We start from the raw sequence: 261,210 nt of genomic DNA, 5'->3' as shown, positions 1-261,210 counted from the left end.
CCTGGGAGGCAGACAAGCAGCAAATAAACCATTTAAATATATATCATATCAACAAGTGATAAGTACAATGGAGAAAAATACAGCAGGGAAGGAAATAGGAAGGCTGGAAATATGGGTGGGCAATTTGAAATACAGTCATTTGAGAAGGTAGCATTTCGGCAAAGACCTGAAGGAGGTAAGGGGCCAGTCAGGTGAAGATTGTGATGAGAGAAGCCCTCGGGGGAGAAAGGAACAGCAAGCACAAGAGTCCTGCAACAGAAGCATCCCTTTGTGTTGAGAAACAGCAAAGACAAGTAGAGGAAAGGAGTACGGAGAAGACACCTCCCCACTGCCACTCTGTATCAGTCTAGATGGGGCAGATGGCAGTGTAGCAGTTTTTATTTTTGTTTTCTACTGAGATACTATGTTTAGGTTTTTTGACAATGAAATGCCCAACACACTCTAAATGATTTTTATATATTTCTGGACAAATTCTAGTATGGTTTAAGAGACTCCTGGAACTAAAACCTTCAAAGAATAAGGGGGAGTGACTGTGGCAGGGAGGCGGTGGGGATGGAACATGAGTTGTAGTCAAATGACGTGAGTGTCACAGCTAGGGGTTTTTGTAGAGAAAGGAGAGGGAAGGTTTCAAAGGGAAGAAAGACACTTGCTCCACTCCAGGAAGGAGTAAAAGTCACCCTGGAGAGGGTTACGGGGAGCAGTGTTCTCCTGTGAGGGCCAGGATTCCAGTAGACCCTGGAGAGCGTCCTTGTAAACTTTGTCTATACATAGTAATCACCTAGGGAGCATTTTCCCCCCAATATGTCTTTTATGTCATTATTGATTTCAGAGAGAGGAAGGGAGATGGAGAGAGATAGAAACATCAATGATGAGAGAATCATTGATCTGCTGCCTCTTGCATGCCCCCCACTGGGGATCAAGCCCACAGCCCAGGCATGTGCCTTGATTGGGAATCGAACCTCGATCTCCTGGGTCATAGGTCGATATTCAACCGTTGAGCCATGCTGGCTGGGCATCACCTGGGAAGCTTTAAAGATGCTGGCCCTGGAGTCCTACCATCAGAGATTCTGATTAATTGCTTTGGTGTGTGGCCCAAGTTATCAGCAGTTACAACAGCTCCCCAGGTGATTGTAAGGTAAAGCCATTGTTGAAAACCACTGCCTTATAGCAAGAAGGTGAGGGGACCTTTTAGGGACATTTGAGGTGTTGAGAGATATACATAAAATGATACCTTTAAGATATTAACACAATTCCTGATACATAGTTAGCTGTTGACTTCCTTTTTCAGACTTGAATGCTTAAATTCTGGCCTAAGAAGGTGACATTTGTTCTGCAGGATGGGATGGACATTAAATGGATCAGAATAGCTCAGTAGAATTCTTTATTCCATCCAAGATGATATCTTTATAGAAACCCTCCATCTTTCCATGATCAGCCCTAAGTCGTGCCTAGAAATTAGCCATTCCTTATCTTCATTCATGCTTTTAAAATGAGACTATAGATGAAGGCAAAGTGAGCAAGTAGAAGATTTATTCTCTCATAATTAGTTTGAGAATCAAGCAGTTTTGTCTGCATAACTAGCCAGCAAATTGGACCTAAATTCCAGTAGTTTTTTTTGGGGGGGGGGGAGATAAATATCTGTATTTGACGGAAAGCAAATTTCAAAATGTTTGAAATTAATGAGGAGATACATTCTTTCTAGCCGCAGACAATTCTCTATCTCCCAAAGACAAAACTTTTCACACTTACCTTACAATGTCCTCATAATCTCTGGAAGTTGAAAATATTTTAGTATCTGAGATTTAAGCCAGAAATAAGTCTTCTATTTTTATCTGCTGACCTGAGGGAGATTATGATATCTTCTTTAATAGCATAAATTCCATGCAATGCAATATATCTGATAATTTATCTTTAAAAATCTTCACATGGAATGCTGATTTTATTTTGAACTTTAAGTCCAGCTAATAGGCATGTATTCCTACTGTTCAGATTTTATTATGTATGGTTCTGATATAACTTTTAGAATAGGCAGTTAGACAGCAAATAGAAGCAATTATTTAGTCTTCTAATCAGCATTTTTATATACTTATCCTGACTCACAAATTCCTTTATGTGGTCACATCAAGCCAACTCTTCCTTAATCTGCATGCAGTCAGAGGAAGGAATAATGAATCTGAAATCATAGCAGGAAATCTTTGCTTTTAGCTTTGGTGACTCCACAGGGCATCCATTGATGGTGGGGTTGTCATTTGTTCATTTTTACCTTTGCTATTATTTCCTCCTCACACAAATTACTTGTCAAATGTTTCTGGAAGCACCATGGTTGTTTTCACCTGGAACAACCTACTGTTGGATGCCTGTATTTCTTTTGCTGTCAAATTTAGTAACTTGGTCAGATTTGCTATAGCTCCAGTCACAAGTAAATCAACGCTTCATGTGAAATTCTTCATTTTTATTGTTGAGGTATTAAATGCAATCTAGACTCATAAAATGATTTATTTCCCTGCCAAGTAGAAAGGGCAATAATAAAGTGTATCCAAAATCATTATAGTCACCATAAGAACCAGATTGAACTAGAATTCAAATTATTTCTGGAATCCTTTATTCATCCCACGTCCTTCCTTCTCTCACACTTGCTAGCCTTAGAATAACAAATATTAGTCTCAGTAGCTTTTAATTGAGGCAGTCATGATTTTTTTATACAATGCCATGAAATTAACATTCACATACGTATTTCACTTGGGTCCCCTACATGTGAAAAACACTGTCAGGCCGGGAGAGTCAATATTTCAAAAACAGAGAAACGAAGATTCAGAAGCTAAATGATTTATCCAGGATGGTAAAGGTAACAGGTGGCCCTACTGGTGCTAGAAACTTCTGTTTCCGTGACCATTGCTCCAAACTCTATACTGCCTTCAAGGAACCAAATAAAAATAAGGTTAGAAAATAGATGTGATCTGTTTGATAATTCACAGGAGGATCTCATCGCTGGGATAGATAAGCAACTGTGACCTTCTGCTTGGTTCTGTTTAAAAACAAAACAAATCAACATGATTTTTGCATTTTATTTAATGTCGGTGTTTCCTTAGGGTTTTCTCTACTTCTTGAACCAATTACATTTGATATATATGCCCTTTGCTCCAACATCACTTTTCCTTTCAGATAATGAATATAGTGTGAGACCCGGTTTCCTTTATTCTGTGTGTTAGAGCAGGGAGAAGGAACTACAAGACAGAGCTGCTAAAACTATGAGAGATCTAACAGTCCAAATTTTTTTATCTTAGGTATTGGTATATCCCAACAATCTGCCCTGTTCTAGGGGGGAGAGCAAAGAAATGAATATTATTTGAACTTATTCATGTCCAGAGGGTTTCTGAAACTGAGAGCCAGGCAGATCCATCTACTCTGACCCAAACCAGCCCTAAAGAAAATTGTTTGAAGAAATTGGGTACCAACGATTATAGGTGGGAGATTTAGTGTAGATCAAAGAAATCCAGCCAAAAGAACTGTGGACTGACTCACATAATAACTGTGTATTAAGCAAAAATTATTAATTTTTAGGCACTTAGGTGTCATTTACTTGAAACACTAGTACTTCATATGTCATTTTAAGCAGGTACTTTATATATCTAATTCAAATAAAATAGATGTGCATCAGTATCGTATGTATCACAGGTTTCTTCATAATTCTTGCTCTTAAAAATATATAATTTTCCAAATCCTGTAGTAAAACATGGCTTTAAAATAGATTTTTTTGAGCAAAATATTTTTTTTAAGAGGGATCAAGACTCAAACTCATGAGGAAGTAAGGCAGAGGAAGGAAACAAAGTGAAACTCTTTAAATAAAAATTTATTAATTTTAAATAATTGTGCCTATATTACTCTTAAAACAAACAAACAAAAATCCTTATGCGAAAGAAAGAAGAAAAGAAAGAAAAAATAAATAAATAAATAAATAAATAAATAAATAAATAATAAATAAATAAATAATATTGTGGTAGGCAGTTAGACAGACATGAGCAGAGCAAAGAAGATGGGCCAGGTACAGAAGGTCACCAGGGTGGAAAGTACTTGATGCCTAGCAAAGGACAATTGTAGAGTGGGACCTTGCCCCCAGGGTGACCTTTTCTTGCCTAGCATATCACTGGTCGTGTGGTTTGAATCCCCTGGCCTTTCCTCTGTAGAGATAACATCTAGACCTCAGTTGTAATTCAGCTCTTTTATTTGTTGGGATGGAGATGATGACTTTATAAATGAACTGAGATCATTTATGTAATTGTAATTATGTGTAAGTAAAGTACTTGAAATATATATTCTCCATATTAAGAGTAACTCTAATTGGTAGCAGGTCCTTTTCTTTTTCAGATTTAGCCTGATAAGCATTGAGAGAGACTGAGACTTCATTCAATTTGGAAAATGACTGAATCAGAGGTATCAGATGATACATTTTCAGAGCGCCGTCTATCAAGAAGATGGTGATTGAAGTACCTGTGACAGTATCAGCAAGGAGTCAGTCCCTAGCTACTTCATAAAGGCCATAATCTGAATTATAACATCTCTTCTTACAACAAAGATGAGAGTAAAATCAAAGGAGAAATATTCAAAGAAGGATGAAAGGGCCTGGCATGAGAAAAGACTGCATGGAGACCAGAAGAAAATAGGAAATGATTTTAAGTTTTCCATCATGGGGCACACTACAATCACTAGCTTTGACTCTTATAAAGTTTTTTTTCCTATTGTACTAACCTTGTGCTTCCCCAGTGTCTGCTGAAAACCAGCAGAAAGACAGAGGTTCCCAAATGCTAATAGGCAAAGCCAAGCCGCCCATGTCTGCATGCGGCAGCCAGTTTACTCAATGAAGTTCAAAAGCAGGGTCAGAGGCAAAGCAAACGTGTCTTCTCCCAAATGCTTGATGACCGTGTTCCAACAGCCTGCCAAGGAAGTTAGCCCTAGGGGCGCGCGGGGACCAGCAACCAGCTGGGACAGACAGTGCAGTGGAAAAGACATAGGGTCAGAGGCTTTGAATCTGGACACCACTCAGCTAGCAACTAGCTGTGGCTTGGGACAAATTCTTCAGTCTCTGCCTTTATAGAATGGAGAAGTTGAACAAGATCAAGCTTGTAAGCTTCCTGTCTCATGAAACTCCAAAGAAACTAATTAAATTGCATTTCCCCCAAACCCTTACTTCCCTTGCCTGCCTTTCCCCAGTAGCTGCCCGCAAAGCCCTAACCCTCAATCAGCCCAGCTATTACCATCCGTGAGTCACCGCCCCAGGCGGTTGAGAAAGTGGCACAGCTGAGAAGGTTCATGCCACTCCTGCTCCAGAGCCGGCAGCCTTCACCCCCACTCGACACAGGTCCTCCCTCAGTTTAGAGAAAAGAGAAAACTCGCCCAGATGCCTGCCTTCTGTCTGCTCTACAGACTCGCCGCCATCGCACCGACTGCCTTCCTCTTCCTGCCTCGGTGGCAGAAGGGTCTCCCCCTAGATAGCGCTCCACTGATGACCATTTCTCTAGGACATAGCTTTCTTCCATTTCACTGGGGGATTTTCTCAGCATAAAATGTTTATATAATCTCTTAAAAACAAAACCTTCCCTTGTCTGTCCTGATTGTTGTTTCCTTTCTTTTCAAGAGGGCGGTCTACAATGATCATGTCCACTTTCTTAGTCCAATTCCCTCCTTCACTCACTTCTACCTGACTTCTGCTCCTGCCACCGCAGTGCACAACCCCCTAAGTTATCACCTTCCTCATTGCTAAAGCCTTCAGGCCTGATGGCATTTGCACTGAAGGTCCTTTCCTGTGCCTCTTATTCTCATTGTCTCTCCCCACTCCCCCCCCCCCCATTCTCTCCACTCCTCCTCCTTAATCTACCCCTTGAATGTTGCTGTACCCAAAGCACTGTCTCAGGCTCCTCTTCCTCACTTGGATCCACTTACCAACTTACTAATATGTTCAATTTCCAAAACTGAACTGGCGATCCAGCCCTGTAAACCCCCTATGGCCCTCTCAACTTGGACCAGCAGTCATCTGATCACCAATATCCAAAACCTTAGCCCTATTCTTAAATTCATCATTTCTCTCAGCTTATCATTGGTCACTGAATCATATCAATCCCCTCTGTAGTGGTATATAGTATTCATTATCAGGCAGATCTGGTCGTGTCATCACCACCCACCACCTTTGTGACATCACACTGAAAATCCTTTGAGGTTCTAGAGCACCGACAGGAAACAGCACAGTGCTGTGCCAAGGACCTCAAAGCCTTTCAAAGGCCATTCCTTACATGCCCCCTTGGTCTCATCTCCAGCCATTCTCTGTTGTACTCTGTACTTTTGTCAAAACAAGTGCCTGTGGTTTCCAAAATGCGTCCCAGGGCCTTTGCATGTGCCTGTTCTCCTGCTGCAGGGCTCTCACTATTCCTCCGCTCCCGCGTCAGCTGACTTATTTCTACGCTTGCTTCCAGGCTCAGTTTGGGTGTCCTCTACACCTAAAGTCTTCCTTAATGCCCCAGTTTAGGTTGGTCTAGTCCAGTATCTGGAATATAGCAAAAATTTAAAATTTTTTTGAAAGTTTATTGATCTGCTATGATTTTTCTCTTTTAGCAATTAAATTTACCCTAATTTGAAATTCCTGACTGACTTCTTCCATACCTCAAGTTTATTTGTACTTCACTTTCTTTTCTTTGGATCTTTATCTCATCTTCAATATGTCACTTTTAATTCTGTCTTACACAGTTCTTACAAAACATTTTCTAAAGAAAAATGTCAAAGAGAAGCCGATGGAGCCATGGAGTCAACAGACAGTTGAAAAATGGAAACTAGATGGACGTGGGGCACAGGTTCTTAAGGAATATATGGCCCTGCAGGCAATTCCCCAATGTGATATTACCAGTGATTCCTCAAACTTTAAATATTGTTAGAAAGGTTCCTGCTGCTTTGAACATAGATGTTTTCAAACAGGAACTGTATTAGTATTACTATGAGTGTGCATTTGAGTGTAAGTATGAGTATTAGGAAAGATGCTGGCTAAGCTGCTATAATAATAGTAAAAATAACTAAAAAAGCACTGACTCCAACAAAGCAGAAGTTTATTTCTCACATAAGAGCTGTGCTCAGATTGTCTAGGGGGACTGGGCAGGTCTACACCCGGGACCTAAACTCCTTCTGTCCTGTTGCTCTGCATGTTCTAGAACTGCTCTGTCTAGTATGGAAGCCACTACCCACATGTTCCTGTTGAGCTAGGACCAAACTAGGACCCCACGCTCCTATGGCTAATCCAAACAGGACATGCTGCAGGACAAACACATGCCAGTTTTCAAAGGCTTTGTATCAAAAAAAGAATTAAAAACATCTTCTTAATAACAATATTGACTACATGTTGAAATAATACTTTGGATGTGTTGGGTTAAATAAGATAAGTTATTAAATTTAATTTCACCCATTCTTTTTTTAGTGAACGATTTTAAATTACAGATGTGGCTCACATTGTTTTCTACTGGACACTGCTGTTTAGGTTAATGCAGATAATGCAGCGTATTATCTTCATTTGTACGGTAAGAGCTGGCTCACAATACCACATCCATGGTCAGAAAAAAAAGCTGGAATGAAAAACAGCAGAGGGCAAATAATATTTTTTAAGGAGACGATATGCAATTCGCACATATCCGTTCGCCTACATTTTATTGGTGGGAACTTAGTCGCTTGGCCCCAACACGTTGCATAGAACACAAGGAAATGCAGTATGTGGGCGGGCGGTCAGGCCGCAGAGGCAGGGGGAGAATGGATCCTAGGGTAACAGACGAACAGTATGTCTCTAAAGAGAGCTATTAGAGTTGACTGAGCAGAGGGAGTTGAAAGGCATTCACTGCAGAGGGGATGGGGAAACAGACTAGGAGAGTTTTCATTAGCTGTTTGTCATCAGTGCTTCATTTAATAGATGCTCATTAACATTGACACTACAGTGGCAAACTCACCTGCAGGGCTTTTCCTCCTTTGTTGAGGTGGCCTTAACCTTTCCTCGGGTAGAAACAAGTAGCAGTAAAAAAGATAAATTGTTGTATCACTTATTTAGTACTGAATTACTCATTTCTGCATCCTTTCTTGACTATGAATGTTGTTTAGCAATTCCTAAAACAGCTATGAAAATATAACTGAGACGTCATTTCGAATGGTTCTGTATTTCCTAAGAATGTTTTAAAGGGGAATGCTACCAGAAATATTGGCATTTGGTTCCCCGAATTGGAGTTAGCCCCTTTTTCATGTGAGTAGGTAATACTGGTATGAACACAATTAAGCTTGGGTATACTGTTCAACTCTGAGGATCAAAAATAGATTCTATATTTATTATAAACTGGTACAAAAACAACCACACGAAGAAAAACAACAACGAAAATAGGAATGTGGTAGATGGAGGAGAGACTCCGAGCCAGTGGAAAATGAGCCGTTCGTTCACCGCCTAGCTGCCAGCCATCCGGATGCGCTCTGATTTGGTTAACTGCTCCCCTAATATTGGCCATTTAGGTTGTTCCCAACATTTTTTTTCTTTTAAACAATATGGCAATAAAAAAATCATACATATATCATTTTGCATATATGTGACTATATCTGCAGAATTACCAAAAGTGAACGTTTTTACTTTTTATTTTGGTATAATAGTTTTTTTCTAGATTAACAAAGTACATATTATTTTTTTTAAAAAAAGTTTAAGATGGAAAGAAGCAGGAAATAGTTCATCACGCAGATGGCTACCACTGTGTGTGAGGATTAGAGATGTGGGGGCAGGGGCAAATTCTGACGATGTAAGCAGGGTGGCAATCTCCTTGTTTACCTGGCCAAATTCACCCCTTGTGTGGTGCGGGGCTCAGAGTGACTTGCTATTTACCTGTCTACAAGTTCACCTTGTCATTCCCGTGTTTGCTACATTCCAGTCTGATTCTGGCAAAGTCATGCTTCAAAGTCAAAGTTGTTGTTTACTAAATTATGTAGTAGCTCCCAAATGACTTTTGTTAGTCATACTCCTCTCCTGAGTAGTAACAATTAACTTGACATAAAAGATATGACTTCCTAAAGCCATGTGCTGCTCAGGAGCCCACAAGCCCCTTTGCCATGGCCACAGGACACAAAAGGTCTTAGGGACTGTGACACCTACAAAGACCTGGACCATCTGGAGAAATGGCCAAATCATCTCTCAGGGAAATATTGCTCTAGGACCTTGGAGTTTTCAAGTTTACTTTGGAGAATTCTCATTCAAGCTCTCAGAATTAATGACTTGTGAGATTTGAGAAAACAAAGATATTGTAGTGGAGATTTGCAAATCTGCCTAAAGCAAGTTAAGCAAGTGTTTTATTACTTCAAAAAAAGGAATGACCATGTTCTTGGGAAATCTAATTTGTTCAATAACAAATCATCCCAGAAAAATGATAATTCATGCTCAAAATGTCACAAGACTAGTTGTGCAATATTCCTTTATTGAATCATTTCTTCAATAACATTGACTATTACCGAGAGGTTATATCTAAAGGAAAATATTAAATTGTGCAAGATTTTATCTATAGTACAAATGTCAAGCTCCAAATAAAATTATATTAAAGCAAAAACAAAGAGTGTCTTTCTGGACCCTTGAAAATAGCAGACTGCTTTCTAAATTCACATTAGCATTCCCAGATGTCTTTCAGCTTAATACCAGAGGGGATACCACAGCTTCTTCATTCAAAGACTTGCCTAGTCTGAGGTTGGAAAAATAACTGATACTTTCCAATGACAGGTGAAATGAAAAAATGTCATGTCACGTTAAAGTTTCCAGTTAAGTGGAAACTACACTCAGCTTGACCCTGGCTTCCACCAAAAGAATGTGACATTATTGATAGGTAAAGAATCTGGTAGATGGAGTGAAAATGATTTAGTAGAGCCCAAACCTATATAAGAAATACTGTTGAAAAGTCACTTGTATGTATGGTAAGGATGAGGTCAAAAAGGCCTAGAGGTGTATTTTTATGTCTTTGTCTTCAATTCTCCCAGTAGCATAAAAGAAAAACCTGACATGAAGTGGGGGTTGGTAAAAGGAAATAGTCTGTAAAATATGACATGATTACATTAGAAACCACTTTATATAAAGGACTTTTCAACTATATGCTTCCATATATATATATATATATGTATATATATATGGTTTGTATTGATTTTAGAGAGAAAGAAAGGGAGAGGGAGAGAGAGAAAAACACCTATAAGAGAGAGAACATCAATTGGCTGCCTCCTGCACGCCTCCTACTAGGGATCGAGCCAAAAACCCAGGCATGTTCTCTACCGGGAAGCGAACCAGCAACCTCTCAGTGCACTGGATGACGCTCAGCTAGCTGAGCCATACTCGCCAGAGTGATATGTGGTTTCTTTATGGCATAAAAGGGCAGGAGGCATTGAGGGGAAACAGGGAGAGGGTGAATTAACCTACTGAATAGAATTCCTTAAAAAATTATGGGCAAATGTGTTGCATCTCTATACAGTAAAATGAACAATCCCAAAAGAAAAGAAAAGAAAAGTTCCATTTATAATAGCATCAAAAAAATAATAAAATACTTAGGAATAAACTTAACCAAGGAAGCAGAAGACTTGTACACTAAAAACTACAAAACATTGCTGAAAGAAATTAAAGATATAAATAAACAGAAAGACATATGTTTTGTAGACTGGAAAATATTGTTAAGATGTTAATATTACCCAAAGTTATCTATAGATTCAATTCAACCACTATCAAAAATCCCAATGATTATTTTGCAGGAAAAAAAAAAAAAATCCATCTTAAAATTTATACAGAATCTCAAGAGACTCTCTGAGTAGGCCAAACAATCTTAAAAAAAGAACAAAGTTGGAAGTCTCATACTTCCTAATTTCAAAACTTACTACAAAGCTACAATAATCAAAACTGTGTGGTACTGGCATAAAGACAGACATAGAGACCAATGGAATGTATTGGACAGCCCAGAAATAAACCATCATATATATGGTCAAATGACTTTCCACAAGGGTGCCAAGACCATTCAATGGGGAGTGGGGTGAGATAATCTTTTCAACACATATTGTTGGAAAAACTGCATATTCATATTCAGTAAAGGGACGAAGTTAGACTCTTACTTTATACCATATGCCAAAATTAACTCAAAATGGAATAAAGACATAAATGTAAGAGCTAAAACTATAAAACTCTGAAAAAATAAGAGAAAGCCATATAGTATTGAATTTGGCAATGAATTCTAGATATGACCTCAAAAGCACTGAAAACAAAAGGAAAAGAAGATATGTGGGACTTTGTTAAAATTAAAAACTTTTGTACATCAAAGGGTACTATCAATAGAGAGAAAAGGCAGCCTGCCAAATGGGAAATAAACATGCAAATCACATATCTAATAAGGAGAAATATCCAGAAAATATAAGGACTCCAACAACAACAAAGCGACCTGATTGAAAAATGGGGAAAGACTTAGATAGACATTTATCCAAAGGCATACAAATGGCCGATAAGCACATGAAAGATGTTCAACATCACTAATCTTTAAGGAAATGTAAATCAAAACTACAACAAGTTGTCACTGCACACCCATTGGGATGACTATTATCAAAACAAGTAAAAAATAACAAGTGTGGGAGAGGATGTGGAAGAACTGGAACTCTTATGCACTGTTGGTGAGAATATAAAGTGGTGTGGCTGCTATGGAAAACAGTATGGTGGTTCCTCAAAGAAATAAAAAAATATATATATCTTATGATCCAGCACTTCCACTTCTGGGTATATATCCAAAATAATTGAGACAGGCTCTCAAAGTGATATTTGTATAAACATGTTTGTAAGAGCATTATTCACATAGCCAAAATGTGGAAGTAATCTAAGTGTGCATTGACAGATGAATTAGTAAACAAAATGTGGTACAACAATAGAATATTATTCAGCCTTTAAAGAGAAGCAAATTCTAACACATGACCTTAAAGACAGTGTGTGGTGAAATAAGCCAGTCACAAAAAGATAAATACTGTATGATCCCACTTGTCGGAGGTGCCTAGAGCAGTCAAATGTATAGAGACAGAAAGTAGAATAGGGGTTGCCAGGGCTGCACAGAAGAGGAAATGGGAAGTTTTTGTCTCATGGGTACAGAGTTTCTATTTGGGAAGATGAAAAAACATTGGAGCTAGATAGTGGTGATGGTTGCACACAATATGAATGTACTGAATACCACTAACCTGCACACTTAAAAATGGTTTAAATGGTAAGTTTTATGTTATGTATATTTTATCACAATACAAAGAAATTGCAGGCAACTTTAGAAGGATGGTTTAGAATACAGTCATTTAAAGACCGTATGCGTTTGCTCTGATAAAGTAACACAAAAAGTCCTCTGTAAGACATGAATCACATTTACCTTGGATGTAAAGGTATTATAAATCTAAATATGTTCTAATATCTAAATTGTAAGCCAGAGAAATAAAAATAGGATGTTAAAAATATTGACTTATTGTCTGATTTCCATAACTATGTTATGAAAGCATTAGGAGCATGAATGCCAAATATCCAGAATTAAACATATTTCCAGAATAATCAGTACTTAAAAGAAAATGTTGCAACAAGAAGATTTAGGAGCAGATTCCAGAGAGAATACTCAGAAAGATTTCTGAGCTTCAAATTGTATTAAAATATTTCTGGGAATGTTGCCTTCAAAGATTTATTCAAAATCCTTCTGGCCACTGAGAAAATGTACTCAGAAACAGAAAGAAAAATAATTGATCAAGGAATCTTTTCATATTTTTATGTAATATAGAATTCCTTCATAGCAATATTTACAATTTCTCATTATATTTTTATGTTTTGTTTACCTCTTTACTCTCTCCCATACCAGAATACGAGCTCCATGAAGACAGAGATCTTATCTAAGTCACTATGTATCACTATGTATACCACAAAGTCTACATACAGCAAATATTTAATATATACTTGCTGAATGAATGAATACATGCTTTTTATCTCCAACAGTACCTAACACAGTATCTTAGACATGGTACACGCTCAATAAATAGTTGTTGATCTGATTATGTATGCAAAAAATAAAACTGATAATAGCTGAGTTACAAGTTTACAATGGTCAAATAAGACCTTGCCTGGGGCCTTCAGGAATAGGTATTTCATTTTACTTAAGACACCGTTGACTGTAAGATGAACAACTACTTTTGGAAAGTTTAAGAAAGAAAAAGCTTTGCTGATTTAGCCATGATCCACCATCCATTATAATACACATCTCGATTGCAGAAATGTTAACAATGTGAAAGATGAGCGTGTGAGAATCGCGGCGTATGCCCTAGAATTTCCCCTAAAACCTACTGTAATGTGTCTCTCTCTCTGGAAACCTTGGATTGAAAAGAACCCGTAAGGGCTTTAGTCTAAACTTTCATACAGTGCTAAGGCCAACATCTGATCCTAGAACGATAGAAACGAAATTAAGGCCGAGTAAGCGCAGTTATGTTTAGGCAGCAGCCGAGACGAGGGGGAGGTGGACCCCAAATGCTGGCCCTCGTCGGCCCTGCTGCTCCCGCAGCCGCGCGCACAGTCTTCGGAGGAGGGACACGAGTGGAGGGAGTGCGGCGGGGTGCTGATCAAGGCCGACCTTGAGGTCACCCCGTGCGCAACGACAGCTGGGACCAGACGAGGAAGCGAGGGCACAGCCAGGAGCCCGGGGTGGGGGTGGGGGTGGGTTGGGGGGTGGGGGTGGGTTGGGGGGCGGGGGCTGGAGCGGGTGCGGGTCCGGAGCCCGCGGGCAAGCGCGCAGCACGTGCTGAGACATTACGGTGCTTTTGCCGCCCCCCCCCAACTTTTTAAATTGTAGTGAGAAATGCCTCTAATTCTAAGTTTAAATAACAGCACATACTAGGAAACATTCTACTATATTTTAAAACATGTATTTGACTTAAAGTTTACTTTAGTTAGCAGAAACGATGTTACCATATTTCTGAGGCTATTTTATATTTAATTTTTATTTATTTATTTATTTTTAAAGATTTTAAAATTGATTTTTAGAGAGAGAGGGAGGGAGAGGGAGAGAGAGAAACATCTGTGTGAAAGTGGTGACAGCCATCGGCTGCCCCCTGCAGCTCCCTGCGGGGTGGAGCCTGCAAGGCCCTGACGGGGAATTAGTGAGCCTGCGGCCTTCTGGTGCACGGGAGGACCCCTGACCTACTCAGCCACACCAGCCAGGGCTACATTTAATTTTTAAATAATAGTGACAGAAAGAGTTTCCAGTGTCAGATTGGCATGGAATGAAAAAGGTGTGACGATTCTTAGAAGGGCCTGGCTTCAGGGGGCACTGAGGAGTTGGGGATAGCTTTGCACTCTCCGGCCTGTCCTTACTGCCAGCCACACTGCTGCGGTCGGGGCCCAGCTGAAGTACCTTCTCTAGGAATCCATGTGGCAAATTCTCTTTATGCTGACTGTGAATTATCAGTCAAAGCCTAGAAGTTCTTTGCACTATTATTTTAAAAGGTAGAAGTTACTGTAGGGCAGATGCCTCATGAGTTGTACCCCGGTCACCTGCTGTGCACGCCTTTGCTTCCTTCCCTTGCATTACACACTCTATTTTATTTTGGCCTAGATTATGAATAGATATAATGATAAAGGCAAGCTGAATAAAGTGAATGAAAGTACATTTCTGTGTCTGCAGTTTAAGAGAAAGACTTTTGAGGGAAAAAAAATGTACTAGCATAGTACCTATTGCGTATAGGATGATGTAGCGACTTAAAAACGAGTGCAAGTTTATGTTTTATAGTAAGCGTGTTTATATAGTGCTTACTGGGAAGTAGGAAATGCTAGAGGTCATCCGTTCCATTTTCTTTTCTTTGCCTATAACTTCAGTGACATCTCATGAAGTGAGGCAAACTTGCAAAGAACCAAGGCCTGTAACTGAAGGACTGAGGCTGTGTGACAAATGACAAACACGCTTCGAGTCCTCCAGCTCTCGCTAGCAGCTCATTCCCTAGGAGCCTGGAATAGACACCCATACCTCTGGGGAGTCTACAAGTGGATTGTTTCCTTTCTTTCTCCCGAATTATACTCTCTTTAAGACTAAGGATTCCGACTTCTACCTCATTCCGCTTTCTCTCAGTTTTTAATCTTTACTTAAAAAAAAAGACTTCAAATATATTTAAACATTATATTTTACATGGGGTGCAGAAAGGTGTTTTTGAAGGGGATTAAGCTCTTTGTTCTATGAACACCTGTTGTAGATTGAATTATGTTCCCCAAAAGATATACTGAAGTCCTAGTATTCAGTACTGATGAATGTGAACTTATTTAGAAATCAGGGCCGTTACAGATGTCACTGTTTAGGTTAGGATGAGGTCATACTAGAGCAGGGTGGGCTGCTATTCTTATCAGAAAAGAAGAGGCAAGAGACACAGACCTCCGAGGGAAGAACCCCCTATGAGGCAGAGACTGAAATGCCACAGCTACTAGCCAAGAAATGCCAAGGGTTGTGGGCAAGTCTCCAGAAGCTGGGAGAGACAATGAAAGATTCTCTGCTACAGGTTTCAGAAGGAGTACAGTCCTGCCAACACCTAAATTTTAGACTCCTAGATCCCAGAACTGTGAGAGCATACATCTCTGTTGTTGAAGTCAACCAGTGTGTGGTACTTGCTAAGGTAGCTACAGAAAACAAATATACCATCCATCACCTGTCCATCTCTGTGCCCATGATTCAAACCACATTTATTTACCACATTTATTTAGTGCGTTACCAGGCACTGTGTATAGTGGTTCTGAGGCAGAAAAGATGAGAAAGAAACCAGCTATGGTCCTAAGGAGTTTTAATGACAAGGTATTGAGGGATGCAGAGAGGAGGGGCTTCTTAGTGAATGGAGATGGGGGTGGGGTGTTGGCCATAGAAAGCTTAACAAAAAAGAAACTTAAAGGGCGAGTGGATAGCTATGGTGAAATAGTTTACATTTCAGGTATAAGAACATAACATGCAGTGTTGAAAAGAAATTTAGACTTTACTTGACCTAATCTTTTAGCTGTCAATCAATAAACGGATGCCCTTACAGTCTGTGACTAGCCCAACATCACACAGCTAGCGGTAGGGCCAGGGCCAGTGCTGCTGAGAAGAGAGCCTGCCACAGGCTCCCACAGGACAGACGCTTTTCCTGCACTGCCTCCTGGAGCCCTCACCTCGGCCCTCCTTATACAGGGAATCTTCAGGTCCAGAGAGATGAGGTGATTTGCCCAAGTAAAGTGAGTTGTTCATTAAACGGCGGAGCCCACATCAGAGCTGGGTCTGGCTTCAAAGCCTTAGGTCCCTGCATTATGCAACAGGTTTTAAAACTCTCCCGCATTGCCTTACAACAATTTATAAAATATCAAATTAAAACCAGATAGTTCCCTGTAATATAAATTAAAACTCCTAGAATGAAATTAGAATTAAAAATGTAATTGTGCCCTTAGGCCTCACATTCCTTTAGCCTCAATAGAAAGTACTATTCATAAATCATGTGAGTGATACAGGAATATTCATGTATTCATATAAATATTAAATTACCACTTCCATTGCCATTGCAATCGTCACAGATATGGATAAGATTTATTTCTCTTCCAAATTTTAGGGGAAGAAAAATCTAATAAAAAGTATTGTTGCCCATTGACATGCAGAGTGGTTCTGATACTAAGATGATTTATTCCCACGAATATTTCCAAACAAATTTATTTCAAATACATATTGATGATCTTAGAATTCATGTGCATGTACAATTTATATAGATCAAGAAGAACTCTAAATTGTTCACCAAATATTGTCATCCTAGGGTGGGGGTCACCTCTTGAAGTTTAAAGAAGCAAACTGAGGAAAAATGAAGGTAATTCTGCTTTACACAGGAATAGTAAATTTATGGATGCATTGTCTCAGGAAGTAAAGATAGTTGAAACAAAATTTATATGTTGTCACCACATTCCGGGACTATCTGTCCTGCGGTCCATCATCAGAAACAGGCCTGGGATGTTTACCAAAGTCTTGCGAAAGCAGTTGGGAAGGAGCTACAGAGAACCTTGACACTGAGACATCTGTCTTAGTAAGTCCAGCTTACGCATCTTCACTTGGTGACTTCCTCCAGGCCTTCTCTGTTCTATGTAAAAACTGTGTATTTGCTTCATGTTTCTCTCTCCCATTCAATGGTAAGCTTCATAAGGGCAGGTATTTTATTTTGTTCACCATTTTATTTTGTACCCAATGCATATCACAGTGCCTGGTATGTAACAGAAACTCTACTGGTATTTGTTGAATAAATGAAATAACCAATATCCAAGACTCATCACTTTAAAAGGTGAATAATGATATTTTAAGGCAGACATGACATGGTCAGTACAGTAGTTGTTACTAATAACATTCTTTGCTAGTCGAGTAGCATACAATGCAATTCTACTTTCCATAACCTATTATCCAATACAAATGGATTTTTTAATATTAAAAAGTCATTTTATATGTTATTCAAACTTGAAATACATTTACCCATTGAAACAACGCTTACAAATAGAAGTTAGATTCCAAGTCTATTCCATAGTCTATGCAACATTCAAAACTGTATTTTGGATTAAACAGGCTTCTGTCAAACTAGTTGCTATTTGTAAAAGTACTATAATAAAGATAAAATATTAACAAATTTAATGTGGAAGCCAGGGCCTATCTCTCCCACCATCCCTACCACTTATAACAAGAGGAAAAAGCAGCACAGCATAGGAGAAACTCCAAATTACGTGTCTCTCACTTAGTAGCCAAGTGACTTTACAAAATTTACCTTTATATCTCTGAGCCCCATTTCTGTAGTATCTGCGCTAACAACGATGTTACTTTCAGCATTGATTCTTACCAGGCGAGCATACATCCATATCACCTGGAGAGGTCTTTTAACTTGTTTTCTTGTTTTTAACCACAAACACAAGTGCCCAAATCCCAAGCTGGGATGGGACGTAGGTACGTGAATTTAAAACTCTGCTTGGGTGATACTGATGTTGACTCATCAGTCAGGACAGTCTAGGTTATGCCGCAGTAATAAAGGAATCCTCAATTTCCTGGGGCTCAACATGTAGAAGTTTATTTCTTCCTCATATTACGAGTCCACTGTGGGTTGGAATGGAAAGGGGAGCTCTGCTCCACAGTCAGGTGGGGCTCAGAATCACAAGGGCTCCACAGTGGAGCATTCCCATCATTGCATCAGGACAAAAGAGGAGTCTCATGGCCAAACTAGGCACGCGGCCCTGCCTGTGTGCGAGAGAGCTGGGAGGTGCAAACCTGTGTGCCCGGGAAATAGAGATCACCTGTACTGTTGAGTAGTAGTAATGTCTACACAGGGACATTGTTAAAAATGAGCTCATTTAAGTCTTTGATTAAATGAGATACTACAAGTAAGGTTTATTACTTTGCTGTCCAATATGGTAACCATTGCACATATATGGCTATTTAAATTTAAGTTAATCAAAACTAAATAAAATTTAAAATGCAGTTCCTGTTACAGCAGCCTCATTTCAGGGACACCATGGCTGCGTGTGGCCAGGGGCTACTGCACAGGACGACTCAGATGTGAAAGTTCTCCGTTACTGCAAAGGAAGTTCTATCAGACAAGGCTGGACTAGTACATAGTCGGTCGCCTTTCCCTTGGACACCATAATTCCAGTGTCATACCTACCCACACACCTCTGTGTTAACAGAACCACTCTGACGGTGCTCAGAAGCTTTCCACAAGGAAAGGCATTTGTAAGCCAGGCCTTCCTAAATCAGAACATAGATACGGGGCTGGACTGTAGTACATCTCAGATTAGCAAAGCTAATGATACAGGGATAGATGGAAAGAGAACATATATATGTGTGTGTGTGTGTATGTATATATGTGTGTGTATATGTATATATGTATATATGTATATATATGTATATGTATATATGTGTATTTATACACATACATTTAAAGGGTCATGAGGAAAACTTTTGGGTCCTAAAGGGGATAAAAATGGTTGTAAAAGCAAACTTGTAGGTATTATATTATGACTAAATAAGCTGAGAGGGCAGGAAGGACAGATTTTGCATGCTTTTACAAGTAGGAATCTTATGCAGAGTAAGTGGACTAATTGACTTCCATGTCTGCTGGAAATGGAGTAAAAGGTGATAGGACTAAATTTTGGGCTGAGGAATTTCATTTACACATAGCACAGGATTCATTAGATTAAAAAAGAGTGAATTGCAAATACTCATCCACAGTGTTGTAAAATGGAAGTCGTATTACATTTTTACAGTATGGAGAATACTGTTCTATTTGAAACCGAGAGCATAACATAACACTTTACTGAATGACCTCTTAATGGCTCTTCTAAAGTTGGGATTCTATTTGGGGGTCCCTTGCGTATTCAGTGACCTATGACTAATTGCTTAGGATGCTTCTCAAAGTGTAGCCCACAGACTCCAAGAGGTCCCCAAGAACTTCAAGGTCATAGTATGTTTCCTAATAATACTGAGATGTTATTTACCCTTTTCTCAGTGTTGACATTTGCACTAAAGGTGCAGAAGCAATAGTGGGTAAAACTGCTGGCCCTTTAGAACTAATCCAGATAGTGGGACAAAACTCTTCCAGCAGTCATTATGCTCTTTGCAGTAAAAAAAAAGAAGCGTCAGTTTCACTACGAATGACCTTGATGAAGCAGTAAAAATTACTAATTTTATTTTATCTAGACCCTTGACAAGTCTTTTAATATTTTGATGGTGAAATCGGAAGCATGTCAATAATAATTCCATTGCATACTAGTACGATGGTTGTCTTGAGGAAAAGCACCTGTGTGGTTGGTGATTTTCAGCTGCCGAGTACTCAGCTAGCTAGTTTATTTTATGGAGTATGATTGACTGAGAAACAAACCATAGTTGCTCAGACTTAAATGTTTGGCAGACAGTTTTCAAAAATAAATGAAAAGAGCTTGGCATTTCAAGGAAAAACACTTCAACTAAAATTATTTTTGACAATGATAAAATTCAAGCTTTCAAGTGAAAATAGAATAATGAAAAACTTCTTTGCCACAAACTTGCATTTGCTGTTAAAAACAAGCTTTTCAGCTTCCTAACCATTAAAGATGCTAAGTATTATACCATTAATTATATTAATGAATGGCATTTTTGTATTGTACAATGAAATATGCCAATGCTTAAAAGATCTGTATAACCCAGTGAAACAATACTTTTCAAATGCCCAATGCATAATGTTACAAAGTCTTAAGTGGAAAATATAAACCAATGCACTATAATGTAACAGTATGAGAAGTGTGTTGATATGGTTTCAGATTCCACGTATATCACTTCTGGAGTTTATCAAAGAAGAATGTCCAAAATTCTGTGAAAAGGCTATTAAAATACTCTTTCCTTTTCTAACTACCTATCTGTGTGAGATTTGATTTTCTTGATATACTTCAACCAAGACATATTGCAGCAGATAAGAAAATTCAGCTATTTTTTCTATTAATCTAGACATTAAAGAAAATTTAAGAAACATAAAAACAATGTCACTGTTTTCACTAAAACTTCTTGTTTTGGAAAATAGGTTATTTTTAATTAAAACATGCTATTTCTGCTAACATAATTAATTGATAATTTTTAAATGAATAAACACTTTTAACACATCTCCATTTAAGTTTCTAATAACATAAATATTGGTAGGTATAACTGATATAAAACCTCTCCCTTTGGGTCCAAGACATTTGAGAACCACTGGCTTAGGATGACTCTCAAATTATAAAGCAGAACAGCTCCAAGAGCAGCTTCAACAGCACTTGAAATACCTGAGATCTGGTACAGAGCATAGGATTACAGAATTCCATGTGTTCACACAACAGGTCTTAACTCATTGTAGGTCATGGAAAAAATTTTTCAGAGCGTTTCAGAAAAACATTTCAGAACTGAACTTAGGGAATATTTATTGCTATTGAGCTGTCCCCTAAGAGTACTGTAAAAGTTATTTAAAATATCTCATTAAAATGTTCTAAAATAAACTTTTAGAATGATACATACTATGTGATAACATGCTATGTTGCTCATAAATATGAACAAAATATAAGGACATCTTGTTTAAAAGTCATAATCATTTGGAAGAACAGCTTTACAAAAAAAATGTACCAGAATGATATGAGTAAATGCACTAATTGCTCCTTAGCTGCTATAAAAGTGTTTCCAAGGTAAGTTTTCTTGTTATATAAACTCTGCTATTCTACTACTTCTAGTAGAATTTAAAGTCCCTGACACTTTGTAAGTATGTGAATGAAATGAAACAGCATGCACAGTGATTTGATAGGACAGTTGTTAAATACAAAGTCAGGCACAACAATTAAGCAGCTAAAAATAACTGCCAATTGCGTCCGGTCAAGATGGTGTAGGGAAACTCGATACCTGCTGCCTCCCACAACCACATCAAAATTACAACTAAAATACAGAGCGATCATCATTTAGGACCTCCTGAAGCCTAGCTGAATGGAAGTCCTACAACTAGGAATTAATGAAGAAGCACATTGAGACAGTAGGAGGGACGGAGACCAGGGGCGGAATCTCAGAGCTGGCTGGTCCCACACCCACGTGTGGCAGTTTAAAATTGGGAGGGATATCTCAGCTGTGAAGGTCCCCCGGGAGCCGCGAGCGGACAGCCCTACATCAGGCGCCCCTGCCCGGGGTTCCAGTGCTGAGGAGTCCCCACAGCTTTAGGCTGTAAAAATCAGTGGGGATTATGGCTGAGTGACGCGGAGGCCGTGGGAGTCCCAGGCAGCTCCTCTTGAAGGGCTGGCGCACCCACTTACTCAGACGCATTCCCTCTGAGCTCCAGCTCTGGGCAGCAGCTTGAAAGGACCCTGAGATACTGGGAGAGGGACTAACTTACCTGGAATCCAGGCGATAGCTGGAGGGGCAGCTTTCTCCCAGACAGAAGTGCTAGCAGGGCCCATTGTTCCTTTGATGAAACCTTCCCCCACAGAGTGGGCAGTCCCTGGTTTTCACAGCCCACAGCTGACAGGCAGGCACCATTCTGAATCTCCATCAACCTGACTCACTTTTCCTCCCACCCTGGTGACTTCCCGAGACCCCGCCCCTCTCTACTTGCAGGCTCATCCACGCCATTTCCAGTGGCTTTTCCATTCAACTGGCCTCTCTTGCCTCATGCCTGGGACTTTCTTAAAATCTCTCAAACAAGCAGCAGCTGGCCTCAGCGTGCTCCATAACTCTTGATAAGTGGCCCCAAGCCTGGCACTAGTGGCAGCCTGCATTGGTTCATAGCTTGGCCTTTTCTGGGCCAAGCCCAACACAAGTAGCGGTCACCTACAGATTGCTGTAGAGCTCATGCTGGGTGGCCCTGGGCAGGGCACAGGCAGAGGCTGACTGCACTTTCTGCAAGGCCCCAGAGACAGCTTTGACCACGCTGGATTCCAACCCTACCACATCCACAGTGACACACTCAAGGTGCAGATTCAGTGAGCACCAAAGCCCCACTGAAGCAAATCCTGCTCCATAGGGGTGTCTCCAGCACAGCAGCTCTCCTGCTATAGCTGCAGCTGGTCCTCGCAGCTGATTGGCCTGGGGGTCAATTCCTCCCAGTGACGCCAACAGCAACCAAGGCTCAACTACAACAGGACAGTGCACACAGCCCACACAGGGGAGCACCTAGAAGGCCCAGCTCGGGTGACAGGGGAGGCTGAGCCACTGGACCCTACAGGACACCTACTACACAAAGCCACTCTACCAATTCCAGGAGACATAGCAGCTCTACCTAATACATAGAAACAAACACCTGGAAGCAGCCAAAATGTGGAGGCAAAGAAACATGTCACAAAGGAAAGGACAGAAGAAATCTCTAGAAGAGGAACTAAGTGAAACAGAATCAAGCAAGCTAACAGATACAGAGTGCAAATTATGGTTATAAGGATGTTTAAGGAACTTAGTGAGAATTTCAAAGAAATTACTGAGAACATCAACATAAAAAAAGACCAGTCAGAAACGAAGGCTACACGAACTGAAATGAAGAATAGTTTACAGGGAATCAACAGCAGAGTAGAGGACGCTGAGAACCAAACCAGCGATTTGGAACATGAGGAAACAAAAAACACCCAACCAGAAGAGCAGAGAGAGAAAAGAATCCAGAAATACGAAGATATTAAAAATTTATAGTCCCTTTTTGTTGTAATTATAAATTACATTTAATAAAAGTTTGTATTTCAAAAAACCCACTGTGCGCAAGTGTGTACACAAGTGTGGTAGGGAGGGCTAGAAGTCACGCTACTCGAGCGCGGCCTCATGCATGGTGTTAGCATTTTTCTTTTTCCACATGTGGAAGGGCTGCAGTTGGGTTTATTCTTTCTAATATATAGCGCCTGTCGGAAACCTGGGGTGGTGGTGTCCCAGCATCACTGCGGTTCCATCCATCGATCCCAAAGCTACAGGAGGAGCAGGATGTGACCACCTGGGCTGAGCTCCGAGCTCCTTCGAGCTCCACTAGATGGAAAGCAGGCAGCATTTTACCTGGAGAAAAGCAATTCCCTGAACTTAGCAATTCACTCTATGACTCCAGGGAAAATATCTTGTATATTTTTTAAGGCCTGGCAAGTCCATAACTATTGCTTTTCAGGTCCCTGTGTGATTAGTAGGAACTGCGGGTTACCAATAGGCTGGGCCATATGCCTTAAGATTTGCAATTGGCTTTTCTGCTCATTGAGAGAACCCTAAATTCTTGTTTTCTTATGACCCTGGGCCTGAATCTTAGAGCAAAATTGAGAAGCAGGCATTTCTTTACTGTGAGGCAAATAGCTAAGTGAAGTAGAATTCTTCTGTTTCTTAAAGTGTAGTATCGGGGGCTCCGTTTCACACCTACTGTGATGTTACATTTTACTGTATTAGTAATGGCTAAAAAATGTTCTGAGATTACCTAAGAGTTTAGCAATGAGCATAAAACAGTTTTACACATTAGTAAAATTAACTGAATTAGGGGATGTTAGATAGGGCTTGACCAACCTCCAAATCTAAAATTTAAACTTGTCCCGGCTGGGCATGGCTCAGCAGTTGAGCATCAGCCTATGATCCAGGAGATGGAGGTTCGATTCCCGGTCAGGGCACATGCCCGGGTTGCGGGCTCGATCCCCAGTAGGGGACATGCAGGAGGCAGCCGATCAATGACTCTCATCATTGATGTTTCTCTCTCTCTCTCTCTCTCTGAAATCAATATATATATAAAAAAATAAATAAAATTTAAACTTATTGACTCTGTGAGCAGAACCCATGACTTGCATAATCAATAGACTATGGCAAAGGTGATGGATGGGAAGCTGCTCCCCTGATTATGTCGTCTAAGGCTGTCTTTCTGGGTGACACACTTTAGTCTCCCTCTATTGATGGCTTGGAAGAAGCAAGTTGTCACAGGTCTTATGACCATGAGAAAATGCATTCTGCAAACAGCTGGAAAGAGCTTGGAGGCGAGATCTTCCCCAGTTGAGACCCAAGCCTCAGCCTTATAGAGGACCCAGTGACACCAGGCCTGGACACCGGGCCTGCAGAAACTGTGGGATAATAAATGTGTGTTGTTTTATGCTGCTAATTTTGTAGTAATCTGTCATACAGCAATAAAAGCAGCTGTAGATTTTGGTACTAGACGTGGGGCTCCGCTGTCACAAAAGCACAAGTATGTGGGAGTGGCTTTGGAACTCCCACATAGCAGTGAGCTGAGGCTGGAAAATTCTGAAGAGCAATAACTGAAAAGGAAAGGAAGATGAAAATGTACAACCTCCTTGATAATATGTAAGTTTATAAAAATGAACAAGCACTTTCTGCTGAGGACAGAAAGATGAAAACACTAGTTCTGGTTTAAAACAGTGAACACGGGTACAACCTGGTAGACACAAACTAAGCAGATCGGGTGCAGGTGTCCTTGGGAGGTCACATACCATATCGTGTCAATAAAGAGTTCATTTTTCTCAACACATTTTCGATGGGCTTCAAACACAATTCAAATGATGCTTCGGTTCTTAAAATGGGTACTCAGTGTTGACAGTAAGGACAAGCTGATAACACCTTCAGAGAGAAATGATAAGAATCTGACCACCTCAATAAGACCAAAATATGTGATCAAATCTTACAATTTTTTGAAAAATTTTTTTTTTAAATTTAGTTAATAAAATCAGAAAGTTAGGTAAAGCACGACATGGTAGGAAATGCCAGCAAGTACTAGGTGTTAGGCTGGTGGCAGTTGGCAACAAAAAGTCTTATTCTTAGTCCCTGACAAGCGAGGAGTTTGATGCGGATGAGCTGTGGGAACACGCTGCATGGGCCCTGCTAGAACGTCCCAGGGAATCTGTTCAGCTACGGAGCTGACGTGACTGAGGGAGGTGGCTCTTTGGTAGATTAAAAGTACCCAGAAACCCTGGTTATATAACAAAGCTTCTTTTCTTATAAAAAGTTAAAACTTTGAAAATGAGATTCTGTACTTTTTAAAAAAGGCCTTCGTAGGCAACCATTTATATATATATTCTGTTCCCCATCTCCAATACCTGAAACAGTCCACACACTATATCACCATACGCACACTTTTTATCAGGTACAGAGACAGGCTATCTCTACAGTGCGGATGAATAAGGCCTTCGACGTCACGCAGATGCTACCTCCGGGCCAGACACATACAGTACTGAAATTATTACACAGAGAGCGCATTTACCATTTTTATTTTGCTATGCAGAAACATACATTCACCATGGGCTGAGTGATGCGGTAGACAGTGTAATGGAGAATATATCTTTTTGAAGTCTATTTATAACTAAACAGTAAATAGTTTAATTACAGTGGAAAGTCTGTACAGTTTAAGGCTTGGCTCTGAACTAGGTTGTAAATATGGACCAGATTTGGAAATAAAACAGTTTTTTCAAGTCAAAGAAGAAAAATCAATTTAAAAATATAAGAAAAAAGAAATTAAAAAAGGAAAAAAACCCCAACAGGAACTCAACAGGTTTTTCTGAAGTGAAATTTCATAATATCGTGAACTAACAAAAATACATATTTTCTTCCCCAAATAATGACAGTTTACATATTTAGGATTTGATAGGGAACTCTGGAAAGCTTTTAAGATTCAATGTGGACCAAAGTGGACGACAAGGAAGAAATCACGTTAATATGCTAAAATCAGTACTACCTTATAATGAATTAAATTAGACACACAAAGAGGATTGGAAGCAGTAAGTATTTCCAGAGGATCAGAGAGTCATCACTGTTTATGGGTTAAGAGTAATAAAACCAGATGAAACAAGTACAAGATTCAAGTGTTTACTGAATAGACTTGGTTATTGGCACATCTAATCTGGGATAAACCTGACACACCGGACCTAGACAGCTTCTAGCATCGTAGGGTAATCTTCATTTATTTGTAAACAAAAGATCTGTCACCTAAGAAACTGCAATTTTGTTTTTAGACTTTAATAATAATAAACTATAAAAGGCATGGATTGGTTACGTGTTACATGAGATCACGGTTTATATTGTTGGTTATGAACGTGCAGGTATAGCTGAAAACTTAGACATTTTGTGAAAATTAAAAATGCTGCTCTTTCGTAATTTTGTCGTTGCTTCATGCAATATCAGTTTAGTGATGCTGATTCGGACTGCTTTATTATGGGAAGATCTCTCTGCCAGTGTCTTTAATTAACGGTCAAGGGCTGTTCTTCTGGACTGAAAGTTTCCACGGGCAGATACAAGTCAGTGGGGTTAGAAGAGGGAACTCCATATAGGCTCTGGTTTTCCTAACGGTTTGCATGACTGGATTCCTGTGCAGGCTAAGTTATTCCTGTAGAAAAGAGATTGGATCAGTTACTCATTTGAAAACATCTGAGATCAAGGTCACAAGAAAAGTATCTTGCAGGTCATTTAATGCATTTTTTGACAAGATGCTGTAGGATACAGGAGTAGGTCACTGATCCGCTTTGTCTTGAGTAACCACAGCATCACCCAAGTGACTGAAGCTCTGTGGAGAGGAACTTTATCTATCTACCTTCCAAATTAACATTATTAACTTGAATCTGAGTGTTTTTTTATGTTTTTCTTTAAGAGAGCCTTCTCGTGAAGCTATGTTTCTTAAACCAATGTTAGAGAACTAAGTTCTTTCATTTATACATGTAAAACATTTAAGAGACTTTATCACATAGCCAAGTGTGCAAGTAGCTCATCAGTAGCATTCAGCATTCAAAGCCCTCGGGGGTGCCGAGAGCCCCACGATTCTTGCACGGCAGGTTAGTACGCATGACAAGTCTGTGCACACACAGAGGACACTGTCTGCTCCCGGGGCCGGCCAAGCAGCAGCTGCAGGGGCATGCGTTTGCTGGAGGAAAGCAGGGCCATACGACTGAATCTTTCCTCCTCCTGAGACACGATGCTACACTAGGGCGGGAAAAATCAACCCGAAGAATGCATAAAATATAAGACACCCAAAATGAAAGTGAGTGCTCAGGTTTCAAATTAAAAAAGAAAGCAAAATAAAAGCAGAAACAGGCTATAACCAAACACAGTTGAAGAAAAAGCTTATAATGGGATCATGTTGCCATCCAAAGGAGTAAGGAGTATATTTTATTTCCCTAGTATTTGGAACACACATATTGTACCTTTCAGAACAAAGCTACCTTGGTTCTGAGTAGGTCACATGGCAAGGAAAATCAAACCTGGCCTTCCAAACTGGTTAATGAAGAGAGTGCAGGACATGGACTAAAAGGGAGCACCAGCAAGGCCACGCAAGCAAAGATTCCACTTTTCTTTTTTCCTCTAACTGGCAGTGTGTGCAAAAAGTCCCCAGGATGGAATCTCCAAATCTGAAACAAACCTGCACCTGCCAAGCAATTCTCCATCCTTTTGGTAACCAGCCCTGCAAATGCCAGTGAGAGAAAAAAGGAAAGGGAGGAGTCGGGGAAGGATGAGGGGAGACTGCCCCATGCCACATGCCAGCCGAGGCCAAGCCAAGAGAATCAGCGTCACCTCTTACCTGGGGTCAATCCTCTCCATCTTCTGGTGTGATCTCTGTCTCTTTATGGACCACTACTTTGGTCACTGACATGTCAGGGTGCTGCTCTTTGGCCTCTTTAATTGCCTGAGCCAGCGCCTATCCCCAGGAAATCACAGAAGGGCAAAGACAAAAAGGAGGTGGAACATGCACAATCAGTAGCAAGGTGAAGACTTATGAGCTAGATCTATATACGCAATTTACAAATGAGGTACAATGATTGTAAAAGGAATTGTCCACTGTGTATTGGAAAGTTAATTCAGAAAACTGTTTAGATTACATTGGGAAGAAGAGGGCCAACAGGCGCTTCTCCGTCTCTCTATGGGTATTTACCATCTCACACACTACCTGGTCATGGTCGATGTCCGCATCGCCCGTGATGACTATTCGCTTCTCAATTCTCGTCTCTGAAATGCCTCCTTTCACAGTCTGGAAGGAAGAGGCCAGCGTTATGCATTTGCCCACTTGGAGGAACAATCATTGTTCAGTGGAGGAAATAGAAGAAGATGCTGACCGAGTTTTAAGTAACATTCTTCTTTTCTAATTTTTCAATTACAGTTGACCTATGATGCTATTGTAGTTTCAGGTGTACAACACATAGTGATTACACATTTATATAGCTTATGGAGCTATGACCCCGGTAAGTCTAGTGCCAATGTGACTAGACCATATATAGCTATTATAATATCACTCATTAAGAACTGAAACAATTGGATGGCAGTTCTTTTAAATTGTTAATTTCAGAAACAAGGATGGAATGGAGTCCTTTGGATTTGGCCGGCCAGTGTTTCTGGAGCACCTACCAGGCGCTAAGCATTAGTGTTAGGTAAACATAGGTTATCAGAATGTATATTCCCAAATAGAAACTAGCCCATGAGGACAAATGTGCCATAAATATAGTAGTTGTGAAAGCTCCAAGGCAGCTATGCTGGCATCCTGATAGTCACATAACTATTTGCTTATGCAGCCAAACCAAGACGTTCCGAGTGAAGGCCTTACTTTATCAGTTCCCACTCCACTTACCTTGGTGATGTGCGTGGTGGTCGTGGAACAGGTGGTTTCAGATGTGATCGTCTGTGCACTCATTAGCACGCCCGGCTCCAAATCAGCACTAGGATCAACCTACACAAGCAGAGAAATAGACATCACACTCAAATACTTTCATTACCGCTCCAGATGTTTGCTACATTAGTTCAGGTCGTTATGATAACTTAGTTGTCTTCCACAACCACTGTGCACCTCAATCAACATCTGGCAGCTGCAACTACAGGTAAAGACTGAACCAGATATGGCCAGAGTTACCCATCATTAATAAGACTGAGAAATGAGAGCAGTGGCTGGTTGGGCTAATATTATCCCGTATCTATGGCTATGGAAATAGATGTCTGAGACTTTTTCTACATTTTGAGATTTAGGAAGACTTATTTAGGCTGTCTGCTACCCCACAATCAGTAATAAAATTATAATTACTGCATCACTCATAACACAATCTGGCTGCTGGGTCATGAGTCTCACAAATTAAAAATCATACAGTTATATTAAATGTACTAAGCCACTGAAGGGGTAAAACAAAGTGCGAGGGCTCTGATTCTTTACACTGTCTTACCTCTGATGATTCGTATGTTATGGTTTTGGTTTCTGTGTGAACGACTGGCAATTCCTTGGTAGAAATTTCTAGCTTTGCTCCTCCTGGTGAAACACTGCCGAAACTGATGGTTTCTGTCCTCACAGTGGATGCCTGTGCCAACGGGAAGTAGGGAGAGTGGCCATTAGTTTCTACAAACACAGTATTGTTTTTTTCCCTCCCCGCTTGGTGCATATATGAGCCCAGGTTAGTATGAAATAAATGTTTACGTATTTCATGAGGTTAGGTAAGTTGGGGAGTGAGGCACACAAAGATACATGTCCAACAGTCTCCCAGAATTCCACAGCGTCTTTATATGAAACGTTCCAGGCAGAGGAAGGCATTTTGAAGGGAAGAAACTATTTGTACGTCCCCCCTCCTCGATCTCATAAACTAATCTTAATAAATTAAAAAAATCAAAAATTAGTCTTTTTAACATAAATCATAAATTAGCCTCCCCTTTAATGCCAGAAGCTGCAGCATCTGCATCATTTCCAACCACATAAAATATCAACTTAGAAAGAAGGAACAAGTAATAAGACATAACTCCCTTGCTCCTAATACTTTAAGAATTGCAAGAAAAGAGAATAAAGAATAAAGTTCTGGTGTTTGGCACCCGAACAAGAGTGGTTTTTGGTTCTTCAGGATTACATTGATCAGAAATAAATTTATCAAATTTCTAATATCCTGGCTGGACATGCATTTCTCAGGTTTATCGACAATTACAACAATTATGGTGAGCAGAAACCATTTCCTGTACCTATACATCATTAAGAGTCATTATATATGCTTGCATGAGACCCATAATTGCCATGCAAGACAGAAATAAGAGGAGAAACAAAATGCACTTGGAAAAGGTAGAAAATTAAACTTAGCTCCATCTTTATACTTAACTAAATTTCAAGGACTTCTATCAGTTTAATTTAGTGCTAAAAGTAACATTAACTACTAGTTACCTCAAAATGAGGTTTTTGTTCCAAAGTTTCAGAAACGTGGATTGCTACACTCTGCTCCTCCTCTGGCTCACGGGAAGCAGTGGCTATTTCTTCCTGTTCCAGGACAGCTTTACCGGCCACCTCCCCTCTTTCCTCTTTAGCCCCCTCGGTCAGAGCAGAGCCCTCCTTCCCTTTAACGCTAGAGGCATCAGCAGATGCTGCCTGTGCTGCAGCATCCGCGTCGTCTCCAGCCGCGTAAGAAGCATCCCCACTGGCATGCACATTCATCACATGTCTTTCCTCCACCACCACAGTTTCCTGCACAACCTTCTCAGCGCTAAGTGGCTGGGGGTGCTGGGTTGTTTCGGTCTCTGTTTCACTGGACTCCGTCTTGGTTTCCATTTTCTGCATGGGGAAAGATTATGGTGTCAGTGTGACTTTATAAACCAGAGGTCAAAAAACAAACAAACAAAAGACACCATTCACCAGGATGCCCAAAGCCAGTGTCAAGTGCTTAGAACTAGAAACATTTATAGAAAATATAAATTAGCTTTCATTCCTCCCACCAGAATCTTTGATGCCTGCCCTCTGCCCTGACACACACATTTGAATCTGTGCTGCTACTTCGGGATATCCGCAAAAGAAACAAAATGCAGTATAAAACACAATTAAAAAACAAACAAACCACCGCCACCAACAAAAATCAAACAAAAAAAGCTTCGTGGACCTAATAGGTGACATAATATGCTTTAAAAAATTACATGCTATTAAAATTTCTCATCACCATTGCCTTTTGAGTATCTGAAGTATGTTCTTATAATGGGACTGAATGCATATGACAGATACAGACAGATACGCCAAGGAGGCACCAAGGAAAAGAACTGAAGGCACCTTTGAGATGTTTGAGGAAAAGTGCACTTGGATGCAACACACACACACATGCAGCAAAAAGGCATAGAAGTAAAGCAAGGCAAACAGGCAGAGGGAGGAACACCATGGAAGGAAGCAGAAGGCCACCTGAACCCAGCTCTGAGAAGAGGAGGTCACCCCTCCTATGAATTCTGTTGGTTTCCTCGCAGACTCTAATAAACTGAAGATTTCAGAGCCATCCATGAGCTTTTCACCAGAAGACTGCTTAGTCTGAGTGAACAAAGAAATGGGGAGTCAAGAACAGAGACGAGTACACACAGAGGCACATAACACACTCACGGCTGGTTAGACAAAATCGGAGGTGGAGGAGAGAGGGAAAGGGGATGGAGTCTACCATAGACTTTGGGAACGGAAAAGAATGGGAAATAAAATAGCAAATCGAGGTGACCAAGAGCTCGTTTGGTAAAGCAGAGAGTTACTAGGAGTGGGGCGGTGCTGGTTTAAGCAGATCGTTTTTCCCTCCATTGCAAGCCACAGCCGCACTATCACATCTCGGGAACGGGCAGCTGGAAACAAAACGCAAAGTGTTTTAATGCTCGCTGGACTGCGGTATCGGCTTAACCAGGGACGAAAGTAAAAAGCTTGGGTTGGCTGCTCTGAACATAAAGCCAAACAGCAAGAGAAACGGAAAGGTTCAGGGTGGAAGGGGGCTGCCTCAAAAACGTCATGCTGGAATCTGAAACGGCGGCCCAAACGAAAGGCACTGGTTACCACGACTCGGGATGCGGCCGACTGGGTAAGGTAATGAGCAGTGGTGACGCTGAAGGCCGGGTCCTGGGAGTACCTCCACTCGGACAGGCTCTTCCTTCTGGGCCCGAAGAGCCCCACTTTTAAGGCCTCCCCCTCCGGGGCTTGCTCGGCTTTGCTCCAGCGCACGCCCTCCAGGCCCACGTGCGGAGCCGCGTCCCCGGCCCGCATCTGAGCTTTCGGAAGGGGCTCCTCTTCGGGACTCGGCCGCCGGGACTCGGCCTCCTTGATGGGAGCCAGGGATTCCGACAACCTCCGCTTCGGGGTCTGGACCTCGGGCCCTCTCTTGGATTTCTCATCAGCGATGGCCTCCAGGACCTCGTACTCGGTCATGGCGGGGATGATCTTCACCGACTCCATTCTCTGAAACGCTTCAAGACCGGAGGGCTGCCCTCCCTTCTCTTCCTCCTTAGTTTTTTCCGTCATAGTGACAATTTTTCCGGATACAGTGTCATAGGACTTCCCTAGGGTGTATATTTTCTGTTTGCTTTCTTCTTTCAATTGTATTTCTTGGGCCAGGTCATCAAAGCTCTGCATTTCGATGGTGCTAGATCTTAACACATCGGCAGGGATGTCACCAGTTCTACTGCTCATGGTCACCACCTTGTAAGTCACAATCTTTTTCGAATCACCACCAACTACCTCAGTAGGTATTTTGTCTACAATAACCCAATCCTCTGTGCCCTATATTTGAAATATAAAAGCTAAATTAGAAACTCTGGTGGTATCTCATTTCTAAAACAAGAATCCTTTAAGAAAATCAGGGCAAGAGCTACATTCATGTGACTGCACAGGGCTGCTGTCATCTAATTATTCTTGCTGCAATCTCTTCTCATCTGAAATTTATAGACTCTAACCTTCAACTTGGAATACAGTCTGCATGTAGAGCTGCAATTTCAGATTTCTTTAAATAAAAACATACTTTGGTGGTAAATTTTGCAAGAAATATATGTGATCGTATGTTAAACATCTGATTATTCTGTATTTTAAGATTAAATACCATCATTGAAGTGGTTGTACAAGTTACTTAGCTTTACTTGTGTTGATACAAAAAGACAGTTTTCCATGTGAAACATAACACTGTACTTTTTATCTGTTGTTCTCACCAAGGCCTTCCCAGCATTCCACAAGTTTCTGAGCATATCATTTCATGTTTGTAAGTTATACTTCTTTACTTAGGAGATCAAATCCATTATATCACTTATTATCCAATAAACATTGAGTGTGCCTGTGTTGAAGGAATTATAATGAAATATTTCCCACTGTTGGGACTTTGTTGGAGCCTTTTATAAACAGGCTACAGTGTCCTGTGCAGTGTTCCAATCTCATTTACAACTGACGCTCATCGTCTCAGTACTTTCTTTGCCACTTTCCTTAGTGTTATGTTAGTTCCAGTAAAGCAGAAGAAATGCAAGTTAGGAAGCTTTTGCATAGGAAGCCTGACAGGATGTGACCAGGCAGCTGACTAGTCTAACAGATTACAGAGGGAAGAGAAATCAAACCAGGAGCAGAGGAGCACCTTGGCTTACATTTTAAACTAGAATATTTTCTACTTTCATATTTATCACTGTCTGAAAACTTGAATCTAGAAATATGTGTGCCTTACAAAAAAGAATTGCAGATTCATCAACTTGTTGTTCCTGGATTAAATGAAATGAAGTGAAAAATAACCTCTAGGGTCGATGGGACAGTTTTCTGGAAAATGATTTGATGAGAGGTAACCACAGAGCCCGCAGAGTCTCCTTCCCGCATTTCCTTTATCGCACTGGGCTAGTGGGAAAACCAATAAAAGTTCAGAACTTTCAAAATCACTCAAAGTCATCTAAATTAGCATCACATTATGGGTAAAACAAATGGTGAATAATATTATTAGGAATGCCCACACAAAGATACACCAACCTTGAGCAAAAGCCATAAGAAATGAAGGCTAATTGATAACTACGATGGTAAGAAAATTCCTCTTCCCCTCCCCAGAATCTTAGCAAAAATGATGTACCTACCTCAGGTTTTTGCAAGGTAAATATTAAAAAGAAAACAAAACTAAAGACATTTGAATGACACTGCCGTCTGAAGAGCAGTTCCCTTTTGGAAAATTCCTTTATGTTTGTTTTTTACCTGAGACTCAAGGAATGAAGAGCTTCCCTGCTGCAAAAATATAACTTTTTCAGAAATCTCTCTTTCTTCTTTGGTCTGTTTGAATAAAGGGGGTTGGGTTGGAGAAGAGGAAGTAGACAGTTCCCAAAAAGGCAAGTTAGGAAGAGAGTTCTTTGTACTATACATATAACAGTCATTCTTTTTTTTTTTTTTTAAAGCAAATTATTGTTTATTAATTTGTAAAATGGTCTGAAACCATCTCGCAGTTGGATAGTTATTTCCAAAAAGCAACAGATGTTTTTCTGAAACTCTGGTGTCTATATGACTCAAACACTGATCATTGCTACAAACACAGAACATGCAAGAGCAATATGAAGGGTGCCTTGGCATTTAAGTGTCCATATGTCAGTCATCAGCAACACCATCAAAGTGAGTATTAAAAGAAAATGTTAAGACTTAAAAAAAAGTGAGGTAGGAATAAATCCTCACTTCTGTTTCTGACAAATACTTGACTGTATTTCCCCTGTAAGTGCTGCTTGATAAAGAGTGAAGAAACACACCTGGGTCACTCCATCAGCTACTGATTCAGATAAACCCAGTTATACCTCGGCTGACTTCTTTATCGTTCCACAAATAAACATGAAATATACTCAAGGTAATAGCTCTATTTGAACTTCTATAAGATGGTGAAGCCTTCTAAAAAGTCAATTTGAAAAAATATTTTGATGAAAAATTAAGTATTTCAAATCATGCTTATCTTTATCATATCAAATTAAGAAACGTTAAAGTAAATATGTCATGTTAGGACTAGTTTTTTCCTTTTATCTTCTTTTTATTCCTTTATTATTAAATAGGCATAAGTTCAGCAGCCAGACATTAGCTACTGACCCTATCTCTGTGCAGAGCATGCAACTCTATAGATTAGTGACAGAAAGGAATATGAATTAACAGAAAGTTCAAAGTTTCTGGAAGAATGGAGCTTTTAAAATAAATTCTACTGTAAACAATACAACTTTATGAGAGCTATATAATGAGGAACAAATAAGACACTTTCAAAGGAAAAAAAAATCCCCATCTTGCTCCATTTTGGAGAAAGGTACTGGAAGAGACAAAATGTACCATGCGGAATCATTAAATGTGGATTTTTGTTTGTTTTACTTCCAATCATGGCCTCTTTTTCAAACAGGAATAAGAAACGGGAAAGAAAGGTCAAAATTATAGGCACTTTTCAGAATACCACTGCTAGGCCTCTCATTATAATCACTGAACTAAATATTTTTCCTAAGATGAAAGCTTAAAAAAACAAAACCAGGAGGAAAACAGTGGTATTCAGCATATCCTGTTATATGACATCAACTAATTTCAAAAAGGTCTGTGTCTATAACTGAAAAGGTCCACATTGTCTGCATTCAGAAATGGGTATGTCCAATAACAGAAAGGGTAACAAAAGGCCTCGATTTTAAAATTAGTATGTAAAATTAATCTTACATATAGTCAACCCCAATCCAGTTAGTTCAGCTACCAGAGAAGAGGTACTGATAAAGAAAAGTTGATAATTGAAACATTTACTCATATAACGAGTTAGAATAGTCTCAGATGTATCCTCCAATCTTTTTTTTAGTTACTTAAAAGTTCATCTCTGTATCATGATTGGGAAACAAGGCCCTGTGCTGGCAGGAAAAATCCACAGAGGTGTACTCACTCCTGGGGGAATTAAGGGTTTCTACAGAGCTGTGACTCACTTCTACCTGGGCCGGGGGTTTTCAAACTGAGCTGTGCATTAGAATTATGTAGCGAGCTTTTAAATAATAGTGATGTGTGGGGTATACAACAGTATTTAAAATTTTCCCATAGATAATTTTAATATGCACCTAGAGTTGCACCCCAAGGCCTGGATAGAAAATCGCAGAAGTCAGGTTCAGAGGATGGCGATAATTCTTCCTAATCATAAATAGATGATCCCTGGTGAATGGATTTTGCTGTCCAATTTGAGGTCCATCTAAGACCTGACTGGCAAAAGTAGAACTGGACCAGAAAACAGAAAAATGCACAAATAGAATCGATTCTAGTTAATCATGGTAGTTATGTTCTATGAAGCCACTATGAACAATGAACTAGTGAACGCTGAAACTCTGCCCCACTGGGGAAGTACAGGATTAGGTTGCTGTGAGCCTCTGGTCACATCGATACATGACCTTGTTTTATATGAGTTTCTCTTTAAAGACCCTTATATCTAATATACAGGGTGTCCCAAAAAATGTATACATACTTTAAATAATTACAAAGGCAATGTTTATTAAAATACACTTCATTTTCAAAATGTAATAGAATCTACAGACACTGTGTGTATACATTTTTGGGGGACACCCTGTATGTTACTGATCCATTACCATGAACTCACGGTCAACAACACTATTCCTGAAGGAAGCTTCTCTGACACGTCGTTTCCCACAGGCACACTGCAGCCCTCTCGCTTAGCTGAACGTTAGACTGCACTCAGCACGATGCCATTAGTGGGGGCCACTTTAAACAGCAAAATCACCAGCAAAAACACAAAAAAGCAAAAAGGTGGCACTAAATAGGCCATGAAAAGGACACTCGTTTACAGTATGAGAGAGAAAACGAGAAGGCAGGACGCTGCCTTTCAGCCTCGGTGGGCGCGTGTGCACCGAGCCACTGACGTTCCCCACCCTCAGCCTGCCTGCCAATGGCTGCGAAGCGCTGCGAATGCTGATGTCAGGGCCGCAAAACATTTCAGTGAGTGAGCAAAGGCACACGTGGAACCTGTGAATGAGGCGGCCGGGCTGCACTACGCTGACATAGCTGTAAAACCAGCCACGTTAAAAAAGACAACACTGGCCCTGTGTCAGTGCTGATGGGTACCGCATGTCGGCTGGAATTCGGAAACTCTTAATATTCAAGTAACCACGAGGGAATATGCCTCTAATGTGGACTCGGCTCGGGTGCATCAGAGGAGGTGACATGGGAAGTACTTGTGGACAGAAGATGTACCTGGAACTCTTCACATACCACACACCCACCCTTCCTATGGACTGTGGACGCTGTGTGTGGGTTTGTCTATTAATGAGGACTGATATTATCTGCTGCTTTGGGGCATATATCCTTGCTAATAACTCAAATATTTGAAACTTGAAACTGCTGGCAATAAAATTCTCATTTTATAGGAAACATACATAATATTCTTAGAGTATCATCACCATTACTAGCTCATTATTTGTATTTCTAACTCTTAATTTTCTTCTAATCATAGATTGGTAGTATTTTCTAGAAATACATTTACTGCCCTGGCTGGGTGGCTCAGCTGGTTGAAGCAGAGTCCCATGCACCAAAAAGGGTGTGCAGTCAATTCCTGGTCAGCGCACATACCTAGCGTGTGGGTTAGGTCTCTGGCTGGGGGGCATACTGGAGGCAACTGATCAATGTTTCTCTCTCACATTGATGTTTCTCTCTCTCTAAAAAAAACAACAATGAAAACATATCTTTGGGTGAGGATGAAAAGAATATATATATTTACTTAGGAGTCAAACACACCACAGATAAAGAAAAAAGATGGTCACATTAAAAATCAGCCGTAATTAGATTTTTTTCCACGACATTTTACAACCAAGATTACCAAAAAAATACAACTAGCTTGGGGTCACTGAATCAAAGTTTCTTCACCCTCTGACACAAACAGTATTGCTTTATTTGGAATGTCACTTTTACAATTTAAATTTAATTATTTCCTTTTAGGAATAACTGGACTTCTTTCTAAACTGGTCAATTACTGTTTACTTAAAGAAAGACATATGAAATAATAGGATGGTATCAAATTAGTAATTTACTTAGAAAAATACCTCCCTCCTAAAATGGAAATCTTTTAGTTACATGTTTGTAAATGAACATGCTTTCTATGTGCATAGCTGGGAGGATAGGATTATCTTTTGCACTTTTCACAAAACAAATAACAAAAGCCACGGTCCTAACATAGAAATTGGCAAGAACTTAGAGCATGCAAACTTTTTGGATTGTTCTTAGGGCCCTCGAATGGAGAATAAACTTGGATGTCATCAAGGGTCCTGGACAAGGGTTAGAAGGGAGCCCCTAGGCCACATTGTCCAGCCCCAAGGTCAAGGGAAACACCAGAGCTCTGACCTATCCAAAAAGGCCCTCGCTTCCTCTGGGCCTTAAAGCTCCTTAAGGCTGCTCTTTCTGAGAGCCTTTGATAACCAGGGTTAATCAGCCTTGTATTTACAGCTAACCAAGTCTTTCTACAATTCCCTCTATTCGTGGTAGCAGTGGAGCACTGGGGCAGAGCAGAGCCCCTGCTTAACAGCTTAGGAGACACTTGAAAGCAGTTACTAAGCCAGCCTTTGGTCTTCTCCAGTCTAAATGATGCTTTATTCTTCTGCAGAGGACATGTTTCCATCTTTCAATCATTAAAAAAAAAAAAAAAAATCCTTTCTTGGACTCACTACAGCTTCTCTGCACTAACATAAGAAAGGCATTAACATCCAGGGAAATTCCCTATGTTCAAAGTATCCTTTTCAAGTTATTAATGTTTCTTAGGCTCATCGTCATTCTCTAAGAATAAGAGGATTTTATAAGTGAAAAAAAATTTTAAGGTCCCTTGTTTATTAGCGCCAACCTTTTACTTCTCTAAGCGTCCACCTAAAATAAACTTTAGAGTGGCTACCATCTACCCTGCTCCTAACTAACAAATTGCTAAGAGGCATGGCTTTTTTGGTTTGTTTCAGTTTGGGTGGCTATTCTTTGTTTTTTGTAACTTAATCCAATGTCTGCCATCCTCAGAGACAAAATGATCTTATTTCTAACAGAGACAGCAGACATACAGTAAGCCAAACCTGACCAATTACAATGAAATTTTATGCAATCATAATTAACAAGTGGCATTCTTACTAATGCAGGGACTATAACATCTAAATCAACTGGAATATGACAATTTTGTCTCTTGAAACTCAAGTAACCTGATTGAAATTGGTGTTTAATGCTAAAGGAATACTTTGGTAATAGTACTTTCCATTTATTCTGGATAAAAGGGCTCTTTTTGAAGTAATTCAAATAGATATATGCCCGGTCACTTTTTCGCTGGGATTGGAATGGTCATGAAGATAGTATAGTGACTGTGGTCACTTTTGATAAACAGCTCTCAAAGGAAGTTTTAAAAATGACCACAATGAGTGTAATTACATTCTTTTTTCACTGCAGGGACCTAAGCATTGCAAATAGACTACTGTTTAAAAATTTTTTCTCCCATAAAGGCCTAAGTTTTAATTTTCTTCTGTTGTGTTTCAACTTCCTGGACAAATATCTCACAATAACAGAGTCTTATAAGAAATAAATCATCATGATGCTAGAAAGATGCAGCTTTTAAAAGCGACTTCTTTGAAAGACAGATGATGCCTAATAGTCGGCAGTCAGGTCAGTACCACTGCTATTTGTGAGTCCCACGATGGGAGCATTGAAGTCACACCAGCTGAACCCTCTCCACGCTCTGTCTGTAACTTAGAAAGAGCTTTCCTATATGGAAGTGTCTCACTTAAAAAGATATTCTGGCCTTACTTTCTCTATTAAAAATCAAATAAGAACTGGTTATATATCACTTAAAATACCAGTTATATGTATAAAATCAGTTATAAATAAAAATAAAATACTGATCATACCAGTAAAAGGCTGGTGTAGCATTCCCAGAATAAAGTATGTCCTGAAATTGTATCAACTTCAGGTCACCATTTAGTCAAACACTGGGCAACCTCCATAGCCCTCATCTTGCAATTGGTGAGAAGCATACGTGAGTTTTCACGGCATTTCTTAATGCAGCAGAAGAGGCATATTCAGAAAACTGGCAGTTCATTAAGATAGTACCTCAGTTTCTCTCGGCTGTGAGTCTAGGTTTAACAGTTAGAATGAGCCGACGGGCACGGTAATTCCCCATGGCTCCTTGTTCACGCTAAGTACCATCTGATGTGACTAACTCACTCCTTAGCCTCTCATCATTTTACTTTGCAGCTTTTCTTTGAAGCACTGAGTATGCCAGCTCAGGTTACACATAGAGAAATGGCGAGACTCTCTACTCAGAAGCTTGCCAGATCCTCTCCCCCGGTGCAGACCCTGTAGAGAAGTGAGTCTAGTGAATAGAAGACAATTGCAACCAACAGCCTGAATACCGACCTCTTCAGGTACAAGTGGTTCTATCATGGGTGCATCCTCCTGCCTGGCGGCTAGTCGCACTGGGGAGGTAGAAAGCCTCTTTTCCCATTCATTCATGATGGCAGTGTCTGTGGAGGTTTCTAAAAAGGTTCTTTTCAGCTCACTAATATTGGTTTGATGTTTCATCAGGTCATCTTGAGCTTTATCTAGCTCCTATATTCAGAACATAAAGAATCCAACAGTCAACATTTTACATTTATTTCCCTTTTTTGCTCTCTCACTCACTCTCTTTTTTAAAGTAATGTTAATTTCATTAGAAGTCAAAACAAAAGTTTTGATCACGGCTCATGACACTACCACAAACACTCTGGTGAAAATGTCATATTTCCAAGGAAAAGGAGGGGAGGGGAATCTAGTTCACGCAAGCACAAAAATTAAGTTTTAAAAGGTAAACTGTAAAGTGTGTAATTCACATGTAACCAGAGAGAATTAACATAAATACACACACAGGAAAAGAGAGAGGAAGGAAGTCAGAGAAAGTGAGAAGTCACCCCACGTATTCACAGGGGAGAGCACCCGGTTCATGCATCAGGGTATGAGCTCACAGATATACCACGGAGAGAAATCACACACATGAACATGCACTGGTATATACTCATACCAACCTCTAACATAAGATTACTATGTTTGACATACACATTTCCACCCTTTATTCGCTTAATCAGACTATTCTGAAAAAAGTGGAGAAGAAAGGGAAAGGTAAGGGACATGGCATCACCGGACACATCTGTCCTCCACGCGGCACCAAGTACATGGCACCCGGCTATGGAGCATGCTGGAAGACTTGAACACCACGCACGAACAATGGCTAATCGCACACTGTTTTTTGCTATTGTTTTATTTTCATTTTCTACCTGTGCCTTGAGCTCTGCATCTTCCTCCTGGTCCGACTGCCAGCATCAGAAAAGAGTGGGAAATAAAGTCTTACCATGCACGTGACTCTGAGACTAAAGAGCTATCGTCTATATGAACTTCCTAAAAGGTGGCACTAGTTTGCTTTTGCTTACAAATGCTATTTCCTTCCTCTACGCAAACCACAACATTCTCACACACAAATTGTAAAGCTTAATAAGAAGACAGGAGTATAAGATCCAGTGCTCAGTGGGTCTTCGCCTCTTTAACCTGCAGGCTTCCAAGTGCGAGGAGTGTGCACACATGCCTGGGAGGTGGCAGCAAGCGCTTAGAGGGCTGTCCTTAATGGATGTTAGAAATGGTTCAGGAAGTGTGGGGAGCCCCATTAAAATGAAAATTTATAAGAATGGCTATGATTTCCCAATAATGAGAGCTCCCTTATAGTGTATGAATCCTCATAATAATGCTATGAGGTTAGCTATTGTTATCCCGTTTGTAGGCCAGAGAACTGAGGCTCAAAAAATTTAACACAGAGGTTCTCACATTTAAAAATTTCTTGGAACCTGTAATTTCTGGAACCCATATACTTAAAAACCAATTTGGGATGGCAGGAAAAAGATAAGAAGAAAGAAAATTTCTATAAAAATCAACTACCATCAATCGTTACTTTTAAAATGTAGATAGCACAATTTTTGAGTTTTTAAAAAATACAAAAAATTTACCTAAATGCAACTCTGTTATCCATTTCTCCTTCCACTCTAATTTCAAGGACGTGTCTAATTCTAAGTACCAAAAACTAGGTAATTAGGCCAAACCGCATGTGCACCCAGGGCCTGGGCTTTCTGGCCTGTGCTACAGAGAAGGCCCAGAGTAAAACTGCAGGCGAGACAAGGGCAATGCTGGAGCAAGTGGCTGTAAGCAAATCAGTCTATCTGGGTCTCAGTTCCCTTATCTGCCAAAGGGGACAAGACTGCCCGCCCAGCATGCCCCACCCTGCACTATACTATTATGCTGGTTCCTGAAAGAAAAGGGTAATTGTTTAAAAGGTGCTAGAGAGGGCACAGTTAACTCTAACACAGTGGGGATGATGTGCTAATTCTTAAGTGTGTGGTGGGTTCACAGCTTTTCATTTATTTTTAAGCCTCACAGTCTACCTATGTTACATGTATTTGTTTTCATGCTTCAGGTGTTATACAACCAAATTTTAAACTGCTATATAAACTTAAAGTATTATTAAAATATTTTTCATTTATAGCACTTAGGATTACAATGAAATTTATTAAACATTAACGTGTAGCTATTTGTAACTAATCTTATAAAATCAAAATGTACTTTGTTACATTTTGTCATAGAAAATTATTAACTTTTAATAAATTTACATAGGATTACTTCAAAGAATTTGAAAAATAGTTTTACAATATTACTTTTAACTTAAAAAAATTGTGATTTCTAAGCTTTGAATTGAACCCTGGCATTTCCAAAGGAAGATACTCAATAATATTAAACTCCATTTAGAAACGCTTTTCTGAAGATATTTTTAATAAAATGATTTACAGATACTACTTACAATATTTAGTTCTTTCTAAATACCGAACTAGGTATTTAATATTGAATGCTGTAAAAAAATAACCTAAAGTAAAATTATCGCAAAGTGAAAAATAAATTCTGCTAGCACTGTAGGAAATGAACATCTTGACTTCCATTGCTATAGATAAATATTGGTCTTACAGAAATTTTAATTAGTTACTGGTAGAGATGATGTGAAAAACAACGTAAGCCACACACACAAACACACACACACATTTAATGCATCCTAAAGATTTAATAAAGGATACATAATAGCATAGTATCGTTCCTATCACTGTTCTATATTATGTTTTCAATAAAGTACTAACAGTTATTTGTTAATTTTCTCTTCCTTAGACAACTCATTTATTTTGAGTGACCTGTGCTACATCCAGTCTACAAAAATGGATTAAAAGAAGCATTATTATTTTAACAAGTATTATTCGACCATTTGGGATTTAAATACATATCTGTACCCAGTCAATAAGCTAATTAAATTAATTGTGATGCTCCTCCCCATGCATCATGGCTTTGATACATAAACAGCCTCTCATTGGGATAAGGGAATGTATTAAAAACAAGTATTATCAGTTTAGCCAAATGGTTCTCAAAATGTGCTTCTAACTAAAATGGACAGATTCAACATCTGGGGACTTGTTAGAGAGGCAAATTCTCCATTCCCACCCCAGACCTTCTTCTGAATGAGAACCATGAGATGGGACCCTCCAGAGGATTCTGATGCAGGCCAGATGTTTGGAACTACTGGTCGAGGCAATAGAAAAGATTTAACCCCTACTGTTACGGTTAGAATTTCTCTCCACTCTAAAAGCTAATATGCAAAGTTCCTAAATGCAGAGCCACCACCCTCAGCTATCATACCAACCTCTGTGGCGGTGGTTTCCCCATCAGCCGCTGTGTCTGTGCGCTCGCTGTCCGTCTATTGATCACAGGAGTGATCAGGTTCCAGGAGGAAGGCAGGAATAGAAAACAAACCCATCTGGTTAATGGGGCTCAGCGCAGGCCAAACAGTCCACTCTGTTTCTCTGTGATCTGAATGACACTCCCTTCCCACAAGAATGCAGGGTCAAGCAAAAGCAAAAGGAAGGCCAGAGCTAGGTTTCACCAGCAGAGCCACTCAGAGGAAGACCAGAGGCACACAGCCTGCGGGAACCGCAGACACTGCGCTAGCCAAGCTGACCTGTCTGGTTTTAGATCCCGGGAAAATCAATTTGTCATTCTTTCCCCCCCTTTTAACTAAAACCCAGGAAAGATCTCCTAAAAATACTTAATGCAAATAAATTCAATGTTTATATATGCTTTTTATTCTAGAATATTTCAGACATCTGAAAGGTAAATTTAAATAAAAAGCTACTATAACAGTCACTGGACTTTCAGCCCCTCATTTATACCATTTTGATAATTTACATCCATTTATGACCACTAGGCTGTCTGCATTACCAATTAATTATAAAAAGCACATGCCAGTGACTTACAGGCATATGTTTTATGTATGAAAAATGTAACTAATTTTCAAGTAGTTTTGCTAAGTAGACATTTTTAAGACTATGTGATGTGTTTATTTTGCCCCACCCTCCCATATAAAGAGGTATATCAAAGTATATGTTGAAACATCTCATTCCAAAAAAAATCCCATTCAAATTAAGCAAATAATAATACTTTTAAAAAATAAGAGAGAGAAACATCTACTTGGAAACAAATAAAACAAAGCACAGCATTGTCAGAACCTAGGTTTTCAGGGGAGAATTTACATTAGTAATTTCAGGACTGGTTTTTAATCTGTTTCAGAGGTTTATGATTTAAAACAAAAACTATTTTCCCTGGAGGAGAGCAGAGCCATAGCCATTGAAACTGGGACATCTAAATGCCCTAATACAATATTAACTGACTTTCCTTCTACAAATATCAACTAAGTATTATTAAATTCTCTTGAGCAAAGATGTGTGATTAATATTTTGAAAGCAAAAATCAAAACTGGGGGCTCTAAGGTTGTGAATCTGCCTCTTAAGATAATCTCTCATTCCCCAAAACCAGGAATATCAGGAAGGAACAAGTGGAGGACAGTGTTGTTTAAGCTCACATAACTCTGGCTAGGCTGATCTCTTGGCACTAACCCAAGCTTCCATTTTATATAGTCCTAAAAGAAAAGGAGTTGGAATTTGTGCAATGGTACACCTGAGGTCACTTTTCTGGCCACTTGCTACCATGTTTAAGTGGGAAATAATTTTCAGTAGGTTGGTAAAGAAAGTGTGTTGATACATTTTCATGACCTGACCACCTTAGCAACACCTGGGGGTGGGTGGCTATTAATTTTCTTGGTCATGGCATTACCATGGCTTCACCCACTGACCGTCTAGAGAAAGGCCGATCTGAACTGGGAAGAGACAGATAGGTTCAAGGGGACAGAATAACTAAAAATCTTAAACTTTCACCCGGCTGGGGCATGGATCAGCTGTTGAGCGTTGACCTAGGATCCAGGCGATTGGGGTTCGATTCCCGGTCAGGGCACATGCCCGGGTTGCAGGCTCGATCCCCAGTCAGGGGGCGTGCAGGAGGCAGTCGATCAATGACTCGCTCATCATTGATGTTTCTATCTCTCTCTCTCCCTCTCCTTTCCTCTCTGAAATCAATAACGATATATTTTTAAAAAAATCTTAAACTTTCAAGAACACGGGAGAATTACTTGTGCTCAGTATACTAACTAATTGTGTCAAAGATGTCAAAAGTTCTTGAACGTATTTCTCCTCCCTACACATTATTTCCCTATGGCTTTAAAATTTATATCAGGAACTTTCCAAGCATCTTGGCTTTAGGTTACAGTCGTGAAGTGTGAGGGGTCTGCTGTCAGACTGACATGAGCTAAAATCCTTCCTATTCAAATCTGTGACACATTGCACATGCTTCATGTTTTAATCCCAACTTCCTTCTAGTAAAGTGGTGAAAATAATCCTAACCATACCAAGTAATGGACACTAAGTGCTTTATACGATGATTAACACACACAGAACTAAAAATACCTATAATAGTTGCAGTAGATTGCTGTTAATATAATATTACATATTTATTACTACTATTTTTCCTAGCTATACACAAACAAACACTAGCTTAGGCCATTCTAAACTCCATCAAATTCCTACTTAGCACCTAGTCAGTCAGCCATTCAAAAAACAGAGTGCCTGGTCAATAAATGAAGTTATCAAGGCTGAATAAAACAGCTTTTAGAGCAACTGTTATTTTTATAATATACTATCACTATACAAAACTGCAAAATGTATAGCATGTCATGAACTATCATATAATACTGTTTTCACAATTTAAAATGTTAAAATCAAGTGATCAATTTTTTCCTCCAGATTTGATTTTATCTTTCTGTTTTTTGCATTATCAAAAAATTCCTAGGAAAGTCACATGTAATTACATTTTATGGCATGGTGAGCTACATTCATCTTATGTTTCTTGATAGGCAATCTGATATACTCCCCCTTCTTATTTGACCATTCTGAAAGTACAAAAAAAATCCCTGGCCAACAAACAGCTTTATGTTTGCAATGATTAGGCCTTTCTGCATTGGGTTTCACTCTGGAGAAAGGCTGGAAGTAATTAAGCCAGGTGAAAATGTAAGCAGTCATGATAAAATATTTAAAAAGAATTATGGCCATCAGTTATTTTGCAAAATGAAAGTCACGGCGCTGAACTGTATGTTATGCTGTCACCCAGCTTAGCTGCCAAAGTGCTTGAGGCCTGGAGAAGGAAAAAGGCCATGTAAACAAATGACCTTTTTTTTTTAAACTGAATGACCTACATATGAGTTCTCTAGCTCAGCTTGAACTAGAGTGCACAGCTCTGAACGCTTGGCGTTAAGAGACGACATTGAACAGATGGCCAAATACGAAGTCTTGTGTCAGGAGAGCTGCCGTGGCTGACCGAGGCTGCAGAGGATGGGCAGGGGAGCTGCAGCGGCCAGAGCTGCTCCACGGTCTGCGAGGTTTGCAACAACAAGGAGTCACGTACTGGGAAGCTCCAGTCCCGCGGCAACTAGCTTGCAACAAATACTGCTGTGATTTGTTTTGCCGATGTAATGCAGACATGCCCAAGTTTAACATTCTCATGCATTGATTACAACAAGATGTATACCCTGGATTAGGCACAAGATCTGTGTGGTTTGCTACATGTAAGTGCAGTTATTTAGAATTCAGAAAGCATAAAATGGCAATCTTTTTGCTTTATATTAGTCTGACGACTAACTCCATTGCTAAAGGAAAAACACATGTCCAGGTTAGAATTAAGCTACAGTCTTTGTAGATAAAATTGTGATCTTCACTGCTGTATGCTCTAGTCTCATATTATTTGCTAATATTGCCACTGTGAGAAAGAGTGCTATTAAAGTCTAAGATTAAAACTAGTTTCCTCTTAAAACATTTTCCATGTATGAAAATAGTTATATATATATACTTGGAGCTAAGTCATATATGACCCAAGATCCTTGAAAAGGGCTCTTAGGCAATATCAAATTGAAAAACTTAAACTTTTATTTGAAACATCTAGGAAACCATTCCCCTTTTTTTTTTTTTTTCCTTCTGCTGCAAAGAAATGGTCACAATGGTCTGGGCTAGATATAGATACCTACACACCCTGTCAATACTATATACTCACAGGTGCAGCTCACATGATTTCTAACTGAGCAAAAACTGAGAAGACTTTCTTTTCTTTTTATAATGTTGCTTTGACTTTGTAAATTTTTTTAATGCTAGGAGTACTTGGCTTGTCTCCTGCCACAAAAAACCCTTCTTTTGTGGGAACAGAAGAGCTAGAGGGGCCTGGGGGAGGTGTGGGCAGGAGGGTAGTGGCAGCCAGGTGCCTCTGTTGGCAGCTTCTGTTTTTTCCCTGCGCTCTGTCTGAAGCCTGTAGAAAGGGAAACTGCTGTTCCCTGGTTGTTCATACAGCTATGGAGTGGTGGGAAAGGAGAGCAATTAAGAGGGAAAACTTCTGGCTCCAACGTCAGCTCGCTCAATGGCTTGGATGAGGGACAGGAAACAGACAGGTGGTACGGCTTCATGCATGGAGGCTGAAGGCTCAAGTCCTTTCCCCACTAAACAATTGCCTGGATGAAAGCCATAAAGGCCCATCCAACTTCCTTGGCTTTCCAGACTGTCCAAATGTGTGTGGGGGTTTTGGCTCATGCTGGATTTGAAAGAATCGTCCAATGTATGGGTTGGCATTGCCAGTATTGATGAAATTTTAGCTGTTTTTATAATGTATAGAAATCTTAAGTGAGTCTTTTCCTGACTGTGCTTGAAAACTGGTGTTTTCAATGGCAGCTCTTTCTGGTCTGGTGTCTGGCCCTGCCAATGAATGATGTTATGTGGGCGTTTTAAACTGCTCAAACCTTTCTGAACCAAAACACCCATGGGATCTGCTCATCTCTGTGAGTAACAATGACAGCCTGGCAATGACAATGAAGACAGTGGTGGGGACATTTCATAATCTCCAGGGATGAGAGGCATTCACACTTTTGTAAAGCTCCCCAGATGATGATGATGATGATGATATATCCCCTATGGTGGTGGTCTCTCCCACCTCACCTTGAGTAGCATTTATCTAGAGCAGCAATTTTCCACCAGTGTGCTGCAAGAATTCTTAAAACATGCAATACCTGACTACTTAGTCAGGGGCACTAACCTCTTTTCTCTTAGACTGTCAAATAAAAAAATGACAACAGCCAACACAATAGCTGTCCCATGTGAATAAATCAAAATTATACCTATTTTTTGTCAGATCAGCAAAAAACAGAATATGGTTTTTGGTGTGCTGCAGAATTTTAGTAATTAGTTTATGTGTGCCATGAGATGAAAAAGGTTGAAAATCATGGATCTAGGCCATATCATCACTACGTATCATGAAACCAGGAGACAGTAAGTCCTCAACATTGTCAATAGTCTGTGGCTTTAAGCAAATGACATATAGTGAAACCAACTTTACCATACACTAATTGATGTAAACGAGTTAAGTTCCTATGGCAGCTCATCAATGTTATAATGAAAAGATGTTGAATGAAATAACGTTATTTGAGAACCAGCTGTACATTTTAGTAACACTCCATAAATCTAGTCGAAGGTTATGTATCTGCCTTGCGTGTCATCTACTTTATTAAATGTAACTGAACAAAACCTTTAACTTAACCCTGGTTGTTACACAGCTACCGCATTATTTGGAATTGCCTTCTTGCTGAGTCCTTCCCCACCCGTGTAATTCAGTGGGCAGCAGCGTGATTCCGGCCTGGGCTCGGATGCCACATCCACATGGTGTTGTGCCTAACCCTGGGGCCGGGTTGTTTCCCCCAACACACAAAACTCTCTTCACAGATTGGCACAGACAATAAATGAGGCTCTGAAAGTAGGACCACTATCGCAGCAGCCATCTAACCCTGTTTCGGACCAAAGCCCCGACCACGACAGGGAAGTGTGTTCTATGCCGAGGTACACACCTCTTCCTCTGAACTGTCACTCGGGTCATTGTCTAGTGAGGCAGTCAAGGAGGCCGCCTTGGGCTCCAGGTAGCAGAGGCACAGAGCCAGAGGGAAGGAGAGAGTAAGGGCATATGGCACTGAGAAGGAGGCGGAGAGCAGAAAGAAAAAGATGAAGAGGAAACAGGGCACGAGGGAGGGTGAGCGAATGGGGAGGTAATGCTGCAAGCTCTGGGGGAGGAGGCTGCTTTCGGACAGGCTGGGGAAGGAGAGGTACCCGTCATCATCTAGAAGAGAAGGGAATGACTCAGGGAGCTGCAAGGAGAAGGAGAACAGAGTGGCCCCTTTGCCAGGTTGCTGTTTGTAGCTAAAAGCCACATCTTGGTCCCCTAGGTACGGCTTCCCTTTGCCGTCAGAGTCCACGGAGGGCTCTCCGTGCATGGGCACGGTGTCTTTAGACGGCTTGAAACCTGGAGGCTGGTGGTCATTCTCCTTACACCTCCTACGGAGCCCTGTGGGAGATGCGGCGGGACAATGGGCTGATGGCGGGGACAGGGGACATGAGTCAGTGCCAAACCCAGGTGACTGATGTGAAAGAGACAGAGAGAGACAGAAAGCAGCAAACAGAGGTGCAAAAGGACAAAAAGAAAACTGCAATTAGTTAATTTTCTATGGGTATCAATATAAAATTGTAAACAAGAATTTCAGCACTAGGGTTGTTCATGAGTTTTAAAGCACTCAAGCTGCATGCCAACACCACCACGAATGGCTACCACTTCCCCTCATACCATCAAATCTGACTTTTAAAAAAGTGAGAACAAAGATATTTGTGGGCAATCTCAAAGTCTACATTTCACATGATCGAAAAATTTTGCTTTGATTAATAGCTCTAGAAAGTTTAGGGTTTTGCGAGCAACTATAACTCAGTACTAACTTAAAATCAAGACTTTCAATAACTTCTCCTGATCTCCAGCTAACAGATCTTTTACTGTGGTTCAGTTGGAGTAAAAACAAAAATGAATCCAAATTCTGGTATGTAAAAAGAAACCTCCAGCATTACCTTTCCTTGGTTAGTCAATTACATCCCAAATGGGTGAGTTTCAAATAAAGAAGTTTCTGGCCCCACTCCTATGTGACAAGCAGTTCCAATTAGGGAATTCAACAATTAGCATTTTAGGAAGTCTGACTCTCCCCAAAGAATTGAGATTCCTTTGAAAATTCTTACTTTGGCTCCTTTATCTATGATGTAAATGGAACTTAAACTCCAATAAGTGGTTTCAACAAGCTAACAAGCAAAAATAATGTGTTTTCTGGTAATATGGCTTACAAGTGTTTATTCTGTATTATTTGTGGCCCATGAATAATAGACAGATATAAACTCCCAGCCTTCTGGTTTTTCTTAGCAGATAAATGGTATGTTTAATTCCCCTGGTTTGAGCTCTGAAGAGAATTAAAGGCAGGCATCCTCACAAATGTGCTTCCCAGTGAGCTCAGGCCTCTGCGGGAAAGTGAGGCTCTGGCCCTGGCAGCCTGAAGGACCACAGCCAGTCCCCTCTGCAGGTGGGAGAGGGCTGCGATGTGACAGGAAGAAGGAAAGCAGCAAGCCCCCAAAAGGACCTGGGCACAGCGCTGAAACCACTGTGCAGCCAGGAGTTCAAGTTGCGGTCACATGGAGCCTGAAGATAATTAGATTCTGTTGCTCTCCTCGACACTGTGCGTGTGTGTCTGCGTGTGTATGTGTACACACACATACCTGTGTTTTGCCAAGTGACCTGATAAGCATGGAAATTACCGGACCTGCTTTGTGGTGGTGATCTAATCCTGACTTGGTAACTACAGACACAAAGGGTGAGAAAAGGCACAAATAAAATTACATCACGATATAATGGAATTTAGAAGTGTCTCTTTTTGGTATTATACAAGTATGTCTTTTCCTAGCACTCACATGTGACGTTAAACGTTGTGTTTTAAACAAGACCCCGCACAAATCTCATTCAACTGAGAATAACGTAGAAGTTATGAGCTGACTTCTGCAGGCGGACAATTGTTCCCGCAGTGGCAAAGGCCACCCAGCCACCTGGGGCAAGCGTAGCTGGGAAACATGCCTCCTCTCAAAGGAATAGGGGATCAGTTGTTTAATAACTATTTTTAGTAATGCAGTTTCATTTTCTTTAAAAAATGGGTACCCTCTATGTTACTTTTTGAAGATGGAGAATAAAGTTAAGACGTAATCTTTCCTGTTGCTTATTAAGGTGGTTCCTAAAAGCTTCCACTGTGGAAAATGGAGACAGCCATCCACCTGCTTCAGCGCTGGGTCTTGGCCTCAGCCCTTCTGCAGCACCTTTGGGTCAGAGTGCTGGCTTCTTAGAGATTCAGACTATGAGAGTCCTAGTTTTCTCTGTGGTTTTTACTTTTCCATGGCATAAATGGCACAAAGTGATGACTGCTTCATGCTACATCTTATGTAAAGCAAATTGCTGATATTTAAAATAAAATAAAGTGAGACTGCCTGGATCTATTTTCGAAGCAAAATAAGTCATTTACTTTTATGTGCCACTTAATCATATTTACACACCCATGAGAATCATATGTTGGCATGGGTGATTTCAAGAAATCATGGAACACGCTTGTTCAGGTATATTCTCTTTTCATGTCCTATTTAAAACCTGCCTTAATTTACTGCAAGGAAGAGAGGGTATAAAAACAAAATTCAGAACAAAGCACCCTTTAACAGCACAAGTGATCTTAATATTTTTGCTGTCATTTCCTATCCTGTTTGGCAAACAATTTTATCCTAAATAAATGATGGACTGGGTCATTTGGAATATCCTAACATAACTATAACAATGACATATTTTTGTTGGTATACCCTTTTAGCTGTCACTGTTAAATTCTTGTCAAAAGAAGCATTTTTCTATAGAGTCCCAGGTGGTGAGTCCCTGCATATAAATCTATATATGAAAAGTCCATGTGCAAAAGGACATTTTGCATCAAATGTACACAGGTTTTAACACAGCTGTAAGTTATACAGCATTTTTATTGGGCTATTTCCTTTCACTCTGTACTTTCATTCTTTTCCATTGTTATTATATATAAACCTCCCAATGTCTTTCTTTATTTTTTTGGTGAATGATTGCACATTTATTTTTTTACAAATTTTTTTATTAAAAATTTTTAATGTTGACATTATTGCATGTGCCAATGTTTTCTGATTTTTAGGGGCTGCTCTGCTACACGTAAAACCCACAACCAGAAGTAGATTGTCTACATGGCTTTTGACTTATTTTTCTAAAAAGTTGCTGTATAGTGTTGGATCACCAAAACTAAAGAGAGTATTTAAAAATAAATTGAATTTTGGGTGAAATGAAGTTGTAAAATTTAATGAGAAAAAAAAACACCTTGGAGAAATTGCTGCCAAATTCACTTTCCATCTTCCTGTGCAAACTTCTGCCTTAATATTACTTTCCAAATATGCCCACTTGCTACTCTGATGATTAGATTATAATCATGACACTAAGAGAGGAAACACTGTATAAATACACAGGCTATGGTCCTTCAATTACCTGCAGTCAGAAGAATGGCAATATCGCTATACTGTATATTTAGAAAAATATGCACTCCGTGGGTAGGAGAATGGGACCAGAAACAAAGAAAACCGATTTAGTGATAGCTCCAAAATGTAGGCCAAATAAAAAAGTGTAATACTCCAATAAATGTATTTTTTAAAAAATGCAGGCGGACAGCTGTTGAAAGTCTTATGTAGCACATCAGTTATTGAAATGAAAATGCTCAAAAAGTTGAAAAGGAATCCTTCAGAGGAAAAATGTTGACAGAGGACATAATTTAAATTTGACAATAAGAATGTGACTAAAAGCTGAAACATGAATTAGCCTACGTCTTAACACATTCCTTGTTTATATGCTCAGTACCACTTAGCAGTTCTCTACAGCGCGAGCAAGCCCTAGGAGGACGCCTGGAGAAGTACCTTTCCCTCGTGCCGGACCGCTGCGACGGGGGTGGCTTCCTCTGCCTTTTTCCGCCTCTCCTCTTCTTCGTCACGCTCCTCCTCGGCCTTTTTCTCCGGGGTCACAGTGGTGATCAAGTTGGTCTGAGAGATGCCCTTTGTTGTGGCGTACTGGCCAGTGCCAACCTCTGCAGCGGACACAGAATCCTTCATGTATATTTCATGGTTTTCATTCACTGATGCTAAAAGCAAATACAATTGAAGAAATAAAGTCTGAAATAGTTAAGTCAGAAGACAGATGAATACCACCAACTGTCGCACTACGAAAAACATACCCCTAAAAAAATACCGATTTATCTTCAAAGACAAACCAGCGCTGCGGGTACTTTTACGCGCTACCCTGGGCTCAACTTTCTATATCTACACTAGTGTTTCAAAATGATATAAAAGCTCCTCTCTTGATGCCAGCAGAACAGTCGCATCCAATCTCAGGCTCTGTGGTGAGGATGTGTGTCAGGGTGGATGTGAGCATAAGGATGGGAGGCTCAGCTGCCACCGAGCCTGTTACCCCAGAGTAACTGGGAACTGGCACCAGACACTTAAGTGGCAAGTTCTACAACCAATAAAATTTTCAGTAGACAACTGATCGAGTACACTTGACTTTGAACATATCTTTGGAAGTGCCATTCACCAAGGAGCACTGAAATTAAAAAAAAAAGTATTATTAATAATGGCTGAAAAGTCTCCTATAATATACAAGCCACGAGGGTAATAATGAAAATTAACCATCTTGGCAGAGATTAAAAAATTCAGATGGCAACTCCATTAACTGAAGTGCAGAAATGTTTTAATTTCTACTGCACTTTAAAGAGATATGCATACATATCTATCATGATATGCATACATTCAATCATCTCTAATATTTGTGAAAACAAGACAAACGTTGCTAATGAAATTCATGCAAAGGCAAAGCATGCAAACATAAAAGATAGAAGAGACAGCCTTTCATCCCAGCTAAAATGTCTTAGTGAAAGAGATGCTTACTTCAGTTAAATTTAAAAAATTTGATACTCATTATTTTAGGTTTTAGATATAGTATTTTGGAAACCAGAAATTTATAAATGCTGCTTTTCAAATACACAGTAGCTAATCACAGGCAAAATATAATCTGCTTTTATATTTATATAAATGTAAGAATATATTCTGAAATCCTTTTAATAGTAAATCATTTCACTAAAATACCTTCACTAAGATATCTTATATCTCGTCATACTGATGAAAAAGCTCGTATGAGACAGTTTCCTAACAGGCAGGTAGGCTGTTCCGTAGAAGATGCAACCCTGCAAAAAGCAGTTTATATGCCATCATGCCGCAGTGGCCCCTGGCTCAGCAACAGCACAGAGAACACACAAGAATTGACAGGACCCCAGAGAGTGAGACAACACATACTAACATCGCTTTCGGGCAGGGAGGAAGAGACAGCATGATATTAGTACATTTATTGCACAATTGTCTTCTGTCTTCTCAGCAATCATTATCACACAAATGGTCACGAGGCAAACAACATTCACCACACACAAGTGTTCCCTTGGGGACACATCACTGAACAAAGTGGGTGGTATTCAGGGGAAAAGGTGTGATTCTACAAAAGCTCCTCCAGCACTGACTTAGAGAATACACAGTTTACAGAGATTCTCTAAAGGAGAAAGAAGAGTGAGACAAGGCCGAGGAGAAGCTTCAGTGGCAACACGGATATAGGAGAATCTTAATCCAACTTGAAAAAGTCCTACTAAGCATTTTATTCCAAAAGTATGGCTCTAAATTAGATATTCTGAAAACTGGAAACTCTTGGAAGATACAGAATGGTAATAACTTCCTAGGCTATTTCACAAAAGCCTGTAAAATAATTATCAATATAATTATTGACATAATTATAATTGCATCTATAACAAGAGTGCTCTGACATATGTCTTATTCAGTCTTGCGACACCCTGTCAGAGGTGGCCTTACTCCCATTTTACCGATGACTAAAAACCAGGCGGGGAGAGTTTAAATCATTCACCAACTGCTGCGCAGGTTAGAGGAACAGAGCTTCAGCCTGGATTTACCTACGCCAGGGGAGTGTTCTTTCCATTTCACTAGCAACATACGTAACATAACACCCATAACACAAATTTCACTCATTCTATAAAATGTTTATCATTACATCACTCATTAGGAAAATACAGTCTTTTTAATCAGGGGATTCAGGGAGTCTGTCACCCCACCAACCACAAGGGGGTGTCATGAACTATGATGAGCAGTGGCAGAAAGGTAGGGAGAAAGGTGATCCCAGACCCTTGTAACATTTACTTATTTTTATTTATGTTTGTGCTTATTAAAATCGTACACACATGCCAGAAACTTCTAACTCTTTATGTGTACAGGATAGGTCTTCCATAAAACAACTAACCTCCAGGTGCTCTGAGTTAGAAGACAGAGGCCTGGCCGCGGCTCCGTCCCTAAGTTAAGTATTGTTCTAGCTGCCAAGTAGTGCAGCAGAAAGCACATCTGCATGTAACTATAGATACAATACAAAACCATCCCACAAAACAAAGCCTTCTGAAAACTCGTGATTATGCCAGTCCTCAAACATGCTATTTAAGCCATTCTCTCCCTGTTTTACTTACACATTTGACTTAACAGTAGACAACATTTACACGGCAATGCTCTCCCAGTCCATCTGGTGCAGTGATTAATATTAACCAGGAGGACTTCATTTAGAGCCCTTTGCTCTGTTATTTGAATGTCATCCTTTCTATAAGCTATTATTTATTGATTGATGAGTCACATTTTATTCATAATTCTTTTTTGGAAACAGGTAAATTTAACTTATAGTTTTCTTTCTGAAACAAATCACCTAAGACAAACCTGACAATCATTTAAGATCTGTTGGCAAGGGAACCAGGTTACTTACAGAGCGTGTGACTACAGTATTTAGAATGAGAGAATCTTTCTCCAAATTCAGGGTACCCGCTTGAGAAAGCTATGCTCTTCATTCTCTAAGTACCATTCTTTTATGTAATTTTATATAAATCTTTGAGACATTAGGTTCACAAAGGCACATTTTTGTTTAGAATGGGGGTTAAAACTTGGCATTCAGCCACAGACCAAGTAAGTGCTTTCCATTTCATACTCTCCAAGAGGGTCTGTGTTTACTGAAAGCCCATGAGGGCTTCATCCTATTGGGCACCACTGGAGAGTCTGACGGTCAGTAAGCGATGCCTACCTCCGTCCAAGCTGCGAGACATGGTGTAACGTTTGCTGGACGAGCGTTCAAAGTAAGGGGCTGGGCGGTCTATCAGCGCACTGGCCCTCCTGGTCTGGGCTTGCGTCCTGCCACTATACCGGAACTTGGAGCCCAACGTAAGGAATTTCTTTGGAGGTGCTTCTGGTAACAACAATCTAAAGATATTAAAGAAAAAACACCAGAAAGAATATTAAATCAAATATTAAGAATGCTAGCTTTTTACTCTGTTCTGAAAGGTGAAGTGCTTTGTGTACTAAAGGATTCACATCCAATATGCAATTAAATAAATCTGATTTTATAAGAAAAAAAAATAATTCACACAGTACATATCAACTAGGGATGTTATCAAGGCTATGAGCAAAGCAGGGGTTGGGGTGGACTAGGGAACGTTAACATCCCATGTAACTAGAGAGCCTGTGGTTCTATAAACCCCAAGAGCAATGAAGTAGGCGATGGTGGGGAGAACACTGATCGTTTGTTATTGAGTGGGCACAAATCTGATGGACTAGTGAGTCCCGGGGACTGAGAAATTACTGAAATCGTAAGAAATGGATTGGACACTTGAAGTGGCCATCCTATAAAAATAATGAAAAGACACTAAAGATAACAAAGAAACAGAAGGTGAGGCAGATAAATATAGAACAAAGTAAGGAAAACCTTTCAAATTTAGTCACAAGTCCTTTTAGGATTTCTTATTAAGAAATCTGGTGACAGCGAATTTGAAGGAACAGGAGAATATGCTTCCATATTCTCCTTCCCAACAATCTTTTTCAGTGTAAGTGATTACAGGCACTCCAGTTTCTCCTTAGGAAAAAAGCAAAATGATCTCTACTTACCTGAAAAAAGTATGGTGTTCAACACATACTTTCCATAAACGCTTGGCAGCTCGATGGTTTGGCAGTTTAAATCCAATGGTACTTTCAAATTGTTCAAACTACATTTAAGAAACATTGAAGAATGGAATCAAATTTAAAATCATAAATAACAAGAAAGCAAATAATTAAAAAAAATCCTTATACCACCCACACATTTTTTCTTTACTCACTAAATCAATCACTATATGCAGAATTCATGCTATAGACATTCATTCATTAAAAAGAACAAATCTCCTTATATCACTTCCTTAAAATGCTGCAGGTACAGACAACCACATTATGCATACAGTACATGTTTTATGAACCAGTATGGATCTCATGAAAACTAAATGCAAAAAAGCTTGTTTGTATTCCTTCCAGAGATCAATTTGTCCTGATCTCATTTTTAAGCCTAATTTTCATGGTTTCTCCATGACATTGTGATTTCAAATGGAAGACACAGAAATGGACGAAAAGATTAAAGTCTACAGCATTCTCAGAATGATATTTTCCTCTAAGATCTGGTCTGGAGATATGCATATGTCCTAGGTATCAGGTATTAGGATGTTACTTGTGCATTATAATATGGATTATCACATTAAATGCTAACATATCCTGGTATTATATATAAGATCAGAGATGGGGAGAACACATTTGCATATGTCTCAGCATGTACAGTTCAGATGATACTCTATTAGCCATTTCATTTTCCAAATATCTGATTTCCTGAGTAATTACTTTATTATTATTGCAGATACTCATCAATTTTTTATTTTCTGAGGACAGTATGCACCAGGCCACCAGAGGGCAATCACCTTAAACAGTAAAGGGTTTCCAAAGGAGCACAAAACCACCCGACTCCTCATACAATCAATAGCAGAAGTAATTTATGTGGCAAAGAACCAAGGGGAGGGGTCCCTGTGTATGGCATGTGAGATACTTATGCCTGACCTCTCTTTCTGGTTTGTTGAGGGGGACCGGGCAGGGGGAAGACCGGGCAACACACCAAGATTGCTCTAGCTGCAGTTGCTTTTCCCTCTTAGTCACTTGGGAAGTTCACGTGCAGTGGTGGTCATGAAAATCACTACCGTCCAATGGACCCAGGCAACTGACAAACCTGAGCACTGTGGATCTTAACTAAACTGCCCCCCATTGACTCATCCTGCATCTAATATGCACCACACATTATGCAAAGGCCAGGGGTTTTAAAAAAGGGTCAACCTGCTCCTGCAAGAAGCTGGGAAGATTCTCTCCAGGATAAATAAAGGTCCCTGCACTTTTTAAATGTTTATCTAGCTCTCTGTGCTTTGTACGAATTTCTCACAACCTCTTCAGAGCCTTCGTGCCACCAATAATTTCTTCCACTCATTCTTCTCAGCCTATAAATATGACTGTAAAAAAGTGGAAGGAAAGAACTTTCTTTGAGCCCGCTTCTGCCTGGGCCAGAACCTCACTCCTCATGGCTAAAAGTCGTGAAGGAGAAGCCTCGGCTACTTCACTTTACTGCACTGAAACCTGCCAGGTGCTCCTAACTCCTTCCTCAACTCAACTCCTTCCTCAACTCGTAAATGTAACAACAGGATCTGACAGTCAACTCTGATGCACTTTTCTTAGTTATCTGCACCTCCTTTGTAACATTTGGCATTAACGGTTAACCACGGCCCCTGAATCTCATCTCCTTGTCAACTGTGACTGTTTTTCTCTCTGGCTGTTATTCTTAATCTCTCTACATTTCTCTTCTTGCCTACCTCTCTCAAAAAATGGCCTTATCCAGATTTTGTGTTATAGGGTCTCTCTTTTTCCCCCCTTTACCTTCTCTTATTCTTTGGGTAATTTATTCCATGCCTAAGGCCTTGATTAAAATGTATAGTCGATGATGTCGTTCAATCCTCTATTTCTTACTATGCAAGAATCATCCTCTGAAAATCTGTCCCAAAGGCATTTCGATCTTTTCTTCTGAAATTTGCCCCTTTTTTCTCTCATCTCATAATATCATCCCCACTGCCTTCTCTCTCGTGCAAGCTGAAAACCTCTGATTATCCTGGACTTTCTCCTCTTTAGCCTTCCCCCACTTGCTGTCTCCAAAATCTACTGTTCTGCCTCTGAAATCTGTCTCGAATTTGCTCCTTCCATTCTATTCCCAGAGCTGCTGCTCTAGTTTAGGTCTTATCACATCACATTACTAAGTAGCTTAATCTCATCAAGAAATCCATCATTCTGAAGTATTCATCTAGTTAAGTCAGGTCCTAATTTAAAACCTTCCATCGCTCACTACTGTCTACTGCTGCGCTTCTCCAGCTTTCCCTGCTGGCCTCTCACAACTGTGCTCATTTCATGTCCATGGAATATTGTCTCATCTGTATCACGACATAATTCCAAGTTTGTGAGTCTGTTTCTCTGCTAAAGTGCCTTAAGGACAGAGACAAGGACATATTTATCTTCCTATTGCCAATGCCCAACATGGTGCCCAGCAATAAATAGATGCTTGCTTAATAAATCCAAATGAATATATATCAGTTACAAGTTTAACATGCAATCTTTAGGAAGTATTTTTAAAATTACTAAAATGTTGGGTACTTATGTGAAAAGCTGACAGATTATTTCAGTCTTCATAGACAAGGATGACTTTATACTGATACTTAACACTACTGCTTGCTTTGTAGTCTGATATTTCAATTGTACTTTCCACCAGTGGGTAGGCTGATTTTGAAGACACGAGATAATTCTATATTATGCCGGAAAATGTTCAGAGACATAAATGAGCTGCAATCTTAGAGCTTTGCCTCCATTATATTAATCGTACTGATTAGAAATGGAGATATTTATCAGTTATCTTTAAGCAGATAAAGCAGATATTTACTATTACATACAAACCACTAAGGAGAACACAAACATAAGTCAATCATAGATACTGTTGTCCTAGGAATAAGGGTTAGTTAACAATTTTGACTCTCTCATTAGCTTCTCTGATTTTTTTTAAAAAGGCAAAAATATATTAGGCTGTAGAACATTTACATAATATACACTCTGTGTTCCTTACTCTAATCTTTCTTGTACCTCGATGCACATTATCTCTATGCTGCTTTCTTTAAGATGCCATCAGATTTGGAGGGCAGAGAGACAGAGGGCATAGAGACAACAACAGAACAGGTAGGAAGGAGCCTATTCTTTTTCAAAGAGGTTTAATGACTAAGACTTTCTTTTATACCACAGCTTGAAATATACAAAATATTATTCATGAGTCTGGATTGTACATTAAAATATGTAAAAACAATCTTTTCAATTAATGTATGCCGAGGGGAAAATTGAAATAAAATAATACAAAAAGGAGAACATTTTACTTCTTCCTGTTTATTGGACAAATCGACAATAAATTCTCTTAGGCGTTTAGACGTAATTGACCAACCATGTCCTGAGATGCTGAGAACTTGTGAGCAGGTAATTTAAATTTGTTTGCTATCAGGTACCTTTTTCCCCAATGTACATGCAAATTTGGGTCTACTTACCTCTCCTGGGCGGATCTTAATGTAAAAGTTGTTCCGTTTGTATGAAATTTTTAGAACCTTAGGCCAGGCAAATCTATTTATCCGCAGTCGGTCACGATATATCAACAGACCACTCGCACAAACTCCTAACATAATTTCTACTCCTTCAGAATCCTGGAAAATAACAGCAAGAAACAAAGGATCGGTATCTCATTTGCTTCCACTTACAGCTGGGTACAATATTTAAGCCACGGAAACTCTAATTGACTACCAGTAGTTCTAATTTACATAAGAAAAATACTGGAGCCATATTTTAAAACATTATCACTAAATAATAGCCTTGTAATAAAGATATAACTATAGAGATTGGTTAGAATAAAATCTGCTCACCCACATATGTTAAGACTTACAACAGAAACACTGCACACAGAGCAGGCCAACCCAATGAAGGTGTTAATAACAGAAATGAGAACCGAATTTCTCAGTTACCGAGTGCCAAGCGCTGCCCTAACACTTTACGTAATATATATTAACTCTTTTAATATTCACTAGGGTATTTTGAGATAGTTGTTATTATTATTCCCAGTTTACAGATGAGGAAACTGAGGCATGGAGAGGTAACGTATCTGACGCAGTTGAATGCAGGAGCCTGGTTTCAAAGGCAGCACTCTTAACTAAAATGTATAATAAGAGAGGGCCCTATCCTTTCTTATGAGTGTTTTAGAGTTTGTTCCTTTAGAAAGAGCCTCAATCTTTTTTATATACCATTATGGTCAGAGTAAAATTTAAATATAAAATAGTTTTTTCCCTTTAAGTATGAACTAGACTTCCCCAACAGGCCCCAACACACACACACACACACACACACACACACACACACACACGCTGCCCAGTGGTAATCACACTTAACAATATGATTCACATATAGATACAGCTTATTCATGTGTATAGTCTTTGATAACAAAAGTGGGATCATGCTACATTGGCAATTTGCTTTGCTATTTGCATATTCATATTTAGGTCATTTCATAGGGGGGGTGTGATGCCCAGAGGTCCCAGAGATCACCAGAGATGTTATGTAAAGTTCAGGTGACATACCATCTATAGTCCAGGCCCCCTAAATGTTGTATTCAAGTGAAATCAGTGAAAAATGAACATCTGTGGTGGCTCTGAGTGGGGTAAAAACAAAGGACAGGAGCAGGACTATGCGTGAGGCAGTCTCTATCCTGTCTCACTGGCTGCTGAAACAGGGAGTCATAGGAGGCAAAGCGAAGGTCTTTTGTCACCATAATCAGCAGGGCTGTCCCCAGCTTTGAGTCACTCTGCAGTATCAGCAAAGAGGGGAGAGGCAAATGGCAGAATCCAACCAGGAGATTCTGACTCATCCATATTGTAGGAATTTACTTCCTAAATCCTGTCAGTGCAAGGTACAAGGTGAACATTTCCAGAATCAAAAATAAATACTTCAGTCCATCTCTGGGAAATATAACTTTATAACTGGTTTAAAACAAAATATTTTACCTTTGAAATATATCACTCCATTAGGCATGAAATTACAGGAGTAGAAATACTCGATGGCAGGATATTATAATAAAATCTGAGGAGAACTCCAAGAACAGAAACTGCCTGTCACTTACCAAGGGCTTAAATTGATAGAGCAATTTAAAGAGCTATAACCTGATGCTGACGAGGAGCTGACATTACTGATCCTTTAGAACCAGCCCATCTGCTCACACAACAGTTCAGAGGTGACTGCCTCACGCCATGAGCACAAATGCAGGCATGAGGGAGGACCGTTCAAGTATCTGCTCTTTGATTCACTTTCTTTTTGATAAAGAACATCAAAGTTTAGAAAATATGCCTTTGAACTAAAGAGGAAAAGAACATTTAAAACATTTTTCATTATTTTCTCTATTTTTAAATCACTCATTAGTGTCTTTCAATTAAAGAAAACAGAATCCTTTCACGCGGAAGGCTCCTTTGCTCCTTTACCTTCCCCTTGTCCCCCAACATGAGCTTCTCTGGTGTCCTTGTATCACCCTGTTGTATCTAGCATATCCCCAGAGAGTGGTACTGCAGTCAACTCCCACCCATCCTCCTTCTCAAGACTGTAGCTGGTTGAGAGCAAGAGCTCTGTTCAGTCTCTGGAGCCACATGGTCAAGACAGTGCCTACCTAGCATGTGGTAAGCCTTGACATGTTTGGCAAATGAGGAAAGAAAATAGCAGGTAAGCGGGGTTTTAAATCGGATGGCAGTCTCCACTTCATTAATCAAGTTTTTGGCCCCAGCCCATAGTACTGAGGTTAGTTTGATAAATCTTTTGTGTTGAAAGCTCTATCGACAGCTTATCTTGGGGACGTGTGTTTCCCTACCAATGAACACATTTAATGCACCCTTTAGCAGGGAATACTGAAGGAAGGCCTGGATAATCTCAATCTATTGTAATTAAAATAAATGTGCACGCTATTCCCTTAATTTAAAATCACTGTTTATACTTTGCCATTCTTCATTATCACTTGGTCCATGGGATACCTGATATAGATTTATATCTACATTTTAGAACCTTATGCGAAATAAATGACTCTCACAGAGTCTATTCAGACTAACATCAGATCACAAACAAGCAGAGACAGTCTTCCCAAGAAAAAACAAAGCATTTAGAACAGGTTTTCCAAAACAAGGGACCTTCAGCTAATACGGGTGTTTATTCTTCATACCGAGCTGTGGCATTTGAGATCACAATTCAGAATTTCTAAATAGGCCCTAAAGCTCAGGATCTTTTATACCATCCATAAAAGAAAGGCATCCAGAAATTAGCTCTAATTTAATTCAGTAAATTTCCTTCTTAAAATGAGAGAGTGTGGCTGCATGAGAAAATGGAGTCCATAACCGAATCGTTTGTTATACTTAATATTCAGATGAAACCCTACAACGGGCTGCATTTGCACTTCCTTAATTCTTTCTTTTTTAATTGGCATAAATTCAAATCACATTATTGCAGCTATCCATTTTAATTCAGTAGCTATAGCAATGTTAAGTGATTTTATTTTCACTGATGGCAACACTGATACATCCTGAGTTACACTTCCCTAAAAGCAAGCCCTAATCTTTCATTTATTTACTTTTCCTGGGCAGTAAGTGAATCATCACGTGCAATGTAATTCAAAATTCGCTTTCGATTCACTCAGATTTTCAGGCTACCTTCATGCCCGTCTTGCTTCCTTATCTTTTAGTCACCTAAGGAAAAACTCTAAGAGAAAATCTTATTAGAGTGTGTGTTATTTTCTTTTTAAATTCTCATCCTGCTTTATACCTGCATAAAATATAAAACACCTTTGTTCTCTGACTGCAAAATAAGAGAAAAAACATAATAAACTGGCAAGTAAATAGAGCTACACCTGTTGTCTAATTACACACAAATGTCAAAGAGCCTGGCACACTGCACCAGCCCAGCCCTGGGACGAGCCCCAGCCAAGCCTCGGAGATTATGCTAGTTAGTGCTCAGGTCCTCACCCTGTGTAATGGACAAAGTGATCACAGACATCACCAGTCAAACCTGCATTCACTTAATGGTGACCATTTTCTGGTCCAAACTCACTGCGGATTAGTCTCTCCCCAAACGCCACCCAAGGAGTAACCCCAAGTGCAGCATCAACAGATTCTACAGATCATAGATTTCCCTCCCATGGGACCTCAGGGATGTTGAGCTGTTTGCCTGAACAGAGCCAGCTGAAAGTCTCTTCATTTCTTGGCCCTGAACTTGACTGTGTAAGATACTTGCTTGACTGCCTGCTAACCGCATGTTCTTGTGAGTCCCAAACCATGAAATTGGTGGCTACTCTGTGTATTAGAAGTAACGGCGCATCCCATAACCCGAGCAGTGTTATCTTGTTAGCCCAAATAAGAAGACACGGTCCCTGGACTTCATACAGGGATCTTTCTACACTCTGAAATACCAGAATCCATCTCTAAGAGCCTAAAAAATTTCTATGTTTTGATTATGACAGTTTTCATAAAAGCTTGCCTATATCTCCACAGTTCTTTATTCACAGCTGTTCAAATAACAGGCTAATAGTCCATACACTCATTCTGTCACTGCTGAAAAATACAGATTCTAGAAAAAGTATCACATGGAGTAAAAGCTGCTCTGTGCATCCTTACAACCTTCCCCCTTGTACAGTCTAATCCCAACTTCCTTCCCAAGATACCACAGCCAAGACACAGCTTTAACACTTCACCAATCACCAATCACCAAGCAACTGGGCAGTCCCTAGCCTGTGTGGTTAACTTTAGTTGAACTTCAAAAATAACAATCTTATTTCAAAGGACAGGTTATTTGTCAGAATACCTCAACTTTAGAGACGGAGTTACTTAAATTTCACAGGCATTTACTGAGTGCCTGGTGGGTAACCAGAACAGGGCCATAAACAGTATTTCACACATAATAGATGTGACAATTGGGTCTTAGACAATCAGCCAAGTTTAGACGGACAGACAGAAAGGAGGACAGTGTAGACAAAAATGAGGACATTCAGGCAAAGGGCAGAGATAGGGTTTGCAGGAGCAAAGTGGGAGATACAACTGAGACAGGGAAGACAGGGCAAGCTTAGAGCTTACTAAGTGAAGATAAATTTCCAACTGAACCCACAGGCAGTCAGAGGCTCAGACCACGAGTCATGTGAGTTTGAGCCATGAAGAGCCAACCCCTCAGTAAAACATCAGAGCTAAATGTGTTTTATCATCGGGCAGGCCTTCAAGGGCAAACACAGATTTGAATCCCCAAAGTTTTGGTTTACATGCACTGAAGTAAAACTCACCAGCTTATATAGCAATAACAGTACTGAAGTAAATAAAATGAAGTTAAAAGTTTAAAAAATACATACCTTGGCATGATGTAAATCTACCCCGTACATGGACAGTTTTTTGGCATTTTCCAAGAAATGCATCTCGGCTTCTGCTGGCGTCATACCTCTGAGAAGAGAAAAAAAGTGGTGTTACAATGCTGCTTTGCTTTTACCGGGGGACAGTAGTATTTCCTGTTTAGCTCCCTCGCTATCTAATGAGCAAGATTTGTGCTCTGAGGGAAGAAAAAGAAAAAGAAGATGGCTTTAAAAAAAAACCTTATAAATAGATATTCTAAGGAAGAACCTAACTATCCCAGAACTGTACCCAGTGCAGACCCCTACTCTGCTAAAGTCCCACCCACAACGCACTGGGATCAGTCTTGGGAAAAGTGGGGAGTGAAAGGGATGCTCACTCATCAAGGCCCAACTTAAATGGACTGTCCTCAGGGTTTCTGCCACAAACCTGTGACTCTTGTGCAGCTCGATCACTTTATCTTCCAGTTCTTTAGTGTGATTTGGTGCAAAGCGGAACTCACTAATGTAATCATTCCCACACTCATCTGGGTCGTAGTCTCCAAGTTCTGACTGGACAGTGTAGGAGCCCAACAGGGCAAGGGTGACAAAGGAGCAGGGTAGCCTTCCGGACACGATGTCGTCTCGCAATTGTAAGCAGAGGTAGTACCTTCAAGTGGCCAAAAGGACAAAGCAAAAAGCCAGCGTTGAGATACAGGAAAAGGAGACCACTCAGTACATACTCTTCGGTAAGCAATTTCTCCCTATCAAATAATCAACCACATGAGGGCACATTTTCTAGCATCTATATTTTGATCTAGATATAGTGGAAAACACTTAGCCACAAAATACAATATTTAAAGGCATCTAAAGGCAAGTCAATGTTCATAATAAAACAGGGTTTTATTAATAAAGCACAGAGTAAAAAGAAAACTAAAGACATACTCCTTTAACATCTTTTAAAATAACATGAATAGTCAAATGAACAGTCCCCAACACACTCCCTGAAATCTCTGGTTGGGGGTCTTCTAATATAAACATGGTGCTGTTAAATAAAATTATTAAATCCCAACTAGACTTAAGGAAACATTTCCCATGTAATTTTGCCATAATAACAAAAAATTTAATAACATAAAAATATTTCCATTAATACCTGACTTATCTTCTCTGTCATTTTGCTTCTGAGATTACAGATATAATACTAATTGTGGAAGATTCCAAGGTAAGTGTTGACATTAGTTAAGTTTTATTACCTTTCGTGGTCCAGCATATGGGTATAGTAATAAAACACACCTTGTATCTTTCATATGAGAAATCAACTGTTAATCTGTTGAAGCCGAGAACTTGAAAAAGTCTTAAGGTCCCCCCAAATATGACTTTAAGCTAATGCTATAAGCAAACTCTATGTTATTTAGATATAAAAATTTCTAATTACTTCACGGGCTCTACAAATATTACATCAGTAGATAGAAATCAACCATGCACTAAATTTCAAAGCCAGGTGTGTATAGGCTCCACATCCACAAATCAGCCACAATTAAATAGTTCTTAATATTACCAGAGTATTTTTGAATAAGAAATTATAAATTTTCTAATTTAATGCAAACACAGAAGAAATACTCTGGAGCTAGTGTTTACCCTTCTCCTAAAATGCCTATTAAAGTTTTTTTAATCATAGCAAGAGACTGAGGCATTTTGAGTAATTTCCCTTTTCTGAAAAGCCCTCCATGGATGTGAGCCATACACAGAAAATTCAGCACACACTGCACAAAACAGCTGGCTACAAACTTACTACCAAACAGAGCAAGAGTCAGGGGTTCCAGAGCGGGATGCACAGAAGCCGAGGACGTGCATCACACCCGGGACCGTTTCATAAAGGGGAACCTTCTCACACTCAGAGCCCAGTTACCAAGACAGAATAGTTTTGTTGGATTCCTACTTTAATGTATTTTTCTTTTGTGTGTGAAAATGAACTGATCATTTCCCTTGTAGGTCATGGAGAGTAAACTCTTAAGTTGACATGTGTTCATGTGTATCTGTATATAAACGTGTGTGTGCGTCTGATTTTCTTAAAAGAGCTATCAAGGACCAGATTGGTTATATAAAGGGCATAAGCATCCAGAGACAGTTTTTACTCCTAAATTTTAAAGCATGCATATGAAGAATGGCTATATCATTCAAGGCTGAATCCCATCCAATCTGGCTGTGGTGGGTGGATGACAGTATCTCAGTTCTGCTTGTCTTCCCACCAGGGTCAGGCAGAGGGAAGTATCAGCTTAGCAACAAAGATTCAACTACGAGCAATCTGGCAAATCTTCACATCTATGTTTGCCCTCATTCAGTTGCCTTTCCTTTCGTTTGCCCTGCAGGGTGGATGATTACAAGGTTACCAAATGTAAGCACGCCCTTCTCTGGAGAATTTAAGAGAAGCCTAACTCGCCCAAGATGCCTGCCTTTTTATAGCCAACTTTCAAATACCTGGTGATATCTTCAGATAGCTGGGCGGGGTCTGGTGGGTAAAATTTCACATTAAATGAAAACTGCCAAGCACCACCTAGAGAGATGAGAAAGAAAATTAGGATAAAACCTTAAAAAATCCCTTTGTACTTATGATAGCTAGAGCTATCTTAACTCCAAGTTCTAACACCAAAGCAAATTTTCATCATCCATGAGAAACAGGAAAGTCTCCATTAAACGAAATCCACAGATAAATCTGAAACTTCATCTAGTTTCTAATCTTTTCACCAATCAAATCCTCTACTGGCACTTCTAACTAGGGAGGAAATTGACTAAACTTCCCCGTTTCTCAGGGACAAAGTTAAGCCTTCGGAAGAAGGGGAAAAAAGTGAACAACATGGATTATCCTCAATCAGGCAAGTCTGGAACTGACTGGATATACTGCTATGAAGTTTGGATAGCTCACATACCAGCATTACAGACATAATCCCATTTCCTTTGTCCTTGCTGCTTTGTTATTACAGGTCAAATCCCATTACAATACACGTCAAAGGACTGTTCAAGATATTTTTATTTTATGGGGAAGGTTTGTTGTAGTGGATATTTAAGAAGGGAGCTGGCTCTATGGGCTGCTGAAAATTATTTTCTTAGGGAACTTTGTGATTAAAGAGATCCTTGAGTGTTTTACTGCGCATTACCAACTTCCCCACCTTTTCCTTAGCCTGTGACTGGAATGGGTCTTACATGCTGCCATTCTTTTTTTTTTTTTTTTTTTAATGATTTCATTTTATTTTTTAAATATTTATCTTTATTGTTGAAAATATTACAAATGTCCCCCTTTTTTCCCCATTGACCCCCTCCACCCTGCACCCCCCCTCCAGGCCTTCACCACGCTATTGTCCGTTTCCCTGGGTTATGCATATACGCATATAAGTTCTCAGGTTACTCTCCCCGCCCACCCCTGCCCACGCTGCCATTCTTTATCCTGCGGCATCTGTGTATGGCCTCTCCATACGTCAGCTCACTGGTGCCTACTTTTCAGTATTGTCCACACATATACTAGAAACATTATTAAGCCTTCCTAAGCTCTCCATTTAATCATATTATCTCTAATCGTGTATGGTTTATCATTATAAACATGAAAAAACAACCTTTTCTTCTTTCCTACATTTTACCTGCATGTGGTCACTCCTTTAACTTATATTCATCCTTTTATTCTGGCCTTTGAATGCAGTGACTCACTGAAGTCTGGGTGTTCCTTCTCTGGGACCCTGCACACATTTGTTGCCTCCACCCAGTAATCACACTCAAAAGTGCCACAGCGTGGGGCTTGTTTGTATTCTGAATGTGCTGCTGAAAAATTCCTCCAGTCTCCTGGATTCTGTACTGGAAGCCTTTCGTCTATGCCACACGTGGCCACAGTCTTCCTCTCACTGTCTGTGATCTTGATGTTCAGCTCCCAAGTGTCAGTACTATCCTACCACTCCCAAACACTCCCTTCTGCCCATTAAGAAACTTCTGGAAAGTCTTTTTTTCTTTTTTTTTTTCTATTAGCTCTTCCCAAACATTCAGAAGGGACAGTATTGTAAATACTAGCTTCTTTCTTTGCACTGGTCTCTTGGTATATGTGACAAATACTTAGCTGCCTAGGTTACCTACATTAGGTTCATTTCTTAATTCTAGTTTATTCTTGACATTACCATTCATATTACACTTAAGGTTCTACATGGCAGGGCACTACCATGAAGTGCCTTATAAAAGACTTGGCATAAGACCAGGTATAACTAGGTGGTTAATATTACTTTAAAACCACTTAGAAAAATTACTGAAACATGGGCTATAAGAATTCTAAGCCATAAAATACCCGGCAGTCAGATACACTTCTAGTGATTATTTTCCCACTGTTTTCAAAAAAGACCTTTTGTTATTCTAAAAATAGTCTGATTTGGTTTTACCTTCCTATTGATTTCTATTCACTTCCTGCATAAAATGGGTCCCTTCCATGCTTGCTACTGGCGAGGTTCATAAAAAGAGCTGGCTCCCCCCGACCACAGCCCCCAAGCAAGTGGAATTAAAACTAATGAATTAGTTATGGGAAATGGATTTATTGCTCTTTTATAATTTTTATCCACTTCAAAGTATGCCTTCAGTCCAATGACTATCAATGTAATTAAACAATCTCATAATAACTTCAGGATAAACACTCAAGTTGGAAACTAAAAAGTAATGAAAGTGTAGGAAAATTATTTAAATGCAAAAATCTTCAACCCAGGAAAGTGGGTTTCAGACTACAGTGGGCCTAAAAAGCATCTCAGGTGCTCACTAAAAATGTCAATTCTTGCCCGGGCTGGGTGGCTCAGTTGGTTAGAGCTTCGTCCTGTACACCAAAGAGGTTGAGGGCTGGATTCCGGGTCAGGACACACACCTAGGTTATGGGTTTGATCCCAGGTCAAGGTGCTTACAGGAGGCAACCAATCAATGTTTCTCTCTCACATCAATGTTTCTCTCTCTCTCTACCCCTTCCTCTAAAATCAATAAAAATCACATCCTTGGATGATTAAAAAAAAGAAAAAAGAGTCAATTTCTAGGCTCCACCTAGAGACTTTTATTCTGGAGATTTGGAATATGGCCTAGAACCTGTGTTTTTTAATAAACCTCCTCGTGGTTCTAACACAGTGGGCTTGGGGACCACACTTTGAAAATCATTAATTCTAAGGAATCCACTCTCCTAAGATATAACCCAAATAACTACTAGGTTTTATAGGACGTTATTTTGAAACAGTGGGGAAGTTTAAGAAAACTGCCATCTATGCCCCAATCAAGAAAAAGAAAATCCAGTTAAATGGCTTATAAAACTTGAAATTAATGACAGAGGCAGATTAAAGCTCACATATATATACCCATAAAGAATATGACAGAAGCAGGTCAACTGGGAAGATATGATTATGCAATGAACAGGCTTACAGCCTGTATCTGCTCAGAGGATGGCCCTGGCTAGAAACAGAAAATGGAACAGCTTGAATGCATTAAAATGATATACCTTTATGCTGATATAGGATTTTAAATCACAAGTTTATAACAAATAGAAAACTGTGAGGCTGAAGAATTCATCCTTATGAAAAAAATTAAATTTTAGTCTTCTATGCCTGCCAAATCTTACAATTTCTAAATAGACTGCATTATAGCAAAAAATTACTATATATCATATACTCTAAATCATGACATTAGTATATCATAATCATATCACAAAATCCAGAATATTTAAAAATTTTGAGATCAGGAATGAACAAAAGATGAGTAGAGTTAAAATTTTTTCATAAGAACTCTTCAGTTTCAGAATTTTCTATTTCTTATAAATTTGTAACTTAAAATTTTTACCAGCTTGACTGCCATTCTCCTGAAGCTCTCATTCTAGAACATACTGTGGACCCAGAGCATAAAAAGGTGGAAATATCCTTTATCATTTATATTTAGGGAAAGGAGGTGATGATACAATAATTATAATAGTTTGATAAAAACTTCTCTGCCTTGGGTGAATGTAAATTTTGTGGAAAGAGGGCATTTTAGTGTATTAAAACAATAAGGAATATAGATAAAAATACCAAATTATTTTTTAAAAATTCCAATTTTTCCTTTCTCTCTTCCTTTATCTGCATGACTCACTTCATGTTGCAGTTGGAACCACTACCTGATCTGCATGACGAAAAGATCCTTTAAATCCCTCGTTCTGACTGTCCCTTTAGCTTTCTTCCCTTAGAGAAAGGAAGTGTAGGAGACAGGGTAAGTGGAAAGTTAAGGGGGAAAAATTCTAATAACAAAAGAAAAGTGACTGTTTACACACCCTTTCTTGTACCAGTATTATGACTTACTGTGGAACATTTAACATATTTTCAAAGTGCTTTGTAATTATAAACCACCCAAATACAAAACAGCACTTCATTAGTTAGATGAATACAAGGACTTTAGGCAAACAAATGTTAGAAGGTACATTCAGCACATCTGCCTTTAAGAACTCCACAAAAAGATTCTTAGAATACAGTCATTATCTTAAATTTTTTATTAGGACTCTTTGGAACAAAAAGAATGTTTTCACCTACTTATCATAGCTGTCCCTGGTTTCAATCCGATTTATTTCTATCAGACTATTCATTATCAAGTTTCTGGTTAGTGAATACGTCGAATTTCTCAAAAGATGTGATTGTTGCAATGAACAACCAACAAACTCTCTAATATCTAGAAGTATAGTGACTTTTTTCTTCTTTTGTGGTATATTCTAGTATTAAACCATTTCAAACTGCTCAGTACTAATTACTTATTAATAGTGGGAGTATTTTAATATTTTACACATTCAAAGGCACTAGAAATATCTCTCCTCTCTGTTAATAGTAAGCTGTTGAAAACTTCAACAGGAATATTCTTATTAATAAACTGGTCATAAATTTATTCAACTGAAATTAGTTGTTCAGGAAAATTAATCTAGATTTTATTGATAAAGATAAATTGCTTTTAAACACTAACTAGTTATTTAAAATTATAAAGATTACCCATGCTTATGGTAAAAGCAAGAGGGTTAAAAATAAAAAATAAAAAAAGGGTTGAAAATAAAATTTAAAAATTCCTCTTTCTCAACCCCCCAACACTGCAATGCCTTTTCTGAAGGTATTTACTGTTATCTCTTGTGCTCTTCCCAAATTTTTCCACACACCTATATATACATAACTTTTTAAAAACAAGTATGACTTGTCTCACTAATGCCTCACTAATGAAAGCTGAGACATATTTATTCTGCTTCATTCTATTTAACAGCTGCTTAGTATTTAAAGGTATGGCTATGCCCTGAGTGATTTAATCACCTCTTCATAAACGGATAAATTATGCTGCTTCTAGTTTTCTGCTATTACAAATGATGTTATAATGAACTTTCATATAATACATGCATTTTCATCTCCTGCATATGCTGAATAAATTTCTATAAGTAAAATTAGGAGGTTAAAGAGTAAGCACATTTTAAATTTTATAAAGACAAAAAGTACCTTCCTAAAGGGTTGTACCAATTTATATTTCTTACAAACTGTGTACATATTGCTAGTGCAAGGTATTATTAAACTTTTAAAATCTTTGCTACTCTGAACACGTGAAATATACCTCATTTTAATTTGCATTTAATTGTTAGTAAGATCTAGCACCGGTCTAATACTTATTAGCTAGTTGTATTTCAATTTTGTGAGCTGCTCATGCAATTGTTTTATCCACTAGATAATATGCATTTCTTAACTTGCCCTTAGGGACCAAGAAAAGAGGCCGTCACTAGACAGTAAACATTAGTCTGACTTGTTATTCCATTTCTAAACTATGAAATGACGATTACTTCTAGCTTCACTTTTATACTTTTGTGGCAGGTGGGCTTAATATAACACTAAAAATTAAGTTTGGAACTTTTAAATGATTATCAATTGGAGCATCACTTGATTAAATCACATTTCACATCTGTGTACAGGCAAAGGCATAGGTCAAAAGTCATAGTCCTTTATTGCTGAGTTGTGATAATTAAAAATAAGATCTAAGCTAGCCTAACTCACCAAAGATAAAATTTGAGATATCTTACTGTTTTTCGAAACACTGTATTCCCACCAGCCATGTATGTGCTACCAGTTCAGACAACCCATTCTTTGAAAATCTTCACATTTTCACATATAATAATCCAAAAGAACTTACTTCGAATCTGTTTTTTAATTTCCTTAGCAGGGTCCAACCAATTCTGAAAAAGAAATGATAGCTTGAATTTGAATCAGAGAAGAATAAAAATGTTGACCAGGTAGAGACACACACTCAGTGTATTTGAGAGTGAGTGGTTGCTGGGAGACCCTCCAAGCTGGGTCCTTCCCCCACATCTGGTGCCCCTTTGCCAGGTCCTGCCAAGGTCCAGGCACTGGTCTAATGAGAAAATGTGGTGTTCACAATTCACTCTAACAAAATTCTTTTCTTTTACAATCAATGCCTTCAGGGATTTAAGCTGGCAGAGAAAGAGTAGATAAAAACAAAAACCAGTAGATTTTATGTTCAAACAAATTACTAGAATAAACTAAATATACCTGTAATTTGACACAATGATGTCCTAGCCATTCAGTCCCACAGAGTGGCTTCTGTGATTACAAATTCTCAGGCACCTACTTAGAAAACTTTCCTAACAAATGAATGCTTGCTTGAGATTTATGATTTTTTTCATCATAGGACTCAGATGTCTAATAATAAAGTTAGACAATGTCCAGTGAATCTAGTAGATATTAAGTATGATTCATTGCACAACACCAAAACATGTAACATCTGTGAATAAAATTTCTGTAACTCAGTCTCCAGCACCAATACAATGGAAACAATTTCTTTTTCCTTATTTTTCAGGTAGTAGTGGGGATTAATGAGATAAAGCTCTGAGAGACTACATTATTCAGTTATAAGAGTCTACAGAGGTATTACATTAAACATTAAATACCTACTAACTACATGAGACAAGTGTTGGTTCAGCCAACAAATCATCTCATATTCTGATCTGGCAAGAACATGAAAACATAGTAAGATGAATTAAGAATGGGAGAGCAGCCTTGAACATGGTTTCTATATAAGTATCAATGCATTTGATTTTCATTGGCTCATTGCCACTGAAATATATCATCAAAAAAAGCACCATATAAAATGCTTTCCTGGAATCATAAATAATTGAAGCGTGAAAAAGAGAAACATGGACTTATGGTTTCCACAATACTCAAGATTAAAGGAAGCTGTTGATAATTCCATTATGAAGAAATAAAGTGAGTAACAGCATTTAGGGACTCACGGTAGTAAATGCGGGAGTGTGAGGGGAGGTGGAGGAAAGATTTTCTCATTCAGATCTAGTTCGCTTTCTGGCAGTAATGAGCAGCTCAAGCCCTAATGTTTTGTACTGCTTTTAATTACTCACCTTCTGGTTTTCAGCATCTCGATATGTAAGCCCAAAGTAGTCTTTTTCTAGCAAGTTCAGATGTTCACATACTTTATCAAACAGCACTTGGCCTCTGGAGCGTTTCTATGGAAAACAAAACATGAAAAGAAGTCAACTCATTCAACAAAGTTCCCTCAATCGCCATGAATAAAAATAGGTAAAATTTAAAATACCGTTTGCTGTAACTATACAGTAAGTGATGGATGATCAAGTGTGATCACATGCCCACTTCCTTTTTAACTAGTACAAAGGCTCAATAAAGTGGACTTAAACCTGCAAAAACCTGCCCTTACTAACAAATATGCAAGAAATCACTAGCGTCCCTGAGTAAGTACAGCTAACCTGCGGATGATTTCTAACAGAAGTAGCTGGGAAGTGATGTGGTGCTTGGAGGCAACCAAATATCTTGTGAAATATAAAAATCCTGATAGTAAAAGAGAATATTCAAGGACCAAGAAAAACCATGTTTCAACATGTGCAAACTCAATTCCCCATATTATCAGGTACTGAGCCTGAAAAGAATTAACACTATTCCTTGTCTTAGATCTCCCCTTAAAACTTTCTCTACTAATCCTTACTTTAAAATTCTGGCTATGAATCACTTTCTAAAGACCGTTAAACTAACTTCATTAGTTTATTTTTGGTTTTTGCCCTAAACCTCAGTTTTGTATTATAGTAAACAACTTTCTCTTAATTTCTTTTAGAGAAAATCCCTCCTATTAAACATAACAGAATGTTCATTAAGTTTAAAGATTTTAGTTATCATTTATAAATATAAGATATAAATAGATGCTATATTTTTTGGCCATTAAGCAGTCATTTGGAGAAAGGAAAAAGGCAGTCATCTGGGAGGAAAAATCCATCAGTTTAATTTACTGTGATACACAATTATCGTATTTTCATCTAATCCTTCAAAGGTCTTTCAACATGGCCTTGAATTCTAAAATGGATTAACTGGAAACAATTAAGCTAAACTATTCTTGTGTACCAAGATTTCTCATCTAATATATTGAGCATATTTGTCTTTAAGAGTTAATGTATTAATAATGACAAATATGAAAATTGATAAACAATGTACATGCCAAAAAAATAAGTATGTATTCAGAAGACCCCTAAGTGGTATGTATTACTGTGTAACCATAATTATATTGGAAATTAGTTACTCATTCCCCTCAAACATGACTATTTAGGAAAAAGATAAATTTATGACAGAAAAGTAAAGCTTGAATTGTAGCTAGCTAAATAATGATGTATTTTTAAAAAGTTTAAGAATGTATGAAAGTAAATTACATGTTAGCAAAACTACATAATAACATTGCTCAATGGAGAGAAATAAGTGGTATGAAATGAAATGCTGCTCACCAGGTTAAATCTTATTTACAGATAATAGCATGTCATTTCTGAATAATGCTCAACACTTTATAAAGTTTTCACAAAAAAAATGGTTCTTCCAATGCTTCTATTGGTATTATCTCCAGTTATCAGGTAAGAACACAGAGGTTCAGAGAAGTGAGATGAGAGAGGCAGTTTTAAGTAGTGGCCATGAGCTTTAGCGGGTAACTCTGGGTTTGGATGTTCATTAAGTCCCCTGCAGCTATGTGAACTTCTCTATTTTCCCTCTGTAAAACGTGTATGATACTGTCTACTTCTCTGGAATGACTGACATTAAAATAAAACAATGTACTCACATCTGGTCCAGTAACGGCACATATAAACCATTCCACAAACATGAGCTATTATACCCAAGTGACTGACAAATGGTAGAACGGGTTATGTCGAACTAGGCATTTTTGCTGTTGGAGCACATATACCACTTCTTGTGGTGTCAATAAGCTCTTTATTTAGCTATCAATTATCTTACTACTTAATTTGCTTTAGCTAGACCACAATATTTACACACATACCACACAAACACACATCAGTGTTTGGTCAAATATTTTCTCAATGAGTAAAAACAAACAAAACAAATACAAATAAATAAGCATTTCTCTCATCTCCACAATGGAGGAATTTTTTTTTTTTAATATGTCACCAGCATTGTTTTAATTAGCTGTCTTCTGGCTGCTGCGTTTCTCCTTTTGTCTAAAAGGTGACATGCGTTAGATCAAGCACAGACCACTATACTATGTGGCTCTTAGTTTTCTGGCTTCTCTCAATTCTGTTTCTATTAATGACTCATAGTTACCTCTTGACTAGAACAGATTTTTTTCTTACTGAATATTTTAAACACATTTTAAACACTATAAACCGTTAAGGCAATCTCTTAGTGGTCCATTCTTCACACCGAAAATGTTTTTTGGATGGTTATATATAATCAATGAAATCCCTACCTGCTAGATATCACCACCACAATCAGCAGCGAGCTAGCTGGATGACATTAGAAAAGACTTTCAAATTATTTGGGCCTTTATTTTCTCATCTTTGAGTGAGGATGTAAGACTCTAAGGAGCAAGATGATCACGGGCTTGAGGCTATAACTATGCTCCCTTTGCTCTTGACAAACATTACTAATGATCATAGCGCTCTTTCCCATGGAGCCCAGATGTAGCTTCAGCACCCTTCTGCACACTGTCATGAGAAAGATGCTGCCAATGAATGGGGGACAGGGAATTGGGACTATTTTCCAGCCCTGGACTGAATCCCCTGTGCAATCACTCCCTACTCCCAAGAATTCTTGATTCTGTTGACTCGGATGATTTTTTTCCTAGCACATGATTCAACTTGTCAAGTCACTTATTTGTACTTGTTGACATACTTGTGTATCTTTAGGTAATAACATCTAATATATGACTAAAGTAAGCAATCAGACTGGTTCCCAAAGACATGATGTTCATTAAGTGATCTAGGACCCTTACGTAATGCCATTTGGTGGGATTACATACAGCTGTAATGAGTAAAAAACTGAGATTAAAAAAATTGATAGAGGTATTCTAAATCCATGAATAATTTACCTAACCAGAGTAGGTTAACATTTCTTAGGCTTGTTTACTGTTTCTTATGAATAGTTAAGTCATGTCTACAACTCAAAGGCATTCGTAGTTCATGTAACTATACTCACTTTTAACACCCAAACCTGAAAGGTTAGCTTTGCTTTTCTGGGATAACAAAACAATGGTGGACTGTCCTCTTGTGCCCTTTATCCCACTGAAAAATTGCATTTCTGTTTCTGATAGAGTCAATGAGGATACTGCAGCTCAACAATCTGAAAGACCTTATATATCCTAAGAATAATAAACTCCTAAAAGTTTAAACAACTTTCAGTTTTAACTATTTCAATTTGCTCTTTATTTTAAATAAAAAATCTTCCAAATTGACTCATGAAATTGTTGGGTGTTAAAAGAAGTGTGTCAAAAGAGAAAAACTTTAAGACAATAAAAAGATAAGCCACAGGCTGGGAGAAAATATTTGCACTGTCATGCCTAATAAAGGACTTGTATCCAAAGCACACAAAGAACTCTTAAAATTTAACAATAAGAAAACAATCAAATTAAAAAATGGGCAAAAGATCTAAATAGACATCTCACTAAAGGAGATGTCAAATAAGCACGTGAAAGATGTTTAATATCAACCCTGGCCGGGCAGCTCAGTGGGTTAGAGTGTCATGCTGATTTACCAAGGTTCCATTTCTAGTCAGGGCACACACAAGAAGCTACCAACAAATAGCATAAATAAGTGGAAAAACAAATCAATGATTTTCTCTCTCTCCCTATCCCTCCCTCTCTCTCTCAAATCAATAAATTAAAATTTTTTTTAACAGATCAACATCATATTTTATTAGAAAAATTGAAAATTAAAACAAGATACCATTACACATCTATTAGAATGGCTAAAATTCAAAACACAGACGACACTAAATGCTGATAAAGATGTGGAGCAATAGGAACTCTTATTCCTTGCTGGTAGAAATGCAAAATGGTGCAGCCACTTTGGAAGACAGTCTAGCAGTTTCTTACAAAACTAAACACATTCTTACTATATGATCTAGCCATCATGTTCTTTGAGATTTACACAAAGGAGTTGAAAATTTATGTACACACAAAAAATTTGCACACAAATGTTTATAGCAGCCTATTCAACATTGACAAAACATGGAAACAATTAAGATGTCCTTCATTAGATGAATAGATAAACTGTGGTACAATCCAGACAATGGAATATTACTTGGCACTAAAATGAAATGAGCTATCAAGTTCACAAAAAGAAATGGAGGAACCTCAAATGCATATTACTAAGTGAAATACGCCAATCTGAAAAGGCTACAAACTGTATTATTCCAACTATATGACATTCTGGAAAAGGAAAAACTGTGGAGACAATAGGAACTTTCTGCTCAAATTTCTGTAAACCTAAAATTGCTCAAAAAGTCTATTAATTAAAAAGGGAAATACTGACAAAAATATTTACTGTCTTCTTTTAAATTAATAATTTTTAAATACTTTAAAAGTTAATAAAGTTAAACTCCAAATGATTTTATTACTTTACTTAAGATTTTTATTAAGAGTAAACATTTTAGAAAATTAAAAATCGTCAGTCACAACACATACAACCCCTAGGATAGGATGCGGTCCTCCTCCATCCCAGGTACACCCCCCACCCCTGCGAGCGAAGCCAAGATGGTCTGGTAAGGAACATAACCAGGGTGACAGATCAAAGTGATTTCTCGCAAGCTACACTGCCCAACTAGGTAATTCAAACTACAAACAATTGAAATGATGCCTTCATTAGCTAAGGTTCAGAAGCTTTCTTTGGACTAAATTCAAGAGGATATGTCCATTATCACCACTCAAATGCAGCAGATCATATAAGCTTTTCTGCAGCATTAATGAAACTTCCCACAGGTCAAAGGTCACTCAAGATTTTTACAATAATGTTTGCAAAACACTGGCTCTCAATGCATGGCTCATTAACCAGCACCTCCTGGAAAGTCTGTATTAAAATTTTTATTTTTACTTGTCTAGTTAGAGGAGCAATTTTTAAAAATTAATTTTAATACACTTTAGTATGGGGAATTTCAAACATACTCAAAAATAGAGCTGTATAGTGAAACCCTGCATACTCATCGCCCAGCGTCAACAAATGCCCTGAGGACCGCAACCTTGGTTCATCTACAGTTGCACTCAACTCATCCTCCCTCTTTATTCTGAGGCACCTCAGCAAATAATACTACCTCTATATGTCTTAGTATGTAACTCTACACTTAAAAAAAAGTAATCTCAATACCTTTATCAAATCTGAACAAAATTAGCAATTAGTCCTTAATGTTATCAAATACCTGGCCAGTACTATAATTTCCCCCATTTTTTTTTTTTTTTTTCCTTTCTCAGTTTGTTTGATAAGCCCATACACTGCATTGGCTCACATATCTCTTTAGTCTCAATTTGCAAATTTTCCATTTATTTTGGTTTTCCCCTTGAAATTAATTTATCCAAGAGACAGTCATTTGGTTGTAGAGTTTCCTTAGTCTAGACTTCGCTGTTTGCATCTTCCTGGTGTAATTCTTCTCTCTCCTATATTTCCAGTAAATGGTAGTTAAATCTAGAAGCTTGATCAGAGTCCAATTTGACTGATTTTCATAAGCGATGCTGTGTAATTTTATCAGCAGGCATAAAGCAAACCTTCCTTTTTGAGATATCGACAATCGCTGATGATCACTGCCCTAGATCCATTAATGCGAGGTTGCAAGATGGGAATATTCTAATCCTAATCATCCCCCCTTTCCTTATTAGTTGGAGTGTGTCAATAAAGAGATACTTCTCTTTGTCAGAACTGTTTATCCAGTGACACACTATCACGATGAAATTCAGGATCAACACTTACTCCTTTCCCTTTACCCAATTTCAAGATAATGAGTTGGCTCTCTAGCATCATCCAAAAGTCACCAATAAGACTTTCTGCCTTGTACTATCGCTATGAACTCCTGGATTGAAACAGGTTTTATGTGTTTCAATCTATTACAGATATTACCCACCCCTACTGATGCTCTAAATGTGCCCAAATGCTCTGCCCTGCCTACCGCCTGTCAAGTCTCTCATCCCTCTCCAAGCTTTCCCAGTGCCGCTTCCTTAGAGCATTTACTGTCCTCCCAGCCAAATGTGATTTCTCTCTACTTTGGCATTATAGCACTTTATGGCACCAAGAGGGCACTTTCCATATTCTGCCTTATATCACAGCTGTCTCTCTGCACATTCACCTTATATCCCTCTGGCTATAAAGACATGCCCAGTGACATCATGCCTCCTGTAATTAATCTTTTATGGACACTCACTTTGGTCAAATACCATTAAGAGATTAAAAAGGTAACTTGATAAAACTTTACATAATTTTTTCTCTCACTAGCATATCATAACCAATGTCATAGAAGAAATATTTTTAAAGTACTGGTTTTCAACTGTGGACCCTGGGAGCACTTAAAAATGCCAGTGCCCAAGAACCCACCTCAATTCCAATAAGTCAGAATATCTGAAGTGGGGCCCAATGCATCTGCATGTTTTTAAGATCCCAGATGATTCATGTGGGTATGGTTTTAAGTTGTCAGGTGCCCTTCAGGTTAAATTATGTTTATAACGTAAACATTCTTAAATATGAGGACTCTAAAGCAATCTTGAGAAAATGTGTAACTTTTCCAGATTTAGTTTAGGCCCAAATCAGCTTCTTTTAGGCCTTTTGGACCAACATACCCAGAGCTGCATTATAAAATTTTACACACATGCACGCACGCACGCACACACTTAAAATCTTAAGATATCCTTTTCAACAAATTTTCTTGAGAAGTTTAAGTTTTCAAGAAATGTAACCAGCCAGATGCTGCAATAAAATGATATAAATGAGAAATGATAAACCAAACTGTTAAAAAACAAACAAACCCAAAACAACAACTTGCATTTAAAGCTATGAGTAAAATACACGGTGGGGCAAAAGTAGGTTTACAGTTGTTTGTATGGAAAATAGAGCAATTGACAATAATACATGTTTTGTGTACTCACAACTGTAAACCTACTTTTGCCCCACAATGTATATGTAATAGAAATGTTTTGAAGTTTAAGTTTTGTGTTTTTAAGAAGGGCATTTTCCCTTGATGGAGCTAAAATACAGCCTTTTACTCAAGAACCCGCTACATGACTAAAGAATGCTCCAGGCAGATTAATTAATGTCCTGATTCCCTCTTTTGTAATAGAGCAGAAGCACCAACCACTTCCCTAGCAGGTTACAGAAGTGACCGGGCGGAGCGAACAGGGCACTGAGCCCAAGTGAGGAGCTCTCAGGGTGACAGGGGACCTGGAGACAGCTATGCCTGCCAGTGCATTCTCCGAGGTGAGCACTGTCTTGATGCTCAAGTCTAGAAATCATTTCTTAATTCGCGCTTCAGACAATGAGTGCAGAAGCAGGAAGCACAAGTCGGCCCAGGTCTCGGCACAAGGCTTCAACAGAATTTGTTTTCCTTCAGTCTCCCAAAGCTCTGAGTCAGCCTGGTGAAGTTCTCCTCCAGCAAAGGCTAACTGCTGACATTAGAGAAATTTGTAGTCAAGTATAATAATTTAGTCTTAGAAGATGGGTAACAGTTCTGATCTATCCAGAGCTGCACAGTCATGGAGAAAATGAGGCAGAGCGAGCCCTTCTGCCTGAGAACAGGAGCTAATGAGCAGTCCCTACTTCTGGGGTGGGGGGCGGGACCAAACCCACATGGGCATGTGCGTGTGTATCCTTAAGGCTCCTCAGAATGTGTGCGTGCATTTCCTTAAACCATCACCCTGAAAAATAAAAGAACAAACAAGCCTCTTGTTATACTGCTTAAGCTTAAATCAGTCATGTTAATACAAGGAGATATAGATGATACTGAGAACTTTCAGGAATACTGACACTCTTATACCCTTACTTTGGCTACTTTGCAATTTCAGGGAGTGTTAACACTGCAAGTCCTTATTCTTTCGATCACGTGGAATTAATATTTTTCCATGTATTCCTGCATTTTGTGAACTTGAATTTTGCTCACTGACAGGAAACTGTTCACCCTTTTTGATGCCCCAGATAAAGTGTCCTACATATAGCAGGCATTCAACACATGCTAATTAAGTGCTACTAGCATGGATGTGAAGAAAGAATTCTTCCTCACATCGTCTTGGGTTAATCTTGAAGTAAAAGGCCATCATTTTTAAAATTTTTTTTTAATGCTTCCTTCCCTTATTTCATTTTTCCCCACTGAATGTTTTTCCACTTTCCTCACTTCTAAAGGTCAACTGGAATTCTCTTTACTTCTGAATGACTGCATCATGATTTATGTGGCGTTTAGGAGCATCTGAGGAGCTCAGCAAACTATCTAGGCCAGAGCCTGAGCCCAAAGCAGACACCTAGAGTCTGGGTAAGTCATCTTTTCCTGGGTTTTCCTCTTTCTCAGATTCTTGATACAAAAACATTCTAACACCGCCTTCCCTAAAATTTAAGTGGAGAGTGAATTTTTTAAAAATCCACACTTGGAGAATACCAATAGGCTGTGGCCAACCCAGGAACAAAGGGTGATGGTGCCTGGTCTGTGGCCACAGTGCATCGACCCTTTAGAGAGCTCTGAAGCTAGGAAGGTCTGAGATACACACATGGTACCAGCTGCCCTATGTGCATTTACTTCCTTTCTGCACTTTCTGGCTCAAGTGTACTTTCAATGTCAAGTTTAATAAGCACAGTAGAAGGTCCATTACCTACACCACTACTGCCAGGATCCATGCCCACAGGGTTAGAATTCAATGGGATCTTCCAGCCTATGAACTAATCCCAAATGTGATCCAGGTAACATATTTGTAGAGGGCTAACATGAGAGGCAGAAATCAATTTTTTTCTGTTTAGATGTGACATATATTCCCAACCCTTTCTTTAAATTCATGAGGAATCAGCTTTTCAGAACACCACGATGGCTATTTCTTTCAAACTTTAGTAAGTAGATCAATAATTATTCTGCCATACTTTTTTTTTCTGTTTTATTTTTCTTTGTTATTTTTGCATTTCTGCCACATTCTTGCTCAGTTAAGGTAGCAATGATGATCTGGAATGTACTGTTAAAACAGGAATATGAAGCTATTTCCTGGTCTTGGTAAATTTTTAAACAAAATAGTGATTCCTATGTCTAAATTATCTAGAGATTATAATTCACCTAGCATTATTTAAACATCTTGAAAGTAGACTTCCCTACCTATTATAAATTTGTTTTCCCACCATTATGTTGTAAGTGAGGTATATCAGAAGCCCCGAGCTAGCTGTAGAACTAGCTGGCTCTGTGAAGTTGGATAAGTTATTTAACCTTTCTCAGCTTCACTGTCTTCATTATAAAATGGAAATAATATTAGTACTTACTCATAGGGTTGTTGCATTAATAAGACAAAACACAGGAAAGCATATTGCCTAGCTCATGGGAAGTAATAACCAATAACTGCTGATATTATTAGTAGGTCTTTTTGATAAGGAGCCAAATAAATTTAGGGTTTATAATGTTGAAATTTGGTACAGAAACTGACATACTACTGAAAGCTTATTTCTTCTCTGTAGTGAAATCACAGAAAACAAATCATCCTACTTCTCTCGTGAAAAACAAAAATCACTAAATTAAGAAAATTGTTGAAAATAGTATTATAAGAAAACAGTGTACATTCAATTATCTTTTATAAACACACATAAAATGGTTTTTAATATGTATTGGGTATATCGGCACATTTTGGTACGCCTGAGGACAAAACATAAGGTAGTTACATATTATCATATATATTGCATATAGCACTACTAAAGCAAGAATGCATTGTTCAAATGCAATGGAGTGGACCTATGTTTTGACTGAGATTTAGTGCACAAATAATTTTAGCACATACATGATAAGAGTCCCTTTCTGCACAGTAAGCCTTTCAAAAGAGGCCCTTTTCTTTCAGCCACAATCTGTTTCTGCCTTCATTTGTTGTAGCAATTTCAGGCCCTATTTGAAATCAGACTTTTGTGCTCATAGACATGCACTGCGGCAGATAATAGCTTCCCAGTGAAGCATGCTTCTTCTTGGCCAACAAAAACATTGGGCTTGGTTTTTACAAAGAGTTTCACATCACACATATGAGACATTGGCAGCGAACTGTCAGACAACATTTCCTGCTGCTAATCTGCTAAGGATTCAGATCACTAAGCCAATGTGTGCAAGATGAATGCAGAAAAGGAAGCCAAAGAAAGACGAATGTTTGAAAGACAGACAAATCTAAACTTCCATTGTGGAAAATAACCATACTATGTGCCTAATTCTCAGTGACGTAAAGCTCTGAGAATTTTTTTCCTGTGAGAGGAAGTACTTAATATGTTTTCTAAGGCAATTCTCAAAAAAAAAAAAAAAAAAAAAAATCAAACAAAAACCCAAATTGTGATTTATAATTCATTTGTTCAAATAAAGAGCTGTAGGCACTGCAAATATTGACAACAAAAACATGACTTTTAAAAATTCAATTTAACAAATATAGATTTGTAGCACTGTCACTATTCAAATCTGTGTCATTGATGCTCAGAACAATATAAGAATAATATTGTCATTGCTTTAAAAAATATGTACTAAGTGAACCTGTGTCCTTTCCACCACCCCCTTTATCTCTTAATAGGGCAAGGCTGTGAGTGAGCAGGAAGATGAAGGGTATCAGGGTTATTAGATAAACTACTCACATAATATAAAAATGTACTTACGGTTGACCCTTGAACACGGGGGTTAGAGGGCACCAACCCTCTCCTCTCCTCACCCCATGCTCAGTCCATAATTCACGTGTAACTTTTGACACCCCAAAACTTAACTACTGTTAACTGAAAGCCTTACCAATAACATAAGCCACTGATAAACATATATTTTGTATGTTATATGTATTATATACTGTACTGTTACAATAAAGTAAGCTAGAGAAAGGCATTACGAAAATCATAAGGAACAGAAAATACATTTACAGTGTTTATTGATAAAAACAGCAAATAAATGAATATGCGCAGTTTAAATCAGTTGTTCAAGGGTCAACTACGTATCATTTCACCAGTTAAATATAAGCTTTTCAACTAAAATGATACAAAAATCTAAGAAAGACATATAATGAAATATAAATAAATATCTGGCAAAAAATAGCACACTTTAAGTGATACTTAGATCAGTGCTGCCTTCATTTGAGCATATCATAATTTGGATTAGAATTTAAAATCCAGTAGATAGAGGAAAAGGTTTCTTAATCATTAACTATTTTGATTCTATAACCATTTTCTTTAACTTTTTCTAACACATTTAATACCCCAAAGAACCACCCCGGGCTATACTGCTAGATCTACATGTCAATGGTTGGTACTGTTTCCTGACACCACTTTATCAGGGGCATCCAGATTTAATGCTGCCTGAGCTCACAGTCCTGAAAAGCCAGCACTAATCCCCTCTGCCTGTCAGTCCCCACTCCCACGAGTGGGTGTGGGGCGGAGGCTGCTCAAGCCCGCTCAAGAGGGAGGCCTGGTCCTAGTTCTAGAACCAGACCACACAGCCCTGTTCTCAGGTCCACAGAGTTAAAAGAACTTGGAGCAACACAAAGTCAGCCTCCCTACAGCCATCCCAAGAGCTCATTTAATTGAGTGTAAACATGGCTATTTTTTTAAAGTTTGTAGTCAAATTTTTAAAAAGCACGGACAGCATTTAAAAAATGGTAGCAAATAAAAATTATATAAAAATTGAAACAATAAGGCAAACAGAATCAAGAAAACAAATTGCTTTTAAAGTAGGTACAGCCATTTGACCTAATAAAAAACTGTAACATTCTTTCATTTACAGGAAAACTTAAAACAACCTATTCAAGCAAAAAGTAAACTACTACACACTTACTCAGATTATCCTGCGCTTGCAAGAGAGCCACTATACAGGGCTGAGCTGGGACTTCCAGTGTCCCTAGGGACTCAGGTGATGCTGATCCCCCCCTTTTAATGTTGATCCTCTAGACCAGTCCTACCTGCTCTCACCTGGTTTAGCAAGGACTGTGAAGTGGGCAGCAAAATGCCCAGACCTGGATGCCTGGTAGGATGCCTGGTGAAGTGAAATTCCAAGTCCGTCACCTCAAAATGTTACCAAATTTATTTTAACTTCTGTTTTCATGTTAAAAGAAAATTCTCAGGGATAATAAGTCCATGGGAGGGCAAGCATGTGGCTATCAGATTTAGCAGAGCCGCTCTGGGCACAGCTCGCCAGTGTGAGCGTGGTCAAGCCCCTGGCGGCCTGGGAGGCCCTGCGCCCCGCGTGCCTCCTCTCCCGTCCCCCAGCGCTCCCCTGTGCTCTCCTCGCACAGCTCCCCTTCAGCCCTCTCCCTCCCAAGCTTCCTCCCGCACCCTGGATCTTCACACCCTGGCATGGTCCACCTGTCCATCCTTCAGATCTCTACTCCAGGACCCCTTCCTCAGTACTCCATCCCTGACCTCCAGGACTAGGTCAAATCCCAGAGGACATTTTTACAGCTCCTGCGCTGCACCTGTCACGGTGGCAATTTTATATTGGTTGGAATTATGATTTGAGTAATGTTGATGTTAGCCTCTCAGGTAAGCAGTTTAAACTCACGATTAGATTCCCAGCACATCCCATGGTGCCTGGCATAGAGTAGAACTATTATTTTTTAAATAGGAAAGAAAATTGAGCTAAGTAAATGCATCTGAGGTTGATTTCCTGTTTCAAAACTCTTCAAAAACTACTCTGATCTTTGAAATGTGTTCATAACAAGTTTATTTATATATTTTTTCTACCACGTGGGTAGAGTGTTAGACCTCCCCTGACCTGCTCCGTTTTGGGAAGAAAACAATGTTTTATTTCCACAAATAAAAGACCTATTAGTTTTTAAAATTCTACTTCTAATGTTGCAGATTAACTTGACGAAAAGCTTCTCAGGTTCTCCCCAAGGGTCAAGTGGTCCTGAACCACGGCTTTCATTTGATACACCTATCATATTGAAACAGACACACATAAGGTGGATCTAAGGTTTTTAAGCACCTCCCTTGGCTACACTGCATTAGAGCAGCCTGATCTGCATCTTCACACCACCTGCTTAGTAGGTCTGTCTCTTTTTAAATTTTAAAATATTTTTATTGATTGTTAGAGAGAGGAAGAAAAAGGGAGACAGAAAGAGAAACATCAATGTGAGGGATCAACATGGATCAGCTTCCTCCTGCACGCCCCCTACTGGGGATTGGGGATGAGCCTGCAACTGGGAAACCAACTGACAACCTCTTGGTACATGGACAATGCCCAAACAACTGAGCCTCACTGGCCAGGGGTCTGTCTTTTGATGAATATCACCTGGATTTCTCTTTTTAAAATTTTATTTAAAACTCCTGGATAAGCAGGAAAAATATTCCCTCTTCCCTAACTACAGGAAAATAGAAAGATAAACATGTGGATAGCAGATTGGAAAATTAACTATTAAGTGTGCAAATGACCCTGCTACTTAAAAAAACTTTCTAAAACTGAAATCAATATTTTTGTAGCAGTCACAATATTTTATGGGCTTACTTACAGTTATTAATCCCATAAAGGAAATAAAGCTATTTACATATCTAGGTATATTATTATTTTGTTAATCCCCACCTGAGGATATGCTTTATTGATTTGAGAGAGAGAGGAATGGGAGAGTGAGAGAAAAACATTGTATCCTGTACATGCCTGACTGCTCCCTGACTGGGGATTGAACCCACAACCCAGGCATGTACCCTGACAGGAACTGAACCCGAAACCTTTTGGTGTACCTGATGATGCTCCAGCCAATTGAGTCACCTGGCCTGGGCTAGGCGTATATTTTGCTTTGAGGTTATCTTGAAGAGTACTGAAGAAATTATATTGCTCAAGCTCTAAAGGTTTTCTGAGGTGAAACCATTAAAGTCATGCTCTATGTAGTACGGTGCTGAGGTTTCTACTATGGCCCAGATCCAAATGTTCGAGGTACATCTTAACTTCACCCTCAGGCACCTGCAAGACCCATGTCCTTGTGGAAGGTGGCTGATGATGTTCTCTTTATGAACACGTTCTTGTTAAGCCCTCCCTTTTCCTGAGATGTCAACATCATCACTACCTCTACTATTAAAAAATATAGTTCCCCACTAAAACGACAACATAAAAAGCTGCACATCTAGAATACTTAATGAGGAACATGACCTCAAACTGACAAGCCAGTACTTAATGCGTATTAAAGGTCTGAGAGAAATCACTGTTATTGAGACTTTCCTGATGTCTCTTCATGATGTACTCCTGGAATAAGCCAGCAGAGAGCTGCAGTAGCGAGTTTCTCTCAAAGGACTAGGCCTGGGATAAACGTACTTCTTTTGAACAAATGGGGAGTTTTTATTGTGTGGATGCTGTGGGTCAAGGTTTCCTCCCCAGTGCCTGCTAGAGTGCTCAGGACAGGAGCTTGTGGTCTCAACTCATTCCCGCTTCTTCCTTTGTTTTTCTTGGTCCTGCTTTCTACTTGTTTATTTTCTTCTCATTACAGTAAATGTATTTATGCAAAACACTTTAAATCCCTGTTAGAACATGGTGGGGTATTAATAATAGAAGCCCCAAGATAAAATAAAATGTACTTTGAAACAAATTACATTTACAATTTTGGTGGTATTTTTTTCTTGTGATGATGAATTCTTGACCATTGTACTATGTGCAAGTCATGACATTCTGGATAGTATTTTTTTAAAAGGAATAACAGACGTAACTGAACCATTCTGCTTGGGGTAATAATCTAAAGCCATTCATGTGCTTTACAGGCTCAGGCTAATGGCATTTCCCTAAAGAATGTGGTGGCTCTTTAGTGACTTTATGTGCTGTCGCCATGGCATTCCATAAGAAATAACAAGTCTCTTTATTCCTTCTAGTTTTCCAAACACCATCATAAGAACCACTTCCTTGTGCTGGCTGTACATCTGCGCACCATCACTCATTCCTATAAGCAGCAGTGGGGAAATGAGGTGCATTCCTAAGTGTCAACAGGACTTGGAGATAGGATTTTCTTTCATCCTCATTAGAAAATAACTCCAAATGCACATACCAGTTAAACACAGCTGTCTGTCACATTGAACAAATACATCCCACACAGCAAAGATGTTGTATATTTGTTGACAAAAAGAAACTTCCACTGATCCAAGCATTTCATGAATTAATATCTCATCTGGCCACTTTCATTTGCCATTTGTAGATATATCCTGGACCTTGATTGCAGGAAACAGTCACTAAGCAACTAACAAAATAGGGCAGTCTTGGCAGGAGAAGCAGTAGGGAGACCTACATTCCACTTATCTAGGAACAAAATATCCTTAATAGTTGTCTGACAGGGGAAATAACAACAAGTTTTAAGAAGTTAATGTTATTGATGGAAATGGTATGTGTTCCAACAAAAAGCTCCCACAACTTGAAATCCGTGACCTCTTCTAGAGGAAACAAATAAAAAGCTTCATGTACATTGGCTGGTCAATACAACCCACAAAATTGAAGACAGAAAGAATCCTTTGCTTCTCTGCTGTAGAGAAGGAACCAAATCAGGCTTTTAGCAATAGATGCCTTTTGGCCTGAACCAGGGGGAAGGGGAGGCCCGGAGTGGGGGGCAGGGTATTATCTGAATGAAGAGCAGGGTGTTACCATAGTCCAAAACTGGAAAACTGCTGGAGACTGTGCATAAGGGTTTTTTTTTTCTAATTCAAGACAAAAATTTTAAGAAAAATTTCTAAATAACACCAGTCCTTCACTGTTTAGAGTATAATTATGACACCCTAAAAATCACAATTATGCAGTATGCTAAAGTATGACTACTACTAATATTCTTAAGTTGTTTAAAGAAATCAGGGGTCAATCATTCCTTAATTGGTGCAATTAATATGGAAAACAGTACAGAGGTTCCTTAAAAATTAGGAATAGAAATACTGTATGATCCAGCAATCCTTCTTCTAGGTATTTATCTGAAGAACATGAAAACACATTAGAAAGGTATCGGTACCCCTATGTTCACTGCAGCATTATTTACAACAGCCAAGATATGGAAACAACATAAGTGTCCACCGAGAGATGACTGGATAAAGAAGACGTGGTACATATATATAATGGAACATTACTCAACCACAAAAAAGATGAAATATTGCTCTTTGCAATGACAACATGGTTGGATCTTTAGGGCATTATGCTAAGTGAAATAAGGCAGATGGAAAAGGGAAAAAAAGTATTATTTCACTCACATGTGGAACATAAAACAAAAAAGTAACAAACTCACAAAACAAAACAAAAACAAACTTATAGGCACAGACAACAGAATGGTGCTTACCAGAGGGGGAAGCAGGTGAAGGAGGTCAAATATATGGTAATGAAAGGAAGCCAGACTTTTGGAGATGAGCACACAACAGAGTACACAGATATCACATTATAATGCTGTACACCTGAAATTTATATACTGTTGTTAATCAATGTTATCTCAATAAATTTAAAAAAATGGAATGTAATGTTATGGGTCTTATCACTTTATGTAACTGAAATTCTAATGGACAGGAGGACAGCAAAAAAGCCTGATTAAAGAAATAAAAGGAGAATTGGCAACAAACGAGCATAAGAATCAATTACAATTAACAATAGCACTTAATTATTTCTCAATGGATGGTACCTTATATAATCTCCAGCTCTGTTTCCTACCCCCATAGTGCAATGCCTTAATGGCCTTTAGAAAATGATGCTGGGCCCTGGCTGGGTGGCTCAGCTGGATGGAACATTGTCTTGTACACCAAAAGGTTACAGGGTCGACTCCTGGTCAGGGCACATACCTAGGTTTTGGGTTCCATCTCCAGTTGGGGTGTGTACAGGAGGCAGCATGGATGTTTCTCTCCCTCTCTCTCTTTCTCTCTCTCTCAAATCAATAAAAACATATCTTCAGGTGAGGATTAAAAACACACACACACACAAAAAGATGCTGGGAATGTTTTTCTATGTAGACTCTCTTTGAATTGTTTGAAGGAGACTTACTCAACCATAATTACTACAGTAATTTCCCCAAGGGGTTAGGCAAACCCAGTTCTTAAGCTGGGGGTACTGGCAGAAAGGGTCAGAGGTTAGGTGTATGGAAGACCCTGAGGGTGGGGTGGGGAGAGTTTGGCAAAGCACTCCGCACTCCCGACTTTAAGTGTCAGTATTCCCAGAGCTCTGTTATTAGTGTTCTTTTCTTCTTACTCATTCAGTGACTATCTGCACAATCTCATTCACGCCCATATTTGAATTAGTATAAAAAATAATGACTCCCACAAAGTCACTAGCCTGACCTCTCTTCTAAACACTTAACAGCATATCCAATTGCATGGTAGGCTGCTACTTTTCACATTCCAGGCACTTCAATTCCAACTGGTTTGAATTAATTCATTACCTCCCCCCCTAAACTTTTCTTCTTGTGTTCTACATCTGTTTATGCAGTCACTCAATCCAGAAATTTGGAAGTCATTATCACTTATTGTCTCTTATCACAACCCATATCCTCCCCACACATCCAATTAATCAAGTCCATTCAGCTTCATGATAGTTCTTTGAAGCCCCTTCTCTCCCCTCTACCCTACCGCCCTGCCCTGGTTGTGGTCCTCAGCATCTCATCTGGTTCATTACCACAGAGCCAATGAGTATCCCTGTTTCAAGTCTCTCCCTCTTCAATTGCTATTTCATAGAACCATGTTTTAAAAACACAAATGGCCAAACAACTTCCCCACGTAAAGCCCCTCAGAAGCACCCATCACCTACTGTGACAAGCGGAATTCTAAAATGGCCCCAAGATTCCTGCCTCCCTGATGTACACACCCTGCATAATCACTGAAACTGTGGACAGAGTGTTTCTTTCTCCTGTGAGTAGGTTATTAGTTGGCACAGCCGACCTGAAGACGCGGACATTATCAGGGTGAGCCTGACCTAATCACGGGAGATCTTAAAAAAGCAGTTTTCTCTGGCTGGTGGCAGAAGGAGGGGTCAGAGAGATTCAAAGAAAGGTAGAGGGATCCAAGGTGAGGGAGGGTCTTTGTTACTAAGACAGAGGGCCCGTCACCTCAAGGACTCAACAGTGGTCCCCAGCCAGCAGCCAGCAAGACAGAAGGGACCTCAGTCCTGCTACCAGGAAGAAATGAAATCTGCCTTCTGCCAAAGGCGTATGAAGGTGGATCTTCCCTAATCCAGCCTCCAGAGGAAGATACAATTGGTAAACTACTTGACTTATGCTTTATGAGACCCGGAGCAGAGGACCAGCTGAAAAATGTGAGATGATAAACACGATGTTTTAAGTCGCTAAGTATATGGTAATTTGTTAAACAGCAACAGAAAATCGATGCATTTGAACAATACCCAACCTTGCTCGCTCGTCAAACCCATCCTTCCTAACTCTTCCTGACCTTCCTTTCCAGCCTCATCTGTCTCCTCTGTGCCAGCTATTTCTACACTCCATGCTTGCTTTTCACCTATCCTTGTCTGCCCAATTTCTAAACAGAATTATGTAAATATCCTGCGTATAATTAGAATTATTCTGTAAATTTAAAATAAATAAAATATGTGAATGCCACTAGATTTTAGGTTGCCTTAAATACCGCCACAGGAACAGTCAGCCGACATTTCCCAGTAATTAATATTTACCTGCCAAACAGTGACATGTACTTACCATTTTTACATGAACCACTGACGAGGAATCTCTCGTCCCAAAGGAGGTTTTTACAGCCGACTAAAGATCTGCCGTCATGCTTTTTAGGTATCAGTCCTGTTTCAAAATTTAGAGCCTCAAAGAGAAAGAAGAATGCAGGAACTGTGCCTCCAATCGCCACTCCCAATTTCCTCAGGCAAGAGACAGAGGATCTGTCCCAGCATGAGAAGGAAGTGGGCTGAGTAGGTTTCCACCTCTTCCCTTCTTCCTAGCTGCTTCTGTTGTGTCCCTAGTGATTTCATTAAAACTCAGCATGCCCCAGAACTCCTAATATGATAAGAAGCAAAGAAAGGTTCCCATGTCCTTACACGTGCTACAGAAGTGCATATAGAGGATGACCTGCATTTTTAAAGACACTGAAAATAAAACTGAACAGTAAAGCAGCCTCTTCAGATAAACTACTTAAGAGTTACTAGGTAAGGATTTACAAAGTACAGTGAGCTGAGGCTAAGTGGACCTAGGAAGAATGCTCCGTGCTGACTTCCAAAGGGACTAAAGACGAAGGAAAACAGGGTGACTTCATCAGACCCCTTCTCTAATGGGCTTCCCTACTGAGCTCGAGGGAGTTCCTTATGGAAGCCAAGGACACTACCTCCTATTTGCCATAAAGGTGAGTCAGTTCAGCCAACAGATGAGCACTGAAAGCCAGAAATGGAGTGTGTATAATTTTTTTCAGAACATATTCAGGCTTGTTAAATACCTACTGATTCCTGACACAAAAGTAAATAGAACATTAGCTGCATCTTCTGTCTAATCTCAGCAGGCTGAAGCTGGGCAATGTGAGAAAAAAGCAAATTTCCTATTTTCCAGGTCAGTTTCTCAATCCTAACAAGCTTCTAGGTAAATGGGGTTTAAATCTTAAATACAATACAGTTACTTTCTGTTTGTATTTTTAAAAATCACTCAGTATTTCCCAAACTGCCAAATTAATAATTACCCCATGGATGTAAAAACACTGATACTATTCTTACCAGTATAAAACACACACACACACACACACACCCTAGAAATGGAGAGTTAAGATGAAATTCATTTTCTCAGATTTAAGAAATACTTTCCGGTGTCTAACATATTGTTAGGTGATAAGACTAAATTTCTAAATAGTGTGGAGGCTATGATCCTATGGTTTTGTTATTATTTAAGACAATATTTTTAGAGCAGTTTTAGGTTTACAGTAAATTTGAAGGTATGGTAGGGATTTCCCATATGCCCCCACCCTGAACACACAGCCTCTCCCATTATAAACATCCCTCACCAGAGTGGTACATTTGTCACAACTGATGAACCTACAGTTACATTTTAATCACCCAAAGTATATAGGTGGGGGTGTACATTCTATGGGTTTGGAGAAATGTATGATATACATCCACCATTATGGTATCATATAGAGTAGGTTTCTCTGTCCTAAAAATCCTTTGTGCTCCACTTACTCATCCCCTGGCCCCCTAACCCTGGAGACCACTGATCTTTTTAGTGTCTCCATAGTTTTGCCTTTTCCAGAATGTATACAGTTGGAATCACAAGGTAGATAGCCCTTCAGAGTGGCTTCTTTCACAAGTGACATGCGTTTAAGGTCCCTCCATGTCTTTTCACAGCTTGATAGATCATTTCTTTATAATGCTGAATAATATTCCATTGTCTGGATTGTTAACAGTTTATTTATACATTTACCTACTGAAGAATAAAAACAATTCTCTAAGCAGTATGAAGGTTATAATTTTTTTATGTTAAAAAACCACCACTCTATAAAATATTTTATATTTATATTCTTCCAGACAAGGCCTAGAAGGATTTACTTCAGGCATAATGAGAGGGAAGTTCTACAAAGTTAGGGAACCTTTCAAATTTGCTAGCCACTGTCAGCCACCAGGGTCCCTGGCACAAGTAAACATTTACCACTCACTTTGCAACACTCACAGCAACCCAGTGAGCTCTAGGTTACAGATGAGAAAACTGAGGGGTTCCGGGAATAACTTACAAACAAATGGAAAAGCCCAGATGCTGCCCAGGCTAGTGACATACTGCCTCCCAACGTTCAAGATTCTTAAGCTCAAAATTAGATTCTTATAGAGACAACTTGGAAAACTTATTCCTGTACAACAACCCTGCAGTCTGACTAGATTCATGATATTTCCATAGATATTCAGACCTTCAATTGTTAGTGTAGCTATACATTATATGCTTTATAAAAACATTTTTAAAAGTTTAGGTGTGAGTGATCCTTTTTTTAAAATCCTCACCTGAGCATATGTTTTTATTGATTTTAGAGAGAGGAAGGGAGAGAAAGAGAGAGAAACATCGATGTGAGAGAGAAACATCCATCGGTTGCCTCCTGTAAGTGCCCCAACCGGGTGTCAAAACCACAACCTAGGTATGTGCCCAAACCAGGAACCGAACCCGCCACCTTTTGGTGTAGGGGATGATGCTCCAGCCAATGAAGCCAGAGCATGAGTAGTTCTTTTAATGAAAACACTAAATGCGGGTTGTACTACTGGGCGAATGATTCATGATAAAACTGAGTTAAACAGTTCCACTCTTCTGTCTTAAAGAACCTGAATACTATGAGTAGCACAGCACAAGAACTGAAAGAACAAATTCCTTAGCAGAAGCCCCCAGCTATTTAAGAAAGTTAAAATTTGTCAAAATTGAATCTAATTTTTAAATTGATTTAGAATTTTAAAATGGCCCTGTTTATTGGAACTTGCATACTAGACACTGAGAATGTCTGATATGAAAACCTTAAGATAAGAAAATATAAAAAGATACAAAATCTTGGCAAGAATGATTAACAACACTCTTTTTTTTCATGTATCGATAGCCCTAAACGAAGCTTGAAAGCTAACTACATTAGCCTTGAAATAAGTGTCCGAACTGGCTGCTGTAATTTATTTATTGCCATTTAATATTAGCTATGGCATATGTGTTACTAACAAAAAGAAGTAGGAAAGGAAGCTATTCAATTTCACTACGAACATTTTAGCAGAGCTTTCCCCTCCCTATATTTCATCAACATTTTTCCACCTCCTAATGAATTATTTGACTGCTGTATCCAAACAGCAAACAAGACTGGACTGAAATGCCACGATGACAGATCTTCCCTTCTTCCTCTGCTATAAAAATTAACTGACCGCTGGAATAGTAAAACCACAAAAGGTATTCATAAATGCAGTTTCATATCTCCTTTTACGTTAAAAACTAAGAGCACCGTATTCACCTCTCTTCACAGGCCAGCTGGACACCGGGCCGTGAGGCAGGTTGCCAGCCAAATCCTAACACTAATCACTGCCCGTCCATGTGCCCTTCCTCTCTAGACTGCATCCGCCAGTAAGTGCTTGCCAGCAGTCGTACTGAAAGCGAGTCCTCTGTAAATATCTTACCGTGCCTCTATAATAGGGCCTTCAATTCCATACTGTACCCCCAGTCTTCCCGACACACACACACACACACACACACACACACACACACACACACACACACCCCCATACATATTTTGGGGGAACTGAACTAGGGGCTCATGTTCTCCTCTAACTCTAAGAACATGCCATTTACCAGACTTCAACTCTAGTCAAAAAGAGGTCACAGGTGTTCTCATAGGCCTCGGAGTTTGGGGGCAAGGTAAAAAAAAAAACCCAAGCCTCTAAAACTGAAGGTAACAAAACTTTTTTTATGAAACTCAAGAGACTATCCACCATGTGTAGAAATCCTCCCAGCTTATTAACCATCTATGAAAAGATTTTCTAATCTTGTGGCTAATACCAGTAGCCTGCTTCCTAAACTTCCTGAAGGGCCAAGAGTAGTTCCAGAAAAAGAAAGGCATTCATTTAAATGCTAACTAAGTGGGGATGAGCTATAATCTTGAAAATTATAACCTTTCATGTGGGAAATGCTGTAATTATGAAGTGAACTGGAAACTGATCACGAAAATTGGGGAAACGTACGAAGGGAGGGCGAGGGTCTCCAGTTTATACTAGCCTTTCTACTTTGAGCTGGACTATGTGATAACTGTAGAACTCACTTAAAATCATTCCATATTAAGATAAAGAGCTAACCCAAGCTTTGAACAGTTACATATACCATTTGGAAGAGCTTATGTATGATCTCTCCAGCTACTTTCCTCTTCCTGCTCAAAATAGAAAGTACTGCTTCCAAGTTCTACTCTTCACATAGTACCTTATTTCATGATAGTATAAGCAAAAACAGACTTAGTAATCACTAAGAAGTCTTGAGAGTGTCTACTACACACGTACTTCAAGGAGATTTTGAAGTCTTCAAGCCACCAGGAGCAGGAGGGAAGGAGAGCGCTGAGGGATGGAGGTGGCGGAGAAGGAAAGGAGGTGAGGAAGGGACATGATGTCAAAAGCTTACAGAATTACAAATAAAGTAGATATTCAAGAATTTAATTAATATTAAATAATTTGAAAAGCAGATCGTTCTCCTTTTTCTTTTTCCTCCTGCTATTTCACAAGTCCTTGCTGGAGGTAAGTACTATATTTTGGTTTGTTCCTTCAGCTGCTACAGACTTTGGGTGTTTTAATGCCACAGTATAAAGAGAACTCTGGAGCAGAGGGTGGGAGATCTGGGTTCTGGCCCTTCTCTGCCCTCTCCAGGCTGTGTCCTCAGACACACCATTACCTGCTTTAGGCCTACTTCCTCACCAGTAAAATGAGGTAGATGCAAAATTATTCCCAATGTCCCTTCAAGATCTAAGATTATGTGACTCTATGACTGACAATTCCACATCCATGCTTGAAGGCTTTGACTCCTGATTTCAGTATCTGTAACGTAATAGTCCCTTAATTAATATATATTAAGTTCTCTCCAAAATTAGTAAAACTCCTTGGCATCTTTTATACACAGTGTGATGTTACTTCTATGAATTTTAACTGTTGTAAACAAGAAAAAAGAATTTGCATTAAGAGAATATTTAACAACTCAAATGAGTCATTCCCTTGTCAAAAAACATTTTGGTGCCTACTATGTGCAAAATGATCAATGCATTCTAGAAAACACAAGGATTTTAATGAGGTGCCTGGTAGAGACTACACCTTAAGCAATTTTTTGAAGCTATAAGCTTAGGTCCACTAGTAGGGAAGAGCCTGGGGAAGGTCATTGGTAGCAGGCACTCCTGTACTGGGACTATGGGGCCAGCTAAACCTGTGTGAGTGGGAGAGTGTGGTCTCCACACATGGGGCCAGCTGATGTCTACCACACTGGGAAATTCTTCCTGAGGAAGGAAATGAGGAATGCCTTGGACTAAAGTAGCAAAGAAAGAACTTCCTTTGCTTCTGGGGCTGGGGCTGAGTTACAGAGGGTGCGAGCTGGCACCTGGAACATGGAAGGGAAATTATTTCTGGAGAAGCAGCCACGAGAGAACAGGACCCTCCCTGAGACCTAGGAAAGGTGTCAGAGGTTAACTCACCCACCATCTCATAGGAGTCCATGGCAAGAAGGCCACACACACAAAAAATAAATTTTTAATATTTCTTCTAAAACACAGGTAAAAACTTTCAGTAATGAGGTTGAGGATGTCTCTAAAGGAGGCAAGATTTATGCAAGTAAACTAGATATAAAAATATAAAGTATAATCTTGAGTTTTAATTACAGGATGGTAAGAACTAGGAAAAGGGTTAATTTCAAACATAGGAGATTACGTCCTTCGTTAAATAGGTAATGAATATCTACTATGTGAAAATCAACCTCTGCATTGTATGAAGTACCAAGGTAAATATGACACTGCACTCTGGGATGGGTAAGACAGACCTCACATAGTGAGTATTTTGCTTGTGAATCCACTCTGCCTGAACACAGAGCTAGAAAGTTTGTGTCACCAAATCAGCAGCACGAAGCAGTCAGAAAACACAATGGGAACGTGGTGAGTTGGGGAAACAGTAAGTTAAAGAGCAAACCTGTCTCAGTACCACGGTGTTAGAACAGTAACATTGGGAATTAATCCCCAGTCAGGCCTCAACACCATGAGACAACTGTGGTAAATCCCAAAAGAACTGCTCAGTGAACTTGACAGAGCATCAGTTACCCGGTGTGCACAGGCATCCAACTTCCAAATGCACTCAGTTTCCAAGACACGACCCACCATATGGTGACACACCAGAGGGTTTCACCGGTTGTATATGTTGACATACATGCTCATAGCTTTAACATTAATATTGTTCAGAGGGTTTATTAGACCATGTCTATACTCATGATGGACTATTAGAGTTTATTATTTAAAAAAATAAAATCCAAGGAAATAGGTTAAACAATTTTAGTAAAAAGGGTGTGCCTTATTGGGACAAATCTTGATTCCTTGGGAAGATTTATTCCTAATTGTGTCAGATAAATGAGAAGGTGCGTGTTAACAGTCCTTGGATTTAACTGTTCCCATGGTTGCATCAGGGAGTCATCACACAAGGAAACCAAGTTAATTAAAACAGTTCCATCCTCTGGAGTCCCCAGGGGCATCGATGATCCAGCAGGAAAGCTGCTGCTGCTAGACTGGCTGTTCGGTTCTAGCACGACAGACGGTACGATGTGGTAAAGACAGTGAGCCGAGCAGGGGCCCGCTGAGAAGTTAAATTGGAATTTACACAACTGCAGAATCAAAAACTCTGACACTGATGTAGCTGTTGAGTGAGCAACACTTGTACTGGATTGAAAAAAATCTTTATTTCTTACAATTAATTATTATTTCTTATAATCCAAAAAAGGCAACAGATGCTCTAATCAACTTTCTGGATTATGATGATTCTCTCTGCTGTCAAGAACTTCCAAAGGGATTGTAAGGTATTTTAATCATGTAACATCTATAGAGGTTGGAAAATTCAGACACTGAATTTGTTTTTCCAACCAAAACCCATTAAGTGGAGTACGGAGAATAGTACAACAGATTTAAATAGTTAATTGAGTCACGGGCTAAACAAAGCACTTGGGAGTTTTTTTAAACATTCCCTTCCTGACCAGTAGTTAGAAGGTGACCAAAGCATATTTAGGACACAATGCCATAAATTTCCTTACCCTCTCTGGTTCCTCAGAAGCATCTCTGGATGGTTACCAAGAAATGCTAGGTGGAGTGAACACAGTTTCTGTGCTTACTCCAGATTCTGGGACATTCTGGAGGACCCTGGTCTCAGTCATGGGGCTCATTCAACCAGCTGGCCTCTGCACAGGGCCAAACCTTAGGGGCAGGCTTTTATGATTTTACTGCTGCACTTAAGAAGCTCTTTTTAGTTTGCCTCAATCTGGATATAAATTTCTCTCTGCAATGTGGCTGATTCACTGGTGTCTTCCCCTGGAGTGCTACCTGGGTCTCCTAAGCACTAAAGTCTCCCTCACTAAAGAATCACCCATGAGTAGAGCAAACGGAGGTCCCACATGCACAGACGCTTGGTGGGGCCCTTGTGAGGAACACTTGCATGGTAAGCCCTCTGCCACTTTTCCAATCGTGCTCTAGATTCCTCCACCAATCTGGTTTCTTGTGAAGGTCAAACCAAACTACACCATAAAATGGTTTGAACATTTCCTACATGTAGTAGCAAACCTATATTATAAAATATGGACTCAAATTTCACATCATGTTTGACCTATTTTCCTAAAACCAAATCAAACTAGATTAGAATGGTACCCAAATAAGAGAAAACATTTCTAATTGGATGGTCATTAGGAAATATGATGTATGCTAATTAAACTCAAATGAGTCCGCTGAACATGGAAGCAATGGGACTAAAATAAATGTGATGAGCACTAGTTCCTTTATTGTGTGTGACTGGAGTATTTTTATTTATTTTCTCTTTTAAAACTTATGTCCAAGAAATATACAGCAACAATAACAACTGGCTCTAGGAAGTTGCTTGTGCTCTTTAATGGTCCAATAAAAATAATAAGGGAATGACAGTATTAGTGGTTTTGTTGGCATACATGAAAATCTGGCATGCAAGCATTTCCCAAATATATATATCAAATTACTTTTAATAGATCTTTTCTTATTATAAGATCTTTTCTTATATTTTCCTCATAATAAGATCTTTTTATATTTTAGATAATCAAGACTAAGAATTTGAAAAATTACTTGGGAAAAAGTCTCTCAAATGGAAAAACATTGAAAGCTACAATGATCTCAACCTACTGCTAGAAGGAAATCTGAAAAAGTTCCTTAGAAGCATCTGTGGATGGTATCAAGAAATGCTTGTTGGAGTGCACTCCATTGTTTCTGTTTAGTCCAGATTCCGGGCCATCTGCAGATCCCTCATGATCCCGTCACTCTCCACCCAACACGCTCAAGTCAAAATTCACCATTATTATTATTGTGAGTAAAAGGCTACCATATATAAAGAATATGTTACATCCCAGTTAGTGTTCGAATAAAGTACCAGCTTTAATCTCAATAATTACTTTTTGAGGCAAATACATTCACCCCCATTTTTCCTGGTGAGGAAACTTAGGTTCAGAAAGTTTAAGGCAGTAACCTGAAATTGTGGGTTACAAGCGAGTGGTTCCATTTTCACACCCCAACTGGTGGATTTGGAGCATCCCTACCACATGAGAACTAAATGAGACAATACAATGGGAGCTGTCTCTCCAGCACAGGGAGCCAGGGACTCGCCACCTTCAGTAAACCAAACACTTCACTTCCATAAAGCAGCCTGGGCTCGCAGGATCGCGTCTGACAGCTACACTGCACGGCTGACTTGTGTTGCGTTGGTAACTGACTCTAACCCAAAGATGAGTTTCACCCAAGCTGTCATTAAGTCTGACTGCCTCTTCTCAAACACATTTCTATTTGTACGTAATCCTTAAAAACGGAGTAAGGTTTTACCTCCTGCTAAACCTTATCTTGCTACTTTGCTTCCACACTGTCCCCTCCACACGATTCTGACACACGGGCCCTTAGTCACTTTTAAAGCTCTGTATCACTTTAAAAAAAAAAGAGTTTTTGGTGTCTTCATCCAAGACTTTGACAAGAACTTATTTTAAAGGAGAGAAAAGACTGAAGGGTAAAGTTTTTCAACCTCTGTTTACCTATTACACCCTGTGCACCTTGCCAGCCAAGGTTTACGTTCCACGGCTTGTATCTAAAGACTAGGGGCGTTTTGAATATGTTTTTTTCAACAAGCATCATATTCTCACTCTGAGAACCATGACACTGATTCACAACAACCATTTTTCTTATTCAACCGCTCAGCGACAAATAAATCAATTTCACTTCACCACGTCCAAACTTCTCCATCTCCACAGCAATGTCAATAATTAACACATTTTCTTCTACTACTGAAGTCTGTTGTAAAACCGAAAATATTCTGCTGGCAAAGGTTTTGTGGCAGGAAAAAGTTACTCTTAAGAATCTGTCACATTTATAAAAACACTTTATTATAAAGGAAAGTAACTGACCAACATTGCCCTGCCACTCCAAATGCTCACAGTGACGGTAGAAGTAACACTGAATTGTATCCAAGGTTAATTACAAAATTCTGTACTCAGAAACACAAATTACCTCTAATGAATTCGAAGCACGGAATATAAATTAAATTTAGCAGAATGATGAACACTACACATCAGTCAGTCCTGAGGCATCTACTCTCCCCACACAAAACACTACAAACTCTTTTTTAGAAAACTCTGGTAGCTATGACTGACTAGAGGGCTGCCAGGCAATCCTATTTATTCCATTATACTGTATAATAGAATCAATAGAAAGACTCTCTTTGAAGTTAACAAAAAAAGCTTTCCTTGACTTGGATCAATTTTTCCAGAAAGTAAATCCACAATGGAAAAATACCACCTCTTTCAAGGTTACAAATGTCCTTTAAGCTTCATAGTAAAACACAGGTAGAAGTATATTATTGTATCTCTCCATTTCCAAAATAAACATTCAAATCAACAACTGAACACTTTGGGCTAAGATTTAAGCCCAAATCAAAGCCAGGAAAATGCAAGAAATGGATCTGAGCATGGCAACGTTAGGTAGGATCCTTAAAACATGTATTTCACTGCCCACAGCAACCCATAGATATTTGTCAAGTTATATGATGACAAAAATTATATAAATATAGGCTAAATAACTTTTGATCTAATAACATCTTCAAAATATATATACATTTCCTATGTTCCTGCAATCTGTAATAATTTAGTAATCCAACCCCATCTCTACCCTTATTGACATTATCATCGTGAAATGGATTTGAATTTTCTGTTCCAAGAAAAGCATTGAGTGCATGAGTGTCTTATGCAAAATATAGCAGAAATGATATGGGGGCTGTAGACAAAGCAGAGATGAATGAATGTGGGATATGGGAAGTCAGGTGAGCTCTGTGCTATTTATGTCATAAGGAAAGAGAAACAGAAATGTGAACACACAGGTGTACACTGTCCACGAGCCCAGGAGTGTGTGAGCATGCGGTATGAGCACGCGGTGGGAGGGGCTGGTGTAGAGAGACGTGTAATGTCCCCTGTGTGGCAAAGGGCAGGGGCCTGGTGGTGGGAGGAGTGAGCTCTTTGAATGAAAACATTAACTTTGAAACAGAATCACCCTGCTAAAAGAGCAAGCTGCTCCTTCCCAGCTGTGGGGAGAAGATGCCACGGGTGGTGCACAGAAATCTGTTCTTCTGGGTTGAGTTCATGACCTAAATGTACTCTCCATGATACTTAGAGAACTCAACAATCAACCAATCACCCATTTCCATAGCTACGGACAGGCTCTCTTGTTGTTAACTTGGACTTGCTAAACATCTCAGACAAAAGTCATTCAACTGTCTCTTCTCTGAGAGGAATCTGTTTTCTTTACCAAAAGAACACTTGAGCTGCAGTGCCCACCACAATGTACATTTTACAGAGTCCTCACCCTCCCAGCAAGAAAAAGACACCCACAGTTCAAATTACTCCACTGGTCCTAGGTACAGAAATCTCCAAGTTTCTACCATTAAACAACTGACTTGGGCATTAAATAATCAAACAGAAAAGGCCAAATTCATTTAAATCATAGCTCATAGTTAGGATGTTTAAAACTTGATTTTTAAGGCCTCCAATTTGTTTTCCTACCATGGAAAGTGGTGGAGATTTTTTTAAAAAGATGACCACATTTTTCTTTTGATTGTACCATTTGGGGGACATTATAAGTACTTTTAGTAACTTGATCCCTGTTAGAGACTTTGGAAATAATTCTGTATTTAGAAACGGTCTGAGCATTTTCCTGGAATTCTGAAAACATAAAGAGGCATGATGTGTGTTTTGTGCCAACATTCCCCAGCTCTCAGTATCTGGGACAAAAAAGTTCTAAAATACACACTTACCTCCACATCACAGGTGTACTCTGATCCATCTAGAAGTATCACTTTGCACTGCATGCTTTTAGGCTTTTTGACAATCTTCAATGGAGATCGAGAGAGTTTACTGCTATATGATTTCTGAGAGAGTTTATCGTCTTCCAGTTGCTGATATTCGAGCTGTTTTGCAGCCCCAGCAGCAAATTCCCGTTCCTTGTCAGTGACCTGTGAAGAACAATGAATAGTTTCATTGCAAGACAGGAAATAACTACTGCATTGCTCAGGCAATACCAGAGCACTTTGGAAACAGGCATTCCCATTTCCTAAAGGATCAGAGACACCTGAATCGGGATATTAGAAAAGGGTATAAATACAGATACTTACAATGCTAACAATTTTACCTAAATAGCTTTTGCCCTTGAGATGCACCAGTGGGCCCTTATTTCAGCTTGACTCAAGGATTTACTTTGGAAGAACTGAGCAAATGCCATTGAGACTTCACTGAGCAAAGAAGAAAAATAAACAGAATCCTGGCTTTTTAAAAAGGTGTTGGATAGTATCAGTCTTTAAATCATCTAGATTTTTACCTAATGTACTTCATCTTCTTCAGTCACTGGTTCCTTCTATATTCTAAGACCCATAACCAGCAAATATACATACAAGGTATCTTTTAAACGTTAAGGCCTACAGAACTTTAAGTATTAATCTTCTCAGTAGTTGTACAACTGTTAAAATATTTGATTTAGCTCTAAGTCAGTTCAATGAAGCCAGCAGCACTGAAATTCACCACAAAGTAATCCCCTAAATCTACTTCCCCTCATTGTAATGAGCCAATATACGAACAGACCAAATCTGTCCAAAAGCATCAATCTGCTTTCAAATCACAACAGTGTAGTCCAGGCAGGACTCAGAACTGCAGAAGATGTCTTATGTAACAGCAAAATTCTCCCTTGAATCACTCTCCTTTGAAATCTCTCTGTGCACTGCTGTCCAACTACTCTTTTTACATCCCTCATCTAAGCATTAAGTGACCATCAATGGTATTAGTGCAAATTCAACTCATGGGGCAGACTACCACTCCACCGGCCTGCAAGTATACAGACAGTCCACAGGAAAATACGTTCCGAAATTCAGATTAGGCCCCTTGAATAAGCATGAAATTTCCTCTCTCATGAACATACTATTATTGTCCAGGTAGCTAAGAGTATATGGGCTTAAGAGTAAAGACAATATTGACAGTCTAGCATTTCAACTTTTCTTCTTTATTAGCCTCTATAATTTTACAACACTAATATAATCACAAAGTTATTTTTCAGTATATTTATTTTGGATTTTAGGTATAGATTCTTGCTTTTACAATGGCATTTTCTATCTTGTATTACATTCAGAAGATTAAAAATACAGTCCTTTCCTCCATTACCCTGCCCAGGAAAGGAATTCAAGGAAAAACTCTTGAGAAGTTCTTAAGAATAAAAAACAAAAATCAGCCCTGGCCAGTGTGGTTCCGTTGGTTGAGCACTGTCCCACGCACCAAGAGATGGCAGGTTAGATTCCCAGTCAGGGCACGTGCCTGGGTTGCCAGCTCGATCCCCAGTAGGGGGCGTGCAGGAGGCAGCCGATCGATGACTCTCTCATTGATGTTTCTCTCTCTCCCTCTCCCTTCTGCTCTCTCTAAAAAAAAAAAATCAATAAAAAAATATTTAAAAAAATAAATATTAAAAAAAAACTGAGGAAGAGATAGGACTAATTTAGGTCTCTTGACTTTGTAACCAGTCATCTTTCCCACAAAGGGTTTAGTATCATTTCTCTTGCTTGGTTTTAAACATCTGACTATAGAAAAGATAAAGTATACTTAACCATGTCTGGGTATAGAAACTCTTCCATCTCTACAATTATCCCCCACTTTAATTTTTATTTCAATTCAGAGATAAGAGGAAAGAATAAAGAAAAGCCAACTTAGTTATTTTAAACTTCTGAAGATTTAAAAACAAACATTACCACCATCACTCCTCCACAAAAAGGTAAAGAAACATGAAAACAACCCTTCCTTAGATTTTTTTTAACAAGTTGGAAGAATAATCCTTATCACAAAACATCTCAGATCAGACAGAGCATCTATTTATAAAACATAAAAATAAATGTTATTCTCGATACTATTTAAAAGCAAAACTTAAATTCTATTGGAAAAGAAGTAAAATAATCAGGTTGTAACTTATACTGTAGGTTAATGTTATAAAAATGTGTTGTGCGTGCCAAAGAATTTCACTAATATGCTGATTTCATGTCTCTTCTCTCACATGGTCTAAAATGTCCAGCTTGACACATCTGACCTATAAAAAGTAAATCATTTGCAGGGGTCTCTAGATTTCTTACCGCACGTGAGTCAGCACTCTAAAACATGTTGACGCCAGGTCTGATGTTTTAAGCCAAAGGCACTTAAACATGGATTCATTCAAGGCCCAGGTGTAAACCATGCTTTTTATTTTACATGAAAACTTTTAAAAGAAATATTCACATTACACATGACAACTGAAATATGTCTAGTATGTAATAGAGTGGAAAATATACATGTATATAGGGGAGGAAAAAAGGCTCTCCTGAACATCCACTCAGAGTAGCTGACAACATTAGGGTCAGAATGACTCCTGGGAAAAGCCAAAATAGCTCTAACCCCTTGGCTTGAATAAAAATCAAGGGCATAATTAAAACCATCAATGTGGTGTCTAGCCTTCCTGTAAGCCCAGATAAAACCAATAACCTGCAGTCCAGATTTCAGTGTGAGTTTAAGAGCTTTAATCAAACAGAGCAGTTACCAAGCAAGGTTGTGGAATGTCATTCATTGAAAGCCTTAAAATAGTGTAAATTTTCATCTGCGTAGGACCAGAAGGGGTGAATCAGATGACCCCTCATAGTTCCCTCTTGTGCTAAGAGACCAAGGTCAGACAAGATCCTGAAGAGCTCAGTAAACATTCTTTAATTGCTTTTCTGAGTGATGCCAGCTGCTGCAGGGGAGCAGGGCCGCATGGATCCTGTGGGCTCACCTCCTTCCTCACAGGGGTGCTGTGTGCTGCAGCGGCTGCGAACTGCTCCAAGGCCTGGTGCTGCTCCTCTGGCCCTGGCTGCGCCTCCACGGGCCCCTGTGGACCCGCTGCCTCCTGGGGCTCGGCCTCCTGCTCAGGCTTGGGTTCGGAGTCTGAGCCAGATTCGGTCGTCATGGTTGATTGTTCTGCAAGCAGAAAAAGGGAAAGTCCCATCACTCGGTGTGATTACCTTCCCTAGATGGCAAAACCAGGATGCCACACGTGAAGGCTGCAGAGAACCACAGTGCGAAAGATGGAGAAATGCTAACAAAGCTGATCCTACTGCACAACTAACAGGGGACTTGCCAACGTTAGCATGAAGATGGCTGTCCGTGAACAGTTCAATATTAACATTTAACTTGAAGTCAAAGATGACCTGTAATGAACACAAGTTTTATTCCTGTTACGTTTTTGATGATCTAATAATGGGTGATCTAATTTTTTTTTCCATTCCCTTTCCCCTTCCTATCTTTAGGGACCCTGTTCTGCCTCTCCCAACCCTGGAATCTCTCCATGCTTGCATGAACAAATGCCTTTCTCTTTGATTTCTCATCAAAACCACAACTACAACAGAGGCGTCTCCAGTGACATGGACTCTGTCCCATACTGGACAAGCACTGGCCGTGGCTGGAGGGAAGCTGGGCAGCACACCTCTCCCTCCCTCACAAGGTTCATTCTTCTAGGCTTCTTCCTGGCTTCCTTCCATTTCCTTTGAATGTTGAAAGGGAAATATCTCATAAACTCAAAAAACAGATCTTAATTTATAATAATCTGCTCTTACATCCTAAAAAAGGTTTTATAAAATATAACCACCATTTTCTAAGCATTTGATGGTCAAGCCACTTAAATATATTGTGCCTCCATTTCCACATCTGCTAAATGAGGGAAATGAATTATGACCATATCTGAAGAACTTATTTTCTGCTGTTACTTTTCCCTCTATTAATAGATGTGCCATTTTGTTTAAAGCAGTTTTTTGCTCTAAGAAGCAACGGAGCTATTACGCCCATGGTTACCATGCCATTGTAAGTAATTTTTTATCTTGGGTATGGGAACTACCTCAAAAACAAACAGATCAGATTGTCATATTTTTCCCCTTCCTAATTCTAACTTTATGGTAAAAATATCAGGAGCAAAAGGCTAGTGTAATGCTTTAAGCATATGATACACACATTAGTATAATGTAAAATTATGCAAAATAATTTAGTAAAACCTCAGTAAAACCATTTAGTTCCTGTCTTTACAATACACAGTGGAATATGTTTAATAATTTGAAGAAAAGGGGAAACATAAAAAATAAATACCAATCTATGTTATAAACTAAATACTGTAACGGTGCTTCTATGTAGGGTTACTTTTTACAATCACCAGTTATTCTTTCTGTTGAATAAGAGACATATCAACCTGACAGGTGCTCAGCTGCCCAAAGTGTATGTAAATATCAAGTCCAAATTCAGAGCAAGATAGTAATCCAAACAAAACTGACACATTATTTTCTCCTCTTACATCACATTTTAGATTTTCAAGCAAATCTTGAAAGTAAATATTATATTCTCTTTTGTATGTTTATACTGAAAAGTGGTATGAGTCTACAGGAAAAACAGTGGAGCCTACAACTGAATTCCATCTTTCAGAAGGGGGCAGATTAGTTTTGATAGTTCAATTCACCAAAGTCTTATTAAGCAACAAATATAAGTCAAACACTGCTTATAGTTTAGAAACAGAGATGAATATGTTATAGGGCCCTTCCCCACCCCAAGAAGCTCCTACTCTGTGACAGAAATAGACAATCCCCAGAATCCATTCTCTCTGTTTTCCTTTTAGTAACTAAACATTCTGTTTTTGCCGGTACTCCTCTATCCAGCTTGAGACCACCATGAGCTGTGGCCATGTGATCAAGGCTGACCAATGAGACAACAGAGAGAGTGTTGGTCATGGCCTAAAGACGCCACTTGCCCTAGATTCCCCTTTCCCATTAGCTGGAAATTAATGACTAACGTGGTCCCCACAGACCCAGTCACGGAGGTCCCAAGTTCAGGAGGATGCCAGAGCTGCCCCTTTCAGCCTGGGTCCTTGGATGGCCTCATGGAGCACAACCCACCTGCTCCGGATTGCTACATGAGGCGGAAATCTACCGTCTTGTTTGAGCCCACTCCCAATCCAATTCTACAGACGAACTTCTACTAGTCATACTCTGGTGGTACCCATCCTACTAAAGCAAAGTAGCCTTCCCTTGACCTCACTTCCTCCGTCAGCTACTACCGTATTTCTCTGCTTTCCACTCATAACTTCTCCAGAAACTTCCTGTTGACCCTTACTGTCTTACTTCCTCACTTCCTCTTCGTAGCCACTCCTGTCTGACTCCATTGGGCGGTTCTTGTGGTCAGTGCAATGGACCACGTGCTCTCATCTGTTCTCAACTCATCTGACCCTTCAGCAGCCCCAACCCGGTGATGAGACATTCCTTGCCAACACGTTTCCAGCTCTTGGGATTCAGAACTCACCTCTCTCTCCTGCTTTTCTCCTATCTCTCTGGCTACCCCTTTTCACTCCTCATCTAACCTCTAAATGTGGGAATATCCTGGAAAACTCCATTCTAGACCCTCTTTTCTACTCTCTACATCCCCTCCACAGTGGATGGTATCTTTTTCCAGGGCTTTAAATAGTTTCTATAAGCCATCAACTCGCACATTCGTCTCTCTAGTCCGTACCTCTTTTCTGAGCTTTTAAAACTCCAGCTGCCCCCCTGACATTCCTCACAGGTAGCTACTGATTTTTTCTCCCAAATCTGCTCCTCCCCTTATCTTCTTCACCTCAATAAATGGCAGTGCCATTTCTTCAAGACAGAATTCCAGAAGTCACTTGTGACATTTCCCTTCCCATACCTTCCTTATCTAATATAGGAAAAGTTTTGCAAAATATATAATTTTGTAAATGTATATAAATATATGTTAAAAATATATTCTTCCAAAATACAACTGACCACTGAATAATGTAGAGTTGAGGGCATCCCCTGCCAAGGTATAAAATCTGTATATAACTTTTGATTTCCCACAAAAGCTTAACTACTAAATAGCCTACTGTTGACCAGAAGCTCTACCAATAACACAGGTGATTAACACATATTTTGTATGTTATATGTATTATATACTGTATTCTTACAATAAAGTAAGCTAGAGAAAAGAAAATATTAAGAAAATCTTAAGAGAAAATACATTTACAGTACTGGATTTATCAATACTGTAAGTTTACATCATCTATTTACAAGATGAAGAGCCTCAGTACCTATATCAATATTGTCTTATATGATATAAAACACTGCAGACATTATACTTACTACTAACACTAGACATCAAAATAGAAAAGATTGTTGAAAAAACTCATATTTATTTACAGATATAACAATTCATGCATTAATAACGAAGAAGCAATATGATTGCTTTATAGTAGCTTACTGTAATCGATATAAAATCTCCAAAAAATTCTCCAATATATTTATTAAAAATAATCCAAATATAAGTGGACCCACGCAGCTCAAACCTGTGTTGTTCAAGGGTAAACTGTATATCTTGAATTGGTTTCCTGACACTAAGCAAGCCATCATTTCTCTCCTCAATAACCTTTTCTCTGCCTCTATTCCTGCCCACCTCTATGTTATCTGATTTTCATAAACATAAATCTGGTCACATCACTCATTGCTGAAAACCCTTTAATAGCTTCCCAGTGTGCTTGAAGTTAAATCTGAACTCTTTAATTACTGTGGCCTTCAGGGCAAGCCAAGGCCTCAACTCCCTATCCACACCCAGCAGCACTGCCTATCCCGCTCTCCCACAGTGATCCAGCCACATGGTCTCCTTTCTGCTTCTAAACCACATCCAGATTTTCTGCCTCAAGATTTTTTAGACATGTTGTTCTCTTTACTGAAAGCAGTTTTTTCCTCTGATCGTCATGTGGTCAGTTCCCCATTCCTCAAGTGTTGGCCAAGAGAGGCTTTCCCTTTTTACATGGTTATTCCAATTGTGCCTTATTGTTTCCTTCCTTTAATGTATCAGATTTTATAATTATTCAACCCCCTCTTAACCACCTTCCCTTATACTCAAGGGTGGGGATCATATTGTTTATACCCCAGTATACTCAGTATAATATCTGCAGGGTATACCTAGTAGATGCCTAAAACTGGATAATACCAAATCCTATATCTACTACGTTTTTTGAAAATTCATACATATGATAAGGTTGAATTTCTAAATTAGGCACAGTCAGAGATTAACAACAACAAATAATAAAATACAGCATTTATAACAATATACTGTAATAAAAGTTATATGAATATGGTCTCTGTCTCTCTAAATGTCTGTTAACCGATCTGATAACCCAGACAGCTAAGTGACTAAGGGATGAGTCACATCCCAGGCAGGACAGAGCAAGATGTCATCACACTACTCAGAATAGGGGGCAATTTAAAAATTACGAATTGTTTACTTTGGATATTTGATATTTGATTTCCATTTGATATTTTCAGACCACAGCTGAGTACTAAAATCACGGAAAGACAAGCTGCAGATACCGGGGGACTTATTGCATCAACACAGTACCTACAACACAGTAGGAATTTCAATAATTATTTGATGAGCAACTAAATAATAAAATCAACTCCATCATTATATCTCTGCGTTTTAAAGTGTAATAACTCTTCTTTATTACACTTTTAAATATCTCTTAAGTGGGTAAAGAGTACGTATTTTATGTTTTAATGGAAAATAGAACTCAGTTAAACTTTCAGAACCAAAATCTACCTACAAGGTAGACACTAGTGGTCTGTTCACAGTCTAATACATTTATCAATACACCGAAGGGCTTTCCAAAAACACAAAAAGAAAATGTTTAGGTAGTTTAGAGAATATCTATAAAAGAGTAACCAGTCACTAGATCATAAATTTAAATAAATGACTACTAGAAAAAGCATATTTTTAAAAAGACTTAATTTTTCCTAGACAGGACAGTTCTTGCATATAAATCATATTATTTTGAAAAATTTGGATACCTTCAGTAGGATTCTGTTATTATGTGTGTTTCAGCAAATAATGGCTATAATAATTAGATGTCAAAACTGTTACAGATGCAGAAAACCAGAATCATATATCAAAATATAAACATCTCAGTTCATTTTACTTTAAAATCTATATATAATCTTTATAGATATAATACATGAAAATAATCAGCAGCAAATACCTTGCCATGTGTGTTCTGGATGGCTAACTTTTTTCTTTTAATCCTCACCTGAGGATATGCTTTTTATTGATTTTAGAGAGAGAGGAAAGTAGAGGGAGAGAGAAACATTAATGTGAAAGTGAAATATCGATCAGTTACACCTCCTACTGGGAATCCATCTGGACATGTGCCCTGACCAGGACAGGACCTGCAACCTTGGTGCAAGGGATGACACTCCAACCAACTGAGCCACACTGGCCAGGGCCTGGATGACTAATTCAATTTTTTAGTCTCCTACTCCCTCTTCCATAAAATGAGGGGTTCAGATCTGAAATTAGTGATGTAGGTGAGTTGGGTGTGAGGGGTAGTGAAAGGCAGGAAACTCCCAGATCTTTTAGTTCAAGCCAAAAAGTATGTCACCTCTTTCATCATCTTCCAACTTCCTTACTACTTTTTAAAACTGAGAAGTTTTTACACAAATGTAGTTGTAGTAGATACATTTACGTATCAGTGCACTCTAAACTTTAAAAGTTGTCAAATATATGTTAAAATAGAAATCTTCCTAAACCTATGACATTAGCCTCTAGGCTCACTATACATGAAATAAAAGGGCAAGTTTAGTAAAGAAATATCCCAGTAGTGAGTTTCCGTGTTATTATTCTAGTCATGAAACCATTTTGCACCTGCTTTTGTCTTTAATTCCACAACTCCCTAAGGCAGAGAGTCAGCTATACAAAAGCTGAATAAAAATGCAAAATGGACAGAGCCCAGCAAGCACCTATGAACTATTTAAATACTAAAATAACCTACCGTTATTGTCTACCTATGAATACACTGTATAATACCTTACCTGTTATACATCACATAAATCACAAAACCTCAAATCTTAAACAAACTCCTATGCCCTTGTCAAATATTTCCTAGGTATATTATTTTTTCCAGCTATATGCATAATATAATAAATGAAAAAATCAATGCTATTTTTTGACTAATTTTAATATAATAAAACTTCCATTGCTGTTGAGAGAAATTAAAGTAATAAACCTTAAAAACATAAGGCTTTTACATTCTGGAATCTTACTAGAATCAATATTTAATTCCACATATCTGAAAGGGCATCAGTTCATATTGTACCTATGAGTAGATATCGATGGCCTAGATCAGTAAATTCAATTTCAAAACTTTTAAAAATAGTCTTCTTCCCCACCCACATGCCAATATGAGCAAGCAATAAACTCATTTTTAAGTGCCAAACAAAATCTTAAGCATCTAAATACAGTACTTCTAACTTTAGCTCATTATTTTAATAGTTTTACAGTGTGTACCTCCAATCTTGTACCCAAATGCCAACATTTTAAAAAATAAGGTTTTCATAATATTTACATTGTTTTGGTTTTTCTTTTTCTTATACTCATTCCTTGCTTTCTTGGATGATTCCTGATACTTAAAGTCACATACTTCCCTTTCTAGCTCGCTGAAGATTACTATTTTCCCACGCTCCCTTCTCTTCTCCTGATGTTTTTCACTTTGGATGAAGTGTAGCTGTTGATTGTTTCAATTACTGAAAGTAAACACCATCACTTACAATCCCAAACAGAAAGCAGTGCAAAGTGCTTGTGCTCAGCTTTGGCATAAACGGGGCCCTTTTTTAAATACTAAATTTACCTTATTGTGTTTTGCTTAAGCTAAAAAGGTTTGGATAGCTAGAAACTCCAAATCTTAAAAGTTGGGGTAAGGACACTCATTAAGTATGCTGGGGTGATGGCAAGAGGAGTCCTTTACTTTTGAAGAAACATACACTGTGTTTCATTATGCCTCTCTCGGGGATGTGTTTATTAAATGACTGCCAGAGGAAATGGTAATGAGCTTCTAAGGCAGCGGAGTGCAGGTGTAAATGAGATCATATTCCCAATTCCCAGTACATTTCACCTATAAAGAATGGTCATTGTCATGCATTTCAGGTTTTGTTCCTTTTCAGCTCTAATTTTTTTTTCCATAGAAGCAAGAAAAAAAGCCAGATTATCCTCATCTTTCCACTTTTAGAAGCAGCATCTCTAAAATTCCCATCTCCTAATTAAATGGCTGCTAAATTAGCTTCTCTATTCAAATTTATCTACCTCTCCTGCTGATATGAAAATTCAGTGGTATTTTATTAAAAGACATAAACCTAAGACAGTAGAGAAAAATGTTTAATATAGATCGCTTATAAAACACGATTCCTACGGAATGCCACTCACCTGCCTTCAGGAATATAGCACTACAGAGGGCAAATTTTTTTAAAAACAAGCTCCCCCCACCCCTTTTTGTAACTCAAACATATATTTATAGGAATTGAGAAGCTAGTAGACTGATATATACTCACTTAAACATTTATAACTACTGAATCCTATCCATCAGTCCACGAAAACCAATAAAATGCAAGCAAACTAAAAGACTGTAATATCCTCTGACCCTCCACTGGATTCTTCCTATTTGCATTAAAAGAGGGGGAGGGGGAAGCCCTAGTATTATCCATCTTTAAAAAACCACGAGAAACCAAATCAGCCTGTTGTTGGTCTCACATTCTGCCCTCTCCAACCCCCATCTCTACCCTTCCAGCACGGCTCTCTCTCCTGCTCTTCGGAGCCGTGCTTGTGCAGGGGGTTTCTTCCCACGCTCTCACCACATCCTCCCTCCCGCTCCCCTTCAGTACAGCTGACCCCTGAACAACATGGGTTTGAACGGCGCGTGTCCACTTATACGCTGTTTTTTTAAACTGACCTGTGCAGTTCAAACCCTTGTTGCTCAAGGGTCAACTGTCCTCCCCCTTATCCTAGTAAACCTTATTAAGGTTACCGATGACTTCCCTACAAGCCAGTAAATCCTACGTGACATCCCTTCTCATTTTCAAATTCTCTGCGTTTTTGGCGCTCTCTTGATTTTCTTTCTACCTTCTCTGGCTACTTTTTTCTCATTTCCATTTGCCTCTTCATAGTCTTTCATATTCCATTTCTAAACTTCAAAGTTCTTTAGGAATCAGTCGCACTCTTCAATCCTGTTTTTTGAAGAGCTCCACCACTTTGTTTCCAATATAGTGACAATTCCAAAATATAGGGTTCTCAGTCTGTGGCCTCCCTGAGCTTTAGGTCCAAACATACACACAGAATTCTACTTCTCAGCTCTCTTATCTGGATATCTCTGAGGCACCGAGAACTGAACAAGTGTCCATCCATACCCTCGATTCCCCACCTGCCCAGCCCCCTAATCAATCTTCCCTTTTCAGTAGGTGAGCGCCCATTTGTCACTGCTCATGTGAGGATCAGGACACCACCTCTCTCCTTACTCCCAACTCAATCCGCTTCATGTCTGTCAATTTCACCTCTAGAGTTGTGTTTAAAGAAAGAAGGAACACAAAAGAAAATGCTAGGCAGAGGTTTCCAATCAGTTAACAGCAGAACAGTGTGCAAAATCACATGCACTTCCTTGTGTGAGGGCGTGAGGTCTGCTGTGGCTGGAACGTAGGGAGTGATGAGAGGTGATGGGATCAGCCAGGCAGAAGTCAGGTCCTGCAAGGCGGCCTCATCATCACTAAGGGGATTTCATCTCACTATACAGAGTCCATTTTGGCAGGCAGGAGGATGGCAAACATCAGAAAGGGTCAGGTGGACTTTTTCATTGTTTTGGCTCAAAATAAGGCCAAATCAATGTACCAAGCAGGCCTTGATGGGGCAGAAATGTACCAGTTACTCCTCAAAGCACAAAACAGTGAAATTCAGGGACAGTCACTATATCTTTGAAAACTTGTGAATAGTTGAGACACTAGGTGTTTGTGACTAATGGCAGGGACAATTCTAATTGTGTGGTTTTTTTTAAAAAACATAAGGTTTATGGTCATACTAAGTTCAAATCCTACTAGATCAAATAAATATACCTACACCTATGGAGCTAGCTGGCTTTTTTAGATTATAAAAGAAGCAGAAAGCTGCAATTTTTATGAAGATGACAGAATAATTAAAAAATTACTTTCCAAATGACCACTGTACACCTGCAGAGGATTATCCAGATCCATCAACATGGGGGCAATGACTTCAAACAGCAAGGCACAGCTACAATTCAGTGTTGGGAATTTTAAACACGAAAGACAAAAAATAATGATAAGGCCACAGTCTCCTATTTCAAGGAATGTGCATTCTGGTAGATTACCCTGAGAAGCAAACCAACCATAGTGACCAGGGTGCAAGAACTAAGCCCAAAGAAGGGGGCTTTCAACAGGTCTATGGAGGCAGGGAGGGCTTCCCTGGGAAATAATCCGTTTGATGGAAAAATAATCACTCACCTTTGGTCCCAAGTTAAATGGCACTAGCTCTAAGCTTTAGATGCAGTTAGAAATCACAGGCTACTTCAGAAAGATTAAAAGAAAAATCGGGAATAAATACAAGCACAGGAGAGGCGCCATGATGGGGCAGAGAGGGCCCCAGTGGGGCAGGAAGGCGTGGACCATCCAGGAGAGACTGCGTTCTGGCCTCAAGTCCACAACATGCTCTGTGATCTCAATGGAATTTGTCTTCCCTTTCTGTTCTAAGATTCTGAAATTCTAGGATTCCTGGGAACCAAAGACACTTTTAGTAACAGCATGAAATCTAAGGAAATTTTGTTTCCTGAGAAAAGTGAAGACAGGTACTAACTGACCTTACTGACCAGCTCCAAGGCCATAAACAACTAGGGCAGGCAACTGCCAGCGAGAAAGACAACCTCCTACTGCACAGGCAGCTGAAGGTTTCACTAATTAATTGAGTTTATTTAAGGTTTTATTTCATTCCCAGAAACAATACTTTTTACCTAGATAACCTGAGAAAACTGAAGGAAACACTCTTAGTTTACTCAGTACATTGGAAAAACTGGTTTATTTTCAGTAAGTTAGCTTTTTTTTTTAGGTTAAAAAATGTTTAGATCTGCGTTTAAGCAATGAACAGATACAGTATGGAAGACGGATAGATGTGATTATGATTATGTAAGTATCCACTTTACCAATGTGTATTCATATTTCTAAACCCAACTGGTGCCAAGTACCAGGGCATAAATTCTATATACCTTTGAAATACCAAGAGTATTTGGTTGTTCCCACAGCTCGCTAAATACATCTCAATAAGCCAAGGAAGCAGCTGGCTCCCTCTCTGGAGGAAGACGGACTTGTGTTAGTGCAGGTCACTAATAGCGTTCAGTGGCGGCGCTAACAGTAGGAGGCAGGGTTCCCGAGGAGGCAAAACTACATGTAAATTAAGTCTATAGAAAGAGTGGCAGAAGAACCAATTCAGGTTCTGCTCTGGATGTTTGCATTATGATCATTCTGTTAAAAATAAGGAAGTTCCCAAACCGGGATTCCTGAACTCTAGAAGCTGGGGAAGGAGTCTACAGACCTGCGTTTATTTTAATATTTTAAAGGAAAGTACACATTTAGCAATGATACAGCTGCCCACACTAACCAAGTTTCTTTGCTTTTGGTTGGATATTTATCGATTAAGGCTAGAAATATTGGCTACATCACTTCTTCATTCATTAATATGTTCCTTCAATAAACATTTCCTGAACAGCTGTTCTGAAACCTGGGGATACATCTGATAAAGACAGACTGGTCTCTGCTCCAGTGGAGCTTCCATTCTAATCGAAGGAGAAAAGGAAATAAAATGAACCAGCTACAGATATATGCTATTAGATAATTCAATCTAAAGTAGATGGGTGGTTGCTTACATTGGGTGGTGAGGGAGGGATTCTCAAAGGAGGGGATGTTTAAGCAGACATTCGAATACGAAAATAATCTGCCACATGAAGGTACAAGGATACTGCTCCCCAGGAAGATGAGTGCACAAGCCCTAAGGAAGAAATGAACTTGGTTTGGTCAGGGAACGGAAAGGAGGCTGAGGAAGCTGGGACCCAGGAGACAGACAATGAAGTAGAAGATGTGAGTGGGGGGCAGTGGGGAGTGTCACAATCTGTGGGTCTTGGTAAGCCAGTTTCTGAAACTGGATTTTATCTGAAATGCAATGGAGCATTTTAAAGTGTGGAATGATGGGGTCATACTGATACTTTTAAAAGACTGCTCTGACTTCCGAGGAAAGGAGTGGGGTGGGAGCAGGGAGAGCAGTTAGCAGGCCATGGCAAAAGTGCAGGTGAGAGAAAATGCTGGAACAGAGCTGTAGGAGAGGAAATGAAGTAAGTGATGCCCTTCTAGAGTCATCAGAACCTCTGATTGGAGCTTGGTGGAGAAGGGGAAAATGGATTGAGCTGGTAGGCAAAATCTCTTATAAATGTTAGGTCTCATAAGCACAGGGATCCCTAGAGGTGAGAAGATTGCAAGTAATGCATTCTCCAATAGGCAAGGGGCCCACCAACAAGCATCAGGTTTCAACGGTTATTCTAGGCACCGCTTCATCACCTGTAACACAGGAAGTCATCAATGAGCCCTATGTCATCAGCGATCACTTTTCAAAACATCTAATTCAGAAGAGAAGCAATGCCTGGCTTTGTTAATAAAGAATGTATTCTTGTGGTCTAAGTGACAGCTCCAGATTTCCAAAAAATAAAAAATAAATAAAAATTTAAAAAAACAGATTAAAACAGAAAGCTTTGGTCTTTTGGTATACAATAAGTTTCTAGAGTTCATCTGAGAACCTAACTAAGGGCCAAAGGGCCTCTGTACCAATAGGCACCTTTCCTACATAATCTGGCAAAAAAATTTTAGGCTCTCTGAGATTTTAATATGATTATCACCGAGATGCTGTCATTATCAGGAATTTGACTAGGTAAGACTCTTGCTATTAAAGGGTTTAATTTACATGTCTACATTGTCCACCAGTGAACACTATCTTGCTCTGGGGTGGACTCAGAGAGAACTACCTCACAAAGCACAAGGCAGTGCTTCCCCACAACATATTTGCATTTTTCTACATTGACTAGCATTTTAATGTATTATTCAATATACAGCAGAAATGCTCTAAAGAGCTGGCCCTGGGAGAGGAACGTGCCAAATATATATATATTTATTTTTGTTAGTTAATATGAATACTTGAATTCAGTTTCTTGATGGCTATGTTTATAGCAGTTCATCAGTGTTCCCTATCACTGTAATAGAGTTCAGAATTGACTATGACTTCATTTCCCTTAGCCAAAGGCACTCCCATAGTATTCCTGAGGTTTTAAGTAAAAAATTAAATCAATATGGAAATTTCAGCACACCAATGACATACATAAGAGCAGAGTCTTCAGTGCTTATGTCAAACTGTATCCTGGAAAGTGTAAGAAAATAAGCTAAAAACAGCAACTATCTTTTTCTATTTTCTGTTAACCATTAATCACTCTTTCTACGGAAGAAACTGTCATTATGGCCTCAATGTGCAGATCATTTTCCAAACATGGCATATTCGCTTTTTAACTTAGCTCTCCACAAATATAAAATACTGCCTTATGGTTTCCTAAAAGGCACATTCAATTTCTAAAATGCAATGGATCTTCATGGGCTGGAAAGCTGACATAATTTCTCATAAACCTTCTGAGCTCTGATTATTATTTTTTAATTAATGGTATGGTGCTTGCAAAAGTAAAGGAAGTTGTTCACAGGGAACACACAAGTGTGTGGTGCTAAGCCCCTCCCTCTCGTCCTTCACACAAACTCGCCCCCACCACCCTGAAGTGGATGTTACCCCAAAGGGCAGATGGGGATGGTAAGGTGAGCGCATAACTTGGCCAAGGTTATATAACAGCAAGCACACAGCCAAAAATGAAATCTGAGTTCCTACCTCTAGTAACAAAGCTCTTTGTTCCACACAAGTTCTGCACTAAACTCTACTCTTAACCTCCTGTTCCTATTTCAGAACTGGACAACTTTTAAAAGTTATTGCCTTACATGATCATCTATAATTCCACATTGTTAATATGCTACCTTACTGTTCTACTTAACGTAAGTCAAACATTAGTAAATTCAAAATTCTATAAAGTTATATTTTGTTTTAAAGACTATTTCCCCTCCTACTTATCTTTAAAATTACAGATATAAAAACATCACAATACTAGTTTCTTCCTTTATAAAAAGAGGTTTCTTATCTAATATGAGCCTTCAGGATTCTGCCCCAGGTTGCCATTAATTCCTGGAAAACAAGTAAGTAAATAAATGATCATTGTTGTTTCTAGAGAAATGTGACTGGTACTGACTGCTTATAGATTCTCAACAAGTTATAACTTTCTACAAAGTGGCTTTAAGCCTCAAATGGACAAGCCTAAAATTTAGTTAGTTCCAACTCTAAAAGCGTTGTTAATGGAGGGTCTCGAATTGGCAAGAGCCAGTAAAATGTTTCAAGTTATAAATGTCCAATGCCATTGTTTAAAATGTTCCAAGAATTCCATGGCTAAAATCAAAAGAGGAGAGAAAAAGAGATAGTGTATTTCCTCTGTATCATTGGCCAATTCTATCTCTGGGAAGAACTTATTAGCAAAAGACATCTTTGGCACCTTAATGCAGGAGCATATTTTTCTATTACCCAACATCTGACTCTGCATCTGTGAGAAGTGAGGTGTGAACCATAGAGAGAATAAATTAAAACAGAGTCAGACTCTGTACAGTCATCTACCACAAAGTAAGAGCTCTCAGACTTGTTCTGAAATGTGTCTCTCTCCCACAGAACCATTCATTATAAAAACAAGGGCGAGGTCATGGCTATGACTTCTAAACTTTGTACCTTAGTGAGGGGCAATATACCCCCTGATACCTGGGGATATCTGGCTGAGAATCCACAACCTGGGTTTCTCTTTATAGGTGTCAATACCACAGGGCTGAGAATTACAGCTAGAATTATAATAATGGCTGTATAAAAAGGACCTAACAGCAAACACCTGTGCTCTAGACTCACTGTCTGTCCAGGAAAACGTTTCAGACAAATAGCCGATGAACAAATAATGAATGAAGGAACAGTTTGTGTTTCTGAGCCTCACAAACACAAGACAGAACAGCAGGTCACGTATATAAATTCAGATGATCAGCAGAACACCGACCTGGCCTGTTCATTTTCATGTGTTGAGGCTTTTATCTCTGTGGTTAGCTCCTAATAGCAAGCTCCATGCAGGCACCCAAAGCTAGTCACCAGAAGGACACGTGGTGCAAATGAGAAAGAAAGCAAAGGGGCCAAAGACCTTTTAAGGACCAGGAAGGTACGTAAGCTGCCTGTGAATATTTGTATCTTACCTTATAAAGAAGTTCTAGGTGGTAAGTCATGAAGACTCACACAGCAGGAATCACATTTGATCAAATCAATAAAGAAATACGAAAAGAAGACACTTCTATTGCTAAGAAAAGGAAATCAAATATATGGGAAAATTCCAGGCATTCTCTTATAAAAATGAAAACACATTCAATACTTACAAAATCATACAAAGTAACCATTATTGGCAGCTTAGTGGTCATTAAGTATATAAATGAATGAATAATTGAATATATCAGCCTCATTTAACATACAGGTGCCCTAAGTCACATGTCTACAAATGATGTTTTGGGAAATCAGATCCAGTTCAGTCTGTCCCCCAAGCCTGGCTGCTGTGCGGCACATGCACTGAAGAGAAAGGAATACCAGGGGATACTTCTCAACTCTTCCCCACAGAGAATAGGCTTTGACCAGCTTTCCTTTTTAATCATGATATTTTCTAGGATATTTCTGTATTCTAAAACCAAGTTAATAGAACTTGGTTTTCCCCACATTTCCATATTATGGAATCTTGCCATCCCATAATTAATCACCAAGCGTTCACATCTCTTATCGCAGCTCTTACAGAGAGAGGACATGGGAGCTCCCTGGCAGCTGGATCCTTTTATACTTTGGGGTTTTGACAGGCTGTTGGATTTTTTCATCCTTCAATACAAATATGAGGCCAAGTACTTATTCTGTTTTTACAGTAATGCATCAGCTTTCATCTGGCTGCTAGTAATAGATGAAGACTACAAAGAATGTTCTTAAAAGATCTCACTGGCGCACAAATGTGCTGCTTGAGAATAGTGCCTCCTCCAGTTCTCTGAGGAGCAGATAAGAGGATTCTTTACTCCAGGCTGTTCACTGGGTGCCTGGAGCACTGACAGGGTTTCCCATTTGTGCCTCAAATCCTTTGTAATTAAAACTTTAAGGGACTGGCTCAGCCACCATCTTCCCTCCCACCTCTGTGACTCAGTAGATAAAAACCCAGCCAGGGGTTAGAGCTGCCTTTGAGGGTTGAATTTCCCACACAATATACTAAAAAATGACTAAACAGCTACAGGTGTGATGTGTCATTTAAACTCTTTTTCTCTAACCGGCAACGTCAATAAACAGTGCTTTCGATTTTTAAATGCACATGGTTCCAGTTTAATGGGGATTAAGTTAAAACCCTACAGACAAAAATAAACTTGAAGAAAAACGGAAAGACCGAAAAGCAGTTCATCTTAAGATGTTTTTATAGGTTCTTTATGGTCTAGGTTTTTTAAAAAAGGTTTAATCACAGCGAAACCTGCTTCACTTCCTACACTGATAAATTTTGTAACTGCTACACTTTTCACAATGAAATTAGTTTTAAAAACTTTAACTTGTCTATTTAAAATGAAAGCAAAATAAATCTGTCTAGCTGGAAGCTTTGTACATAGTTAAGGAAGCCACACTAACTCTAAACTGTTCTGTTCAGAGGGGTCCTCAAATAGGCAGGGAAAGGGGTGTTGGCTCCCCCAAAGTAGCTTTGGGCAGAGTCGTGTTGGGAAGATGAGAAAAACAGCAATTGCAAAGATAAAAAATGCAAAACTGGGATGGATGAGAGCAGAGGATGATGTTGGTCCTCATAATTCAGTAGGGAAACTCTCTCTCTACTGGAAAGAGTCCCACAGATTTAGAGCAGAATGAGAACTTCCTGGACTCTCCCTGGTGTTTTTGACCTAGAGTAGGAAAAACAAAGGGACAGAGGAAGACATTAAACTATCCCGAGAGTAGGAAGGTAATGCTTTCTGATGGAAGAGAGGGGCTCTCAGCAGAGGCCCCACAGCGAGAGGCTAGCGCTCGCTAACCAACCCTTGACAGGCTGATTGTGCCTAGGGTTTTCAACATCTGGACTCACCATGAGAAGATACAATTAAATGATAAATCAAAATGTTAAGAGTGATCATCTCTGGAGGGCCAATTCCCTGTCCTTTTCAAACTGTCTACAAAAGTACTATTTTTGTCATCAGAAGAAAACAAATCAACAAAATATTTCTTTTTAAAGATGTATTTATCACTTCTTCGAAATACTCTTTTAGCTCTGTCACTTTCCTAATTTTCAACTTCCTTTTTGATTTAAAAAGACTAATTCTAATAGAATTTGTCTTAACACACCTGAAATACGCCTATTTTTCCTCCACTAAGACAGCGGTGCCATGAGCCAGTGAGTGGGGCAAACCAGTGAAGGGCTGGCTACAGAACACGGTGCTCAAACCACATGGATGAGAGTCACCTGGGGCTCCGAGAGAACTGCATATTCCCCAGATCTACCTGCAGGTATAGAAAATCTCTGGAGTACAGATGCCTGGGTGCCATCCCTACCAGCTGAACCAGAATCTCTGGTGACAGTTCCCAGGCACGGGCAATTTTTAAAAACTATTCTGGGATTCTAAAATGTAGGCTGGATAGAGAACAGTGGGATAGTATTTCACACTTTTAATAAGCACCCAGGTGATTCTTAAAGTTTGCAAGCCACTGGCCTACGAGAAAATTAACAGTCCTCAAGCTATTGACTGAATTTGGAGAAAAATCACAAGTAGTTAACAGCAGATCACTGTCCCTGGCCGAGGCCATCAATTTGTGTTTATTTTGATTACTGCTACAAAATCAGCCTAGCAATCTTACTGCTTTTTGCATTTCATAAATTTATGTGCCATTTTCTTTTTGCTGGTATATGCAAAAGGTATATGAAGATATGTTTTTGAATTTTTGATAGACCTTCACTTCTATAATATAGGGTGTCCTCCAAAAATGTGTAAACACACTCTGAATAATTATAAAGGCAGTGTTTATTAAAATACACTTTATTTTCAACATTGAGCTATGAGTTGTTAAAGTGTGTACGTGCGTGTTTCTGGGACACCCTGGATATAATCCTCTTTACAAGCTGTACTTCACAGTAGGTATGTTCCTCCATCTCAGTCATGCTGTCTGCTTCACAACAGAACGTTAGGTGATAACTGACGGAAGGAGTGCCATTCCCCTATAATAGCATGATTATTACTGAACAAGGCTGAGAACATCTTACTTCCTGAAAGTTGAGAAAATCTCATTTCCTCCTCTTTCCCAAGTAGCACCTCCTTTAAACTGAAATGGGGTTCCACTGAGGAGAGGGCACTTGGAGAGGAAGAGAAAGAGGGGTGAATAAGAAAGAAGGCAAAATAAAACCCTGTAAATTATAATTCATGGGCTACCTTTGGTATTTGCTTTAGTGACAACTAACAATCTCGTCACCCAACTTGCCCTTACCCAATGCTTTCAATTCAATTCCACAAAAAAATGCTGAGCACTTACCCCTGACTCAGGGTCTTGGCCACATAACAGAAAAAGTAACAGATACGTCAAATTATTATTATTTTTTTAAAGCCCTCATGACCAAACCTCTTATTTACCCAATCCCAAATGTCAAGAAAACCTGTCAAATCCTTTCTAATAACATCTTTACTATATTCTTTTCACCCTGGCAGCCCTGCTGAACTTTCTCCTGAGTAGGATGGCAGTGGGGCCAGCAGGGGGTTCAATGGATTTCAAGAGCCTTCCCCCAAATTCAGTCTGTGATCTACAATGTCAAAACTAAGAAGTAGGAACACAGCACTTTAATAGCTTGGGAAACACTGGTTATGAAAAGAACAAAAAATAGTAATAAAATAAGGGCACAGATTACAACCTACACTCTACTGTTTTCTCCAGTTGGATCTTGGCATGTTTAGAACAGAGTCTATTTCCTTCTAAGCAATAAAATCTTTTCAATAGTTCCCCCATCCCTTCCTCCTCCCTGATAAAAAACGAAGGGCAGCCACATCCTCACTCTCAAGCCTCACCACACAAGCTTCAGTAATCATGGCCTAAGTTGTGTGCAGCTCTTCAAGAGCTCCACGCCCTCAAATGTGCTGCTCCTGGATTTAGAAGCTTCCAGCCCCACTTACCCCAAATACCATTAAACCTTATGCTTCAAAACTTTGCTCTGATACCACCTCCACTCCAATGAGTTTTCCCTCCCCCGTGAGACAGTCTCTGTTGGGCAACCAAGGCACTTGTGCATATTCCTGTCAAGGACATCTCACTGTATTTTTAGGAACATTTGCTTCTGAGGGTCTCCGCTACCAGACATGAAATTCTTAAAGAACAGATTTTTACTCTCGCTCTCTACGACAACTCTACCCCAAACCTAAGGTATCTAAAAGTGAATTCCTCAGCTTTCTCTCCCAAACCAGGTCATCCCAGAATCTTCCCCCAGTGGCCAACCCATCTTTCCAGGGTCTTAGGCCAAAGGAAATACAAAACAAACTAATGAAAATTTCCATTAAGTCCCTTCATAAACCCTGTGGCTCTACCTTTAAAATGCATCAGGAGTGTGGCCACTCCATTCTCCCTCCCTTTCACGTCCACCACTGCCACTCCCTCCAGCCCATCATCTCTGCTTGCCCAGTTACTCCAGTAGCCTCCTAAACGGTCTCCCTCCTTCTGCCTTTGCACTCTCTGTTTGTTTTCCATAAACAACCAGGTTGATCCTTTTGGAATATAAATCAAATTGTGTCATCTTTCCACTCAAAATCTTCCAATGATTCCCCATTTCATGAAGAGTAAACTGCAGTCATTATATCTGCTTAAAACAAATGTTGCACAAGTGCTCTCCTGCCTTATCCTTCTCTGCCACTTACCCACTCTGGTGGCCTCCCAACTTCTCCACCATAGCTCAGACACAGCAGGACACTCTCACCCAGGGCGTGCTACTCCTGCCTGGAATGTTCTCCCCCCCAACCCCCACCCCTGCCATGGTTCCCCAGCCCCGTTCATGTCTTTGCTCGAGTTCACCTTCTCAGCGAGGCCTCCCCTGTCAACCCTCCATTCCCTATTCTCCTTTCCTGCTGTTTTTCTTCATAACATTTATCACTAATCCGATATATGAAATACTTATTTGCTTAGCTTTTTATCTGTCTCCACCCACTGGAGGCTCCAAGCACCATGAGGGCAGAGATTTTTATCTGTAATAGTCACTGTTGTATCCCCATCATCTAAAAGAGTATCTGGCACAGAGCAGGTGCTCAATGAATATTTGTTATTGAATGTATGGACTCAGCTTTGAGTCTTCAGGCTCTTGAACAGTGAGTGCCAGGCACTTAATAGGTGTTCATTAGATTCTGTTTGCTGAATTAGGGCACCCATCTGTTAAATTCCTGAAATGCTATTTGAAATTGTATTGTCCATTGCAGTTAATTTTTATGCAAAATGGCACAATAATAGACATATTTATTACAATTCCTAGAATCATTTATCACAAAAGACGGCCCAATCTAGTGAAAAGAGCCTGGGTATTGATGTCAGACACACATGGGCTGGAATTCCTGCTCTATCAGTGTGACCTTGCAAATCTCAGGTTCTTCATCTTTAAATGAACTAACATCTACCTTAGAAGGCTACTGTAAGAACTATAGATGATGCATACAAAATATCTGGCATGTAGCAAATCTCCAATAAATTATAGTTATTGGTATTATTATTTTCCTTATTAGTTTCTCAGAATGGTCTTAAGGAATTGCCAATGTGGACTATTATTTAACAGAACAGGAGGTGGGACAAAAGTCCAGATTTAAAAGAAGGCTTGGTCCACTATGAGAAGAAGGGATCTTCGGGTCCTGACCAGAAAAAGCACAGTCACTGTTATTTATAGTGCTGATACCTCGGAAATTAGAGGAAGGACTGGAGCATGTTCGTCCAGACACACTGCAGAGTAGAAGATGTTTCTTCAACTGGGATGGATTCCTTTAGGCCTCTCTAGACAAGGCTAAGAGAGAGCATGAGGGTCTCCGTATCTGGGGCCTTACAACTGCTGGACTCACCCTCCTCAAGTCCACTTCTAAGGATGGTCCCCATATGCATGGCACCTCCAGGGCAGTTTGGATCATGGGGCTGAGTAAGGCCCAGCCATAGCACACCCTGGGTATGACCGGAATTAAAAGTACATTCATTAATACACTGCCCCCTAGCTCATGCAGAATTTACCTGCTTCACATTTACCTAAAAGAGGAGCACTTCATTCCATGTAAAACCAAAAAGGCAAAAGTAACTATTATCCAGAAAAGCATTTTAAAGAATGACCCATCCATCCCATGTTGCAACCCTGATGTCCCTTGTGGTGTCTCCCTTATGATGAGGCTCTGACACCAGCAGGTTACTGCAGGTTACTTACAACAATCAAACAAGAAAACCAGAACCACCAAAGGACACAGAAAATATCAGTGTGAGATCCAAGAGGCATCATATAACCCACCCAGCTTCTATTTAGCATTAACAATTTGGTATGAGCATTGTTTCTTTTAAAAGGAATTAATAAAAAAAGTCAAAAGGACATTATTATTTAAAATGTGAAATAATTTGATGAGCCCTGTAAATCACTTTTGCCAGTTGGTATCAGTCAATGATCTGCAAAGTGTTAAAATCTAACAGATTATGTTAACATTTTAGCTCTGTCACTTACCAACTTTGTGAATTAAAGTTATTTAAACTCTCTGCAGATGAATTTTTCTCACTTGTAAAGTGGAGACAAAATACCTCTTATGATTGCTGAGAATTAAGTAAAATGATGCCCATAGAGCAGCATTTAATATAGTACAGCAGACATATGAGGCAGTTGATGAATGGGCCATCATTATTTTTAGACCACTGGAGCAATTCCTCTCATTACTATCTCCTGGCTACAATTTATTCCAATATTAGTGGGGGGAAAAAACATGAACATTTTGTTAAAATCCATTGATGATTTGGGCAAAGTTCCTTAAAACATGAAATATTATCTCCTACTTTAGGGCTTTATAGGCCTTAAGGACTGCTAGTGCTAATATAATAATTAATAAACAAATCAAGGGACAGGCTGAACTTGCCCCTTGCCACTGTGTCAGAAAAATCACAGCAACATCCATCACTTCTGTACACTTGTCATGTCCAGTAATGTGCTTACATGAACTCTGCTGAAAATCGGAGCTTGGGAGATAATTATCTTACCCCCAGCCTCTCTCAGGAGGGAGATACAGAAAAGGAGTTCAGACAAAGGTTACACAGGACAGTGATGCCCTTGGCTAGCCGGAAAGACAATGAAATGGGCATCAAAGAACCATGACTATAACATCATAGTGAATAGAGCCTAATTCTTATCTGAGCCTATTAATATTTTGTCTTCTTCATTTTGCTTCCAGAAGGCATGATAAAAACAAAACAAAAACAAAACAAAACAAACAGAAACCCCCCCAAAAATCACACTCCACTTTCCAAGCTATGCTCTTCCCCTGTGATGGTAAAAGAGAACAAGTACCTACAGTATAGTTTTTACATTAACACTGTCCAGTACCGCAAAGGATATATCTCCCAATAGCTCGTTTTTCTAAAATTTGTGCAAAGCATTTATTTCCATCTTTCTATTTTCTCCACATATCCCTCATTCCCTATCACCATGTAAGAATTTTTAATAGGTCTGATAAGTGACACACAGATCATTTAAACAGAGACTACATATAAACCTAAAAAAGCAGTGAGAACAAAGGTGATATTTAGTGGATTTTCCTAATCAGTCTCAAAGTAATAAACAGTCTCTCATGTCACAAAGACCAATCTGGAAGAGGCTGCATTTCAGAGTCCAGTCAGACAGATGCACGTGAAGGTAACGAAAGAGACAATCTTCATAATCAGAGAGCAGCAATGCTGAGAAATTATAAACATGCAAACTGGTTGGCATTCGCCCGAGAGGATGCTTTAACTCTGAGAAAATAGGCAAGAGGACATTTAAGGAGGTCAGTCCCAGTGGCAGAGTAGAGCTCAGGTCCTCACCTGGCCCAAACAACCGCCCTCCTGACCTCCCAAAGTGAGCACCCATTTCTTTGAGTTGAGTACTGAATCCTAAAGGACCACACCGAGGCACCCATTCCTGGTGACGCATGAACATCAGTTAGTCCATGAGGGTCATGCCAGCTACCTAGGATAGCAGGGATCTGAAGGAGAGCAAGAGGAAAAACGGCTGGAAACTTAAACAGGAGTGGAGACATTAATCTCCCTATTTCACAGTTTGCTACTTAGAATCACACTAATCTAAAAGGAATCGAAGGAGATCAGAAAGTGAAGTGTGCAGGCCCCTAACAGGACATGCTTAGATCAGAGGCACTAGCTCACACAAAGAAACCATGGAATCAGTCTCCAACTGCTCTGCTCACCTGTTTCCAAAACACTGTGAGTAAATTTCTATTGATGAAGTTTTTGTTGTTTTGCTATTATCCTGCTTTGTTTTGGTATGTAAGATAATTATTCTAGTCTTTCTCTTTATAATCGCCCTTCATTCATAAGCAGAGTCTCAGACTCTGATACCTTGTTTCTGATTTGGACTATTTTTATTTTTGCCACTTAACAACATGTAATATATACGGTAATCACTAAAGTATCTAAATACATAAAAACAAGTCTCTTACAGCTAACCATCAACTTAGCCAAGGTCAGGAGATACCTGTACTTCTAGAACACACACTCACCCCATGCTACCCCAATACCAGGGAAAGATGGTATTGCCATATTGATTTTAAAATAATACTTCAGGGCTTGTACTTAAGGGGAAAAAAACACTCTTTTCACATCAGAAAGTCATTAATGTGATGTAACTACATATATACTGCCTAATTTTGTTAAAAAAGCTAGTACTGAGGACTTAGGGAACACCTGTGTGTGTAGGATACCTGTTCTAACAACAGGTCCCATATCCTCTCGTCCAGGGAGGACATGATTTGACCCAGTATGCTTATTAATGGAGTTAAGGGGCCCAGAGGTTGCAACTTTCTTCCTTAGGTACCAGGTGAAGCATCATCCCTTACACAAACTAAGCCCCATTCCCAGGAAACTAGGAGCCCCTTATCTGAGTTCAAGAGCAGTCCCCAAATTCTTAGAACACTGGCTCACTGCCCTGCCATTCCCAGTGCCCAACCTGACCACTAGCTCTTCTTCAGCAGGGAGCAAGTCGTTTTCAGCTTTTTCTTCCAGTGTCTAGAACACAGATCACATATTTGTTCCATAAATGTAGGCTGAATAAATTAACTTAGTAGTTTTATTTTCAAAAAATGCCCCATCACCCTAAAATTGAATAAGATAAAAATTATTAAATTTAGGTCAATATTTTTTACTTAAGGTTAGCATCATTTACCTATTCATTTAGGAGAGAAATAAATGACTGATAAAAAAAATTCACTACAGGCATTATTATGCTAAAAATATATATATTTGAAACAACCATACTTGCAAGTTGTCCTTTTATTCAAGGGCGCAGTAATTTACCTCTACAGCCAGTTAACATTCCAGAAGTTCTGGGCTACCTTTTCTACAGTGAAAATACAAAGAACCCTATTTTGACCAAAGACTTCATTCCCAATAAACCCAGAGGTAGACAGACAGTGGATTACCATCCACCATCCACGTGCCTCCCACTTCTTGCCTGCAGTCGACCTTTTGGTAAATCTGATTTGCATTAGGTCTTCCACTAAAAGGAAAGGGGAAAAAACACACACAGAAAATGTGTGAAATTCAAGTGAATTAATTTGACTTCTCTCCAGTATCTCCTTAAAAAATCTGAGTTGAAGAGACAGTAAGAGATAGTTAAAGGAACTGAGCCCCACCCTTTCTTTTAAAAGCTGTGGTTTTTGTTTTTGTTTTGTTTTGTTTTTGTATGTGTATCCATCCACCTTTCCCTTATTTGCAAAGGTAATCAAAGACTCCAATTTTGGGTTCGACCTTTGAAGAGAGGAAACTTGGCTTTGGCCCAGATTTGTGGTTTTTGGTTCTTTGGTGGTGGTGTTTTTTACCATTGATTCTAACAAAATCATGATAATATTTAGTCAAATATGTAACCCACATTTTCACAATACTAAACTGAAGCTTTTCATGGTTTCTTTTCTATGTTTACCATATAAAACACTAAGAGTAATTTTTCAAAGTGGTGACTCCCAGTGCTTACTTTTCAAGGACCCTCCACATCCCAACTTTCCAGACACACAGAGAACACGTCTGGGTAGAAATGTATACCAGGAATAAGGCTGGAAAATCATAGGGAACCATCTTGCTAAAGATTAAGAATGCATAAAAATCTGTACCCAAATCATTTCAAAAGGTTTCCTGAATAAAGTAGTATTTGAAAATAGCTTTCTTTCTCTTTTTAATATATCTTTATTGACTTTAGAGAGAGGAAGGGAGAGGGAGAGAGAGAGAAACATCAATGATGAGAGAGTCATTGATCAGCTGCCTCCTGCACGCCCCAGACCGGAGATCGAGCCTGCAACCCAGGCATGTGCCCTGACTGGGAATCGAATAGTGAGCTCCATCCAGGATCCTAGGTCAACGCTCAACCGCTGAGCCACACCCGGCAGGGAGAGAATAGCTTTCAGTAAGACAAGGAGATCAGGTGGAGTTAGAATTTTCTTTCTGGTCAAATTCAGACATACAAAAAAGTAGCTTTACAAGAAGTAGAGGGCAAATGGACTGGATTATACTGCCCAGTTGGTTGTTCCTTCAGCTAACAACACAGCACAATGTGTTAACGCCAGCAACATCACGAAGAAGAAAAAAGACGCTGATATAAATCCCCATCCTCAAAGACCTCACAGTCCAGAGGGGTCGCAGACAAGCAAACAGTTACAAAACAGAGTTGAGAAATGGGGAAGAAGGGGCACTCGAGCTAGACTGGGGAGATCAGGGATCCTTTCAAGCAAAAGTGAAATCTGAGACCCAAAAAAATAGTAAAGTGCGGAGTGCCTGGGTCTGGTAGGGGGCTGGGGATGGTAAGGCAGAGGAGGCTACAGGGGCAATCAGGAATCAGAGGGAACTCCTCAACGCTTAGCAGAAGCAACAGAGGGTAAGTTAGGGGTTTAAGCCTTGGAGTAGTGATGTCCTACTGGTATGTCAGACACAGCATACTAGCTAGAGTGCAGAATGGAATAGGGAGAGAAACTGGGATTGAAAATAAAGGACGGAAGACCAGTGAGGAATGTGTTATGATGACCCAGGAGAAAGATGAGGGCCTGAATAACTGTAATGTAAAAATCGAGAAGAGTTTTGGGCAGGCAGAGAGAATGGGGAGCTTTATCTCTCCCCATTACCTCCAGCATAAGCCACCTCTCTCCCATCCCTCCCCCAAAATAATCATCTAAATTAAAATGGTTGGCTATACAAATGCAGGCACAAAAGAAATCCTCTAGTTCCCCACTTCCAAATAGTGTACCTGGCTATGCCCCACCCATATGAAAATGATGAAGCCACCAGAAACGGAACAAGAGTATACTCCACAGAGAGGGGATCCACAGACGATGAGGGGACAGGGCATTGAGCAGGGCACCTGGGCATTGGTAGATGGTGGATGCAGTTCTCTTGACTGGGGCACACAACTACAACAGTTAACAGTGCACTCTCCCAAGAATTTCTGGGTCTCCTCTTTCTAGGCATGTAGTAGGATTGCACATCCTGTCAGTATGGATCCCTCAGTTATTACCATGAGTGAAGACCCTTTGCCAAACGACAGTGCACCTATGGCTTGATCAAGAAGTGAATCTTTGCTGTTTGAAGCCGCAGAGACTTGGGGTTGTTTCAGCAGCATAACCTCATCCATCCTAACTGACTGAGCCGGAGAAGGCCACGTGTCTCGTGCAAGGAGAGAAGAGAAAGTGAAGTGTTTTTGCTGTGTTTAAAGGACAGAGAAAGAACAAGAGGGAGGATGACCAGATTAAACTGAAGGTTAGAAGATGGAGACTTTGCTCACATTTAAATACAGGGTGGGGCAAAGTAGGTTTATACTTGTGAGTACACGAAACACAGATTTATTATTGTATTATTATTTATTAACTACTGTGTTATTTCTCATATGAACAAGTGTAAACCTACTTTTGCTCCACCTTGCATTTATGGAGCAACTCCTCTCTCACTGTGTCGGAAACTGCTCACACCATTCACGGTCTCCCTCTGTTATGGAGAAACAATACAACAGGGAGGACAAGAGTGACAACCCTACAGTCAGACTGTTTGGGTTCAACTGGCTCCACGATTAATCAGCTATGTAACTCTGGGTAAGTTACTTAATATCTTTGAATCTTAGTTTAATAAATAGAGATATTAATCATACCTGCATATCTTACCGGTTTATAAGGATTATATGAGATAATTCATATTATCTCTGGCACATATAAGTACATATTAAGTACTCAAACAGCCATTATTTATCATATATATTTCAAATTCCTAAATCCAATATGTACAGAATATATCTTATAAGTAATAATGGCTTATCCAAAGTAGAAAATCAAGATGCTCTCAATGTATGTCCTAACAGAAACCTGATGATAAAAATGATACAGCAAAGCCAAAGCTGAATTTTACATGTGAAATTCATGTCAATAAAAAAATAGTAATGACTTTGGTTTGGCTAATACATAGGCAAAAGTATAATTAGGTTACAAAAGTGGAAGAAAATGAGCATTTTCCTCAATATGTCTTGTGTATTAAATTACAACTCTCAGCGGCGACACAGCTGACACCAACCCTTACGCAATGATTATTTCAGCATGAAGTGCTGCTTCTTCCTTCCTGTCCCGACCTAATTGAAACAAAAGCCAGACAGCTGTTAACACAATGCCACCCTCACCACTGATTATGGTGCGAGGTTCATTTTCCCTTTACAGGAACAAGAAAAGTTAAGTTGATATATATTTTTATATCTGATGCCAATCACAAATGGTGTACATGTTTTTGCACTTGTCATAAGAGTAATCTGAAAACATAACCAAAATAAGATGTCATATTATGTATATGGCAGAAATATAGGTTATATGATAGGATTACTCTTAAAACACATTTCCCTCCTCCCATGAGCATTACAGTCCACCTGTAAATAATTATATATTTATTTTCAAAGTCATTTCCTCCTCTGTAATAAAGTACACAAACCAAGCTTTATTTGCCTCAGATATTAATATATGCATCCATTTTAGTTTTATTAAAGAATATCAAAATATGAATGAAAGTTACAAAGAAACAATCTATTTTCAAGTAAACTTCTTATGAAAAATGCTAAGTCTGAGAAATGTATTTTATTCAGAGTAATCATTAGCATTTTCTTGGTATTACTTTGGTACTCAAGGTTCTTTTTTTTAAACAGAAGGAATATTTCTCACACCATATGTTTCTGACAAGAAGGTGAGATTTTCTTGGTCCTAGAATCTATTAGTGCAGACAGGCACAGCTGCGCCCATGATATTCTGATATTCCTAATTACAGGTATATAACATTTATTCCCTATGCCATCTTTAAATCCACATGCATTCAATGGTCAAATTTGTTTCAAACACATGATTCTGAACTACAAAAAAAGATATGCTCTCTTCCTCACAGTGCTTTTTGAGCCAACACTATTACAGTGATTGACCATCAATTTATTATTGCCAGCACTAAGTAGGGTGATTTTCACAAGTGTCTAAAGCCAACATATGCTGGACAGGACACTTTATTTTATTCTATATGCACTCTGGCTCCCTGGTGCCCAAGGCAGACAGCTGTCACTTACGTGCAGGCCTTCTGCTAACACTTTCTGTAATTCCTAAGGGGCTTCCCAGCCTATAATTAGACTTTCCAGCTGCCGCAGTGTACACTGCTGGGTGGGACTGAGAGTTTTCTGCTTCACAGCGTTCTCTAAAAGTCCTCTTAAAGATGGCACTGTTGGAATAACACTGTTTGGAATTCAGCTTGGAGAGCAGATATGAATTCTTTAACCACTTGCCATGAACAGGTCTGTTCTACAAGGAGGGAGCTTTGCTTTAAAATAAACTCTGAGCCAACCACATGAGTAGGGAATTGAGACTAAGCATAAAAAATGGGGAAGTGTAAAACAACACTAGAAACCTCCCAATTCAAAGGTGCAGAGAACATCAGTACTGAACTGGTTACAACTCTCCCAACTTTTTACGTAATTCTCTTTTCCAGGCAGCATCACCAGGATGAACTGAAACGGCCCAGCAAGAAGGAACTAACCGAGAGCAGGCAAAAATCTCATCCTGTTTCAAAATCAAGGCCAATAGTGCCAAAAAAGACTGCGTGCAAGCCAAAGACAGCAGAGTAAGTAAAAAGTAAAACAGGAAGCAAGCGTTACATTGGAGTAAGTCTTTAAAATAAAGAGAAGTCTGATTTTTAAGAAATGAAAACGCTTTCTAAATGCATAGCCCCGTCCACCACCTTTCTGATTCTGGTCCAAGGATTCCTGGAAACAAGTGCACAGAGCAGATTTTCTCAGCAGAGAAGGACCTGCTGCAATTGCAGAGGGAGCCTGCGCATGGGGTCATCCTCAACCTTAGGAAGTCATCTTCCCTTGACTAGAAAAACGACTATTACAGTGAACTGAAACTCCAAGTGCCCATAAAAGGCCAGCTACTGCAAGAGCTGTTAACTGATACAGGGCCCTCAGAAGGGTAAGATGCTTTTACTAAAAAAAGCTCCAGGAGCTACAGATGCTTCTGGTCTGCAGACCACACTTGGAGCCTAGTCCAGGGGTGCACAGTCACACAATCTACGGGTGTGCTCCTCCTAGGCAATGCCACCTGCCATGACTGGAAACTACTGTGTTCAACTTGAAAGGACAAGATAACAGCTAAGAAGACCAAGGGCGCCTCTATTTTGTGGGTTTGGGAAATGGCAAAGTTAAGACAAACTTAAGAGAATACCTGAAGGCAATATCTAAGGAATGGATGTGAGGACCAGCTCTCCCACCCAATTGAGGACCCCCCTAATTATTTATCTCTTTTATCTGAAGGAAGCATTGGGGAACTCCTGTTCCTCTTAACTCTTCTATTGACTAGTGAGGGAATTTCTCAAGCCAGAAATCACAGGCCTAAGAAAGATAAGTATGCCCATGCTGCATCTGGTACCGGACATCATCAGTTGTTTCCCACATGACCTTTTCATTAAACTAAAATTTATTCCTTCCAGTACTAAAAAAAAACCCATTTTGATGGAAATAACTGCCAGGGTTCTACACATTCCCACAACTCCTTAAACCCAAAATGCTCAACAGTATGAATTCCAGCATCCCCATTTTCACAGAACATGGCTACATTATTGTCTTGGTACAAATTTGAGGAATGTAAACTCATTTTAATATTAACCTAAGCAAAACAATAAAACAAATCTGATTTTTTTAAAATTCAGGAAAGTTTACATATTTACACTACTATACGTATTCCTGTTAATGGAGGCAACCAAGAGTTGATAATTACATAAAACCTGCTGATGAAAACAAGATTATGGGAGGTTGCCAATTAATTATATTCCAAAATGCTACTTGCAAAATGGTTACTGAGAGCCAAAATTCCTGTTTCCCCCAAAAATAATGTCACAAGTTATCGTTAGGCTTCAAGGATTGGTCATAAAAGTCTTAAACTGGAATGCACGTGCACCATATTTTAGTAGAATCCCTAAAGGCCACGTGGCTCCTTACACTGAGCAGGGATAAGCTATGGGAGAGCAGGGCTGGGTACGGTTCTAAAAACAAGCATATCAGTGCGTCTATTTGGTTCATGGTTCTATCACCAAACATTTCAAGCAAATCTTGGCACAGTTACACACCAATAAGTGAGTGAATGAATGAATGAATGAATGAATGAGTGAATGAGAGGAGGTACTGATTGCAATCTGAGAGTCTGATGGGGTGAGGTTATAGCATGATAGAACAGCAGTAAATACTCGAAGCAGGACCAAGGAAAGAAAAGAGGGTAAAGGAACAGGTAACAGTTGCTCCATCAAATGTTCTCTGAGTGGCTTAAATGCACTTAAAAATTAACCATGATTTTGAAATGGAAAAAGTCTCCCTCTCACCTTACTGGAGCCCCAGTACGCCTCCACAGAGAACACACAGTGTCAAGTTTTTGGGGTATTCCCCCAGAAATGTTCTAGGCATAGTCAAGCACAAATATGTGTACAAACTCCTCCCCTTTAAACACAAGAGAGGCATCTTATACACACAGGCCCACGCTTTTCCATCAGCACCACAGGCCACGGTCACTACCTCCCACCCTTCAAAGGCTTTCTCCTTTAAGATTCCTGACAGCAGGCTCCTAGTATTCCCCCTCCCTCACTGACTGTTCTCATTTGGTCTGTAGACACTGGATTCCTCGGAGCTCCATCATTAGAGCTATGCTCATCTCTACCTACATCGTCTTTGAAAAGCCTAACCAATCTCATGGCTGTAGCTATTGGCACCACCATCCCTTCCCTGGACCACTATACTGAGTTCCTACTGGTCTCCCTGGTCCTCTCTTCCCCTTCCCATGGAGCCTATTCTTTACACATCTTCTAGAGTTCATCTCTTAAAACATAAAGTCAGGTCATGGATTCCTCTGCTCAGGAGCCCCCAATCACTCATCGCACTCAGAGAAGCCAAGGTGAAACCACACGTGGCCCTATTTATCCTCTGGCCTCACTTCCTATTACTCTCCCTCTTGCCACCCCAGCCATACTGGCCTCCTTGCCGATCCTAAGGCCACCAGGTAAATCCCCACCTCACACTCTACACCAGAATGCACTTCCCACCCACACCCACGGGCCTCCCTTGCCCTGCTCAGGGCTCTGCTCAGTGCATCCTTTTTCCTAAAGCCTTCCCTAACTGAGCTCTCTAAAATTCCACCCCACCCTTTCTATTCCTCTTCCCTGCTTTATTTCGCTCCATAACACGTAGCAGAGCCCCCACATTCTATATAAGTGTATTGCTTATTTTCTGTTCCTCACCTCTAGAGTAGAACCTGCAGGACTGCAAGGATTTTTACCTGCTTGTTCCCTGCTCTGTCCCCAGTTCCCAGAACAATGCCCAGCACTCAGTAACAGGCACTCAGTAAATATCTGTTGAATGAACTAATGAATGAGCAATATATTTTGAATACTATTTCTTAAGTTTCCTTATTAAGTGGATAAAATGATCTCCTTGCATTAAACACCGATGGGCTGACCGCTATAGGGATGTAGACATTTATGCAATTGGTCCCCTCCTGATGGACATTCCCATTCTTTCAATACTTGGAAAAAATTCTGCAACAAACATCCTTCTACAAAGGCAGGTATTTGCAACTAAAAAGGACAAGTATTCAAATGGAAAGATCTGAGCTTTTTCTTTTGATACAAATATCTCAAAAATTAAAAAGAAAAAGCAGAAGCTCACTAAAGACTGTCTGAGCCCATTTATTCAACAAATTAGCAGGCAATGTGCTTGGCAAAGACGGTGGCTTGGATGTGTATCGGGTGACATCCCACAGTGAATTATTACAATAAAATTATAGGGTTGATAAGAGAGAAAAATTGCAGGGAAAACGACTCATGCTAAGCTTTGAAGACAGGAAAACATGACTAAAACAACAACAAATTCTCAACAGTTGTTTTTTGGTGAAAGCATATATCACGTTCTCAGCAAAAACTGTCCACGTGGCATAGCGCTGTGCGTGGCCTGTTCGCGGGTACAGAAGCAGACACGCACGTGACGTCTTCAGGAAGACTGTAAAACAGCTCGGAACTTCCAGAACAGTGGGGGAAATGGACTCTGAAGAAACTCTTTTCTCTTCAGTCCTGTTCTTCTACCCAGCCTCCCATCTCAATTACTCCTGGCGTGTCCATGCCATTTCCCATTTTTCTCCATTTCAAAAATTCTGAGGAAAATAGTTATCGCCTCTGAGAATTGCTATACCTCAATAAGTCAAGTGCCCAGTATGTTTTAAGAGCAGAGGTTAGTTCATTTGAACCTAATGAACTCTCTTTCCAAAAGATGCTGAAGCCACCAGCTCCAGCTAATCCCCCACCTTCGGGCTCCTCGGGGGGCTCTGCAGAGCAATGCTGGGACCTCATCCATTGGAGGACACCCTTGCCAGTCTCTCCACCCTTGCCAGTTACTTAGGACCTCTGCCAGAGGTGATGCTGGGATCGTCTCACATTCAACTTTGAGGTCAGTCCAACACACAGGACAGTCTTTGTTTTTCCTTTGAAAAAATTTACCTTCTTTTTCCTGCATTAGAAGACTGAGCTCAGTAATCACTATACTCAAATGATGAATATCAAGATCTGTATTGGAAAGCACTATGCAAATATGGGTGAATACCAATCAGTTCAAACCTAAAAGGTCTATGTAGATCAACGCAGTAAACGCTCCATAGGAATGAGACTGTTCTGTCTTTTTCCCCCCTAATTTTTATTGATTTTAGAGAGAGGAAGGGAGAGATAGGGAAAGAAAGAAGGAAAGAGAAAGAGCGAGGGAAGTAGAGGGGAAGAGACAGAGAAAGAGAAACATCAATTTGTTGTTCCAGTTATTTACACATTCATTGGTTGATTCTTGTATGTTGCCTTACCAGGGGGTCAAACTGGCAACCTTGGCGTATTAGGAGGATGCTCTAAACCAACTGAGCTACCTGGCCAGGGAGGGATTGTTTTGTCTTTTGAGGCAAGTCCAGGATTTGTCCAGGGTACCCTGCTGCATTTCCTGTTTCATACACTGACTTAAAACAATTCATAGTGATCCACCATGTCTCAGAGGTGACAAATGAGAGATGCCCTCAAAAGAAATATAATTCAAATCAAGGAGAAAATAAGGCCAAATAAACTAGGTCGATGGATTTATTTCTGAGTTGTATAAATTGGACGTGTTTCTGAGTCACAGAGCATTAATCTAGAAGAGACCATCAAGCTGCCTGACTCATAATAGAGAAAGTGAACCAGATCAGGGTGGTGAAGCCCCTTCCTGTGAATTAAAATTTTCTGATTAGAAAATGCCAAAGTATAACAAATATAATTTTCATATGAATATTACTTTGTTACTGAGGTTACTGCCAATCAAATAAAAAATGAAAGATAAATATTAAACTGTTCTTCTACTTAAAATATCTTCTGAGAATTGAAACCCAATGGTCAAAATGCTATTTAAAGATCACCTAAAAATTTATATGTGAGATCTGATTAATAATAAAATAGGTAGTAGCACTTTTTTCCTTTAAAAAATTTTAAAATTGATTTTAGAGAGAGAAAGGGAGAGACACACATTGATGTGAGAAACATCGATCTGTTGCCTCCTGTATGCACCCCGACCAACTGGGGATGGAACTGCAACCTGGATAAGTGCCCTAACCTGATCTAAAACTTCCACACTGATAATACGACATAAATATCATACACATATTATAATCATAATACATATGCCTAGTTATTATATAGAAATTATGTATGCAAGAATATAAAACATATGAAATATATATCTTCTTAGAACTTAGATCTAAGGAGCATGATTTTAGGGAGCACAGGTCTCCTAAATCTTCTGTTATCAGACTATCTAAATTGATATCTTCTCGACCACTCAACTTCCCTCTGTCAGGCAGATTCATTAAAATCACTGCAGTGTCCTTAGTGTCCCTTCCAAGAAAATATCTTCTTTAGGAGAAACAGTCAATGCATATTTAATGCTTATGAGGGTTGTGATGATGCTGGTATTTCTACTGAAATGTTTTTCAACCCCATCCCTTTTCGGCATCAGATAAAAGAACGCCAAGAAACGAAACAGCTCTATCGGGCAATTCCATTTCACTAGAAAGCCATAAAAACAATTATCTATGCCATTATAGACTCTTTAAGAGGAGCTTCAAAACATCAAATTTGCTGATCCGGGCCTGAGACAGAATCCAGACTGCTCATGCTGAAGAACAGAATGGCTTCAAATTGAGTAATGGTTGTTATCAAACATCCTAGTCAGTGATGCCAAAAACAGGCAGATCCGAAGAGGAGGACCTGGTAAACCTATTCGTGTGGGTCATCAATTAAAGTGGTTCACAAGGGATGATTATGGAGGAGGCAGGTGCCCCACCTTCAGTTATTACAAAATTTCTAAGTTGGTATCTTCTTTACCACTCACTCAGCTCCCCTCCATCAACCAGACACATTCAACTCATCACATGGAGTTTAGAGCCTCATCCAAGAACAAGTCGCTGTTAGCACAAGATGAAAAGCATATACAGGAACTAAAAACAAATTTAATGTGAAAAGAGGCCATTTAATTTCTCCAAGGCCTTCTGAGTACCAGGAGCTAAATAAAGAGAAATTCTGGATCTCTATCCTCCGAAAGTCTAGACATGATACTCAGATTTAGAGAAAAATTTAATTTCCTATAAAACTTCTTTTGGGGTAAGAAATTCTTTGTAACTAAGTTATAAATGATGTTTCCAGCAAGAAAACACAAATATCTATCTTTATACCTGTAATTTCCTACAGTAGTGCAAATGAGAAATTATCATTCATTTTTCTTTAATTAGAATGCATGCCTAATCAAAACCTCACTTATCTACTTGGTGTTTATCTGAAGAGCTCAGAATTAAGAACCAACCGCACTTTGATTTTCCCAGCACTGAATACAAAGAGTGAAAATGAGAGGTGTACAAATTATTTCCCAAATTACAAAACAATGGAATATTCATTGGTGAGAGAAAAACCTGTTTACCTCAGACTGCTAAAATTAGAAAGGGAAGACGGGGGCAGGCCAGATGGTATGTCTGGGAAAGTATTAACAATGTGTAAGTGTTAATTCTGCAGGAGGGGGACAATTACTATAATGAGCATAAAGTGTCCCAAGTCCAAGTTCATTGAAAATGACCAGAACTCAACTGTCACCCTGGGAAGCATGGCTGAATCTATTACTCAGTGAAGTAAGGTTTTGATCTGCCACACACAACAATTCTTTTATGTCCCAAGCAGATCCTGCAGGCCATTCGGGCAGGATCTTGTCTTCTCATCAGGAGTCTCACTTTTCAAGGTTATATTTACAATTCAGAGTTAAATCACTTTTAACAAAACCATATCCACTAAATAAAATGTTAAAGAGTCATCTGGAATTTTCATCCATAAGTTCATGGGATTGTTTCATGTTACGTTTTAAATAACTCCATTTAAATACTTACTGAGCACCTATTATGTGCCTAGCACTGATCTGAGAGCTGGAGTTTATGGCCGTAAACAAAACATATATAAGCCCTGTCTTTACAAAGCTGATATTCTGGTTTAGGGACACATGCAACAAACATAAATAAGTAAAATATGCAGTAATATGAAGAAACATAAGCAAGGAAGGGAAATAGGGGGTGTTAAACAGGGTGAGAGGTTGTAGGGATGTATGAGCAAGGAGCAAACTGTGTAAATGTGCTGGGGAGAATGTTCCAGGCCAAGGGGACAGCAAGTACCATGTCTCAGAGGTGGAAGCATGACCCTATTCAAGGATGGGTAAGGAAGTCATGAACTTGAGTTAAAGCATCCTGTCCTCACTAGTAAGAAATACGACAGATACAGATACAACAGACAGAGACAATGCTGAATGAAAAAAAGCAAGCTGCAGAGGATACATAGAACATACCATTTAAAGTTTTTTAAACATTAAAAACAATACCATAAATTTAGCCATATATAAATAGTGATTTGGGAAGGAATAAAGAAATTTTATGGTTATGATAAACACAAATTCAGAAGAATAGTTACTTCTGGGGGGGGTAGGTACAGTTGTGAAGGACTTGGGGGAGATTAAGCAAATTGGGGTACTGTTTTATTTAAGTTGGATGCTGAGTATACAGGTGGTCATTATACTGTTATTCAATATTTTCATGTAATAGAAATACTTCCCACTATTGTTTAAAAAAGAATCCTCAACCCTATCTCAGCATCCTGATTTCTTAGTTAACCATCCATGGGTCATTTTGGTGTTTATCTTTGAGTAATGGACAAGATAGCCCCAATATTTCTGTGCCACTTCGATCAAGAATATTTTACCATTGATAGCATTACTTCTGTGATCATGAGGAGAAAGAGAGCAAATTAAGAGAGTGAAAAAGCTGTCATCCCTTCTCTGGCACTCTGAAACTACACATTAGAGCCTTTTATGGCCTGCATAAAAGAAAATATGGCAAATCTATGTTTAGAATTTTAAACGAAGCTGCCTGTCACAATTTTAAATACAGCCCCTTATCTACATAGGAGGTAGGTATTTTTAGCAATGTCACCTTTGCTTCTCAATGTGCTTCTTTAGAAAAAGAGAACACCATGGATAAAATATTTGTTTCCCACCTCACCTGTGCTGCCACCTTTCCCATGAGCACCCAGGTCTCCCAGCTGTGCAGCAGCGAGCTCCAGCTCTCCCACTCTCTTACTTTCCTTTTACTCCTCCACCCACCACGTCTGCTCCATCCTCAGGATGAATCGGATCAAGGGGTGAAAGGAAAGCTCGGAAGCAGAAGAACCTGTGCACAAAAGGGGAACCTGGTACTATTCTCTGCACTCCTCACTGTGAGGTCACCAACATTAATGAAACTAAATGCAAAGTTGCGTGCCAGTCACAGTATCGCCAGGATGCTTGGTTGCCCTGGTTACAGCTCCTTCCTGAAACACATTTTATCTCCCCTCTTCCCCTTCTACTTTCCTCCATTGCAGATTCTCTTCACATCCCTTTCTCTAGGAACTAATTTTCCACAGCTTTAATGACCATCTTATTTTAATGATTGTCTGGATCTTGAAGCTGAACCTCTCTGGCTTGTAGACACATACATGAAGGCTCCTGGACATCTCTCCTCGGATGTCCATGCAGGACCCTCAGGCCCAACTCCCAACCTCTACACCACCATCAGCAACCCCACCATCACCCTGGGCCTACCCACGGGATGCAAGATCAGAGACGGTCAAGTGGGGCCATTCCCCCCTCCCTCACCTCACAAACCCAACACCCCACCGAGCCTCCATCTGCCCCCTCCTAAACATTTTTTAAATAACTCATTTCCTACCATCTCTACTACCACTTCCTTAGTTCTGACTACCTTAAAATTCTTCCCTGGACAGCAATACTGCTACTGGCTATTGAGTACTTACTATGTGCAAAGACTTATACAATTTTGCTGCAAGAATTGGGTATATTGTGAAGTGTGATTATTTTTATTTCATAGAAAAAGTTTTTAAGGTTTAGTATTTCTAACAAAGCTAGACTACCTTGGAATCAGAATTTATTAATGAGCTTACTGATTCATTCATTCACTCAAAAAAATGACTCAACAACAGTAATTTTAATTACAATTGCTATATTGTCTCTCAAAAAGTAAATTCCCTGAATTACCACAGGAGCCACAGTAACCTTCCTAAAAATCACACTTGACCAAGTCATCCAACAAGGCAAAACCCTTCATTGGCCCCACATCACCCTCAGGATGCATGGTTCTCGGGGCTCTGAACTCTGACCTCAGCTCCTCCAAGGTTCATCTCATCTCTCCCCACTGTCCCTGGATACTGTCTCACTCCTTAGCCAGATGCAGTTTCCTTCAGCTCCTTGAAATGACCAAGCTCCTTTCCCCTTGGCCTTTGTACATGCTGCTGTCATCTCAAACATCTCCCCTCTTGCCTCCTCTAGACCCTACCGGGCCCTCCCCCTTCTCCATCATATGCTGACTCTAGGTCATTGTTCACACACCCCAGGGTCTGGTAGGTGAGCTTCCTTTGTGCTCATTCAGTGCTCCAACTCCCCTGTCCCAGCATATGTCACCTTGGATTGCAACTGCCAAACAGGCAATAGCTCGTCTCCTGTGCCCTGGGTGACAGGAAGCCCCATGAGTAGGCACTGCTGCTCATTTTGTTCATGGTGCTACCACCAATACCTGCACAGTGCTGGCGCTTACTTATACTCAGGGCATACTCCATTATTAAGACAACGAATGAAGGCATAGAACAGTGGGAGCAGAGCATGAAAAAATTCAAGATGTTCCCTCCCCTAAATGTTTGCCATCTTAACTCCCTAAAAACCCTGCAGATTATCGTATGCATCTTCAAAGCTCGAAAAGTGCTTTCACATCACAATAATTCTGCAGCACAAAGAAAGGGGTTTTGCACATTTATAGATGAATTTATGTCTCTGAGAGTTTCAGTGACTTCTTTTGGTCAAGTCTCAAGTAAATTCATGCCTTGGGACACGTCTCTCCTGTGCACCCATCAGATACTTCAAAAAACAATGAGCTGGGACAAAGTTCTGGATTCTGGTTCATTGGACTTGCAGTTTAATGTGGGCTGTGATCAGAGGCAGAGGCAGGCTTTGTAAGCACTGAAGCTTTTACCACATGGGAACCTTCTCCAAGAAAAAGATTATAAAGTTCCAAATTCAAGTTTAAGTACAAGCTTCATCTAAGTGGGACATACAAGAAATTAAACCTAAATAAGAAAGAAGAGGGTATATATTCTAAGTAAAAATAATATCACAAGAGAGATAAGGTACCAGAAAGGGGTGGTGAGAGTAAAAGCTATTTATTAAGCAGTTCACGTGGGTTCATTGTAAGGCATTGTATTAGGCCAAAGACACAAAGATGATTAAAGGTGTGGTCCCTGCCCGTTACCTCTCATAATCTAGAACTGATATCATACTTGCAGAGAAGGGATGCAGACAGGAAGGACTTAATAAAATATTAAACACCACCAAATGACAGTATCTAAAATAGCGCTCTACATGCATAGTCACTGTGACCTGGTTTGCTTCAGAGCATTCAGCACCGTCTTACTTGTTTCTATGTTCATTACCTGCGCCCTGTTAACATGCAGGGTTTGGGAGAATAGAGGCTTGGTTTGTCCTGTTCAATGCTATAATCCCAGCACCGAGCAAAGGCACCAAGGTCATTAGCATCCCATAAGTATTTGTGGAATAAACAAATAAATGGAGAAAGGAATGAACAAAAAGAGCTTTACAAAAGGTCAAAGTATCGTGTTTGGCACATTGTTATCAGCTGTCTGAAGATGGTTAATAACTCGTGTGTCTTGCTGGTTCTCTCTACTAAAATGGGGGCAGGCTGTCACTAAAAGCTTCTTCAGACCCCACATTGCAACTGTAGCACCAAGGGGTAGAAGCTCCCTCTGGAATCATCTTTGGAACCTAAGAAATTGATGAAATTTCAGTGTGAACTACAAGTGACTTTGTTTTTGTCTTGTTGCCCCTATACATGGCTTATGCGAGATGTGTAACCTTCTTGGATGTGAGCATAGAAAAAAATGCTAATCGATAGATCTCATAATGTAATCTGACCATTTGTCATTTATTATCACTAAAAATAGTAGCATCTATAAAGAAAACAAAGCTCCTAAACATTTTAAGTTTCACAAATATAAGTTAAGAACTTCATAATATCTTGAGAACATCTATCTGCGAGATCTGAGTGGCTGAGTGTGACCAGATTAGCAGGATCCCATACCCATAGGAGCAGCTTTTCTTCACTACCTGATTTTACTCCATTTTTCTATGATCAGTCATAATGAAAGAAAAGTAACTCCAGCTGAAGATGTATTCAGAGTCATGTATTTTCACTCTGGTTCTCATTTAATACTCCTGACCCTTTTGCTATGTAATTACTATCATTCCCATTTCATAGATAATAAAGCTATCCCTTAATCCTATTTCTTTTCCTTTACCTTTCAAATTTTTACCAAAAAAATTTCCTAGGGCCACAAAAGTGGTACGTGGTGAACCAGCCATAACGAAGCCAGGTTTTCTCAGTCCAAAGTCAGGACTCATTTCCAGGTCAAGACTCGTTCCTTTATGCTAAACATTCTCTAAAAAGTTAGTACTCTTTATTCACAGTGAATTATCTTTCTAGATTACATGTATATCAGACAATAGCCAGTAAGCTGAAAAGTCACTAAGACAAGATCCCTTAACACCACACATCTCAAAATCTGGCCCTGGGACCACTTGTATCAAAATCCACTGAAGTACTTGTTGGACATACAGTGTCTTGACCCAACTCTAGATCTACTGACAGAACTGTGGATGGGCCCCTAGAAATTGCTTTTTAATAACTCCCAGGTGATTCTGTTGCATGTAAAAATTTGAAAACCACTGTGGCTAATTCTTTGCAAACCTCTACCACTGTTATTTAGAGATTCAAAACTGACAAAATTCTGTATTCTCGTTGAGGGTCATCTTTTGGATTATGGAGTTTGTGATGGAATGTCATGAGAATTTGTCTTTGGAGTCTCGCAATTCCTACGACAGGTCCCTAGGTACAAGCAAAGTAGGTAAACAACATTACCAGCTGAAATGAGAGCACATTCACTGAGGGAGTACTCTCATCACACACCACTCCAGATGTCTTTGAATATATATAGGTTTCATTTCAACCTTGAGGTTGGCACCATCATCACCACATCACAGCTGGGGGGCCTTGTCTCAGTAGGTTAGCAGATGTTTCCATTTGTATCTCTTCTAACTCATATTTTCTTTATCCTACAAAACAGCTCCTCCCCATGAGTTACTGCTATCTAGACTTCAAAAATCAAAGGGGACATTTCCAAATGTCTCGAGCAGACAAATTGGTCCCCCTTTAATTTGCCAACCCTATACTTAGTCCACTAAGAGTATTTCTCATAAAGTTAATAAAGTCATTACTAACAGCACAAAATGATGGGACACAGTAGACAGAAATCAAAAATTCTCTGTAATGAATTCCAAAAACTCTCTGTTATCTCTGTGATGTGAGCAACTCTAGATACAAGTTACATAAAAGCAGGCAACTCACAGGCCCAGCCTCAAGCTCATGGACTCCATCATGGCCTGACCAAAGAAGTCCAGGAGCACCGTTCCAGTTAGCACCACCCTAGGATCACAAAATTATTTTCCTCAACTGTGTGAATATAGGGAAAACAAGAATGGGTTTCAAGTAAACTTAAGATCAATCAAAACAATGCACTTATATCCGAGTAGCCCATATCCCTAGGAAATCTGCATGTAACCTGTAAACTGATTTGTTAACTCTCTACTCCTGAGGACAAAGGAAGGGTTCAGAATTCAGAACACGACCAAGAGAAGCTTAACTCTTCTATCTCTGGGGGCCCAATGCCCCCATACCTCCCAAACTATCCCGGACTCTGCAGTGGCTTGACTCTGAATTCAGAGTTTAGTTCAGTTACCGGCTGTGGTTTTGGCTGCCCTTTGGGGCCTGCTGGGACATAGGTGTAAAGACACTGGGCACCTGGGACCTCAAGGTGAGACTGCTGGGGGAGGTCAGCCCTCCATAAAGAGACTCTGCATTAAAATTTAAATTAGGAAATCAGGAAATATATGGCTAGAGGCTGGTTGTTTTAGTTTGTCAAAACAAAATATTCACACACACCAGTGAGATGTACACAGCTGTCATTAGAGATTTTAATTTTGCTTACTGTCCTGCTTCACCATAGCCCTCTGATGTGTGTGCTTCAAGACAGTGATGAAAAGTACAGGCAGTAAGTATGGGGAGGAGGAGGGGCGGGATGACAAGGCTTCAAATAATTGTCATCATTAAGGTAATGATCCCTCACCAGTGCTGTACAGGACTCAAAGAAAAGATTTCCCATTAAAAATAACAATGCAGACATAAAGTTGCATATATGAAAAGGTTTTTCCAGGACATACTGTTACATAAAAAAGAAAATGGTTCCATATTCCTATTTCAGCTAGAAGTCAATTCATGTAGATTACTATGTACCTATCTATGAATCTATACATATACAAAATAAAGCTACTACTATTTAATAGGCACTTATGATATACCAGGTACTATGTTCAATGTTTTGCATGTTTTGTATCATTTCGTCCTCATAGCCTTGAGATTTAAGCATTATGGCCATTTTATAAATAAGCAAACAGACTCAAGGAAGTTAAGAGTCTTGACCCATGTTACATAGCTATTAAATAGTGAGACTAGGAGCCCAGCTCAGGCCTGTCTGATTCCAAGACCCACTATAGTACATTATACATTGAGAGAGCTAGTTTTAGAAGGATATTTGCTAAAAATATTAACAGTAGCTATCCCTAAATGATATTTCTTCTTTTTGTTTTTCAGTATTATTAGAATATATTTGAGAGCCAGCATGCATTATTTTAAATATCTGAAATAATGAGAATGTTTTAATTGGAAAGATAAATATGAACGAAAATCTCTCCACCTTCTATATATCTCATCTCCTACCCCAAACAGTCCAAAAGTAATATGTAATCTTCAACTAAATATGACCACAAAATATATGTGATGAGTTGGAAATATCAGTCATTGAAAGGAAAATCATTACATACAATATCTGAAAATTTTTGGATTGATCCATTAACAAAAACTATCTGTCTCCAGACTCCTATTCTTCCAATACATCCTACGTTCTCACCAGGTAAATATTCTTCTTCCTACTCAGCTACTTTCAATGGCCCCTCACTACTGAGGAAAGTCCAAAATATTCCTTAGTCTCATATACAGTACAAAAACCTTCCACAATCACGCCCCACACTCCCTCCTTAGACTCATCTCTGCTACTCCCCAAGGTAAAGGCTACATTCCATCTAAATTTAGGCCTCTTGACTTCTGGAATGCCTTCTCAATGACTGATCTCTACCAAAGTCCAACCATCTTCCAAGGACCACATGGAAAAGTCAAAATGGAAAATGAAGCTCGATCAATAGATTTTTCCTATAAAGGGATTCATGTAAGAAATATAATTAATAATACACGGACTGGGCCGGGTGCATAAGCAATGAACATTACAAAGCATTTCCGAAAAAACCTGCATAGACAAGTGGCAAATCATATTTCATAAAATTCATGAAACCATTAATTGCAAGTAATAACATGTGATGCAGCACTCTGCCAATTAAGCTATGAGTTATACATTGGAGTTTTTATTTTCTAACTTTTCAAAGAACTCTTTTAGATTTATTTAGGTTTATTCTTTTAGATTTACTTATTTATGCATATGTAAAGAAAACAAAAACAAAATCAATTGCCCGAAGTGTTACTAAAAATTCTTCACAAGGTCCAAATCCAACTCTTTTGAATTGCAGACCGACTCAGTTACTGTTGCCTTGGCTTTTACACACCACCCTCTATGTTTCTGCATTGATAATGCACTATTTCTTATGAGTGCTCCATTACTGTCCCCAAGGGTTTCTTCCAACTCTCCAATTTTTGTTGTTGTTAATCCTCACCTGAGGATATTTTTTTCCATTGCTCTCATAGAAAGTGGAAGGAAGGGAGGGAGGGGGGGAGGGGGGAAGAGAAAGAGAGAGAGACACTGACTGGTTGCCCCCTGCACGTGCTGAACCAGGTATGGGGAGGCAACTGAGGTAAGTGCCCTTGACCAGGAATCGAACCCAAGACCCTTCTGTGCGGGCTGACACTCTAACCACTGTATGACACTAGCCAGGGCCCAACTCTCCAATTTTTGATGCAAGCTCCCAATCAGTGAATTAAGTTGCCAGCTTTCTCTCTACCACATGGTTGAAAGCAATTTTAAGACATGTCCCAATTTCAGAGATGTTAAAATATTTTTAAAAAAATGATTGTTTTAAAAATAATGAAAATTATTAAAATAACTTTTAAAACACAAAAAAACTTGTTTGAGAATGTAAACACTATATATATAAAAATAATCAAAGGAGAGATCTACAATAAAATATATTTCTCTTTTTAGTTCAACGTCAGGATCAATATAATCTCCTAGCCCTAATCCATTTTCAGCTTTTGTCACACTCCAGTCTGATCCCTCTTCTTGTGAGTAGTCCCTCTGCACTGATGTCCTCCATGACACCAATTACAGCAGGCAAGAAAGGAAGCAGGCAGCCTGCAGATCTCCCTTCAAAAAAGCCATTCCTTTTTCCCCTTGGTATCTGCAGCATTCTCTTCTCTGATTTGGCAAAACCTGCAGAACCTACCTAATTTGAGCTATGGACTGAGTAGCAAGCTTATTATAAAGAGGATGGTGCCATTAAAAATAATAACTACATACATGAGTCCAGTAATTCTCATTTTTACATAAAGCAGCGGTGCTTTTAAAGCCTTTTCAAATGTTTTTTGCAGTGAAGGGTAAGTCACTTAAAGGCTTCATTTTTTATTCATTTCCTTAAATAGTTACTCAACGCTGTGTTTAGATCTGTACTTGGTTTGGGGATGAAACTCCAAGAGAAATAAGTTCCTACTCATGTCAAGCAATCACTCAGTATAACTGGAGAGAAAAACAAACAGGAGGCAGGTTAAATACCGTGTTTGTTTTCTGGATCTAATACAGACCTTTCTGCTGCTTTTTCTTTTAAGTTTGTAAGAAAGGGCTATAAGAACAATTTATCAAAATGTCAGCAATCTAAAAATTAAGTTGTCAGCTTTTTCTCTGTACTGCAAATTACGAAAGAATTAGGGGTTTGGTGCTAATAGAAGCTTATAATTTTAAAGTGTGCAATTTAACCAGCCATTGCCAGGTCTAAAACTGCAGCGCCGAAGACAGTTCAACTAAGTGTTCTACAGTTCTGGTACCTAATTTCAACTTCTCTTTTCATGCCTTTCTTCCCATTTTTATTTTTCTTCCCTTTGCTTTGGAAGTGTGTGCTAGCTACACAGTTAAGTAAGAAGTGCCAGAGCTCCTATACATAAAACACTCACATGCAAAAATGACAGTCATCTTACCAAGGAGGTAAAGTCAATAAGAGCTGCAGCTTCTGTATTTCTTCCTTTCTTTATGCTTCCATCACATTAAATTCAGAAACCAAAACATAAAATATACTCTAGAGTTTCAGAACTTCAGATTTCCTCTTATAATTTATTCACCACTAATTTGGATGAAAAGTGTCTGTGATAATCTCTGCACTAGAATTCTAAGTTAGGCTTAAAGTTGTAAAATATTTTGCATATAAATAGAGATCAATTACCCCCAATCACTGCAGGAATCTTCTAAACTTTTCAAATCTGTAGCTTTTTCCACTTTTACCAATTGCCAACTGCAATCACATCACTTAAAAATAAATCAGAATTTGTTTTATTTGCCTACCCAGAAAATAAACTATCATTATAGGCACCAAACACTTCAAAAAGACAACACCAATAATCTAAACAAAGAATTTAGTAAGAATGCTATTTTGGTACAAAGACTTGCAAGAAGTATATTGACTCTATGCATAAAAAATATATAGACTCATTATTCTTGTTTTTAAATAAAAATTTTTAAATGGCCCTTTTAAAAAACTAGAGTATCTTGCTCAATAAAAGGAATATTCAATGATTTCTACTATTGCACCAAAAAACCCCCAACAACAACAACAACAAAAACTCTTCTTCCTTGCTCTATGAAACACCTTTTCCCATTCATTCATGTCTACCTTCCAATTCTCTAAACCATACCTTACAGAGGGGTTCAACTTGAGAAAGGAGAGTCTCATTCATTTATTAGGCAAAGTTAAAGCCAGCAAGATGCTTAACACCATCTGGTTTTGCCTGCTCCACCCTTGTTTCCTCTGAGCCATAGTGATGTCACAACACTGGGCAGGGCAATGACTTCACTGCTCCAGTCCTTTCTTGTGAGCACATAATTCTTTGCAGCTAAGGCAAATCAAATGACAGCAGAACCCTCCAGGAGAGCCTGATATATTCTCAACAAATAGGCAGTTAGCTAGCCTTTTGAAAAAAATACATTGCAGTGATTGCACTATTAAAGATCTCTCTAAATGAAGTGGTGCTAAAGATAAATTGACTCATGGTTTTCAATGTAAGTCTATAATTTCTATGGTAAGTCATAATAAAGCTGACATTCAAAGGAAAACTGTGGTTGGATACTTGGAAGAGACTATGGAAACTAAAGATGACCTGGGTAGTAGAGTACTTAAGAAACCTCTCTCTTTATTAGAGTCAAATTTTCATAGAAAAGAAACATGTATTTATTTTTCAGCCCATTCTTAGAGTTCTATTTTACTGGAGAGGACATGAATTCTAATTTGTGAATTTTAAGACTTTTTTTTTAAAGCACTAACTTAAAAGATGAATGTTTATTTTACAACATGTAGGAAAATCTCTTGGACAGCATGTTCCAGCATATTTAATCCAACATACAGCAAATCCAGAAGAATTCCCGAAATAATGACAATATATCTCTCAGTACATGAAGGGTTACCTCTTTTCTTCTTGGGTGGCCCCTGAATGCATTTGACCAAACAATTAAAAAACACACCAATATACATATAAAATGGCATCTAATTAAGTAAAAAAAAAAAATTTAAAAACCCCTGATCTCCAAATTGCAACGCAATTCAAAGTTGGCCCAAGTCCAAGGACTGTACAAGAATTGACAAAAATGGCTTTTGACCTAAATCACTTTTATGCAGAAGAAATCACTTAAAAATTAAAGATAAATATTTCAGAGACACTGACCTTTGACCTGTATCTTCCCAAACCTTTACCTAAAAGGGATTTACAAATTAAATAAAGTAGCAACTCTTCTTAATACATCATTCGAAAAACATATCCTATTTTGCAAAAAAATTATTTGCCTGAAGTGTACTGTCTAGATAAACTTTATGAAGTAACTTGGGCATCTTATATTTCCCTCTGCTAAACAATCAGAAAATGCAAATGAGACATTTTGTATTCCACTATTTTATTTTTATCAGTGCCTTCTGAAATTAACAGTCACACTTCTCAATTCAGAATTTATTTCTTCTCACAATAACTTTGTTACTCCAACTACAGTTTTAAAAGTTTGATACCAAAATTAACATGCATTTTTTTAAAACCTTGTCTGAGCCAAGACATAAATCACCTCCCATTCCCCAGAGTTCACTGGAGCTTGATGTGCTCCCTTTTCTTAATAGGGCTTTTCTGCTTAATTTGCTGTAATTGATGTTACGTCCAGGGCTCCCAGATATACGTGGAGTTTTATCTTTTTAGTTTCCTTAAGACTTTAAAAATCAGTGTAAAATTCAAAGGGAATGTTTTTAACACTTGGCATGATGCCTCTTCCACTAGGAAGTTAACGCTAGCAGGGAAAACTCCAACACACCTGGTCGCCTCAGAGAGCCTAAAAATGGGCCCCCCAAAGGACAGGCAGGATATCTGCAAAAGCAATTCCACAAGACTGATGTAAAAAAAAAAAGCTGAAACACCAACTTAAACACGTAATGGAAGCACTGCATTTGAGCAGGACTGCCTGGCCCTCTCAGGATTTCTCAGCCCAGCCTCCAGGAGTAATTAGTAACACATGTTTTCTTTATCATTCTATTAGTTCTGCAACAATCTCTTCCCAGCTCTAACCCGGGACTTCAACTGGAGGAGAAAACCCTAGAAAACTTTGGATCTGTAAATATAAAAACCCAAAAGGAAAGAACGCTCCCACTGCAAAGGACCACAGTTACAATTTACTAGGTAACCACACCCACCGCATTGCAGAAGCCATGAACTTGATGGGGGGGTGGGGGGGGTGAAAGGGAGAAGCGAAAGGGGGAGAAGGGAGGGGAAGAAGTAGAGCAAGATTAGAGGGGAAACCCAAGACAGCAAGCCCCCACGGCCAGAGCCGGGAAAGCCCCGCCAGGAACGGGCCGAGACCACGACTCCAGGGGACCGGAGCCCCGCCGCCCCGCCCCCACCGCCGCAGAGCCGCTCTCCCAGACAGCTCCCCCCGCGGCTCCCAGTCCCGCGGGCGCCAGGTGAGCGGCGCCGCTCCCGGCCCCTCGGCCTCCCCGAGCAGGGGGGCAAGGGCAGGGAAAGCGGGGCGGCGGGGCCCCGCAGGTGCCCGGGTCAAGAGCAACGTCTTCAGGACTCTCCCTCCTCGTTCCCGTCCGCCGGGCTGCAGCCCCGCCGCCGTCTGGGAGAAGCTGCCCCAGTTCGGGGAAGGAGACAAGTTACATAAAAGCGCCGGTCCGCTCCCGAGCCGGGATGCTTTGTGCGGAGCGCACCTTACCCCCGCGCCGCGCACCTCGGACGAGCCGCGGCCAACCGCGCTGGGCTCAGGGCCCCTCCGGTCGGCCCCCACCCCGGGCGGCGCCGCAGTGTCGCACCCCCCTGCCCCCCACCCTCCCCGCTCGGCCGTCTGGCCCTCGCCCCCACCCCAAGGGGCAACTTAAAACATGGCGCCCCGAACGGGGGATTTAGGCAAATTGACCGAGAAACGGCGCGGGAACCGAGCCGCCCTTCTCGGCGAGGGCTCCCAGGGAAAGCCGCTCGGGCGGGAGGCCGGTGCTCAGGCTCCGCACGCCGGCCCAGCAAATGCTGCAGCGCGGCGGCGGGCGCGGCGGGCGCGTCCCCGGGCCCCAGGCTGGGCGCACAGGCTCGGCCCCGGGGGTCCCAGCGGGCGGCCGGGCGAGATCCGGGGTCGGGCCCGGCGGGCTCCGGGCTCCAGCGATTCGGGCGGCCGGGCGGCGCGGGGGCCACGCGTCAGGGGCGCAGCCCTGCGCGCTTCGCCCCCGGCCTCCAGCTCATCCTCCGCACCTCGCAAACGGGAGACCCCCTCGGATCCCCCCGCGCCAGCAGGCAGAAAAGTTACCTCGGTTGGGCAGGGAGCCCGGGAGCGCGGCGGCGTGGGGACGGGCTCTGCTCACGTCCTCCGGGCTGTGCGCAGGAGGCGCGGGCGTGGGGAGGAAGCCGCAGACCGGGCTGCTCCGCCGCGGCTCCCCGCCCCCCTCGCGGGAGGCTCGCGGCTCGGCGGAGCTGCGGCGGGGCACACGCCCAGAGACGGCGCGGAGAGGCCCGCGGCGGCCTGACTCCGAGTGCCGGCTGCGGGGGAGGGAGGGGCACCGCGGTACTTTAGGACAGTTACGTGCTAACAGCCTTCTCCATCCTGCCGCGGGGTCAGGCTGGGGACAACGCCTCGATACAGTTGCTAATAGCGGTAGCCTTTGGATGTCCACCTAGATTACTGCCAGGGCCCGCTATACCCTTCTCAGCCCTCCTAGACACCCCCTTTGGGGGGGGGGGGGGCGGCGGAGGATGTTCTTGACTTCAGGTGAATTATTTATTGACTTAGGGACTACAGTAATTTTTTTTCTTTTTGAAAGTAAAAAAAATTAAATTGTTGGCATCTTGCACACGTGGGCTCGCAAGAAATATTAAGTTAATGGAGAAGACATGCATTAAAGGTGAGGGAAGAGGGTTTTCTGTCTTTCAGCAGCCCCTTCTCCCTCTTTGTCCCCCCTCCCCACCATAAATATTCACAGTTACAGGTAGTGTCCTAAGCTTCCCAGACTAACAGGAAGTCATTATTGATAAGCTTTGCACTGAAATGGAGAGGAGGGGGCTCACACTCTGATTTGTAGGTGAAAAATTCTTTCTGGTCATCTCACATCTAAGTTCTAACCAAGTAACCCAGGCATATTTATTAAAATGTTTAAGGCCCTCTCCATGTACTCCTTCCTAGTCACCCTTCCAAGAGCTCACCAACTGATACAGAGAGGGGAAATGGGCTCACAAAAATATTGCATTTACTGTTGGGTGCTAAAGATGTGATGCACCCCAGACGAGCCCACAGCCACCACCCACCCCGGGCACAGGGGACCACAGATTATGATGCCTGTGGCAGAGATTCGTAGGTCTGGTCTGTCCCTGAGAGTTGGCCTGGGTTTCTAGGACCGGGAAAACAGCAATAGAAAAGGGGAGGGGGCATTTTTCAGATTGTATGGGAGAAAGGTTGGAAAATTATGGTTACTCTGTTGCTATGGAGTTTATGGACCTGTATTCTGTAGATGTGCCTGCTTTGGGAAATTTTTACGAAGAAAACGTGGCATATTATGTTACTGGAAAAATAATCTGTTGACACAGCTAAGACTAGAATGGATGGGCAAATACCAGGAGCTGATAGGAAGTGACTATGGCATTGTTCCAAGTAACAGAGGTAACAAGAGCCTGAACTGCCTTTAAAGTGACAGATAGAGAGGTGATAGTTCAAATTCTGGGTGATATATTTGGAGATCACCTGTATTAATTTCCTATCAGGGCCACATGAGTGTAGAAGCATATATACACATATCACATTTGTACTTGCGTGGCTGCCTGTGTTGCATATAAGACCTGTAAATGAAGAAGGGATTTATTTTCCTTTTTTGTGTGCGCACTATAGCGTACTCCTTTAAAAGTGGACTTGAACAAATTGTACTGTTTACAACAAACATTAAGTTGGCATTATCAATTCAAGACACAGATGGTTTTATATTTTCATTCATTTTATTGCCGTATTTTTGCTATTTTTTTTAACTGAAAGCAAACTGTTTTCTTCCTAATTCATGAATCAATCTTTTTCATGATGGAGAAAATTAGCAGTAGTGTACAAATAAATGTCTGTTTCCTTGGGAGAAAATGTTAGAGTCTTAAATATTTTTTAAAAGTTAGAAGTACCTAGCTAATTATCCTAATATTCCATGAATTCAAAATTTGAGGTAAAGAACATACTGCTTCCCAGTTTTACAGTTAATCTGGGAAGCAATTACTGTGGAACCCTTTGGGCTTGACCAGCACTCATTATTATTTTTGGTTTTCCCCAGCACAGATATGGAGAAAAAGAAATCTCAAACTCAAGAGCAGCACATAGCTCCATCAGTCAGTAACTTGCTTGCATCTCTGTAATAAACTCTCTTTCATCTACCTTGTTAATATCATGTAGGAGCTGCTCCTCTTAGTCATCTCTGTCTCCCCACAGTGCCTCACTGGGTACATTGCAAGCCAAGCATTGAACATTTTCATGAATGGACATTGAATAATGAACTAAGTTTTCACTTTATTTTGAGTGTTCAGTTTCTCAAGTATAAAATAAGTTACTATTTCCAAAATCATTTATGCTTCAAAAATACTAGGGTCCCATTCTGTACAGCAAAAGAAACCATCAATGAAGCACAACCAAAAGGGAGAAAATATTTGCAAACAATACCTCTGTTTAGGGGCTAATATACAAATGTATAAAGAACTCATACAATTCAAAAACAAAAATATAATCCAGTTAAAAATGGGCAGAGGACCTGAACAAACGCTTTTCCCAAGAAGACATACAAATGGCCAACAGGTATATAAAAAGACACTCAACTTCACTAACTATTAGGCAAATGTAAATCAAAACTGCAATGAGATACCACCTCACACCTGTTAGAATGGCTGTTATCAATAAGGAAAAAAAGTGTTGGAGAGGTTGTGGAGAAAAAAGAACCCTCCAACACTGCTGGTGGGAATGTAAACTGGTACAGCCACCATGAAACACAGTATGGAAGTCCTCACAAAGTTGAGAATAGAGCTATCCTCCATGCCTCTTCTGGGTATCTACCTGAAATATTTGAAAACATTTATTTGCAAAGATATGTGTACTCCATGTTCATTGCAGCATTACTCACTATAGCCAAGACATGGAGACGACCCAAGTGTCCTTAGATGGGTGACTGAATAAAGAAGATGTGGTGCATGCATTCAATGGAACACTACGCAGCCATAAGGATGAATGAACGACTGCCATTTGTGACAACAGGGATGGACCGCGAGGGTATCATGATGAGCAAAATAAGTCTGATGGAAAAGGACAAGAGCCATGTGAGTTCACTCATGTGGGATATAAAACAAAGCAACAAACAAACAAAAACAGACTCACAGACGAGCACAGCATGGCGGTTGCCAGGAGAGAAGGGGAAGGACAAAGAGGGGAAAGGGGGCAAACACCTGGTGGGGGAGGAGACTGGGCGCAGTGGTGAGCACAGTGCGGCACGGAGCCGGTGAGCTGCAGAAATGTGCACCTGAGCCTTACGGAATGTCATTAACCAACGCGACCCCAATACATTTAACTTAAAAATACTAAGGTTCCATAAAATAGAATACATTATCACATCTTAATACCTGCTGAGTAAAAGCAACAGTGAAAAACCTATTTACTCTCATCAGGAAATAAAATAGTGAGCGCTTCCGCATGGAAAAGAGAAGGAACGTAGCGAAGTAGAAGGCAATGTGATGATGCCATTACAGTTGGATTTGCTTCCTTTCATGAATGTCTAATTTCTCCCTGTGTCTTTCTGACTTCCAAAGAATTCTTTTTTCTTGTCAATATATAACCCCTCATGGTGCTTTTCCAATAAGTTACAGAAAAGTAGTTCTTGAGTCCAAAAAACACCTTTTACATAGTACCAGAGTTAACGCAGATTTGGCATGAGAACTCAGATTTCTGGCTTAATATGTCCACATGGCAAACCCTGAAATAATCCATGAAACATGGGGAAACATTCCATGACTCCAGCCTAATGTCAAGATGCCCGTTCTAGTCTCTTCCACCATACTAAGGCTTACCTTACAACACTAATCTTACTTATGGATTTCTTGAAATTGCTCTAGTAGATATAAGATACATCACTGAAGACCAACAAGCCATCCAGAATTCTAGCTATGGTACAGAGAAAAGGAGCACAGCTAACTTCAACTTTAGATGTTGCGTAACTTCACCCCAAGCTGTGGAGACAGGATTCCCCATGAACCTCAATCCAACCGCAAGCATCAATAGCATACATACTCATTGGTATTGACACTCTGCTACCTGAAGAGCAATGATAACTCCAACCAAGGCAAGGGCAGAATTTTCAGGTTGTATTACAGCCAATTGTCAGCCTCATTGGCAAGACTCCAGAAAAAAATGATGGAGAAGCTGTCCATTGGAACTTTGCCTCAAATATGAGGATTGGTAGACTATTGAAGCTTGTCCAAACCCTACAAACACTACTCAAATAAGGCATGCAACACTCAGTTTTCCTCTCTGACAATCTCAGACCACCCTTACCTAAAGAAGTGTGATATTTAAAAATATTTCCATATTCTTTAGTCCTTTAAGTTAACTGTTTTTCAACCTAAGCTGCCTTAGTAAAATGTCAACACTTGCAATAACTAGTTGAGGCTTATTGTATGCTCAGTATAATGTCTGGCACCTGAATTGCATATCAAGTCCTTGAAATCAGGACACAAAGTGTTCAGCCACAGCGTTACCAGGGACCATAAATAAGAAAAATACAGGGATGAATGCATAATTCAAATTTGTTTAAGAGTTTCTAGGTTCTAAGAATAGTGTCAACTTTACAGCTCATTAAGGCTTCCAGATGTTCTTTTTTACTCTGGGCCCCTATACATCATTTCAGGCATCTGAGTACATAGAGAGCACAGATGCAAAATGAAATTCAAAAAACACCAATAAGTACAAATGCAGCACAAAATATACAAAGGTATGTACATATGAGAGGGAGTAAGTTTAGACATGCTAAATCATTTAAAAAATAATTTCTATTCATCATGATTTCATGATTTGCCTCCTTTCTTTGTAATCTTGTAAAAATAATAGTTATAAGGGCAGGATTAATACATATTATGGCAATGTCATTGTATTAAAATATACCCTTATTATTTTGTTTCCTCCATTTCTAGTAAATTTTAGAAGTAAATCTCAGCACTTTTAAATAGAATAATTTCTAACAAAAATTTATGGTTTATTCTGATCCTCAGATCTTTATAAAGATTAAATGATGGTTAATTCTATTCTCCCATTAAGTAAAAATAAAAATCTATTAAGGATATTTTACATTTGGGCATTTTATATGTAATGGCAAAATAGAAAGTAGGTAATCTGTGATATTACTAAATTCAACTCCCAAGCTACTCACTATCTGAGACCACATTGATATCCCAAAGAGCGGATCAGTATTGGGTTATGCCAACACACTTAACATTTAATCACTTTTCCCCAAAAAGACATAAAGTAAATGCCAGCAAGCCTCTCAGTCTGCTGTAAAGTTATAAATCATCCTAGCCAGCTATTATATTTCACTCTAACAGCGATCAACAAGAATTAACTGAGGGAGAAAGATGGGTAATAAGACACAATCAGATGTCTTGTTTATTGTTGACTCTTTCTCCAGGGTTATTTTCCCCTCTTTAGGCAAACATGTCATAGTTAACTTTATAACTGAGAAATTTACAACTACACCAAGAAAAATGTCTCTTTTTTGCTGCTTATTTTGATTCCTGTTTTCCAGTATTATTTTCCATTATCAACTACCTAACTCAGTGATTTTCAACCTTTTCATCTCATGGCACACATAAACTAATTACTAAACTTCAGCGGCACACCAAAAAAATCTATTACATTTTTTGCCGATCTGACAAAAAAACAGGTATACTTTTGATTTACTCACACCAGATGGCTATTGCTGTGTTAGCTGTTATTTTTTTGATTGACAATCTAAGGGAGAAGAGGTCAGTGCCCCTGATTAAATAGTCAGGTACTGCATGTTTTAAAAATTCTTGTGGCACACTGGTTGAAAATCACTGGTCTAACTACATGCATACTTTAACAGTGTGAGTACAGTCTGAAAATGTGATTCTACTCTCATCCACAGCTTCCAAAACATCCTAGGAATCAATGAAAACATCATCTAGAATATCTGTATCCCTTGAAATAAACCTAGTGTTCAATAGGTCAAAGCCATTTTAAAGAAAGCCTCTGCTATTGACTCTTTCCTGTTCAAGATGTTTATCAGGGACTTGTCAGAACATCCAAGGTGGGCTTACTTGCGGATGATACAAATCTGAGGATGCCGGAATTTCTCAATTCAGGCTGTTTGTGAAGAGTTTATGTTTTATATTTTCATGTCAACAATAATCTTAGAAAGCAATAAAAGTTTTCACACTATTTGAATCACTTGGAGGGTTTGTTAATAATGTAGATTCTTGGATCTAACCCCAGAATAAGCAAATCAGAAGCTCTGGGGTGGGGTTCAGAGAGCAGGCACTTTTAACTGGTTCCCCAGGTGATTCAAAATCACACTCAATTTTGAGAAATACTGATGTAGGTGACCAGTGTACAATACTAATCACACAGGTGACAAAGTTGCCATATTTTTCAGATAGATGTTTAATAGAAGTTGAAACAGAGAAAAGTGGTGGGAGGACAGCCTCATTCAGCCACTTATAAGTGAGCTGAGCTAAAGAGAGCCTATACAGTCAGCACACATTTTGCAAGATTTATTGTCTGGGTCCTGTCGTTGTATGCATCAATTTGCAAGAGTGGTTCATTAACAATAAGAATAGTAATAAATAACAATGAAAGATTGTTCTGTACCCAATTCCAACAATAATTGGATTAGATGCCCATTTTTTGAAGATTGCCGTAACACTACAACTCTGGCCTTAATTTCCAAGTGCACAAAACATTCTTTACAAAGTTGCCAAGGGATGTCTCAGTAAAATGGGAAATGGAGAATTAATTGCTGGCAGTTTTGGTTAAGTTTGAGATTTGACTATACCTAACCCAGCAAACAGAGACTTTAAATAATGAATACCGTTTGGTATAACATACATATGCTAACAAGAATCCCCTGCACTGATTAGTGAAAATTAGTGAAACAAATTAAAGAAATTGACCAGAGGCTACATCTTTCTTCCCTTAAGCACAGCATGAGGAATTTTGTTTCAGAAAAAAACAATATCCTTAATCTCATCAAATTACTATTGTTTATTTTATAGGCCTTGTATTTTTTGTATCAATTTGTAAGGTTATTTTTGTTTTATAATTGATGAAACTTATAGCATGATAAACTTAAATCTCATGTTACATATATATATATTTGAGTAATAAAAATAATTTAGGACAATGTGAGGGGCATTAGAAATATTTTCTTTTATTAGAGGGGTGTTAAAGAATGAGATTTCAGCTCAATCAAAGAAGACTGCGATTCTAATATGGAACCAGGCTGTATTATAAGCAGTGGGCTCTCTAGCTAGAATTTTCAGGGTATAGATACCAAATGACATCTGCCAATAATGCCCCAGAAGTGATTCCTCCATCAGGTAGGTACTTAGGCAAGATCATATTTAATGACCCGTCCAACTCAGATTAAGTGTTTTCCAAGTGTTTTCCACTCAGGAACCAGGACTTGCCCACAATTCTTCACTGTTGAGGTAGAAACTCAAATGTTGACTTCGTTAAGATATACTGACTCTGTGTGTGTGTGTGTGTGTGTGTGTGTGTGTGTGTGTGTGTGTGTAGTCAGTATATATAGCCTACAAAACTTCTCTGTTTTGAGATTAATCTGTCACTGATGTGGTGCTTTTTTCCATAACTCTGAAGACAATTTCCACTACCTTTCCCCTCCCACATGTCTTCTCTGACCCATCAACTCTAATCCACTGCCCCATCCTTGCTCATCTGACCTTTCTTTATCTCTGGGCCAGGTTTGACTGAGTTGCCTTAGGTGGATGGGCATGATGTTGTTTGAGCCAAGGTATAAAGACTCTAAGTGGGAAACCATTATACTTCTAAGTCTTTCTGAATTTCCCCCAGGTGTTCCAATGCCCATTCCCAAGTTATTTCACTGTTTAACAAAATCAAGCAGGCATGCAGTTACCATACCTTGTTCATGAATGCCATACGGCTTGATGAACAGAGTACTAGATAATACGGCAAAATTGTTTTGTGTCCTTGAGCAAATTTCAGCTTCTCTTGATATCAATATCTAGTGAAGTCCTCCTTCCATTTTCTGTTCTATTAGAATAGACTGGTGGTTCTCATCATGGCTGCATATTAGAAAAATCACTTGGGGGAACTTTTTAAGAATAGCAACTGAAGTTAATTATCATGGCTGGGTGATAGACACGTGAGCTTATTATTATGATTCTCTCTACTTTGTGTACATTTGAAGTATTTCACAGTAAAAATTTAAATTAAAAAATAATTTAAAAATACTTATGCTTGAGATCTACACCAAACCAATTAGATCAGAACCTCTGGGGCGAGTATTTTTTAACATTCCCAAAGTGATTTTTATGTGTAGGCACAGCTGAGAAACAGGAAGAGTAAAAAAAAAAAAAATGAAAAAACACACACTAAAGTACAATATTAAATTGAATGTTAAGAATTCCTCAAAAGCAGGATGCCATAAAAATAAATGTTAATAGCAATGACCTATTTATATCTTTAAACAATTACCTGAGGTACTTGGTAAAAGCCACTAGGATAGACATGAATGTACCCATTATCTTCTATGAAGCTAGTTGTTTTTTGAACACATCTTTGGTTTCCTTGGCAGTGCCTGCCATCAGATTTGTTGATATTCACACTCTTTAGAGGGAACCTATTACTGTATCTGGCTGCCCATTTCATTGTAATGTGTCAATAAAATGCTGGCATATTTAACAACAGGCATAAATAACTCATCACATACTAAATATCATGACTAGAATTTCAACAGCTCTTCACTCCAAAGGAAAAAATATCCTTCATGGTTTTATTCCAACATCCTGTGTGAGTTAGAGAGAATGCAGAGCATTCATGATTATCTTAGGTGATGAATAATAGAAGGTTCTAGCATGTAATTAGAGGAGTCTAATAGAAATCATGTCTAAATAAATATAATCCTAATGTTTTATGAATTGGAGCTGGTGATTTTCCCCCAGGGATGTTCAGTTCAGGCACTGGGATTCTACATCATGTGCCCAGTCCTGGGACCACTATTTTTACTAAGAACCAAATTTACTAAACATTTACCTTGTGCAAAGAATGGTTTTATGAGCTACTCTATGAGAATACCTAGTTTTACCATCACAGAGATAGATTCTGTCATTACCCCTATTTTACAGAAGGAGTAAATGATGCAGAAGCAGATTCAACAATGTGTCCAAGGTTACACAGATATGACCAGTAAAGCCAGGATACAAACTTGGGTGGTCTGACACCTGAGCGACACCTGTAAGGCCTCTAACTATATGGTCAAATATATATACATACATGCACACGCACATATTTGGTTAAATCTCATGAAATTGCCAACATTCAACTGGTTTTTGGCTTTTGAAACCAGTAATTTATAGTACAATAATGTAGTGCAATGACAAAACATTGAATTAACTATGAATGTAGAGAAGCACTGAGTTAAGTAATTACTGTTTCTACCCCCACGGGCATGTTAGAGAACAAGAAAGGTTTTCTGAAAAGTCCCTAGAATACTAATATAGAAAGAATACTCAGGTTTTTATAGTCTAAGAAGCTACTTGAAGAACTTAAGGCAAAAACTAATAAAATTTTCGAAATTATTAACTTTTATTTAACACCTACTAGGTGCCAAACACTGTTTTAAGCGCTTCATATGTATATTATCTCTTTTTGACCCATAGGTCTATCGGGGAGGAATTCTTATGATGCACATTTTACAGATGGTAAAACTGAGGCCACTGAACAACTAATTAACTTGTCCCTGGTCACACATTTGTGAAGTAATGGAGCCATGCAATTTTATTTTGGAAACTGTGTTCTTAACCACAATGCTAAGTTGTTCCTACAGAATTCCATATGTCCAGTTGAATTTCCTCTACAGAAAAAGGGATACTGAATTTTAAAAAACTATACTACAAGTGGATTCTGTGTATAGATATGTACCTATTTTACTAAGAAGAGCATTCCATTATGATTTCAAGTTTGAGAGAAGTTCAAAGGAGAATGCTCTAATCCACTGGTAAATCCTAGTGGCTCTCTTTATCTTCAAAATATATGCAGAATCCACCACTTCTCAGCGCACCCGCTGCTAGCACTCTGGTGCAAGCCACCATCACCCCTCCCCCTGGGTTCCCACAACAGCCTCATCACATTTCTCTCTCCTGCCACCCTGGGATCTTTCCAGTCCTTCTCCAAACAAAAGAGATTGTGATCCTTGTAAAACAAGCCAGATCACATCGCTCATGTTCAAAGCCTCCCAAGGCCCTCGGACCTGCATCATTGCCCTCATGCAATCCAGCCGCACCGTTCTGACCACATCTACAGCCGCGCTCTGTGCCTTGCCCACTTGGGCCTCCTTGCAGATCCTCAGACAAGCCAGGCATCTCCCACCTTTGTATCCTCTCTCCAATATGCTAACACTCTCGCCTCCTTCAAGTCTGCCCACATGCCCTCTCACAGAGGCCTTCCCTGATAGCTTTACTAAGAACTGTGACTGGCTACCCAGCATGCCTACCCCCTCACCCTACTCTACTTTTCTTTTTTTTAAAAATCACCTAACATACCCATCATTTCCTTCTTTATTGTCTGTTTCCTGCCATTTTCCACGTAAGTCACACAAAGACAGGGGTTCTGGGCACCTGTTGGCCGGGTATCTCAGCAACCTGGAACAGTGCCTGGCATAGGGAGGCCATTCAGTACCTGTCTGTTGAATGAGAGAATGAAGAAAGCAGCAGGGATTATAAAATATGAGACTCTGGGGATAAGAACGACTAGAGGGATAGAAAGTACAGAATTGAAGAGGTTGATTGCCCAGGGTTGAGATTAGATGCTAGAAGGAAGAGATTCTGAAAGAAGAACTGTAAGAAAGAACAGTGGATATGTGATCAAAATGTGTGCATTGTTATGTGCAACACACCTCCTCCAGATCTACAGGTGGAACTGATATGGGCAAAGTCTCCCAACCAACCACCCTAAAAGGCTCCCCATCCTCACCCTAGCCAACACGGATGCCACCAGCAGGGTGCATCTCCCAGAACATCCTCAGACATGAGAGGGAAGAATAGTAAAGCCACCCCATTTCAAATGCCACTGGGTCATATCTTAATATCAGGGTGACTTAACAAGCACTTGTCTTCTCAGAACAATAGAAAATATGACAGGATCCAAGTAGGACCCTCATTACTCATCTGCACAAACAATGCAAATGACCACTGCAGTGGAAAATGTCAGGTCAACTGATGCAGAAGTGTCCAGGCTAATATTATTTTTCATATCAATGGTTGCCATGGTAACATTTACAATGATTTAGCAATGACCACACAGTGAATACTTTTAAGAAGCTGCTGGAGGAAAAGAACTCACAGTCCACACTCTGTCTTCACAAATCACTGTCATCCCACCTGTTTCCATTAAATGGCTCACTTCTTTTGATTGCATGTGGCATGCCCACAGAAGGTGAGTTTTAGATTCTATCATTTCAAGCTTGAAGCCTGTACTGTGTTTTTTCATTTGGTCTGCATTAAGGCTTTATTCAGTGATTCACAGTGCCTTTTCAAAGGTCACCAGGTCACTCCTTCATCTGCCAAAAATGTCTCTTAATCCCTAGCCTCTACCCCCTAGGGCACCCAAGCCATAAGGCTTCCCACCCTCTAGTTACCCTCTGGAAGGAGTTTCTTTGTGGATTCCCTTTGCCAACTTTATGCAACAGTCACACTTTAAACAAATTTCAGCAGACAGAATATCTTAACCACTCTCTTCATGCCCTTGCCCCCCCCACCCCCCGCACTAGATTGCAAGCTCTGTAAGGGCAGCAGGTATCTCTTATTTTATTCATATTTGTTTTCTGCCAGTATGAGCAGCATGGCACATTAACCCTGAGGGGAGGACCCTGACAAAACTCCTAGCACTAAGTCCTAGAGAGCTTAGTGAATGACACCACCAATTCCCAGTCATGTGAGTTAGAAATCCTAGTGTCTTCCTGCCACCTTACTCTCCCTCAACCCCTTTCTCAGACCTATTACCCAGTCCTTTGCATTTTACCTTAAACTCCTAGATTTGTCCACATATCCCTCTCCCCACCCTCCATCCTGTAATTGTCTCTTCTCCGGTCTCTAATACAGTTTCCCAGGGTGATGCTGTGGCCTGCTGCTCTATTAGGACATTCCCAGCCCAATATTCTCAGGGTGTGGACAACACTCTAACACAGCCCCAATGCCCAGAATTCTCTCTGGGCTTCTGAAACATGCCCCCTCCCTCCACTCTTGTTAGACTAGCCACCTCACTGCTCCTTTTTATCCAGTTCCCTAACTTAAGTCACATATCCTCATGAAGGGCTCTGTCAGTGCAGTCCCTCTGCTTTCCAGCATTGCCACCATTGCATGTGTGATTACCTGATGAGCCACTATGTCCCTTCACTAGATGCAAGTCCCAATGGAGGACTAGGGTTGCTTCTGATCACCACCGTGTTCCCAACTGGCACACCACCCAGCACACAGGAGACACTCAGTGAACATTCATGATAAACAAATGTCCATGGACTGTCATGACTGGAAATGATACAATTCATAATGGTTAGGTGTCTGCCTGCACAGCTGGTAGCGAGGGGCTTGCTGCTTCTGGATACAAAGGAAAAGCAAACACATGACGCAAATCGACAAGGCACATTGGACCTGGGACACCTAAGTAAGGCTCACAGTGAGCACTCAAATATTTATCCATATCATTTGCAAACGGGACTGAGGAGGGGCCAAAACTTGCCATTTTTCCTGAGGGTATGGCCAGAACAGGAACCTTTGTCGCCTGAAATGCTGCCACTAGAGGAGGGAGAGTGACACAGGTCTTCCTCAGTCCAGAGCATCAGCCTCTGAACCTCACTACTGATTCACATGTGCTCAGTGATTAATCCTGCTGGAGAAATTAAGGGGCAGAAAAAGAAAAGACACTTGTATGGTGATCAGGGATGGATGGAGGGGAAGCCAGGCAGATAAGGAGTCTCTGTCCCTGGCCCCATGTGGTGGACAGGGCACGAGGCTTGGAGTCAGCTGACCGGCTCCTCCACGCCAGCGCCCTTAACCTTGGCTTGGCCCACATTGCTTCATCTCCTTTTATCTGCCTTTTCATTTCTAAACTAAGTGACTAAACCTGCTTCAAGGGCCATTGAGAGGATTAAATGAAATAATTGATGTAAGAAGCACTTAGTGAGCTCTAAATGTCATACAACGGTGTGCTGCAGTTATGGCCGCGGCTCACAATAATACCACTTGACCACTCCCTTGGCCAGTGCAGCCCAGAAGTCCGCGAGGCCTCCCTCCTTCCATCTCACTTCGGTGACCGCCATGATGCAGAAGCTGAGCAGGGGTGCCCTTCGAGAACAGCCCTGCAGAAGGAAGGCTCTGGGCCCTCGGTAGGCGTTTTGAACTTACAAATGCACTTCAAAGAGGAGCTGGGAAGCAGCAGCAGGGAGCTCTTAGAAGTGAATCTGCTGGTACTGCTAACTTGGTTATGCTGTCTGACGGAAAGGGGGTAAGTTCACATCCGCTAGGCGACAACAGGCCTCTGGGACCTAAACCACTGGAGCAGGGCTTGACAAGTGCACAGAAATTCCCACCGCCAAGGGGACTATTATGCGACCCTCTGCGCGGGCAGCAGACATGAACCTAATAAAAATTTGGAACTGGGTAACAGATAGTGGCATTTGTGTACAGATACCATTATGCTTATGTGGAGAGTTTACACTGGTAATATACAGAAGAATTGTGCATTGTATTTAATTATAGATAAGCCACACAGCCTAGGTGTTAAGACCTGAGTTTAAACCTGGTTTGCATCTGCTGGCTGTGCAGTAAGTTACCCTTCAAGACCTCGGCGTCTTAGTTACAAAGCAGGAATGACCACGTCATTCTCTTCATGGCATTACTTGAGAATCCAATATGTTAAGCTTTTCCTATTGTGCCTGGCACATAGTGAGTACATTGTAAATGTTAGCCATTATTATGAATATTTACCCAAAAATACATTACTGTACGTTTCCCTAAGGGTCCTTGTCTGGGGGAGAGGGCACAACAAGACAAACGTTCACATTCTCCAGTGTGCTTAGTCTTTGACGGTGGTGCTTGAATTCCATTAGCTGACAGCAAGTATGAGTCTTTTGAACTTTAGGGAGCATTTTGTTTGCCAACATTACACAGAGTCTGCAATTAATTTAATAATAGTTGCTAAAGTGAAATGTTTCCAAGATCATTTCTGTATAATCCTTCAAAAAAAGAATAGTCTTTTTTTTTGCACTCCTTATGAAGATGAATAAACTTTTTTTATTCTTCCTTTAGAGGACTTTGTGATCTTCAAAATATTTGGCTACAGTTTTATTTTTATGAAGTTGAGACAGGCAAGTGACTCAAAAGTTGCAGATCAAATGGAATAGATGACAATGTTTTCTACAATGGAATGTTCTCCTATCATTAAGTCTGGACTTATTAACAGCCCTACTTACGAATTAATGGGAAAAGTAATTTTCCCTGGCTTTGTAATTGTTAACACCCATTTTATGAAAGAGAGAGAGAGACAAAGTTTTGGGTCCCATGGAGTGTCTACCTTAACTGTAGAAGTCCCTGCTTCCGCCATCAGATCTCTGCTCCTTCCCCGTATCTTACAAGGACAGAGAATGTTTCAGTGGGGCTATCTGCTGTCCCCTAGCTAACTCAACAGCCACCAGCAACAGGACTCTGAAGGCAAAACTTCATAACAGCAATACAAAACATGGCAATTCGGTGTAAGTGAAATGCTGCAGTTTATCCTTACATCAAATGTATCATGGATAAAATAGGCTTTTATCCAATTACCTGGGAAGCCAACCACTAAAACAGGCTCTTATGGGAAAATGTGAGTTCCAAATAATCAATCTACAAATGAACTTTTGGATGTAAATGTTTATAAATTCACGGCTATTTGGTTTAATTTGAAACCCTCTTACAGTTCATATCAATCATGTAACATTTACTTTGTTACCTCTCTAGAAAAATCTATGAAGACTAAACGAAATTATTGACAGCTTCATTACCATCTCAGATTCTTTGTATGTGATCTAAATAAAATATTTTTCATCTACCACATAATTGATAGTTTTTCTAGTTAGGCCCATGGAAATTTATTATACTGCATCAACTATGACCTTAGTTGTTATATTTTAAAATGTACCTTTGTGCACTCTAAAGCATGAATATGTTATTTCACCTACCTTTATATTGCCTGTTTATGGTAGGCAGTTAGACAGACCTGAGCAGAGCAAGGACGCTGGGCCAGGTACAGAGGGTCACCAGGGTGAAAGTTCCAGGTGCCTAGCAACAGGCAAAACTGGGAAAACAAGGACCTCACCGCCAGGGTGACCTTTCCTCCCCTAGCATATTGCTGGTCATGCAGTTTAGACTCCCTGGCCTTTCATATCACTGGTCATTTGGTTCGGACCCTCCCCTGACCTTTCCTCCCCTGCATGTTGTTAGTCATGAGGTTTAGATCCCCTTAGAAGATGAACAGACAAGGGGGTCAGAGAATAGCCCTTAAGCATTAAGCCCCCAGGACAATGAGGTTCTGACCCACATCAAATTCACCTAGGCCTCAATTGTGTTTCAGCTCCAGGCCCAGGAAAGCAGCAAAATCAGACAAGCAAATACTATGGCTGACCTCGGGACCAGCTGCATTGACTAATGACCCCCTGCCCTGGCACCAACCAATCAGTGGAGACCACAACCCTTAAAGGACACACCTGGAAAGCTGATGAATATTCTATTGGGATCCTCCCCTGAAACCTCCAGGTAAATACCCTCAAGCTGGAGGACCCAGTGCCAGTCTCTCTCAAGCATGCACCCTGTCTTTCTCTACCTGCTAACCCTGGGTGTGTTGTCCTTGCCTCTCTCTTTCTCCTAAGCTCCAAGGGCCCTTCTTTTGCCTCTGTAACTTGTTTCCTAAGCCTTTTCCTCTAAGGTTCACTTTTTATACCTCTGTGACTTTCTAAAAAAACTTTCTCATATAGTTTGAGTCTTGACTCTGAATTCTTTCTTAGCCAGAACTCAAGTACTGAGGTTGCTGAATCAAGATCCGGTCTGACCCCACTGGTCTAACACCTGGTGCTGTTTCACTACCAACATGGTGATTTTTCTTTTCATCTTATTTTGCTCTGTGGCTCTAACACAATGATATCATCTAAATGCAAAAATACATACAGTTCCAATGACTTTCCCCAATATATCCCTTTCCCTTCAAGTCTGTGTGCTGGATTAGATTTTTCTGCAACCCTGAGTTACAAAAATGCTGAAAGTAATCTAAAGTGTTTTTTTTTTTTAAATAAAAGGGTGATATAAAAATGGAAATAGCACAAGAGCTGATTAAAGCTAAACCTAAAATTAGATGGGTTTCCTTGATTAATGGCATAGCAACAGCCTGATGAGTGATGGATGGAGAACAGCCACAATTCACACTAATCTGAATTCAGTGACTTTCAGAGTGAAGACTCTCATTCCTACCTTAAAATTAGTTTTCAAGAAAACACTCCTTCATAGAAACATGCAGAAAGACTAAACAATTTTGGCAGCACAATATACCTGATAAGAGTAACTTTTTAATTTTAACTTTTTCAAATTTAATGCACTACAGGAAGAGACAACTGGTTACCGAACAAAGTCAAAGTCTTGGGTAAAGTATAAGTTCATCTAAATAGAGGAATTAAGCCCGCAGATCCTAAAAGTTCTAGAGAACACTGCAGGATGCCCACTACACCATTCTGAAAAATCTACATTTGTTCAGGTACATTGATCAGGAAGAGGAACATTTGCACATTTATTGAAAGGGAATTAAATGGCAATGGCAGGCGTTGTTATGTGACTTGAATGTTACATTCCATACTTTACATAGTAATTTCTGAGACTTTATATTGGGGGAAAAGAAAAACAAAGAACTTATTACCTTCTGTGATTTTCTTATGGCTATCCAAGGCAAATTTTTCCTAAGAAGTGCCATGCTTCTAAGAGGTTAGTGATGGACTAAATGAGATGTCCAATAAGAAACTTTAATTTTTAAGTATAATACATAGTTTTTGTACCTAATAGTTTAATTAGTTTAATTTTAAAAAATTTGCTTCATTTGCTGAACCTGCAGCATCTTGTGGTGCCATAAAGGAATTACTTAAAAAAAGGAAGTGGCTGAGCTATTTTATCAAACTGTTGCTGGGAATATGACTAACACTTTTGAAGCTACTAATTTTATGTCAGGCTTTAAAGTTCATAATTGTTGTCTTCAGAAAATATTATTTGACCTATATTATGTCCAGATCAATTTAACAAAATTGCTTTATAACAGGGGAAAAAAGAAAGTGGCATATAGAAAGAGCACAGGAGCCCTGGCTGGGTAGCTCTGCTTATTAGAGCATCATCCCCACATGCCAAGGTTTCTGGTTCAATCCCTGGTCAGGGCACATACAAGTATCGACCACTGAATGCATGGATACGTGAAACAACAAATCCATGTTTCTCTGCCTCTTTCTCTCTCTTTCTTCTCTCTCTAAAATCAATAAATTAAAAACAAATTAAAAAGAAAAAGAAAAAGAAAAACACAGGAACCAATTTGAATGAGTTCCTAATGGCCAAGGCTGAAATAATTTGAGCAAAAAAATAAATAAGAATAGTATTGGATTATAACCCCAAGAATAAATATTCATGAGTCCTTAGTGCTATAAATAAATGACTAAATAAGTAAATAAATAAATAAATAAGAAAGAAAGAACAACTTTCCCTTACAGAAAAATTCCAACAAATAATTATAGGATGAATGAAGGAAATAGAAAAATCACTATTAGAAAACCACAGGAGTAATTGCTGCCGGCATGATCCACTGATGATGCTAACATTAGTGGGTGAAAGTTTAAGTTTCTAAGTACCTCTCCCCAAATATTTCTTAATTACAAAGTGATACATGTTAACCCTACAGTAGAGAAACCCAACAGAGCCACCTTAACCAAGTGATGAAAGTTAGCATCATCAGTCAAGGGCTCCCTGACATGATGCACTGAGAGGCCACATCACCTACGCAGATTCTTTCCCAAAATGCATCACCTTAATCTAATCATGAGGAAACATGAGACAAAATAACTCCATAAGTTACTCTTTAAAAGTGTCAAGATTAGAGGAAACTAACTTAGAGATGACTAAAGAGATCCCAGTAAGTCAGCTAATGTGCAGTGTGGGATCCTGGCCTAGATTCTGGAACATAAAAAGGACATTAGTGAAAAAGTTGCAAAATCTGGATGAAGTCTGTAGTTTAGTGAACAGTATTGTACCAATGCCTATATCTTAGTTTTGATCATTGTATTATCTTTACGTAAATTGTTAACATTATGGATATATGGGAACTCTCTATTACATTTACAACTCCTCTGTTAAGTCTAAAATTATTTCAGGATAAAAAGTTAAATGAATTACATAAAAAATTTGCTTAGCTCCTCTGTATCTAGACTGAGTTGTGCCTTGACAGATGAACAAAAGTTAAACAATGAAAATAAGGATTATAACTAGTTTAGATAAAAGAAAAATTAGACATATGCCTTGGCTCCATTTCTCACTCAACCGAGCTGTGTAACCTTGGGCAAGTCACTTAATCTCACAAAGGCTCAGTTTCTTCATCAATAAATAGGGGGTGAGGCAGGGTACCTATCTCATAGAGCTAGAAATGATGATTACATGTAATAACTCACACACAGAGAGTAACATACCTAGTATATTGTAGGAACTCAATCAATGTTACCCATGGGGATGGTGACGATGGACACGATATTGACAACAATGCTAATGAGCAGCAAGCCTGTCTGTGACTGGCCACCAGCACAAATCTTTTCCCTCCATGAAGCCCCTAACGATATCTCATCCTCACACGTCAGCCACAGAAGACGACAAAGCTCTAGTCTACACACCACTGCTTCAGGTCCAATAAAAGCCCCTTGACACTTCCCTGTCCCTTCCATTAGTTTTGTTCAGGTGTTTATTGAGCACTGACTGTGTGACTTAGTACTAACGACATTAGGGTAGCAAGAACAAAGATAAAAGAGAGTTGGTCTTTGCTTTGGAGGGGGAAACACGGTTGACCCTTGAACAATCTGGGTTTGAACTATACAGGTCCACTTATATGTGGAGTGTTTTTCAATAAATATATTGCAAAATCTTTTGGAAATTTGTGACAATTTGGAAAACAACTTTCAGAATAAATTTATGGCTTTTCTTAATAACATTTTCTTTTCTCTAGCTTACTTTTTGTAAGAATACTATATATATGTCATATATAACTTACAAAATATGTGTTAATCGACTGTTATCAGTAAGGCTTCGAGGCAATAGTAGCCTATTAGTAATTAAGTTTTAGGGGAGTTGAAAGTTATACATAGATTTTAGACTGTGTGTGGGGGGGGTCAGCACCTTTAACCCCTGCATTGTTCAAGGGTCAACAGTAGACATGTTACTTGTCCAGTGGGAGATCTCTACCTAGAATTCATCATAACTACCTAATAGGGTTGTTGTTGTTTTCTAAATAATGCTAATATCTGTAGAGCAACTAAATTCATGATCAGAAAATTTTCCTTAAACACACAACTACATAGCAAAATATTTATTATCTACCATAATGGTCTTCAAACTGGAGCATGGATACCTCTGGTGGCACACAAATTTTTTCAAAGGAGTATGCTGGCACTTGTCTAGTTTTAAGGAACTCAGTTTTTCCAGTTTTAAGATTCTCAATTTTGAGATCCTAAAACTGATCTGCCTGAAAAAGTGACTGTCATCAGAGGTTCTCCTTCCTTAGCTCCTTATTTCAAAACCCCTTCCTCCCACTAGACAATACAAAGGCAAACCAGCCCCCATGTTTAATCTACACAGTGCACTGTCCCAGGATAGTAAACCTCGAGGGGCCAAAGAGGGACTATCTAAAAGACTGACAAAGTAAATTTCTTCAATGATTGGAATTACTTCAGTGACTAATTAACAAACTCTTCGCTGTAGGTAAGTTCTAATGTTTTCTTTTCTGCCAAATTGAAGAACAAATGAAGTAGAGAATAGATTAGTTTAAAGACTTGGGGGATATTTGCTGTAACATGGTAATCCTTCTATTTACATCTACTTTTGTATTTCAACCATTTTGTTTGTGCTTTTATAAGAAATGGAGAGAGAGAGAGGAGGGAGGGAAAATGTTACTGACCCATGTGTCATTTTAGCTACATAATACTTACCCAAAGATACATGAAAAATGTAAAAGATGCTCTGCCCATCTTATTAAAAGATTGAGTTCCAATAACATTTTCCTTTTATGTTTAATATTTATCATAGTTTGTAACAGCTGTGTTGTTTAGATCGAAGTGTCTACTGCTAATAATTATAATGATCAGTTAATGCAGCAATTATTTTAAAATATTAGAATGTTATAGTTACATAAAATAAAAAATGAAGTTCAAATTTCAATTTCTATACCCATTTTGTGGCAGAGAATTATGATAGGTAATCAATGAAATACTTTCAAGCATAAAATTATTACATTAGGGTAATATTCTGTGGAGAAGTGGAATGAGAATACAAGTTTGAGAAAAAGAAATGATGCAAAATATCTGTAACAGGGAAGTTTGTTCCTGTATTTGTGAAATAGAGGATGACAGACAGCAAATTGCTATAATATTTAAGATACATATAAAAGAGTAATGAACTTGTTAGATTATAAAAAGTGTAACATATGTATGATATCTAAAATTACATGCTGTATTACCATTTAAATGTAAGATAAAGATTTTAGATGTAAACTTAAAAATGTGCATGGAATATGTAATTTTTCAAAGGTTTTTCAGGTGGTACACAAGCAAAAATGTGTGAAGACCAATGATCCTCAATACCTAAGGGCTTCCCTTCTCTCTCCACTGCATGGTTTCTACCAATTCTTCTAGATGGCTTTAAAAAGAGTCAAGTATGAGAGAAAGAAAAGGCTTTGTTGGCATATTGAAGAAGGTTTTTGAAACATTAAGTGTGAAATTTGTATCTAGATTTCCCAGAGGTAGAACCACTTTTGCTAAGGGGCCCCCCAGGGTATACTCAAGCCCTGATTTAAATGCAAAACATCTGTGGGTTTACTGAGTATTTGTCAACAGGAGGAGAGACTAAGGAAGGTGCAGTAACTTTCCCCAAAGTATCTTCCTCAAAGTATATATTCAAAACATTCACAGACTCTCTAATGGAGGAAGCATGTTGCATATTTTGCTCTTAAAGAGTTCATATTTTCAGATCCCTGAATTTCCAAATTAAGTAACTGTTATAAAATATGTTGTTGTGTGTGAACCACTTCTTATCAGATGCTGCGCAGAGCCCTGGATAGCCCTAACATGCTTTAAATTTAAAGAATTCTATAAGAAAGTCAAGCTGAAAAATTAAGAAAGGAAAACCAAGACTTTCAATCATTGAAACTTGAGGAACTGTTTAAAGATCAAATTTAGTGCTTGTTACAGAACCTCCTAAGGAACATTTCCATAAAGGCCGTTTTACAAAATGTATCTTGATTATAATCTGTAGATTTGATTGGGCAATGTTTCATTTCAACAGGATTGCCTAGCATTTTAGAACAATTTTTAGTAACCTGGAATAGGAATACTCAAAATTAGTCCTATAGATATAGAGACAATGTAAAGGAAGAAATAATGAAATGAAACAACAGCAGGCTCTGATTTGCTAAACAGAACGTTTTTAGTTAGATGGTGGTCCCTTGCCTCTAACAATTTTTAGCAAGTTTTGGGACCTACTTACTGTATGAAGTTAAGCCAATGCTTAATATCAATCAGTCACCTTTTAATTCAGAATTACTGTCACTGCTGTGTATATGACCAAAACAGCAATTAAGAGTCAGCAGGGTTCGTGCACAATTAGATTAAAATGTTTTTGAGGTGTAATATATAAAATAGCCCTCAAATCAGTGATGCCTCCCTGTGAGAGAGCAGCCCACCTGAGGGAGGAGAGGCAGGGATGAAGAGAAGCCCATTCTCTGCCTCCGTAGGGGCAAGTGCATTTTCCTACATGGCTCCTAACACCCGGATGACTGACCAAGAGATGTGTATTCCCCTTACATAAAGGTGAAAACATGCATCCCTTTTCTCTGTAAGGTTTCCAAAAACCGACAGCTTTCTGTAGCTTTCAATGTCTCAGAATGGTCAGTGTTTATCTGGTGTCTCTCATTGGAATTCATAATATATTTCCTCATGGCAACATCCTACAAATCATAGGTATAGTTACATTGTGGTATTTTTATAGTCAAGTTCAGTTATGCAGAGCTCTCAGGGTTTTGTTACTCTAACTAGATGAGCTTTGCTTAGAGCCAAAGACATACCCCTTAAACACTTGTAGGCAGTGGCATTTTCTTCTATATGTTCACCATTTATGATTCAGGCTTTCTAAAATGCACACTAATGGGTCTTTTAAAGGAGCATGATTTTGTTGGTTATGGGATAGTTATCGTTTTTATAAGGAGGCATAACTATCCTATTGTGGGTGGGGCTAACTACCCGATTGTAAAAGGCAATAGATGGCTGTGCTTTAACTGGTCCAGGGTTTTCCGTATCTTCCTCTACCTTCAGGTCGTCAGTGACCACTTCTTAATCTTGTTTGTGTGCCTCCTTATATCATCCTTTCTCACCCTTCAAATCAGATAGAGAGATGTTAGATGGGCTGTGGCTTCATCGGACTATTCCTGTGACTAAGAAGACCATGTTCTAAATACAAGGGCTTTGTAACGTTTATTTTTGCGGTGGCGTTTTCTCATTTCCTAAATTTGGCATTCTAGAGAAGAGAATCATCAAATTATTCAATCTGGATAGGAAAGGTGCTACTTTTCTATACGTCAAGGAGCTTTGAGTGAAATAGGCTTTCAGTGGCTGGCTTGGGTACTGAACTACCATTTATCATATTTTTCACATGAAAATATGTATTTAAAATTCTAAATAAGTGGTTCACCAGCTTCTAGAATACAAGCCATTCTTATGTGGGGAGCTGTTTTCACTCACACAGGTTTTAGTTCTCTGCTGTTGCCTAGCAACAGAGATCTGGCAAGAGATGTCAGAGGTTAAGGAGCAGACTAAAGTCATTACGGAAAGCGAGCCTTATCAGCATTTTCCATCTAACTTTGTACTCCTTGAAATAAAATAGGTTTCATTGTATTATGGAATAGTCTGTATTTTTTCTTCTCAAATGCCAAGTTTTTAGAAACTTTTTTCCTTTCTGAATATAAGCTCAGTTCACATGGAGAATTTTAATTATGTACATTGCTTTGAGATGGACTTCTCTATTTTGCTAGCACACTTTAAAGGGTAAAGTGAAAAACTGGCATTCTGAAGTCATATACTATGTGAAAAGTGGTTGTGAACACATTTGAAAGCATTCCGAGAGTCATCAGAAAGGCACACTGGCTCCAAATGTCCTCTCTTTGAACTACTGGTTAATGTTGAATAAAATTCCATTTTCAAATACATGGGCCTGCTTATTAAAAAATTATTCTATAGAGACAGAAATGCAAAATGTTCTATAGGTCTGCTCGTCTCTGTTCTGAAATGAGAAGGAATGTTATCAAAATTTTAGCATCTCCTTTGGAGTTTATTTTTTTCAGCCTATCCTGTACCAAATGCTAGGCCCCTAAGGATTTGTAACTTGCGGATAGTTAATTGCATTTCAGCATGATGCATTTTAAGACTTCTTTTTCAGTGGGCATAACACAAAGTGCTTTAATGCCATTTCATTTCTAGGCAATGTGGTGGTTCCATGACTCCTAGCCCAAATTTTTAAGTTTTCCAAATTAAAGGTTTAAAGGTAAGGCCACCTGAGTTAGAATCACATTCCATCTTAGTTTGAAGTGGATCCAGAATTATTTTTGGAGGAAAATATTTATCCCTGCTTGTGGGGTCTCCCTCATTTCATCTCTGAGTAAAGCCACTGTGGTCATCCATTCACAGTTGTGTCTTTAAATTTCATTAGAGAAAATGAACTCTATCCTTCTTGGATTAGCTCCCAAACACTGAACTCCCAGTTTTAGTCAGAGATTATAAATCAAGACTCTATGCTAAATAATTCTTATGAAACGCCCAGTTAGGACAGGTATATTCATTAATATAGTTGCCTGAAGAATATGGGGACTGCCTATTCCCCTAAATTTCCTGAATTTTACTTTTGGATAGAACTGTGTATTTGGAATCATTGGGCCTCTTATTTATTTAAAATATTTTTACTGACTTCAGAGAGAGGAAAGGAGAGGGAGAGAGAGAGAAACATCAATGATGAGAGAGTCACTGACTGACTGCCTCCTGTACACCCCCAACTGGGGATGGAGCCTGCAACCCGGGCATGTACCCTGACTGGGAATCGAACCTCAATCTCCTGGATCCTAGGTCGATGCTCAACTGCTGAGCCACGCTGGCCAGGCTCACTGGCCCTTTTAGAACTGCTTTTACTCAGAACTGTGCAGCATGGAAATGAGCACATATTGACGTATCATCAATAACCATACGAGTCTCACTACCTCTGTTACAGGGTGCAGGTGAAGATATTGTCCTTCACATTACCCTTTAAGAGCATCCAAGGAAGAAAGTCCTTTTAGGTTTAGTGTCAGAGAAACTTGGTCTTTATCTTACAGATATTTCAAGTCTGTCACTGACCTTGTTTCCCTCTTCATTTTCACTGCTAGGAATCCCGGAGCCAAACCTGCAACCTACCTCATCAGCTGCATGGGCATTAAGGTATGCATCCATCACACTCATCTTGCCCTGGCTTTACTTTTTCCTTTTTGTATATTGTTTTTTTAAAAATATGTTTTTATCGATTTTATAGAGAGAGGAAAGGAGAAGGAGAGAGAGATAGAGAAACATCAGTGTGAGAAAGAAATATATAGATCAATTGTGTGCACCCAGACTGGGACCAAATCCAAAACCTGGTTATGTGCTCTGACCAGGAATAGAACTAGTGCATTTTATGAATGCAAGTGGAATGAAGGGCAACCCATGCCATCCCCCAACTTATTGCTGCTGTGTGTCCTGACATCCAGAGATGGTGAGAGTTCAGGGTAACAGGAATTATTGGGAGTTGGGAGGGCATAGAAGAGGGAAGGATAGAAATCTCACTCTTTGGCAGCAAGGAATTGAAAGTAAATTTCTGTGGCTACAGGGTCACTTATAAGGAAAGTCAAGAAAATGCCAGTCGGGAAATTCTTGCATTAAATCCAAAGGTGACATTTAAAATACTGACACATCCAATTTGTATAACATAAGAATGTCATCTCCATGATACATATTGGTGAAGTAGTTTAGTTCATATTTACTGTACAATTACTATATCACCATTTGCCCCCCACACAGATGCAATTCTAAAAACTATACCAAACCTGTTACTATATTTTTCCACCACCACAAGTAAGAGAGAACCTTCATTAAAAAAAACCCAAAACAAAAAAGCACACGAAGAATATAGAAGTTACTTTGGCTAAGTAAAATGTTTCAAAAGCAGTTATATATCTCCAATAAATAGGATTTGAATATTTAATTTAATAACTACAGGGAGGAAACAGAACTATGGATTTTCAGAAGCCACTGAGGCTAGAGATATGGCATGGATACGCCTAAGTAGCTGAAATGTGCCCATATCGTATACAAAATCAGTGAGAAAGAAATTTTATGTCAGATTGTTCAGAAGCCTGTATACATATATTGTTTCATTGATTTGGTGCAAAGACTAGTAGGCACCTCAATATTTCTTTCACATTACCCCAGCCATTTCCTATGTTCCTTTCCTAGATCTACACCCATCAGGACCCTCCTCCCATGTAGGAAACAAACCTCTAGGGAATTCTTATAATTACTATTCATATAATACTGACAATAAAAATAGCTACTTGGGCTTCTTAAAAATCAAGACATTAGACAACTCAGGCAAAGAATTACCTAATTTCAGTAAGCGGTAAGTAGAATACGAAGCTCATTCAGGTCATTTGAAAAAATTGCCTAATATATATGCTTTTTCATGATAGTAATATTTTCATGTGAAAACTATGTCTGTTAACAGGTTGTCCTTCACAGTGAATACAGTCAAAATTTCCTTTCACCACTTACTCTTTATGTGATTTCCTCTAATTCTCTAAGCATGACATAAGAATGTACCACCAACATGAACTTCATATTAGAATAGGTTTTTAAAAATGTAATCTACCAATATGTTGAATGCATTTCACTTATGGTTAAAAAAAAAATACTAGTAAGACTCCTCTGTCATCTCAGAGTCAATCTATCCAGAATTTAGAATGTTTGCCCTTCCCACCCAGCTGCTCTTCATGAGTAATCCTCTTCTGCCAAAACCAAAAACCAAGAGCTGCCTTGCATTTCATCTCCCAGACCTGAAAATATCTTCTATTCTCTTCATTACTTACCTCTAACCTGTTATTCTTCCTGCTGACTGTCTGTTATATCTGCCGCTTCTTTTTTCATTCGCACACCGATACCTCAGATTTGGGCTGATTTTTTCTCAAGTCTCCTGGCTCCAGTCTCTCATCAACTCAACCACTCCACTCTGCTCCACCCTGCTGAAATCTTTTAAACCATAGTTTTCAACATCACTGTAATCGTTCAACAACCTACAACAGGTCTTATGCTGAAGAGAGAGAGTCACCATAGCAGGCCTGAGGCACTACCCTTAGGCAAGGGTGGCTCTTGGAAACTTAGATTTCAGGAGAGTTCCCACTGTTCCCCAACTGATAAGGGTGGCTCACTGTGCCCAAACTGTTATGCCAACAATGTGGTTCATGCTGAACACCCGCTTTCCTTCTGGGAATCTGGAATTTTGATACCAGGCAGATGATGTTTGTGTGACCAGCCCCCGATAAAATTCCTGGGCATTGAGTCTCTAATGAGCTTGCCAGGTAGACAGTGTGTTACATGTGTTGTCACAGTTGGTTGCTGGAGGAATTAAGCACATCCTATGTGATTGTACTAGGAGAAGACCCTTGGAAGCTTGTGGCTAGTTTCCCCAAGACTTTGCCCCATGTGCCTTTACCCTTTGCTGATTTTGCTTTATATCATTTTGCTGTAATAAATCTTAGCCCTGAGTACAACTTTACGCTGAATGCTGTGAGTTCTCCTAGCAAGCCACTGAATTTGGGACCCCTGACACAACTCCCGTGGCCTGTTACATCCTTTCTAGCCTCCCTTCTCCTTCATAACCAGCCCTTACCATGACCTCTCCAGGTGTTTCTACTGGATTCGATGTGTGCCCACTGCTTGTTAGACCACCACTGGTGCAGAGGGAATGGCAATTTATAGGGGAAGTTCTCAGCCTAGATGAAGGGACCTGATTTCTGTTCTTTGTTCCCTCTGTTCTGCTATTTCCCACTTAGTTCTGAGTAATGCACAACCTCTCTAGGTCTTTATATCCTTTCATATAAAATGTGAATAAAACTACAGGTACAAATAATATCCAGGTTCAAGATTTTGGTTTTCTGTATAGATAATTTTTTACTGATTTGCAACTAATAGGTATATTCTATCAAAGTTCATTGTAAAGCAAAACAGCTCTGCTAAGGGAGGCCTATTTTCTCTGTAACTTCCATTATGAAAAGTCATTTTTGTATAGTTCTACAAAAATTTCTGGATTCACTGGAAAAAAAATTGTGAGAAGTGTTTCAGAATTAGATAGTTAAAGGAAAATATAATATGCTACAAAGATAGGAATAATACTCAAAATATGACACAATAATCTCCCGATAATAGTATTGTTTTTGAAAGTTACTGTCATAAAAGAAAAGAATTAAGAGAAATGAGCAACCCAGTATTTGGCAGGAAGGAGTTTGGATTTCTGTTCATCCAGAGCCCCTTCTCCCTCAGGATGAGGCAGGTGACATACACAGACAGGAAACAACCATTTGTTAAAAACATAACAAGATCAAAAGGTTCCAAGAAGAACCCACAGAAAAACCTGAGTTTACAGCTGCGTCTGTATGTGTACCTTGCTAATTAGTCACTTGTAATACCAATTATTATTGAAATTCATTTTTCCATCCATCAATTAAAGGCCTACAAAAGCCACTGAGGGAGCCATCCATAAGACTCTCCAGCCTAAAATAGGTTCCTAGGCTTGGTTTATGGGCAACTCCATCCCTTTGAGGTTTAGGTTTATCCATGTTTTAATGAAGTTGCTTTTACAATGACTTACAAAATAAATTTAAATTATATTTCACTATTCTTCTGTGTAATTCTTGGCACAAAGGAAAACGAATTACAATTTGTGAACTGCAAAGCCTAAGCATAAGTACATGACATTTTTGTCTTTGGAGAGCATTCAAACTTTTCTCTTAACCACTTCTTAAATTGAAATTGCCATCACAACTAAAAGCTGTTTCCAAAGTCTATGCATGTGCCTTTAGAGCAAAGACTTTCTGACAGTTTGGCCAGACTGGCATGTACTGGGAAGGACAAAGGGAAAGGTGAGATGACATTGAAGCTAAACTCCATCTGTTCTCAATTCCAGATTTTCCACATAAAAACTGAAAAGCAGAGCTTTTAAACTGGAGAAAAACCAGAGAACAACTAGCATAGCCTGAGCGAGCAAACATTTTAAGAGGCATCACGCACTTAAGAATAATTTCCACATTTCCCTGGTTGAACTTACAGGAGTACTTGCTTGAATATGTATCAAATTCAGTTATAATCACTAAACACGGTCACTTCTCCTAAGTATACATTAATGTTAGGAATACAAAAATTTTACCTCCCAATCCTAAGAGGGACTTTGAGCACAGGTAGAGACAGATGAGCGATGGCATGCTGCAGTGCAGCAGCTCAGACTGAAGGCAGTGGCGTGCCGGCTTCCATCCCTCCAGGAATATGCTCAATGAAACAGAAAGATCCCGGCGGCAAACGCAATCGTTCTGCTATCACATCCAGATATTCTTCTTGAGTTCAACACTCAGAAACAAACCAGGAACACGAAATAATGACTGCACAGCACTTTACAGTGTCCTTCAGCTTCTTCTCCTCATATTTTTCCTGGTTCCCAGGGTAGCTGCTCTGCATGACTGTGCAAAACTCTCAAAAGTGCTGTGGAAGTAGCTCCCAGCAGCAGGCAAACAGAAAGCCTAAAGCGTCATGGGTATTGAATTTTCAGTTCAATCATGTATATGGCTATTTCTTTAAATCCCTAGTTTTCCCTATTGCCATATTTATACACACTTCAAATATCTTCAGAAAGGGTATTGAGAGCAATGTAATAATTATACTGAATTTTCCCCCTTCATTTTGCCAAGGATTCCATTCAAGCTCTTCCCTTCCACTTTCCTTTCCTATGTTTCCTCCAAGGGAGCCCGAGTTCATTTAACTTGCTTTATTCCCTAAAGCCCAACATTCGTAGGACCACACTGGCTACACCAATAAGCAGAGAGTCTCCATGAAGCAAACGGGATAAATTCTAACAAAGCCAGTCCACCAAAAGGAAGTTCCAGCAGGGAGTAAGAACTAACATTTTCCGATCGTCTATTATGCTATATGCCAGTATTTACAACATCATATGTAAATATTAATTTAATCCTAAAATCAACCCTATGAACAATGTATTACCATCCCCCTTTTTACAGATGCAGAAATCATCTCAAAATGATCAAGTAAGTTGCCCAGCATCTCCTAGAAACCAGTAAGAAAATCACAAATAACTCAACAGAAAAGTTATCAAGAGATGTGAATATACATTTCATGGCAGAACAAACATAATGCCAATACAAATGAGAAGAGGTGTTCAGCATCATTAGTAGTCAGAGAAATGTAAATTAAAACCCCAAAGTGATAATCATTGTACGCCCATTCAATGAGCAAAAATGAAAAAGTCTAACAATTCCAAGTGTTGAAAGACTGTGGATACACATTCTAATGAGAGTGAAAATGGGGGCAACCAACTGTGGAAAACAATTTGGTACCATTTCCTAAAGATGAACATTCACACGTCCTACGAGCCAGCAATTCTATTCCTGCCCAAGGGATATTCATGCACATATGTGTGAAGAGTTATGTTCAGCAATGCCAAAACAGCTCTCCCTATCATAGTAAAACCCCGAAAACATGCAATGGCCATCAACAAGAGAGTGTATAAATAAACTACAGTATGTTCTACACTTGAGAATATTAACAAAATAAATGTAGTACAACATACACAATACAGATGAATCTTCCCAGTAAAAGGGTAGTCTCAAAGGATTATATGCAACACTGTGCCATTTTTAGAAAGTTAAAAACAATTTAAATGGAAAGTTTCTTTTTCAGAATACTTAGGAATGCAGTAAGTTTGCATATAAAGAAATGTAGAGGAATAACAAGCAGGAGGCACAAGATGAGGTCCTTGCTGGTGGAGGCTGGATGAAATGAGGGAATGTCCAATGGTTAGATTAGGTTTACTGCCAAAATGCTAGCTTTTGTTGGAGAGGTGATCTCATGGGTACATATAGCATTATTTAAAGTATCTAACTAATAACTGAATAAGTAAATAAAAAGATAACATTGATGAGAGTGTATCCTTAGCCAAAGATTATTAATAGTTTTGTATATGTGAGGTGCTAAAAACATGCAAAGAAGTAAGAAAAAACCCCAACAAATAAACTGAAACTGGGCCCTGATCAGGTCCGTCAGTCTCTGAAGCTCATACTCTCACCAGGGCCACTCTTCTGTTCTCAACCAGAGACATACAAAAACAGCTCAAGTTACTCCCATTCACCCATGATGATGGTGTAACCTTGTGTAAGGGTCATAACCAGAACAGATCAACTTATTTTTTCCAGATAGTGTAGAAAGGCATGAAAGATATTACCAGTCTAATAGATACCACCGGTCAACACATGGACTGACCTAGGCTAGAATCCTGGACCTACCGCATCACTAAAGGGGAATGTCCCACTCTCACAGTTTTAGTTTCCTCAGGATGTGATTATCAGTGATGATGATAAAGGTGATGATCATCACAACTGACACTTTTAGTTGCTTAGAAAGCAGAGCATCAACAGTTTTTATATGTCCCTCACTACACGCTCTGAGGCGTGAATTATTATTATTTCCAATTTAAAGATTAAGTGACTGAAAGAAAAAGGTTAAGAAATTTCCTCAAAGTCACACAATTATGGTGGAAGAGTCTTGAACCCAGCTTTCCCCCATTCCATTGCTCAAGTTCTTAAAGGCTAAGATGCATACACACATATACACAATGTACAAATATACACATATGTACAGAAACAAACATCCATGCATGAATAGATACATATGCATAGGTATACATAGATATATACTCATGTACAGACACACATATGTGTGCAAATATACTTATATATACTTGTATGGACTCATATATGTGTAGACACATAAATATAGAACACACTCATACACACGTATAGACACACCATATACACATGTATAGACACATACATGTATAGGTACACATCCATATCCACATATGTATAGATACACACTCACGCACACATATGTACAGACAAACACAAACACAAAATGTTGCCTAGCTTTTCCAATATTGCTCAATTTATTACCTATTTTTAAAAACATCCTGATCCCTCTCCTTTCAGCGCACATCACATACAATTGGCCATGTGAGAAACAACTCAACTTAAAATAAATGAAATTCACTTGGAGCACCAGGCCCCATGACTTTCATCCTGGGGCTCCTTGTTATAAGCACTATATGTGTTTTCAGCACATGCTTGTCGTCATGACCTGTCCCTCCACATCAGCAGGCCCCCGAGCCTCTGCGCCTCATGGCCTGTCTGTCCCTCCACATCAGCAGGCCCCCGAGCCTCTGGTTGTGCCTTACTCTCAGCTCATCTGGAGGGTGAGGCCCACATCTGACACTGGCCTCAGAGTGAACTGAGTGGAAGCTAATTAGTCAATATTTGTAATCAGATCTCTCTAAAGTTGAGAAAATCCATCGACCTTTTTTGGTGTGACACAATCACCTGGACAAAAATTTTATTTTATTTATATTGATATATAGCAGATGGAGTCTGGAATGTAACCAGTGCATAATGAATAGCAGCAATTATTATTATAAAAAATAAAACTCACTATTATTATTCTCTGTGTAGAATCTAGTTTTTGTACATTTGGTCTTTGATATCTTATTTCGGGAGCTCTTTAGTTTTAGGGGGTTTACCCCTATAGTGTCTAATATAAAGTTCTCCCAAGAGTTCAGTTATAAGTACATTCTCTCTGATTTAATTTTAAGAGGTTCCCGACTCCTGAGAATAGTGAAGGAATACATAGGTTATGATCTTCAGTACTTTCTGCTGATGTAAATAAGTGGGGTCATATAAGAGTTGGAAGTGGGATATAGAAATGCAAAAAAAACACACACCCAAAAACTTTACAAACTCTGAATCTCTAAAATACGTGAGAACCAGATATGTTCACTGCTAACAGAAAAAGTGAATGGCACCCTCACTCCCCTACTCATACACACACACACACACACACACACACACACACACACACACGCCGTGATTTAGCTCTGTGACATTCATCAAATGATCAAATGTCACTCAGGTCTTCAAAACACAAACACGTAACTTTTCAAAAGACTGAGACGTTATGGATTCACCTATGGCTTTCACATGAAAGACAGAAAAGGAAAAGAAAAAAAATCACTACTTGGAATGAGTCTTACATCGAACTAGAAAATTTTCTTTTATGATGCCTTTGTAGAGAGCCCCTCAGCCATTTCAAGTCCAAAGGGTTGGCTCTCCGATCAAATCCCGAAGGTAGTGGGACTCCATAGTTACTAAATGTTGCTCACACATCAAAAGAAATGCAGTGAAGGCTGTAATATAAAACCACGCTACAAAAAGTGCTAAATGCAGAAGAGACAGAGAAGCCAGGATTGCTGGAACAGCTGTACAAACTCTTCATCCCACAGAGTTGAAAACAGGTAAAGGAAAGCAGGGCAGGGGACAGAAATCCAGCAGCTGCCTCAAGGCTGGTTAGAGATCTGTGATTTAAATATATATTTCCACAGAGAACAGAATCACATCTGGAGCCTACAATTTAATTTCTCCCAACATTAAACAGATGCTTACTTTTAAAACGCTAAACAGTGTATATTTAAGTATATTCTAAAGTTAATGTTTTCTAAATACGACTAATGCAACGTGGTGTTTTTTGCAGCATCCCAAAAGGTTTCAACACAGAGAATATTAGTGCTAGAAAGGACCAAAGGAATGAGCTCTTCCAGCCCTCATTTTAGGAGGAAAGAAACTGAGTCCCAGATAGCTAAGAGGCGTATTGATTCTACACAAATAGTTTGTGGCTGAGCAAGAAGTACAAACTAAATGGTGGTTTTCACTTTAGATATTTTAACCTCATGGAATTACAGGAGCTGTCAGGAAAGTCTAAGTACAAACTAAAAACACTTTCCAGGGCCCTGGCTGGGTGGCTCATCAAAAGGTTGCAGGTTCGATTCCCATCAGGGCACATATCTGCGTTTTGGGTTCCATCCCTGGTTAGGGTGTGTATGGGAGGTAACCGATCAATATTTCTCTCTCACATCGATGTTTCTCTCTCTCTCAAAGCAATAAAAACATATCCTAGGATGACGATTAAAAATAAATAAAAGCACTTTCTGGGGATGCGTGAGGGACATGAGGTTGGCAGCACTGATGCTGGGGTTTCAGTAGGGCCAGGAAAGGGTCCCCAAGAAGTCTCTGGCCTCCCCCAGCAACAGGAGCAGAGCAGCAGAGAGGAAGGTGGCAGGTGCCGTTGGGTAACTAAAGAATACTATGCCAGCGACATACCCTCCCTATTCCAGGAGAAAGCTGGCCAATAGAGAGAAAATCTGGAAAGGATTCTGAAATTCCTGAGATTAGGCAGAGAGACAAGTCAGGGATGTAATATTATTTATTTTTAGTATACTATTTAACTCCCAGACAAGGGTGGCTGAGAACAATAGGTCATATCAATTGTAGAAAACACACCTACAGTCCTGACCACTTGCCAGGCCAGGTACTCCACACACATTAGCTCTTCTAAACCTCCACCAGCCTCACAAGACAGGCCTTCGTCTGCCCACTGCATTGATGAAGCCAGAGACGCCGTGGCAGAGTCATCATTTTAATCCAGGTCCGCAAATCATCCAGGGACAGCCGCAGCTCCTGGCATGACCCATTTACTAGAATCACCTTTTAAACAGGTCATCAAAAATCAGCAGGCACTTCCCACCCTTTGCCTTTTCAGAATATTATCTGGATACAGCTGACTACAAGAGGGAAAAAGTTTACTTCAAGAAAATTATGTCACAAACAACTCCTTATTTCCTCATTTCTAACATGTACTTTTCTCTGAACATTTCAACATTTCTGAAATCAGGATGTGAAATTGATTCATATATTTAATGTGATAGGGTTTTCTCCCTGAAAAGCTGTTATTAAATTGATGGGGTAATCATATAGCATAGGAGAGCTGAAGTGCTGTGCTATAGTTTACAGATGATAAATGCCTTTGAAATTTCAGATTAACTCTTTCAAGGGACATGATTCTGGAAAAATAATCCTTAAATGCTTCCCCAACATGTTTCTGACCTGGAGCATGTCTTTAGGCTCTCTATCCATAATACCACTGAATATAGGGGTATGGCAAAACCTGGCAAAGAGCCCAGTAGGCGTGGCTCAGTGGTTGAGCATCGACTTATGAAGCAGGAGGTCACGGTTCAATTCCTGGTCAGGGCACATGCCTGGGTTGTGAGCTCGATCCCCAGTAGGGGGCATGCAGGAGGCAGCTGATCAATGACTGTCATCAGTTGATGTTTCTGTCTCTCTTTCCCTACCTCTCTCTGAAAGCAATAAAAACAAACATACTAAAAAATAAAACTGGCAAAGAGCTAAGGCCTTTATTTCCTGGATTCAGACTTTGAGGATCATCCAGGGCCTGCCAGTCTGGCAGGTCCAAAATTCCTGGAGTGGCTCTGCTGTAACAGAAGGTCATCCCACTTGACAGGTGTAACCTGGAAGCGCCCACTATGTGTGATATGTAGTGCAAGGTATTTTGTTGTCATGGTGCTGAGTTTAACATTAGCAGATCACCTAATATTTCCTAGGAAGGCTTTAACTTAAACATTTGGTTCATTCTGTAGTTTTACAAAGTTACTGAAGGTCTCTGGATCTCTTTTCCCCATCTGTAAAGTAAAATTAATAGCACCTACAACGTAGAGCTATTGTAAGGATTGTTACCTGTTAAGCCTGTTAACAAAAGTTATCGCAGGCTTCTTTGTGAAATAAAATGAAGCATAAAGAACAAAGAGAAAGATAAAAAGATTATGGCACATAATAGGTGTCCAATAAATGTTAGTTACCTTCTCTGAGTAATAGTTTATGCTTCTTCCTATCACAAAGGAATTTCACCACTCTAATCAATAAGTATGTATCAAAGTACTTCATCTCCTTCAAAGTGAAATCTGTAGCAAATTAAAACCAAAGGCATACAGCTTCAAAGAGAAGGCTGACTTGAATTAAAAAATGAATGTAATACTAAGTCCAGCATGAGACGATGACTCAGAAAATTGGACTGCACGGCTGTGTGACTCTCACTGTACCAGTCAATGGGTGCCTTGTGTAGAGGACAGTGCAGTTTCCCAAAAATTAACAGAATGACCCTTCTATCCCTTCAGGAATAATGAGATACTTTTCAAGAAAGAAGACTCGCAAACTGAAATTTAAAAGAGAGGGAACGGTAAATAAATATGCTAGGTGAAGTGGATATGTTTTAGTTTTTGTTCTTCCTGAGTTCTTATACTTTCACCCGATTGCCATCTCAGTTGTAAAAGAAGTGGATGCTGCCTGTTAGCTGTGCTGAAAAGATTGCCTATATGAGACCCTCTATGTGTTCCTGCTACTCAAATAATATAAAAAGATCTTAAATAGGTATCTCAAAACAAGCAATGCAAGTACAGACCTATTTAAAAAATACATGATTCTAAAAAAGTGAAAGAAAATAATAGAAATGATTCTGTTGTGCACTGCTCTGCCACATGTATTTACCAGCGCCGATTTCCTCAAAGAGAACACCAGAATTCTATCCTGCTAATTTAATCTCCATTAGGTATCCAGATCCATTTTCTACCTTACTGAGCTCAGGACTAGGGAGTTGGGGGGAGGGTTTTGCCCCTATGAACCACATCCCTCAGGCGGCCTGGCTCTCTGACTTGGGTTCTCTTTGGTGATCAGGACTGAAGACATGCAGGAGAGAGACGCTAGGGTATTTTCCCCAAGCTTCCTTCCTGCCTAGGTGCCATGCATCTGCCACTGGCCACATCTGCTCCCAGGTCCCCTCTATGTCTGCTTGCAGTGGGCTCTGTTAACACTGTTTGCTCCCCTCACCGTTTCAGACTAAGGTGGTAAAGGCTTTCCACAACTCTGGTCCTCAGCACCCCTTGTTGGCTTCTGTAAACTCCTGTGTCACATTCTTCAGAACTCATGGCTGAGTGTGCCTCCTGCTACCTGTGAAGGTCCTGACTGATATGCCCACAAATCAAGCCAATGGATGCTAAAATTTGTTCCTTACTTCAATAATTCAGCTAGAGCAAAATTCCATATTTTGGCATATGCCATTTTGAAAAAGTCATTTGTTTGACCAAGCCACACTAGACAGAGAAGCTGAAAGACTCAAGGATCGTATGTGATAGACAAGATCGGGCGCGTTCAGAGTCGTATGGCTGTAGACAAGGATCATATGTGATAAATAACTAGTGCAAATATTTTTAAAGTATCAACGAATTGTATTGCGTTGTGTTTTTCTGTGTGTGGTACTGTTAAAGATAAACAGGATTTCATGAATGGTAAGTTATTTCCAAAAGTAATTACTTAGCAGCTTGGTTATTCAGTGTGCTCTGTGAAGCCCAACAACACGACACATTTACAGGCAGGTGCCGAATAAACGGAGTTGGTGTTCGAAGCCTTGGTGTCCCAGGTCATTACAGTCATCGTTTTTTAATCTGTTCAGAACCCTCACAATTCTGAAGCCCTTTACCTGTATAGGAAGCAGCAGCAAGGCCTTAACTCATTATAATAGCCTGAGTAAAGATGAATAAATTGCATATTTTGGCTCATAACATTTAAAAAATTCATTATAATAGGTTTTAATATGTACCTTGGAAATAAAATTTAACCTATATAGGCATTAGCCCTGTCTCAAGTTAATTAGTAAGGGGAACAATATGCACCTCTGAGGAACAGAAATGAGCAGGGAAGGGTAGAAATTAATCAAATGCCTATGGGCCTTATAATGTGAAGAGGACTGTCTTGGGAAAGTGCACTAGTAGCACAGACCCTTCCTGCTTCTGTTCTCTCATGTGACATCCGTGGAAATTTCCAATATGATGTGAAAGTAACCAACAAAGGATTAAAAAAGACAATGCAGAAAGGGAAAGTGGGAGAAAGGGTGGGGAGGGAGGGAGAGAGAGAGAGAGAGAGAGAGAGAAGGGGAGTTTTTATTCTGGAGAGAAACTGGAGTTTATTTGTTTGACTCTTATAATTTATTAATTTAATAAAATAAAGTAATTCTGTATGACAATGAAAATGAGAACTAGGGTGAAAATAAATCAGCTACAATTATCACAATGATTTCCCCTGTATGATGAATATAAGCCTATTGAAAATACCTGATTCAATCCCTTAATACCTAACCTCAACTTGACAAAAGTAAAATGCAGTTCACACAAAGGAACACTAAAATAACACACTTTAAAACAATATTCACCTCTTGAACAAGATCGCTGCGTAGATAACCGCTGTACTCGCTGCCTCCCTCAACCACATCAAAATTACAACTAAAATACAGAACCACTGTTACTCAGAACCTCCTGAGATCTGGCTGAACAGAAGCCTGACAACCGGGGAACTGAAGAAGCACCGAGACCGGGAGGAGGGGCGGAGACGCGGGAGGGTCGGGGCTGGATCCCAGAGACGCAGCCGAGGTTTAAACCCGGGAGGGACATCTCGGGGATGGAGGTTTCCTGGAGGAGTGAGGGCCCCCAGCCCCACAGCAGGCCCCCAGCCCAAGGCTCCAGGGCCGGGAAGAGACGTCCCCACAACTCTGGGCTGTGAAACCAGCGGGGACTGTCCCTGAGGGTCGCGGAGGCTGCGGGAGCCCCAGCAGCTCCTCTAAAGGGCCCGGCACGGACTCACGCGGACGCTCCCTCTGAGCCCAGTGCCGGGCAGCAGCTGAAAGGACCCGGGACACTCGGGGAGGAACTAACCTGCCTGAGATCCGGGCGAGAGGTGGAGGGGTGGCTGCCTCCCAGGCAGAAGGGCTGGCGGAGGCCATGGCTCCTGTGGCGAGTCCTCCCGGCACACAGCCCACAGGCAGGCGCCATATTTGAATCGCCAGCGCCTGACTCTCACCTTTGGCCCCGCCCCGTGATTCCCGGAGGCCCCGCCCCTCCCCACCTGCAGCTCATCCAGGCCATTTCCAGGGGCTTTTCTGTGCAAGTGGCCTCTAGAGCCTCATGCTTAGGACTTTCCTAAAATCTCTCAAACAAGCAGCAGCAGGCCCCATATGGCTTGATAAGTGGCCCCAGGCCTGGCACTAGTGGCAGCCTGCACTGGCTCATAGCTTGGCCTCTCCTGGACACCTCCAAGCCCAGCACAAGTAGCAGCCAACTATGGTTTGCTGTGTAGCTCATGCTGGGTGGCCCTGGGCAAGGCACTGGCACAGGCTCACTTTGCACCTCCCATGAGGCCTCAGAGACAGTGCACCTGGTGGTCAGACTCAACCACGCTAGATTACAACTCCACCACATCCACTCAAGGGGCGCACTTGGTGAACACCAAAGCTCCACTGAAGTAAATCCTGCTCCATAGGGGTGTCTCCAGCACAGCAGCTCTTTGGCTGTAGTTGCTGCTGGTCCTCACAGCTGATTGGCCTGGGGGTCAATTCCTCCCAGTGACGCCAACAGCAACCAAGGCTCAACAACAACAGGACAGTGCACACAGCCCACACAGGGGAGCACCTAGAAGGCCCAGCTCAGGTGACTGGGAGGCTGAGCCACTGGACCCTATAGGACACCTACTACACAAAGCCACTCTACCAATTCCAGGAGACATAGTAGCTCTACCTAATACATAGAAATAAGCATAGGGAACCAGCCAAAATGTGGAGGCAAAGAAATCTCCAGAAAAGGAACTAAATGAAATAGAACCAAGCAAGGTACTAGATGCAGAGTTCAGAATTATGGTTATAAGGGTGCTCAAGAATATTAGTAACACTATTAAGAAAACAAGTGAGACCATCGAGACATAATAAAATATCAATCAGAAATGAAGGCTACAGGAACTGAAATGAAGAATAACTTACAGGGAATCAATAGTAGAGTAGAGGACGCTGAGAATCAAATCAGCAATTTGGAATATGAGGAAACAAAAAACACCCAACCAGAAGAGCAAAAAGAAAAAAGAATCCAGAAATATGAAGATAGTGTAAGGAGTCTCTGGGACAACTTCAAACGGCCCAACATTTATATTATTGAGGTGACAGAGGGAGAAGAAAGAGAGCAAGAAATTGAAAACCTATTTGAAAAAATAATGACTGTCAGTTGATTTCTTAACAGAAACCTTGCAGGCCCGAAGGGAGTGGCAAGAAATATTCAAAGTGATGAAAAACATGGAACTACAACCAAGATTACTCTACCCAGCAAAGTTATCATTTAGAATTGAAGGTCAGATAAAGAGCTTCTCAGACAAGGAAAAGCTAAAGGAGTTCATCACCACCAGACCAGCACTACAGGAAATGTTGAAGGGTCTTCTTTTGGAAGAAGCTAATGAACAAAAGAACCTGACAAACGAAATAGATCCAGAGACATTGACGCATGCAACAGATGATCATATTTCAGAGGGAAGAGAGAAGGGGGGTGGAGGGGGGGAAGACATTAACCAAAGAAGTTATATGCAAATATGCATAATCCAGGGACACAGACAATAATGGGGTGAAGGCCTCGGGAGGGGCTAGGAGCAAGGTGGAGGGGGTCAAATGGGGGGGGAAACGGGACACCTGTAATACTTTCAACAATAAAGATAAATTTAAAAAAACAAAAAACCAAAAACAATATTCAGCCTCATAGACAATGAAGGCAACAAACATTTAAATAAATATAAAGTGCCATCTCACACTTACTGAACTAGGAAACACAAATTAAAATAATAAGTCTGTTGGCAGCAGTTGCAAGGAGCCCCGTAAATTCCTGTAATTATTGCAATAAACTTAGAGAACAACCATGCAGTAGCCAATATGAGTCAGACTATTGATCACAGCCTGGGACCCAGTAATTCCAACTTTAGAATCAGTACCCTCAAGATGCAACTCAAGAGGAAAAAAATTGTGTGTACAAAGATGTTTCTTAATATGCCTTCAATGATGTGGAAATGGCCTTTTTACAACCATAAGAGAGTAAGCTAAAAATGATATAATAATAAAACAAAGTAATTTGAAATTTGAAATACATAAGCTATATACATCTAGGAAAAGTATCTATGAAGCAATCTTGAGTGAAAAAGTAGAAATAAAATAGATTTATTCATTCATTCAATAGATATTTGTTAAATGCTTACTGTTAGTGTCTCACATCCCTATGTTTACATCCCTTATTCTTTTGTAATGAGCATTTCTGTGCTAAGTACATTGGCCAAGGTCGCAAAGGTTTCATTGGTGAACAAACATCAGGAGTCTGTTACTGACACTAAGCCTCTAAAGGCTAAAGATTATCTCTCCACTAGAATTCAAACAATAGGTTCCTATTTCTATAGGCTTTGTGGCAAGTTGGAAAAAACAATATCTAAATAAAATCTTGAGACCTGCAAAGTGGAATTCATTAATAAATATAATGGCTTTAATTTTTCAAGAAAATAAAGAGTAGTGCCAATTATGATAAGATGTACTTCTAGGCACCCAAATATTTATGACTTCTTAGTTCAGTAAAAATTTGATTACTCTGTAGAAAGAAAGTGCATTTAACTTGAGAAATGAATATTTGAATACTTGTGCTGTACTGCACTTAGAGAGATGTAGGCACACTATGTTCCTGTAAGTAATTCAATGAGTAGGCAGATGATGCTAGGGGTTTATTATGGCTAAACACACAAAAAAGTTGACCATAATTTCCTTTTTCCATTAAGGAAAATTCAAAGCTAATTTTATGGTGTCAACTCATTACACAGTGTACTCTTATAAATGATAATGATAATAAGAAACCATTAAAATATTTGGCTGTCCAAATCAGACTTCTTTTTCCTGACAGACCCTCCCAGCCCAGTCCCCAGTCCCCCAAAACAATTTACAATAGACCTACTTGAATCTGTTGTAAAAAATTAGTAAGAAAGGTATTTTATTTACAATAATATATATTGTTATTTATCTGTTACTCGAGGTGATAATGATGATACAAAAATATAGCTGTCAAGCCAGTAATTTAATTTATCCTTTTTGATCATGTGGCTGTAAAACATAGGAAGATATGGAGCTCCATTAGGCACATTTAATTATGTTTATATGATTCTCTAGCTCTGCGTAGTTTTACCCAAACTCGTTATAAAAAAAAGTATGAAAACAACAAACAAACCCTTTCTATAGTTTGCATACTCCCCAGCTTTCTCATAAATGTGTTTTAAAGATCAATTTCCCAAATCCTAAATTTGCCAATATTTTCTTTCGAGGTTTTGCAAAAGGAAAAGGTACACACCCCTCCTCCTTGTTCTACACACACTTTTTTTTTTGGTTTGGGGGCAGTTTTTTGGCTGCTGCTGTCTAAATGAGGACTCCTGCCAGGAGATCGACTCTGATGCTTCAAGGACACTAATCAGAGACACAGCTGGTGGCCGAGTGATCTGGATAAAAACACAGAGATCCTTTGATTATTTCAGCTTCTGTTTGCTAGCGTTTTTCTCTTCCATCACCGTTTAATGAAGTAAAATGTTTTTTGTCTTCCTCGGGGTAGACATCAATTTGAATTAAAAGGAGCAAATCACATCCCTAGGTATTTCCCACCGAGGCGAAAGGCTGGAGGGACAGGTGGGAGAGGAAGGCAAGAGCAGAGAGAACCAAGAGGGTGATGCCAACTGCTCCCTTCCTTTGAGGCCACCTCTCCCGCGCCCCTCTCTCCGTTTCCATTCTTCTGCAGACCACGAAGCTGGGCCAGGAGGGGACCAGGACAGGCACCCCGAGCTGCCCCGTGGGCTGGGAGAGCCGAGCTGTTCCCAAGGACATTGTTTGAGGCCCAGCCACCTCTGATCTGCAGCGTGAACAGCGAGCTCAGAGAAGGCGGGCCCACTCCTTGGCACCGCGAAACCCTCACCTGGGCCCTGCGCGCCTATTGCATTAGCGAGCTGAGCAGCCTCTCTGCAACTTGGCACTTCCTCACCGAGTTCCCACCGTGGCAGCCAGCAGTCCTAGACCCTGCGCATTCACCCTCGAGAAGCTAAAACTTTTGCTCACAGAAAAAAACCGTGCATGAATGTTTATAGCAGCTCTATTCCTAATCGCCAAAAGCCAGATCACAATCTAAACATCCTTCAGTGGCAGAATTAGTAAACATGCCTTGGTCCATCCAGACAATGAAATGCGACTCGGCAATAAAAAGGAACAAATAATTGGCACATGCAACAGCTTAGATGAATCTTAAAGGCATGATGCTGAGTGAAAGAAGCCAGTCTCATAAGGTTATATGGCTCCATTTATATGATATTCTAGAAAACACAAAACTATTGTGATGGGGAAGATCAGTGGTTGCTGGGGCTCTGGATAGGGGATGGGTGTGACTGCAAAGGGACGGCATGAGGGAGTTTTTTGTGGTGATGAACTATTCTGTATCCTGATTGTGGTGGTGGTTACGTGAATCTATATACATGAAAAAAGTACATACAAAAAGGTAAAATTTATTGTATGATAATTTAAAAATATAATTAAAAATTTAAAAGGCTTTAATGAGGGGGGCAAAAAAATTCCAAACCTTAATCAATAAAAAACCCAAAGTGAAACACCATCTATCCATCATTTTCTCTCCTTTCCATTTCATAAACATAATGGAATCTACACACTCTAATGCCTCACTTTTCAGGCTTAAGAGAAGTGATAGGATTTGCTTGAAGGGAAATATGTAGAAGAAATATTAGGAAAATAAAATTTTAAATGGCATTATAATGATCGCTAAAATTTTGGCTATGTCATTTTCTTTTGTAAAACCTGTATGAGAATTTCACCTTTATTCTGAAGCCTAAGTATAGGGTAAAAAAAGAACTGTCAGAAGTGAAAGAAAAGTGAGAACAAACAAAAACTTTCAAAAGATTTCAATATGTCCTTTTCAGGAAAGGCAGAATACCACAAAATAGATGGGTGATGTAATCTCTTACTGCCACTCCCCTTCCCAGAAAAACGAAATAATTGCCAAATAACCAACCACCAGGCCAACTGTTGTCTGAGGGGCGCTCCGGATTTCTTTCCTATGAAAGAAAACTAAGCTAACCATGGTCTGGACTTAAACAAAAACGCTTTAGACAACAGTGAATTTCCTCAGTGACTCTCACTTTTGAAAACAGAGAAAAACAACAAACTAATAAACTATTATGATAAATAATTAACCTAAGAAGTTATGCTACAGGAAGCCTCTAATTACAAAAATCATTCCAGCCTTAACACCGAAGTTTGATGAACCGTTAACTGGCATTGCAGGGATGGCCCTTGGAATCTTGGGGATCCTGGCTGGGCTGGCTGGGGGATGCCCTCCGGGGTTCCTCCCTGTAACCTTGCAGCACATACTCAGGAATGTGTAGGAGGAGGGGAGATTACACCAGCTACTTTACTTGGGAGCAGCGAACACAGTATCCAGGCCCGGGGCAGAGACGGGGGAGGGGCAGAAGGCGGAGGGGGCGGGTAGCCAGTGGCGCTCCCTGCCTCTGGGAGCCCCGGTGCCACACAGGCGTTACCACTGCAGCTATACATCGCTCTGGGGAACTTCGGAGGCCTGAAAAATCATACCTCTGGGAACCTGCTATGTTAGCTCCTGCTTTATATAACAGCCTCAGGATGTTTTCAAATCAATTACCGTTAAAATAACACATATATCTTCTAGCTGTATCTGTTGGCATCGTTCCATCAATCACATCACTGCCCAAATGTGACGGCCATTCAGGTGTAATGAAGGCCAGGGCATCTGTACTGTAATTGCACTTGAGAATCACCTGGGAGCCTTAAAAACCAATCTCCAGATATAAGGACTTAAGTGATGAGGCCCAGCAGCAATATGTCTAACTCCCCTCTTGATTGTAATGATGAGAACCCGTCAGCTCCACACCGTAGCCCTTGGACTGTTTGACTGGTTCTATAGCACTGTATAGGCATGGTTTCCAGTGCATAATTTACCCCACAAAATTCTAAGTATCTGTTACCCACTCTTCCAATGCTGGTGCTAATTCTTCATTAAGTAAGGCCTTTTGATTACTTTTCATGCACACAAAGTAAGGTTATAGGACTTCCCACTCTGCTTGACCTAGTATTGGCAGGTAGAGAGGAAAAACACATTTTCTCTTTAGGCCTCGGGTTGTAATAAAATGTACAAAAATATATGACTTGTATTTTCCCTAAAAGTTCATTTAAATCGGTGATTTTAACAGGAGCTATTTCACCTTTAGTTATGTCATCCTGAATCTTGACTGTGGGTTATATGTCTTCCACCTTCAGAGAAGACAATCACATCATTTTCCCTTAGTCAGCTTTTTATAAGGGAGCCTCAAAACTAGCTCTTTAAATGCTTTTATCCCCTGACAGTGGATGTAAGCAGCCTCTGTCTGTAAGTCCTAATACAGTCTAGCCCCAAGTACTAAGGGTAAGGATTCAATCGAACAGAAAACTTTCACCCTGCCCTATTTTTCTCTGAAATTAAACAACCAAGAAATGATGTTGGGCTACAAGAGGTCATCAAGGCACAACTATTGTAATTATAATCACAAAGGCCTAGAAAATGAGTAGAAAATTATCTTTCTTACAAGAATTAGTTAAAACCTTGTTAGAAGACTAACAGGTCGTGTCTTATGAGCAGCTCTGAAGTACACAGAAAGAAACAGTGCACACTAGACACACTGAGAGTAAGCAACTTAGTTACTAGTTCTCTAAAATGACCCATCTTTGGCTCCTTTAAAGTTGAAGTAAAAATATAAATGAAAATTTTAAGAAAGCTGAGAATGAGCCATAGTGCCCTCAAATATTTTCTGGCAGAAGGAATTTATGGCTCATTTCATTGTCCACTTTTGCAGATAATTGTGTGAATACTCAGAGTAGGATATATCCCACCCCATGACCTAAATCAGTGCCTTCTTCATCAGTAAGTGTTTGATACATATTTCACAAATGAGAGCTGGAGGAAATGTATCTGATGAGTCTCTGCATCAGAGCCCTTAGAAATGCGCTTACTTTCCTTAATAATTTACTGAAAAATTTCTAAGTCATTTCTTCTTAACCAAATCCATGAGGGCCATGGGTGGGTGTAGGGGAATCTGTGAACCTCTTGAATTTGTATATAAATTGAATGTATACTCTAGAATGTGCCTCCCTTCCTGCCCACACACACACCCTTGAGCATCTTTATTGCTCTTTTCAAGTCTAAGAAAACTGTAATCCAAAAATCAATTTTTAAAAAATCACTGCTTTACATATATTTCTGTATAAACAATACAGTATAAGAGCTTCCTGAGATGGCTAAGCAATGAAATGAGCCACCTAAGGCAGTCTATCCTCTGGATGTTTACAGAAGAATAATTTCTGTTCTAATTGCTCCACACGACTCTTAGACTCTTATAGCATTGAAACTAGAAGGGCCATAGAGTTCACCTAGTTCAGTGGCTCTCAAACCGAAGAATGCACAGAATCGTGTGACGGGCATGTCAGAACACTGAGAGCTGGGTTCCACTCCTATGGTTCAGCAGGTCTGAGACAGAGCCCAGAAATGTGTTTCTAGTCAGTTACAGATGATGTGGATGCTACTGGTCTGCAGACCACACTTTGAGAACCACTGATCTAATCTTATTTCTTCATGTTATAGATGACTAGATTGAGACCTTCAGATGCTGGGTGTGATCTACCCAAAGCAACACAGTTAAGTTGGCCACCTGAGATCTAACCATACTCTGATTAACAAGGGGCCTCTTAGGCAGGTCACATGTGTGTCTCTGAAACTTGTAGTGACCACCACAGACACAAAAATGTGTCTCAACTGGAGACATTCAAACTAGTTTTACCTGATAATACTGAGGATATGAGAGAAAGGAATCTTTTATTCTGCTCATCTCACACAGAGAGTTGAGAATTTTGTTTTTTCTACTTCCTTTAAATAATAAATCTCTTGTGGCAGTTTTATTGCTGCGGCTAAAATGTTCCTTTGAAACAAAAACATTATGTCATCTTTCTGACAATGCAATAAGAAGATTCTTTTAATGGGGTCACATTCATAGTGTCCTAATAATGACATATTTTTCCAAAAACCTTTTGAATAAGTTAAAAAAAATTTTTTAAGGCATATATTTTCCAGCATTTTGAAATCTCTTCCAGCTCTTCCTACAACTAAGCAGGACCACAGATAAATGTCTACAAGATTTGGCTTCACCGAAGTCTTCCACATCTTGTCTTGCTCTACCCTAGACTGCTAGGGGTCTAGCTTCATTCTACTGTTTGTTCCTAACCTCCAGCACCACCCCCACCCCGGATACCACCAGGCCCTCCCCACATGCCCTCTGGTTTTCACACCTCGGTCTTTCTTTTTCTTGGATCTCTGACTCATATTCTGAACCTGTCTTACAACTTCCTTTCTGATTCAGAACACGCAACACCACCTCCTTACAATATGACTTGGCTTCAGGATGCTCTCTTAGGAATGGCCTCTATTGTCCTGTTTCATCCTAACTCATCCTAACTATAACCCTTTAGTGTCACACATCAGACTGACAGTGCTGGTTCCAAAGCATTGTAGAAAAAGTGAGCATAGCATGCTGTAGATGAAATGTGCTTTACTTCACATCACAATATATCAAACCACTGAAAAGCATCTGTAAAGCTTTCCTAGAATTTTTCTTACTTTTCCCATTCCCATGGTACCCACTTTCTACTGTTTATTTTATAAAAAGCTTCAACTATTCATTACACTTTAAAACTGAATTTCACATTAAATATGAATATAAAATATAAAACTTCATCTCTATTACATTTCTTCCAATAATAACCACCATAACTGGTTCTTTAGTGTAGTGTATTAAAAATCTAGGAGGATTGGGAAAACCCTGCAAATTAGCCTCATTCTATGGGACCAGGAAGGACAGAAGACCGAGTGGACTAAGCCATGTAACCTAGGAGCGAGAGTTGTGCCGTCTCATTAGTATCATTGTCTTCCACATTGTTTTATCCCTAGATACTCCTGAGCTGGGCCTGACTCCATTTTCTGAATCTGGGCTTCACACCACCCATGACCAGCCGCATTTTATCATGGGCCTCACATCAGCATTACAACCATTTATTTGAGTGCCTTGTATATACCAGATTCTGCACGCACATCATTTCTAATACTTTAACAGTTGTCCCAAAAGTTGAGTAACTTCCCAGCACTTCACATCTGGGGAATGAAAGAACTAAGATTTGAAACTAGGTCTCCTCTTACTTAAACCAGCAGTTCTCTAAGTGAGGCCCAGGAACACCTGGGGGCTCCTTAAAACTCTTTTATAGGTCAGCAAGGCCAAAGAATTATCTGAAAAGGCTATTAAACTATGCCTCCCTTTTCCAACGATATTTCTTTTTTCCCTTCTTTTTAAAAAATATATATCTGTATTGATTTCAGAGAGAGGAAGGGAGAGGGAGAGAGAGAGAAAAAAACATCAATGGTGAGAGAGCCATTGATTGGCTGCCTCCGCACGCTCCCAACTGTGGGGATCGAACCCACAACCCAGGCATGTGCCCTGACTAACGAAATTTCTGTCTGAGGCTGGACTTTCTTGTATACAAATGTAAAACAATGCTACTCTTTTCACTATATTGTTTTGTTTTGGAAAATACATTTTTTTCCCCATAAAACATGTCATTTATGTTAACATATAATTGGTTTACTAATATTATTTTAAATGAATTAATACATGTTTTAAAATATTATTAGTTTTGATCTCTAAAATATCACTAGGTATAGCTTATCCAAACAAAAGCTCTATGGATCCTCACTAATTTTTCAGTGCAAAGGGGTATCAACCCCCAAAAGTTTAAGACCCGCTGTGTTTAGGTTTACTCCTTTGAGTCATTGTATCACCTCCATACCAGAAGGAAAGTTCTCATTGCTGGAGAAGGGGAATTGGAAAAGAAAACCCTGTGTTTTTAGAAATCTAAACTCCTACAGCACCTATTATCTATAATATACTCAGCACTTAATTAAATGTACAAGGGAATATATGATCGTAGGAAATATGACTGAAGTGCTCAATCTCTTCAGTTACACTGAAAGTTTCTTGAGGACATGAATAGTACCAACTCCCTTAGGATCTAGCACATATTGAGTTTTGAATCAAAATAGTGATTAACTGGCAATGTAAAGAAGAGTTGATGTCACAAAAGTCTTTATAAGTTTGATGTAAGTTAGTAATATGATGTGGAGGAAAAACACGTATTATGGAGAGATGCAGACCCGAGTTCCAATCCTGACACAACCTAGATAAGCTATTTAATTTCTCTGTTCCTCAGTTACTTTATCTGTGAACTAGATCTCAAGGGTCCCTAATTCACAGGGTGTTGGGAGAAATAAAAGTATCAAATCTGTATTATTCCTGCTGGAACAACAGTGGACTAGTTCTCTGTGTCACCTCAGTTTAGTATTTAGTCCTTTAGAGACATATATACCTTTTGTTCTTAGAATTCAGTGGCAATAGCTATAAGCACTGGAAAATTTCCCTCTTGGAGAAAAAAATAAATAAATTGAATACCACACTACAGTGATATCAAAGTTGTAAAAAGTTACACTTATCAACAGTCGTACAACTTCACTTAGTGGTTGCTAATTAAAAAATCTGAACCTTAAATCTGGATGCAAAGAAACATTTTCAAAATGTAATTATATGACATTCTGAAAATTATTAAATAAAATTTGAATCCCCTGCTTACACACAAAAAAATTGTAATTTAAGGCAATAACTCCTTAAGTTTACTCACTGTTAAGACATCCCAAACTATTTCATTTAAGATTCTTGTCTTGTTACACCACCAGAAAATTGGATATAAATCCATTTACCACAGGCAAAGAAAATGTTTACAACTAAAATTGTGTTTATACACATGAGTAATGCAATTTTACCTTTTATTAAAAAAAGGTATAAAAGTAAGAATTTGTGGAAAATGGGAATATTTCTATGTCCCTAGATTACATGAGTCCCCTGAACCATAAAAGCATTTTATGAAATTTCACTGTCCTTTGTTTTGCATTCTTATCATAAAGGAGCACATTCCTCTAATTTTTGCCCCTTCTTATAGGCAGAATGTTTTCTGACCTAAAACTTACACTAGGTGGAGCCCCTTGTCCAAGATTTGGCGGGATTAAGAAAAAGAAAGGAAAAAAATGAACACTTGAAAGTAAATCCACAAAGACACTTATATTCTTTCATTTTTAAAAATGTATCCTAAAAGTCTACGGTGCCACCAGAAAAGAAATTTTCTTCCCAATAGTAAGAAACCATGACAGTGGGTAGGACCATTAACATTTACTACAGAGAAGCTCTAGTGGCAAAGCTGTTGCTACAGTAACGGCTACAAGGTTCTGAATTCAGTGCAAACATTACATTTCGTTTGGGGTGGAGGTATAGAGCCCACGGGGGGGGGGGGGTAGGAGGGTGGAGATAAAACCTTTTTCTGGACACTTGTAAAGATATTTTAGCAATATTAATGATCTCAGGCATCTAAGTGGTACTCAGCTATTACATGACATTTCAATTAGAGATACACTGCTATTATACACAAACAAAAGACTCATTAGAATACCAGAGGCCTAACAAAAGACAAAACATCCAAAACACAGCCAAACCTGGAGGTTTCCATGATGCAGAAATATGGGAAGCCCTAATTATGCATTTCTGGATGCCTGAGGGAGGAGGGGCTTCTAAAATGAACAAACCGCACGTTCAGTTATGGGTTCATTGGACTTGCAGTTAAAAATAGGCCCTGATTGTACTCTTGAGCCTCCCGGTGGACTCTAGCTGGAGGAGATAAGACTTTGGAGATAACCCGCCAAACTTTGTGATTGCTCATTGCTGCAGGATAAAAGCACCACTATCTCCACCACTGCGAGGTCGGCTTCCCCTGTGCTATCTCAGGGCTGCTTTCCAGTCCTACGTGCTCAAAATGCAAAGTTCAGACCACAAGCGGCAAGGAGAATCCTTGCCCATTCGGAAACACTTGTGCTGACATAGCCAACACGGATCTGTCAGTTTACTGGGCAATAAAATGTGCTGCAGTCTTTTTTTTTTTTTTCCTTCTTCCCAGATTTATATGAAATCTCGGACCTGGCAAAACCTACTTCTGCTGACAGCTGAATTGTGTGGCAGAGTAACCTTTGAACAAGTACAAATCATTGACCTCACATAAATTCTTCCTGAGAAAGTCCAAGAAACTGGTTGAATCAGGGTCAGATAGGCACGAAGGCAGCGCTATCCCAAGAATCCAGTTCCAAACATAACTGGGGAGTGATACCTGTTAAACCAAAACACTTAGGAAAAAGAAATGTTCTTTGATCTTTACTTCATATTTCCCATATGCAAGCTGATTTCTGTTTTGCAAGCTATTCACTAAATACTAATAATTACATATTCTGTACCATAGTGATTTATAGATGCAAACCAGTAGGAGTAAAGAAGACCATTCAGGAGTGGATCATTTTCTTTAATGACAGAGGTGATTTGTTAAAGAAAAACTGAGATTTGGGTTCTCAAGCCATTTATTGGCAAAAATAAAGACTGGGATGAACTGGATCAACTATATTATTAAAAAGATAGCCTTTTTAATACCTTTAAAGCAGACAGAAGTTTTCATTTAAAATTAGTCATTAAACTTTGTATATTTTCATACCAAGTTCTTGTTTTGATGGTCAAGCTGTTTGTCCTTCTGCTACAATTTAATAAAGTTTTTCAATTAGTTTTTCAAATGGGGAGGGAGAGGCTAGTGACATGTCCTGTAGCACAGAAAATACTAACACATTTCCTCCCCTAAACACTGCATTTTCTCCATCCCTTCTGCCAGTCTGTAGCCAGCACTTAACAACAAGGTAATAGATTCTTACAAAGTAAAGCTTAGATTCAAATTGTCCCTGAAAAGATAAAATGAGCCAGGTACCTCGGATCTACTTCCAGCACGATTCAAAGGAGGGGGTGTTAAATCTAGTCTTTAAGATCAATACAGACTCGACAGATTTACCCACCCTGTGCTCCTCTCTTTCTCTCTAGGGTCACGACTTCAGAATAGTCAGAAGAGGGAAATGGGTAACTGATGTTTCAAAAATTTTAAATATAGAATTTTAAGACAGACAGGAAAATGGCTGATAAAGAAAGCAATACACTAAAATGGATTTTAGAATAACTTTCTCTAGCTAATAATCTCATTATATGCCAAGGAGGAAAGAACTTGATGAATCCATTGTTTTTCATTTCGCTGACACTTGGTATTGGTCCTGAGAACAATTTCTTTCAGAGCAAAGTAATGTTTAACCACTTCCTTATCATCAACACTGCCTCATAAGCATAATGTAGAACTTTGCTATTGTAATTCAGTAAGCTTCATTTGTTTTCCTTTTTATTAAACCTTTGAGAGAGAAACATAATGTCTTAGTCATCAGCACTGTCATTACCTTAGCGATTAAAGATAAGGTAGGGAAAACAAAGAACTACATATACATAGAAGCCATTAAGAAAAAGGGTGGCCCTCTTTCAGGGAAAAGAAGGTAAACAAAGGTACTCTCTTTCAGAGGAATGAGCAGAGGTTCACGTCCAACCTGTACAGGGCTCCTACTCATGGAGAGGGGTTGAGGGCCCACAGGGGGCTTGAGGAAGAGGGCAAGGCCTGTGTAAGCTAAGCCCTGCCTGGAATTCAAGTCCAGTCCCATGTTTGGGGACTTTGTTCCCCTATAGGAATAAAACCCGAGAGGCATGAGGGTCATTTCATTTTTAAAGCCTGGGAGTGGAAAAGGGAAGGGAGTTATGATTCTGATTTCAATGGCAGCTGTTTTGATAAGAGTGCCCCTCCTTCCCACACAGAGGTCAGTGGCTGCAGGAGCTGTAAAAGTTGAATGAGATATTATTTCAGGAAGAAAAGTAAAAGCTAACATTTTCTGGAAGAGTCAAACTCAAACTCAAGTCTCTGGAGGTTCAAATCTCAGCTCATATGACATTTCTTTCCAAAGTACTTCTGCTTCGTATTATGGTCGATTGTTTAAATGTCTCATCTACCAGTGGTTTAAAATCTTCTGAATATATATATAAGTCCCACACCAACTACTATAGTGCAGTGTGCCTTTTGGGTAGTTAATGAACATGTATAGCATGAGTAGTAGAAGTTAAAATATTTGGAATAGCTACAAAAAATGCACTTGCTGCTTTCAGGGTTGGAAGGCTTAAAGCTTAAAGGATCTTTCTGCAGCATCCCTCCTTTTTCAGAGAGAAATCCATTTTATTAAAACCATTTCTATTAATAGAGCAGAGAGAAACTGTCCACGTGTTTCATTTCCTCCTCTTATCCCCAATTTCCGAAATCCACAGGCATTTTGCTCTTCAGTTAATTTCACAAAAAACCTATGTGCCTACAGAGTGGACATGGTGATATATTGCCCAGACACCCTAACAGAAATGAAGGATTTATAGTCTTTCAGCTGCTAGAAGTGCTGCCAGAAGCCTCCCCTCTGCCATGAGCCCTCTTTGGGGACTGTCTCCACTGAAGAAAGCTGCCTTGCCCAGGTCCAGCCTCCTTCCAGTGTAGCCTGCATCCCAAATGGCTTTACTTAGAAACAACGTGGAAGTCATCCCATCTCCAGGGCTCCCAATAGGGTGGGCTGAGGCCTTTGTAGGGACCACAACCCAGCCCAACTTCTCCCTCTGCCTTGTCCTGTTTTTTTCCTTGGGATGGTCCCGAGAACACTCTCTAATAAACATCTTGGCCACCAGTGTCCATTTCAGTCAAGAAACAACCTGTGAGAGCCTACCAAATTTTAGGCATTAGGCATAAAGAAATCATTAGAGGGTGAAGTCCCAGTTCTTTCCAATTTAATAAAACATTAGGGGGGATATACAGGTAAATCCCCCACTCCCTTACAATATGCAAAGGTCTGTAAGAGAGACACGCACAGGGTGCTCTCAGAGTCCAACAGACTTTTATATCCAGAAGGGTGGGGAGAGGAAGGGTTTCGAGACAGGCTTCTTGTAGGAGCTGTGTGTAAAAGACAAGCAGGAGTTACTAGAGAAAGACAAGGTAAGGAGTTGGAGGCAGAAGGAAGCAGATGAGAAAAATCACAGGCACCTGAGAGTTCCTGGGGTGCTAAAGGCAGGCCACACCAATGAGCAGGGCAGAATTGACACACGAGCAAAGGGTGGGGGCAGAAGTGAAACAGGCAGCAATAGGCTCAAGGGAAAATGTACGGGCCATCCTAGTGAGCTGTGTTCTTGACCTTTTTTAAGACACATGACTTTTCCATTCAACCTATACTTCCAGATTTTTCCAACTCCTCCCCTCTACCACAATTCTTTGGAAAAATAAAGCAAACAGCAGCACAGATATTTTGGGAGGACGAGCATGGGATGGACACTTTTATATAAACATGTAATCACCTATTATACATGGAATATGTCGTTTTAGAAGAAAAATCACCAGCACATAAAAATTTTCAAAATATATTATTTTATTTTGAAAAATAATCTTGTCTTTTTTCAAACCTCCATCACACAGGTGATATTAAATAGGTAAATAAACACGGGCTATTGAAGAGTAAATATGTTATTTGTTGTTATTGAAGTAAGTGAAATGTACAGATTTAGGCTTTATTTATGTGACTTATCTTCTTGCAAGTTTTTTTTTAATCATTATTTTGCTGTTCATTTGGTGATCATAAATATTTGTCATTATTGATAAGAATGTTCATAACACCATTACGTACAATACAAATGTTGATAAATGTTGGAGCTTTCTTCCTCTATCCTTGCTTCCTCTTTTTTTAAAAAAAATATGGTTGTATTGATTTTAGGGAGAGGGAGAGAGAGATAGAAACATCAGTGATGAGGGAGAATTATTGATTGGCTGCTTCCTGCACACTCCCTACTGGGGATAGAGCCCACAACTCAGGCATGTGCCCTGACCTCCTGGTTCATAGGTGGACGCCCAACCACTGAGCCACACTGGCCGGGCAACCCTTGTCTTCCTTCTTACCTAAAAGTTATCTGTGAGTAAAATTACATAAGCAAAGTTAATAACTAAAATCACAACTCATAAGCACTACGGAAACTGTTGATAAGCAGAATTATTAGCTGTGTACCAAGATCCTGCAGGCAAAAGAACAGATAAACAAGGCTGATGATTTTGCACAATCCCCAGTCCTTAGCTAGTCATGGCATCAACTCCCTCTCTCTTCCTCTCTTCCTCTTTTGCACACACACACACAAGATAATACAGAATAAAACTGAGTGTAAACACTGCACTCACTTAAATCCAGTCTATTTTACTTTAAAAACATAAGTAATTTTTAAAATTTAGTAAATTTAGTAATTAATTTATCATTAGTAACACTTTGCTTGTGACAAACACACAAATGACTAGCACTCACTAGGCTATTCCAACACTGTGGAAGTGTTTGGCCAGAATATTGGTGGAGAAGCACTATGAGAACGATATGGAACCCCTGGGGTGTTTAAAGCAAGAGAGAGGCAAGTTCGGATTTACAGTTGGGGTAGGTAGGTCTCTCTAGAACCTAATGGGGGAGGGAATAAAGATGAAAAGAAAGGCTTAGCAAGCTGTAACAAACTCAAATAAGATATAATGGGGTCTGTGTAGCTTTAGCAACTGACTGGAAGTATCAACATTCTGGCCAAACACGTCCATAGATTGGCTCCAGTAATCCCTACACTTGTCAATGGAGTATCATGAAAGAGTCAAGCAAGGCCAGCTAGTTGACCAAGATAACCTTCTGCTTTTCATGTTTCTCTGATTTTGGGAAGGGCCTATTATGCTGACTAATAAAGCAGAAAATTAGCTATTAGAGAAGTACTCATGATTAGATTTAGGAGCTCAGTAACACTCAAAAACGAGAGTTGAAAGTCTAAATGGAATTTGTAGGTACAAGGGTTTATGTGAATTTGGGAAAATGTCAGATTCTTCTTGATTTTTTTCCTTCAGTACTACTATTATAGTTCTATTAAAATATGATCATGCTGCCAGATACAAAAATATCAACTTCTCTGGGAACAGAAATCATTCTCACAGGGCAAATCACCCTACTATCATGTCTTCTGCTATAACCGCTCTCGCCCCTTTCACTGCCTGCCATGACAGCACTGCCATTTTTGATTCATGAAAGAGCTTTACATAACTGCCAGATAAAGACAAATAAAGTTGTACATGACAAAGTACTGTCTGAGAGGCACCAAAATTCTGCCTTTGGAGGTACAGAAGAGTCAAAAAGTACATTAAACTGGTTAAAGGGAAACGTGTCTAGTGAAAATATTTTATGACTATGATTCTAGTGGCTTTCAGCAGGTTAAGCTAAACTTCAGTTTGCTCATTCATAAACTTAGCTGATAAAAAGCTCCTGTATCATTGGGTTGCTATGAAAATTAAATGAGACTCACGAAAAGTCCATAACCCAGGGCCTGAGGGTGATGCTGAGTGTGATGGTGATAATATCATCATGTACATTATAGAAAGTGAACCTTGTCAGTGGGACAAATCCACCACTACTCTTTTTTTTTTAAAGAAAATGATCCCTTGTTGACCAAACCAGTGACTCTTTAGGCTGCAGAGCCAGCCTATCCTCCTTCCTATAAATGGAACAGAAACAAGAAAGAAAACACCCTCCAACTCAAAAGAGTCCTCAGTAGAAGGAGGCCTGAGAAAGAGGAGAGGGAGAGGCTAAAGAGGACACACATGCACTGCAAGAGTTGGTTGCAAAATAATAGTAAAACATCCTGCTTGCTCTTGACTACTTTTAGGATCAGAGATTTCTGAAGTTTTCTGAGCATCTCACAAATAAAGTGTTATCTTCAGAAGGCTTTCAAAGTCCTAGACAAAAGCAGAATTCACAAGATTTGGCTCCTGATCAATTTATAAGAAGTAGATTCTGACTACTGATTATTACTGAAAGAGAAAATGAGGTGTTAAGGATGATTGTTCAACTGGTTATTGTTTACGGGATGGAGGGAGATGAAAAGACCTGAAGAGATACACAGAGGAAAACACTCAATGTGAATCCTGAAAGGAGGTTTTATTTGTGGAACTGAAGACTCATACCATAACCCAATAAGCAAAACAGCTGATTAGGTGGTAATTGTGTCAAATCAACAACTCACAGCTCAACAGATTAAACTCAAATGACACATATTCCTGCAATATTTATGGGTAAGTAAATCATCTAAGATAAAGATTCCCAAATCACACCAGAATAGAAAATCTTACAAACATTGATGCCAAATTTCATGCTAACATTCATTATAATTTTAGAAATTTCAGAAATAACAGTTTGCAACAACAAATGTGTTTGCTTCCAGCAAGTGAAATCCTGCCACCTCAATTGGCTAAGACAATGTCACAGCAGTTTGAAATTGATTTAGACAAGAGTGACTCAGGATGAAAGAGGAACTGATAATGGAGAAAATGACTTTCCTTCAGAGGTACACCTTAACAGATCTCTTTTTTCCCCCAAGAATCAGCCCTGCAAAATACTTAAAGAAAAGTAGAGATGATACTGGACCAGCCTCTTCTATAATATCATGCTAATCAAAGGCTTTTCTTGGGATCTTGCTTCCCATATGCTTGAGAACTAGAAAAAAATATATTTAAAAAATCTAATTTTTGTATTCAAAACCTTCTTGTTTTCTAGTTCCCATTCCATAGCAAGAACTCCCTCAGCAGACACAATCTTGTCTCCCAGCCCTGGTCCTGCCTGCAGCCCAGCTGAGTGCCCTGAACATCATTATTGCTCAGTTTTAGAAGAACAGAATTAGAATTTGAGATTTAATAGTTTTGCTACCTTAAGTTTTGAAACCATCTACTAATAATCTATTGAAGTGGGATTCATGTCAGGATTCATGAGTCATTTAATGTAAATCCATCAACAATGTACTATTTCCAGTGGGTTTATAATAGAAACATTGCCAACATCATAAAAATAAATACATTTTATCTGCCACAAATATAGCTATGAATATTTGAGGTGTGTGATTTATAGAAACAACTGAACAAGAGCCTTAGAAAATTCAGTTTCAAGCTATGCAGAACATTTTCTAATTGCTTTGTAATATAGAGCTACTATTAGAGTTCATAGAAACCCAAAAGAGAAAAAGAAAACCAACAGCAAATATCAATTTTGTCATTCACTCTGATTCCTCTTTGTTTCATTTGTGTCTAGAGTTTCCTTCTAACACAGGAAGATGGGCTATAACCAAAGGCACATGAGGTGCGTGCACACAGGCACTGGATGCCCAAGATACTTTCCCATCAAACAATTTCATTTGGCAATTTTCTTCTTCCACAAACAAAGAGAGAAATCAACAGCTTTAACACTAAGTTCAGGACTCACCCATGTTATCCATGTCCCAAAGCCCAGAGATAACATTTTTCCAGATGATGGGCAGGTGCATGTTCCAGGTTCCAGGTTCCAGGAGGAGTGACACATGGCAGGTGTGCAAAAAGAGAGAGAGAAAAAATAATTTAGGAACAATTCCACAACTGGCAGTAACTTACCCCCATACTAAACATGATAATAAGAGTTGCCCCCCTTCTAGAATTTCCCCTCTGCTGAGACATCCTGGCGTAAGGAGAAAGTCGTAGAAAAACAAGGTAGATAATCCATGAGAGATCCAAAGAGATCTTCCATTAACTTTTTCACTTAGCAGTGGCAAATAAGAGAAAACACATGTAAGCCACGTAGGAACATGTAATAGATGTTTCCAGAAAGATACTATGAAAGAGTTGCATGAACATATAGGGACATAAAAATAAATTACAACAAGCATGGCCTAGAATAGGGAGGGGAAATCTATGGTGAGGTAAAAGACATAGGCTGACTCAAAATCATAATCAGAGAATGAAGTAAAATTGTTTATACATTCCAACAAGCATTTGACTAAAATAATTCTAATCATACACTCTCAAAGAATATAAATAACAACCCGTTGTAGATGTGCTCCAGGTCAGAGCCAGAGAATCTGAATTCTTCGCAGAATGGGTCAAATAAATAAGTTATTATTATTGCCCTTTTCTACGTAGGCCCCGAAAACAATTTACATGGCATAGAGTTCCTAGGATACATTGGTTTTTAATCCTCCGAACCATGATAGTTACCCTATTAGGAAAGAAATGGCACAGCATAAAATCACATAAACATTTTCAAGCAGCTGGAACTCCCCAAACTGAGCTTTCATTTAAAACAGTTTATCTGTTGTAGGCTCTCCATGGGAGCAATCACCTTGGAAAACCAGGTTGCTAGCCAAGATCACGCTAGAGGAATCCTATGATCCTTGGCTCCACTGCAGCCTCCTAGGCCTCTGCCTTACATATGTACACTGCTAATTTGTTCTATCAAAAGCTACTGTCGACTTGAGACAATTGAAAGCAGGGAGGGTCTCAGAAAGATATTTGTTCATAGCAGCATCGCGCACAATAGCCAAAATGCAGAGGCAACCCAAACGCCCATCGACGGATAAATGGATAAACAAAATGTGGCCTATACACACAGTGGAATATTATTCAGCCTTAAAAAGGAATGAAATTCCGACACGTGCCACAACATAAATGAATCTCAAGGACGTTATGCTAAGTGACGTAGGCAAATCACAAAAGGTCAAATAGTGTATGATTCCACTTGTATGAGGTACTTAGAGTCACCAAATTCAGAGAGACAGAAAGTAGAATGGTGGGCTGCCAGGAGTTTCGGGGAGAAGGGAATTGGGAGCTGCTATTCAATGGGAAGATGAAGTTCTGGAGGTTGGTTGCCCGATGTGAATGTAGATAACACGACTGAACTGTACACTTAGAAACGGTTAAGATGCTAAATTTTATGTGTATTTTACTACAGTTTAAAAAACTGCTATCAGAATGGTTCTTGGAACTATCTGGCCACCTTGTATAAATCCAGTCTTCAAAGGAAAGGCTGAATGAAAGTGTAAGTCAATACTCAATATAAAGTGTCAAAAGGCAGTGATTTGTAATAGAATAGAAAGCAGCCTAGCAGAAATTCAAGAACTTTGTCATCCTCGCAGCAGATGGTAGGATGAGGGTAGTTGCTTAACAGGCATTGGAAGAAATGACAGATACGCCTACAAAGGCCAGAGATGAGCCAGGCTCTCAGCACTCAGTCAACACCTCCAACGGGGCGGGGACGCTGCCCTCTCTTTCTAGCCAAGTCCACCGACACCTTGAAAAGTGCCCATGCAAATTCTGCTTAGTCCGCTGGGTATTTTAAAAGTTTAACAACTTAGGTTGTGGATAGCATTTTGCTTAATCTACTCTCTCAAGTCCTGACAATGAATGGTGAATTTTCTTCCCATTTCAGATACGTGAACCTTAATTATATCGCCAAAGAATATAGTTTGATTCTCTCTCATATGTTTACTATTTTTATTTGCTGAAGAATCAGTAAAAAAAAAAAAAAAAAAAATTACACTGGTGAATAGATGAGTTACTACAATGGAAGTAACTTGAAGTACCTGCTGTCAATCCCCTTCTGCTCACAATTTGTATCACCAGGCCCTGTGCGCGTGGGTTGACCTCCCAATGAGGGAGACAACTTACATAGGGGAAAGAACTTAGGGAATTGGAGGTGGGGGCTCAGTGGTCTTAAGGAGCTGGATAACGTTGACAAGCCACTAAACATATCTGTTTTCCTGAGTGAAAAGGGAGTATACTAGATAAACTGGTTTTCTCATAGAGTTATGGTAAAGATTGAATGAAATGATGCTTTAAAACAGACCTTTGAGAAATACAAAGCAGTGTAAATTCAGGGTGGGCTTCGGAATGGCCCTAATTGTTGTCTGCCTCTGGCAGGAATGCTCAGTTCCTTCCCAGAAGACAGGAAGGTCCAAATAAGACAGGCCAGGCTGCAGCCGCATCCTCACTTTCTGCCCTGTCTCCCATTTCCCCCTCCCTTCACCCTATTGCCCTATTGGCTTATTCCAACCAAATGAAGGCCCATGTAGGTGGTTCTTAATGTGCAGTGCAGGACCCTGGAAGGTCTCTAAAACTCTGTGAGGAGGCTCGCGAGGTTAAAACATTTCCTAATCATACTAACACATTATTTGCCTTTTCACTGTCATTCTCTCAGGAGCGTACAGTAGAAGTTTCTAGAAGCTACATTGTGTATGATATCTCACCCTCAGTTTCTAATGCAGAAGCAGACATAAAAACCCACTCTCCTCTATTAAACCAAATATTAAATAGATATGTGATGCCACTCTTTACCCTACATTATTTTTGTTTTGGTAAACATAGTTAACTTTCATAAAAATGTTAACACAGAATGGACTTTTATTGTTATTTTTAAGTGAATTAAAAAATTCTCAGTTGTAATTTCTAATGTGGTAAATATCAGTAGATATAACACATAAATAAAAGTACTTTGCGGTCTTCAATCATTTTTAGGAATATATAGAGGTCCTGAGACCAAAATGTTTGAGAACCTCTGTGTCTAGAGCAGATGGCAAGAGAGCAAATGACCCGAGATGAGGCTGCAGAGGACAGGAGACCAGGAAGCAGGATTAGACCCCAGTTGTCGTGTGAAGGCTTCTGGTCTTTATCTAGGAGCAACATGAGCCGTTCCACACATGTAGGAGGCTGCAGTTACAGTCCCTTTCTCTGTATGTGAGTTATACAGAATCATTCACTGTTCAGCTCCCTTTTCCACCTTATAATGATTCATTATTTTAAAAAATGAACTCATAAATCTCTATCCTAAAGCTCCATCACCCTATAATGGATCTCAAGGTTGTCTTCAAAAAGATTAATTCCCCCTACATGGCCAGGTGCAGTGTCTGTACTGTACTTACCTTTAAAAGCCAACTTGATGGTTAATTTGGAAGTGGGCAATGTTTACAGAGGAGACTCCTTTTATCTCCCAATACTGGTGCCCACATTCCAATGAAGCCAGCATTGGGGTCTGGGCTCATACGGGCTCATACTTTGGGGATGGTGCTGTGTGGGGTGGGAGGCAATGAAGCTCCCGTAAAAAGGGCCTTTTCTGAGCTCAGTGAGGCCCTCCTGTGCTCTGGCAAACCCTCTCTGCTCTCCCCGTTGGCTCTTTTGTACCTCTCCCCTCAGAAGTTGTTGTAAGCTATTCATTCTCAAGTCCCCTCTGCACTCCCCTCCATCCTAAGGAAAACCCCCCAAAACCTCATTTCTTTCTTTATCCAGCAGCTAAAGGCAGAAGTTATGGAGCCGACATTCATGCACCATGATGATAAAATTTATGAGTTGTAACTGTAGTGTCGGCGAGATAAAAATAATTCTTTTAATATGCAGTTTCCAGGAATAAATAGCACTGAAAGCATGATTATGGTTTTAATAACAAGAAAATAATTGCGTGTGAGCAAATCAGCGAGAAAAGATAGATCTAGGCCATGTCAAAGTACGTGAATGTGTGTAATGAGGGGACAAGGTTGGTCACAGCAAAAATTTTATCAAAGTACCTTCTCCAGGGACAGCATGACTGAGGGGACAGCCTGTGCCTTAAAGGAAGCAACTGACAAGGCATTAGAACCTTCCGTCAAGACTGAGATGGTAAAACACCAAGTCTCTGGCTTATCATTTAAAAATGCTAATGACATCTGAGCAGAAAAGCAAAAGCAAAAGCATGGCATTAAACTTCTCAGTGTATCCAATTGAAACATTTTAAGAAGGTGCTTCTGTTTTTCTTGTGTACGCTTTTGAGGGGCGTGGAACAAGGAGAGAAACCACAGGGACAGTCTGTCTCTTTTGAACCGACTTTGGCTTGGCTGAGTCACTCGCCCTGTGCTCCTTGATTGTTATTTCTTAATGTTCCCTATTACAGAGATGTGGCAAAGGCTGGAAATAAAGCTTTTTCCAGCCCTCAGGTGAGAACAATTCATGAATAGAGCCCCTCCCTGGGTGGCGGTTCTTTTCTTCTTCTTCCCCTTTTCTTCCTATTGCCGTAGGCAGTCCAAAAGCTGCTCAACTTTTAGGTAACTAGGATGTATATACAGACAAAAAGGTATTTTTCAAGAGAGAGAAGTAGAAAGAGGGCAAATGTACTTATAGTAAAGATGGATGTCTGTAATTAATGAATATATTGAAAACAGAATCTTCTGTCCTTTGATGATTTGGTTGATAACTTCATCCCTGCCGTTGGACATGGAAACTCGATAGATGTGGCATCTATCAGCTCTTTTGGCTTTAAGGTTTGTCTAGAGTAGATTCCGGATTTCATTTACCCTCTTCTTCTGATGGGTTCTCTTTACCCCCTTTTTCTGCGGACAACCCTCTTTTATGCTCTGTAATCCTTCCCTCCACACGTCTACTGTGTATTGGTTTAATGAGATTTCAAATCCATTTGTTTATGATGAGTGAAGCTGTTTTCATTCACTTGTTTATGCCAAAGGGGAAAAACAACCACACAACTTGTTTCTAGAAGTAAATTGTTTTGATATCCGAATGAAGTAAGTTGTGTCAGGACATCAACATCTCATGCACTGTCACCGATAAGCACTTTGCCGCTTAGCTGCTAAGGGGCCTGGCTGGGGGCTCATTGATAAGAACATGTGGAGAAGCAACTACAGTAAGAGGACACTGAAACTACAAATGCTGAGAGTTTGTGAGGACTATTCGAGAGTTTCGGTGTGGGCAAGGCACACTTTGCTGACTTAAACAGCTCTCCAAAGAGCTTGAGACACTTGCCGCTGTGGTGGCCAAGGCGACTCTTTGGCGGGCAGTGGTGCTAAGTCCTGCAATGGTCCCGGAGTGATGGCCCTCGGGGCAGCCCAGCATGCCTGCCAGCCCTGGCACCTTCCTTTCCCTAGCATCGTGCTCTAGCAACTAGGGACTTTCTTTTTACAGCTGGATGTCAGCTCACAGTTGGACAAGCCATGTCTCCCGAGAAATCAAACTCATATAAAAAGGTACACTTCTGTTAAATTTGGACTTTATTCTTTTTTATCTCCCCTTGCCTGGCATGATAGTGTGATTGATCTGTCATTTGCTCAGAGTGTGTTATTTCTTTATTGGCTTATTAAGAGATATCATCCTGCATGCTACTGGCTTGTGATATTATAATTCCCATAGTGAACCTGCGCTAAATAAATTGCTGGCAAAGACAGAGCCAGTCTCGGAGTACAGCTTTGCCAGAAACCCCCTTCTGTCTGGGAGGTCCTAGTTCTGTGCCCTCTGGCTCTCCTCCAGACTCAACCCTCCACCAAATGGCTTTCTTTATCTGGGTTTCCTCCCCCCCTCCACTTCTATTCCCGATATCTTCTCTTTCCCTTCCTGGCTGACTCTCTTGGTAATCTAGTGGGCTCTTAAGGATTATTGGCATCATAGTCTCCTGGCTGCCTTGCATAGAAATACTATGACACAGCCCATCCCTCACCTCTCCCACTTCAGATTTATACCTCCAGCTCCCACGCAGCCCATCCAAGTCACTCTGTCTCAAGCCCACTATGTATATGTTTACCTCTCTCTCTCTCTGCCCCCCCCCGACTCTCCCTCTCCACTTTCCACCATTCAACATTTGTCTGACCCTCAAAGCCATACCTTTCCTTCAAGTCCAGGTGAACACAGTTTCCCCTGTGAAACCTTCCCAATTTGATATGACAATTCCCTCTTTTGTGTTTCCTCAAAACTGAGAAGATCACTTTAAAAATGTGCATTAAATGTTTTTATTATGCTATAATTTCATACATATAAATGTACACATGTAAGCCGTGAAGCATAATAATAAATTGAACACCTGTAAACCCACCAGCTACGAGTAATGAAAATATTGCGAATATTGTTGCATCTGCCATTCAGTCCTCCATATAGGTTTTTCTAAAAAAATACTATTAAGTTTTGCATGGTTTTTAGCCTTATAAAAATGGTATTATATCATTCAATCTTCTTCACCTTCTTTTGATCAACAGTATCAAGATTCATGCATGTGAGCATGGATCAGAATGACGAATGTCAGAGGGAGGAAGGAGAGAGGGTGGGTGAAGGGGGAGAGATTAACCAAAAAACTTATATGCATATATGCACAACCCAAGGACACAGACAATGGTGTGGTGAAGGACTGGGGAGGGAGGTGGGAAGAGGTGGAATGGGTCATTGGGGAGAAAAAGGGACATCTGTGATATTTTAAACAAAAATAAACAACAAAATAATAATAATAATAAATAATTAAAACATAAAGGAACAATGATAGATTTAAATTTTTAGTTTGTGAAAATACCACTACACAAAAATCCATTTTAAATATGAGACCAATATAGTCATAACTGCACCCAACAAAATTTAAGCCCCAAGATATTATGAATCTTGTTTGAAACATAGAAAGTATTCAAAAACTTTTGAAATAAATAAAGTACATTTTAACCCACACACAAAAAAAGATTCCTCCATGTGGTTGGTTTATAGCTATAGTTCATTCATTTTTGTGGCTGTATAGTGTCTTACTTTGTGAATATGTCATAATTCATTTATCCATTCTCCTGTCCATAGACATTTGTGTTGTTTCCAGTTTCTTGCTATTTTAGATATTTTTGAAACATTTCTTGGTGCACATGTGTGACAGTTTCTCAACAGTATATAATTACTTGCAGAATTACTATGTTGGACAATGCGCAGTCTTTAGAAGATAATGCATAACTGTTTTTCAATACTGTTGTTATCAATTTAGTCGCTTCTCTCCAGCAATGTGTAAGATTTGATACTTTCATAAAATTCTCTTTTTAAGTTCATTATTAGCACACTTTATGTCATGTTTATTGGTCTTTATAGACTTGCTTCCCTATAAGGTGATAAGCATCATTATTTACTCGCACTTTTATTCCTAAGGCCTCCATCAGTACCTCATTTGTAAAAAATGTTAAATGAAAATAAAACTGAAGTACACCCAACAACCTGCATTTGACTCGGGTTACAGGATATTCTACTTTTCAGTGCAAATAGCAATGGAGGGATTATGGAGTTATTTATCCTTTGCACAAAAATATGATTAATTCAATCAGATTGCTTTGCTACTATTACCGAGTTAGATGAGCAAAACTAAGAAAATGGTGGTTTTATTTGAGAAAGAGAGAAGGTAATAAATTTGGAGCAAGGAGTATACTTTAGGAAGTAAAAATCTAATTATAAGCATAAAAGTATGGCTCAACATAGCACATGAACACCAGGGCCCAGAGAAATGGGCACAAGAAAATAGATGAAGGGTTCAGGAAGGGAATACAAAGCACTTTATACTCACCCAAAGATTTGTACCTTAGACTATCCACGTGGCTTCCTGTTCTAGAGTCTCACAACTATAATTAGTAATTGTGACCTTTTTTTTTTTTTTTTTTTAATACTGTAGATCGAATATAGTTGTCTGGGCTAGCCTGGAAACCTAGCCATAATTTGTAACAACTTTTCCCATGGCAAAGAACCCAAAATTCCAAACAACCACTGACAAATGCACTTTTGGAAAACTGACTCATCGGTAGCATGGGGAATGCCTATATTCAGAAAGTAGGTCTCTGCCTTTTATCACTGTAATCTTTTCATCCCTAGGGCAAAAGAGACAGAGGCTGAAGAAAAGAAGCATTTCCATGCTTTTTAAAAACAAAATGCACAGCATCTATTAAACTACTCTTTGATCACTGCTTATCTTCTGCTTTGAAAAATAACTCAGAAGAGGAATGCCAAACCTCCCAAAGTATGAGATATGCAGGCATTCCTCATGGGGGAGATACAAAGAGTTTTTAAAAACCAGGGGCTCAAAAAAAGAGGAAGACTAGGTCAGCATTGCTCAACTTGTGTCTAAAGGGCAGAGGACACTACTGAAACCTCGTTTCTCCTCCTTGTGAATGCTGTTGAAAAATAAAAGGCTTCAAAACACTCAGAGGTCATTGACTTGGCCTTGCCCACATCTTTGATGTTGGCTTTCACATCATGTGCAAATTGCTACTTTAGTAGGTCAATGCAGAAAAAGCAAATTCCTGAATTCAGTGTGTCTCTTTGTGAACAGAGAAGAGTCAACAAAAAATGGGCAAGAACTATGCCATCAGTCTCCAGCAAGCAACTTCATACTCACATGTTCAGCTTGTCTCTACAACAACAAAACCACCCAACCAGCAAGAAAAGAAAGCATTTGGAACAGAACTCAAGTATTTTCAGCTCTGGTAGAACGCACATGCTCAGGGCACTCTGGCTGTTTGGTGTCTTCAAGGAGGTGCTTCCTGAAGTTGGAGGGAGAGACTTAATAGAGATCTTTAAAATATTACTCTGATGAACTCAGCCACTTAAGCTTTTTTGAAATACATAAACAGATACGCTCTGATTTCTATCCTAGTTTAGAATGCTAAATCAAGGCATAATTATTTGTATTTACTGAACACCTACTATGTGCTATATGTAAAAGGACAGCACTGGGAGGCTAGGGTGATGTTCAGTGGCAAGGGGCAGCCCAAGAGGAAGGAAGCGTTTCATTGATTCTGATTAATTTTCTGTGAACACAGAGCAATTTGCTCTATGGAGTCCATGGTTCACAGCAGTCACTTTCATCCATGTCCAGCACAGTGAAGTGTAAGGTGAAGAAATGATTCTTTCCTTGTAATTTTTTTTCTCTTCTCAACTCTTATCCTCAGTCTTACTTCAATTATACTTTTGGTTAGAGCAATAATTTTATGGGTCAGACACTTTTCCCCAAATCAACTCATTACCAGGCAGTCCATTAGCTGCACTGCCCTGGAAAGTGCTGGTGGTTCAGCCGAGCTGTTCTTTGAAGCATCATGTAAGCAGCTCAAAGCTGAAGCCACTTGCTACATTCCTGCCCTGCTACTGAACTTTTATCTCCCACTAGACTAACAGCCAGGCAGATAGAACTAGCAACTCCCTCTTCTTATGCCAAATGGAGGCCGGGAAAGTGCTGTGCTTTAGCCAGCATCTATCATTTCAATAGATTTTAATGGGAACCACATAGAAAATCATTTTACTAGGCTTGGTAAAGATTACCCAGAACATCTTTGAAATCACCCAAACTTATGCAGAAAAGTGAAAGAAGACAAAAATAAAATAAAATTCCAGGTAACATGGTTAAACGGTAAAAGTGTTAAACCAATTCAGAAAAACAATAGATTAACTGTCATCAGGTTAATGTGTTCAATCATCCAGAGAATAAAACTATATTAGCTATGCTTACTTACCATAGTAATAATATTACTATTGCTATTGTTGTTATTATTTAGTATTTTTTGTATAACAGACCCTGTGAAAAATGATATTTTCATTTCTTCATGTCAAAATTATGTTATTTTTTTTGTCCTGTTAATCCTCACCTGAGGATATTTTTCCCCCCCCAGAGAGTGGAGGGAGGGAGGGGGAGAGAGAGGGAGAGAGAGAAAAACACTGATGTGAGAGAGGCACATCCATTGGTTGCCTTCCTCACGCACCCCAACCCAGGGCCGGGACCATACCCACAACCCAGGTATGTGCCCTTGACCTAGAATTGAACCCGCAACCTTCTGTGCAAGGCCAACACTCTAATCACTAAGCAACATTGGCTAGGGCAAAATTATGTTTCAATAACACTGACCTGTAGAAATTATCATGAAGTTTATGCTATAAGTTTAAAAAGCAAAATAGTTTTAATCTATGATGATGCTTTAGGATTGTAGATTTGAAAGCTGAAGCAGCTGTAGCTCTATCATAAAGATGAATAAACTGTCATCCAGGGAAATTAAGCGGTGATGAACCCACAATCTGGAAAATTACATCTCTGCTTCTTTTTCCTGAAACACAGTTAGGTATCTTCTAACCATGTCAAAGGGAGGGAAAAGCTACAATGAAGACAAAATACTATGTGAAAAACCTAAAAAAATAAAGGTATATTAAAAGTATGAGACATAAAACAAAAGGTTTTATGTTTTATGTGAAAAGGTTTGACAGCTGGGTTACACGTACACTTCAGCAGCACTACTCATTGTTGCATTACCTAATTCATTTTAAACTTTAATAATATATTTTTCAAAGGAAGCAAATAGCTAAGAATAGCACAAATTACTCATCCTTTAGAGGTAAAATGTAGATGATGTTGTAACATGATAATATTCCCCAGGAGCCATACATTTTGTGAGAGAAAAGTATCTAAGCAATCCAACCTCTCAAAAACAAGAGCTCTGCCCAGCCAGGCGTGGCTCAGTGGCTGAGCATCGACCTAGGACCCAGGAGATCGGGGTTCGATTCCCAGTCAGGGCACATGCCCAGTTGCGGGCTCAATCCCCAGTCGGGGGCGTTCAGGCGGCAGCCAATCAATGACTCATCACTGATGTTTCTCTCTCTCTCTCCCTCTCCATTCCTCTCTCTGAAATCAATAAAGATATATTTAAAAATAAGTAAATAAAAAATAATAAGAGCTCTACACTTTTAGCTTTAGTTATTCCAATAGCTAACCATAAAGAGAAAAAGTAAGGAGTCTCCTGGGAAAGAACCCAGGTGAAGGGAGAAGAGAACCAAGGTACGTAACTTTGGTCCAATGTCAGTGTGGGATGCTGGGCCAGGTGCCAAATCTTTCTGGCTACGAACCTAACTTCCCATCCTCTTGTGCCATCAAACATTCTCTACCCATAGCCAGGGTAACCTTTCTATATCTAACCCCCTTGTATTACTCTTCTGCATAAAATCCTTCCATAGTTCCCCTTTGCTTACTTGATAAATTCCAAAGTTTTGTAAGTTTACAAGTTGGGTACACATGCTCGAAGCATTTATTATGTACCAGGTATTTTATATGAAAACATGGAAGCTGTAACAGACTTGGAGTGTGACACAGTGTATGTCTTGCTCCACCCTCCATCCCAGCACCCAGACCCCTGTGCCAGTCCTGAGTAAAAGGGTCATTTCATTGCAATCACAGAATTCACCCAGTGGCACTGCTGTGTGATGGTGCCTCCAAGCGAGGACATGAATGCTGGACCTTCTGGGGTCACAGGGAGAGGCAGACCTCAGGAAAGCTGAGGAACATATCACCTTCTGGCAGTTTTGGTGACTCTCTGTTGGGCTTGGGTGACATTGGGTTTTGTGGCATCCATTGGTGACTTTGGGATCATTGAAGTTAAATGTCACTATGGTAGCCAGAATAAGAGCAAGTATTGGTTGGGCGCAAGCAGCACAGAGAGGATTTGCTTTTGCAAGCAGGAGAGAGATCCCCATGGATTCCTAAGGCCAGTTAGGAGAAATCTGAGTATGGTTAGAATCACCATTGGTGATAGAGTCAAAGAAATACAGTTATATTACAGGTATTAAGCTCTTTAGCTTGGGAAACATGGGTGACTCTTGTCCACTATAAATTGAAGTGTTCTTTTAAAAAAACAGATCAGATATGTCCATTTTACCTGATTTCTTGGTAATTAAGTGATCAATGTAGACCCCTGCAAGATCAAGGAATCTAAATGAATTTGTCACAGATTATTTTAGTGCAGACAGAGATGCACGTCTATGATACTCATTTTTCCAACATGAATGATGCAGATATAGAGACGGCAGACACACAAAATAATTTCTATCCCACTTTAAAAGGCAGAAACATTTTGCAGTAGGATTACTAGGTCTATCTTTCTAATTGCATTTTGCTTTGGATATTATTTAAAAATGTGAAAAGTGGCAGAGAGAAATTTACATTTAAATATATTCAGGACCAAAGTTTATTTTTTAATGATTAAAAAGTAAATAAATGTAATCAGGACAGAAAGCTTGAAGCATAAAGATTGAAAGTAAAAATTGATTTTCTAAACATGAATTTTCATACTGAATTAAATATTAATAAAATATACATCACCTGTCAAACAGATGGGTACACTTGTTTGAGCACTATGCGCCACTTATTTTATAAATATCATTTCTAGCTCTGCTAGGTAGGTTTTTCTAAACTAGTTTTGCAGAAGAAGAGACTAAACTCAGAAAACTTAGGTGTTAATGTCTCCAGACATTCAGCTAGAACCTACTGGTACTGAGGTGCAGCTAGGTGAGTGTGTCGCTTGTCTCTTATTTGTCAAATCCCTGTCTCAGGGTCTGTTTCCAAGGGAATCCAGACTAATACTGATCGCGTATATGGTGACACGTGTATACAGGTGGGGGACAGCAGCTTAGCTCATAAGAGTGTGGAAGGTAGTGAAGGTAGAGAGAACATTCCCTAAAAATGACATCTTTTAAACAATATTTAAAGATCCATATTGAAAGTCATTCTTAAGACCATGATGAAAGTGTGTTTGAGGCTTTGGCATGAAAGCACAACACTATGAAGGAGAGGAAAGACAGGCAAAGGACGGCACCTTTTATGTGTCCCCATTCCAGCATCCGCCCACATATGAATGTTGCCCCCTCTGCTCCGAAAGATACTACCCTAAGACTTCCTAAACATTGGGGTGTGTACTGAACATAACAGCAAGGCTACCTGGCTCATTTTATATTGTATCACCATGTTTATTCTGCTCTTTAGGGCTTGCAGGGCATATATTTTTAAACATTCTCATTTTGTATAGATATTTTCTTATTTACAAGGCAAACTAAAAAGGGCATCCAACATTCAAAGAAACAACTATTTTAGGTGGAATGCAAATTTATTTTAACCTGTTTGAAATCATCAGACTTCTCTAGCTTATCCACATAATCTTTGCCCTACACGGACTCCTGCTTTGATGATTTAGCTCTGCAGAAGTTTGCGGCTGTTGGGGGAAAAAAGTAAATTTTCTATTTAAAGGTGAAGCTGAGTCTCTGATTGTATTTGAATTTGCTCTGGTGAATCTTCCACAGTGTACATTTATATTGAAGGGGTTACAGAGGAGGAGAGATTTGTATGGCATGATGCTGATTTTTAAAAACTATCAGGCTAGTAATGAAAATATCATGTGTATCACTTTATGACGTCATTTAGCTTTTTTCATCCTCTGTGTGATGTAGGAAATACTATTGTTTCTGTATGTCCATGAAGATGCTGTGGCTGACAGAGGCTAAGTAAACTGTCAGCTGACCTGAGTTTGGAACAGTGTCCTGATAGGGATCACACATGTGTGGCCAAGTGTTTTCACATAGCGGATGACCAACATCTTTCCAGTTTGAAACATATTTATCTAAACTTTATAAATACCGTGTGTCAAAATCTATAAAACACATACATGTCAGCTCTTGATCACTTAGATCCATGCAATTTATCATATTTCAGAAAAGGTTTGAGTATGTGATTCTAACATTATAACCAAGTGTCTAATTCCTAACTCTTTAAACCTCAGTACCCGATCATGCCCTGTTGTGGGCTTTTTCTACTTGTTCATTCCTTGTGTGCAATGGGCTGTTTATAATTATTTGATGAAGATGTGCTTATCCTCTCAAGTTTTAAGACTGTTTAGAAGCATTTCTGTTTGTGGAATATGGAAACTGGCATCTTTCTACAATAATTTGTTTTTCTACCTGTACTCAAATATATCACATATACTCGAGGAATGGCTTAGTCTTTTCATTCTTCTAGATAAGAAACAATTGAATTACTACTCATGCTAATGAACACATGCAGCATGACAGTATTTTGTATTTCAAGAAGCCATGATAGGAACCAGATGAAAAGCTTCCTAAAAGAGATTCTAGATCAGACAAATGTATCAGCTCCAAACCACTAATTCTCTCACATATTTCTGAGTGCTTATAGCACTTAATGGGCATCTTGCCCAGCACATCTCATTTTTCTTTCAGCCCAGTCACTATCAGCCTGGCTCTCCACATGCTAGTCTGCCTTTGAAAGCTCTGTCCAGCTCACATACGCTCATTTCTACAATGAAGAATGTTAATAATGATAAAGATTCTTTCAGCTACCAAAGCTTAAATTATTCATATAATTAGACCAAACCGAGATAGAGGGTGGCTCATGAAGTTTCCAGATAATTGTTTCTTTTCCACTTTGCCTGTAAAGATGCAGTCAAGGGCTGGCTACTCTCTCATATTGACATGGCTTGGGTTTGGAAGATTTTTCTCCTTCTGTTACCGCCCTTCTCAGGCAGCCCTATGCAATCATTCATTCAATGAAGAGTTATTGAGCTCCCACTCTGGGCACCACTTAGTGGTGACTTCAGAAATGAATAACTTCTCAATCAATAGAAACACACTAAAGAATAAAGACAAGGTATGTGCCATGTGAGAGGAAAAAACAGAGCTGCCAAAGGAAAGAGGAGGGACAGAGACCTCCTAAGGATAATCTAGAAAATCATCAGGGAGGTGGTGTTTGAGTTGGGCCTTCAGACACTGGTAGGATTTCACGATGAAGACAGGGTAAGGAGGGGCAATTCGGGTGAACGGAACGAATAAGCAAAGGACACAGAAATAAACTCTCCAGTCTGCCTCGGAAATGGCGACAGGTGCAGCGCGTGTCCTGCTGGAGCCAGTGGGAGACAACACTGAACGTGCAGACAGAGGGTAGGGTTTGAGTGTAAGTCTAGAGGATTTACACCTTACCCTGTAGGACACAGGAGGGACTTGAGGTTTGGAGCCAGGGCCTGATATAACCAAAGCTGTTCTGTGAAAGGATTGAGCTGGGAGCAGAAGTGAGGGGGGGTTGGGATGAGAGTGGGCTAGAAGGATGACCGCACGGTCTGAGCAGGCCTGGGGTAGGACTGGTGGCAATGGGATAGAAAGGAAGTGACAATGGGAGTCACCATAACTTGACCACTGACATTTCTGGTGTGTGTGACTGTGGGGGAGCAATGTGAGAAGAAGACGGCATGAAGAATGGAGACCAGGGCTTCTGCCTGGCGACTCAGGACCTGCTGTACTGGGGTCAGGGACGAGAGGAGGAAATTGATGAATGACATTAGTAGACATATTCAGTCTGAACAGCTGGGTTAAAATATCTACTTGGCAGTTAGAAATGTGAGACTAGATTTTTAATGGAGGCTGAAGATAAAAACAGGGTAATAATTCATCTAGCCAACCTACACTCCTGAGTCTAGAAAACCAGAAGCTTGTGGGCAGGGCAGCTAGGTGTCTCACATGTTACTGACTCCTCACCAGGAAGCCCTCTTATCCCCATTTTACTGATGAGGATGCTGTGGCTCAGGGACATTACCTACCGTGCTGGCGTCAGCAGTGAGAAGGCTGAGTTCTGATTTATGTCCTTGCTTTTCCACCACCCTAAGAAAGGATAGCTCTCTTCCTCCTTTGAGTTCAGAGTTCTCGATGTTAAGCACTACCATGCATTCCTTTACCCATTCACCTATTTTCTCCAGTTCTGAGCTCCAGTCATTCTACTTGACTGAAATCTTTTCTAACCAGCCCCAATTATATTCAGTGCCATTCCATGTCTCCTCATTGCTTTTAACCCAGTTAGCTACTCACTCATTATAGAGGATTCCAAGACAGTGTACTTTTAGCTCCCATGCCTTGCATTCCATCCACAGTCCCACCATGATCTGATCCCCTGTGTTAGCTTTGGGCTATGTGACCCGCAGCATGTCAGAACACATGCTGGACATCTATCAGACCTGCTTTTTATACAGGTCATGTCATCCTGACAGCAAATGCTCCCAGACAAAAGCCACACATGCTACTCAATTGGCATGAAAACAAAATGAATTATTTTCTTCTCAGCAATTTGGTGGCCACTTTGATTTCTATATTGCAGTTTCATTGACTTCCTGGCAGTGTGACAAATCATAAACTTTCTAACGGCTATTTATATTCTCCATCTTTCTGTGAAGACATGGTTCAACAGCTTTTAAAATGTCTAGCCTCTTTAGCAGCTCTCCACTGGAAGTCCTATTTTCTAATTAATCGTGTGTCTCGCTATTCTTGGTTAACTAGTTCCAAATCAGACAATCCTATGTTCCACGTGCTAGGTCTCACGCTTCCTTTCCCAGTGCTTCTGATAACTGAATGCAAATGAATCCTCACGGTGTGGCAGGTGAAAATTACCATTCTCTTCCAGGTGAGGAAGTGGCCCAGGGTGGACTGTGACTCACCAGGCTCCCTGGATCTTTTTAGTGAACTATTCACAGCCAACTGCCCTGACTTAAGGTTTTGATTAATCATCTCCTCCTTGAACTCCAAACCACAAGACCCATCCCCAGTGAAGTCTCCGTTGCTGCTGCCACTCATAGGGTGGGATCACTTTGCTGAGTTCCCTGAAGTTCCTCACATTTCTGTACATTAACATCAAGGTCATGTTTCCTTTTTGGCTCAACAACTGGAATGTGTGGGCAGAGGCCTTGTCATGCTCACTCCTGTGTTCCTAACATTTGAATAATGATTCATATAAACTGCACAGAATACTTGTGAAAGTAGGATGATAGCTCTGTTTCTGACATACTCAATCAGAGGCTGTTATAGAGGGACTTCAACCATGCAACTCTCTATTATTTCTAAATTTCCTAATAGCTTAAGTGTATTATTACTTAAAGTGATTTCACCAATCCCAAATAGTTTAAAAATATGTATGTGTAACTAAACAATACATATTACTCCTCAAAATGACTATTATAACTAATTTAATATTGTTTTAAATAATGATTGATTCTAGAAATTATTAAATGCCTTTTCAGGCCAATGTTCTTAATTATAAGCCCCAGCCTACACATTTGTTGAACGCCTACTATATACCAGACCCTGGGGATAAGAGGATGAGAAAGAGAGAGCCCTGCCCTCAATAACTTACTTCCTAGTAAGGATAGCTCCAATAACTTGAGTATCTAATTATAAAATTTTGGTTTTATACCTCTGCTCCTCAGAACAGAGAGTGTTTTCCTGAGGTGACTACATGGCCTAAGATGCCTACTTTAAAATCCTCTTTGGAAATTAATGTTACAGGAGAGGATTTTTAACTCTTTGGTGACACTTAAGTCTGAATGGGAATTGATCCAGCTGGGAAATACCTATGGCAGACAACGGAAGGGGAAGAAGGCCTTTTAAAACCAACCTGAACTTCACTCCTTTCCTGCTGTAAATTTAATGTAGGGATATAAGGACCCACCCCCACCACTCTCCCACATGCAGCACAATTCCAGTGTGGAAAGGACAAAACTTATAGGGCCCTTCAGGAACTGTCAATAGGAGAAATGCAACATAGGGGCCACCGCTCAGACCCCACTCTACCATATTAGTTTGTTTCTAATCAAATGGAATTTAGATTTAAACCAGAATTAGATTTGGGATTCACGGTCACTTCCACTTTCATTCATTTCATGGATCCCAGCCCTCTCCTGGTCCAGTCTTAATCCAGTGCATTTCGGAGGGATTAGACAGGAGTCCTCCACGAGCCTGGGGTGGTGGTTGGCGGGGGGGTGGTGGTGGGGGGGTGGCTCTAACACCCGGTCCCCCGGGAGAGCGGCGCCAAGGGCAGGAGCTGGACCTCTGGGCTAGGTCAGCGGGGCTCGGTTTCGGGGATTGTTGGCGCTCACATCCGCCCTATCGACACTGTGCCACCGGATCCCTGGCACTTTTTCTGTGCCAGTCTTTTGGACACCGCCCCTAGCTCCGCAGCAGCTTTCGCCGCCAGCACCCCAGGCTTTCGGCGCGTACAGGCTTCACTTCTGCATAATGGAAGGAGAAAGCTGAGGCCGGCGGGCCCAGGGGACAGCGGAACGCTGCGCGTCGCTGCTCGCTCTGAGCCCGCAGCCGCCGGGAGGGCTGTCGCCGCGCAGTGCGGACCAGACCTCAACTTCCAGCGCAACTCCGGGCGCCAGCGAGCCCGCAGCAGCCCGACGTGCCCTCCCACGCCGGCCCAGGGCCACCCGGCCGCGGGCTCGGGGGCGCCTTCCCGCAGCTGGTCCCAACTACCCCACCTCCTGTGCAGCATGTCCCCCTCCGGCCCTGGGCCCTGCGGCCCCTAGCTCCCGGGCGCAAGCAAGACGAGGCAAAGGGAGTTCGGTGCTTAACGGCCCTAAGTTCGACTCCGAATGACACTACGCCCTCCCAGGGCGCTCAGCAGCCTCCGCGAGCCTCCACACGAGGTCCTTACAGCCGCGCTGCGGAGGATGAGATGCCCGGGGAGGGGCGCTCCCGTGGATTTTGCAAAACCGCTTCATTCACCTCAGGAGCTCCTCGACCCCCCACCCGCACCCTCTGGCCAGATGATTTTCACCCTGGGACGCGCCTAGGTGGAGGCCTGTAGATGGAGCCGGAGAGAGGAGCCAGCTGCGCTGAGTTGCTGGGATGCAGCTGCGCGCCCCTCGCTGTGAGCGGCTGGGGGGGGGGGGGGGGGGCTTTGGCTCGGCCCGGTTGGCGGAGCGGGATGTTGCTCCACTGCCTCTCACACACACACACACACACACACACTCTCTCTCTCTCTCTCTCTCTCTATCTATCTATCTATCTATCTATCTATCTATCTATCTATCTATCTATCTATCTATCTATCTATCTATCTATCTGACGCCGCGAGCGGGACGCGGAGGTCAGAGGGACCCTGCTCACTTTAAGATTGGAGCTGAAACGCCCAGATGGAGGCAGAGACTCTCGCCTCCTCTCCAGTGCTTGCACGATCCTAGGAGGCCTCCCAGTTTCCCAGAGCGAGCAAGGTTTGGCTTCTGAGACTCTGCTCATTGGACCAGGGGTTCAAACTGCAGTGGGGCGGGGATGGATAGAGGGAGCACTCGAGAGCGAGCCCTCGCTCACCGCCGTTCTCAGCGCATTGAACTAGACAGCTCCACTCGCCTCCAGCGCACAACTAGGTGGCCGGGGTGGGGAGCGGGACCCCGGGGCGCTCCAGCTCGGGCGAGGGCTGGGAGGGGAGGGACAGCAGCCACCACTTCGCGCGTCGCCCAAGCCTGGGAATCTCCGAATCGGCTGAGCAGCGGGCGCGGAAGGGTGGAGGAGAGAGGGGCGGAGGGGGAGTTGCCGAAGCCGAGAGGGATGACGTCCTCCAGCGCCTGGGGATCGCAGGGACTGAAGAGCTCGTGCGCTCGCCCGGCTCGGCGCGCTCACTCGGGGTTCGCAGAGGCGCCGCGCCCGGTTCTCGCTGCGGCTCCGGAAAGGCGCGCACTGGGGCGACCCCCGCCCGCTTAAGCCAAGGTGCAAGCTCTTCGGCCACCTTAAAGCTCCTCTCCGCCGGTCTCTCGCCTCAGGGTGCCCTTCCAGAAGTCCTGCCGATTCCAGGCAGGCCTGGGTAGGCAGCCCCTGGCCGGGCCAGCCTCGGCCCTTCCTCTCTTTCTCCCACATCGACCTCGAACCAAGGGCAGGCGCCCGCGCCCTGGCCCCTGCCCACCGGGCGAGCCCGCGTCCCGGCCTGCGCAGGGCTGCGAAGAGGGAAGGGTCAATGGAAAGGAAAGGTGCTCACCTGAGTCACTGGGAGTCTTCCTCTCCAACCCCTCCTGAGCCTCTTCGCAGCCCCCAGGTACAACCTTCCTCGAAGAAAAAAAGTAGCGCAAGGGTAGCGGAGTGGCAGAGCTGCACGCAGGTACCTGCGCAGCGGCGGCTTTTCTCGGGATTCTCCCGGGTCCAGGCTCAGGGTCGGCGGCGGGAAAGGACCCTCGGAGGCTGAAAGGGGCCGCGAGGCTCGGGAACCTCCCGTAGCGGTCGCCGTAGCACCTCCAAGTTGCCACCTGCAGCGCGCGCCGGGTGCCTGTGACAGCCCGCGCCGCCCCGCCGGTGCTGGCCCGCCCTCCCCGCCCTCGCCGCCAGCTCGTTGGCTGTGCCGGGCGCCGGGCGGTCCCCGCGCTCCGGCCCGCCCTGCTCCCGCCTCCGAGCCGCCGGCTCGCCGAGCGCGGGGCTCCGTCCAGGCCTCCCCGGCCTTATAGCCGGCGAGTTCCCGCAGCTGCTCTGGCTTTTGCAAGCGGGGAGGAATCCGGCACACGCGCGCGCGCACACACACGCACACACACACACAATTTTGTGTAGGTCGGGGATTGGAAGAAAGAGAAAGGATGTGAGAAAAGCTCTTCGTGCGCCTTAAGGGGACCCGGCAACTTCGTTTCTTTTGCTGGTATTAAATTTGTGCAGTCTCTGAAAAGAGTTAACGTCGCAGGGCGAACAGTGCAAAGGTGTGCGCCAGAAAGTGGTTTGGGCCAGTTCTCACAACACGAAGCGCTAAAATATGAAGATAGTCCTGGAATCTCTGTCTTTTCTCACTTAACCTGCACCACTGCCGTGGAGGAGCCTCCGGCTCCAGCACTCGAAAAGCCCCACCCACCACCCCCATTGGTGCCCAGCGTTTGGGCCAAGTGCTTGCTCGATTCTGAGGCTGCAAGTCCAGGCCAGGAAAACGTATGCTGTTGCACGTAAGAGGTCTGTGCTCTGCACAACTCTTGGCCTTTTAAGTGAACATTATCTTTCTTTCTCTTTCCACTCGCACCCCAAAGGCTGGGACAGGAGTTCACTGCCCAGTCTCCCAGAGCATTCCATTACATTCTTCGCTCTGCCTCTTAATAGTTGCTGAAGCCATGCTTTCTGGAATACTGATTTGGTAAAATCTTTTGGAGGAGAAAAAGATTATAAAAATATGAAAAGTACATCTGGAAAGCCATCCAATCAACCAGAAACGTCTACTCCTGGGCGTATCTATGCGAAAGAGCTACATTGCCAAGCATACCCATTAATAACATTTCAAAATGAACTTCCCAAATAGCACATTTCATAGCCCGTTAGGGAATAGTCTGTTTTTCAAGTGCAGGTGAGTCACCGTTAAGTGTAACAAAGCGAGCACAGGCAAACTCGTGTCAAGCTGTGCTTTGTAGAATCCTCAGCAGGGTGATGCAGGAGGAAAGGGGCCTTACTAAAGGAAGTCAGAAGGTGGCTCTTTACAGGGCATATTGGGGACAGTTGGCATCAGTCAAGAAACCACTCCCTGTAAACTGTTGCTAAGTAACTTGAACAGCTGCTTCATAGCACCAGTTCCTTGCATTTTAATCATTTCATGAGATTTGTTTCATGAGATCCTAACATCTTAGGTCCACTTTGGGAATTAATAGCAAACTCTTTCTTCCCATGCGGCCAAGTGTTTACTTTTACCTCTCTCAGAAGAGGCAAGCTAGTTCTTATCGATCTTGAGACTCAAGAAGACTTGGGTAGTACAGTTCAGAGGCAAAACATTCACAAGGAGATACTTCAGTACACTAGCTAGGGAAGTGCTTGCTTAATGAACTGCACTTTGACCTGAAATGGGTGAAACCATGGATAGAGTGAAAATATGAATGGCTCAGGTTTGCGTGCACGTTGACTCAGTAACTGGAGGAGTATCTGAAAAAAAAAAATTAGGGTTGGGATGAGGATAGTGATTTAACCCAGATATACATCTGATTCGTTGACAGCCAGACCAGGTACAAACAAATTGACAAAATGTGTTTCCTTAATAGTAGGAAAGGAGCTTTAAGACTCAAGTAGTGCGGAAGCATTATCTAGGAAAGAGGCGAGAAATGAGAAAGAATTGAAAGAGAAATGGGAGAGGCTCCTGACAGTGAGATAAATCAGTGGACCCTGTTTGGTCCATTGGACATGTCAATGGACACTGTATGGTTCAAGATTCTGAAGGAGAAGAGAAAGGAGAATTGCTGGAATTTTGAGGCAATAAGTGGAGAAGCCAAGAGCCTTGGAGTGGCTTATGGCATCAGCAGACACAGGGCTGAATCTTGGCTCCAACACTTCTGTGTGTGATTTGTTTGATATGCATGGGGGACCCATGGTTGTTTTTTGTTTTTAACATACCTTTATGATTTCAGAGAGAGGAAGGGAAAGGGAGAGAGAGAGATAGAAACATCAATGATGAGACAGTCATCATTGACCGGTTGCCTCCTACACACCCCAGACTGGGGATCGAGCCTGCAACCCGGGCATGTGCCCTGACTGGGAATCGAACCGTGATCTCCTGGATCCTAGGTCGATGCTCAACCACTGAGCCACGCACGGCTGGATGGGGTCCATGGTTTAAGCTTCATTTTCTTCATCTGTGATGAAGGTGCCTACCTGATAGAGCTGTGGTAGGGATTAACCAAGATAATGCACCTGCAATACTTGGCACAATGTCGTGCATATAAGCATTCAATAAATAGTAGCTATTATTGCAAACAATGTTTTAAAAGGGCTTAAAACTCACCTAGTATTTTTGATATTTGTTTCTGATTGAATATTTTTATCAAGCACTCATTCCTTTGATGAGAATCTCACCAACGCTGAGTGCATTCCATCTTCCTTACTTGAAGATGAAATGCGTCACTACTTTCTTTTTTTTTTTACTGGTTGGTAGTTTCTCTATCCATAGTGGTTATTCAAATGTCTAAATATTATTTCACAAGAAAGCCCTCCAAATTGTTTAAGACAAGTAACAGATGCCCTGTGTGACTTCTTTCCTTCAGACTAGAATGCCTGCCCCTTCAGCCTCTCCTCAGAGGGCCTGGTCTCATAATCTTTCACTATCGCTTACCCTCCAAATTGCCCTGACCTTAAAATAAGAATGCAGTGCTCCCACCCAGTCCTTCGGCAACAACCCTTTTTGTTTTCCATGTGCTGTTCATGCAGCCTCAACTTTTGTACACATTTTGAGCAGGAGATAAGCTCTTTACACCCACTGAGTTGCCTATTAACTAAAACTCATAAATCTTCATATGTTACTGTTTTTGTTTCTTTTTCCAGAGCTTTGGGAGTCCTAGTGTTTTCATTTAGTGTTTCTTTTCTGTAAAAGTAGGATTAGATTTAATGACCAATAAAGTTACTTTTTAATCATTTATTTTGAAATAATTTCAAACATACAAAACCACAGAAAAATGGGACAGAAAACTCCTACCCCTTTCTTTCCTAGTTTTCCCAGTTGTTATCATTTTACACTTGATTTCTCTTTCTCTCTTTGTCAGATGGACAGATAGATGATACAAAGATACAATCAATATTCTTCTTCTGAGCCATCTAAGTGCAAGTTTAGACATGATGGCCCATCACCCTTAAATACGCCAGTGTATTTATTTCCCCTAAACCAGGGTCTTCTACACCAACTCAACACAGCCACTTCATAGAACCTGCCCAGATTTCACCAACTTTCCCCCAAATCTCTCCCTTTGATTTTTGGCCCAGGACCCAAGCCAAGGTCACACATTACATTCAGCTGTCATGTCTCTTTATTTTCTTCTTATCTGCTACAGCTCTTCAGTCTTTTCATCTTTCACGCCCTCGACAACTTTAAAAACCACATGCGTGTCATTTATCTAAAGTCTCTTCATCTCTGAGTCAGGCCATGTGTTCTTGTGAAACAACGCTGTGCTGATAGTGCATGCATCGCTGACCCTCGTCAACCAGGCACACCTAACGGTCTTTGCGTGATGTTGAATCATCCACCACTGTGATGTTAACCTTGATCACCTGGATTGGCACACACTGAAGTTTTCATTACAAAATCACCATTTCCTCCTTTGTAATCAGTAAGTATTTGATAGGGATGTCCTCTGAACCTACACCAATATTCTGTTCCTCACAGAATCTTCCCTCAACCAGTTTTAGGAGGCCTTGATGACCCCGACCTGAATAAACTACCACAACTAGGGTAATAGCCAAATGACAGCCTTCCATCTGCTCCATTCCTTTTGCATTTATTAACTGATATTCTTTCTTAAAAAATTTCGCCTCCTCTTTATTTATTTATTTGTGTCAGTATAGTCTCATGAATTCTGATTCCATCCAATGAGTTGTATTAATTTCATTATGTACTTTCATTAATTTGATGCTCAAATTACCCAGATTTGGTCAGAGGGCGTCTCTTTCAAGCTGGCTCTTAGGTCCCTCTGACATGTCCCATTGCTCTTTGGGCAACTTCTAACTTCCTGGAACATCAATATATTCCAGATTCATTTTGTACTTTCCCTTTCCCAGCTTTGGAATGAGTCAGCTCTCCAAGGAGCCCTGGTTCCTTTAATAGAGGGTGCCATTTAGAAATGAGATATGGGCATCCACCATGCTCACTGCTACTGGCATCTCTTAATTTCTAGACTCTCTGAGCGGATAGACTCTTTCAGTGGATAGAGCCCAGAAATAAATGATAAATATTCACACACAAGCACACACACATTTATGTGTATTTCTATATGTGTGCATGTATGTATCTATTTCTCCACATATCCACTTGCAAATATATATCTATGTAAACATTTAGAGATCTATATCTATCTATCTATCTATCTATCTATCTATCTATCTATCTATCTATCTATATCTATCATCTATCATCTATCTATTATCTATCTATCTATCTATCTATCTATATCTATCTATCATCTATCATCTATCTATTATCTATCTATCTATCTGTCTATCTATCTATCTATCTATCTATCTATCTATCTATCTATCTATCTATCTATCTATCTATATCTATCTATCATCTATCATCTATCTATCTATCTTTATCATACCAATACTTCCAATTTTAACCCAACACATTAGGGTCTTTTATAGTCTTCCCCCTTTCTATGTTTATTAATTTATTCTCTGACAGAGAAACCTGACTCTCAACATGCCCTCAGTACATTGACTTATTTGCTCCAGCTCCCCTTATGTAACAATTTCCTGACCACATGAGCCACCTCCCCCCCTTGCCCTAGTGGCTGCCCCCTGTGCCTGTAGCCTCCTGGGCCCCTGTCTCAGTGCAGCCTCTTCTGTCTCAGTCTCCTGGGTCCCTGATGCTCCTGTCAGCTCCTGACCATACCTCATTAGTAAAATGACTTTCTGTCCTTGCACTTGTTCAGGTAAAAATTCTGAAGTTATCCTTGATAATTCCCTTTCCTTCACACCTCATACTAATCTGTAGCCAACTGCTTGCCCTGTCTTCAGCTAGGTCCAGAATCTAACCTTTTATCACCACCTCCATCATTACTGCCCTTGTCCGGGTCAACATTACCTCCTCTCTCAACTGCTGTAATGGCCTCCCAACTGGCCCCCTGGCTCTCCTAGAGACTGTCATCAGTACATAAGTCATGTCATTTCAGTTCCCTGCTCAATGGCTTCTACTTTGGTTAAACAAAAATCCGAAATCCTAACAAATTTGACTCTTTGAGCTCAATGTTTCCTTTTCCTCACCTCCTACTACTCTCTACGCTGGATCTTTTCTCCAGGCACAGTGGCTCTTGGCACATGCCTCTACCTGAGGTGCCCTGCCCCAAGTACCCCTGTAACTGTCATCACCTCCAGCCATTCGCTCGAAGGTGTTTTTCCCAGTGAAGCCTCCTCTGGCACCATATTTATAATCGTGCACTCTCTTTCCAACCCACTTTCTCTCTGCCACTACTTTTTCTCAGTAGGATGTATTATAATTCAGTACAGAATATATAGTCTTTAATTTATTTACAGTCTATCCCCTTCTTTTGCCTTGATTTCAGCCTCTTGTATTTATTGTTAATTCCCAGTGCTTACATCAGAGCCTGGCATACAATATACCCTTAATAAATATTTGTTAGATGAATGGATGAAATTACAGACACACGTGAACACATTTATGACTAACTATAGATACACTATGTACTAAGTGGTTGTCAAGGCTACTTGAGAGACTAAAGCCACTAGGTCTTAACTTGAAAGGTTTCATGGAGAGGAGTCCTATATATACATTAAAGGCAGAGTGTAGTGAAAGGTTACCAAAAACATAAAGACAGAAAAAGACTCTGTATTTAATGAATATGAAGGAAAGTGGGTAATCTGGAAACAAGGATTGTTACATATCAACTGGCCATTTATTGAACCAAATAACTAAATTACAAACCACCAGGCATTAAAATGAAAAGCTCTACAAATACTTCCCCCAAAATCATGCAGTGTGTTACAAGGATTTTAGGTATTTTCCTGTTATGAAACAGAAGTCTCTTGGACTCATTAAAGGAGTCTACAATACTTCAAATTTAAAACCTTTTTTTCCTTTAAGGTGCCAACTCAGTTCACAAGGGAAACAAATCCCTTTCTTTTATTATTGAAGTCCTGTGCCCAACTTGGTCCTTTATAAGCCAAAAGTCCTTAGAAAACATTTATACAAAATGAAATGGAAACACACACATTGGACAAATTCTCAGCATTGATTGGTCATCAAATTTTTAAGTGCACCTTACTCTGCATACTTCAGAAGACTCCGCACAAATGAGAACTGTTTAGAGGGCAAGTTTCACTGAGGCTAGTCTGACAATTATTTAGTGACTATGCTTGGAGATAACACATAAGATAAAGTGATTTATATTTTGAATTGCAAAAATAGGTTTTTAAAATTTTTCTATAAATCCCCCCAAAGTATCCACGTAGATATTTCAGTGAAACTCAGTGAATGAATGAAAAACTGTAGCTCTGATAGAAATTTTAGATATTCTAATTTTGAAAGGTTTCAGCACATCCCTTAATGGAGTAATGAGATAGCTGGGAAGATAATTATTTCTCTTACATTTACTCATTAGCATGTATCCTTCCAAATAAATTTTGAACTGCAAAAATAGCTACCTGGCTTATGCATTAAGCTTCTTTTGAAAGGAAGACACTTCTCATATTTTCTTGGAGGAGCCATCAGAGCTAACACAATGGCTGGCAAAATCCATCGATGGCACCCTAGGCCCAGCCTGCAGACTCACCTTTGCAGCATAAATCTCTTCTTCCTCATGCTGCTGTTTTGCTCTTCAAACTTCAAAATGCTAAGCAAAAAGTCAAATGAAGTTATGATTTCTTGCAATGCCTTCCAAGTCTTTCTCCAGTGCTGTTTCTCTACTTGCTGTATGCTCTCAGGATTAACCTCTCTGAATCTCAATTTCCTGACATAAATTGGGAATGGCATTGAGTACCTCATAGAGCAGGTAGGATTAAATAAAACAATTTGATGAAAGGGCTTTGAAAACTATAAAGCGCCATAAGAACGACAGTGCTATCATCACTGCCACCACCCTCCTCTTCTTCCTCATCAAACTACTTATATTGAATAATGGCAGCAATTTAAAAATATTCTTGACATGAAGCCTGTACTTTTTTTCCAACAGTCAGATGCTCTTATACTCCTAATCAGCTTTCCCCCTAAGTGAAGTCCTACTCTAATACTTAAAATTATTGAATCTTCAGCGATTTCTCTATACTCCAGAGCTTGTTAGATTTTGCACAGCGTGAACTAGTCCCAGGATGATTTTTCTTTTCTTTTTTTTTTAAGTACTTCTAAATTATAATAAAAATTTAACCAACTTGCTGAGAGCTGAAAGTTCCAGAGCAATTCTTGCCCTTTGCAGCAAAATATCAAACAGCAGTGACTGATCAATAAACCTTTCACATAACTGCAGATCATAAAGCCATTGTAAAGATTTAGAACTTGACGTTTCCTTGTTCTTTGCTTGATGCACGCCAGCCTGGGAAAAGAACACTCTAGATGCAGAAGCTGTTTAGGTTGTTTTCTCATCTGAGACAAAGCGTGCAAACTCAGCAATAAGTAGAAGTTAATTATTTGAAAAGTGAATTCTTTACCAAATTTTACAAAGCAGGAAATTTTCAAAATAGAGCATAAGACTGATTTAAAGTTGGCGGCTGTTGACATTTGTATCACCTCAAGCCAATGCTGATAACTGGACAGAATGTTAATCTAATTTCTACTTTTTTTTCTCTTTTAGAATCAGAGCCACATTTCTTGCCATGAAAAGCCACGTATTGTGGCTGGTTAGGGATATTTATTTTCATTAACTGAGATTTAGTAAATTTTTGTTCTTACTATAAGAGATCACTAAATACCCTCAGTCAGCCGAAAACTAGGATCAGAAGCCCAGTTTCTAAAGGAGGCGACCTTCTCCAATGAACTTGCGGTTCTATTGGCATAAACCTCCATTTTTGTTAAGGCAATTGGTAATGATCTTATCTTCTATTGTACTCGGGTTGACGTGTAGGGCCACTGTTTACCCAAAGGGCTCCTTTCTTGAAAATTAAGACAAGACCTCCCCTTCAGCAGAACACATCCGCACAAGCGCACAGCTGGCCTGTAAGAGGGCAAACAGCTGGCCCGCCCCAGCACTCACCCTTGGGCTGCTGGGGCTTTCAAAGCAAGTCTGTGTGTACAGGTCCCGCTGAAGTCGAATAGAAGTGGGTCTGGGTTTCAGGCCTCTACTCAGATTGTCTTTACGCACTCCACTCCACTCTGGCGAGCAGCCCCGAGTTATTTGTGGGAGCAGCAACTTGAGCTCCTTTACCTGAGGTTATGTTTAGGGAGCAGAGGAAAGAGGAAAAGCTAGCAAACACCGGGCCAGAAAAGGACACTGTAGTTGGATAGATATTGTGCAGATTGGAAATGGATTTTCTGTGGGTTGAATTATTACACTTTCACTGTATCTTTATAATCCTCTCATGAAGTTGGGGCCTGTTCAGGTCAAGGCCAAGCCAATACTGATGGTGACAGAATTCTACAACCTTGACCCTGTGGCTCCTGGGCCTTATCAGTCTCTGTCTCTGGCCTAACCCCGCTTTTATGATCTAGTCAGTTGTTTAGGTCCTGGGGTCACCCACCTGGACAGGGGCTGACACACAATTTTGCCAGACCTGAGACCCTGTGAGAGGTGATTTGGTAGAGGTATGGACAGGTGTCTCTGAAACGTAACAGGTTTCTTTGGAACTGTACGGAGCCAGGTTGTAAGTGGTTTCCTAAGGAGACTCATACTTTAAAGGCAGGATTTGCTCCTGAGAATGGCTCAATCATCAGTTTTTAAGCCAACTTGTTAGGGTTCTCTGATTTCACATAATGTTGATCCATAAAAAGAACCATGCTATTTAAAAATAGAAACCAGAATTTAAGATCTTGAAGAAAAGGACATTTTGTCCAGTGTTTCAACTTTAAACCAGTGTTTATGCACAAATAGCAAAGATTCCTTGGGACCTGGAGCTACCTGGAGACCTTCAGGTTTGGCAACATTTATTTTCAGATTACATCTTGAACGTGTCCACCTCTGTCAGCGTAGTTTCCAAACCTCCACTTCCCCTGCGTGGGCTGTCAGAAGCCTCCTATCTGCTGCTCCACTTTTCTCTGCAGCCTTGCTGCCCTATGGCACATTCTCCTCAGACCAGCCAGAGGGATGCTGCTTTTGTTTTGCGCTTTTCAATAGCCTTGCATTCACCTCAGATAAAATTTTAAAATGCCAAATGTAACCCAACCTGGGATTGCTACCTGCCTCCCTAGCAACTGTGTCTCCTCCCACCTTGCTCTGCCTCAGGGGTAGCCTCATTCTGTTTTTCTGGGTTTTTAAAAAATGTATTTATTTTTCAATTACATAATATACATATTATGTAATATGATATTGATATATAATATTATATTAGTCTTAGGTGTACAACATAGTGATTAGACATTTACCTTACAAAGTGATCACCCCAATAAGTCTAATACCCACCTGACACCATAATAGTCATTACAATATTAATGGCTGTATTCCCTATGCTGTACTTTACATCCCCTTGAATATTTTGTAACTTCCAATTTGTATTTCTCAATCTCTCCCCCTTTTTCACCCAGCTCCTTAATCCCCCCCCTCATCTGGTGACTACCAAAATATTCTTTGTATTGATGAGTTTGTTTCTGTTTTGTTTGTTTATTTTTTTTTAGGTTCCACACATAAGTGAAATTAATATAGTGTTTGCCTCTCTCTTTCTAACTTATTTCACATAGTGTATTACCCTCTAAGCCCATCAATGTTGTCACCAATGGTAAGATCTCATTCTTTTTTATGGCTGACTAATATTTCATTATATATATAAACCATTTCTTTATTCAACTATTGATGGACACTTAGGTTGCTATAATATCTTGGCTATTGTTAATAATGCTGCAATAAACATAGGGGTGCAGATTAGTGTTTTGGGTTTCAAATTAGTGTTTTGGGTTTCTTTAGATATATACCAGAAGTAGAATTGCTGGGTAATATGGTAGTTCTATTTTTAATTTTTTTTGGAGGAAATTCCAAATTGTTTTTCATAGTGGCTGAACCAATTTAGAAACCCACCAACAGTGCAATGAGGGTTCCCTTTTCTCCACACCCTCACCAACACTTGTTTGTTGATTTACTGATGATAGCCATTCTGAGACAAGTGTGAGGTGATATCTCATTGTGGTTGGTAATATTAAGCATCTTTTCATATGTTTATTGGAGCTGTCCTTGAGTCCCAAGATTGCAGTGAGCTCTTTCTCACCTCTGGCCTCCCCATCCACTATTTTACCTGCCCAGACCTATTTTTCCCTTCCCTTCATTTTACTAAGGTTTATTCATCCCCTGAGGCCCAACTTAAGATGCACTTTCTCTGAGAGGACTTGCTTCTCCCTGCACTTCTCAACTTAAATTAGATTTCACATAATCTTCTGTAAATTTCCCCCACTCAACACTTACTTTTCATTGATTATTGATTGACTGATGCACTTTCTTGACAAGGTTGTAAGTTACCAGAATACAGGGGACCAGGAGGGTTTTGTTCTCTCTACCTATAACATCTGCACCTAGAAAGAAGCCATCCTACCTGGCACCCAACTCTGGAGCCTGACTGCCTGGGGCGAATTCTTGTCCAGTCTTTCTGATCTTGAGTAAGTCACTAACTCTTTTGTCAACTTTCTTATTAGCAAAAAGGGGCTCTTGAAGTACCTACTCCATTGGATTTCCTTATCTGTTAAGTTGAAATGCCAGTAGGTCCTTTCCACAGTGCAAAATTGTGAGGCTTCACTTATTTAATATGTGTAAAGTGCTTAGAAAAATTCTGGGCAAATGGAAAATAATGTTAGTTATTATTTTAGCAGGTACTCAAATATTCTTAATAAATTAAATGAATTCATTCATACTACTTCAATCATAGGTTTTCTCATTTTGGGCAAGTCTTCATTTAACTTATGTAACACAATATAAATAAAATAAAATTCTTCTGGTTCACATAATTAAGAATAACTTTACCCACATCAAAAAAAAATCACAAACAACATCAAAAGTGCCATATGTGCACTATATATCAACTCATAAGTTATAATGGATATTTTTGGACACTTTGCCTTTCCTTCACAGTCTAGGACTAAAATGATGGCTCCCATAAGATCCCAAATAAGGCACTTCTGTTTTTTCCCAGCTTTACTGAGATGTAATTAACATATAATGTTACGTAAGGTGTCCACTGTGATGATCTGATACATGTACATATTTCAAAATGTTTACCACAGCAAGATTAGTCAACACGCTCTTCATCTTGTGGACGAAAAGAGGCCACAGGCTAACCTGACAAACTCAGGGGAAGCCTACACGGTGGCCTTCCAAACTCAGGGACCTAAAGTAACCACAAAGCATGGTCTGAAATGAAAACTTTTTAACTAAAAGCAGTTTATGGTGGGTAGTCATGTCCTAAGCTAGACTCTTTCGTGACAAAGGTTAATTTTCACCTTCATTAAGCCTATTTTCATCTGCAATAACATACCTTTGGAATGTCAAAATAATTTCCTTTTTCTGGACCCCTCAAAGCACAGGTACCACAGCAGAGCAGAGGCCACAAGCCCCCTCACTGTTACGGAGCTAATTGTTGACTGTTAACTATTGTGCACCCACCAATGTGAAAGATGTCTAAGTCTATCATTTTACTTTTTGTCCAATCCCAGAGGTGCCCCGCATGCTGTCTCCTGCCTCCCTACTCTATTGCCAATGGATTTCATGTAACCCCTTTATGCCTCCTCCTTTGACTGTAATATATAAAATAAGATGCAAAACTGCCGTTCTCTGGAGCATTTTCTCAATCCGTTGAAATTTTGCTTCTCAGCAATTGTCAATAGTTTGGCTCAAGTAAACTCATAAAAATTTTCCACAGGTTTGAATGTTTCTTACATTGACAATCTCACAAAATTACCATTTCGTTTTTATGATGGTGACAGTCTTACTCTCATAGCAACTTTCAAGTATACAATACAGTCTTGTTAACTATAGCCACAATGCCGTACCTGAGGTTCCTAGAACTTAATTATTTTATAACTAAAAGTTTGTACTCTGACCAACATATCTCTGTTTTCCTCACCCCCCAGCCTTAACAACCACCATTCTGGTCTCTGCTTCTATGAATTTAATCTTTTTAGATTCCACATATAAGTAAGATCATACAGTATTTGTCTTCCTCTGTCTGACCTGTTTCACTCAGCATAATGTCCTCAAGGTCCATCCATGTTGTCATATTTCCTTCTTCTTTTTTTTTTTTTATAACTGAATACTATTCTATTGTGTGTGTGTGTATGTGTCTGTGTATATATGTGTGTATATAACCATGTATATGTATGTGTGCATATCACAATTACTTTATCCATTCATCCATTGATGGACAGTTTGTTTCCATATCACGGCTTTTGTAAATAATGCTGCAGAAATGCTGAAAGAATAAGTGCAGGTATCTCTTCCAGGTAATGTTTTTATTTCAATTCCTTCAGATATATACCTAGAAGTAGGATTGCTGGGCCATAGGGTAGTTCTATTTTAAGTTTTTTGAGGAAACTTCATAATGTTTTCCATAGTGACTATACCAATTTACAATCCCACTGAGAGTGCACAAGTGGTCCCTTTTCTCCACATCCTGGCCATTTTTGCTACTTGTCATCTTTTTTATTTTATTTTAATTTATCTTTATTGTTGAAAGTATTACAGGTGTCCCATTTTTCCCCCAACTGACCCCCTCCACCTTACTCCCACCCCCTCCCCAGGCCTTCACCCTATTATTGTCTGTGTCTATGGGTTATGCATATATGCATATAACTTCTTTGGCTAATCTCTCCCACCCTCCATCCCCCTTCCCTTTTTCCTCTGAAATATGATCGTCTGTTGCATGTGTCAATGTCTCTGGGTCTGTTTAGTTTGTCAGATTCTTTTGTTCATTAGCTTCTTATTAAAGAAGACCCTTCAACATTTCATGTAGTCTGGTGGTGATGAACTCCTTTAGTTTTTCCTTGTCTGAGAATCTCTATATCTGACCTTTAGTTCTAAACAATAGCTTTGCTGGGTAGAGCAATCTTGGTTGTAGGTTCTTGTTTTTCATCATTTTGAATATTTCTTGCCCCTGGCTTGCAAGGTTTCTGTTAAAAAAATCAGCTGACATTCGTATGGGTGCTCCCTTGTAGTTAACTAATTGCTTTTCTCTTGCTGCTTTTAAGATCCTCTCTTTGTCTTTAACCTTTGGCATTTTAATTATGATGTGTCTTGGTGTGGGCCTCTTTGAGTTTCTCTTGTTTGGGAACCTCTGTGCTTCCTGGACTTGTAAGTCTATTTCTTTCCCTAGGTGGGGAGGTTTTCTGTAATTATTTTTTCAAATATGTTTTCAATTTCTTGCTTTTTTTCTTCTCCCTCTGGCACCCCAATAATATGAATGTTGGTTGCTTGAAGGTATTCCAGAGACTCCTTACACTATCTTCATATTTCTGGATTCTTTTCTCCTTTTGCTTTTTCTGGTAGGGTGTTTTTTGTTTCCTCATGTTCAAAATTGCTGATTTTATTCTCAGCATCCTCTACTCTATTGTTGATTCCCTGTAAGTTATTCTTCGTCTCAGTTCCTATAGCCTTCATTTCTGATTGGGACTTTATTATGGCATTGATGGTGTCACTTGTTTTCTTAATAGTCTTACTAATATCCTTGAGCATCCTTATAACCATAATTCTGAACTCTGCATCTAGTAGCTTGCTTGGTTCTATTTCATTTAGTTCCTTTTTTGGAGATTTCTTCTATTCTTTCCTTTGTGACATGTTTCTTTGTCTCCACATTTTGGCTGCTTCCAGGTGTTTGTTTCTATGTATTTGATAGAGATGCTATGTCTCCTAGAATTTGTAGAGTGGCTTTGTGTAGTAGGTGTCCTGTAGGGTTCAGTGGCTCAGCCTCCCCAGTCACCTGAGCTGGGCCTTCTAGGTGCTCCCCTGTGTGGGCTGTGTGCACTGTCCTGTTGTAGTTGAGCCTTGGTTGCTGTTGGCATCCCTGGGAGGAACTGACCCCCAGGCCAATCAGCTGTGAGGACCAAGTGCAACTACAGCCAAAGAGCTGCTGTGCTGGAGACACCCCTGTGGAGCAGGATTTACTTCAGTGGGGCTTTGGTATTTACCAAGTGTGCCCCTTGAGTGTGTCACTTGTGGATGTGGTAGGGTTGTAATCCAGCAAGGTCGAGTCTGCCCACCAGGTGCACTGTCTCTGGGGCCTCCCTGGAGGTGCAAAGTGAGCCTGTGCCAGTGCCTTGCCCAGGGCCACCCAGCATGAGCTACACAGCAAACCATAGTTGGCTGCTACTTGTGCTGGGCTTGGAGGTGTCCAGGAGAGGCCAAGCTATGAGCCAATGCAGGCTGCCGCTAGTGCCAGGCCTGGGGCCACTTATCAAGCCATGTGGGGCCTGCTGCTGCTTGTTTGAAAGATTTTAGGAAAGTCCTAAGCATGAGGCTCTAGAGGCCACTTGCACAGAAAAGCCCCTGGAAATGGCCTGGATGAGCTGCAGGTGGGGAGGGGCGGGGCCTCCGGGAATCACAGGGTGGGGCCAAAGGTGAGAGGCGCTGGCGATTCAAATATGGCGCCTGCCTGCCGGCTGTGTGCGGGAGGACTCGCCAAAGGAGCCATGGCCTCTGCCAGCCCTTCTGCCCGGGAGGAAGCCGCCCCCACCTCTCGCCCGGATCTCAGGCAGGTTAGTTCCTCCCCGAGTGTCCCGGGTCCTTTCAGCTGCTGCCCGGCGCTGGGCTCAGAGGGAGCGTCCGAGTGAGTCTGTGCCGGGCCCTTTAGAGGAGCTGCTGGGGCTCCTGCAGCCTCTGCGACCCTCAGGGACAGTCCCCGCTGGTTTCACAGCCCAGAGTTGTGGGGACGTCTCTTCCCGGCCCTGGAGCCCTGGGCTGGGGGCCTGATGTGGGGCTGGGACCCCTCACTCCTCCAGGAAACCCCCACCCCGAGATTCCCTCCCGGGTTTACCCCCCTGGCACCGGGTGTGGGCCCGCGGCCGCCTCTCTGGGATTCAGCTCTCACCTGCCCGCGTCTGCGCCCCTCCTACCGGTCCCGGTGCTTCTTCAGCTCCCTGGTTGTGGGGCTTCTGTGCAGGCGGACTTCAGGAGGCTCTGAGTGATGGTGGTTCTGTGTTTTAGTTGTAATTTTGATGTGCTTGAGGGAGGCGGCGGGTGCAGCAGTTCCCTACGTCGCCGTCTTGTTTCTCCTTCCCTTATGTTTCACCTGTCATCTTTTTTTATAATAGTCATTCTGACACTCTTGAGGGGATAGCTCATTGTGGTTTAATTTTTATGTCCCTGATGATTTGTGATTTTAAGCACCTTTTCATGCACTTGTTGGCCCTTTGTATGTCTTCTTTTGAGTCCTCTGCCCATTTTTTTAGTCCAATTGTTTGGGGGTGTTTTTGCTATTGATTTGCATAAATGCTTTGTATATTTTGGATATTAACCCCTTATCAGATACGTGTTTTGCAAATGTTTTCTCCCATTCCTTAGGTTGCTTTTCTATTTTGTTTTGTTTTGTTTTTTGTTTGGTGTTTGCTATGCAGAAGCTTTTTAGTTTGATGTCTCACTTGTTAATTTTTGCCCTCGAGATTGGTATCATATCCAAAAAAAATTATTGGGAAGACTTATGTCAAGAATATTTTCACTTTAATTCGAAGAGTTTTATGGTTTCAGGTGTTATGTTCAAATCCTTAATGTATTTTGGGTTCATTTTTGTGTATGATGTAAAATAGAAGTCCAATTTTATTCTTTTGCATGTGTATATTCAGTTTTCCCAACACCATTTTTGTTTACAAGGCTATCCTTTCCCCTTTGAGTATTCTTGGATCCCTTTTCATATGTTAGTTTACCATTTTTTATTCCTGGGTTGATTTCTGGGCCCTAGATTCTGTTTCATTAGTCTCTGAGTCTGTTTTTATGCCAGTACCATACTATTTTGATTAGTATTGATTTATAACAAAGCTTAAAATCAGGATGCCAAATTTGGCACTTTTTTGGTAGCAAAATAGAAGAAGGGAAATCTCTGTTAAGAAAGAGAAAAGAGATATTTTGTTGATCTTTTTTCAGGTAAATTTTGTTATCATCATAATGTATTTATTAGGGACATTGTCATAGAGAAAAATCAATAAAAGAGTTGTCAGCTTCTTGACTGATGTCAGGGAAACTTGCCTCCAGTAATATTAGCTACTTATAATTTTGGGTCTCTTTTTTCTTTAAGTGAACAAATCCATTCCATTATTCTAGAGGAACAGTGACAAATAACATTTATTTCTATTCAAACCCTACCTCTCTAATGTTGTAATGCCTCTTTTTAAGATCAATCCATCTTTGTAGTTATTTTACATAATTAGCCCATCACTCATTACAATATATTTACTATTTTGTGGTTTACAAAATTTAGAAAAACCACTGTAATCCTTGTGCTAATGTAACCTGTTATGTTGGAATGGCTTTTCTAATGATATCCTGATAGTCGTGATATGGATATACAATTATTTACCTTAGAATTTGGCAAAATAATAGAGTATTTAAAAAATATCAGCCTATTATATCCTGGAAAGAATTTTAAAAAAATTAAAAGCCTACATATTTGTGTGTAGACTCACACTGAACATTGAAGAAAAATATCCTCTGGTTTATAAATGTTAATAGTTTCCAAAGTTTTCTCAGGTCATGAGTCAGTTGCCTCCTTTACTGAGTTTTGAAAAGGCTTTTGTACATAAAATTACACCTTAATTTAGTGAATCAAACCCATACCTATTTTGGTTAGAAGATTGGAACGTAATTTAAAGTCCTGAGTTGTCTGCTGATTTATCCTTGGAAGACTAAATTTAGATGTGTAGAATCATTTTACATTAAAAGCCATCTTATTTAGTGTTTGGTAAGTTCCATTTTTATTTAAAATAAGCCTATATATCTTTCTATGGCTTTCTACTCCCTCATCCCCAGATTATCCCACTCTCAAATGTGCTGTTTTAAATTTCTGACAAGTTTATGATTGTACATATTTTTAAATATAAAAATAGAATCTTAGTGCATACACTGCTTGAAAACCTGATTAGTTTTACTTAATAAGTATTGTGAAAATCTTGCCACTCAGTAATTACAATTTTTACTTATTTTTTTAAAAACTAGTTCCTAGGTCATATTTCTCAAGGGCTCAAGGGCTGGAATACTGACTCTGCAAATCCATATCAAACATGAGTCCAAACAGTCCACACAGCTGCACAAATGTTGCAGTCAAACATGGACACTAAGTATTAGTCTTACAAAGTATTAGGTTTTGCAAATAACTCCCAGCAAACCAAGGACAGTCCAGGGTGCAAAAGTCTGTTGTTCATAATTTGATCATTTTTACAACACCTACATATACGGTGATTAAAATAATCTTTGTGTTCAAAGTACAGATGTGAATCTATTTTACAGCCCAAGTGCAGATTCCTGCTTGCTGACGTCAAGCCCTATCAAATGTAATTTGGCACATTCAACATGCCTAGCCCTGGACATTGTCTTGATTTAGGCAGCTCAAGCAAGGTTGGAGTGGTTTCCCTTTGCTACAGCTTGAGTATCCCTTCTCCTTTCTTATTGTGCTGTAATATACATAACATAACATTTACCATCTTCACCACTTTTAAACGTACAGTTTAGTGGCGTTAAGCACATTCACACTGTTGCGCCACCACAGCTTGAGCCCTTTGGAGTTAAACAGCAAGAGAGACTATACTAAAGGTTTCTTTTTGGGGTTGCCTTTCTCTGTCCAGCAGTGATAGATGAGCACACACAGCTAACCACAAATACCTGGAATTTCTGGATACTTGGAATTTCATTCTACGTAAAGCGCTTCCTGATATTGTCTCAAAGGACTGCTCAGTGTGATTTTGAGTTTTGCAGCTATTACTTACAACATAGAGCTTTGTAGAAAGCTGCACAGATTAAGTACATTGATTAGGAGATAGCTTTCTAGAACTTGGCCCTTAAAAGTGGGTACTTTATTTCTCTCAACTTCCCAAATTTCTGAAGGAATTAGCAGTGGACATCAGTGCTACTTCTCCTCATTTTGTCAGATAATTGCAGCCTTGAGTGCAAACCAATGCTCCCCCCCCCCCCCCCATCGCTGCCCCTCCACCACCTAACATGACATCGTTGTTTGATTACACAAAGAAGAACTAATCAGGCTGCTTTTGCAGAACACTTAATGAGGCAGCTTTGAGACTGAACCCAATCATTTACTCTAGGAGTGCCATCCTTGACAAGATCGAACAGGTGGGCTCTCTGTAAAGCCAGTTTTCCCCCACATCTACCATTTGGATGCAAAGAGGAGCCTGTGTCAGGCTGGCATGGCATTGCCTGGGATTTACTCTCTATACTCTTTAAAGAACAGAGACAGACACTGCAGAATAGACCAGTGTGCCTCAGATAGCTGTGCAGGCTCTTGGGCATGGCCAAATGAACCTGGGTGGGCAACCCAATGTGTGTGGACAACAGTTTTCATTTGGATTTTTCATTCAAATTCCCCAGCTAGAGCCATTCATTTTTGCAAATCATGCATAGAACATTGTTCTTCTGTTTCCGCCCTTCATTTTGCTACTGTTTGGAAAGAGAACTTGCCAGATGTGTGTTCCAGCCTGATGTTCCCTGAGTGGTCTTTGGGAAGATTGGAGCACATATTACTTCTCCCCTTGTTTCCTTCATCACTATCATCACCAACTCCAGTGCCCTGGTGCTGCCTTTCAGGATGTTTCATGAGATACTTATTTCAAATGAACAACTATTTCTTGAAACAGCTGCTCTCAGACATTTTGGTTTCTCGATAGTTTTACATAAGCAAAAGAGCTTTGGCTAATGTGGATTATACCAATACTTATCGTATTAGAAAGTAAAAGCAAAAATTTTAAAATATCAGAATATAAGCTGTTAGAACAATGATATCGTTGCATGCCATGTAGCCTCTGGAAACTCCACTGCACACTCATGGGAAAATAAGTGTAAAAAAGGCAATAAGTTCTTAATTTTATTGTGAGATTAGTTCTCACTTTGCAGTTACCTTGAAAGGGTCTTAGGTGCTGCCCAGGGTTCCAAAAACCACAGTTTGAGAATCATTCCCCTAGAATGACTCTCTCTTTCAGCTCTTTTTAAAACATTGCTATTTCACAGCATCCAAAGGACATATTTTAGAAAAAGGTATTTGGTAACATTCTTCTTTACTTGGAATGTAGGTGGGAAAGGTGCTTGGAAAGGAAGATTTTTTAAAAAAACCCTTAAGCTACTTTTCTCATAGTTAGATTGTCTATTTTTTCCCACCTCTTACATCTCACAGAGTTAGTCCCCTGTCAGGATAGAATCTTCAGTTGCAGTTAAAGAACTCTAGTTAGAAAAGGCAGATAAAAATGCATACAACACTCAATTTCCTGTTTCTACCACTGTGTTGGACTTCAGTTAACAGACTCTATGGACATTTGAGCCTGCGTTTGAAATGCATCAAAATAAGGACAAAGAGTGTCTCCCTTGGACACTCATTCTGCAAGGAACAGTGTGTGGGGAGGAGAAAGCGAGGGCATGGATGGAATTTTAGGAAAATGTCATCAGAGAGGCTTCCCGCTAGAGATTTCAGGGAGAAGCCACAAGGAACCAGAAGAAAGTCAACTGTAACAGCAACAACAACAAAACTCAAAGGAAAGGTGATGGATTTAGAAGTCAGAGGCACAGGGCCAGCCTGTGGAGGGTTAAGTGTGCACAGATCGATATTTATACACATGAGGCTATAATAATTAGCAGCCACTCAACCATGCAGGCAAGAAGTGGCCTAGCGAGGTGGAAAAGGCCATGTTTAGAATTCAGCCTGTTCTGACTTCTACCAACTAACTGAGTGAATCTGGGCAAGTGACTCAATCCCTCTGAACGTATTTTCTCATCTGGGGAATAGTATTCTGATACCTGCTTTGCCATGTGATTGCTAAGAGGTGAGATAATAGCTGCTTAAAAAGTGATAACAGGGAAGATGATTAGAAAATAAAAAGTCTCACCATGACAGTGATGATGATGATAAGATGATTGTTCACTCTGTGCCCACTGACCAGCAGAAGACACTGTCACTGCCACCTTAGTCCCCAGCTTGGTCTTGGCCACCTGAGCTCATCATCGTCATTCTGCAGGTGCAGCCGAGCTCCATGCTTCTTTGAATGACAGACTGAAGGAGTGTCAGGGAGGGCTCCAGCTGGTGGGATCGTTCCAGGACCAGCTCTGTAGCGGCCTGGAGAATGGCTCCTTCCTGGCCGGGCTCTGCTTTCCAAAATCATATGCAAAGTCATAGTATTGTCTGGAAAAGTTCTTTCAGCAAAGGTCAATAAAAGCATCTATTGCCTTCCACTGAAAGTGGAACAGGGCAATCCTCCTGGCATTTTATGCTAAGGAATATGGAAAACAGGTCTTGCTGATGAGTTTTGCCTTCCCTGCCAGAATTATTGCATAGCTAAGTTAGGGTGCTAATACTTCAGATGAGTCACTCATGGCAATGGCTAGACATTTTCTCATTATTTATTAAGAATGGTGTGACTTTTCATTTCTTACCCATCTTCTCTCCCTCTCTTTGAACCCTTTGCAACTATCTAATTTGTCAGCAGAGGCAAATTTCACTTATGTGCTACTTTCTCCATCTCTCAGATAATTAACAAAGGTGTAAAACATGAAGGGGAGAACAGAAAGAAATAAGACATGTTTCAGGAGGTTTTAATAACATAAGACTACACTTAAAGATGTGAAAACAACACTTAAGATAAAGAAAAAAAGCACACCTCAGTAATAGGATTCTCTACTCTTTCCAGCCAAGGTTGTTATTTTGAGCAATGATTGACTGAAACTTTTATCAGGGGGGAAAGAATTATCTTAAACATTATATTCTTCATTAGATGTTGATCAGAGTGCATGGTGTCACCTTTCATTTTGTTAGGGGCTTCGGGGAATGCCATCTGACCTCCAGGAAGTCCAGGGACATCTATACAGGGTTCAAAGAGAAGCATGGAAGGCAGAACTCTTGGCAAGGGTGTGGAGAAAAGGGAATCCTTGTGCACTGTTGTGGGGAATGTAATTTGCTTCTAGGTATATGTACAAAGGAATTGAATTCAGGATCTTATAGAGATACCTGTACTCCTATGTCCATTACCGGATTAGTCACAATAGCCAAGATTTGGGGACATTGGTAGATGAATGAGTAAATATATATATATTTAATGAATATATACATATACATGTACATGTACATAGACATATTTATAGAGTGTCCCAAAAAACGTATGCACACTTTGAATAATTATTAATTCCAATGGGTTAAATCTGAAAAGAAACATCAATTGAGCTATTAGCTGTTAAGTGTGTACACATTTTTTATCTTACATTTTCATATTATATATATAATATATAGTGGAATATTACTCAGCCATGAGAAAAAGGAAATCCTGCTGTTTGTGACAACTTGGGTGAAACTTGAGGACATTATGTTTAGTGAAATAAGTCAGAGAAAGACAAATACTGCATGATATCACCTATATATGGAATCTAAAAAAGCCAAGCTCAGAGAGAGCATGGGTAGAGCATCCGAATCCATTATTGCAGAGTGAGACCTGCTGGGTGGAGGATGTTTGATATTTGGGAGTTTTGGAACTGGGCTCTGACAGGTTGAAAGTCGTGTTTATGGAAAGTCACTTACCAGCAGAATGAAGCCTCGGTGGAAGGGGGATTCCACCGAGGTAGGAATTTTCAGTAGAAATGATGGACAGAAAGTGGAAGCAGATTGTATTCAAGGATCAAGGTAAGTCACCTGACTCTGGGCAAAGAACTAAGACTGTCCTCAAGTTCAGTGTCTAGGAGGATGGACCCAAAAGGGAACAGAAAAAAAAATCAAACAATCCCAACCCCACACCCCATCCCTGCTTTAGCTGATGGGATAAGGGAGTTAACTGCAGACCAGAGCTAAGAATCTATATATACCTTGGACAAAAGACTTGGGACTGTATTTTCTAGAACAGTGGTTCTCAAAAAATCATTCAGACCAGCAACATTGGCATTGCCTGGGATCTTATCAGCAACTCTGGTTGGGACCCAGCCATCTGTGTTTTAATAAGCCCTGCTGAAGTTTGAGAACCTGAGAAATATGAATGCCATTACCACTCATGGAATATGAGTCACTGAGGGAGGGGGAGAGGCAGAATTTTCAAGGAAGAAAGCGTGGGTGAATATTAAATGTTAACTTTTAAAGGCATGATATAGTAAGTACAAATAAATCAAAGACAGAAAAATAGATCAAAAAGTTGTTATCTGCAAATATGGCCCATCAATGTGATTTCTTCTTAGTTCTGCTGCTTCTGTGTCTTGGAACTAAATCAGGCAAAGAAATCTCCTACCACTACCAGCTTAGGTGCCCTGTGTTGTTGCAAAGTAAATAAATAAATTTTAGCTTGCTTTTTCCCATCTCAGTGCTGACAGTTCTCATGCACCTCATCTCACTGGGATCCTAAGGACCAGAAGGAACATTTAGAGGTGGGTATATTGACAGCAAGAATTGCCTAATGACCAACAAAGGGACAGACAAATTACAAAGAAACACAAAATATCACTATCTCTAAGAAATTTTCTGTCTCTTTTGAGTACTTTTATAGTATTCTGTGCTATCATACTTGAAAATAATATCCCCATTTTAAATGCCTGATATATTGCAGGCACTGAACCTTTACTTCCTAGGAACTCTAATGGAGCTATCAGTCTAGCATTTTGAAAAATTAGGAAACTTTGGTTCAGAAAGGGTAAGTAACTTATACAGGATCACACAGCTAAGCAATGACAAGCCATATATAAAAATAACACAATTGCCTGGCAGCCATGGCTCAGCGGTTGAGCGTCAACCTAGGATCCAGGAGGTCACAATTCGATTCTGAGTCAGGGCACATGCCTGGGTTGAGGGCTCGATCCTCAGTAGGGGGCGTGCAGGAGGCAGCTGATCAATGACTCTCTCATCATTGATGTTTCTGTCTCTCTCCCTGTCCCTCTCCCTTCCTCTCTCTGAAATCAATAAAGATATATTAAAATAAATAAAATAACACAACTATTTAATTCCAAGCATTATGCACAGTCTGTAAAACTGTCTTTTCACGTGTTTACCTTCCTCATTCTGCTGAGCTTTGGAAATCAAAGAGAATCTTATTCACCCTGTATCTTTAACATCTAGCAGAGTGAATGAATTTTGTATAGTAAATGAGTCAACAGGTGAAAGAATGAATAACCAAATGAAACACATAAACTTGAAAAGCACAGTAGTCTGAGGTCATTACTCAAAGGAATAAAAAACCAGACATACCTGAATAGCTTCAGTGGCATGGCGTCCTTAAAGGTGAATGGAAATCCTAAAGGAAAGACTAAGCTGAGATCATTATAGTCTTATTTGGATGATGAGGAAAATATTTTAGAAACATTCCTGTTTCACAATTAAACTAGCAAAGTTTCTGTTACTGAAAACTTATTTATGTGGACATCTAATTTTATATTAAGACTAAAAATATAAGGAATTTCTCTGATAATTTTACCAGTTTGCGAGAACTGAGATGGCGATGTTTATTTTCATTTCTTTTTCACAAATAACTAAGTTCTGAGGGACCTTACTATGTATATGGACATTAAGTGAATGGCAAATTTCAAAGCACAAAATGCTTACCTAGAGGCAGCAACTTCATGACTTCCATTCAATGCGCTGTAAGACTTCATGGAAAAAGCCTTTGAATCTACCCTATTCAGAGAATAATAAATCATGACACAAATCTTGCTGTAAACATTTATATGTCTCTTAAAGAAACTAGAAAACAAGAATGTGTATATGTGTGTATATGTATAGATACATAGGGATGTAATATGTTATCTTTGCCCACAAGTTTATAATTTATGTTAATTACAACATCTGGGTCAATTCACTGTCTATTTCAATTGACTTTTCTTTCATTATTTATTTATTTTTATTGAATTTATTGGGGTGCCATTGTTAATACAATTATATAGGTTTCAAGGGTATAATTCTATAGTACATCATCTTCATTGTATTGTGTTTTCATCACCTCAAGTCAAGTCTCCTTCCATCACCATTTATCCCCCTGTACCCTCTCCTACCTCCCCCACCCCCTTTCCCTCTGGTAATCACCATACTGTTGTCTAATGACTTTTCTTAAATGTGTGTCACATTTTCCTGTTGCTTTGCAGGTTTGGTGATTTTTTAACTGGATATGGACATTGTAAATGACACATTGCAGAGACTCTGGATTCTGTGGCTTTCTTCTGAAGAGTGATTTTTGTTCTAGCTGGTAGTTGACTTCCAGGATTTGAACTCACAACTGTCTCCCATTTTGTGGGCAGCAGCTGAAATCTCTGCTTGGTTCTTTCCATTTCTAGCTCTTTCTTTTTGTCTGCCCCCCACCCCTGTCATTCCCTGCCCACTCCTCCACCCAGGTTTAATTTAGAAGTCTACCAATAATTTAATCAGATTTTGAACACAGATTTTTGTGCTCACCTTCTGAGGCTCCTTTCCTTCCAGGATTTTCCTCATAACTTGTAGCTTCTCTGTGAGTCACTAACTGTCCTCTGGCTCCTTAAGCCAGTAAAGCTGCAGATTTCTGTTGCCTAAATACACAGAGATTGGGGAATGTACTCAAGCCAAAAATTACAAACTTGCAAATCTCACCCACTGTAGCTGATCTTTCAAGGGTAGATTTCTATTCAGTTCTGCCTGCTCATGGTCACTTCAAATAGTTCAAATAACTGTTTTGTTACCCACTTGTCCAGATTTTATAATTGTTACCTTGAGGAGAGTAAGTCTGATTAAGCTACTTCACTATTAACAAGCTGGAACCCAGAGTCTGTAAAACACTGGATTTAATAAAGAATTTTCTTAGCATAAGGATTGTACATTTCAATTCATCTTAATGGTGTAAGGAGTGAGAGTTCTGCAAATATTTTCTTAGCTTATTAATCCTCTAATACGACACAGGTAGACAATACATACTTTGTAGTCTCGAATGATTATGCCCACATATGAAGTTTGTTTTACAGGTTACATTTTTACCGTGATACTCTAAGTTAAATATTCTATTTTAGGTGTGTGTCTGGGGGGGGGGGGGGGTGTAACTGGGGTTGTCTGCAACACCTACATTTTTCTAAAAACTGAATAACCTCTTCTGCTTTTATAAAGGTCTACACTGTTGAGAAACTTAAGTCTCTTGTGATTCCTGTTTCCCAACATCTCTGAGCACTTTAGCTTAAATGTACTATCTGTTTGAGATGAGAGATGGAAAAATAGTTCTTTTAAAGCAGCTGCTTCAAAAACCAATGATGTAATATGGTACCTCATCATTGTTTTAATTTGCATCTCTCTGATGACATATGATGTAGAGCATCTTTTCATGTATCTATTTGCCATCTGTATATGTTCTTTGGTAAGATGTCTGTTAAGGTCTTTCGCACATTTTTAAAACTGGGTTGCTTGTTTCTTATTGCTGAGTTCTAAGGTTCTTTGTATATTTTGGACAACAGTTCTTTATCAAATGTGTCTTTTGCAAATATTTTCTCCCAGTCTGTGGCTTGTTTTCTCATTCTCTTAACATTGTCTTTCACGAGCAGAAGTCTTTAATTTTAATGAAGTCCAGCTTATCAATTTTT

The 261,210-nt window shown here is 39.9% G+C and overlaps 1 protein-coding gene across 7 annotated transcripts; it reads right to left on the bottom strand.

Moving 5' to 3' along the window:
* Positions 1-25,701: 25,701 nt before the first annotated feature.
* Positions 25,702-157,319, bottom strand: EPB41L3 (erythrocyte membrane protein band 4.1 like 3). 7 transcript variants are annotated; one of them, XM_087818964.1, is made up of 26 exons: positions 108,374-108,558; positions 105,360-105,557; positions 75,368-75,472; positions 74,128-74,170; positions 68,434-68,509; positions 66,407-66,625; positions 65,983-66,070; positions 61,121-61,273; positions 57,597-57,694; positions 56,740-56,915; positions 53,493-53,713; positions 49,529-50,092; positions 43,910-43,963; positions 41,463-41,498; positions 41,214-41,279; positions 40,570-40,761; positions 34,399-34,473; positions 33,955-34,053; positions 32,248-32,967; positions 31,624-31,746; positions 30,628-31,011; positions 29,654-29,785; positions 29,071-29,169; positions 28,396-28,476; positions 28,030-28,146; positions 25,702-26,844 (listed from the first exon to the last, which is right to left on the bottom strand). In XM_087818964.1, the coding sequence occupies exons 1-25, from the start codon at positions 108,545-108,547 to the stop codon at positions 28,036-28,038; spliced, it is 4,287 nt and encodes a 1,428-aa protein (XP_087675090.1). In that variant the 5' UTR covers positions 108,548-108,558; the 3' UTR covers positions 25,702-26,844; positions 28,030-28,035. The 7 variants fall into 7 exon arrangements, with proteins under 7 accessions (XP_087675090.1, XP_087675088.1, XP_016066957.2 ...); XM_087818962.1 differs by lacking the exons at positions 32,248-32,967; positions 34,399-34,473; positions 41,214-41,279; positions 41,463-41,498; positions 49,529-50,092 and adding an exon at positions 157,198-157,319; XM_016211471.2 differs by lacking the exons at positions 31,624-31,746; positions 32,248-32,967; positions 34,399-34,473; ... (1 more) ...; positions 41,463-41,498; positions 49,529-50,092.
* Positions 157,320-261,210: the final 103,891 nt, after the last annotated feature.

This window comes from Miniopterus natalensis, chromosome 7, assembly GCF_054644295.1.
Source record: "Miniopterus natalensis isolate mMinNat1 chromosome 7, mMinNat1.hap1, whole genome shotgun sequence".
NCBI lineage: Eukaryota > Metazoa > Chordata > Mammalia > Chiroptera > Miniopteridae > Miniopterus > Miniopterus natalensis.
This window is presented reverse-complemented; position numbering and strand designations above follow the sequence as displayed.

Coding starts and splice junctions, on each gene's coding strand:
- EPB41L3 (XM_087818964.1), bottom strand. CDS start 108,547: ATGACGACCGAATCTGGCTCAGACTCCGAACCCAAGCCTGAGCAGGAG. Junction 66,071..66,406: donor GAGCTGCACAAGAGTCACAG/GTTTGTGGCAGA, acceptor TTCTCTTCTCAG/AGGTATGACGCCAGCAGAAG. Junction 40,762..41,213: donor ATAGTAATCTTATGTTAGAG/GTTGGTATGAGT, acceptor TTCTGAATATAG/GAGCTAGATAAAGCTCAAGA.